The sequence below is a fragment of the Zootoca vivipara genome, chromosome 12 (genome assembly GCF_963506605.1).
Source record: "Zootoca vivipara chromosome 12, rZooViv1.1, whole genome shotgun sequence".
NCBI classification, from domain to species: domain Eukaryota; kingdom Metazoa; phylum Chordata; class Lepidosauria; order Squamata; family Lacertidae; genus Zootoca; species Zootoca vivipara.
Window position 1 is genome coordinate 33728595 of NC_083287.1, and position 288358 is coordinate 34016952.

Sequence of the window (288358 nt, forward strand, 5' to 3'; positions counted from 1 at the left end):
TTTGATTTTATTGAATCAGGTCCGTGAAAAGCAACTTCAGTTATAAAAGGAGCAAAGGCATGTGTGAGGGGATGTGGGTCAAAGTGGGTCTGAAAGAGTATGCCCATGGCAACTTCCTAGGAAGAAGAGCACAGAAAGCCATCCAAAACAGAAGGTGGCATCACCTCCACTTTTGTGGGAGCCAGTGACATAGGTTTAACTATGTGCTGTGTGAAGGACTTTCCTTTGTCCTGAATTTTCCAATATTCAGCTTCATTGGATGGTCCAGAGTTATATAATTATGAGAAGGGAAAAAAAAACATTTGTTTCTCCACTTTATCCACACCATGCAAACATCTGTTAGGAGAAGGCATCCCCCCAAAGGAGTTACTTTACAATCGAGTCAGGCTGGTCTAGCCAAAGTTGGTCTATCCAAAGTAATGCGTAGAGCATATTCACTCATTGCAGATTGTTTTTAACAGTTCTTCTTGTATGATGCTTCCTTATGAGCCAAGACCAGAAGCTCTCAGACACATGTAATGTGAGAGAATGGAAGAGTCTTGGTCTTGGAACAGAAGCCTAAGTGAATGGTTGGGCTTCTGTTATCTCCTTAGGGGTATGAACCGTTCAGATCTAGAGGAAGCGGCTCCTGAAGAAACTCCTACATAAGTTGTTCTTGTTATGTCACGAGTTCAAGTTTTGTTCCTTGGACTTTTCCAGTGAATTGTAAAAAATAAACAATCAAGGTGCTAGAAGTCTGTAGTGTGTGTTGCTGCTCTCATTATGTAACAGCTTCATCTCCCTAGGGAATTCTGGGGAAAGCTCTGTTGGTAATCAGGTGCTGTAACAGAGTTCTTTGCCAAACTACAATCTTCAGGATTCTTTGGGAGTAGCGTCTTGGATTGCTGAAGTCATATAAACCTCAAACTGGCTCATAGCTTTGTTTTGCTAGCATCACAGCACGTTATTCCCAGTGTTGTATGGATTCAGATGCAGAATTAGCTAGATGGAAGGAACAACAGTCACCTTGGACCAATACAATTGTATTATTGATAGAACTTATTCGGCACAATGCTGTGTCATCACATATACTAATAGCAAACTGAGGTGCAGAGTTATGATGGACAAAACAGGACTGTTGATAAATAAGAGGAAGGTGTTTTCGCATGCTTGCAGGAACCCCAAAGTTTGCAAAACCAGAAAATAGTAAGGAAAAAACAAAGGAAGTCAAGGTAAAGGGACCCCTGACCATTAGGTCCAGTCATGGACAACTCTGGGGTTGCGGTGCTCATCTTGTTTTACTGGCTGAGGGAGCTGGTGTTTGTCTGCAGACAGCTTCCAGTTCATGTGGCCAGCATGCCTAAGCTGCTTCTGGCGGACCAGAGCAGCGCACGGAAACGCCGTTTACCTTCCCGCTGGAGCGGTACCTATTTATCTACTTACACTTTGACGTGTTTTCGAACTGCTAAGTTGGCAGGAGCTGGGACCGAGCAATGGGAGCTCATTCCGTCATGGGGATTCAAACCACCAGCCTTCTGATTGGCAAGCCCTAGGCTCTGTGGTTTAACTCACAGTGCCACCCGTGTCCCTTGCCCAAAGAAAAACAGAAGAAGAATCGAACATTCTCAGTTGCCACTGAATGCCAAGTGTCTGTTTATAGGGGAAAGGAAACCAGAGGAAGAATGCAGTGGACTGTTGTGAAAGAAGGCATAGCTAGCTGGCTGGTTGGCTGGATGGAACTCTGAACTGAAATACTCCACCTGTCAACATTTTGTTGTAGGACTCATTTGTTACAAATCTTACACTAGGCTGTCACCTCCTGATGACATCATCCAGCTCTACACCTAGTTTCTTTATCTGTTGCATTAATAAGCACCACAGTTCATTCCAGCTGAGGTTTTAGTATAGTAAACCTTCACCATGGATAAGGGCCATTACTGCTGCTTAGCAACAGAAACAATAATACAGGTGTGGATAATCTTTGGCCCTCTACATGATGTTGAACTACACCTCTCATCACCTCTGCCCGTTGCCATGCTTTCTAGGACTGAGGGGAGTTGTAGTGTGGTAGCATCAGAGTTCAAAGGTCTCTCTCACCTGTAATAATATTATTATTATTATTAAACATTCTCCTTTCCCTTCCTCCCCCACAACAAACACTCTGTGAGGTGAGTGGGGCTGAGAGACTTCAAAGAAGTGTGACTAGCCCAGCAGCTGCATGTGGAGGAGCGGAGACACGAACCCAGTTCACCAGATTACAAGTCTACCGCTCTTAACCACTACACACTGGAACATAACACATGCCACAATACTCCAGTGTGCAGTAAGCAAACTCTTGTCATATGTACAAGTTGGACATATCAGTTGTAAGCTAGAAATAGAGCAAGATGTTATGCCATATATATACAGTGAGCAAAATATTGACTTTTGATGATAGTGACTCCAGATTTTGTTTTCCTGGAAATGTGATTACATACTCCAAACAGAAATTATATTATGTCATAAATCATGAAAACATGCACAGATAAATTATTATTTACAGCTTAAATATGCCCAAGGCTGTAATCGTATACCTATTTAGCTGGCAGTAAGCCCAACTGAGCTCAATGGGAGGGACAGGGCTTTGTGTACCCCAATGGCCTGTCCCAAGCTAGCCAGGTGTAATAGGTGATCCTGACATTCATAGGAGCCATTAAAATATGTGAGCCCCCCTCCAAGTTGATGGGCATTGCCATTCAAATGGTGTGTGTGTGTTGCACCATGTGATCATCCCTGCTGCCATTGTTGTAGTGCTGTGCCTGGAATGGTGGGTCACCATCTTGTCCTTTGCTTCCAGCAGCAAAATGTCTGCGGTCTGCCCTGCTGTGATATTGAATGTGGGACTCAGTCCAGATCAAATTTAAGTCCATTTGAAATCAATGGGGGTTAGGTTAGTCATGATACAGTAACATTCCATTAATTTAAATGGGATTTAATCATGGCTAAGGTCATTTGAGCCCCATACATTTAAAGCACTCTTAAGCCACTTTAATACTCATAGCATCCTCCTATGAATGGTAGTTTCTTAAATGGGCTGAGAGTTGTTAGGACATGCATGTTTCCTACATAGAGCTATGATTCTCAGAGTTTTCTGGGAAGAGGGATTGGTTATTAAGCCACTCCGGCAATTGTAGCTCTATGAGGGGAATAGGGGGGAGGTCTAACAATTCAGCGCCCTAAATGATCCCAGGATCCTTAAATGTATGGAGTGTATTTGGCCTAAATTTCTCTGGAGTGGGCCAGAGGGTTACATTTGAAGCTGTTTGATGTAGGCTGATGCAATGCTGTTGTGCAGATATGAAAATTACAGAGTCCTATTTAAATACATACTCTGAAATGGCCCTGTGCATAAAACTTGCCAATTTTCATACAATTAGAACTATTAAAATGAGTATAATCCACAGGTTCATTTTAATACTGCAAAAGTTCCCTCTTAAGAAACACTTGACTAATTTGGTACTTGAAATGACACGAGCAATTGAGCAACTCCACAGTGAAAACCTCGGAAGTTTACTCCCTTGTTAGCATTAATGCCAGAATAAAATATTAGTTGTAACTTTCAATCCAGTGGCAGAAACTTCCTGAGACTGATTCATGTCCTGCTTTCACTTACCTCTTGGATTTATGGCACCTACCATAGCAGACCCTGTCTAGTGGACTTATTCTTTACAATACCCTGATGCATTTGAATGACAGATTCTTGGAGAGAAAATAAATTCTACTGTGAACAATTACTGTCGATGCTGTTGGAAAACCCACTGATTCTTGAGGAAGAGAGATATTCTTGGGCCTTTCAAAGCTGTCAGCAGCAATCAGAAACATCGTTTTTGCAAATTAGGGACAAAATATGAAGATATTTACAAAGACTAGTAACTTATAATTGTTTCATTGATTAAATAATATCACACAAGGATACTTTTAGAGGAGACAATCCAGTTTCTTTGTTTTGCTCTTCCTTTGAGGTCGACGATCAGGTTCTGTCATTCAACAGTGGCATTTTGAAAGAGAGATACTGTACTGTATTTGCATCTTTCCGTGCTTTTGAACACCACCTGTCTATGCAAGAGCATCATTCTGAAAATTATTAGTATTCTGCAGTGTGTCCCCTGTGTGTGTGTGTGTGTGTGTGTGTGTGTAAAAAGTAAGTTGAAAGGTTTAATTGACAAGTTTTTTGATCATTACATATTCAGAGACTTCACAGCTGTCACATGTGAATAATGGTAATTCAGTCTGCAAAAGGAATTTGTTCTAAATTCACAGTGTTCTTCAGGTTTATTTTCTGTCTCTTTGTGATGTGCTTAATGATCTCCCATATGAAGTCCTCAGAACAAATGTCCCAAAGGTTGCTTGTTGTGAGTGGCAGATCATGCATAGCATGTTTCAGATGCTGCTTTTCTACTGGGCAGACTGCGGCTGCATTCAGACAGCACTCAGCAGGTACCCAGAGAGTTCTTAACTTCGATGAAATTTTCCATGTTATATGTTCAGCAATACACACACATTTCAACTCATAGTTATTTTCCATTTCAGTATTAAACAAACAATTATACTTAACACGTAAGATACCTGGTATCTTACCAGTATGAGATTGGAGCCTGGGCTTTTCTAAAAGGAATCCTTTGCATGTTTATTGTAAAGTAAATCCCACTGTGTTCTGAAGGTCAGAGGATGGCAACTTAGTGAGCTTATGCTCAATGTAAAACCCAGAGATTTCCAGCTGAACTGTGAAGCTACAACACCTCTATATTTCCTTCCACTTCCAGCCTGCTTCCTCAACTAGAGAAACCACGGTGTCTTAAATCCAGGTTGTTATTCTTTCCTTACGAGAGATAAAAGGGAAGGAAAAAAATAGTGCTTCTCATATTAAACATTCCTTTGGTAGCCTTGGAGGCCAGTTTAATCCAGCCCCTGTTGTTTAGCTGGAACTATTGAATGCTGCCCAAAAAAGCTTTCTTAGTGTGACTTATGTGCTCTGATACCTTGGGTGGCTTCATCTGATACCATGACTAGAGACAGCTGCTATCCCTGAAGACATCCGTGCACCTGACGTGCATTCTAGGCTCAGGAAATGGATTAGCTGCTGGGATTTCAACCTGAGATGCAATCACTTATTTGCAGATATCCAGCTAAATCTCAACAAATGGGCTGTCTTTTGTGTTTATTGCAATTCAATTTGCAAGCATTGTTTGGGGAACACAGTTGCCTGTTAATTGAGCAGTAGGGTTGGTGGCACGGGCAAGCTCATTTTTATTCAGATGTTTGTATTTCATACAATTCGTCTAACGTAATCTCTTATTCCGTCGTCATTGTATACACTTCTCCTGGCATGCACAGGAAATGTCCTGGCATGCAAGTGAATTAATCTTTTTTGTATGTACTTTCCTGTTGGACATTTGCATTGGTGCAGAGAATATCATCTCAACAGTGGTGGACTTTGGGCTTTCAAATTTCAGCAGCACCCTGTGTGATGCTAATATTCGGCGCGCCCACCTCTCATGTTCTGCTCTGCAGCATTGTTGTGCCACCCCCTGCAGTGCAGCTCCCAATGCGGCTGCACTGGTCATGCTACCCTAAAATTGCCTCTGGTCCCAATTGCACAAGAAGCTGGTCTGGACAACTTATAATGCAAATTTCATTTTTACTTTAAATTTGTAGATCCCTTTTGCTACAGTAAGGGTCACGGGTGGCGCTGTGGTTTAAACCGCTGAGCCTAGGGCTTGCTGATCGGAAGGTTGGCAGTTCGAATCCCTGTGACGGGGTGAGCTCCCGTTGCTCGGTCCCAGCTCCTGCCCCCCTAGCAGTTCGAAAGCACGTCAAGTGCAAGTAGATAAATAGGTACCGCTCTGGTGGGAAGGTAAACTGTGTTTCCGTGCGCTGCTCTGGTTTGCCAGAAGCAGCTTAGTCATGCTGGCCTCATGACCCGGAAGCTGTCTGTGGACAAACCCTGGCTCCCTTGGCCTATAGAGCGAGATGAGCGCAGCAACCCCAGAGTCGTCCGCGACTGGACCTAATGGTCAGAGGTACCTTTACCTTTACCTTTGCTACAGTATTGTACTCAAGGCAGTTTACAGCACATAGAAATGACAAAGGTGATCACAAACATCACATTGTCCAACATCCAAGATCAAGAACCAAACTTGGCCCTGTGCACCTCCATCTTAGATACAGGTGGGACTTCTTAACTATCAGACATGTATTTCCCATAAGAAACGTAGTTTTCTTATTTTCCATACTAAAGGTTTCAGTGTGATTGCTTCCAAGGGTAAGCATGTTCCTCCAAGGCATTTCAATGCACAGTTCAGATTTCTGCTGATCCATATCAATCACCATATGCTATCATTTCAAACCTTGCAAAATCTGGGGTTCTTAATCAGACGAGTAAGATATGGCTCCCTTCTTCAAATTTGCCCTTCTTCTCAGGTAGGATGGTGGGCATAGGAACCCAGGGTCCGTGGGGGGGGGGGACGGGGACGACAGATCTTAGTGTATTGATCCTCATTCAAATGTAGCTTTTACCAACAGCTGAAAAGTTGGCTCGGAAGTCCCACTGCGTTTCACCTTTCACCTAGAAGTGTGAGTCAGTGGGGCTCACTCCCAGGTATGTGGGCACAGGATTGCTGCCTGACCATAATAGCCACAACGTGAAGCTATTCAAACCATGTGGTGACCAAAATGAGTAGATCATCTTCCAGCTCCTCACCAATTTGGATTTAGAATGCTTGATCATTTGGACATCCTTTAATAAAAACACTTCTCTTGAACACTGATAATTTTCTGCTGTTCTAAGACTAAAGAACGAAGCCTTCAAAGGAGCCTGGATGAGGCTGGTATTTCTGAATGCATAATTCCAGATACCCTGTTGTTTTGACTGCAAAGTAGGGGAGCTTTTAAAGGGAAGCTGCTTTTATCTCATGTAGCCCAAAATGACATTGGTTTTGAAAACAGCCAACACTTACCTTATTGTTCTTTGCTGCATTGCATAATGAAAGATATCATTAATGAGACTTCTTGTTTATGCTGTAGCCCCCCCCCCCCCCCCGCCATGTCTCTTGGAGAATTAACTGGAATAAATATACTTTCCCAAGAATGATTGGGCATGTTAGCAACCAGAAATACTCTTCATGCCTTGCTATATTGCAGGGGTGCTGAGCCCTTTTTCAGCCTGAGGGCTGCATTCTCTTCTGGGCAGCCTTACATGCCAGGGGTGCATGAAGTTAGAGGCAAAAGTGGGCAGAGGAACAAATGCGAATTCTACCCTTGTGCTGTAGGCTACTTTCCATCAGGAATGAACACATCTATCAATCTCCATTCTCTCAGCTTCCCGTTTTTCCAATCTTAAATTCACTTCTCCACATTTGCACAGCCATTTGCAATTGGGGAAAAATCCTCCTGAAAACCTTTCAATGTTTTAGTGAAAATTTCTCCTAATAGTAAATTTTTGCAAAGAGTTTCTCCTTATATAATGCATTTTTGTATGCTATTTTCACAAATATTATTTTAATGCTCACTTTCACCTAATACAGGCATTTTTTTTAAAAAAAGTTTGGTTGTAGAACTGCATTGCAAATTTTGGAGAATTTCAAAGAATGGCTGTTAATTCAGTTCTTACATGCAAATTTGGTAGATTCAGCTTTAAATTGAATTTCTTCCGTGTTTCTAGGTTCTACACACCTTTGCACACACCTGTCCTGTATCCAAGCAAGTTATCACAGTTTAAGGCCACATTCCAACCAAGTAAAACACTTAAGGTGGGTGCAAATCAGGGTCAGTCGGGTGTGTCCTGGAGAGAAGAGGCATGTCTGCAGAATCCCAAAGGTCAGACAGAGAGGCCTGGGAGTAGCATTTGGCCCCTGGGCTGAGGTTCTCCATCCCTGCTTTAATGCTGTGGACAAGATTTAGTTCTCTGGGTATGTTGACAGCTTTGTTAGAAGGTCATTGGCACAGTGACTTCACCATGCAGCAAGGACTGGGGTGCAGAATTCCTAGGGCTGAGCTGAATGCTACATAAACATGGAGGAGATGGTAATGGCTACAATGCTCGTGATAAAGATGACAAATAGTAGCCAACACGTGTGAAAGATTTGTTTGGCTTTGAAAAATAACAATTCATTACGTGCCAACTCACCTGAAAGATATTAAATCAGTGGTGCTTTTTTCCGGGGCTGCTCAATGCAAATCTGATTGAGCTGGTCCGATTCCAGTTCATTGTTTTGTTGCCAGTCCCCCTTGACAGCACCTTGATTTGCAATTTAGTATGTGCAAAAATAAAGTTCCAGGTCTGCATGTCCTGTCAGTTTATCTCAATAAAACAATGAAGAATGCTGATCTCAGGAGGGAGAAGAAGGCTCTCTGCTGACAGAGAGCCATTTTTCATACTGAACAGCCATTTGGCAGAACAAGAAAAAGCAGTTTGCAGCGTCACAGTGGAATTCACTGTTCCTACAGTTTGTAAGCAATTTTCATCTTATCATATACAGGGGTACCTCGGTTGAAGTACACAATTGGTTCCAGAAGTCTGTATTTAACCTGAAGCATGCTTAACCTGAAGCGAACTTTCCCATTGAAAGTAATGGAAAGTGGATGAATCCGTTCCAGACGGGTCTGTGGAGTACTTAAACTGAAAGTACTCAAACCGAAGCGTACTTAAACCGAGGTATGACTGTATACCAGGGGCAGACTGTTTCGTTCCTGATAGGGACACTCCAGATTGGTGTTGTATTTGTCGGATAACCAGACTCACTTAGATTTCCTTAAGTCTAATTAATGCATGAAAGGGTTAATACTATAGAGTAAGATGTCCTGCCAGACATATCTATGTCACTTCCCTTATCTTGGGAGGAAGTAGGTAATGAAGCCTATTGTCTCCTTCTCCCCTGTGTACATGAGAAGCTCAGCATGTAAAGAGGTTTGAGCCGGTTGTTCCAGGTCATTTGCATGGCTGTCACCAGCCACTCTTAGTTTCCTGTATCAACAATCTAGGAACGTTTACCGTTTTGTAACTAAGCTTTTTGACTGATGTATGGAAAAGCACATGGAGAAACTTTTGAAGAGATTGTAAGTAAGCCAATTTTTAACTTAACAAACATGAGGTCTTTTCCTATGCTGGGGGAACAGAGAAACTTTGGAAAGGAACTTTTTAAGGAGACATTTTGAAACTGACTTGGAAGGGGATATTTTAAAGGCCTAACAGCCTATATTTTGCTGCATGTTTTGTGCTTTGAAATCTGCTGGAGTTCTCTCACCAAAGAGTACTTGCACCAAACTTGGAGCTTGGCATCCAAATCTCGTGTGTGTGTGCGCGCACACATTAACAGTATTGTGGGTGTATATTCTGCAACATGTTCTTGATAAACAATAGTGTACTCATATTGTTGTTTTTTCATAGTTCTGCAATGATTTCCGAATGCTACCACATTATTGCTATCTAGAGGGGCTTTTAGCACAAGAAAAGCAGAGCAAAAAACAAAAAACAAATCCTCAGAAAATTTGGGGCATTAAAAGTTATAGGATTTTAGCAGGAAGCTACAGGATCACTGATTGAAACAGTATGACTGTCCCCAAACTTTTGCAGGTGCAAATGGTATTGAAAGTGCATTGCAGGGGGTTGGACTAGATGGCCCTTGGGATCCCTTCCAACTCTTATTCTATTATTCTAAGATAGCCCTAACAGCATCGTGAATAAAAAGAATGTCTGGAGGGTCCCATGGCCACATTCATTGATAGGCAATTGGTTGTGAGGGAACAGAAGATAACATTCTGGAAATCTTCATGCTTGGGCAGAGATGTATTCAAACTGCTTTCACCACAATTAGAAACCTGAAGAAGCCATGATGGTCTCCCATCCAAGAACTGACCAGATCCAAAGCTGCTTAGTGTTAGTGCTCCCCAAGGCCCATGTACCTCAGAGCTGTAGATAGGCTCTTCGTCAGAGACCACCAGGTGGGACCTTCACTTGTTGGACTTAGGTACCCTTCTCATCATAGAATCTGCAAGCTAGCCTATTTCCCATTGTGTAGATTGGCCTATCTAGAGCCACAGACGGTTTCTGTTGTAGTGGTTTCCTTCCTTCCTCCTCTCTCTCCCCCCCCCTCCTCCCTATTGTATTTGGGTAATGATATACAGCTGCTGCCATCCCATCCCATCCCATCCCCTCTGCCTCACCTGTGTCTTCATCTGAGCTAGCAGGGAGAGGAATGGCATGGGAGGCAGCAGCAACAACTCCTGTGTCCTGACAAAAATATATCCCACCAGTCTATTTAGGAATTCAGGGTGGTGCACTGTCAATTGTATCACAAGACAAGTATAGTCAAACAATAGCCAGCATCCTTAAAACAATTTAAAAATTACAAGAAGTTAAAGCACCTGGGTGAATTGTCTGGTGCCAGAAAGACTGCAGCGCAGGAGGTTGGTGAGTCTGTTTGATGAGTCTAATCCATAGACTGCTAAGAAATTCTTTTCCTTCTTCGTGGGCTACTGTATCTCTGTTAAAGAATGCACCTGGTGACAGGCCTCTGCAGAATATCTTTAAACATGGGCAGAGGGATATGGGAAGAAGTGCACCTTTATAGATATTTGGGTTCCAAGCCAACTCAGTTATTTGGGTTTCCAATCTTGTGCCTTCTGAGCCTGTCTTGGGACCCTTAGAATATATGTTTGTCTTCACCCTAAGTTAAATATCACCAGCACCAATAAATATATTTGTGGGATGCCACTACTTGCACTTTCCCTTAGTATATACAAAAGTCTGTAGGAAAATAAAGGAACTCCCTGTGGACTGGATATTGTAGTAGGCATGGCTATGCAGTCCAGCTTTACGTTATCATGGCAAATATGGTTGAAATGCTTAGCTATTTTTGTCCCCATTTGAAGTTGTAAAGGCCGGTGAGGAAGAGCAATCCTTTCTTAGTGTTTAGACCTTGTCCTTCATAACCTTAGAGAGAGCTTCGGAAGAAGCAAACATTATTTCTCCAAAATGGATTTTTCTAAACTGCCTGATTTCCTGTTACAACATCTCTATATATCTTTCAACCTGAGGGAATTTGATTGCCTCAACTCCCAGCAGAGTTCTGCTGGTTAATTCCTTTTTCTGTCGTCTGTCAGGCGATACATTCCTGTCACAATCAAGATACTTTGGATATTTGTTGCTTTCCAGGGTATCTCTCCACGTTGGCACACACATGTTCATTGCCACATAGCCAGGGATGAAAGAGAAATTCAGTTTGGTTCATGTTTGGTTCAGAAGAATCCCTGCTGGTTCAGACCAGAGGCCCACCTAGGGCCTTTCTCACAGTGGCCAACACAATGCTTATGGGAAGCCTACCTGTTCTGCGCTTCCTGGAACAATATGCAAACCAAAATGTAGCTTTCCTTCAAAATATGCAGGATTTTTCTTTTCTTTTTTTTTAATGTCAATGCAGTTCTCTGACCAAAAAAGTGTGAATTATGGAAAAGTGTGCATAAAAATGAATATACAGTATTAGTAAAAACAACATACAAAAATGTAAAAAAATTCCTTCAGTAGCACCTTAAAGACCAACTAAGTTTTTATTTTGGTATGAGCTTTCGTGTGCATGCACACTTCTTCAGATACAGTACACTGAAACAGAAGAGCCAGACCCTTATGTATATTCAGAGGGTGGTGGGGGTGGGTGGGAATGGATGATGGGCTGATAGGAGTAGTAAACCCACCCCCACCACCATAAGGGTCTGGCTCTTCTGTTTCAGTGTACTGTATCTGAAGAAGTGTGCATGCACACGAAAGCTCATACCAAAATAAAAACTTAGTTGGTCTTTAAGGTGCTACTGAAGGAATTTTTTTATTTTGCTCCGACTCAGACCAACACGGCTACCTACCTGTATACAAAAATGTATTATATATCAGGTAAATTTGTTGACAAAATGTGCATATTAGGGGAGATTGTTGGCAAAATGGGTATATTAGGAGAAACTGCCCTGAAATGATGATGGATTTTCTTGAGGATGTTTTAACAGAAATTTGCCAACTTATAGGGAAATGTGGTAACTTGAATTTAAGATTGGGGAAAATGGGAAACTGAAATTAACAGATTTATACATCCCTACACAATCTCATTAATTTTATTTAGCCATTGTTTCTTGTGAGCACCCAGAATCCACTCCTAAATCCATTGTATATTGATGCCCTTTATCGAATGACAGAACCCAAGCAAAATATTTTCAATACCATAGTTCTGTCAGGAGTTGCATTTCAAATGATTAAGAAGTTTTGTATGTCACTCTGGTGATTTTGTACCTGCTTTGTTGTTTGTGCTTTTTGTGGAAAAAGTTTAATTTTTTTTTTCAATGGCTGCTTTAAGAATATTTCTGAATATTGCCCTTTCTGATACCTGGTTTGTGTCTATTTACCCTTATGTTTAGAGAATGGCGCGTCGGTCCTATACAGAATGCAGAGAGGCACTCTTGATAATGTCTTTTTAAAAAACAAAAAAACCTGATTTTTAATGATTCTAGATTCAGGTACATAGCCATATTGGTCTAACACAGTCATAATAAATAAATAATGTCCAGTAGCACCTTAGAGACCAACTAAGTTTGTTCTGGATATAAGCTTTCGTGTGCATGCTTATACCCAGAACAAACTTCGTTGGTCTCTAAGGTGCTACTGGACAATTTTTTATTTTATTTTTAATGATGTGTGTTATATATTGCTGTAACCCATTCTGGGACCTTCTGATGAAAGGCGGGTAAAAATGAAAATGAAAATAAGATGAGCAGTTGCACACACCCCTTTGATGCTTGGCTTACATTACTTTACAGATCCTGTAATAGCATTTCCCAAGCAAGATAAAGAAATAGAGTTGGAATCCGGATTTGTTGCAGATTTCCTGTGTGATTGTTGTGTGGTCTGTTGACACTGGTGAGTAGCTCTTTAGAGAGGGGTGTGTGTGTGTGTGTGTGTGTGTGTGTGTGTGTGTGTGTGCTGTCTGTAAACAATGACAAGCCTTCCATCCAAGGTAGACTAAGGACACAATCTAAACTGTTCACATACACACAAAACTAATTATCCTATCTAGTGATTCCCCTATGGGAATCATCTGAGTTCCTAAAATTGCCAGCTTTTAAAGCTGCTTTGCCTGGAACGACCTGGAAGCAATTCCTAGATGCCACAGCCAGCTATGCTAGTGGCTATTTACAATGGATTCCATAAATATATTAACTTTATATGACAGAGCAATCTCCAGAGCACAATATTAATTATTGATCTCCTCTACACCTTGCACTGAAGAAGGACTTGTATAATTCATTTGTGGAATTCACAGCCCCAGGATGCGATGGCCGCCATGAGCACTGATGGCTTTAAAATGAGATTGGACAAAGGCACTGAGTAGAGGTTGCTCCATAGCTATTAGCCATGATAGAGGACTGGAGCCCCTTGTCACCCCACCCCTCTTCTTCTCTCCCACTGCCCAAGAGAGGCTCATCTTGTGGGACAGCAATAGCCTCCTGGCAGTAGAGTCCCTTCCACATACCAAGCAGAAGGACTGTGTGGCAATGAGGCTGGGGCTGTGTGGCTGCACTTGTGGATAGGAGAATTCCAATGGGTGCAGAAATCACTGATGTTTGCTTATTCATTCTGTGCCAAGAGTGGAAATCAATCCAGTGAATGTGACGGGTATTCACTGTTGTTTTAGCTTTCAGTCTGCAAGCTATATTTAACTGATTTATGTTCGGTCCCGTCTTTTGCATTGCATTTCTTTTGCATTGAAATGGGTGGGCTGGAATAGCATAATGACAGCAGAACTAATGTATGTTATGCAATTAGTTATGTAGTTTGCATAATTTTGCCAACCCAAAAAGTGAAAGATGGTAGAAGATGAACTGCAATGAAAAGGAAACAGTGCTGCCTGTGATAAACACAGCATACACCTGCTAGTAGTTGTGCTGGATTGGCTCTGCCGGGTGCTTATGTAGGCTGAGCTCACTGCTTTCTCCCTCCTGGTAAATTGCAGTGACTCCACTGATGGGAGTGTATTGCTGCTGCTGCTGCTAGGCTGAGAGTCAGTGTAACACTGAATATCAGGTGCTGGAGGGCAACAGTATGGGAGGGCTATTGCATTCACATTCCTCCTGGTGGACTTCCTAGAAGCATCTGATTGGTCTGTTTTAGCCTGTTGTTCTTAATGACTTTTATTCGAATCCATAATCAACAGCCCATTTGCCCCTATTATAATTTGAGACAATGATGAGGACTCCTCAGGTTCACTTGGTGGTGGAGGCGACACAGCACTTCAAGGGGTGGGTGGGTAAGCTGCCATTTTAATTGGCCATAATGGCCAACAATGTAGCATCACTCGGGGCATTGTGGGAAATTATAAAGTTGCTTCGTCAACCCAGCTGCTCAAACTGGTGAGCCTAGTGCAGGTGTCAAGTGTTGGTGGGCTCTGGCAGGGACAAGGAGTACCTTCGAATGCCAGCCTGGCAAATGGATCTGTTCACTTGTTCAGGACAATTAATTTAATGGTACTGGAAATCCAAGTTACCATGAAGATAAACTGCTATCAAACATGTCTTTGAACTGTTTTCTTCATTTGTGTGCTTCAGTGGTCATCGTGCCATTTCAAACGGACTGTGTTTTTTTGTTTCAGTTTATCCCACTGTGAAAATCAAGGTGACATACCTGGGAGTCCCAGATAGTTTTTCATAAGGATGCTGATGAGAATCAGACCTGCATTGTTTCAACATCACTTCAGATCAGGGCTTGGCATAGAAGCTGCCTTACATAAAATCAGACTTTTGGCCCTTTAAACTCAGTATTGTATATGCCAGTGTTACCCAAACTTGGGTCTCCAGCTGCTTTTGGGCTACAATTCCTATCATCCCTGACCGCTAGCCTTTCTAGCTAGGGATGATGGGAGTTGTAGTCCAAAAACAGCTGGAAATCCAAGTTTGGGAAACACTGATCTATGCTACGGACAGGGAACCTGTGGCTCTCCAGATGTTGTCAAACTCCAACTCCCATCAGTGCCAGCCACCATAGCCAATGGTCAGAGATGATGGGTGTTGTAGCCCAAAAGCATCTGAAGACGATAGGGTCCTTATACCTGCTGTACTCGAACAGGCACTGATTTTGCAGGGTTTCATTCAGGACTCTTTCCCAACCTTGTTTAAGATATTGGAGTCTGTATTTCTCCTTTCTCACAAGACTAAGTTTCCTATCAATGCAACCGACTTCTCTGGTACTGGGACTAAGCCTGTTCAGCATATCTTTGTAAACACTGCCAGGTGTCAGCCAATCACATCAATCCTGGCGACATAACATAATGCCATGAGGTGGCCCGGCAAAAATTAGCTTACAAAAATTGAGAATCGTGCATGTGGGAGTCATTGAAAAATTGATGCCTGATTTGGTAAAGGGCAAAACCTAACTGAGTTACTGTGAGTGGTTTTGACAGTCTTGATTTCTTTTAATCCCAATCCATACAATCTACATATTCCCTATGGAATTGTCACACAGCAGAAGTAAGGGAAATGTTGCTATAATTGGGATTAGCTGCAGAGAGCTGTCACAAGCCTTTAGTGAGTCTTGCCTTTATTTAAAAGTATGATTGCTGCAACATATCTGCCCGCTATGGCATTAGTCTAAATGAATTTAAACATAGCTTTATCGCTCTGTAGAGAAAAGTGACATAAGCCTATTTAGCTGTGTATACAATAGATAAAACAAACCATCTCTAGAGGTTTCTGTTCTGGGAGAAGCAATTATATACGGTGGGAAAACCCTAGAGAGGAGCTGCTGTTTGTTTGGAGGACGGGCTTGGGGGATTGTTGCTGCCACTGAAGTTAGCTTGTCACACGGTATTGATTAAGGGAAGATTATTTTTGCCCTTGATGCCATGCCAGCTTTTGATTTCAGGAAATGCTTTCTGGATGGCAAGCAATATCTACAAAAGCCAACAATTGTTTGCTGCTGCTTTTGCAAGGTTTGCAGGAGAAAATGAAATATGCCCTCTCTGCGCTCACGTCATTATTAATACCTGTGCTTCGGTAAGGCCATTCGTAATCGGAATGAAGGTTAAGATTTAAAAATTAATTTCAGAGCCCTGAGGAGGACTGTGAGTAGAGGAAGAAGACAGGCAAACAGGGGAGAGAAGGAATGAGCATTACTGATGTCCGTGGGGCCAGTTGAACATTGCACAGCTGCACTAGGGATGCTTAAATCTGTCGATTCCAGTTTCTATTGGTTTTTGATTTTTCCAATCTTAACACTTCTCTACATTTCCACATTAGTTTGCAGATTATTATTATTATTATTTTTAATCATGGGAATTAACCAGTATTTTAATGGTAACATTTCCCCCTTAATATACACATTTTTGCAAAACAATCTTCCCTAGTGTAATGCAGGTTCACTAACTTAGGCATTTATATGCACACTTTATTCCAGTATATGCATTTTTGTACACATTGCTTGGCTGGAGAACTGCACTTCAAAATTCGGAGATGTGGCAATTTTCAAAAGATGGCTGTGTGTTGGTTGGTTCATACATTGTTTCTGAAATTGTGAACAATTTCAGGAGCTGTAACTAACCCCGATTCTCTAGGGGCCGCCCATTTCTCTCCAGGTCTGATCAGAAGCAATTCCCACTGAGTTCAGTGAAGTCTATGTCCCGATAAGGATAGGACAGGATTGTGCCTGACTTGTTTCTGCATGATGCTTTGTCTCCCTCCTACCCCAAACTTTGTTACATTTCTGCTTTACATTTTTGGGTGTGCATGTCAAAGACCATGGGTTGTGTCCAGACAATGTAGTCTCTGGCTGCTTAATTTTTAAGCAGCTGAGGAGGAGGGAAAGCAACAACATGTCTACCAGTTGTGGGTTTTAGGGGTGGATCAAGTCTACCCACTTCAACTATCAAGGCCCATTGATGTGTCCCAAATGATGTGTCCTAAATCAACCCAAGAACCACATTATTAAGTTGCATTTGTAGATTTTGTATTTTGTTACCAATCCTGGAACCATTTGGGGAAGGGTGGTCTGTGGTCCCATAGCACAAAGCAGCCAGATTCACATTATATGCTTCTGCGGGTACGGTTTTTTTTTAAAAAAAATGCAGTTAATTTTTGCTCAGGCAGTGTGCTCACATCCTGAAATGAGACCTGTCTCTAACTGTACCTGAGCATTGCATAAAGGCACAAACAGTCCTTGTTTTCCTTTTGGCTTCCTCTCTTGTGTATTGACTAATTTAGAGACACACCACTTTGATGGCATTCGGAGGAAAGGAAATGTAGTCAGCAGCTCGGCTCAGAACTTTGGAGATCCCCAACGTAGCCTAGCCCAGAATGTCCTCATTAACTTTTCAAAGACTCCAGATTTGGTGGAATCCATGCAGCCAGCTGTAAATTATGCATAGGGAGTCGGTGGCTCCTGCCCACATAGCACAGAGATGCTGCAATGCTTTGCATTAACTTTCTGTGCTAACCTGTTGCTGACCAGTCACTTATGGTAGATGCTGCTATGGGAGCACACCCACAAACATCAGAGGTTTTTCAAACACAACAATTATTTCGTATTCTGTTTCTTGACTTAGAAAAACAACAACACACTAGCTTTCTTTTTAATAGGGTTGCTGGATGAGCATTAATGGTTTCGCTTATTATGCTGCATTAGGACTTCATAACCTATGATGCAGTGAGAAGAAAATGCAGTCATGTCTTCATAGTTAATCCACCCTTAAGGCCAATACCATGCCACATTATGCCCACAAATAAAACCGCATGCATGGAGACACCTGAAGCCTTTAACTGAAGCGAGAAAGAAGTAATATTGAAGGCGTAACAGTGTAAAGAGGAGCTACCTGAAATTCTAATAGGTGGATAATTTTTCCATTGCTTGGGGAACAGAACTGGGACTAAATTCCATTGACACTTGGTGGGCTGGAGAGGAATATGGAATAATCGGCTGTCTTTAGCATCCTAAGGACTATCTCAGCAATCCTTCCTGCTCCAGCAGTGATGGAATGTTGCACCTTAAAAAGAGAGAAATAAAAGGATTTTTCTGGCTTTTAAAAAGCTAAGTAGGGCAGAGTTGGACGGTCTACTTGTCTAATATAGGAGATCAATTCTGCAGGAACTACTGCTAATGCATGATCATAGGCCTGGGCTGCCCAAGGCAAAACTCCCCTGCCTCTTTATTACTCTTCCCCTAGCTGGGGACTATAAAACTAAGTATTCTCCAGTCTGCACTAGATTCTTGAGTGCATCTCTGTCTCCCACCCCACCTCCAAATTCTCCCCTGGGAAATTATTCCACAGTCCATTATGCCTCACTGCTGGGACATAGTTTTTAATATATATTCAACCCATTCTCTTCCCTTCCTTTTAAATCTAGTACATTTAGTTATATGTTTCGGAGCTAGAGATTTCATTTAAAGGAAACTGGTGGGTTTATTTTATTTTATTAGCAGAAGGGAGAATTTATATTATGAAGTGCACACTCAGACACCTCTATTTCACCACCCAACTACTCCGATGCACAGTACTATGGACTTCTTAAAAAAAAACAAAAAAAACCTATCATGTATAGATGACAGGGTATACAGCATTTTATTTCTTTATTTAATGTGTATTTATTTAATGCGTCTGTAGATCTCAGGGCAGTTCACAAGATAAAAATACAATATACAAGCACAAAATACATAATAAAAACAAAAACAAGAATAAACCAAACCAATAGCACCCCCTCCCCACCACCACCTCCCACAGACTCATTTATAAGGATACAGGGCATTACTCAACCGAAGGCCTGGTTGAAGAGGAATGTTTTTACTTGGTGCCTAAAGGCCTATAATGAAAGTGTCAGATGAAGCTCCCTGGGGAGAGCATTCCTCAAACAGGGGGCCACTGCAGAAAAGGCCTATTCTCATGTTGCCACCCTCCGGACCTCTCGTGGAGGAGGTACATGAAGAAGGGCCTCAGAAGATGATCTCAAAGCCTGGGTCAATTCTTATGGAGAGAGGTGAAGGAGACATATGTAAAAATAATCATGTGGTGTTTGATTTCCAATGCTGTGGTTTTAAGATGGTGTGACCTGAATGGTGTTTATCTTAGATAGCCTTTAGCTATCTAGGTGTCACTTACCTTACTGAAGCTGTCTTTGAAATGTACTAGACAATTTTTTTAAAATGAATATCAAGGGGATAATATGTTCTCCTGGAGAACTTTGAGAGTAAGATCATGGCAATAATTTTAGTCCTGCTTGAAACCTGGCTAATGGTAAGCAAACTGCAATAACAGCAACAACAACACTGTAGTAATAAGCATGTAACAAGTACAGAAAGTCTGATTAATGACCACACTTCTCTTCTTGAGATGTAGATTTATTCCCAAGCAAAGCAGAGAGGGGCCTCCTGATGTTGTGGGACCCCCAGCCCCAGGCAGCATAGCCAGTGACAAGGGCTGATGGGAGTTGTAGTCCAGGAATATCTGGAATGTCACAGGTTTAAGTCATCTCTGCATTAAAGGATAAATGGATTATAATGCTGCAGACATATCTCATTTGCATTGCATCTCCTTTCCTAGCAATGTTTATATGCAGTTCGCTTACTCATCAGTATCAGGTTTCATGCATTACATTTTCAAATATCAAGTACTGTATGTTTCTAAGCCTTAGTCGACAAATTTATTACTGAGAGACAGCAGGTTTGCAACTGATTTCTTACGCTTATTCTTCACACGAGAACCCAGATGGCACAACAATGTCACAATAAGAGGGTGCAGCAGAATTTCCTACCCAGCTGTGTCTTTTTACACATAGGGGAGAGGCTGTAGTTTAGTTAGCGTTCAGCTCGCATGCAATGCATGCCAAAGGTCCTAGGGACAAAGCAGCAGCAGGAGGAGAGAAGGAATGGTGAGTGGAGGGGCAGAGGAGCTAATTTGCAGGGGCTTGACCTGGGCTGGAGCTGCAAGCGATCTCAGCAATGGAGAGGGGAGCTGCCACCGCCTCTCTGGTGCTTCCAACCCCAAGTCAGGCCTGACCTGGGAGTGGAGCCCTCTCCCTCCCTCTCAGCTGGCCCAGGGCTGGCCGTAAGGAGAAAGAGCCGCTGCCACCACCGCCCCACCCTCGAAAGCTGCCCCGGACATGGCTTTCCTCGATGAGGGAACTGTAGTAGGGGCACCTGGTTGTACCCGCTTAAAAGATGTGCCAGGGCAACAGCCCCCCCAGCAGTTGCATAGCAAGGTCAGGTGGTACCCGGTGTGGAAAATTTCTTGTCACTCCCACATTGAATTATTATTATTATTTTGTTTGAAAAAATGGTTTGATTTTATTTTATATTCTCTTACAAAGGAATGTGGATTCTGGGCCTCTGATAACAAGTAGGTGACTCTGGACAGATACTTAAATCTACAGGGTGGATTTTGTTTTGGCTTGTGTTATTTTATTTATATTTATTGTCTGTTTATTTAATAAAATTTATTTTAAAGAACAACCTGCAAAGTGGTTTGCCAAAACGAAAAAAAACACCACAGCAGTAAAATCAAGAAAAATAAACAACCCTAATTTAAAACATACAAAATATTAAAACAGATTAAAATTACTTCAATTTCCTAAGCATCTGGGTATGCTAACCTAAATAAACAGGAATGCTTTTAGCAGGTGCCTGAAAAGAGTATAGCAAAGGCAAGTCCTTTGTTGTAAGAGGCTGGGAGTTCCAAAGTGCAGGTGCTGCCACACTAAACAATACAGTACAGATATTATGTGGAACCTGTAGTAGTGCTTGAAAATACTGAAAGGGAGGTTTTATTAATTGTGATTTCACCATGCTTTGTATTATCTGAGAAGGAAAACGTTTATTTAAAAAGCAGGACTGCATAGCAGCAATCTACTTGCCTGCGAGTCTCATCATGACCAGTGGGACTTATTCCCGAGCCGACAGTGCATAAGATTGACTGCAATCCTATGCACCCCTTGCATCCAACTTTTACCTAAAAAGCTGCACAAACCTGCACCAGAGAATTGTAGAGTTGGAAGGGACCCCTGAGGGTCACCTAGCCAATCCCCTGGGGGCAATGCAGGAATCTCAACTAGACCATCCCTGACTGATGGCCATCCAGCCTCTGTTTAAGACCTCCAAGGAAGGAGAGGTCACCTCCTCCCGAGGGAGTTCTTTCCACTGTCGAACAGCTCTGCCTGCCAGAAAGCTCTTCCTGATGTTTTGACAGCTTGGGGGAGGCTTGGGAGACACGGGCGGGCAGCTTGCCATTGCCCTGTGCTCCTGGGCTGCTTCTTGGAGGGGGGGGAACCTCCCAAGCCTCCCCTGAACTGTCCAAACGAAGGGGGAAGGGAGGAAGGCTGGTGGCAAGTGGCGCGGCTCCCACACACCCCAGAGTCCGGGAGTGCGGGGCAATGGCACACAGCCCGGCTGCAACTCCCGAGCCTTCCCGGAGCCGTTAGTGGAAAGGGGAGGCCGCTGGCAAAGCTCCCTGCCCCCCACCGGGAAGCAGCCCAGGAGCTGCCATTTTGTCACCCCCCCTCAGTAATGACACCCAGAGTAGCCTGCACCCCCACACCCCTCTTCCTATGCTACTGCCCCCAGTCCACCCCCCCACTATGCCACTGACCACACGGCTTTGCAACTATGACATAGCGCACATGCAGAATGGAAGGCAAGGGATGTGTGCTGCATTTGGGCCTTGCACAAGGCACCTATGAAATGTGGGTAGCCTCAGGGTATCTTAAACGTGGGTAACTCCATCTGCTTTGGTGCCTGCTCATCAAAAGCAAGTTGAGAGTTAAGAGACCAAGGCAATGCCAGCATCCAGCATCCTTCTTGGTTATGAGATTTGTGAGTTTGTGAGATGATTTGGGCCCTGGGTGAGTGAGAGGCAGCATGGCTGCACAAAGTCCCAGGTGAGAGCCAAGAGACCAAGAGGGGAGATGTATCGGAAGGAGAAGGCAGTGATATTGTTCTACGTGTGTTAGCAATTTCTCTTAAAGTAACACTTGTATATTTGTGCATTTTGTAACGTTTGTTATTCTTTAAGTTGTCCGTTGTTGGTTTAGTTTTTTGTGCACCATTTAGAGGAGATATATATAGTCTAAAAATAAACAAATCTCCAGGTTAGGGCTGGGAAAGAGTCATGACTCTTGCACTGCAGGGGGTTGGACTAGATGGCCCTTGGGATCCCTTCCAACTCCACAATTCTTTGAGGCTGTCGGTGAAGGCAATACTGATCTAGCTCATTGAACAGTTTGAATCTGTCTGTATAACCCCAAGAAGAAGTGGTATATTTCTCAAATTGCACCGAAGCACATTTCCACCCAATATAAACAAACACATCCCTATTGTTGTGATAGCTCCAGGCTTTAGCTTCATTTTTTTTCTTCCATAAATATATAGCCAAAAGGGTGCTGTGGTTTTTTTATATCTTGGGGTAAGGAGGTGTGGATATGGAGCTACTTAGGGGAAGGGGCATAACTCCTTGGTTCAGCACATGCATGATATGCAAATCCAGGTACTGCTATACAGAACCCAGAAAACTGATTGCCAGACATTGTAAACCAGACTTCCCCAGCCTGATGACCTCCAGATATTTTGGACTGCCATAATCCCTGACCACTGACCTTGCTGGCTGGGGAACTGATAGGAGCTGTAGTCCAAACAAGACAGGAGAAGGCAGGTGTAGACAATGCTGACCTGGATGGACCATGGCATAAAGTAGCTTCTGATATTTCTATATAGCTCCAATGACATTTTCCTAGGAATCATCTGGCAAAGCCCGAATGAGTTATAGGGATGCTGAAAGGCTAGATAATTTAAGACAAAGGAGCATCTGGTTTTATTTGGGGGGACACAATCTGTTTACCAACGGACTTTCGAGAACACTAGAACAGATGTGTGATAACATTCAGGAGGGTAGATGCGAAAGAAAGTACAGGTAAGTAAAAAAGAAAAAGAAAAAGGGATGAGGTTAAGAAACAGAAAGAGGATGTGGCATAAGAGAGTGACAAGGCAGTACAGTTAGGCAGAAATAGGAACTACAGATAGAGTTCTATTCAATATTTAAGGAAAACAGCATGAGATGAGTCAGCCTGAACTGCTAAGGGCTAAGGGCTTCCAGCATTAGTCCACCTGAACCTTTTTTCTTTGCTTCAGTAAGTTCCCTGTTCCACCAATCTGTATTTCAAAGAGTCATTGTTCAGAGATTCAAATCCTCAAGTGTCCAGCCATTCCATCTGCCTTTTTTTTCAAGTGGAAGAATCAATGAGGGGGCCGGTCTCTTCTCCGCTGAAGCAAATACAAGGGAGAGCCCATCAAGGCAAGACCTCTCTGGTGCGTGCAAGCTCAGAATGAAAACCTTTAAAGGAGACTTGTCTCTAAGACGGCAAATATATGTCATTCCTCTCCTGAGACACCCATCCATTAAACCTGACAGTATTTGTAATGGTTGGCGATTTAGAAACAGTTGAGAAGTGCTATGGGCACTATTTGTATGATTTCTGAGCTTTTGCAGGAACAAACCATAATAATATTCCAGTAGCACCCTCAAGTAGCATTTCGATGACCTCTTGGCACGAGAGGATTTGTATATCTATTAAAGTACAGCATGGTTTAGCTGCCAGAAATACTGAGAAACCTTGACAATGAAGCTGTCTCTCAAACTGCTAATTTAGAAGGATTCTTGGCGCAGAAATGTCTTTCAACTGTTTTGCAGAGAAGGCTTCATTCATAGGCTAGAGTTAAAAATGGATTTTTCAGTTAACCCCTTAGACTTTATCACAATCCAGAACGAAGCATCCAGCCATGGTTTTTCTTCCTTTCATCAGTTTTGTCCTCTTCCTTTGATGTCTTCTCTCACTGTCAATACTTAGGACCATTTCAGCCATCACAGTAAACCATGGTTCATCATGACAGGTTCATCATGAGCCACAGGAAACCTTGGACATGCACACTCCCTCTTCCTCTGTCATTTCACAGGGAAGGGCTGTAGTTCAGGGGTAGAGCATTTGTCTTGCACACGGGAAGTCCCAGGTTCAATCCCCAGCAGGCTCAGATAGGACTGAGAAAGGACTTCCTTTTCTGAAACTGCAGAGCTGCTGCCAATGACTTGGGCAGTCCATTGGTCTGAATTGATACAAAGCAGCTTCCTATGTTCCTTCTGTCTAGCAAGACTTCAAGGAAAAGATTAGAAGCTTATGCTTTCATTGTAAATTAACTGTAGTTAAGCAACCCTAAAATGATGACCATCAGCCTGAATTGCCAGGAGGAGCACCAGTGAAGTCGTACTCCCTGGTTCAGATTTCAGTACAGTTCCCTGTAAATAGATGGAAACATGAAAGTGGAGGCCATATTCATTCTGCTCTACATAGTGCAAACATAGAATGTTTAACTTGTAAAGGGCCTTCCTGTTATGTATATCACAATCACTTTGTAGTTTGTGGGTCATGATTATTTCTATTGTATTGATTAAAAAGTGAGGCTGGTTGAGAACAACTTGTTGAAATCTACCCATTGATTTTATGGGAGATGCGGGAATTTGAGCCCTCATCTCCCATGTTCACATCTAGAATTTTCTCAACTAGGCTACTCTCTCTCTTGGTACCACAACAATTTATGGCAAGGATGCTAGATTTAAAACCTCCTGGACTATGTGCAAAGACTTGTGCATTGTGTCTTTAAAACTATTATCTTTGGGAAATGACCCCCCTGCAAGTACCAAATGAGTATATTTATCCTCCTTTTAAATCCAAATGAGCAACATGGAAAGGAAAGAGCAGAATGCTTGATGACCCAACTTGTTAGTGACTGAACAGGTGGGGAAAATACTTTGATATGTCTGGTTCTGTTTTATAGTCATTATCTTCTCTCACCTAGTATGGGTGTTGAAAGAAAAGGAAATAGGCTAAAAGGACATTTAAAACAGGACAAGGTGTGTTGTTTTTTTAAAAGAGTTCTGAAATAATAGTTTGCATTAGAGTACATTAGAGTGTATTAAGAATTATATCACGGCCATTTCCCCTACTGAGGATAGTGGAAAGGGCTAATTGATAAGACAAAAAGCAACCTTAAACAACAAAATTATAGACAAAATAGAAAGAAAACCAAGTTGCTTATATTTCCAGTTACAAGCTGGATTTTATGTTGTTAGAAATGGAATGAAGTTGCCATGAAAATAAAATGACCCCCTATCCTATACACCTCTGTGCAGAAGTCAATCCTAATGAGTTATCCTGGAATACTGACTTGCAATCATTTTTCTGGTGGTGGTTTTGAGATTTTCTTCTCTTGCAATATGGGGATTCTCTCACTAAGCTGAGGCATCTGGCACTAGGCTGAGGCATTTCCTCTGCAGCTACCTTAAACTGTGTGCTCTATTGTGGTTTCACATCATGGACCGGGTATGTGGAAGGATACAGGGAAAGATGAATGGCTTGTCTTGCAGATGAAGGCAATGGTGATCTTGATGGCCAAGGCCCTTAAAAAAAAACCCTGATAAGCTTCTTTAGCTCCATACTAAATCCTGTCGTGTTCAGTAGCAGCACAGAACTGCCCTTGTGAAGGTAGCATCAATGTGGCTTACCTAGGTGGAGATGGGGCAGGTTGGGGCACCAGGTCAGGACCAGACATTTGCACCTTCTCCTCTAAGCTGGAACTCCCACCAGTGCGGGTACCATAGCCAATCACTGCCACCGAGGGACTGGCAAATCTGCTAATTTCAGTTTCTCTCTTTTCAAATATTTAATTCATTTATCCACACTCCCATATCAGTTTGCATTTTTAAAAGTCCTAATGACAATCCATCAGCTCTCTATTGGCAAATGTTTCTTAATGTACACCTTTGCAATCTTGCCTAGTATACCCAGTTTTGCAAAACAATTTCCCCTGAAGCAATGCATTATTGTATGTTATTTTCACATTTTTTTCCTGCATTTTAATGGATAGCTTACCCCAGTATATGTGAAAAGGACAGTAGAGTTTTGGTTCTCATACTTTTTCAGAAAGTACAAAATAGGATTGCCTTTAAATGTGAATTGAAGTGAACTTCTCCCCTTCAGTTAATGCCTCCCCCCCCCAAAAGCAGGTTCAGGGCAGTTCTGCATTGCCACATATGCTGCTACTGATTTGTGTTGTGTGGTGACTTACAAAATGGACAGACTTTCATGAATAATATAGCCTGGCTTTAAGCTCAGACTCCTCAAGTACCATCTCACTTGCATAACCTCTTCTCTTGGATGTGAAAATGCAGCCTGAGCTGATTCCCTGACATGTGTTCCTGTGCAGCGTATTCCTTAGTTAATATAGCAATACACCAGTAACTCCTGTGCCTTTAGAGCTGCTGGAGAGGAGTATGATTCAAAGCAATGAGACAAGCAGCCAGATGTGACAGTTACATTTGGCAATTCTGCCCTGCTTACTCATAGATCAAGAAGGAAAGTGAAGGGAGAGTTAGAGAAATTTGGTTTTCCCCATGAATAATTTCTATCTAGGTAGTCATTGTTTATATAAGCTAGACATTCTTCCATGACAAATCTCAGAGCAGTGCAAGTTATACAAACCAAATCTGCCGCAGCGTTCAGAAGAATGCTGTGTTCTCCCTTCCTGACACCATCAAGCATGTATTTCTAGAATTGTCATGAGGTCAGATCCATATTCTCCACATAGATCCAGCATATGGCTCTTTACATTTTAGAAAATATGTGCCATTGGAGGCCATCACTGGATGCATCTTTCAGGAGATCCAGTTGTGTTTCGCTCTGGGACCTCTCTGTATAGTGATGGTGAAAGTCACACGAGGAAGGAATACAACATTGTGTTGTCACAAATGTTCTGATAGAAATGTGTGCGCTATCTCCCATTCACTCCACACTGCATGCTGTTCTAATAGGACTCCTGATCCCCCTCCAGCCATTGGAGGGGGGGCTAGAAGAAGAAAGGAGGGAAGCCTCATACAGGCATGGCCAAACTTTGCCCTCCAACTGTTTTGGGACTACAGCTTCCATCACCCTTACCTAACAGGTCCAATGTTATAGTCCCAAAACAGCTGGAGGGCCAAGTTTGGCCATGCCTGCCTAGTAGCAGTCATTGTGTGGGCTTCTGCTAGCAGGACAAGTTAGTTTTTATTTTTATTATTTATTTATTTATTTGATTTGATGAAAAGCAAAGCTGCTATAAGCCTGGTCTTTATTACAAAATAAAGTCTGTTGGCAACAGATTCCCACTCACATAACAAACAGGCGACGGAGGAGAATCCATGACAAAAGAAGATTCTTACATTTATACCTTTTAATTTCCATACAGAACAATGAAAACAAGAGACGTCAGACGAGGCGTGGCATGAGGGATTAAACAGGTAAGTGGTAAATCCCTGTTAATCGTTGTTTGTCGACACTTGGTTCATGTTATTGTTTGGCAGGCAGTGTACACAAAGGTGGAGTAAGCAGGGGCAGAGCAAGGTGGGTGCGGTGGGCGTGGGCCGCCCTGCGTGCCATCACAGAGGGGGAGTGACAAAGCACCTGTTGGGAAGCACAGTCTGTCCCTGGAGGTCCCGGGATCACAGCTGCCAGAGCTGGGAGAGACCCTGGGATGCCTGCAGGCGGTTGCCGGAGCCGGAGGAGCTGCCCGCCACCCTCTCCAAAACAACACCCCCGGTGCAGACCGGTGCTGCGGGACCCCCTCCCCCCTGAGCAGCCCACCCTCTCACCCTCCCCACTGCTGCCCCAAATCACAGCTGACTTCATGTCAGCATCCCCAAGCCCTCACTCCCAGTAGCGTAATAAGGTCAGGTGGTACGATCCAAAGCAACAGCAAGGATTGCAAGAGAATGGGCTGCTGGGGGGGGGAGGGAAGCCCCGCGGCGCCAACCCACACCAAAGGTGCCACCCCGGGGAGGGGAGTGTGTGGCCCCCCTGGCTCCAGCCCCCGCCTGCTTCGCCTTGCCCAGTCCATGGAGAGGCGGCCAACTGCGAGTGCCCCTGGATCGTCCCCAGCCCTGGCGGCCCCGATCCTGGATGTGATGGCACCCGGGGCAGCCCGCACCCACCTGGGGGCATCCAGAGGGCTAGTGGCAGAGGAAGTAGTGGCGTTTCCTCCACCTCAAAGTGCCTCTGGGTGCATGCAGCCGCTGTGTTGGCGAATCCACTGCCTCAGCCGCATGCTGAGCAGCCTCCTCTCTGCTTGCACCCCGCTGGTGCTGGGTTCCAGTGGTGGTGCAGGTGGCAGCGTTTATTTTGAAAACCTTCCAGACCAGGAGATGAGGGAACAGAGGCCAAGGCACGAGGGGGGTCTTCTGAATATTCTTTTTCACTCTGGGCTCCAGGTGTTCTTCTTTGTTGTCACCAGACAGGGGCCACAGCCCCTTCGCAGCATCCGCAGGTGAATTATTGTGGAGCGGCCCTTGGCTGCTATTATCTTCCGGGATGATGGCAGGCTGCTCTTGTAGAGACCCCTCTTCCTCTTCCTTTTCCTGCAGCTCATTTGCTCTGGGCTTCAGGTGTTCTTTGTTGTCGCCAGTTAGTTGACTCTGGCCCTGAATTATCCAGTCATCTGAACAAAGGTTTATTAAGAATGGTGTCTTTTTTTTAAAAAAGGAAATGCTCAAACCATTTATATGCTTAAATTAAAAGAATATAATAACTAATACAACTCATTAAAAACCATAAAAGCTGGTGCTAAAAAGTATCAGAGCTGGGGAGGAATACTTAGTGGGACAAAGTAGTGCCCTCTAAATTTATTTGTTATAACAGTGTATATAATACTTTTCATTTATAGGAAAATACCAGCGTTCTTCCCAACGTATTGAATAATACAAAATCCAATGAAATTAGTATCTTAAACAAAACAAAACACATGTTGGACTGGAACTCTTATCAGCTCCAGCCAGAATGGCCAATGGTAGGGATGGTGGGAGTTGTATAATTCAACATCTGGAGGGTACCAGGCTGGCTTCCCCTCCAACAGAAGTTAAAAATTGAGGGTGTTTGTGTGCACACCCCAGGAGAGTTCCACCTAAAATGTCCCTTCCCCCCTAGCCCACCCACTTCACTTCAGATGCATGTGTAGAAATATGCCTCCCCCAAATAATTATGCTATAACTGCAAGTGCTGCTGTTTCCCCTAACTGCTGTTTTGGTGCCCTCCCCCCTTGGTTATTACTTCTTTGTCATTTGCGGCTTATTCTTTATTGATTATCCCAACCAATTATTTTTGGATTCATGGATAATTTCAGTAGGCGAGCCCCATTGTCAAAAGCCAGGGACTAAGAATGGAAACTTTCCCTAGCCAGGCAAGATGTTGCTCAGGCTCTCTCTGCCCAAACAGGAAGTGTTTCATAGTCCCCAGGGCCGGACTTAGGTTTGATGAGGCCCTAAGCTACTGAAGGTAATGGGGCCCTTTATATGTCCAGCTGTCCTTTGTCAACAACAAATTGTTGGTTTTTTGCTGTTGAATATATGCTATATGGCAATTTATGGACCTAATAGGTATCTAAAACCATTTGCACATAACAAAATATGTATTTTATCAAAGTAATTGTTGAACTAAAATACAATTAAGAAGTATATTAATAGTGAAATTAATTAAGCTCTGACTGTATGTAGGCTTTATTTGGTTTTTTTATCTTAGATTTTAGAAATGTACATCCGGGTTTTTTTTCTTTAATTTTTTTTGGGCCCCCCAAGAGAATGGGGCCCTAAGCTATAGCTTGTTTAGCTTAAACGTAAATTCAGCACTGATAGTCCTTCTTATGCAGGAGTGCCCCATGGCAGAGTCAGTCCAGAGCTTTAGAATACTTCAGGTCCAGGGAAGATATTCCAAACAGTTGTTCTGACAGTTCATCTTATATAGTATCAGCACACAGATCACGAGTTAAATGGCTTATGACAGTAGCCACTTGGTTTATTCAGAAATGCAAGAACAAATTGAGATGGGAGATGTCAATTTTTCCAGTACTGTATTTCCAAGGTGTTGTTGTCATATGAGTTCTGCACAAGGAGTGCCATCAAATAGAGCCTTTAAAAAAAAGCCCAGCTGTTTTTCAAAATTACAGAAGTCAGATCCAGTAGGGTGATTCCAGCTCGATAGAAAAAGTAAGTCTTTAGGAGGGGTGTACTTTTCAACTATTGTACATTCCTCCCCTAACCCCCCCCCCCATTTTTAGCTCTCAAAAGGCTTTTCAGAATAACACCAAATGCAGCATGGTGCAGCAACTTTACATAGGTGAAGTTAGGCATTCATAATACCCTTAATTTCAGTGGACTTCAACATGTCTTTCTTAGCACAGGATGAGTCTGGAAACCACAATATTCCAGTGAATGGTTTGACAACTTTAGGACATAGTTGATTTTATTTGAGGTAAATAGACTCAGTTGGTATTCAGTGAACTGGTTTGCCCATAGTTATTACTTTATGGGCATAACTGATTTACATATATTGCTTACTATGTATGGAAGTGTTTTCATTAATAAAAAATTAATAAGCAAATCTAATTTATTATAGGTAGGTAGCCGTGTTGGTCTGAGTCAAAGCAAAATTTAAAAAAATTCCTTCAGTAGCACCTTAAAGACCAACTAAGTTTATATTTTGGTATGAGCTTTCGTGTGCTCATATTTGTGGTGTGTATCTGAAGAAGTGTGCATGCACACGAAAGCTCATACCAAAATATAAACTTAGTTGGTCTTTAAGGTGCTACTGAACTAATTTATTATATTGCACATGGCAAATGCATTTGCTCTGAAAGGTTTAGAGGCTTTGGGGGATGAAATATTGATTTAACATGTCATCTACGTAGTTTTAGGTGTGCACACAGACACGGAGGCACAGCTAAACTCAAGGACTGCCAGGCAAGGGTGGAGCAAGCAGGGGGGGGCGGTATGCCCTGGGCACCGCCCTGGATGGGGTGCCAGTCGGGGCCGCGACCCCACCCCGCAATTGGCACCTCCAAAGCCGCGCGCCTCACTCCAGCTAGAAACTCCAGGTAAAAAGCCCACTCAGCGTGGCGGGTGCGCCACGCTGAGTGGGCTTTTTACCTGGAGTTTCTAGCTGGAGCGAGGCACGCGGCTTTGGAGGCACGGGGTGTGTGGCGGTGATACCCCACCACGTAACGACGCATGCATCATTACGTAGTGACGCCGCACCTACCCGGATGCATGGCAATTTGCCGCCCCGGGTGTCGCGGTGCCTCGCTACGCCCCTGCTGCCAGGCACTGCATCTTGATCTCTGATCTGAGGGGTTTACATCTTAGTCGTAGTATCATTATGGTGTGATTTGTCAGGTGGTAGGGTGTGCAAGACAGACGCAACCCCAGTGTTTAATCATAAGCAGCTAAAAGTATTTTTAAGTCCCAGAGGTGTAAATTACAGTGGTACCTCGGGTTACAAACACTTTGGGTTACAGACTCTGCTAACCCGGAAGTAGAACTTTGGGTTAAAAACTTTACCTCAGGATGAGAACAGAAATTGTGCTCCGGTGGCACGGAGGCAGCAGGAGGCCCCATTAGCTAAAGTGGTACCTCAGGTTAAGAACAGTTTCAGGTTAAGAACGGACCTCCGGAACGAATTAAGTTCGTAACCAGAGGTACCAGTGTACTATTACTCCATCCCCACCCACCCCTGCACTAAGCAACCTTATCCTCAGCCACTACTGGATTGCTTAGGACCTAAAGAAACTAGAAGTGGCTGAGGATAAAGTGATGATGGAAGACACAGCCTCTGATCTGGAAAGGTTTTGCAAAAGCACTCAAGGTGGATGTGTAGCAAGGCCAGTGAAGGCTGTGGCTGCAGAAGGAATGTGGCCTATGGAGAGTTCCAAGGCTCAGATAGAAAGGCCTGGAAGGCCACATCCTGCTACCAGGCCTGAGGTTTCCCACTCGTGCTTTAAAATTAACTTACTGGGTGCAATCAGGTGCCAAAGAGAGCAAGCAAAAAAGTCTTTGCAGGATTGGGTCTCCTTAACTTTCAAGCATACCTTCCAAGTGTCCCAGTTTTCCAGGGACAGTCCCAGAATTACGAAAGCCACCCCAGCTTCTGATTTGATCTCTCTTTCCCCTGCCGGTGCTGTTGGCTCTGAGCTCAAAGAGGAGGATGAGCCAGCGCTTGTTCTGAGCAGCGATGGCGGCGAAGGAACATCCCATTGCCCCTCCATGGCCACTGCTGCCGTCCTCCTCCCTCGGGCAGCTCATAGTGGAAAGGAGGAGGAACGGCTGCTCCCACCAAGATTTGCCCCACGTGATGTGCTGGCTCTGAGGGGCAGGCCCAAAGGGGAGAGGGGAGCAAAGCAGAGGGCAAGGAGTCTTTCGGTTTTTTTTAAAACTGCTTTGTGTGTCCGTGTCTAATCTTGCCCCTTTCTATAATTTGTTTATTGGTGTGTGCTTTCTTTTTGTAAATCCACCAAAGAAGGAAATGAAATTAAAACAGGATTAAGGGGTTTTCTGAAGATGGTAGAGGGTGTGTGTGCCTTGTTGGTGTAGTGGGGGTGACACTTGTCTTTCTTCTCAAAGGAAATGCTCTGCTTTGGGGGGAAGCAAAATGGGGCGTCGAGGAGGGTGACTTTGGGGTGGGAGTGAGTGAATGTCATTTGTGGAATGTTGGAGGACATGCATTCAAGCAGCTGGTACTCCTATCTGAAGCTTTTCTGATAATTAATATGGAAGAGAGTTTTTCACGAGAATTTGTGGTAGGATAATGTAGTATCTTTGTGGGATGTTAGTGAAATTCTTTCATGCAAGGAGGATATAATACAGGTGAAACTCGGAAAATTAGAATATCGTCGAAAAGTGCATTTATTTCAGTAATGCAACTTAAAAGGTGAAACCAATATATGAGATAGATGCATGACATGCAAAGCAAGATATGTCAAGCCTTTATTTGTTGTAATTATAATTATTTGTCGTTAGGCAGGTCAATTATAAATGGAATGTAATTAATGAAATGTAATAACGATGTTTATTTTTGTATTATTGTAACTATTTGTTTTATTACCGTACTGTGGAATTTCCAAAAGAAAACATTTGTAAAAATAAAAAATAATAAGTTGCATTACTGAAATAAATGCACTTTTCGACGATATTCTAATTTTCCGAGTTTCACCTGTATATGAATGCACATAAGAAGCATTGTTGGTAAAACTGGCTTGTGACGTATAATGATTACATCTGCTTTAGTTCAAATGTTGAAGGAAAAACAACCTGTGTGTTATCAATTAAATTTAATATAAAATGAGAACATAAACTATTTAATAAATCCATTAAAATGGTTGTAAATAACACATCAGTGGTGATTTTTTTAAATAAAAAATATTTATTTATAGAGCCATTGAATCAACTCTAGTAACACATGCTTAAAAAAAATTCTTAAAGAAATAGCCTAAAATAATTCAGCATTACAGCTTCTTGTCTATCCATTTCAGTTCTGTGGATTGAAATACAGAGTATGTTTGTCTCATCTGCATCTTACTTTGCTGCTGTTTTTTCGTATGATATTTTAAAATGCATGACTGACGCTCTTTATGCCATTAAGCATTTTTATTGAAAAAAATTATTGCATGAAACTACATTCCCAGGAACAACTTGAATAATGAAAGGAAGAAAAAAAAGCTGCATTGCATGTTCAATAGTGCAATTCACTTATCTACTGTATAATATAAAACACTTTTTTTTACAGAGAATACAAAACAAAATAACTAGTTTACAGGTTATACTAGCCAGAGTATTATTTAGTTTGAATATAAACTAAACACTTTGAAAAACGAATCAAGTGGCATATTTATTTGTTTGCTTTTTTGCAAAACTGCATAACAGACAGACATATTCAGTGTTTTACAGAGAGGCTTTCATAACAGGGAAACAGTTACATCTGATTGGTTGGTCTCGCCTGATCACTTTTCTCTCTCTCCTGTACAAAGTGAACTTTTAAAACTAACCCTAGGTGAGATTGAATTGGAATTCCATCTTGTAATTGGTGGAAGATACAGCTGGGGAAACCAGTTTTTTTTTTTTACTTTTCTAGACGCAAGTTGATCTGGAAGCTGAATGCATGTTGAATCCTTCTAAGGGATAAGCTTGGGGCAATGTAGGAAATCCATGATCAGAATATCTCACTTTTACTTAAAGGCCAGTGGAGTGGGCAGTTGGATCAGGGTTTAGACATTAGGGGGAGAAAGAGGAAAAAACCTTCCTTCCAACATTTTCCTGATTTAAATTTCCCACCTTTAAACCTTTAAGCTGGAAAATAGCAACTTCGGAAGACAACTTCAGTAGGGAAAATGGTGCAGGTAAAAGGCTAACCCAACCCTCATTTGGTGCTGATTCTGTCTTAGGGTGCCTCCACATCTGTTTTTAATGTCTTCTTTCTGAACTGTCTTGCTGCAGGCTCAGACACAGTTCTGTGTGGATCACACCAGCGGGTGTTAATGAAAGATACTTTCTGGCTTGATGAAAGTGCATAAATAAATTCCTTCCTCCTATTTTACTTACTGGGGTAAGTACCTTACTGTCTGATTAACACATATCTTAAAATTAGCATCCTGAAATGAATTGTTTTACTTAGGAAACATCTCAACATTTGAATGGAATTGAGTTTCAAGGAAATAAGATACGGGTCAGAACTTACTATTTGCTGTACTTTAGTGACTATTTGGAATGGCTGCATCTTCCAGTGTTTGGGGGCGGGGGGAGGGAGTTTTTACAAACTGAGATCATGACAATCCTTTCCACTTGTCGTTTGAGTGCTTCTGAAACTGACAATGCAATGAAAAACCCCCACACCAGACCTGTTCATTCTGGTACTGACAAAACAGGTGTCATATTATGTTAGAAAGCCGTTTCACAATATTTCAGATAGGTACAAAAAATGGTCAGCTCACCACAGAAAAAGGTTTCCCCTATCTGTGAATGCCTATGTACCATGTGAGGGTTTGACAGATGTGTTTGCCTGGAGGAAAAGGGCTTCTCAACCTGGGGGGAAGTACCTGTGAACCTTTCCAGAAAAGCAAAGAAAAGTGGGCTTTGCTCTTAACACAAAATACACACTAGCCTGGATCTAGTGATGTCCTGTCTGTACGCAATGGATTTGGAGAAATCTGTGCTGCAGGAGTTGTATACAGTTGCCCCCCCCCCCTCTTATGCATGATTGACTCACATGTAACCATGTACCTGTATACACGTGACGCAGAGAAATAAATAATCATAGCTGTCAAGTTTTCCCTTTTCTCGTGAGGAAGCCTATTCAGCATAAGGGAATTTCCCTTTTAAAAAGGGAGAACTTGACAACTATGTAAATAATTTGAAACCTGAAATGGAGAGAGGAGAGAAAGAGAGTCCTCGTGGTTTGTGAGAAGGTGAGAAGACCCTCCCTAGAGCCCGAAGAGGATGTCAGTGAGGGCAGAGGAAGCCCCAAGGAGACCTGAGGTGCAGCGGGGCTTCGTTTTGGCTGTTCAGCCTCACCAGCTGATGTGCAAGGTAGCACAATAGCAGCAGCGGCTTTCCCGCACAACCTCCAGCTGGCCCCAGAGCTTCAACTCCAGATATTTTGGGGAAGAGAGAAATGGGACAGCAGGGAAAAAATGGGTGTTTTGAGGCTTTTTAGAAGGCGCTCCCCACTTTATGTGATTTCAGTTATGTGCATGGGGGCCTGGAATGTAACCTGCCTGTACTTCTAACTTACATTTCTTGTGAAAATGATTAAAATGTCCACAAGCCTATTACAGCATAAAAGGCTGTATGAAAGCTGTAGACAGCCTCTGCCAACTTGATTCCTTCCAGGTGTTTTGGACTACAATTCCCATCAGCCCCAGCCAGTGTGGCCAATGGTCAGGGATGATGGGAACAGTCGTCCAATAATAACTGGAGGGCAACAGGTTTGGGAAGGCTATTATTTGTAAGGAATGTGAAAATCAAATTAACAATCATGTGCTGTGTCAGCCAGACCTTGATTTCCGCAATGTGTCTCTCATAAGATATGCAATTAGGCTGCTGAATGGGAATTGTCATTGTAAATTGCTTTTGGAGCATAGGACAATGACTTTGCAATTCTAAAAGGGAAAATGATGCCTTCTTCATTTCTGTTCCAGATAACCAACACCTCCAACAAGGTCAGGAGCGATGCTGAAGTTCTTGAGTCTGGAATAATGGATGGATCAAAGGGTTGAGATGTACAGCAGAAGATGCAGCTGCGTTCAGCTGCGGCGTGAACAGGGTAGGAATAAAGGCTGCGTGGGGCAGCGGTGGGATTGCCAGATGGGATGGGTGGATGGGAGTCGCTGATATGAAATGGAACGGGTGTCCCGCCAGGAGCGCTGAGTGCGCGGGTACAAAGGCCGGAGTAAAGGGCGAGAGTGAGAATGGAGCAAAAGGCGATGGTGAGAATGGATGTATATGAGTCAGGGAAAGATGGCTGCTGTGAGGATGTACTCCGGTGGACAGAGCAAAGCTCTGCAGCAGCGTATGGCGGAGGGTGGCAACAGAAGAGTGTTGCTGAACAGGGACAGCTGGGGAGGCAGAGAAGGCAGCTGGTCCTGTGGCAGGCACAACCTTGAGATGCTTTGCCACAAGCTGTTTCTGCATATGCTGCTGGGCCTGCAGCTGAAGAAACCTATATTTGTCTATCTCATCCGGGGAAAAGGTTATAGGCTGCTGCGTTAAAGGAGAGGGGATGCACTTACTGTACGGCTCAGTCTTGTTTTCTGTTTCACCGGATTTATGCATAGCACTGTCAGAGTAACAGTTCAGATCCCCTTCCACTCCACTCAAGTCCACACCTGCATGGTGTTCTTCTTTGGTCTCTGTTAGGTTGGAAACAGCAGAATATCCATGAGAAGGAAAAGTACCAGGGAAACCATTTGGCACTGAGTTACAGCTTTGCAGTAGGGGCTGCATTTCACCAGCTAAGAGATCTGGTTGATGCTTTGTTGCGGTGTCCTGTGCCATATTCAGGGCCTGATAACCCAAGTCGTTAAGCAGGCTATTGCCATAGTTCGTGCTAGCTGTCAGAATAATATTATCTATCGTTGAAACTTCGGCTCTATCTTTGCCTGTGCTGCTTTCCATGGAGTCAGCTCCATTGTTCCACCTGCTGCTCGTATCAATGTGGAGGGCTTTCTCAAGCAAAGGTAACATTGCTTCACTATCCACTGATGATGCACCTTTAATACCTGGTTGACTATGGGGGAGATCTTTCTCACAGGTATTTGGAAAGCTTTCAGTGTTCTGAGTTTGCTCCTGGTTTCGCTTTGATTTCACCCTCTCTAAAAGGAGTTTGGCAGTTAATGACTTCTTCCCCACTGCTTTCCTTCCTAAGTGGTTGATAGAACAGCTTCCAACTTGTTTTGATGGACAACTTTCATTCTGGCAGTCTGAGTGTGCAGAGTCTGATTTTCCTGGTTCAGCTCTGTCAGTGCTTTTCATATCCTTTTTGTGTTTGTTCCAGTCATGCACTGATTCTTTTGCAAGGGATCCCGAACTGCTGGCTCTTGATCTGGTGCAGCTTGATGATCTTTCGCTGCTTCCTGAATCTTGGGTGGAAGAACCTTTGGAGCTGCTGTAGCTCCTGCTCCTGCTGTGTTTACAAAGAGGGTGTCTGTTCTTGCTTTGCTTTGATACATCTCTTTGTAGTAAATGTCTATATCTCGAATGTCTTTGATATTTTGCCATATGCTTGTGTGCACAGTTTCTAGATCTTTGACTTGTTTTGTTGAAAAGGCAGCCCTCACCTGCATCATCAGAAGATGAAATGCAATTGTGCTTTTTGTGTTTACATTTCTGCCTTTCAACCGGCTTTTGTTTCCTTTTGCAGCAAAAAGGCAAATGACTTCTGCTGTGATCACTTGATCTGTGACTAGAGTAGCAACTAGCGTAACTAGTTGCACTGCTAACAGAAGTGTCAGAATAATTAGACTGTCTGTCAGAAAAGGGCTTTTGCAAAGGAGTGAATTTCCAGCAACCAGCAAAATTCCCATTGCCTTCATTTCCCATGGACTCCCTGGGAGAATCTAACTTGTATCCAAGAATGGAATCTTTCCCGCTGTCACTTATGTCACTGCTGCAGGTGACCAAATCCAGGTCAGTTTGTCTTTGGGCATACATTAAATCACATTTTGCACATTTTTGCTTCTTTGTCGTAGACACCAAGGGATAAATGCAAAGGTTTTCAGTTACTTCCTCCTGTAGAGTTTTTTCACAGTTCTGCAACTGCTGTGCTAAAGATCTCGCATGCATTGTTGTGTGGGGACTTGTTGCTCTCGTGTAACGCCTTTTTGAGCAATCAAGGGGTGCAGGCACTTCAGGTAGGTTTTCATTCAAATCATCTGAGATGTACTTTGGAGCACTTTGACTCATTTCATTCTCTGTGTCTGAATCCAATTTTGGCCAGGACTTTTTGAGGCTTAGAGCTCTTTTCTTCTTCTTTGGCTTCAAAGACTGGTTATCTTTTTCATTGGACAGTTGCTTGTTCTCGGTTAGACCTAAGGCGTCATTTCCATCTATGTCCATAGTTCTTGTTGAGTGCTCATTAGGACTTTCTTCGTCGACTTCATGGTGCTCACTTTCTCTATGAGCTAAGGAGAGTCGAAAATCAAAATACAATGGATTACAACCATAGGAAATGGAGGGTTCTGTTTTTGTAAACAAAAGAAGTTCTGTGGGCCACCGTAAGGCTGTCCTGCCATCTTTGCTCAGTACATGAAGAAAAGGCAATGCTTTAGGCTTAATTTCATGAACCAGTTCATTTTCCCTAGGCATTTCAGCATCTGCATTGACAGCTTCTGTATAATCAGAAGATTGTTTGAATAGACAGGGACTGTAGTTTCCCTCACACTGATGTCCTTGCTCAGATGATCGTTGGGCTAAGGACTCAGAGACACATTCTGGTAACAGGCCATCACTGTGCTTGTAAGTGTCTTGTTGCATACAAATGTTACTTGTTTGGCATTGAGGTGTAACAACGTTTTCCAAGGATTTCTGGGTCTCGTTCAACTCTCCTCCTTGTTCTTTTGCACCAGGAGACCCAGAACAATCCAAATCTGGAAGATGTAGTTTGTCTTTACGAAATGAAATATGAGTTTCTGTTTGCTCTCTTTCCTTGTACTGATTGTTTTCTTTCTGCAGTTGATTTTTCCGAGCCAGATTACAGGAGGCGAAGCTATCTGGGTGACCTTGGAGGGTGCCTAACCGTTTATGCCCATTTGCTTTCCTCTCGTCCCTCATATGTATACACGCACGGCACTCTTCGGGAGTCTGCTTTGCTTTATGTCGAGGGGATCTGATGCAGTCATATGCTTCTTCCATGTTCTCACTGAAAACGGATGCTGATGACTCGAGCTTCAGGTGGACTTTTTTAGAGAATGAAAAAGACACCCCGGCCCGATTGCAGCCATTGGTGCCACAGGAGAACGCGGGAGAGATGTGGCTTCTAAGGAAACGGTGTGTCTCTATGCAAGACTGGTTCTTGCTTAGCAAAAGTTCCTGCTGTTTCTCTGAAGTGCTGCTGGTGATGCTTTTTCCTTCAGCTGTATTCTTGACTTTGCCTTCTTGAGCTATCAGAAGTTTATCTTGTGGCGTCGGCTCTTTTTCTACAACCACTTGGGGAGATTTAAATGCAGGTCTGCATTCAGCAACGCTGGAAATAAATGACATAATAAAATCACTTGATTTACAAATGAATGTTAGATTTCAGAGAGTAGTCATTTTCACTGAGAAGTATTGGGTTCCCTCCAAGGCACCTGCCTGCCTTTGCTCAAGCAGGTGGGCTGTGTCTTTCGTCTTGGAGCAACCCAATGCCCCAATGAGGAAAGACACAACTCACCTGTTCAGGGGAAGGTAATCTGAGCTGCCAATACATCATGGCAGCTGTGGACCCATGATATATTGGCAGCTCAAAAAGTCTGAAACCACTATTGCGATGTGAACGCCATTTCGGTTTCAGGGCGATAAATTGGAGTATTGCCCAGCTCTAGAATAGACATGACTAACCTAGATTCATTGATTTCCATGGCTCTACTCTGAATAGAACCTACTTAGACACAGCCCGAATACGGCACACTGTGGCAGGCTCACCACAGTCTGAAATGCTTTGATATGGTAGGTGAAGTGCCCGTAGTAATTTTGCACTGCTGTGTGTTCAAGAAGCCTTTGGACTACATATTGTACACTGTACTGTACAGTACCTGTACTTATTAGTTTAGCAGTCTGCAGAGCACATGCTTGGGATGAAAGAGTTATCAGCTTCAGTCATCTCCAGGTGAAAGATTTCATGCAGCAGGGAGAGAAAAGGTGATAGAGAGTCACTGCCAGAGCAGGCATGCAAGATAGACCGATAGACTGACTCGGTATAAGTAATTGAGTGATAGTATAAATTACCTAATGGAATCATCTCCATTTCTGTGTTTCTTTCACAGTAAGTATGCTATTCTAGTTCCCTGGAAGGAACTATTTGGAGTTTGTATATGTGCAGAGCAATGAAAATAAGGATTTCTAGACTAAGCAAATATACAATATATTTGAGGCTTATTTCCCCTCTTTTCCTAGCAATTTTTATTTTTACAAATTGCTAAGAGCATTAAACTCAGATCTGTTTTTAATAAGGTGAAATGCTCTGTTAGTGAAATATTAAATATCAGTTCTGAGAGAAACAGGAGGCCAGTTTCATGCACTTTTCTTCTCCTCCTCCAACACTAGCCGAACACTTTCAATCTTGAGAGGATGTGTAAGTGACCATGGAGGAGAAGGGGCAAGAGGGGATGTATCCTCCCATTCTAGAAGCATTCAGAATGCTTCCGGTCTTACTGAACTGTGCTGGTGGGCAGTGAACCTGCTATTATTGTGCGGTATGACAAGGAGACAATATAGTGGTCTGCCAGGTTCCTTCTCATTCCATTTACAGTGACGGCAATGCAAGAGTTTCTCTTGCTTTCTGTGATATCACCACATCACCAGTTCTTATGGGTTTTGTGATGCTGTGACATCATCACACCAGTGGGATGATCTCTGATTGGTTTGGCTCACACAGCAAAGAACCCCCCCCTTAAAAAAAACCTAAACAACAATGGTGCCAAAGCAGCTATTGGGAGGGGCTACAAGTCTGAAAAGCATGGGAAAAACAGGTTTGTTTGATTTTTTTGAGGAGGGGATAATTTTATCCAAAACTTATGGTTTTGGACTGAAAATGTTTGCTCTTGAAAACTCAGCACAGCACTATTTTTTCTATAAAAATGTCTGTTCTGATCAGATTAGAAAAGAGGATAAAAACCCCAACCATCAAATGCCAAGGAATTAATGCAGGGCTTCCAATTTTATGGCAAGGATGTTTTGGCATCACTGATAATTTAAAAAGGGCTTGCAGAGCATGTGATGATTATCTGTGCATTATATAAAGCAGGAGTAAATTTACCGAGATTTCTTCTGGGACTGCCAGGGGGGTGGATATGAGATTAAAATGTAATACAAGTTCCAGATGCTTACCATTCTGACTGCTTCCGCAGCTCAGCCAGCTGATGGAGTCGCTTGAGTGCTTTTTCCTGTTTCTTCTCATCTTTCCAGGATTTTGAAGCCACGTTCCGTGCAAATTCCCTTTGTTTTAGCTCTTTCAGCCTCTGTGCAAGAGAAGCACAAGAATAAAAGATGATGCATCTCTTCATAGCACGTTGATGCTTTTGTGTTTCTACACATAACCAGACAAGATACAGGAGGCAAAGCTGATAAAATGCAATTATAATGTAATAAGTAATCCCCAGTGAGCAGAGAGGTTGGGGGGTATAGTTATCCGTCAGCTTGACTCAAACTCACATCTCTGTCTAATGCATTTTATGGTAGAAGAGCTGCAGCTCCAAACATGACGGTTACAACCAGATGCAACAGGAAAAACAACAACACAGAAAGCACCAAGTAGCATTAGGCTGTGTACCAGAGGTGCTATGCACCCTGAACTGGTTTTGTGGGGTGGCATTTGAAATTTCCCTTGCAGTCTCTGGCATCAAGGGACCAGAACACTGCAGTTTTCAATTGCTCAAGGAACTTGGGAAGACATTGCTTAAGGCGTTACTTATTAGAAGATGCAAACTATTTTCCAGTGAGAATGTTACATGCCAGGTCATCACTGATGGCGTAGATACTAGCCAATAGGTATCAATTTTACTCACACAGGCATATGAAATAGCTCTTTTGTATTATCTTGGAGAAGTGAGGGGGGAGAGAACAAAGTCAATATTTGGTTTGAATTGTTCCCCCATAACCTAAACCATTACAGCATAAAGCTATGTGGCTCCAACAACAAACGTATGAATTGTTTCTGCTTCTCTCTCTAGCTCCTTGAAAGATTCCATCAACAGTGTCTCCGAAAATTTTTACACATCACTTGGGAAGACATGGGAACTAATTTCAGTGCACTGAAAGAAGCAAAGATCACCAGTGTCAAAGCAACGATTCTTCAACATCAACTTTGTTGGACTGGTCATGTTGTTCGGATGCCTGATTATCATCTCCCAAAGGAAGTACTCTATTCCCAACTCAAGAATGGGAAGCAAAAAACAAAAGAGGTTTAAAGACGCTCTCAAGGCAAATCTAAAAATGTGTAACATAAGCACTGATATCTGGGATACACTGGCCTGTGAGCTCTCCAACTGAAGAACAGCCTTTACCAAAGGTGTCATGGACTTTGAAGAAGCACTAACTCACGGTGAAAAGGAGAAACGAGGTAAGAGGAAGGCACATTTGGCAAACCCTCACTGTGATCAACTGCCACCTGGAAACCTATGTCTCCATTGTGGAAGCACGTATGGATCCAGAATTGGCCTCCACAGTCATTTATGGACTCACTGTTAAGGCCATGTTCATGGAAAACAATCTTATTCGGCTACGAGTCATTGCCAAAGAAGCAGCAGCAGCAATTAAATAATTTTCCCCCACTCCTACCCGGGTTCTAAATTATAAGAGTAGGATACTCTGCATATGGATTGTTTGGCAACAACCCATAAAGTCTTAAATAACAGATATGCACATATTAAAGGACAGACATGCCCCCCCCCCCTAATATTGTCCGTATGCATAGTTTTATTGCAATCAAGTATTTATGGATATCCCATGCTGTTTGTTTCAGGTATCTTATGGTTGATTCCATGCCTTGGCCAACCATATTTTACTATGCAGTTGTCTATGAGAATTAGTTGACCTCAGATGTGTTTGCTTGAATGCAATCCATGAAATAAATTGTATTGTTCAAAATGTACCCAAATGGAGCTAGCTGGATAAATCTTCAAATCTTTCTCAAAACAACATCCACAAACGGCCCAGCTGAATGGGCACAAATATATATATATATACAATAGTAGCATTCATATGGCTAACCAAGTACGCAAAAGATGCTAAGCTCACTAACAGGTGCTGTTGAACACTATCGAAATAATTGCGCTCATCCATAAGGGCGCTCAAGCAGGGTAGAGAGCTTGGGTATTAACATACATTTAAGTGTGCAATTACATTTTTTCATGCCATTAGGTACCTAACTGGCTGGCTAAACCTAGTCAAATGTGCCAAAGTATGATTTATTTTACAAAATTTGACTCCTTTGTTCTTTGGTTCCTATGAATAACAATTGCAAGACATTTGCAGCCTGATTATACCAGCTATTGCACTGGCAAATTGGTGCATAGGATTAGATGGAATACTTCTGCACCAGCACAACCTGCGGCATTACTTGGGTACCATAAGACATTAGCAAGCATAATGGCTGTCTCCAATTGAGATATTAACAGTGAAAAGATTAAATAATGAGGGAAATTGGGTAAAATATAAAGAGTTAATAGAGGAAGATAAAGGGGTATTTAAATTAAAAAAAGTATGAAGATATTAAGCAACATCTGACAGGATGGCTGCAGTATTACCAACTAAATAGCAGATTCCAAGAAGAAGAAAGGGTTTATGTCTGAACCATCACGATTAGAAAAGAATTTATTACAAAGTGAACAGAAGGTTATTTCAAAAATGTACAATGTCATTTTAGAATGGGAACTGAAGGATGAAAGTATCAAAGAAACAATGACGAAATGGGCGATGGAACTGGGAAAACCAATAGAAATGGATAAGTGGGAAAGACTATGGAGTGTAACTTGGAAATTTACGGCATCAGAGGCAATTAGAGAAAATTTAATCAAAATGTTTTATAGGTGGTATTTGACACCAGTTAAAATTTGTAAAATGTATAAAAATAAAAATAATCAGTGCTGGAGGTGCCAGGAAGAAATAGGCTCATTCACACATATATGGTGGCACTGTGCCAAGATTAAGCCTATTTGGAGTGGGGTATTAGAAGAGCTTAAGAAAATATTTAAATATAATATAAAAAAAACTCCTGAGTCTTTCCTACTAGGAATGGTTGATAAAGAAGTGGACAAAAAGGATGAAAAGATATTTCTATACTCAGTGGCGGCAGCAAGAATTCTACTTGCTAAATTATGGAGAAGCCAGGAAGTCCCAACTATAAGAGAGTGGCAAGAGAAAGTAATTAGTTACATCGATTTGGCCAAATTGACAAATTCGATAAGGGGTGGTTCGAATAAAAAAATTAAGGAAAATTAGGAAAAAATTGGAATATATATAAAGGAACTTGGGTTTAAGACAAATATCTTGTAAAGCTCCCAAAAGGAAAATAAATAGAAGCAGTGAGAACGGTAATAAATTTGAAGCCAGGGAGGAAGAGAAGGGGAAGTCGAAATGTACAAAAAGATATGAATGTAGGTGTACATGAAAAGGCATAAGTTAAGGTGAAACAACATTGTAGAATATAGGTTAAATTATGTTTGGATTTATATGATGGATTATTTGTGTATTTACTTCGTTCTATTTTAGTTGGATATTTTGTTTTATTTCTATTTTTAAATCAATAGATTATTTTTTTTAAAAAAGACACTGGCAAGCATAGGCACATACGACAATATCCCATTGCTTGAAATAACTGCTATTTGTATGCCAGAACACAAGACTTGGTAGGGAGGTTGAGTTGGCAGGCTGGGCAAGGGGAGGGGGTGGGCATCACTGGGTCCCTGTCAAAGCCCACACCCCTATAGACATGCACATTTGCACCCTGGAAGTACACAGAGCTGATGCACACCCCTGTCTCATACTTAAGTCCACATCCAATAAACCTGGATCATTCCCAAGTTTCATAACATGATGTACACTTTGTAGAGTTGAGCATTGGTTTTTTTTATAGGCTTAAGCATGCTTACATCTACATTGGATTGTGGCCTTAGCTTTAGCCCGAGATATTTTCTTAGCCATTTCAAGTGTCAGTGCAAGTGAGAAAGCATTGAAGTTCAGCAAAGTTTCCCCCTCTTCTGTGCAATGTCCCAGCTTTGAACAGGATAATAAGGAGCTCCTACATAGACTGGAGAGCCAACATTTGGTTGGCCAGGTGCCACAAGCCATACCTGCATCTGGTTGGTTGAAAACTAGCCAATTGGCAAGACTCATCTAACTCCCAAATGTACTCCTGGCTTCTGCATCATATTTTCAACTACTTTGCTAGTTTTGACTGTTCTCAAATGTTTTAAGAGAAGGCTGGAGTCCTATGCATTCTTACTTACTAGATAGGAAGCCTTACTAAATAAAGTTGCTTTACATCTGAGTAAAAATGCATCTGTTGTCCTTGTCCATGGAGCTGGTCATCACAAACACTCTTTTCCAACAACACAAGAAATGACTCTACACATGGACATCACCAGATGGGCAACATTGAATCAGATTGGTTATATTCTCTGCAGCCAAAGATGGAGAAGCTCTATACAGTCAGCAAAAACAAGACCTGGAGCAGATTGTGGCTCAGATCATCAGCTTCTTATAGCAAAATTCCAGCTTAAACTGAAGAAAGTAGGAAAAACCACTGGGCCAGTAAGACACAATCTAAATCAAATCCCTTATGAATACACAGTGGAAGTGAGGAACAGGTTTAAGGATTTAGATTTGGTGGACAGAGTGTCTGAAGAACTATGGATGGAGGCTTGTAACATTATACAGGAGGCAGCAACGAAAACCATCCCAATGAAAAGGAAATGCAAGAAAGCAAAGTGACTGTCCAATGAGGCCTTACAAATAGCGGGGGAGAGAAGGCAAGCAAAATGCGAGGGAGATAGTGAAAGATACAGGAAATTGAATGCAGACTTCCAAAAAATAGCAAGGAGAGACAAGAGGGCCTTCTTAAACGAGCAATGCAAAGAAATAGAGGAAAGCAACAGAATGGGAAAAACCAGGGATCTGTTCAAGAAAATTGGAGATATGAAAGGAACATTTCGTACAAAGATTACCATAATCAAGGACGAAAGTGGTAAGGACCTAACAGAAGCAGAAGACATCAAGACGAGGTGGCAAGAATACACAGAGGAATTATACCAGAAAGATATGGAGGTCTCGTACACCTCAGGTAGTGTGGTTGCTGACCTTGAGTCAGAAATCCTGGAGAGTGAAGTCAAATGGGCCTTAGAAAGCACTGCTAATAACAAGGCCAGTGGAAGTGATGATATTCCAGCTGAACTATTTAAAATTTTAAAAGATGATGCTGTTAAGGTACTACATTCAGTATGCCAGCAAGTTTGGAAAACTCAGCAGTGGCCGGAGAATTGGAGAAGATCAGTCTACATACCAATCCCAAAGGAGGGCAGTGCCAAAGAATGCTCCAACTACTGCACAATTGCGCTCATTTCACACGCTAGCAAGGTTATGCTTAAAATTCTACAAGGCAGGCTTAAGCAGTATGTGGACCCAGAAGTGCAAGCTGGATTTCGAAGGGGCAGAGGAACCAGAGACCAAATTGCAAACATGCGCTGGATTATGGAGAAAGCTAGAGAGTTCCAGAAAAACATCTATTTCTGCTTCATTGACTACGCAATAGCCTTTGACTGTGTCAACGACAGCAAACTATGGCAAGTTCTTAAAGAAATGGGAGTGCCTGATCACCTCATCTGTCTCCTGAGAAATCTCTATGTGGGACAAGAAGCTACAGTTAGAACTGGATATGGAACAACTGAGTGGTTCAAAATTGGGAAAGGAGTACGACAAGGCTGTAAATTGTCTCCCTGCTTATTTAACTTATATGCAGAATTCATCATGCGAAAGGCTGGACTAGATGAATCCCAAGCTGGAATTAAGATTGCTGGAAGAAATATCAACAACCTCAGATATGCAGATGACACAACCTTGATGGCAGAAAGTGAGGCGGAATTAAAGAACCTTTTAATGAGGGTGAAAGAGGAGAGCGCAAAATATGGCCTGAAGCTCAACATAAAAAAAAACCAAGATCATGGCCACTGGCCCCATCACCTCCTGGCAAATAGAAGGGGAAGAAATGGAGGCAGTGAGAGATTTCACCTTCTTGGGTTCCATGATCACTGCAGATAGTGACAGCAGTCACGAAATTAAAAGACGCCTGCTTCTTGGGAGAAAAGCAATGACAAACCTAGACAGCATCTTAAAAAGCAGAGACATCACCTTGCTGACAAAGGTCCGTATAGTTAAAGCTATGGTTTTCCCAGTAGTGATGTATGGAAGTGAGAGCTGGACCATAGAGAAGGCTGATCGCCGAAGAATTGATGTTTTTGAATTATGGTGCTGGAGGAGACTCTTGAGAGTCCCATGGACTCTCAAACCTATCCATTCTGAAGGATATCAGCCCCGAGTGCTCATTGGAAGGACAAATCGTGAAGCTGAGGCTCCAATACTTTGGCCACCTCATGAGAAGAGAAGACTCCCTGGAAAAGACCCTGATGTTGGGAAAGATGGAGGGCACAAGGAGAAGGGGACGACAGAGGACGAGGTGGTTGGACAGTGTTCTCGAAGCTACGAACTTGAGTCTGACCAAACTGTGGGAGGCAGTGCAAGACAGGAGTGCCTGGCGTGCTCTGGTCCATGGGGTCACGAAGAGTCGGGCATGACTAACGACTAAACAACAACAACAACAAATGCATCACATTGGGCTGGAAGGATTTGGGGAATTATTCAAATCTACAATTCCAGTTTTACATCTTATTTCAAAGGTGGATGTACATTTTCCTGAGAAAGACGATGTATATTACAGTAGACACAAAACACAATTTTAAAATAGTTTTAAGTTTTCCAAATTGACACAAACTATGCATTACTATAGTAGAGCCAACAGCGTGATTCGTAAAATGTCTTCTAAATCCCAACCATAAAATGAGTATTATAAAATTATTTAAAAGCATAATTGGAATGTATGTCTGAGGCATACAGCCATTTAAGCAACTAGCAGAAAGAGCAGTAAGAAAATCTGCTTTCACCATGGTAACTGGCATTCTAAAAATAACTTTGAGCGGCTATTAGTTTTCAGGATTAAACGTACGAGAAAGGCAACTTTAAAATTAACTGATGCATTTCAATTTGTTCTATGGAATCGCGATTTAATAATATTGCTATGAAATTTATTTGAAGTGAGTAGATGCAATGAGCTTTGTAGTAAATTTTGCACAGTAGCACCCACTCATCTCCCACTGCTATTCAGGCCCTATCTGGTCATTTTCTGTCCCAGGGCAAAGCTCTCTCTCTCTCCAACGGGACACTCTCCAGAGAAATCTAAGGGCTCATCACCTAATCAAAATAAATGGGACTCTGTCCAGTTCATGGGATGAGTGAACCATCCTCATGCATGCAAATAAGGGATATGGCAAAGAAAACTTAACGTAGGACTTGTGTCTCCTTTCTATATTCTTTTCAAGATGTCACAACAGTGGAGGCAGTGTGTTACTGTCAAGGATAAGGAAGAAGTGTAGGGTAAGGAACTATTCAAATCCAGGATTAGAAAGGATGAGGAAATAAAAGGAGTGACTGTAGGGAAGAAACAATATAAACTTAAAGCCTTTGCAGATGACCTTGTTTTGACACTACAAGATCCAGAGTCCAGTGTTCAAAGGGCTCTGGAAGTAATTCAAGAATTTGGAAAGGTAGCAGGTTTCAAATTGAATAAATTAAAAACCAAAGTATTAGATAATAATTTGGACAGTAAGGAAAGAGAAAAATTACAAGAAGCAACTGGTTTATCTTTTGTTAAGAAAGTAAAGTACCTTGGTGTAAATATGACGTCAAAGAATTTGAATCTATTTAAGAACAATTATGTGAAAATGTGGAATGAAGTTAAAAATGATTTAGAAACCTGGACTAATCTGAAACTTTCTCTGTTGGGCCGTATAGCTACTGTGAAAATGAATGTATTGCTAAAGATGTTGTTTTTGTTCCAATCGTTGCCAATAATTGATAAATTGGGTTGTTTTAAAGAATGGCAAAAGGTTTTATCGAAATTTATATGGCAAGGGAAAAAGCCTAGAATTAAATATAAGATACTTACTGATGATAAACAAAGAGGAGGCTTTTCCCTGCCGGACTTAAAGATTTATTATGAAGCAGCTACCTTTTGCTGGATGAAGGACTGGTTTTTGTTGGAAAATACAGACATTTTGGATTTAGAAGGTTACGATAATGTTTATGGTTGGCATGCATATTCATGGTATGATAAAGTAAAGGCCCACAGAGGCTTTAAAACGCATATAATCAGAAAATCACTGTATAGTGTTTGGTCCAGGTATAAAGATTTGTTAGAAAGAAAAACACCTAAATGGATATCACCATTGGAGGCCAAGGTCCGTAAAAGAGTAAACATGGAAACCAGTTGGCCGAAATATAGAGATTTGTTGATTCAAGAAGGAGACCAATTTAAGTTAAAGACATATGAGGATTTGAAATGTAAACTAGACGATTAGCTCCAATACCACCAGATTAATGAAGTTTTCAAAATGGATAGATTACTTGGTTTTCAATCAGAGAGGTCAAAGTTGGAAACAGAATTGTTAGAACCTAAGACGAAAATACTTTCCAGAATGTATAAATTGTTGCTTGAGTGGCATACGAAAGATGAACAAACAAAGAATGTTATGATTTTGTGGGCAAAGGATGTTGGTCATAATATCATGATTGAGGAATGGGAAAAATTATGGCATGAGAATATTAAGTTTACTGCGTGTAGTTTACTAAAGGAAAATTTAATGAAGATGATGTATAGATGGTATCTTACACCAGTAAAATTAGCAAAGATATACCATAACCATGATAACAAATGTTGGAGATGTAAGAAAGAAGTAGGCTCATTTTACCACATGTGGTAGACATGTCCACTAGTGAATGACTTCTGGAATAAGATTTATAATGAACTCAAGAAAGTGTTGAAAAACACATTTGTTAAGAAACCAGAAGCATTTCTAGTGGGCATTGTAGGGAAGGAAATTCCAAAGAAGAATGTATCGTTTTTTATGTATGCTACGACGGCAGCGAGACTTTTGATTGCTAAGAACTGGAAACTACAAACATTACCAACGATTGATGACTGGCAGATGAAGATGATGGAGTTTATGGAACTGGCTGAGATGACCGGAAGAATCCGCAACCAGGGAGAGGAAGCGATGGAAGAAGAATGAAAAGATTTTAAACTATATTTAAAAATATATGCTAAAGTAACATATTAGATCAGAAATTAAGATGTAAATAAACTGTGGAATTTAGGAATATGTGATATGAAAGTTAAAAAGTAAGATTAGGTAAGGTGATGAAAATGATTTAGAAGTTGCTAACTATAAATGTGTTAAAGAACCACAGGGAGGGAAGCCCGAGGAGGTCCCATAAATCATGTGAGATGATATGAGAATTGTTATTATATATGTTTTTGTTTTTGTTTTTTATTCTATGTGTTTATTTTTTATTTTTTATTATGTATTGTTGTTATTTTTTTGAAAACACTAATAAAAATATTATTAAAAAAAGGAACTATTCAAATCGACTTGGCTCCTAAGATAAGTTAACAGAAATAAGCTTACAGAGGGAGAGTTCCCCACTCACCCCTCATGTCTATAGACACTTGCGTCCCAAAGAGCTGCTCTGGAGGGTCACATTGATGCTTATTAGTTTGTTCTCATGGCTCCTGAACAATTGGGGGCTGGAGGCTGCCAGGTGAGAGCAAATTACCCCAAACAGGACTTGGATCCTAAAATGATGTAAGGAAATTCACAGAATGAAAGTTTACCATCCTCTCCTCTCCCTAGCAATCCCCTCCTCACGTTGCTCAGGGTAGGGGCTCATAGGAGAGGTAATAATAAAATAATAATAATAGTAATAATAATAATAATAATTTATTTATACCTCCCCATCTGGCTGGGTTTCCCCAGCCACTCTGGGAGGCTCCCAACAGAATTAATAATAATAGTAATAAAAAAGCGATAACACACCAGACATTAAAAACTTTCCTAAACAGGACTGCCTTCAGGTGTCTTCTAAAAGTCAGGTAGTTGTTTATTTCCTTGACATCTGATGGGAGGGCATTCCACAGGGCGGGCACCACTACCAAGAAGGCCCTCTGCCTGGTTCCCTGTAACCTCACTTCTCACAGTGAGGGAACTGCCAGAAGGCCCTCGGAGCTGGAGGTGTATGTATGGTGTCATACATAATTGTTGGGATGAAATCACAAAATTGCAGAGTCGGAAGCGACCACCAGGGCCATCTAGTCCAACCCCTACAATACAGGAACCTTTTACCCAAGGTAAGGCTCAAACCCACAACTCTCCATTATTAAGGGTGAGGGAACTCCAGGTTGGTCCACATCCACCTGCTGCAGAGCCACCCCCATTAGCATGGAGCTCCTTCATCTTCACCAAGCCTTGTCCCACTCCAGTGAAGCCAGGGCCACTGCTGCTGTCTTGACCCAGAAGGCTTTTGAGGGGGGGGGGGTCACAGGGAGCTGTGAAGTAGAAGCAGGGACAGGAAACATCCATTCTGTGAACTTTTAAAAGCCAACTTTTCTTAGGATGCAAGTCGTGGTGACCGGTGCTAGTGTTAACCTTCATATACCAACTCCTCGTTTTATTTTGCGCATTTTATTTCTAAAGAATTATATCACATCCTACTTTCTACTTAAGGAGTCCAAGAACTCAAAATACAGAAATAATATTTCAAAATTAAAAAAAAAACAATTTAAACCCATCATGTTTTTAAACAACAACAACAACAGCAGAGTAATAATTCTAGTGCAGGCTAACAGGAGACAAAAAAATAATCATCACCCAATGGCCTTTTCGAACAGCCATGTCTCTGCCATGTTTTATGGAATGTCTAACTGCTACCAAGGCGTGGCTGTGTCCATTTGGTGAATAATAATAAAATAATAATAATAATAATAATAATAATAATAATAATAATAATAATATGAATGATAAAAAGCTGCTCATTCATTGATCTCTGGTGATAGCAGAAATCTCCAGCAAGAAGCTGGAGCTGTACTGGGATAGGCTCCCGGGTCACCTTTCAACTGGCACACAACTGTGTCTTCAGGGAAAACTTTCAAGAAACCAGCTGATATGAAAAGTACATGCTACTATAGTTGTGTGCTTTTGGAAAATGCCTTTGTTTTAAATTTGCTGTCCAGGATCTAATTAGGTCTTCAAATGGGTTTCTAATCTTTTAATTGCTCCTTGGAAATTTGTGTGTAGGGTGCAGACTTTCCGCCCTTTCCTTTCCAAAACCTTATATTTTGTTTACACAGTATCTTATTTTCCTTTCTTCACGTGCGCAACCTCCCTGCTAACCTCCCTGAATCTGAATTATTTACTGTTAAAAGGGAAAATGGTTGAGTTTAAATACCAAAGCAGAACTACAATCCCCTTAAAATATGCACCCGCACAGATTCAACATGCTGATAGTGACTTTGTATCTTTTTGGCTTAGGGAAGCCACAGTGATATGGAAGATTATGTTGAAAGACAAGGAGAAATAGGGCAGCTGAATCCTCTTCAAGTTGCTCTTTCATTTCTGAAACAATATGTCATTGTTATCTTTCAGTATTACTAGGATAGCTAAGGAATAACTTTGTGCAGTGGGATGAACTATAGAAAACTGATACATTGAATGACAAACATTTCACAGCCTTTGATTAAACCACATCCTATTCGTTTCACTTGACTAGTAGATAAATACAGTTGCATATATATTGTTGCTCTGCATTCCTTTTCAGGCCGGTGCTGTGAATGCTTCATTTTAAGGGCCTAATTGGCTTCTAGCCCAAAGATAACATGCTGACTTCAATGACAAAGATCCCAATAAGAAAGGATTGTGTGTTATTACCACCTGTTTTGCTTCTGCTCATGGATTCAGCAGCTTATCTGCATGGAGCATTGGCTGATACAGGAAAGTGAATGCAAACAATGGGTCAGATTCAGACCTGGCCTTGCTTTGAGTAGACCCAGGGAAATGAATAGGAAAAGTGAGCCATGACCAACCTAAGTCCCATTGGTTTAAATGGGCCTACTCTAAGCGTGTTTAAGTTTGGATCCAACGCATTGTCAGAAAGTGAAGGCCAGACACTTCTGAGAAGTCTGCATTTTGATGAAGTGTATTCTGGGAAGTTATATGGAAGACAAAAAGCAGGCAAGAACAGTAGAATAGCACTGTTGGATCAGACCAAAGGTCCATCAAGCCTTCTTGGGTCCAGCAGTTGCCTTCAGGTACTGAAAGCAAGCCATGAAGGCAGAATTTGTTCATTGCTTCTCCCCAGCATCTAATGTACAGAGGCATACTGCTTTTGAACATGGGCGATGACCATGTTTAGCTACATTCCACCCTCAAAAGATATCCCAATGATTATATTAGCAACCTCTCCAGTCATCCAACAGGGTGGTGCTGTTCCTTGTCCTCAAGTGTTTGACTAAGGTTCTGCTATTGTATTTGTCTTGCCTTGTTGCAGTATCTTAGGGAACTTCCTAGAAAGAACAGATCTATGCTGGAATCCTGTGCTATTGGTTTTAACTCCTGCAGCACAACTTTTAATATGTGGAGCTAGCTTAGGAAAAACCTCTCAGTGGACTAGATACATAGGAAGTTATCTGTGCACGTGAAAATCACTGTATTCCAGCTGTATGATAAGAGGGCTCTAAGGGATGTTGCTATTGCAGAGAGCAGCGGTCCATTAAAAAACAGATTGAATCAAAGTTGCAAATGTTAATTGAAAATGGAATGGGAATAAATTGATTTTTGCACATGTAAATTCTCTCACTTCCTTTAACAAGTCATGCGCTGTCAACCCCATGCAAGTAACTGCCACTAGGGCACTCGCATTTCTCTTGCCCATTGGCCATGCTGCGTGAGACTGACAAGAGTTGGAATCTAACATCATCTTAATGGTCACAGGCTCCTCATTCCTCCAAGCAGTGGAGAGCACACTAGTCCCTTCCCAATTCCCAGTAGTAAAGCACACTTAATTGTGCATTATTATAGCTAATTATATTGTTTTCCTTGCAAGCTGGGCTTGCTCTTTAAGTTCTTCTGCTGAGGTTCTTTCTGAGTGCTCCTACTTTGGATGCTGGCTGGCCACCCAAGGCTGCTTTGTAGTATTGCTCCATCTCTGAAATTCTTCCTCCAAACACATTTGTCAAGTGTCAACTTTACTACCATTTAGACATCCAACTGATTTTTTTTTTGTTTTGGTACCTTTGATACCACGTCATTTAAATCAAGAATTTTAACTAATGAGCTGCTGTTTTAACCACTGTTTTGTGAGCTGTGATTTGGTCATTGTGGAGAAATTAGTTTTGATTAACATTATTACCCTGTTTTAAATATCACCAGCTGCCTTATAGTCATTGAATATTAGGATATTTTTAAAGACAAATATCTTTCTGTAATTGTATAGTGGTATGTTACTGTTCACACACACACAGCCTCCATGTTTGTCTCAACAGCCTTCCTGGCACGGGCATCAGGCCTATACACACCTCCCCTCACAAGCTGGTTTCAACACTGCAGTCCTGGTTAAATTAAACCATAGTTCCCAGTTGCATCTGAAACAGAATTGTATTCTACTGGCTTTGCCCCTTCAACTGTGGTCTTTCGAAACTACCGTTCTGCACAACCAAACCACAGACCTCTGTTTTAATGTCACTTTACTGACATTAAACCATGGAGAACTGTAGTTTAATGTCATTCTACTAACCAGCATTAAAACAGAGTTCTCCATTTTGGAACTGTAGTTTAAAGAGACCACATCCAAAGGCAGTGGGCAAGGAGCAGGGAAGTGGGTCTGGTCACATGCAGGCCCAACACTCAGACCCAGCTTACAACCCTTTATACAGCCAGGAACAATTACATCACAAGGATAAATATATTGCGAAATGCTCATACAAAGCTGTTCGGTGCTATTGTTCTTTGTCTAGGTCACTAGGGCCTTCCTGTGTCTAAGCAGTTGTGTGATTTGTTACCTGGTTCTCCTTTTCCCTGCTATGGCCCTGGAATTCATAGCCAACTGACCTCCGGGAAGCTGCCACACTGCAGTTCTTTAGAAGGGCTTTGGAGACCTATTTGTTTTTGGATGCCTATGCATGTGTAATATTTCCTTGTTATGGTTTTCCTTTCAGCTAATGGTTTTGTTGAAAATGTGTTTTATATTCTGAGCTGGATGTGTGCTTTTTAGCACCGCTGGGTTATTAATGTGGGTCTTTGTATAAATTGCATTAATTTTTCTTTTTAGAAATTATGGTGATTATTGAAGTTGTAATTTTAAATTGCTTTATGTCAGCCAGCTTGAGAGAGTTGAGCTTACTTAGGAAAACAGCTTATAAACATTTCAAAATAAATAAAAATGTTCTTTTGCATGTACTTCTGCACTGGCATCTAATGTGATTCAATGAGCCTTTCTTACAGATGTAAAATGAAATGGCTTTGTCTATCTGTTTCTTCTACTTTTTATTCTATTTTTTTGGTTGAATCTTGTTGCATTAACCTTTTTTTAAAAAAAATAGAAGTGTAATTGAATATGACCCACCACTTAGACCAAAGTACTTGGAATTAATTCAGTTTAATTTCACTGAAATCAGTCCACAGAACCAGTTACGCAAAAGTGTCTGGCAATTAGTACATGTTCTCGGCCTTAACAAGTTTGTAGATCAGTTTGCTAATAACTTTTAAAGAGGGAGATTGGCTTTGAGAATTTGCAAATTGAACTTGTCAGTGGCTTCATGTATCCTCATTAGGGTTCAGCTGAAGGATTCCTAATGTCTCATGGCTCAGGTGATGTCCAGGACACATGCTGGCACTGGAATTCACCCACCATCAGGCATTAATTTTGGGCAGTTTATCTAAAATTCATGTATCTTTTAAATAGCAGGAGCAAGAAGATCCTTCAGACAGTATCATTATTTGAAGGACTATTGAAGGACTGTGAGTGTCTACTCAGAAGTCATCCCCATTGACTTTGATGAAACTTACTCGCAGGAAAGTGTGTTTAGGGTTACAGGCTAAGTAACTACTGAATAGTCCAATAAATGCAGCCAGTTTCATGGTTTTGTTTTGTTTGGATATATTTGAGGTATGATGAAAAAAGATGATAATGTTTCTGACTAGTGTTGGGAATTAAGTAAAATAATCCTGTCATTCTACTATGACTCCCTTGATAGTACACAGATATGCACCATGCATTAAGTATTCCCACCCCCACTCCCAAAAAACAACATACAAACATATCTGTGTTAGGCTCGATTCGTTTTTTTGGGGGGGCTAGAAGCATACCTTGAAGATTTGTTGCTCATTTTTCTACAAGGAAAGATCAGCAAGATTCTTAAACTCCATTGGACTCAATTATGCTGCTAAATTGTGCATATTAATCAGATAGATGGTAGCAATCTACACTCAAAAGTAGAGGGGAAACACATAAGCTGCTGTTGTAGATACATTCAGTGGGGCACAGAGTGGTTGTAAAGAGGAGGAAATAAATTAGATGATAGAATCATTCACTAGAGGAAGGCAAGCAGCTGCTTCAGAAGCATCTAAAGTTACAGGGGGGAAATGAATGTACGTTAGGCTGGTGTTAATACAGTGGTACGCTTCAGGTTACAGACTCCACTAACCCACTAACTGGGTTTCTGGGGGTTTTCCTGTTGTTATTTTGTCTCTCACAGCTACAATAAGTCTACCATTAAAATTATGGACTGGTCATTTCTTCATCAGAGGGCAAATGGGCAAATTTAGCAGGGGATGAAATACTCCCCCCCCCCTCACTGTATGTAAAGTGATAAAAGTTTTCTGGGAAATGATATATAATGATGTTGAAAATAACCTTTTCCAAGAAATCAGAAGCTTTCATTTTAAGAATTTTGGGTGCGGAGATCCCAAAGGACAAAAAGAAATGGTTCATGCGACCACATCTGCCCGAATGTTGCTGGCCCAGAGATGGAAGAAAATACAGTTCCGACTAAGGAGGAGTGGCAGTTAAATCTAATGAACTATGCTGAATTGGCAAAATTTACAGGAAGAATCAGGAGCCAGGAAGAATCAAGCTTTAACAAAGAGTGGGGGAAGTATATAATGTATTTGAAAAAATATTGTAAACAACTACACTTATTAGCAGGATTGACAGAAGACTTGTAGCAAAATTTGAACCATGGACTGATTAAGGATTTATAATAATTGGAGTTAGTGATAAGATGCAGAATGCAAATGTATAACATAAGGATCCACAAAAGTGGTGGTGGGGAGGGAAGTCAAAGGGGATACGAGATATGTGTTTTGTTTCTTTTTTGATATGGTTTGTAGAATGGAAAATGCAAAATAATAACAATAATTTACTTTTTTATAAAAAGAAAGTGTTGATTGCTTGGCGCCAATAATCCAAGATCTAAACAACATTTGGAAGCTATTTTGAAAACCATGGTTTGTTCTAACTGCGGTTTGTTGTTATATGGGAATTCACAGTCCATTGACAACCAATGGCCCCCATCTCAAATCTGTGGATAGTTGTGAATGTATAGAACTGAATGGTAAGCGGATGGGGGTCGGTGGGTGGGAGAAATAAACAAGCAACTCAAAAATTGCTGGTTGTACACCTGCAAGTTCAACCTCGGTGTGAATTCTTAACTATAGTTACACATGGCTTTGCGTTATATTTGAACCCAGCCCACTGTGTATATATGAGTTCAAAAGCTGCTGGCTGCTAGTAGGCACATTTGTGGCATGCTGTGGTATATGCATGGTATATATCAATGCAAGTAAGAACGTTGCAAGACCTTTGTGAGTTGTTTGCCACAATCCATACGACATGGCTTGCCAGGTGGGGCAGAGCTACTGCACTATCTTCCCTAGTAAATGTGGTCACTTTTGCTTGCTGAGACAAGGAGGGGAATGGTGGTGAGGAGTTTGGCATGGCTTGGCAGGAGTGCCAGATTGGCTATACCAATGTATTTGCATCATGCCAACCTCCCCAGTGACTTGTCACCCCCATTCTCCCCAAGAAAGCAAGAGCAACCCACCTGCTGGGAAACTGGTGGAGTGGCAAGGATTTGCTTGCCACCTTAATGCATTTCACATCAAAATACTGTATGAGTTTCTAGTGGATCAGTCACAAGATTTTGGCCAGCACTTTAATTCCAAACATGAGCCTGCCATTGCCATGTTATGAATCTCTGAAAAGGAAACCGTATAATACCCTGCAATGAACTGTCCATGATGATCACATTCCCAAGTCAACAGAGGCATTCTCTTAAAAGTACCTGGTGCACTGATCCTGACTAGGCTAGACTAGTGGGCTTCAGCTGGCAGGAAGTGAGTGGCCAGCTTTTGGGTTGTGTTCTGTGAACCAGTACTGGGTTGTGGCCCAATATAAGGTGGGTCGCAACCACAGCACCACCACCATACAAATATATGGTAAAAAGAGAAATTAAATGGGTCCATAAGTGCATGTTTGTGTTGAAGGTGGGTCAAGAGTGCAGCAGAGCAGAAACATTGCTGCACATGATGAATATAGAGCAGAACAGAAAACAATCCCTAGTTCCATGGGATTCAATGGACCTTACTCCCATGGGAGTTACTTCTGAGTAGACACATATAGGCCTGCATTGTTAAGATGTTTCTTTTGTATCATTATCTACTTGCCTACAATGGATTTTTAAAAATCCTTCCATGATACATAAGAGATTTCATTATTCAAAACTGTGCACCCATAGAGAAAAAAAGAAGAAAAAGATAAAAGTACAATTATTAACAATGAACTCTTCCTCTGACACACAAGGCTAGCTTGAGATTGTAGAATTCAGTGATATAATTCTGTAGTTCCTCGTATAATGTAATACTTCAAATTGCTGTAAAGTCAGCGGACGACAATCAGCTATGAAATTAACTGTCCCCTGGGTTTTAAAGAGGGCTAAACTGCTAATTTACATGTTAATTAGCATTTGGTCTAAAAAAAGTAGTGAATGTAATTCTACAGCATCTAACATTTAACAATGGAACTTATCTAGACGTTGCATTTTACAGTAGCTTCCCATTTCTCGCTAGATATTTCTGAAGTTCCGATAATGAAAACAATCTCATTATTCTAAACAACATGCAGTTTTCGGGGATGACGCCTGCTAATTTATTTGCATAATGAGAAAAGTAACAAAGCAATCACATTGAATCAGGTGTGTTGGTTCTTAATAAGGCCCATCTAATGGCAAAGATTTGTGGGTTTAAAATAAAGACTTGTATAAACTGACATTTAAAATGGGAATGTGCTGCCTCAAGTCATAACAAGTCACTAGACTGTGTTCAGTGGCATTTGATAATTCTATTTCTGCTATCCAAGCACTGATTTCATAAATGTGATTGCAGTAATGTGCAAGTTAAGTATCTTGGAAGAACTCTGCCATAAATTAATACGCCAGAAATGAACATGTTGCATTGGAAAAGCATATATAACATTGATTTCCATTTCCAGATGAAATTGGAGTAAGGAGCATAATATATAGAATTCATTTCAGAGATGTCATAGGGCTATTAGACCTTCTCTTCACTGCACATTTTCAAAATGTAGAAAATGTTCACCATGGTCTGGGGTGGGACCTTTCCTGATGGCACCACGGCATACAGAAGTTTGGTTAGCTGGGGTCTAGGAAAGGGTATTTTCAGCAGTTGCACCCACCTTGCAGCAGGGTCAGACTTTGCGACACCTTGTGTAAGCCCAAATTTGGCATTCCCCGCTTTTCACTTTCTGTTCTGTGCATGCAGTATATCATAGTTGAGATGGCTTGCAGTGCCCCCCTCAGCTTGGCACCCAGTGTGAGGGAACTGTTCGTACTGCCCTAAATCTACCTCCGCCTACAGAATCCACTAATAATAGTAATCAGGGAGATGAAGAACTGCCTGCTTGCCCAGACATTTCCAGACCATTAACATGACCAATTTCTGTTGTTTTGGTTACTTCCAAACTGATTATTACAGTGCAGTCTATGTTGGGGTACCCTTGAAGGTGACCTCGAAACTTCAAGCCCAAAATGCAGCAGCCAGATGTTCACTTCAGAACTCATACAACCCCTGTTTTAAAACAGCTGCAGTGGTAGCTGGTTCATTTCCAGGACCTATTCAAGGTGCTCACATTAGTATTTAAACTCCTAAATGGGTTAGGCCTCAAACAGCAGAGAGGTCATCTCCTTGCCTTCAAACCCTCTCAGAAGTTTGGGGGTGGCCTGGGAGTCGGCATTCTCTGTGGCAGCTCCCCGGTTGTGGAATTTCCACCCCACAGAGGTGCACCTGGCAGTTTCATTGCATCATTTCCACCATATGGTAGAGATACACATCCTTAGTCTGGCCTTTGACCAAGGGTGTGTTTTCAGGGCTCATCCTATTTCTCTGACTGTAATTTGTTTTAACTGTTTTAACACCGAATTTTAAAATGAACTTGAAATTACATTGTTGTACCCTTCCTTGGGAGGGACGCGGGTGGCGCTGTGGGTTAAACCACAGAGCCTAGGGCTTGCCGATCAGAAGGCCGGCGGTTCGAATCCCCGCAATGGGGTGAGCTCCCGTTGCTTGGTCCCAGCTCCTGCCAACCTAGCAGTTCGAAAGGACGTCAAAGTGCAAGTAGATAAATAGGTACCACTCCAGTGGGAAGGTAAATGGTGTTTCCGTGTGCTGCTCTGGTTCGGCAGAAGCGGCTTTGTCATGCTGGCCACATGACCTGCAAGCTGTACGCCGGCTCCCTCGGCCAATAACGCGAGATGAGCGCCACAACTCAAGAGTTGGTCACGACTGGACCTAATGGTCAGGGGTCCCTTTACCTTTACCTTCCTTGGGACCTGGTGGAGAATAAACCGAAAGACTGAATGAATATGTGTTGTTCTTTCTTTTGCCTTATCTTTGTGTAGATTTAGATAACTTGTCCAAAAGCCATTCACGTAGAAAGATAAGGGCTGGGAAGGGTGCATAAATAAATTTGTTTGATGCAGATATGTAAGCGGAACATTAAAATCAGCCTCAGTCCATCAGAGACCGTTTACCTTCATCGTTTAAATCCCTGCATCCCTTTATAGAAAAGTATTAGCACAAGCTTTAAGGTAATTAGGATTCAGTATTGCCCTCATATGCAACTAGGCATGTTGTACAAACAGCTGCTCTGTTTGTATCAAACAGCGTTGATTTTAAGTTTCATTAAGTAGCCAGGCTCTATCTTTCCGGAGACTCGTTCAAGCTTTTCGACATGTCTTACATATTAATCCATTAACTGGAATTCATTTGGGTGTGTTGGTGACATATATCAAGGGTAGGCTGACATTTCATAGTTAAAACACATCAGCTAAATTGCAAGCTGTGCATCTGGGCCTGCAATTCCGGTGCATGCCCCAGGCAATGGAGTGCCTTTTGTGGGGAACCAGTTCACCTAACACACTTGTAAATAGCAAGCTCTCTTCATCTGCAATTTAAGAAAGGAATAGTATGCAAACATGCAATGCTGTGTGGCATTGCATTTAGCAATACAGCCGTACCTTGGAAGTTGAACGGAATCCGTTCTGGAAGTCCATTTGACTTCCAAAACGTTCAAGAAACCAAAGCACGGCTTCTGATTGGCTGCAGGAAGCTCCAGCAGTGAGCCAGAAGCCGCGGAAGCCCCGTTGGACTTTCAGCTTCCAAAAATAGTTTGCAAACCGAAGCAGACACTTCTGGGTTTGCGGCGTTCGGGTGCCAAAATGTTTAAGAAATAGGCTGTTTGAAAACCAAGGTGGAAATGTTCCTGAGATCCCTCTTAGGACTCTCAAATTCACCAGCTGTCCTCACCTCGAAAAGGGGAACCTAGTTTTGGTACAGCTGGGGAGGGAGCCTGCCCCATCCAAAACCCTCCATGCGCCCACAACAGTTCCTTCAATTTGCAAATGTGCTCACAGAGCCCCAAAAGGTTGCTGACCCCTGGCCCAGTAGGGTAGCCATTGTGGTGACTCTGCCAGATGTTACTGGAGCTGGAGTCCAATCAACCCTAGCCAGCAGGACCAAAGGGCCAGGATGATAGGAGCTGTAGTCCAGCAACACCTTGCTGCAGAATTTATAGTAGAAAATGTGTGAGCAGGGGAGTTGCTGCCGGCTTCTGGCCTTGAATCTGAGCCAACTACAGTATCATACAGAATGAAGTTCAGAGCAATGCCGTCATATGATTTCCTGTGTGGTGGTTGATGCAGTGGAACTTTGCATGGTAGGAAAGCTAGATCCATTTCTGTGGATGTGTGAAAGATGTTTATTTAAAAGGCAATGTTTTGTTGTTGTTTTAAAAAGAGAACAAAAACTACTACTGACCAGGGAAATATGAAAGCTTGGAAACAGAATCTGACTCATTCCTAGCGGATCATCATCAAATCATTAGCAATTTTAACAACTAGCCTGTCTACCTTGCAGTAAATTCTATTGAGTTCAGTGGCACTTACTTCCAGGTAAGTGTTTATAGAATCACAGTGCAAACCTGCCACTTTTTGACCCATCTTCTCACCCTTATGGGTGCACTAATCGGGGACATTAGCATACCTCGTAGGTCAGCGCTGAGAAGCATGTGCTGGCATTTCTCTATGAAGTTGAGCTTGTTTTTATAAAATATAGGCCATTTGTTCCTTCCATTGCCAATCTGTCTCCCCACCCCCCCAGAGCACTAAATCTAGTTTTAAAATTAAAAAGAGTTTTATTGCTTTTAACCATGATCTTTTATGATGGAGAGCAGCCAAGACAAACTGACTTGATGCGTCAACATTCCATTTTCTGTTTTGCATAAACCACCAAGGCTGAGAAACATGAGGGATATGTGTGAGGGGGGGGGAGGGGGAAGGAGGGCAAGAAAGAAAGAAAGAAAGGGATGATGACGCTTGGAATGGATCGATCTGAGCCCAGAAAATTCTGACAAGCAGAAAAAGCAACTGAAGCTGCAAATAAATCCTTTTGTATAGGGAAGAGGGATTATAGGATTAACTTCACGTGTTTTGGATCTGAAACCATTTTTGTTTTATATCATTACCAGCCTTTTATAGACTAATTGAGTGGTGTGGAGAACAGCACTAGCCGATTTTTTTTTAATATAAAAAAATAAAGAATTCATGATCAACCCAGTTTTGTCTGAGGAAACAATGGGCCAAAATTGTGGCTTTGATTACACTTGTGAAATTCACGACTTTCATCAACAACACTGTCCCTCATGAGCATTGGAACCTGTAATCAGAAGCTGATTTGCTGCTGAGTAAGGCGATGAGCAGGATATTAAGGAGGAAAGAGAAAACACTAGAATGCAAAAGAAGATTCCTTTGGAGTTCAACTACTCCCTGTTCGGAATTGAAATTAATAGCCTGATCCAAAGTTCTTTGAACTGCATCCATCATAGGCCAGTGACAAGTAAAGCAGATCTGTTCCCCTCAAAGGCAGGCACAAGAACATAAATGTTCGGCAAACTTTTCAGTAGTCTGCCATACATAGCTTATGGGTTGTGTTTGACTTTGTAGGGCAGAAATGGAGTCATCCCTTCCCCTCTATGATGTATGTGAGTGCCTCTTGAAGCAGTCGGCTCCCTGCCTCAATCTTACTGGGAAAACCAGATGTGATTCTAATTGTGTGATTGCAGTTAATATGTCCACTTTTTTGTTTTTAAAAAATAAATAGCAGGGAGCTACAGGATCAGGAGTGCAGCACATGAGGAGAGGGGATATAACCCATCCCTGCCTGCTGAGGTCTTGATGGAAAATCCCACAATGCCCAGCTGCTATTAGCCCTGGGAAAGAAACTTCCCTACTATCAAAATAAATCTACATCGGAAGCATAAAAATATGCCCCCCCCCCGATAAATGGATAGACAACACGGCAACTCTTGCAACCTATGAACAGATCACTTTCAGATGAAGGTGATATATGGACAAATTTAATGATATTTGGAACCTTAAGGGAAATAATAAGTTTATCTACTTACATATATACTACATAGTTCTGTAACCTTAATTACAATTTATTGTTATTTCGTTATTGTTTTTCTCTGTCCCCACCCATTTTCCTTCTTTCCTTTTTTCTAAAAAAGAAAAAAAAAACTTCCCTACTAGTGTGAATGACAGCATGGGATGGAGTTGCAGTGTGTCTGTGTGTGGTTAACTCTGTGTCACAGTCCTGATTCTGACAGTCCCTTCATGTGGCTATTCTAGTCATGCTCTTGTTGCAATAAAGGTCGTGCTTACCACCACCACCCCGACTATTCGGCCCAGGAATGAAGCATCCATTGGCACCAACAGAAACATCCATCCCAGGGTGCAGAGCAGAACAAGTGGGGATTTTCATTGGGACCATGGTATGCAATTAACACAACTGACCCTCGATCATCCATGTTTTCTTAAGGGTGACAGTGTCTTAAGACATTGGTGCATCTGCCTGATGACCTGAGTATATCACATTATGTAATAATTACATACACAGCTCAACAAGACAACAACTGGAACCCACCAACAACATATGAATCAATATGGCTAAGTGGACCTAACAACCCCCCTTCCCCTCATACACGCAAACAAAACTCACTGCAGTCAACTAAAGGCAACCAACCGTGCCCTGTGGCCCCCAATCTCTCTCACCGCCAAGCCAACAAAAACTAATCTATCTATCTATCTATATATAAATGTAGAAGGTGCGTGTTTGTTATTCCACACCTTTCTCCACAACCCTCAACTTTGCCCACACCAGAGTCACATGTGGGGGTGTAACCATCCACTTACATTGACCAGATGACACACCTAGCACAGGTAGAAACCTGGATTTCTGTACAAAAAAGTGCTCCCTCCAGTGGACATCCGGGGAAGCTGGGAAATAGAAGGCAGAAGAGGTTGCAACACAGCGCCCTCTAGCGGCGGCTACACTGGTACTGCAGCTACTAGGCCAAATGGAGGCTTGCCTTTACGGACTAGGCCGAATGGAGGTGGGGACTCGCCTGAGTGTGGGTTGGGGACAGGAGGGGAATGGATAGGTCATGGATCGGGACAGGGTGGGGGGAATCACAGGGATGAGCCACAGCAACGCGTGGCCTGGCCAGCTAGTAAAACAATAGAAATGGAACCTGCCCGCATGATGCTGACACAAAAACCTTACACATACACTATGTAAAGTGGCCCTCCAGACGTTTTGGAACTATCTGTCCCATCATCCCTAGGTAACAGGACCAGTGGTCAGGGATGATGGGAATTGTAATCTCAAAACATCTGGAGGGCCGGAGTTTGCCTATGCCTGATGTAAGAGAATTAAAGTTTACTACCCCCCTTCTCTCTTCTCCCCCAACTTTATACTGGCTATTACATTAATGTATCCAATCAAATATGACTGATCTGTAGATCAAACTCTATGAACTGAAAGCAGAGACACTGTATGTACTTTTGTAACCCAAGATATTTTTTTTAAATAAAAACAATTAAAAACACTCTGTGTAGCACCATTGACCACATCAGTCTTAAAGGAAAAACCTAACAAAATGCACACATGAAACATAGAAGCAATTTGACACTGAAACCAACCCCATGGCATAATACTTGCGAATATTGCATGGTACACTGGCTCACCCCCCAAAAATAATATTACTTGGTACCAAGTGGTTCAACTAGTCATGTAAATTGGTGCAACTTGTCATGTCATGTAAGAGAGTGTGTCACCACAGAAATATGACATAGTAAATTAAAAAGAAGCTACCAACTCTACAATTCTATGATTCTATATGTACACCCTACCTATTTTACATGGCTATATCTTGAATGACTTTTTAGGCTTACCTGCTTGTGAGCATGATCATAGGAATTGATGTGGTTGTCAAATTCGTGGTGTTTATGATACTGCTTGTCACATAATTCACAGTAGAAGTTAGCCTTCACATCCTCTAGAGCCCTTGCTGCTGCCTTCTCCTTTTCAGCAAAATCCTACAAGGGCAGAGGGAGAGGAAAAATATTTGGTTATTTCCAATATTGCCAGTTTTTCACCACAAAGTCCCATGTCCTTCCCAGCCCCACCATTACGCAGAGTGAGGCAGCTGTCTTGGGCAGCTGATTTTGAGTGACATATTTTTACTCCCAGGGAGAAGTGCTGGTGGGGTATTCTTTCAAAAAATGGAACCAAATCACAGGGTTTGGAAGCATGCCCGAGTCTTTTCTTTCTTTAAATTACAGACACCCCCCACCTGCCACAGTGCAAGCAGAGGCAAGATATCAAAACACCAATGCTAGCTTATTTTCCAACCCTACTTGTGGTATGGAGCACAATCTTGTGGTCAGGATCACAGCTGGAGAGGGAAGGATTAAACCAATGCTTCCCTGCACACTGCAGTCTCAATGCAAAATAGGAAGTAGTCCTGCACATAATTAAACAATAAAATACCCGCAAAGGTGTGCCTCGGAGTGAAACTGGCTAGTTTGACTGTAATTTGGCCAGTCCTGGGCAATCTGCATCTAAGAATGAGAGAGAAATGAGATTCTATTCACCTTTAAATGCAAACCTTCCAAAACTCAGCCATCTTCTGAAATGTGCGCGCCTCCAAATTTCACAATGCAAGAAAATGTGTGCAAAATGCATATATTGTTCATACAAATGAATATACTAGTGGAAATAACATGCAAAATGTCTTACTTTAGGGGAAATCGTGTTTCAAAAATGTGTAACTAGGCAAATTTGCATACACCTATCCCTATCTTCATTTCGACTTGGGAAGCAGTGATACCATTAGCTATTTTTCCTTAGGCAGCAAAATATCTTGGGTCATGGGGTTCTGGCAGTACCATGGAGGTCTGTAGTAAGAAGTTAGCATCCAAACTGCTAAGCCTGATGAATGGCTCAAAGGTAAGATGGGTGACTCACTCGCTGTTCTGGGGAAAAAAACCACTGCAGTGATATGAAAATGCTCTTCAGGTTGATCTAAAGGAACTCATGCGAGCCTTTTACCGGACGTCAGTCTTTGCGGGCAGATTAAAGCAGCATTTACCCTCTAGACTAATTACTCCTTCAGCTGTACTTTAAAACAGCACTCAACAATGTAAAAGAACAAGAGCACAGAAAGAGAAACATTATAATGACAGGATGTTACAGTACAATGATTATGGCCACTAATCCCCTTATCGGCACAGAGTGCAGCTAAGAGCAGCAGAAATGTACAAATGTGTACACGTGCTGGGGGAATAAGCTAAGCCTCTTGGGAATGCTAGTTTTGCCAATGAGTGTTTTACATGTCAAAGCTTTCAGCTACCATATTGTACTATAAAAGCTGAGAACCTATTTTAAAGCCAAGGTGAGGCCAGGTGCCTAGAGGAAACAAGAAAGTTAGGGACTTGTTGAGGCTTAAAATTAGGAGAACAGCTCCTTGTTGCAGTAATAGCAATTCTGCTACGAATTGATTAAATAAGATAAATAAGCCACTAAGAGACTGGGAAAACACAGGAAGTGCACATTCTTATTTAATCAATAACGTAATTTTAAAGTTAGTGGGGCATAATCTAGCAAGATGAAGTTCAATTGAAACAACAGGAGTAGCTTGAAAATTGTATTTGTTGTACCTTGATGGAGAAATGGCAGGTTATCAATTATTTTAAATCAACTGACCAATAATTGTCATGATCGAGCTTCTTATCTGTTGCTTTGAACTTCATTGAAAATTACCTTGTGCTGGTCTGTCACCCTGAATGTCAGGGTGAATGTATCTGTTCATTTAAAAAATCGTATCAGTCTAAAACTCTCAGAGAAAATTAATAATAATAATAATAATATATTTATATCCCGCCCATCTGGCTGGGTTTCCCCAGCCACTCTGGGCGGCTTCCAACAAAATATTAAAAATACAATAAAAAGACAGGCATGTTTATTTGAACACAAACAGTTAAAACAGAGCAGCAGCAGCAGAGACGATAGAAGTCTTATGTAGCACAGGACCCCATCACTTCAAGATTGCCTTTCCTGACATGAACTGATCTGGACTCTGTGATCATAATCTGAGGCCCTTCTCTGTGTGCCCCCTTCATGGGAGGTTGCAAGGGTTGCAACATGAGAATGGGTCTTTTCAATGGTGGCTTTCCCACTTGTGGTCTGTTCTTCCCACAAAGGCTCATCACTATCAATTTTTAGGCACCAGATTGTGGAGGCTGTTATGAGCCAAAGTGGGGCAGGTGTGAAACCCCCAACCCCACTCCTCTCCTAATCACTGACAGAAAGCAACCCGGTCAGCTTTCTGTTCCAAATGCGTTTCTCTAAAGAGAGAATGGGAGAAAAATGCCCTTTACAGAATGCCACCATTGCTGCTTCTTTCACATTCCTGCTTTTATATATGCTCCAACGAGGCACAGCTGCTATTTTTTTTAGTACCTGTCTCCGTCATGCTTATTCCCCCCCTCTTTTTACCATTGTTAGGGGGGTGTCTGCTTGAAATGATTTTAGTGTGAGTCAACGGTGCTGTCATTTTTCAGGGTTCAGCACCTTCCTCGGGGAAGTTAATTCCTGACTGTGTGGGTGGAGGCATCTTGTCTCAAACGAACACATAGATAAATGCACACGCACTGTGCCGCACACAGCCTGCCATTTCATACACGTTAGCTGCTGAGCTAAATTGGAGGACAATTATGTTTTTCTAATACATCTTGAACCAAAAAGAACAAACATGCTCTTGGCGTTTAAAACAGTGGGCCTTGGTGTGTGTGTGTGTGTGTGTGTGTGTGTGTGCCACAGAGCAAACAAATGCACTATAGATCAGGCTGCATTTAGGTAACCCTATTACATTACACGACGCACTGCAACAATTTGTACTTTTACAAGATGGAACCCTAAGGAGGTGGGGTTCACAACCCAATTCATTCCTTAGCCTTAGGAGTGTTACCAGGATAGTCCAAAAGAGAACACAGTTTTTGCAAGTACCAACTTCTATGCAAAGATGCAACTAAGAAATAACTATAATTTAGACAGAAATACAACCAGTGCTCCCCCCGGGGGTACTCAAGGGTACACAGTACCAGCACCTTTTTTTTCTAGAAGAAAAGCACTGAATACAATATATCTCATCATAGTGGGAGGTGAGCAGGTGACCTCCAGGTGTTAAATGTTGAAGGGAAATTTTATGGCTCCTCCTCTCCCTTTGTATTGTTTTCCCCATCCCATCTTTTATACTAGCTTTGGATAGGACAGCTCTTCAAATGCGGGGCTCCTGTCAAATAGAAGATTGTCCTCTGTCAAGTAGGATGCAGGTGAAGGTGATAGAGTTTGCTGGAGGAACAATCTTGAAACTTCCTAAGGAGTCTTCCTTTTTATTATCCTTACTTATCAGCATGTGAGTTCAAAAGCCAAGAACTATTAGATTGAAACGGGGACCTCTCAATGCTCTTTCATTCCAAACCATAGCTGTCACATCCACCCTCTTTGATGAAAGGTTAGCTAAAAAGAGTTCAAGTCATGTTGCCACCACCAAGTGGCTTCCTGCAATCTGGTCACAAATAGCACATCTCTACGAGGTTTCAGTGGATAATATTGATTATTGAGCATGGGGTACTGCTGAGCACAGGGCATGGTCTGAGGTCACATGATGTGTCAAATGTTGCTAAAATGAAAAAGATCTGGATTTGGTCAGTACCTGGATGAGAGATCATGGAGTAGACTCCATGGGAAAAAGAGTGGGGGGGGGGAGACTGCATCCATGTATATACCCTAAGCTTTGGAGTGTGCAGAGGGTTTGCCAGGTGTGCTCAGGCACAAATTAATGTATAAAATAAACCAGAGATTATGGCAGGGACAAAAAGAAAACCTTCCCAAAATGAATTGTGTGTGTGCATGCACTCAAGGATCTTAAGCCTTCACCACCTGAGTTAATAAAGCAAATGAAAAAGCCACACTATCTCAGAAGCATTTTTTTTTTTTGGCTATACCTTTTGCCAATCTGATGTTGCAAGTTAACCACTGTTACAATGCTGACCAAATACAGGCATGCCATAGCTGCAATGAAAATTCAGAGGACGTTTCCCAGCCATTTAAGATCACCATTCTGACTGGCAAAAGATGAACACTACTATTTTTTTTAATGCAAATCTTAAATCTGTCAAAAATAGACAAGTCTCAATAAATGAGATTTGGGGATTTTAAAAATCTTGAAGTAAACACCAAGTCCCAAGTGACAAACATTTAGGGGCAGTGCTCCCTCATATGAAATAGCATGTCTCTCTCCACAAAGCCCATCCACCATGCTTCCAAAGGAATTAAGAGGCTAAGTAGCAGGTAGGGGCTGCTAATCAAATGCCCTTGCTTAATTGTTCGTCAGCAAGTGTGCCCACCTCTATAAAAGCTGCACTTTTAGCAGTTTGCTGGTCTGGACCATTCAAGTGTGTTTTAACACAATGCCAAGGAAGAAAGATGACACAATGCTGTTAGAGAAGCAACTGCAGCTGACCATGAAACTGGGAAGGGTTCTAAGGTCATCTCCAACCAATTCTAAGCCCATCATTCTACACTGAGAAAGATTATTTAAAAAAATGGAAAACATTCAAGGTAGTTGCTAATCTTCTCAGGAGTGGATGTCCCAGCAAATTTACTCCAACACCAGACAGCGCAATGCTAAGAGAAATGGCAAAAAACCAAAAAGTTGGTATATCTCAGGCTCTACAGGTCTTAGTTAGCATATTAAATGTTAAAGTTTGTGACAGTACACAGACCAAACAAGTATGGTTTGTTTGGAAGGGTTTCCAGGAGAAAGCCTTGTCTCTCTAAAAAGAACATGGGAGCACGGCTTTGGTTTGCTATGTTGCCTCTGAACAAACCACAAGACTTCTGGAACAATGTCCTTTGGACAGATGAGACCAAAGTGGAAATGTTTGGCCATAATGCACAGCGCCACATTTAGCAAAAACCAAACACAGCAAATCAGCACAAGCAGCTCATGCCAACTGTCAAGCACAGTGGAGGAAGGGTGATGATTTGGGCTTGTTTTGCAGCCACAAGACCTGGGAACCTTGCATTCATTGAGTCGACCATGAACTCATCTGTATACCAAAGTATTCTACAGTCAAATGTGTAACCATCTGCCCAACAGCTGAAACTTGGCTGAAATTGGGACATGCAACAGGACAAGGATCCTAAGCACAGCAGCAAATCTACAACAGAATGACTGAAAAAGAACAGAATCAAGGTGTTGCAATGGCCCAGTTAAAATCCAGACCTCAACCCAATTGAAATGCTGTGTGGGACCTTAAGAGAGCTGTGCATAAATAAATGGCAGCAAACCTCAATGAACTGAAGCAACATTGTAAAAAAAAAAAAGGCCAAAATTCCTCCACAACGATTTGAAAGATGGGAAAAGTCCTACAGAAAACAATTACTTCATGTTATTGCTGCTAAAGGTGGTTCTACAAGCTATTGAATCATAAGGTGTACTTAGTTTTTCACACATGGCTTTTCCATTTTGGTTTTATTTCTGTTAAATAAACCATGACACTGTAATATGTTGTGTGTCGTTGTTCATCTGAGGTTGTATTTACCTAATTTTAAGACCTGCTAAGGAACAGATGGTTGTTATTATGTCTTCATATGTAAAACCACAGAATTCAAAGAGAGCGTGCATTCTTTTTCCCATGACTGTATTCCCACACTGCATTCCAAGACACAGCCTGTCTCCCAAGCCATTTTTGACCCTTTAGTTTATTCGCACTTGGCACGCAGCAATCGGTTATAAATAAGCAATGCTGTGCTATTTCTTCTGTCTGCTACAGATCTTCATTTGCAAACACTGTCAATGACCCATAAATTCCAGAACTCCATTCAGTTTTTTTGCACTTGGAGTTTATGCAGCCAAATGATACTGTAAGCCTGAAGCAGCACATCACATTTTTCTCTGCCAGTTGGTTTCTCATGCTCAAAAACATGTCTCATTTGACAGATTCTCAACTCTTAAAGTGTCTGGTCTAGCATGGATGGTCTAGAAAACTATAATATGGTGACAACCCAGGGACCAGCTGTTTCCTCCATGATCTCCACATCCAAAGATTTACATTTAGTTTAGCCTTCTCTTTGACATGGTAGCTTTCTGTTTTAGGAATCTCTCCCTCTTCCCCCCACCCACAAGTCAGGACTATTCCATCATCTATAATGTATTTCTCTTCCCTCTTGGATTTAATGTTCCTATGTGGGGTTGATTGTTTGCTTGTTTGGTTATAAGTCACTTTAGGTTGCCCTGTGCAAGTTAAAGAGACTGACAAAATTAATAAACAAAAAATAATAATGTAGACTGGAATGGCAGCTTAAACAAAAAGGTTGCAATCTCCTCTACTGTTTGTGAGAAGAACTTAGCTAATTTACTGGGGCTACCATATAACCATATAGGGACCCAGGTGGCGCTGTGGTTAAACCACTGAGCCTAGGGCTTGCTGATCAGAAGGTCGGCAGTTCGAATCCCTGTGACGGGGTGAGCTCCCGTTGCTTGGTCCCAGCTCCTGCCAACCTAGCAGTTCGAAAGCACGTCAAAATGCAAGTAGATAAATAGGAACCGCTACAGCGGGAAGGTAAACGGCGTTTCCTTGTGCTGCTCTGGTTTGCCAGAAGCGGCTTTGTCATGCTGGCCACATGACCTGGAAGCTATACGCCGGCTCCCTTGGCCAAAAGTGCGAGATGAGCGCGCAACCCCAGAGTCGGTCACGACTGGACCTAATGGTCAGGGGTCCCTTTACCTTTACCTTACCATATAACTAGGGACGCAGGTGGTGCTGTGGGTTAAACCACAGAGCCTAGAGCTTGCCGATCAGAAGGTCGGCGGTTCGAATCCCTGCGCCGGGGTGAGCTCCCGGTGCTCGGTCCCAGCTCTTGCCAACCTAGCAGTTCGAAAGCACCACAAAGTGCAAGTAGATAAATAGGTACCACTACAGCGGGAAGGTAAACGGCGTTTCCATGTGCTGCTCTGGTTCGCCAGAAGCGGCTTTGTCATGCATTTCCACTGAATGTGCCTGAGATCCTACCCCATCTTTGGATTTCTAGTACTATTCTATATCAGGAAGTAATCGACACTGAACAGAGGTTGACTTACTTCTGAGTAAACACATATATAATTGCCCTATGGATACATGGGTCCTCCTTTCCTACATTTTTTGTTTCTGCCTGTTTGCTCACATGATGCCTATAAGACCCTTGATGTAAACTTCTGTTACCCATCTGACTGGCCATGGGCTCTTCCTCAAGTGGCTTCAACTGAAGGTTGTTAATTCATTAGCCCCTTAAATAAAAGTATAATGTTCATTTAATGAAACAGTTAAACTATTTTTTAACGGAGCTATCCTGAGATTATGTTGGGGGAAAAGCCCTGTTAAACCTACTGATTGCTGTTTTTAAGCTTACTCTTATGACCTATTGTTTTAATAACATTAATTATTCACAAGCCTCTCTGTATAATTAAAATGCATAAATTAGAATGTGGATGCAATAGCATTAATTAAGTATAGACACATTTTGTAGAAGTCAAGGCTAGGGTGTGTGTGTGTCTACATTCCTAATAAGCAATGTTTGTGGAAAAGCCTGGGCGGGGCAGGGCCGGGGGGGGGGAGGTCATCATACTGGCAATCATCCCAAATCTAATTTGGCTCTTTCTCCTCTTTTACTGATGATAAACTGTCAATTAAATATTTACAGCTTATTCCACTCCACTGAAGACAAAATTCTAATTGTTTGGGAGTAAACAAGAATAAAATGTCCATTTGTGACAAAACAACTGGAACTTTCTGCTCACAAGTACTTGATCCTTCCAATTCTATCCTCTTCAGCTGAAACAAATACCCAGTTTGCCTTCTACTATACAGATGGTTTAAAATAGCAACCAATTAGCTCTCATGTGCATTTTAAGATAATCACATCTACCTCCATTGCCTGATTGCCTAATTATACTTGTCTGCCATAGTGGGGGGGGGGAGCCATAATTTCAAACTTGCTTATTGATCTGAGGCAAGTACAGTGATTATTACATCATGTACAGTTCTGAGAGGTCAGGAATGGTTCTCCCTACTAAGTTGTTAAACTTGAGAACAGTAAAAAACTGCACATTATTCCAGCAAGTCCAAATCATAAAACAATTCACTTCGACAAAAGGCACATTTGGCTCTAATATTTATGTATCGTACTTTAAGTTGTAGCGATGAGACGGAGAACCTGTGGCCCTTTAAGTGTTGTTGAGCTCCAACTCCCATCAAACTTGACCAGCATTGGCAGGGATGATATGAGTTGCTGGAGGACCACAGGTCCCCCACCCCTGTTGTAGAATACTTTGCACACACCATAGGGATGCTCATAGGATGCTATTTGGTCCTTCACTAACTCTGAGACCTCTTAGCCCAGAGAGCCATACTCCTAATCACTCGTCGTACATGCGGATTTCTGCAATAAAACCCCTAATTTTAAAACAGCTCCACTCTATAATAAATATTGCAAATCTCCAAGCATACCTTCCTCAGATGACAGGTGCACTGCAATATGCCAGCCACTGCTTACAATGGGAGCTCTGTCTGTGGATCCTACTGAGAGATTGGTACAAAGTTGACTGGTGGGGAGGAAATGATGTATTTTTATAGATAACTAAAGCCACACAACAGGCTCAATGCAATATTGGCAATAACTGTCCTCCTTTGTATTGTATCTCATTGACACCAAATATCTGACTATATGGTTCCTACAGCTTAGTTGAAGAAACCATGGGATTTCATGAGAAAGGGGCATTTTTCATGATATAAGGACTACAATAGTTATATTCTTATGAATTTAGTCCGGAATGCATGTCATTGCAATAAAAGGTTGATGTAGCATTTTCCTAAACATATCAGTTGCGCAGGTAGCAGAAGCACTTGTACTGAGCACTAGTTGTAGCTTTGGCTCCTTCTGGTGAAAATGCAATTAATGGCTTCTGACATTTCAATTTCTGATATAAGAAGAATCAATGGAATGTGCGGTGTAACTGAGTTTCCTAGAATGTTGCTGCAACACGTAGTCAATTAGAAATCATTTGTTAAATCCAAGGTTTGCAAGGGATGCTTAATAGACTGCACAGCCATTAAAGTATGCTGACCTAGAAAACAGCATGTGCAGTTTTGCTTTAGAAATTGATTGCCAGGATCTCTGCCCTGTTCAAGTTGGCCAAGGGGAAAAAAGCAGTCCACTTTGCCCAGCAAAACCTGGAGAGGAATAGGTAAGCATAAATCAAATGCTGCCAAATGCCGTAAGGGTGTTTTTTAAAGACCCACAGTTCTGAAAGGAGTACAGAATAAATTTCAAGTACTTTCCACTTTTCCTTAGTTATTTCCAGTTAATAGAAGTTATCATCAGGCGGCCTTTTCTCCCTTCTTGTGGCCTCCCCTCGGCTTAGCGCCCAGTATGTGTGCACCACTCACACAGCCCTAAATCTGCCCCAATCAAACTGTCACCACCTGGCTAAACCTGAAATTATATTATTGGCCCACATTAGCTCTGTACAGACAACTCCCAAACACTCATTCCATGAATGTGTGTGTGTGTGTGTGTGTGTGCAGTGGCGGAGAGCAGGTGCGCTGCCCCCAGGGACGTGGTGCGTGTTTTGGGTGGCAGGGCACGTTGCACGCAGGGGTGGGGCACGTGTTTTGGGGGTAGGTCAGGCCGCGCGCAGGGGCGGGGTGCATTTTGGGGGCGGGGCAGGCAGCCGCGATGGCGCTCCTGGGATTGCACCGCTCGGGGCGTCCCACCCCCACCACCCCTATCTTCCTACGCCCCTGTGTGTGTGTGAATTGCAGGCCTATTAGCCATGCTCCACATTGGCGGCAGTTTGGAATGAGTGTGTGGGGAAGGGTCAACGCAGGTGATCCCCTGTGGGCCTCCTTCACATGAGCAGGAACTCCTGCTGGTCTGAGCTGTTCAGATGTAGGAGCCCCACATCTGTAGGCACACTAATGCTGAATGGACGGTTCTGTGGGAATGGCTGGTGGGCATGTCAGTGTCCTGAGGGATCATAGTAGGTGCAAATCAAGTTGTCCCATCATGTGTTTGTTGAACACATGGGGGAGAGATTCATATATGCAGCCTTATTGTTAAGAAGACTTTTTCCTCATTCAGTTGGGTGAGAAGCCTCTCCCATGTCTTCAGATAGTGCCTGTTGTCCTCTTTCGACATTCAGAATATTCTGTCAGAATCCCCATAATTGCCTATCGCTATCCGTTGCTATTTACGTAAGTGTGATGCCAGATAAAAAGTGCCAAGCTTTTAGCAGATTTAGATATTCTGTTCTTCAGGGGAGGAGGAGAAGCCTAATGGAAATTTGGGGTCAGATTTCTTAAGAGCACTTTGAGAAGCTGCAGCCCTGCACTCTGTTCTGTGAGCTTAAGTCCTATTGATTTCATACCTATTGCAAGACAACAGAAATAAATCGAAAGTTCCGTTTCATTTAGTGGTTCTCAAACTCAAACAGATAAAATGCATTAATACTTCTTTTCCTAGAAATGTATAATCAAGCAGTGCAACACAGGATTCTTAGATCAATACTTTGATTGTGGAATTGCAAGGTACACAATTAAACCTGAGTGTAGCAGACCCTTTGCTTGGAAATTAAACAAAGGGTCTACTGGTTTCTCTTTAAGGTTTCCAGACTCAAAAGAGAGCAGGGCAATTAAAGGCACAGAAGTCCTGCCCTCTATTGAGTCTGGCAACCCTACTGTCCAGTCAAGGGGTGCAATTTCCACCTGGCTATTTATGGCATGCATATACAACCCCTTTACTGGCTGGACACAAATATTTGTGGCTTAGCTCAAAAGAGGGCCATCTTCAGGAATAAGGCAGGTAGGTACATCAAGGCTTTGGGAAGAAAACTAGACTCTATTACAAGCTGATCTACAACAGATGCATACCCTCCAACATCCCTCAGATGAAAACAAAAGGAACATTTCTCATGCCTCAACCACCATTTCTTTCTTCTCACCCCACAATCCCAGCAGAGCATTTCCTATGAGAAGAAAGGCAAGTGCCATCACCACCACATCACACAGCACACACACCCTCCAGCATCCTGAGAAAACCCCTTAACCCAGATTTTATTTTATTCTTTGGTAGATTTACAAAAAGAAAAACACACGCCAATAAATTAATTTTAGAAAGGGGGCACGATTAGACATGGATGCACAAAGAACCTAAAACAATAACCATCAAGATACCTTAGGCTCGGCTCCGCTCCCTCTTTCTTCCCTCCTGGGTGGCCCTGCGCTCTGCCTGCCCCTCAGACTATGGCGGCTGCAGCCTCTCCTCCTCTTCATCCGCTCTCCAGCAGCTGCGATGAGCTGCCCAAGGGAGGAGAGGTAACCGCTTGCTCCCCTGCAGCTGCCATCTCTGCTGCGGCTGCTCAGGACAAGCCCTGGCTCATCCTCCTCTCTGAGCTCAGCAGTGGCGGTGCTGGTGGGTGAAATGGGGACATTCCAGGATCAAATCAGAAGCTGGGGTGGCTATCATAATTCTGGGAATGTCCCTGGAAAATGGGGACACTCAGAAGGTATGCAGATGCTGTTGGACTCCAACTCCCATTGTCACCAGCTGATATATCTAAATGGATGGCAAAGCAAAGAAACATCTCCTCCTAACGATACCAACACATATATCAATCCATGAGGTCACAGTTCCCATCATCCTTGACTACTGGCATCCCTGACTACAGGCAAGCTGGCTGAGGGCCACAGGTTCATCATCTTTGATCTAGACCCCCTTTGGTGTCTTTTTCTTAAACAGGCCCTAACATACTTTTTATTCCACCAAGCCTTCTCTTAATTTGTGCTTTGGGTGTGGGAGTTTTAATCTGATTGTGTTTTGTTGATTTCTAATATTAATGATTACATTGTATTGTTTTAGTATGTAAGCTGCCTCACGAAGCCCTGGACCTGAAACCCAAGGTTAACATAACAAATGTGGCATGAAGAATACTGGCCAGAGGCCACCTGCTAGCAATCCCTGATTCCCCCCCCCAAAAAAGTATGAAGATACCTGACTTTCTGGAGGGAAAAAGCAAAGCTCTGCCTTACCTGGATGCAGTTAACTTTCCCTAGCAGGCCTTTTGATCATAAAATTAATAGCAGCTTTTCATTTATTGTCAGTTCCTTCAATTTGTTCACCATTTAATCCTGCATTCCCTCTTTTCCTCTTTCATGGATCATTCCTTTTTACTTCTTCTCTGATGAGCGCAGATATTATCACATAAAATCTGAAGTCTGCCCTCCTCCATTCATCTTCCCCACCGCTATCCTGTTGCAGTACTTCAGAATTACAGTGCAGGCCTCTCCTCAGCATCATTTAGGGACCTTTGCATATTTCACCCAACTCTGTGTCTAGCACGTAGGAGAGGCAGACGTAGGTGTAGTGTCATTCAGACTCGACACGGATACGACCATTTTCTAAGTAATGATGAAAATCATGGTTGAGCCATGAGTGGGCAGAAATCAAACATCTATTAAGCACTTTGCAGTACCATGTGGAACTTGTCACACTGCTGGACAATGAAACACAATTATCTTGATTACTTTTATCCAGATGAGTTTCTTATAAAATGTAGGTTAATAATATCAAATAGCTTTTTGAGAAGACTCAAAAACTGATGGTGTTAAACACCGCTATTCTCCATCTTCCTCTTCTTTTTTATTCATATATTATTCACAAGAACTCGTTTCTATCAAGTCTTATATTTCCATGCCTTGCACCCCAACTTCCAACGAAGCAATTCCTACCTTTCGACAAATTCAATGTTCCGCAAACCATTTCCAGCACTGTCTTTCTTACATTCATTTCATTCTGTAACAATACAGAAGCAAATCCAGGTGCTTGCCATATTACAGATTTGTTTTATTGGAAAGGACCTTGAAGGTCATCTCTCATCCTCTGCTCAAAGCAGGATCTACATTGCAGGAGGCAACTGCAGCATCCCTGACAGATGGCCAACCAGCCACTGCTCAAATTTCTCCAGTGAAAGAGAAGCCTACCACTTCACCTCCCTCAGGTGAGAAGTGAGTGTCATATTGCCATTTTTTAAAACACTCTGAAGCAAAGAAACACAAAAATTGATCAACTTCTGCACTTTGGAGCAAACAAGGTAATTCAGGTCAGTGCTATAACATGATGTATTAATTTTAGTATGTTCTGATTTCCCAGCAACTACCTATGCTGTGAAGAGACTTTTAAATGATATGCTATTCAGGCTTAATACTTCAGCTATAAATGTGCTCACAATTCCGTATCATCACCCGCACCCATTATCAATGAATCTTTAGTAAAGCATTCCTTGTCATTTCTTTAATTATTTGATGACAATTTTCCAATATCAATCCAATAACTCTGCCTTCTGATTAATTAACATAGTTGAAAAAGACTAAAATCTAGGTGGCATATGCCGAAAAAGACCGGTGTCATATAGATAGCCTACACTGAAATCCAAAGCAAAATAAATTAATAAAAATAAAACATTGACAATTAATCAGTCATCCCCAAGTTATTATTATGTGCCTCCAGTATGGATTACTCAGTAACTCATACATTATAAATAGTACTGTTTCTATTCATTAAGCCACAGATAAATCAATTAGTTCTTCAGAGTCACTGTCTTGTCAAAAAAAAATTCTTAGCTCGGATTCCTGCTGTAAAACCACTTCCTTTAACAATTTCTTCAGTTGATAACTCAAACATGCCCATCATCAATGTATAAATAAAGACAAATATTTTCCATTAGCAGGAATACTTAACACCTACTTATTTACCAGAGGCGCCATCTTCTCTAGTTGATTGAGTGGGCCTGATGCGATGTTCTGGTGTCGTGTATGTGACATTGCCCTCTGAACATTGAAGGGGCCTGGCCCTCTCCAAAAATACATTAGGGGGAACTGCCTCAGCCCTAGGATCCAGTGCCTATGCTATTTACTCAAATCTTTGCTGGCTACTAATGACTGGATTTCAGTAATATATAATGCTACCTATAGTGGGTGGACGATTATAGTACTGTAGTTTCTAATGTTTTCTTAGTGCCCTAGTGAAATGTGCAAATGGGACGGAGGAAGAGAGGGAGAATCCACAACCCATTCCCTCTCTCCCCTCAGAATAATCCCCATGGAGAAACTGTGTCTGAACAGGGCCACTATTCTTAATTCATAGTACTCACTTAGCAAGCAGTACTGAACAAACTTTAGATTATTATATAGATTAGGGGCAGCCAACATGTTATCTTCCAATTGATGTGGACTACAACAATTAGCTGAGCTAGCTGGAGTGAACAAGAGGGCACCAGATTGGCTACCCCTAACTTAGACGAAGATAAAATAAAGCTAGAAGCTGCTCTACATATATTTTGAGAAATTCCAATTTAAATATTAGCTCCCACCCCCAGTTTCTCTACCTCAGTTGTCTCAGCCTTGTAAAGGTAAAGGACCCCTGACAGTTAAGTCCAGTCGCAGACGACTCTGGGGTTGCGGTGCTAATCTCGCTTTACAGGCCAAGGGAGCTGGCATTTGTCCGCAGCCAGTTTTTTCGGGTCATGTGGCCAGCATGACTAAGCCGCTTCTGGTGCAACGGAACACCGAAACCAGAGCAGCGTTCAGAAACGCTGTTTACCTTCCCGCCTGAGCGGTACCTATTTATCTACTTGCACTTTTTGGTGTGCTTTCGAACTGCTAGGTTGGCAGGAGCTGGGACTGAGCAATGGGAGGTCTTGGCCTTAGAGGAGGGCAACTGCAGTGGCTGCCATTGTATTTGCCCACCCTACTCGGAAGCAGGGGTGGGGAACATTTTTCAGCCTGAAGAGCTGCATTCTCACCCAGGCAACCGTCCAGGGGCCACATTCTCACCCAGGCCACATGCCAATGGTGGGCGTGGCCAGAGACCAAAGCAGGCAGAGCAACATAGGTAGATTTTGCCGGTAGAATATATTTATGTGTTTGCATGTATGTATTGGAATGTCTTTGTTGTAGCCTGATCAGGTTGAGATATATAAGAATCCTAATCACTTGCTAAATAATTCATTTTATTTAGGTAGCAGCTATTAACCTGGACTAAAATCCGAAGCACAAGTACACCCATGCTTCAGTTCCATTGATTTCAATTGGGACTTAAGTTCGCATATCACTGTATGCTTGCTTGGGGGCTCAGGGATTTGCTGCAAAGCAATGATTTTATTAAAAGATGTAGCTAGCAGTATGCTGGTAGAAAAACGCAGCCCATGATTACGGAAGAATACAAAGCAAAGCTATTCCCTCCTGTCCTGTTTCCCAATTGCAGCAAAGTCCAGTTGAACATTATGCATTCCAAATCACGTGGTCTTCCGTACAAAAATAGTTGTGACAAGATTTGCCAGAATTATTGCACATACTTTATGATGAGAGTTAAAAAAGCAGCCAAAGGCATATTAGATTTATACCCCCATCTGTGAGTTCATTTTGGAACTCCTGCCATCTAAATGCATAAGCACACATTTCAGACTCCAAAAGCACCTTATGAAGCTTGGCTCATATGCTCTGCTATGTTCCTAGGAATATTAAACAATACCATAACCTTTTCAATGGCTATATAAACAAACCCAAATCTGGCACTCAAGTAAATCATGTTACACGGAGTGTAGGGATAAAGATTCCTTTTCTTCCTAGCAAGTGGCAGCTTTCAAAATCACCCTCGGTGAGAACCACGTGGAACTCGGTCTTATGGAAAGATCCAAAATAGATTTAGCTCTGGGGACACGATGGCCTGTCAAAGTGGATTATTTTATGTCTGCAAGTTCATGGTTGCAAACCAATAGCAGCGCATGCATCAGATTGTTTTTTCAAGTGAGTAACAGCTTGGAATGATTGCAAAATAAAATGAAAATCAGTTCGGGATGGAATAAATACAGCACATTGTTCAGTTCCATTTAAATGTCAGAGGAAAAATTGGTAAGTGGTGAATGAAACGGGGATGTAACGGACGATTCTGGACCAGGCTCTATTTTATTATTACCAGTATGTCAGAACAGTAACTGTAATCACAAAACGAAATGCTTTGGGATCATTTCCCCCACTGCTAAACTTTATTGGCATAATCCTCCTTGTTTTTACCAATGAGAGATGTCTGAAGGTGAGTTTAAATGGATCAAAGTTTAAAGAAGACTCACAAATTATTAACTATCAGAATGGAACAGCCAATAAGATATCAACAATATGGCTTATACTCAGTGCTATTTTTCTAGAAAAAGAGGTGCTGCAACTCACCATGAACACCTCCCTTGTTCTCCTATAAAGGTAAAGGACCCCTGAATGGACCCCATAGGTGACTATGGGGTGAGGCGCTCATCTCGCTTTCAGGCCGAGGGAGCTGGCATTTGTCCACAGACAGCTTTCTGGATCATGTGGCCAGCATGACTAAACTGCTTCTGGCGCAACGGAAGACCATGGCAGAAACCAGAGTGCACCGAAACTCTGCTTACCTTCCCACTGCAGTGGTACCTATTTATCTACTTGCACTGGTGTGCTTTCGAACTGTTAGGTTAGCAGAAGCTGGGATAGAGCAGCAGGAGCTCACACCATCACACGGATTCGAACTGCCGACCTTCTGATCATCAAGCCCAAGAGGCTCAGTGGTTTAGACCACAGCGCTACCTGCGTCCCTTATAATGGCAATGGCACCCACCTGAAAGGTGCCAGAACTGAGCTCTGGCAAGCTCCAGCTAAAAAAAAAAGCCGTGATAATAATCCATTTATTCTCAGCTTACTTAATTATATCTGGATTCAGCTATATGTCTCCAAAATATGAATCAAACACTTGGTTCATTAGCTGTCATAAAGTAGAAAGGAATCAAAGTCTCAGTCATGATTTTCAATATAGTTTGTCATCTTACAAACTAAGGAAAATTGGGGCGACACAATAAAAATGTTTTTAAAACTGTATTCATTAGGAGGAAAAATAGTATCAGTTTGCTAATTGGGGACATCCAAATTATTGCTAATGAAAATGATTTGCCTTTTCTTGAATCACTTCTATTAAACTGATACCTTTTTAGCTCAGGGTAATTAAAACCTTAGCATTTAGAACAAAGTGGAAATTTGTTAAGATGTGTTGCTATAGATCATTACAACTGTTCAGGGTTCTCCCTTTAGAAAACTGATCATACAGCTATTGCTGAAAAACATCTTACTGAACTTCTTAAAATAATTTTACCTAAGTTGTCATAAAAAAGGGACAATGTCTAATAATCTATTTATGACAACTTGTATAATTTAACTATTACCCCTCTTCCCTCAATATTCCTGTTTTAGATCCTGCCCCAGTTGATTAATGACTTCCATAATTTGTGTCCATACTTAAGGTAAAATGTGCTAAATTCAATTTGTATTTGAGCTGCAACAATTTGTATAACAAATTGTCTTTTATTCTCCTCATAAAACTGTTATTTTAATTCTGACCAACCTTATCATGAAGACACAAAATCTACAGCAGTCAAGTTACCCCGACAGCTAATATACTGATACTGACTATGCATAAATAATTAAAAAGTCTCCCTTATTGTATTAGTTGCTTTTCTCAACTTCTTCAATGCATTTGCATTGTGAATGCATTTGCATGAGGAATAGGAAATTAATTTTTTGCCTATATTCCCTTGGGGGTGGGGGTGGAGGAAATAAACTGCTCAGTGAGGGTGCGGGGAGAAAGATTTAAATGACAACGCAAACACAATGGGCAGAAAACAGAAGTAAAAGTGACAATTAATTGCATTTTTCCTTGGTTCTGATTTCTGTACATGGCTACAAATTTATCACCTACAAAATGCCAAGATCTTGTCCTCATTTAATTCCATAATAATAATAATAATAATAATAATAATAATAATAATAATAATAATAATAGCAGCCAGTTGGGATCCAAAGAATCTTTTCTGCAAATGCATTAGGGCAGCCTTCAACAACCTCCAGATGTTTTTGGACTACAACTCCCGGCAGCTCTAGCCACTATGGCTGTGCTAGTGGGAGTTACAGTCCACCAATATCTGGAGGGCACCCTGTCCTGTTCCTGTTTTCCCTTTTCTTGGCCGAGCCAGTCCCGTACTTGTTGGAGTAGTGACTGGTCTGGTGGAGCTGCCATTCTAACACTAGTGTTGCTGCAGCTCACCTGGGGTGTGGCAGGCTGCACAGATGCTCTGCTGGTACATCCAAACAGCCCAGCCTAGCTGTTTAAAAGCACACCACTGCAAGTAAATAAATAAGTACCATTGCGGCAGGAAGGTAAATGGCGTTTCCATGCGCTCTGGTTTCTGCCATGGTGTTCCGTTGTGCCAGAAGTGGTTTAGTCATGCTGGACACATGACCCAGAAAGCTGTCTGTGGACAAACGCCGGCTCCCTTGGTCTGAAAACGAGATGGGCGCCGCAACCTCATAGTTGCCTTTGACAACTCATAGGGGTCCTTTTACCCTGCCACACCACACCTCACTGCCTAAATGCTATCTACTAGTTCTGCACTGTAGCATGAAAATTCAGAAGAAATGCAGTATTATCTGCTACTTCCCTTACTGGTTGAAATTTCCCCACTGTCTGAAAACTCATGGGGGGATTGTTCTTGCAGCAGTGGGAGAAGTGGTGATTGGCATTTTGCAAGTTTAAAGCAGATAAAAGGTTAGTTTCAGGAATGGGATCAGTCGTTCTCTCGGCAAAGAACGAGTGTCATGTGTCAGCAGTACAGAAAGGCGACGAAAGTTCATGGATTGATTTTCTTCTCACAGTCAGTCGTCAAATGTGCTGTAGATGGCATATTTTGATGACACTGCATTTTGTTCCGTTCACTCAGTACAGGTAGAGAGACAACATAAACAAACACTGGCTCCATACGTCTGACATGTAAGCTTTCCATGCAGAAGGAGACTGTGGCTGCACATACATTAGAAGTCCCTGCATCTCCTCACCAGACTTGATGTATGGGTGCCATTGGCAAGTTCGGGAAAATGTTCCAAGTCTGCACTTACTAGGCACAGGGATGGGGCAATTATTTGAAGCAGGGGTGCTGAGAAATGTAAACACCCATGTTTGCATTATTGCATTATTGGTGCTGCAAAGTGGAGTCATCTAACTCCAGCTTTAGGATAATTTTCGAGGGAAATTCTGTGGTGCATGCATTGCAATTGTCTAAATGAGAGAGCACCAGTACATGTAGCTAGACTGCCCTGGTCCAAGAAGCACTGCAGCTAGCAAACCAGTCAGATCTGAGCACTCATTGCCACTGAGTGTTGATGGTTTTAACAGCACCCTGAAGCTACATATTGCAGAATGCACAAAGAAGTATACATTTCCTACAAAAGAGACACAAAACTTTTGATTCCCGAGTATGCTAAAACAATCCAGTATTAGAAGCACTGGGGAAGGCAGCAGAATCATCATTATTATTATTAATCACAGGTTTATATGGACATTTCCTTTCTGCACATTGTTTCAGAGGTAGTGCAACTCCCCCCAGAACAGACCATCTACCCAGTTCCTAGACCTACAAACAGCCTACCACAGGAAACAGTCTTCTTTTATTGGCTGTCACCCAGCCCATTATCGCCTTCAGACACTGGACCAGCACTGAATGCCCTCTCCTGATTCAGATAGCACAAAGAGTGCTATCCATTTACTGATGGCACCAAGAGTCCTCTCCAACTCACCATTCCTGGACAGGAGAAACAGCCTTTGGATGAGAACAGAAAACAGTCTTCCTCAATCTGATGCCTCCAGGTGCACAAATCCAATCACCCCTGGTCATTAGCCATACTAGCTGCTGCTGCTGCTGGGAGTTGTAATTCAAAACACCTGGAGGGCCTCAGGTTGGGTAAGTCTGACATTCACTGTGGTATATATGTGATTGCAAATGATCCACAACAAGTCTTGGGCTTGTGCACTTATCTTACTTACTTTCCTTTCTATCAGAGAAAGTTTAATTTAGCGCAAGATTAGTTCAGAAGTGATTTGCAATCTTTACAGTAGTTAAGGGGAGGAAAGAAAATTAGATTTGACCACCCTTGATTTTCTTCTAGGTAAAAAGAAAAAAAAATGAAATAAAATTAACAGTGACAGTAATATGTCTCTGTACTCTGAAGTATGTCCTATTGTGTTTGATAAAGCTTATTCTCAGGTGTCCAAAGGGACCCGGAGGCTGTGTGAAAACAATCAAGCCAACAAAAAACCGACAAGCGTTGATGGTCAAGGCTGAGTACACAGTCATAAATCTGTGGCCATTTCAACCTGTTTCCCATTCTGCAAAAAAATTAAAATAAGTAAGTTGCCCTTAGTTCCCCAATGAATTTAACAGGGGCTTAAGGCAAAAGTAACTTGTCTCGTTGATTAAAATGGGATCCAGTTCAGCTAACTTTGTTGGATCCAACCAAATACACCAGCACCCTGTTAAGAAAGTATTAGTAAAACCTGTCATAAATTTGTAGCCATACTGATAGCTTTTCCATTCCACAAACAACAACCAGAATAAATTAGTTCCCACAGAAATAAATGGGACAAGTGCTGTCATAAGTAACTCTTTTAGCCCATAAGAAGGGGCTGTAGCAAAACATCTGCTTTGAGTACAGAAGGTCCTCGGTTCAATCCCCAGCATCTTTGGGCAGGGGAAGACTCGCTGCCTGAAATTCTGGCAGTGATTGGACAATACTGAGCTAGATGAACCAATGAGTCTGACTCAGCATAAGGTCACTTCCTATGTTCCCTTCGACTTCCGTGGGGTCTAAGTTCAACTAACTTTGTCAGATGCAGTCCAATAAACAGCACTCTGGCTAAGAAAGCAGTACTGAAAACTTGCCTGCAACCCACTAGGACCAACTAGACAACAAAGTCCATTGTTATTCCATTTGGACTTGATCAGGGTGAATCACATATTAGTAGCATTCAAGGATTAATAATGTCATACAGTAATGAAAACAATGACCCGGCACAAACTTGGTAATTAGTATGCAGGAGCCTACCCATTTTCATGGCACGGGTTACTGAAAGCTCATCACCTCTGCATTTCCCCCTAACTTTACTCGTCTCCCTGATGAGTACTCAGACAAATTGATTTTTTTATCCTAATTTTCAAAGCTGTTCATGTTTTCAGTCTACCACAGAGACCATCTGTCTCTCCAAAACCATGACTTCCTTTGACAGCTCTGTTCCTCAGGAACAATGGAGCTGCCAACTGTGAGGGCTAAGTGAGCACACGGTGCACATCTTCTTGTACAGCTGACCGAGCGCTGGGGAATTTGCTTTTTGTGTGCGCGAAAGATTAGAATGGGCACAGCCCATTCTGACTCTCCAGCAAAATGAACAACGCAACCTCCTCTGCTTAGCCTTCCTGCTATACAACGAACACCAGATTACAATTGGAGCAGGGCCAGATTTTTAATTTTAGATTTAGGCTTATTCTATATATGAATTGCTTCCCACAACAAGAAGCCCTGAAGTGTTAACAAGAAGAATGAAATACAATAATGAAAGTACATCATCATATTAAGAAACAGAGTCAGAGTAAAAACATCCACTAATGCACATTACCTCCCTGTGCCCCTTTTCAATTTTGAGTTATTGTACCTTAATACGTAGTTCAGTTGTTGGGCAACATTAAATTCTTATATTCAAAGTAAGGGTTGGGTGGGAGGCAATATTTGATAGACTTATCACTTTTCATTTCGGCATCCGTTCTTGGAATCCCATCCAGGGATGATCTGGTTTGATTCTAGGGATCATTAGATAAGGGCAATGGTCTACGATAACACATAATTGAAAGCACACAAATGATTAAGGTTCATATAAAGAAGGCAGCTGTCTATTAACTAAGATTCTACTGAGATAATTAATAGTTTTACATCTCTGGTAATGTGAGATTTTAACATGGAGTGGTTAAGTCCAGAAATTTGTAAATCCCTGTAAAGGGATTGTTGCAAATTTGTTGGCTGATGAGCAAGCTAGAAAACTCAGTCCAAGTCACACTATTCAAACATGTATCTAAATCTAGACTCAGCAGTAACTAACAAATACCAAAGTCTGTTGTTTTGCCTCCAGGATTTGGCTCTGCTCACGATGGAGATAACTCCTAGCCTGGGAGTTTGGAGCCTGATCTGAAATTTCATAAACCTCAGTAAGTGCACATATCAGGAATATGGATTCAGATTCATACCACCCTTTAATACACCAAATGAAAATCCAACTTCCTTGAAAAATTCAAGGCAGAGAGCCAAGGAAAGGCTGGCCAGCTAGATTTCATCACAACTTCAAATGAACATGTGAAGGGATTTCCACAGAAGGAGGCACTGAGCTGCTTCCAGACTTCTCATTGCCCAGAGATTGCTCAAACAGGAGCAGCAGAACTAAGACACCCACTTCTGTATGGGGTGGGACACATACAATTTTGGGAATTATGGCTGTGTGGGTTAAACCAGAAGGTCGGAGGTTCGAATCCCCATGACAGGGTGAGCTCCTGTTCCTCGGTCCCAGCTCCTGCCAACCTAGCAGTTTGAAAGCACGTCAAAGTGCAAGTAGATAAATAGGCACTGCTACAGCGGGAAGGTAAACGGCGTTTCAGTGTGCTGCTCTGGCTCGCCAGAAGCGGCTTTGTCATGCTGGCCACATGACCCGGAACTGTATGCTGGCTCCCTCGGCCAATAACGTGAGATGAGCGCCACAACCCCAGAGTCGGGCATGACTGGACCTAATGGTCAGGGGTCCCTTTACCTTTACCTTACACACCATACATTTAAAGCACATTCTCTCCACCTCCCAAGAATCCTTGAAACTGTTGTTTGTTAAGGGTTCTGGGAATAGTAGTTCTGTGAGGGGGTAAAATACAGTTCCCAGGATTCCTTGGGAGGAGTGCTTTAAATGTATGGTGTATATGCAGCCCGAGTTGAGTATCACAGCATGGGTAAGGCTGATACCAATGCTTTCTCCCTGATAGTGGAGCCAATCAGAAGGTAAAGAACTATGCCCATGTGGTATGATATCAAACCATGGGGAACCATCTCCCTTGCTCTTGGGAAGCAGCATAGTAGATAACTGTGACTTTAATTAATCTGTTGAATGAATCTGCAATCTGTTTACATAGAGCTCACATTTTTTAAAGATACTGATTGACGTGTTGACATGAGAATGACTAGCACTGTGTGCCTCTTCCACTACTTTAGGCAAGCAGGAACAAAGCATGATAAACAAGTACACAACTTTCTGAAGACATCTGAAAGCAGCCCTGCATCAGGAAGTTTTTAAAGTGTGGTGCTTTGGTGTGTTTTTATATTATGTTGGAAGCCACCCAGAATGGTTGGGTTGGGGCAACCTAGTCAGATGGGCAGGTTATAAGCAATACATCATCATCATCATCACCACCACCACCACCATTGGAGCCCATGGACTGCAACTCCCATCATCCCTGGCCTTTGACCATGGCTGGCTGTGGCTGATGGGAGTTGGAGTGCTTCATCCGTGCGGCAATGAAAGCTTTTTACATTCAAAGGAGAATGAGAGAAACAGATACTACTCCAACTTTTCAGGTTGAGAAGGCTGTTTCTGTAATAGATTTTGACTGGTCAAATGTTAAAGTAAAAGAGCGCAAGACAACAGTAATTTATTAGACAAGCTACATCCAATCAAGAGCAGTGTCACTGAAGTTTTTTTTGTTTTTGTTTTAGCTGTAATGTAAGATCAAGCATTAGGCAGGATGAATTCTTGTGTTGCTTTAACTGATGCTAGCACTGGCAAGAAACAGATCACAGAAGATCCTGACATTTTTCTTTATTAATCAGGCAGAATTAATTAAACTGCATTTCATAATTCAACCAAAGTCTTTGGTCACGGTGCAGTGCAATCCTAACCTGGCCTTCTCAGAAGCAAGCCCTATTGAATTTAGTGGGGTTTACTCCCAGTTAAGTAGGGTTAAGATTGCAGCCTTGAAATGGTATTTTTTTATCAGTACAGAAGCTAAAACCTATGATTCTACCTGTTCCTTAAATCAATTTGTGTTAGTTTGTTTTAATTTCTTCTATTTTTATTCAAACGGCAAGATGAATAACCTATGAAAACATTCATACCCCACTTTCCTCCAGAGGGCTATATAGCTATAAGGGGAAAGGACCCATAAATGAAACAGAAATTACTTCCTTGTGTTGCTTAAAATTAGCACCTTTTAAAAAAACATTTGCTGTAATCCAGAGCAGTTATTCTGACTTAAGCCTAAGTGATTTCAATGCCGTGCCTGTGCACATGATCATGACCATTATCTTGTTTGAATATATCTGTATGCTGTCAACTGTATTTATTACCTTGCTCTATATTATTTTATCGTCCTTTACTTTTTGGAACGGTATCCATTGATGATATCAATAGTATGATATTGGTAGGCCATTTGGCCTTTGCTCACGACTATGTGATCTGCAAAACTGCCCTTTTTCATTGAAGTCTCACAGCAGATCCATGGGCCGGCCTCGGCACTTAAGCTCTGGGAAAGCCCAAGACCACTTGGCATTTCTTTACCACGTAGAATGCAGGCTGAACAGCAGCCCCTGACACTGTTGCAGGTACCGTAGAAGCAGGTGCCACAGCTTCTGGCCAGCAGATACCACCAGCCCTTGTGAGACCTGGCTGTGATCAGTTGTACACACATTAAACTCCCCCCCCACCCACGATGTTTTAATTTTTGCATTGCAACGAATAATATTTTAGGTACTGTACAGCCAATTGAGAAGATCTGGCCAAGTTAAATCACGCTGGCTGCCAAAACTGTAATAATATTCCCAGGAGGTAGTAATTTAATGTTTCTTCATCAGAAAAATAATTAGCTTTGAACATTTATTTGATAGCTCAATGATCTTGCCATTCAGAGATGGCACAGAGCATGCTGATGATTCCACTTTGTTCTAATTTATAGTTACTGGAACAGTTCTGGTGCTGGGCTGTGAAATAAGGATGGGGAATCCATCCTTGTCTTAATGGTTTTATATTTAAGGGTGGTGGATGTGCACTGCTGGATGTCTTCAGAGGTTGTTCCCATTCATTGCCTACCGTAGGCCGGAGCTGATCCAAAGTACTGTATGTTCATAGGACCTGCCTTGTATGTGCCGAAATTCAACCATCATCACCAGTCAGTGTTGTACTAAACATTGCACAAGGTTGAAGAATGTATATATTCCCCCCCCCCTACAACTTGGTATTCTTTCAATTAAATGAGTGGCATGCAGGGAATTGGTCATTACACTGAGTGACAGTGTGGTATAGTGGTCAGAGCAGTGACAGGAAACCTGTGGGCTTCCACTTCAGCCAGCATGCCCAGTGGTGAGGGACGATGGGGGGGGGATGTTAGGGGTGTCAGACTTCAGCAAGAGCGCTGGGTTCAAATCCAAGCTTACCCACATCAAAATGTTGCTAGACCAGTCATTGTTTCTCAGACTGACTGACTTCACAAGACCTGAGTTTGATATGTCAACTTTTGGCTTTTTGTTAACACAACCAGTCAACAAGCATTTGTCAGGTTGTTCATTCTGCTAAAAGGTATTGGTTATTAGAAGTCTTTACCAGTTAGCAGTCTAGCTGAGGAACAGGTTGCAATCCTATACACACTTACCCAGATTAAGTGCCATCGAACCCAGAAAACATGAATAAGATAGCACTTTTGTTGTCTTACCTGTTAGCCTGGACTTCTGAGGGGGTACTAGAATTACCATACTATGGGGAGCTTAGGTTTCATTTTAAGAATAGGCTATAACTTTTTTTAAAAAAAAGTTCTAGTTTGTGTTGATTGGCTTTTATTCTTTGTGTTTCATCATACTGTATTAATATCCTGGAACACAACCTGGGATCATATAAGAATGCCCTAGACAAACCCACTGATGCACTTTTACTTGAGAATAAGACCCGTTGACTTCAGATCCTAGCATCTCTCTGAAACACCAATTCTAGAATTTGCTGTCTCTCTCTAAATGCTGTCTTTTTTATCTGTAAATAAGCCCTACCAGTACTTTGAGAAATGAGGCCCTTAGCTGAAGATGAACAGAGGGATACGGAAAACAGCAGGAGAAATTTTCAGATAAATAACCTTCTGTTCAAGAAAACTGCTACAGGGCTCTGCTTGTCCGCTTTCCTCTTATCTAACGTGGGACCCACCAAGCTGATCAAAATGGCCAGTTAGCAACTCTGTTCAATGAAGTGAGAATAATGTATGGGTGTCCATGATTCTATTATGCTGGGAAAAAATACTGCAAGGGCAGCTAGTTTTAAGGCATTTATCTCATTGTTTAGAAATCCTGTTTGCGTGGGGAAACTGCTGATAGTCAATATTTATTTTGTTTCTGGACTGTGATCTTGTTTTTGTTGTACAGTTACATTGTCACCATTGTATTATTATTATTATTATTAGTTGATAATAATATTTTAGATTTAATAATATATTATTTTATCAATTTAATAATAGATTTGTTTTCTTCTTCACCCCATGCAGAACCTCTGCAGAGTTAGAGGTAGTTCAGCAGAATATCACTTTGGTACACTCAATAAATAAAAATTCAAAACAACAGTCGTCCAGATTTTTAACTCCCTTAACAGAGCTCAAGCACTGTGTGCAACTGTCAATTCAAATTAGCTACCAAATCCTGTTGTTTTTAAGTACCAAATGACACACCGGGGAGCATGTCAAGTCATAAATAAAAAGAGTACCCCCCCCATTTGCCACGGCAGCTTCTAAAGCATTACACTCCCTTTGCATGTAGTGCAGGAAGCTGTCATAAAACAAATTGCTAGTATCATAAAAATGGGCATTTTGAGGCCTGTCTCCAAATTGGAGCAAAGGTAATGAAAAGCCACAAGTTGTATTGCCAAGGCAATAGCATTGATCTTAGTTCTAGTCCACTCCGTTTCTAGCAGCTGGGTTTATTGGGATAGCAGTAATCTGGAAATCAATACCAGCGTGCTCCATACACTTCTTAATTATTACAAGAGGTGCCTGTTAAGTGCTAATGTTATGACAGCACTCCACTGTGCCAGTCAACCCCCAAGTCCCATTGTGCCATTCAGTGCATAAGCACATGACGAGCAAGTAACATGGGAAGTTTTGTTTATGGCTAAATTGCTCAACAGCACATCTGCTAATGATGTTCCTTGGCCTAATTTCAGCATTAATGAAACACATCTTTTATGGAAGTTCCCTTGAACAGAAGAAGTTTACTCACACTGAGTCAATCTTGCCCACAAATGCTTATTCTACACCAGAGGCTCTCCGACATCTCAGACTGTGATTTCCCCACCTCTGCTGTCTTGAACTGGCAGGTCAATGGAGAAGAGGAAAAGGATCCTTTTGCAAGGGTTGTAGCCAAAACTGGGACACACCAGGGTGAGCAGGGGATGAGGAAGGAAGTACTCACAGGGTGATGGAGGATAGCGAGGGGATGGGGGTCACTGCACAGGAACCAGAGCAGCAGGACCCATCACCAGAGCCAGAGGGACCCCTGTCTCCATGAACATGGCAGGCTCTGAGGCACAGGGAGCAGCTCTCTAGGAGGCGGAGGCAGAGGCAGGCAAGGGCCCACAGCCCAGCTCCCTAGCTAGCCAGGTGGGGCTCGCTAGCTCTGGGAGAAGGTGTGTGATTCCTCAGCTGGAGCCAGCTTGGAACAGGTGAGGGTCACATGCCTTGTCAAGCCCAGATGCTGCAATCATTATACAAAGAACAAAAGGGAAGCAGAGCTGAGGCACTGGTTGTGCTCAACTGCCCATGTGGATGGACCTTGACTTGGGTGCTCCTGGAACTCTATGGGACTGTGCTGCAGGTTTGACTCTGGGCTATATCTTGACTGCTAGACTTCAGACTTGGCTACCTGGATTGACCCTGGTCTGCAGTTCCTGGATTGCATTTCCTGACCTTGAGATTTTGCTTGTGTGGATTGACTCCTGGACTTTGAACTTGGCATACTGACCGGCTGCCATGTAGGCCAGAGGTTCAGGACATCTACTGTCTAAGATGAGGTGTGTGCATGGGGCCTGAGATTCATCTTGTATCTGTTTCTGCACATTAAAAAAGTGATATGTTTCTGAGTTGCTCCGTGCTCTCTCAGCTTTGATCTGTGTTTCAGATTTTGAGCCATTCTGTACAAAATCAAGCTATGTTTTCCCCACTCAATCTAGTAGAGGGATTAAAAGCTGTGTTTGTTTTTCACATGGATCTATGCCTTCCCATATGCAAGTCAAAGGAGAAATCTCCATTGTGGTCACTAGAATTCATGGGAGCAAGGAGAGAAACCTGCCTTTTATCAGTGGCCCTTGGGGTAACTGGGTCCTTTCTGGGAGTGATGTTTTCCCCATCTCAGTCTTTCATGGAAAGCTTTCACCATCAGTCTTATTGTTCCCACCCCAAAACAGTGAAGTATTATTCACTATTCTGTTTTGAGAAAACCACTCCAACTATCATTCTGAAATTTGGCAGGTTTTATTCCCTCAGAAGGGGTGACCACGCCTGCATTGCACCAAATTCTAGTGGAAAAGTTTTGCTTTCTTTGAAAAATTTGAAAGTGCCCTACACAAAATCTCCCTAAAATTTGGCATGTTTAATCCACTCTGGAGAGGCCCCTGCACCTGTAAATTTCATCCACTTTGGTCAAAAGGAGAAAACAAGTTTTAGTCATTTCTAAAATTTCCCATTATAGTGAGTGGGGAATATATAACTTTGTTTTATATTAAGTGGCTCAGGATTGATCTCAAATTACAGATCAAAGTTGAGAGAACAGAGTGCCTCAGAAATTTGGATTTTTTTTTTAATGCACAGAGATACAAATATTGGGGCTTGTGGTGCACCTCTAGTCTATACATGTCACTGTTATGATTTGTGCTCTAGAGCTGCAACAATCTCATCTAGATATGACATGGAGAGCCCAAATGCATATATCCTACTAGGTCAGTTTATGAAACTGATGCTCCTCTAGCCACTAGTGAGGAAACCACCAATTGCCTGGGCCAGCCCAATATTGTTCAGTAGCAGAAACGTTGCTACAAATATTGCTCATCACAGCTCAGAATCATGATAACATTTGGCTCTATTTGTGCAAACATATTACATGATTTGCTTTCTGCATGTCCACAAACAATTGATATTTCAATGCAGTTAATAGTCATGAATACTACATAGCAATGGAGAGCATTTGCTAACATGACACAATATAAAATGACAAGGTACATGAACGCACTTACCTGAAAGCATATTTTCACTTTCACATTCATTCTGTGCCTTTCTTCAATAAAACCATTCGCTCGTTCCTTCATTCATTCTCTTTGTAGAATAAATAACCCAATGTATGGTATATGACCCAATGTGAAAAGGACTAACTGGGCAAAATATGGACAAAATAAATGGCACTCGATCTAGCAAAGAGTTACTGAGTTCAAAGCCTTATGCTAGTTTGCAGCACTGCATTGCTACACAAGCTGCCTTCATCACTCATCCTCGTGTGATAAATTGCATAATGTTCTGTGGTTAAGTCAAGAAACTTTCTAGTAGGAGCTAAAAATAAAAGGTGCAGCCAGAATTACCTGCACAAAAAGTACAGTATAATAGGAGCTCTACGAACTCTTTGAATATTTAACTGTCTGAAGTAAAATAAGCAGGTATTTTGACGCTTCTGTTGTTTGTCTTTACAATGCTTTGGTACGAATCCCATATTACTGGTTGCTGGCAACTAAATATGGGGGGATAATTTAAATCAGTTTACATTTAAAGAAAAACCTGCATAATTCACTCTTTCCAAAGCAATACACAAACAGTCATATTTCAAATTTGTACTTCTCAGAATTTTGCAGTTGCAGTTTTCCAACCAGAAAATGCTCATATAAAAAAAGTGTTTACTGGAGTGAAGTGTGCATACAAATCCAGATATGACTGAAAATAACATATGAAAATTATATCAGGGAATATTGCTTTGCAAAACATGCATATTGGGCAAAATTGTGTGCAACAATGTGTTTTCTCCACCCACTTTTGCTTCTTGCCCCACCCACCACTAAAATGTGGCTCCAGGAGGTTGCCTAGACTGGAATATGGCCCTCAGGCTGCAAAGGTTTCTCCATCATTGTTGTACTACCAAACTTTGAAGGCAAAGGGTAAAGGGAGCCCTGACCATTAGGTCCAGTCGTGACCGACTCTGGGGTTGCACGCTCATCTCGCGTTATTGGCCAAGGGAGCCAGCGTACAGCTTGCAGGTCATGTGGCCAGCATGACAAAGCCGCTTCTGGCGAACCAGAGCAGCACATGGAAACGCCGTTTACCTTCCCGCTGTAGCGGTCCCTATTTATCTACTTGCATTTTGACGTGCTTTCGAACTGCTAGGTGGACAGGAGCTGGGACCGAGCAATGGGAGCTCACCCCGTCGCGGGGATTCGAACCGCCGACCTTCTGATCGGCAACCCCTAGGCTTTGTGGTTTAACCCACAGCGCCACCCGCGTCCAAACTTTAGTTTATCCTTAATTCTGAACTGGACCCAACGGTATCTTTTTAAGGGCAATAGTGAAGAATGTCTCAATTTTGAATTAAGTAGGGTGAGGGAAACCACCCCTTGTGCCCCATGAATTAACAGTTTAGGAAGGGCTGCTGACTTCATGGGAATAGTCCCGGGCATAATGGGTGTTGCAATGCGTAGCTATTCTGTAGCTGCTGAACTCTCTGAGCCGCAGCCCTCTTCTGCCTCTCTTTTAGGCAGCAACAAAAGGATTCAGAATGACAGATTTATTTTCCCAAAGATGGCATTTTGAAGAATTGTACAGTAAACCGTGAAAACAGAACATTGCAAAATTGTTGCTTTTAGAAGATGGCAATATCTTAGCAGTGAACTTGCATAGATTATCAGACAATGCAAGCTGCATAGTGAAATGCAATTCATTCAGCCTTCCAAGAAAGCAATGAAATGCCATCTCCTGAGGTGAAACATGCCCGAGTGACTCCACAACACCATGAGAAAGAAAATACACAGCAAACAAATGTATAATTCAAATTATCGAAGGAGACTTTGCTAGGATGTGCATTCATAACACCAGGGCTGGATCAAAAGAGATGAGGCTGTGATGTGAGAATTCACTTCCACTAACAACTTGAGCTTTCTTCCAAGGCTAACGTTTTGGTTGCCGTTTCTTAAAACATTTTAGCATGTTGTTTTTGTAGAAGGTACACTCATTTGAGGGCATTGTGTTTTCATTTTCTGGTCGAGCCTTTACTGTAGCAAAGCATTAGCGCATAGCAGCCCCCACCCAGAGGGTTTGCCAGGTGAAATCTCTGGTTAGAAGACAACAGTGACGGTTTGAGGCAGTGGTGGCTTGTGAAGAAGAAGGGAGCCAATGGTGTCCTTCCTAGCTGTGGCACTCATTAGGAGCAAGGTAGCAGTGAGGTCAGAAGAGCCTTGGGTTGGTGGGAGTGGCATCTCTGCAGGGATGCTGCCACCAATTCAGAGGTCCCCCAACTTACCTCTCTCACTACATCAGGAAGACAGCACTGCCTATCCCATACCCATACTGGCCTGGGGTTTTGCATGGTTGCTGAATGGATGGCCATCCAATTATGCCTATGCTGACATGAGTATGATTATTCACCAGACCAGCATGTAGTTGCAATGGGCTAGCTACAGAACCACACACCTGCATTGGGGTGGCACTGCCAGTTTGCTCTTCCTTTGTCTTATTCTTGCCTGTCAGGGGGACTCCCTACAGGGACCCTCCCCCAGTCATCCTGACCAGCACTTCGCCCAGTGACAGCATGAGCAGCAGGTCAGGAGGAGGGAATGAGGAATGGAGCGGCATGGAGAGGGGGCTCCAAGACGCATCAGAGCCCCTGCACCGACCCAGCTGGCCAGGGGAGGAAGGACAGTGCAGCAAGGTGTCAGAGCCCCTGCAACTCTCCAGCCAAAGGATGGGAGAAGGAACGCGGCCCAGCAACGCTCCAGCCAAAGGATGGGAGAAGGAACGCACCCAGACGTAGGGCAAGGGGGCGGTGTTTTGGCGTTCCCAGACTATTATGCTGGCACAAAAACAGACAAGCGCCATTGCTGGGTTCTGAATCAGACTAGGCAGTAATGTTTTCTGATGTCTCTGTGCTGTAAATAGTATGCACACTAAAGCTCTTAAAGAAGAGCAGACTGGAGTGTCTTTACTCGATAGTGGCAGCAACAATCCCCTGACATTGCCCTTGTCAAACTCAGCAGGGAGAAGGATTTGGACAGATCTAGAAGTAATTGGCTCTGGCTTTCATAGCCTCCAGCTCCACCTTCATTGCCTCCAGCTCCACCTTCTGTGTGCCTCCCTGCCTTCTGCCCTACCAGTCCCAGCAGGCACCAGCCAGCACTGGCTATACGGTCATGGGTGGAGAAATTAAAAATGTTGGCATCCTACACATTATAATGACCACACGTCTTTATATCAGGGGTGATGAGGAATCTGTGGCGCTCCAGATATTGTGGGGCTTTAGTTTCCATCAGCCCAGTCTGCAAGGCCAATGGCAGGGATGATGGGAGTTGTAGTCCAGTGTCAGGGACTGGTTGGATGCAGAGGAGTGGTGGGAGGCACCAGCTGGGGAACCCCCAAGTGAAGAAGGCTGAGAGCCAGGAGACTGGTGGTGGGACAACAATGAGTGGTCAGAGGGAGAAAAGGGAGCTGACTGGGAGGAGGAGGTATCAGCAACGGAAGAAGTAACAGTGTTTAGTGAGCAGGAAGAGGCTGTGGCAGAGAGCAGTCCAGAACCAGAGGCAGAAGCAGAGGTTGGAGAGGAGGGGGGCCAAGAGCCAGAGATGAGACAGGCTGCTGAAAAAGCCATGGGTCTCTCCCTTCCGCTGCAACCAGCTCCCCTCCCTGCTGGTCTCCCAGAAGCTGCAGAGGTATGAAGAGGGAAGAGCAGAAACAGACAAGGCAGTGGAGTCTCAGATTGCTTGGAAAGCACCCAGGGGAGGAGGAGATTTGGAGAGCAGTGGGAAGGTGGGGATCTTCAGTCCTCACAGTTGCTTCGTTGGGGCAAGTTCTACTGGAAAGAGTTGCTGTACTCACTAGGCATGAGCTGGTTTGTTTCTTTGAATAAAGAGTTAACTTCACGGACACCTTGTGAGTTATTGCCAACCTCCTCCCGACACCTGCCCTGACATCCAGCCACATCTGGAGGGACACGTTTCCCACCCCTGTTTTACACACCACAATATCAGGTTAGCTACAAGATAGGTGAGTTCACCTAGGGGAAGGTGTAGGGCACATAAATCAGAGATGTTTTGAGATCCAGGATGAATCAGTGATCAGAGCATTCCCTTATCCTTTAATCCAATTTGCTGCATGCAGCAGACTTTCTCGATCATTTACTATCTTCCCCTACCCCACCTGTACTTGTATCTCACATCTTTTCCCTGATCAGTATTCTGCTTGACTCTCTGATTTAGCATGGGTCCTGTGGATTGATTCTTTGTAGCCAGAATAATTATTTTATATTTGCCTCCATTTAACTTCATTTTCATTATGTTGCTCTTGTCACCCAAGTCCTCTGGAAAAAAAAGAAGTTTTAAACTGGTTGCATTGATCCTCATTATTTCCTCTGTCTCAGGTTTTAGCACCATCTGCAGATTTGCTTTCAGCGCCTTTAGCTAAAGCAGTCATATGAATAACGGAGGTCTCCAAACGAAGTAATCATTGCTGAACTGAAAAACAGGCAAGACTTATGGTGGGGTGGAGGCTGCAAAAAAAAAAAAAAAGGAGCCAAGTGAAATTGTTAGGAAGACTGGGGCAAACAAGGTCGTTTGTGCCTTGCAGGCATGCTGTAAGAGAAACAGTTGCGGCTGGAATGTCAAACTATCCTGTGAGGCTGCCAAAGACCTAACTTGTAAGGAATAGCTTGAAAAGTGATGCTTAGGAAAAAGCAAAGACAGGTGGCTAAAGGCTTTGGAAAAGTCACCAGGTCACCCAGCAGAAAAAGCACCTGGCTCAGATGGAGAAGCCAAGGCTCCATTTCAAAATCCCTTTCCAAAAAAGTTCAGGAAGCAAGTTTAATCTAGAATATCAACCAGACATTTTGATCACTATTGAGGTGGAAAGTTTCCCCACTGCATCAATGTCATTCATGGGCATCAATGCATTTTAGGTGTGCGGAACTGCGCCACAAATGTTCATCAGGAAACTCTGCAGTTAGCTTTGAATCTCCTTTCGGGAAACAGCTTTTGCTCCTGATACCACCCCCAAAACTCTTGTGTGAAGTTGTGCAGGGCATCTTGAAACAATGGTATCAGTACAGTAAGTATGATACCATGGATGTTCAGTCTTAAGTCTACATTGCCCCCCCCCCACAATCTTATATCTACGGCATTACTGTGGGTGTTGAGTGAAGGACACTGTGTCACCTCTTCATTTCAAGTTTGTCCTAAATTTCCAGTTCTCTGTAATGAAGACCTCTGAGCTCACTTGAGCCCTGCCATCACGCATAAGCCACTAATATGAAAATACCCTGAGTCTCTTTCCCAAAGCCTGAGAAATGCCCCCATCGTTTTCATCATAGGTTGCCCTTTTCCGGTGTTTGCCCAAACCTAGGCACAGCCTAACAATCCAATGCATATGCCTTCCTGTTAGCCAATTGTAAAAGTTGGAGAAGGAAATTGGCAGGTGAGAAAGTGGATACTGAGTTGAGGGGAAATTCAGAGCAGGTTGGGCTCAGCTCAGAGATGAGATTTCTGAATGCTCTGTGTGTTCATTTCTGAATACCCCCATTTCCAAAATCAGAATGCCTGACTGAGCATCATGTGCAGTTTTACCCTTCACTAGCATGTCTAGAGAAAGAACAACATTATTGTGGGGAATGGAGGCGCTGCCCTTTAGTTACACCTACAGGTGTGTGAATCTGTCAATTTCACTTTCCCTTAGTTTCTCATTCTTGCACAATTAGGTTCTATTTGCCACATCAGTTTGTGATTTAAAACCAACTCCTCAATAAGTTTTTAGTGCACATTTCTCTTACAAATTGTTGCCTAATACACACATTTTTGCAAGCCATTTCCCTCGAATTTGGCCCTCCCCCCAATATATGCATTTTTATGCCCGTTTCTTCCTGCCTTTTTTGGGGTGGGGGGTTTGCAGACAGACCTGCATCACAATATCTCAAGACATGTGATTTTTGAAGGTTAGGGGTTGTTGATGTTTTGGATATTGTTTTGGAAAGTGCAAACCAAAATTCTTCCCCATCCTCAGTTATTATACCAGGGACGGGGATCTTGTGGCCTTCCAAGTTGTTGCTAGAATACAAGGACCAATGGTCATGTTAGCTCGGGGCTGATGGGAGTTGGAGTCCAACAGCATCTGGAGAGCCTCAGGTTCATCATACCTGAGTTTCACAATCAGAGCTAAAATATGGGTTCTCCCTTCCTGCAAGAAAAGAGAGCTTGAATGTGCCTTTGTTGGCTTATACAAGTCATATGGGTGCACTCTCAGTGACAGCTGGCAAGGGAGCTACTGATGGTCTCTTGCCTGCCCCTCTGAATTCCTGCAGTGGTGGATGATTCTAGCTAGGCAGCAGCAGTATGGCTATAGGGTAGTAAACTACAGCTCTTTATTCCAAGTTTTCCAAATACTACTCTTTGACAGTCACCTATACTCAGAGAAGAAAAAGGTCCCTTTGCATATTATTTGAAATACAGGACTTCCGGTCTGTTGCGGCGGAGAGAAGGACGCAGGGACCTCGCGCGCCGATGTCCCTGGCTTCGTGGAGGGGGGGGAAGCCCGCAGAGCGAGCGGATTCCCCGTAAAAACACCGGGTAGAGAGTCCCGGTGACTCACATGCCCAGCGGTTGCTCCGTTTTTTGCGGATCCCCCGCTGCCCGAGAGCTCAATAGAGCGATCGAGAGCTGGCGGGGTGGAACCGCGGGAGCCATTTGGGGCTATATCTTACCTCCGAGAAGTGAAGCTCCGAGTCCTGACCCGGCAAGCGGCAGATTCTTCCGAACAAATTTAAGCTTCCAAAAAGTAAGTGGAATTTGCGATTATGGACTTTAAATTCGTTAATTGGAAAATAGGAGAGGCTTTAAAGAAACGGAAGTCGGTCTCTTCCTAATGGAAAACTGGGAGGCGCTTTAAATAATCTTAAGCTGAACGGCAAAAGGCATCTGGGACTGTGGACCCGAGAGAAAGAAAAGACTTTTTTGAACCCTCTCAACTCCCGAGTCCGGCACCCCTTGAGGTACAGCATTATCAAGGGGGAGAGTGCTTTGACAGCTGTCAAAAGCTGTCAAGCTGTTAAAAGACCGGGTGGATTTATCGTACTGTTGAAATCAGTAAAAATTGACTGAAAATGTGGTAGAACTATTCAATTTTGGAATTAAGAATGGAGTTGTGATTGACTTAAAAGACAAAGGAAAAGAACAGCCAAAATGGAGTCGACCGTCTGAGGAAGGAATTTTCCAGCACCTCTTTGTTCTCCACCTCCTGTTTGTCTGCGGTCAGGAGAAATATGAAAACAAAGTACTCTCGAGCCTTCCAGGAGGCTGTGCTAAACTATCTACAAATATGGGAGGATATCTACAAGGAACGGCAACACCCCAATTTTTCAGCAGTCGAGGATGAAGTCCAAGTCCAGGATTTAGAGGAAAATTTGACTTTGGAGATTGTGGAGACTGAATCTGGATGCCAGGAGAAACAACTAGATGAAAATTTTAAAGAGGACTTGGACTATAAAAAATATGTTTGGGATGAAGCAAAGCATGGACTTCAAAAGGAAGAAAATCAAGCAGAGCAAGAAAATGAGAAGCAAAGGAATTTGAGGATTAATGGACTTGAAGATCCTGGAGGGGTTGAAATGTGGGGTGATGTCAGGGAGGAATGGGAAAGACAGGGGCAAGGGAGGACAAGGGTCTGGAGACGGATATGGGAAAGAATGGGTGTGGGGTGAATATTTAGTTAAAAAAAATTTTGTTTTTGGTTTCTGAAAGACGGTTTTTGAAATTTTGGCCTGTTAACGGAAATGCTAATCCAATTGGGGGAAAAGACTTAGGGAGAAGAGATGGAGTGTAAAAATGAATGGAAAAAGCTGTGTTTTCTTGAGGGAGTTCTAAGAACGGCTTAGGAAAGAATTTAAGTTAATGTAAATTTTTGTAAGTTAAGTTAGGTTTAGGCAGAAAGCTGCCTACTCTCCTTTCCTTACTCTGAGATACTCAGTGGCAGGGAGTGCTCAGAGGGGTGAGGAGGGGATACAATGGAACCTTGGAAATGCTGTGCCCCACAGGTTCCTCTTGTGGCAGGAGGGGGCCTGTGGGAGGGCAGCATGGAAAAGGAGGAGGGTTGAGTTAATAATATAAGAAAAGGATTTTAAACTGAAATAGAAAACCCGCCATAAATTTTAGATTTGTTTAAGGAAAACCAGGAGGAAGACTATCGAGGAAGTCACAAGTATAAGGTTAAGGTAATAAGAATTGGGGAGTTAAAATTCTCCCCTATTATTGTTATGTTTGTGTTTGTTTAAGTAGCTTATGAATGAGCTGGGGGAAACCAATCCTCAGAGCTCCTCCATTCCTGTCCTTTCAGTGGCGGGGGGGGGGGATGAGGGGGGAGGAGGGAGGGGGGAGGCCAAACCCAACTTACAATGGACCCCTTTGATTCTCAACGCGCACGGGTTTCACTGGTGGCAGAGGTGAACCAGTGGGTGGAGGGAAAACGAAGGGACAGTGTTATATTGTATGTTTGTGTAGTTTGTTTAGTTTTGTTTGTAAAATTAATAAAAATTATTATTAAAAAAAAAATGAAATACAACCTAACGATGAGTGCGGCAAAAACTTCAAGATGCTTTTAAGTCATACTCAGAAGTGGAATTTGCATTATGATATTCTCAACCCAGCACTAAAACACAACACCTAATCCTTTCTGCATAGAAATATCTTTTCTAACAGCTGTTGATTTAAACCAAAAAGAAAAAAAGGAAAGAAAAAGGGATTTGCTGCTAAGTAATCTCAGAGAGGATTAAACTATATTAAAAAAAGGAAAAGAATGTTTGTAAATACAAGTCGGTAAACAATAAACACATCTGGGATGATGATCCACAGCACATTTTACTACACAATAAACCTCAGTGATCCCATCATAATTTACTTACAAGTAGGCACGTCAATGTTCTATGGCCAGCCAGGCAGCATACTCTGAAATCCTTCAAGAATAGCACCAGAAAAATCTGCCCCTTAAATTCTTGTTACTTTTATCCAAAACAGTCATGTCATCTAAGGATTAGTGTACATTAGGAGTAAAGGACTTCAGGCCCGGGGCCGTATGCAGCCCTCCAGGCCTTTTCATCTGGCCCTTAGGAATCTCTCTCGGCTGTGCTATTCCACAGGCCATCCACCTCCCCCATCCTTCTTCATACTCCACTTCGCTGCTTCGGCTTGGCTGGAATGAGCCCCGAAGCTACGATGATGCCTCTTGCTTTCCTGAAGCTATGCTGATTTATACTGTACAAAGGTAAGAGTCACATCCTTTGCATACCACACAACTGTCCCATTTTAAGCGGGTCATCCTGGATTTACAGAAACCGCCTCAGCTTCCAATCCCAATCCTGGATGTCCTGTTTTGGCTCCAATGCTCTGACTGCTCCAGAGTGTAGGACCAAAAGATGCATGCTTTATGGTCCCACATTGTGGTGCAAGGCAGTTGGCTCACACCAGAACGCAGAACCAAAAAACACACCAATTTACCTCCCCTCCCCCATGCATCGCCCACTCTTCTTCCTCTTTTCCAGCTGACGTGCTTCCGGAAGCCAGCACTGCATTTCCAGAAGTGGTGCTGGCTTCTGGAAGTACGGCAATGGTGGAGGCTGCAGCAGCAGTGGAGGTGGCGGGCAAATGTGCAAGGGAAGGATAGAGCAGGGGGCGGGGGCTGAGTGAGACAGGGCACAGCCTCCATCAAGGTCATGTCCCGATTTGCCTAACTCCAGTGTTGGAGAGTATGCCATTGCACCATCTTCTTTAGACTCTGGGACCACCCTCCATGGACATGGGATGTGCAGAAGAATCCTCAAAAGGTAATGTGGCTCTCAGCCTCATCACTGGTACATGTGGGTCATACTGAACCATGTCTCCCTACACTAACAGTCTACTGACTAAGTCACGATTGCTATAGGACCCAACTGGCATTCCTCTTACCACCAAGTGTGTGCCTCTGCAGCACCACCACTCAGTCTGCGTGGGGAGGAGTCCTTGTTGCCAACTCCTAAGAAGAACCCTAAGAAGGGAGAGCAGGAGAGCCTTTGAAGTTGCCCATTAAAAGTGAGCACCCGGTCAGCAAGACTGAGCAGCCCCACCGGCCCACCTGCGCACGGCCTGTCCCATTATGGTGAGATGTGTTGCATTTCTATTTAAACTAGAGAAAAAAATATTTCTAAAGCTGCATCTATACATACAAATCATGTGCAGATTTATGCAAACCTGCCTTTTCTCCCCCCCCCTTTTGGGTGACACTTCCATTTTTCTGGGCCATAGGCAAGTGGGCAGCTAAGCTTGTATGTAAAGTAGTCGTGGTGTAGCTTCTGCTCACATGATTTAAAACATCTGATGTTACTGAGAAGCATGGAAAGAAGTCTTGTCAAAAGTGACACATAGGCCAACATGGTGCCCTCCACACATTCTTAGACAATAGCTCCCATCATGCCTGATCACTGGCCATGTTGGTTAGGACTGATGGGTACGTCAGTCCAACAGCATCAAGGGTAATGGCAATGTTGGCTACCCAAGACAATGAGTTCTTCTTTTGCATGGCACAGTTGTGTGGTGCACTGTAATGACCATTTTACTATTCTCACCTTGCTACTCATCTTCCAGCAACCTTCTACAGCAGGCATCCCCAAACTGCGGCCCTCCAGATGTTTTGGCCTACAACTCCCATGATCCCTAGCTAAGAGGACCAGTGGTCAGGGATGACCATCTGGTCATCTGGAGGACCGAAGTTTGGGGATGCCTGTTCTACAGCATCTATGGACTTTTTTTTTTTTTTTGCCAGCAGAAACCATGAAGGCCAGTGCAAACAGGCACCAGTCCAAACTAAACGTAGATCAACAGCTTCAGCTGGCATGGCAAAAGCCACCATTTTAATCCTTTCACATTCAGCTGACCCATCCAATAGGGGCTTGGAATCAGCACTCCTCATCATTTCACTGCGAAGCCCCTAGGAAATAAAACTTATTATGATTACGATTCCCTTTTATCACTCATTATAATGCACAAAATGACAAAAAATGTCTGGACTGGAACCATTCGGTGCATAAGCACTCAATGTGATACATGATTACATTATAAACAATTATGTAAAATTACCGTAAACCTTTCACACTTTGCATTCTAGCAAATGCTTATTACCACTTGTCCTTTCATTCCTATGCACATTTGGGAATAAGCTCTGCTGAACTCAGCAAGGCTGACTTTTGGAAACATGCATTCAATAGGCCAGCATTTCTGTTTAAAGATTTTAAAAACCTTAAGAAATGAGAACTTTGAAGCTGCTGATGAACAGTTATCACTAGGATAGCAGACAGTTCAGGCACATATTGTGACTTGGTCACCATATTTCTGCTCAAGTGAGGAATATTATTTTCTATTGAAGTTCTTCAATGAGAGGGTCTTTCTCTCTCTCAATGTGCATAAATTATCATGTGCATATGTGAATTGGTGTCCCTTTTTCCCTTTTTGGAGACTGCTTCATTTCTTCCTTTTTCATCAATGCATAAATGACTATTCATAGTCTGGCTTTTCAGATGTCCTCAGTGGCTCAATTCACACATTAGAACCTAATCTATAGTTTCAGCTTCCAGACATACACCATGCAAACAATGGTTTGCAGCTGCTTGCCTAATTTATTACCACCCTCTTAGCTTCATCTAGTCATAGTTTCCCATCTCCATAGTCTTCTCTCTGCAGTGCAGCAGCTTTAGAGGACAGAGATATAACAATGAACAATGTCCGTTCAGACATTGTGGCAAATAACAGCAGAAACCATAATTTGAAAAACTACTTCAAATCATGGTTTCTGATTTTGATGTGCCAATGAATTGCAAACCCTCGTTTCTTGATTCAGATGTTGTAACAATTCAGTTAAGGCTGCAAATCGCAGCTGGGAATAGTTTCACTGAACTCAGTGAGTAGACATGCATAGTTCTATGCTACTCCCCCCTGATATGCATAGGATAATATCAGAATTATTGGTGAAATAAGAATTGTGCATCAGCGTAGTAAACATACTACTGTTTAGAAAATACTGAAAAGCAATCCTTTTATTTTGATGTCTACAATTTTAAATCCTGTAACCCTGATATATACATAGCTGGCCAGATATTGCAGCTGAATATACACCACAGAAACATGTTATGATCTACAATAGTTTAACCAGTTGCTTTAGTCAACCTGAAGAAATAACATTACGCACTATTCCTTTACTGAATGCACAACATTACTGCAGCTTGCTACTGAAACTACAACACATAAGCAACAGCCAATGTGTGCTACAATTCCTGAATAAAGACCTGGTATACTGTTTGCTGCTATCTTTAACGTAACCAACTGATCTACAAAATAAAGGCTCTTTACTATTGTAATTCCCCACCCAATCTCAGAAAACCCTTGACAAGAAAGCCTGAAAGCTCTCCTCGTGTCTGCTTTTTATATTTCTGCTGTGAATTCCTCATTCGAAATACATTGATAAATAGATTTTTAAAATAACTTGTATCATTTGTTAATAGAGCTGCAATTCAGAAATGTATATGTGAAGAAGAAAGCTCAAAATGCCACTGAATACCAGCACTGAAATGATCACAGACCCTTTGCCAGCTCCTTTGCTGACTGACTGTTGCATTTTTTAGGTAGATTAAAGTCATGGAATATTGAGGCAAGGTTTGCTCCAGGTACCTAGTTGACAAGAGGTGGCGCTGTGGTCTAAACCACTGAGCCTAGGGCTTGCCGATCAGAAGGTCGGCAGTTCGAATCCCCACGACGGGGTGAGCTCCCGTTGCTCAGTCCCAGCTCCTGCCCACCTAGCAGTTCGAAAGCACGTCAAGCGCAAGTAGAGAAATAGGTACCGCTCTGGCAGGAACGTAAACGGCGTTTCCATGCGCTGCTCTGGTTTGCCAGAAGCGGCTTAGTCATGCTGGCCACATGACCCGGAAGCTGCGGACAAAAACCGGTTCCCTCGGCCTATAGAGCAAGGTGAGTGCCACAACCCCAGAGTCATCCGCGACTGGACCTAATGGTCAGGGGTACCTTTAGCTTTAATCTTTACCTAGTTGACAAGAGAGTGCGAAACACACTACAGAGTTTACAGTAATGCACCATGTTAAAATACTGAAAAAAGCTGGTGGCTTTCACAAATCAGTGTCCTCCTCAAAGATTTTACACACCCACCTCTTTCCCTCCCTCCCTCCCTCCCTCCCTCCCTCCCTCCCTCCCTCCCCCCCCTCTCTCTCTCACACGTGATATTTTCTGCTAGAACTCTGTCATGTGTAGGCAACCCATTAACAGAATGAGAACAATGACAGAGGAGCCATCAGTATGATACCGCCAGCCTAATGAAATGAAATGCAGACAAAGATTAACCAGAATTTAATGTGACAAGGAAAATCCATTACAGGACAGCCTTTAGCTACTGTAATCAAAGATTACTACTCACTGTGCCAATTAACAGCTACATGCCTTAAGTCCACCTCCACCCACTTGTTGTACAAAGGGCAGTGCCAAATATCAGGGAGTCATCGATAACGTATATCCTTTTTACCTGCATTTGGCTTGTGTCAGCATCATGTTGATCTGCAGTTGCCCTGCTTGGGAACTAAAACCTACGTCAGTCCTTTCTGATTTTTTTTTTAAACAGAGCAGGATAGTTATTAAAAAAGGAATGATAGCAATTTTGTTCATCAAAGAAAGGTAGGCACATTGGCCAAGTACATCCCACTGGAATAATTGAATAGTTGTTGTGTCACTGCCTAGAGATATTTTAAATATATTAAACGGTATAGAAATTAAATAATCAAATCAAAAACTCTTTATGAAAGAATGCCAGCCTGTAGTAGAGACTGCTGCATTTGAGAGTATGTCCTACCAATCTCTATCTCACCAACCTCAACCATCCCTGCATTGGCTTGTCTTCTTACTTTTAACCACAACCCAGGAGGTAGCATTGCCTGCCAGCTTTTCCCTCTTTGGTCTCAGTGTTTCCCTGGTAGAACTCAGCAGAGAGGAGGATGGGGACAAAAAAAGAAAGAAAAAAAGAATGAGTTGGCTCTGTCTGTCTTCGGCTATGGTGCCACCTACTGTTGGGCTCCCTGCTTTCCACCCCGCTAATTCCAATGGGCACTAGCCTAAGGTTACCATATTTTTTTCAATGAATCCGGGAACCCTTTTCAACTTCAATGGATTTTGTATGGGGACTGATGTGTAAATTCGGGGACTGTCCCCGGGAAACGGGGACGTCTGGTAACCCTACACTAGCCACCACTGTGAATTAAACGGCTCCTTAAAATGAAATTTAGCTCATCGGCCAACAGAGAAGCTAGAGCCATAGCAATATATTGAACGAGAGAGAAATTTTAATAGTTCCATTTTCACGGCACACTTTCATGGCATTCACATACATCTTCCTGATCAGCAGCGACACCCTTAAAAACTAAAACATGAAAGCTCTCATATATCTATACGCGAAACACCACAGGATACATTTAGTTTATAGATGTTGAGATTGTTTTCCCCGTTAATGAACTTTTTTTGTTTGTTTTTGTTTTATAAAAGGAATTGGGTTTCCCTTTGGATATGTGGATTATTGCATTCATCTCAGGCTGCGTCACCCAAGGGCTGCATTTATAGCTTAACAAATTATTCCGGCAATAAACCTTCCACTTTCAGTGTATGGAAATGCTGACTGAAACAAATGAAAGGAACTCCAAAGCCAGGTCTACCAGTCATACAACAAAGATGACACTGGTGATTCGATGACAAAACACAAAAACACCCCCCCCCCTCGATAACAGCATCATGAATTTACAGCCATCGCGATAAGGGTTGGGCAGCTCCACTAAAACATGGCATACTTTCACAGCACAGTTTCAATAAATTGGCCTTAAAGTGGTTACATTGATTTTTTTTCCAAATCTCTGCTCCTTGTCATGCAAGATAAGGCATCAAGTGCTAGATTAAGTTTAGAGGAGGAAGGAGTCCAGGGAAGGGGTGGGAAGACGTATAACAAGCTCAAAGATACACATTGTTTACAGGAATAAGGATTCATGAAAGAAAATGGAGTTTTGGCATTGGAGACATGCTACCTGCCTAAAAGCTGAGGGGGTTTCTGTTATGAGTTCCGTCAGCACAATTATTTCCATTTGCGCTGCAGGACTGTGTCCCCTCTCCTCCTCACTGTGTGTGGACCCCTCCATCTGCTCAAGGGGGTTGGGAGAACCCCTAAAATGGATTCGGGGGCACGTGGAGAGGACTAGAGGGATAGGATGTTCCATTGTGTGAGGAAACAATTGCCTTAGCACTATGTTGGATTCCGCCCCAATGGGCTTAACAGTACAATCCTATACATGTCTACTCAAAAGTAAATCAAACAGAGCTCAATGAAACTTACCACCAGGAACTGGACACAGGATCATAGCCTTAGTTAATTGCAGCTGTGGTTTATTTTCAGAAGGGAGAGAATTTGGTCACACTGCTCCTGGGAAATGTGTTCTTTGCTTTAAATATTTCTTCTAAGTGAAATTTGGGGGAATTATAATATCATTTCTAGGCTACCAAAAGGTCAACCAAATCCCATACAAATGGCCAAAAGTGGAAGAGGCAGAAATGTGGTTCTAAAGATGGTTTGTACTGTAGTCCTAACATCCCTTTCCAGTTGGTCTTGCCATACCCTTATTTCCCTTAGCACTTGCTTCCACCTTCTCTGTCCATTGAGATTGTCACAGCTGTATGCTGCCTCCTCTACACATTTGCTGTTGAGAGCACAACAGCAAGGATCATCCAGTTTGCAATGTAAGGTTTAAATGTTGAACAGGAGGACAGGTGGAGGTGTTGCTTAACAGCCAGGCAGAGTGTTTTGTTAAATTTCCAAAGTAAAATGTTATCAGGATTTCTTTTGTCTTTCGACTCTGCCTACATCATATAAGTGATTTGGGTAACATTTACTTCAGCTGCCTCCTTCATCTCTTTCTTCCTTGACACTGGATTTTTTTAGGCATAGCAACCTTTGCCATTGTCTATAGCATGAGGTATGTTGGTTGCTAACCATGCAAACAGTTATGAGATGGTGGTAGGAATTTCATTAATGGCTGCTTACGTTATAAAGGGTAATGATCATGGAAAAGCAATGTTACCCACCACTAAAAATCCTAGAGGAGAGAGACATTAAGGTGTTCTCTTCCAGGGGAATAAGGTGTAACCAAAGCTGGAATTAAGGGGTTTCTTACACCTTTATTACATTAAAATATTTATAAAATATCCAAAGATCCAAATGATAAATCCTTAATAGGCCAGTTGTGATGCAGCATATTATGACATATTTAAAAGCTGAAATATTTTGATTGATGCATTGGAGAATATATCCTGCATTTTCCCACAAACAGCATCTGCTTTCCTGAGCTTCTTAAAACTTCCAGCCATATATAAGAGTAGTACAACATACAAATGTTCTCCATTCACATTTTCCTCCATTACAGCAGTGACCTTTCTGCAAAGGATTCCAGCTACTCATTTGTTTTGCTTTGCGCTGCAGGTCTAGCAATTTATGGCGCTAACTAATCTTCAGGAAAAGGTCTGAGGGCAATTTCCCCTTTATTCTCCCTTTTAATCACTTGGTTTTTCCATGTGTGCAAGTATTAGTAAATGTTGCATACAACGGTATTTCCCCTCCCCCCATTTTTTTTAACCCTCAATTCCTGACTTCCATTCAAAGCATGTTCATTTCCAGAGATTGGAGCTTCATTGTTTGTTTTCCTAAACCCCCTATTATAGTGTCATGGCATTGCAACATTGCTGTTTTCCCTTCACCTTCCTTCACCGAGGTGGAAGAATAATAAATTTATCTGGAGAATAGCACACTACATTTGTAGCTCTTGAGAATGCATGTATCTTGTCTAACTCTCTTGCATGTCCTCATGGGCAAATGCCATGACCACAGCAAACACCACAACTAGGCAGTCGTACAATCGATTAAAATGAGACATGATGCTAAAACAAATTTGTATTTGAAAATTGTATGCCATGCACACATTTGCTAAATGCATGGGCACTTTTTGTCCATTTGCCAACTCCTTTGTTCTTCTTGAAGCAGATCTTTCAGCGGAAGTAGCTACAAGTGCACACTTTGCAGAACATCAAGCCATTTTATCTTCATTCTGCTCCCCACTAAACAACTGAAGTGGGGGAAGAGGCACAGAAGGTCAGGTGATGAGCTGGCAGTACCTCATGCCTGGTTCAACCACTTCCTTCCTACTTTGGTGCCAACAAATTCCCCACCCAGTTGCTAGTTACAGGGAGAAATGTAAAGTACTACACTTGGGCAAAAAAAAATAAAAAATGAAAGGCACAAATACAGGATGGGTGGCACCTGGTTTGAGAGCAGTACATTTGAAAAGGATCTAGGAATCTTGGTAGACCACAAACTTGATATGAGTCAACAGTGTGATGCAGCAGCTTAAAAAGCCAATGCAATTCTGGGCTGCATCAATAGGAGTATAGCATCTAGATCAAGGGAAGTAATAGTACTACTGTATTCTGCTCTGGTCAGACCTCACCTGGAATACTGTGTCCAGTTCTGGGCACCACAGTTCAAGAAGGATACTGGCAAGCTGGAACGTGTCCAGAGGAGGGCAACCAAAATGGTCAAAGGCCTGGAAACAATGCCTTATGAGGAACGGCTTAGGGAGCTGGGCATGTTTAGCCTGGAGAAGAGAAGGTTAAGGGGTGATATGATAGCCATGTTCAAATATATAAAAGGATGTCATATGGAAGAGGGTGAAAGGTTGTTTTCTGCTGCTCCAGAGAAGCGGACACGGAGCAATGGATTCAAGCTACAAGAAAGAAGATTCCACCTAAACATTAGGAAGAACTTCCTGACAGTAAGAGCTGTTCGACAGTGGAACTTGCTGCCAAGGAGTGTGATGGAGTCTCCTTCTTTGGAGGTCTTTAAGCGGAGGCTTGACAGCCATCTGTCAGGAATGCTTTGATGGTGTTTCCTGCTTGGCAGGGGGTTGGACTAGATGGCCCTTGTGGTCTCTTCCAACTCTATGATTCTATACCCTGGGAAGGCAGCCTACGCTTGACCCCTCCAAGCACTAATCCCTTGCAACACAGGACGCTGCCATATACTGAGTCCATCTAGTTCAGCACTGCCTCCTCTGACCGGCAGAAGCTTTCTGGTGTTTTGGGCAGTGAATATTCCCAGTCCTACCTGGAGATGCCTGGGATTGAACCTGGGACCTTCTGTATTTGAAGCAGCTGGTTTACTGTGCAGCTACAGCCTTGCTTCAGCAGGCAAAGGTAATACACATGGAGGGAAAAGCTCACACTCTGCCTGTGATTCTGGAGATGTTTGAAAGCTGCTGAGTGTTAGAATCAACAATACTGGGCTAGATGGACAAAAAGTCAAAGTAAATACTTTGTCAGCCTTAGAAATAGCAGTAACATGCTGGGGGGTGGGGGAGAATGTTAGCCATTGTTAAAATCCCTCCAATAATTTTTGCATACTTGTGCACAGCTAATTTAGTTGAACACTGAGTTTAAGATCTTATGATCTAATTAAAGACTCTATATAAGGGAAACCTAAAGAAATAATGATCAAATATGTGGGGGAGAAATGGAAGTCATTAAAACTGATGGCTATGGTTTTTAAAAGGTTCTAGTGTTTGCTTTTTATATTGATTACACCAATAAAAAAATTGCATCATGGTGTAAAGGAGATTTGTTTTTTGGTTAATGCAAAACTGTTATTTTTATGATTTCCCTCTCAAAAAAACAATTAAAAAGCTATCAGAGAAGGAAATTGATGGGAGTGATTAGAATGTGTAATTTCTAAACTTCAACTGGGACTAAGTATTTTCTATTTTTAGCGTTTCTGCTATTCTGCAATTGTCAAGCAGCCTTGTGCTTCATATGCAGCATACACTTAAAGCATGTTTAAAGCACACCTTCCCTCCAAAGAATCATGGGAACGTTAGTTTGTTTAGGGCAGGCTTCCTCAACGTCCGCCCTCCAGATGTTTTTGGCCTAAAACTCTCATGATCCCTAGCTAGCCGGACCAGTGGTCAGGAATGATGTGAATTGTAGTCTCAAAACATCTGGAGAGCCAAGGTTGAGGAAGCCTGGTTCAGGGTGCTGGGAATTGTAGCTCCATAAGGCTAAACTACATTTCCAAGGATTCTTTGGGTGTGCTTTCAATGTGTAATGTCTATGCAGCCTTGGCCATACAACATACTTTCACAGCAATCTCCCTTGGGTTTAGGGGGTTGGACTAGATGACCCTCAGGGTACCTTCCAACTCTACAATTCTATGATCCTGAATCCACATATAAGGATAATATTAAAAGCACATCATTGAGATTGCACCCTACTGAGCACTGCCTGAGTACAAGTCCTATTGCTTCAATAAAAGATTTTGTGGAAATAGCTAGGGCACTAGTATCTCAGCTTGATTGGCTTACTTGCCCTTTCCCTGTGCTGTAGATGGCAGGCCTTCCAATCTTTGTATTCTAATTAGGAGAGAATGAGACTCTAGACTTGAATGTTAGTCCAGTTATGCACATCTACAAGCTGAAACCCGCCCTTAGCAAACACATGATATCTCTGCTGTTGGACTACGACACTTAAGGCTGCAGGTAGGGGCCCGAACATCCCTTTTTCAGACATTCAAGGTAGGTACAATTAGGGATGCTTGGGGAATTTGATTACTGTGAATTCCAAATAAAACTGATCCACAGTAATGTGCAGATTGGAATTTCACACTCCCGTGAATGGCAGAGAGGGATTTCACACTTCTCTGAATTTTGCAATATAGTCCTGAGCTGCAAAAAAAAAAAAGTACCAATATGTGTTGAAATGTGCATTTTAGGATAAAATATGTTTTGAAAATACATACGCTGAGATAGAACACTTCTTATAAATGTGCATATATGTACTTGACATAGCATAAAAGGTTATTTCTTGGAAATAAAAAACAAATCAAGAATTTAGATCATTCAAATGAAATCACTGCACATTTCTAGGAATCGACATTCAAATTAAAATGTTGGTTTCTCCATGTAAACCATTAACCAAGTTCACATGGTTAATAAAACAGACAACAATTCGGGACAATACCTCCCCCTCCCCCCATTCTTCTAACTAGTTGCAAAAGTGCTATAAGATGTCCATATACAGTGCAGACCAATGCAACTTTGCTCACAGCATCTTAGCAGCTTAGCAGGAGGAGGACCAAGGTATATCAATTGCAATTTTGTCTCTGGGAGCCTGAACGTTCATGCTAAGCCATGGTTTGGCTTAGCATTACATGCAAACCAGCTCTACTTTAGTTTTTCAGAAACAATCTTTAGCTTTTTTTAAAAAAGCGCACGGTTTTCTGTTTTTCAAAAAAAAACACCAAAGTACATGCATTCGAATTAATATATACCAAAATGTAAAGCACAGAATTCAAGGATTGACACTTCACATTCTGATCAAAAACAGTCAAGGCTCATCACACATCCTCCTAATCAACTGCTCAAGCAAAAAATGTTGACAACATGAAGGAGTCTCTCAAGCATCAGGATGTAAGATAAGATGAAACAGTTATTTCTATATATGGTGGGTAGTTAGCAATATCTGACTAGCACAATCTTTGAAAGATACCAAACATGGCATTTCCCCCTTTTGATAATAGAAGATGTCCATAATAATAGCAACGTATGCGGCAAATCAAAGCAAAAGCATGCTTCGGTAGCCAGCAGTTAAGGGCATGTCAGGTCCGATCGATGTGATTGATAGTATCACAAAGCTCAAAATCAGCCAGATAACAATGTGCACAAACTCAGCAAAAATCTCCCCTCTGCCTTTGACCAGGCCTAATATCGCAGCAATGCAAAAAGGGCAATTTAATACATGCCACATCTTACACAGTGCTGGGAGGACTCTGTGAAAATGCTATTTTTAAAAAACATTTTGAAAAATACATTGGATTTGGCATAGCTCACTGTCGCCGTCTAGTGTCACATTTGTACACTGCATTTTACAACACATTTAAAATGTTTTATTTGCAGCTGTATAGCTGAGTCCTACGGTAGGTCACAGTGCCAAGGGACCGCAGTGGATAAGGGCTAACAAAGACATGACACAGGAGAGTCCCATAGCTTTTGCTGTGCTTATTAGCAGCTCTCGTGAGCTCTTTTCAAGATCAGGAAAGTGTTCCTTTGGGAGGGAGCTTCTTAACACTTTCCGACCATTCCCTTTCTCTTGGGCAGTGGTGACAGTGATGAGAAAGAGGTGGACCCGCAAAAGTGAAGTGCCCATTGAGAGCATCTTGCTAAATGGCCTCCCAAACTGAGTGCTTGGGATGTTTGGGATTTACTTTACTCAACATATCTGAACTTCAGACTTCACTGTCCACCATCAGAACTCTATAAAGTCAAATCTCTGTATGGAGGTGGGTATATCCTGAATCTAATGCACACGCACGCACGCACGCACGCACGCACACACACATACACACACCAGTGCACTGCTGCTTCCCTTCTATGCTTTACTTGCATAATGGCCAGACCAGGCAGTAAATTTTGCTAAATGTGCTTTATTAACAGCTGTTCCACAACGTTAAACCTCATCCAGTCTATTCAACATGCTTATATTTTAAGCAAACTTTTATGGCCAGTGGACACAGCGGCATAGACTGGAAAGTTGCAAATGAATGCAAATGCACAGCAAGGTTATGGCTCTCTATACAGTGGTGGTCAGAACACTGGGCTAGGAGAGATCCAGGTTCAAATCCCACTCAGCAAGGACCTTGGGTGAGACACACACTCTCTCTCTCAGCCTCAACTTATTTGCGGGATTGTTGCGAGGGTAAAATAGAGGGGAATCCATGTGTGCCACTTCCCCAGGGGTAAAGGGGTGTCACGTGGAAGATGGAGGAAGCTTGTTTTATGCTGTTCCCAAGGGTAGGACCCAAACCAATGGATTCAAATTACAAGGAAGGAGGTACCGACTAAACATTAGGAAGGACTTTCTGATGGTAAGAGCTGTTCAGCAGGGGTACAGACTACCTCAGAAGGTGGTGTTCCCTCCTTCACTGGAGGTTTTTAAACAGAGATTGGGTGGCCATCTGCCAAGGATTCTTTAGTCATGATTCCTGCATTGCAGGGGGTTGGACTAGTTGACACTTGGGGTTTCTTCCATCTCTACAGTTCTATGATTTTAAGTGCCCAACAGGGTTCCTATTTTAATCTGTGGAATTCTGGGAGGATATTGAAGCACAAAGTCTTTAAAAAAACAATAATATTGGTGTTAGCAAACATTATCCTGTATGGATGGATTTCTTGTATTCACATCAATGTTTATTCAAGGAAATTTATGTTTGCTCTAAAGCAGAACGGTCCATTGCACGTTTTCCCCTGAGGAGATCAGGCTTGTGTCAGCAAGAGGTTGTTTGGAATTTATGTTGTCAGCTGTTCCTTGGCAATTTTGCTCCCAGTCTTTGTTTTACCTCAGAAGGATTGGAGGTTATGTTTATAATAGATTTTGTTTTTCTTGAGTTCAATTTAACACCCAAGAGGGCAGACATTTATCTGTGGCCCTTATCTGAACTGTGCCTGCAAGTAACCTTTATTTAACAAGTTGCTGCCACAATATTCCATCAGAAATTGGCTCAAATGTTACTCAGCTCATGCAAGTGGATCCTTCACATGGGCCCAGCTAGGTGGACTGCAATATGTGAATCACCCTCTGGAGCAGCTTTCCTCAACCCAGTGCCCTCCTATTGTTTTGGACTACAACTCCCATGAGCAGTGTCATATGATGCTGGGGCTGATGGGAGTTATTTATTCCTTTAATAATAATGCTTAATAATGTTATTATTTATACTCCCCCCCCCCATCTGGCTGGTTTTCCCCAGCCACTCTGGGGAATAATGAACACATATGTTTCTGAATCCTTCTGCAATGCTGTAACTAACACCCGCATCCTGGTAAGCTCTGAATTTATCTCCCCTACTCCAGAATCACAGCTTTAATAAACACTGAAACAAAGCTATGTTTTGAGTGCCAGAGTGCACCACCCTTTCTAGCAGTTTTCAGCATTCGCTGCAAACGTAATTTCAATGCTACTCTTTGTGGTTCCATTTCCCTATCTTCTTCCTCCTTCACTGTCTTTGGTCTCAAAAGCCCACAGTGCTCTTTAATTCTATTGGCTGTGGTGACCCACATGATTTTCCGGACAGCACAATGATGATTAAGAGACGATGTCACAAATATTTGTCAGATGGGCTGCCAGAGTCAACTGGCTCAAAAGGTTGAGGTTGGACAGGGAGGGAGGGAGAAGGAAAATAGTAAAAAGCAGCAGCAGGAACAAAAGGGCACCAATGAACATTGAAACATGAAATCTCCTCCCCCCCAATTGTTCATATGGTTTGGTGAAAACATCATGATTCAAAGGGTAGGCACCCAAATGCACAAACACCCCTCGAATTACAGAAGTCCCAATTCAAGGCAAGAACAGATTCCCTCTAATAAGCCGATGTCACATCGTGCCCTCCCTGCCAGTCTCTTCCCTTCACTGTGCTCATAGTGCACACCCTGGGGAAGGAGTGGGGCTATCAGGCCGTGGAGGACTCCAGCAAAGACAGGGACATTTCTTAGCATCGTTTACCAAAAAGGATCATAGGGCTTGACTGCAGCTCACATGATCACCAGCAAGAAATGACTGTGCCTATAAATACTTTGGCCACCTCATGAGAAGAGAAGATTCCCTGGAAAAGACCCTGATGTTGGGAAAGATGGAGGGCACTAGGAGAAGGGGACGGCAGAGGACGAGATGGTTGGACAGTGTTCTCGAAGCTATGAACATGAGTTTGACCAAACTGCGGGAGGCAGTGGAAGACAGGAGTGCCTGGCATGCTCTGGTCCATGGGGTCACGAAGAGTCACTCATGACTAAACAACAACATAACATTGCCAGGTCAGGAGCATCCTAGACACTGAGATTTCAGGGTCTCAACCTGAGACCTAAGGGCAGCACCTCGTGATGTCACAGGTTGGGCCCTAAGGATGGAGGTTAATTGGGAGAGGAGGGTAGACTCTCCCAAGTGACTATGCTATAATTTGCAGCCAGCTCCTGCAAGGCCGATGCTTGTAAACTGCATACATCATTTTCTTAATAATTCATTCTTTATATGTTAAAGGCATTCTCACTCATCTGGAGATTCAAGCCCCCCACCAGCCACCTGGAGGGAGCCAGACAAACCTCAAGACTTCAGGTCAGACCTGGAGGTCTGGTAACCCTATGTGGTTGTCATTTGCTGCCAAAGGTGTCTCAGAGTTTTGCTGTGAGGCCAGCAACTCACCACTGCTAGGATCCCTTCCTTTGGAAGTGGCGTTTCCAATCAGTTGGACCTCTCAAGCATTCCTGCCAGATGTTCAGTGACCAGGCGGGACTCCTTGTGGTTCCCATGTCCCATTATTCAACCAGAACGTTCAGTTTATTTGGGGGGCAAGCTCTATGGTGCACACCCAATCCTAGTTTGCCTGTGTTTCAGTGCTTCTTTCAGAAGGGACATCAGAAGAAGAGAACATTCAGCACACCCTCCGTTTTCAAGGCACTGCTGCTGAATTCATGCATTCCCACTTAATTCCCACAAGGTTTTGCTCAGAAGTGATTGTACAAAAAATAAAATAAAAACCTACTAGCTACCACTGTTCCGAATTGCACATCTCCAGATTTATTCTCTCTCTCCCCTCCCCCAGCAGCATTCAATGCTTGAATGTGCTTTACTGTGTTAGGCTGCAGGCAAAGGGAGCAGCTTGAGTGCAGTGAACAATTGCTGTGAGTTGGGGAAATATTGGTAACTTTAAAATGTAGTGGAAGGGAGGATGGACAGGTAATTTGACTTTGCCTAGACCTTATCTTACGGTACAACGCATATGCCTCCTGAATACTTATGCAGCGTTTTCTCTGATAGCTGTAGGATCAGATGTAGCAGCGAAGGCAGCAAGTTATGGACATTCTAACACTTTGATTTTATTTCCTCAAAAAATACTGTAAGAGATTGTACTACAAAGGAGATGGAGGTGTCAAAATGAATAGTGCTCCAGCTGTCCATCAGATCAGTAATTATGAATAATAGTTCCAGAGTGAATCAGAAGTTAAATGTAGCAAGGGCAAATTTTTGAATAAATCAGTGATCTTTGATTGACAGGGAAAGATTCCGACAGCTTGTTGCAAGAGAAAACACTAGCTCTGATGTCTTCCTGAATATATATATATATATGGACCCACCATTTCTTCAATAATGACAGCTTAGCAAGCTGACAGATTCATAACAAAGGTAGCTGTTGGTCCAAATATCTGTCATTGATATAAGCAGATGAAAGTAAATGGGATTCTGCAGTCTCCCTTGTAAACTGTTTTACATGCAGGTTTAGCAGAAAACATTGAGAATTGAAATGTGGGCATCAAAATGATATTATTAATTATTGAAATACAAACAATAGCTAGATTTGGGCTTGCGACATTAGGAGAACACTCTCCCACATACGAATGTTGCAAGTAGTTGAAAGTCTGAATCAGAGTACTGACTGATATATTGTTGGGTCTGTGACTGTATACTATCATTTGTATATTTTGTATTTTGATTAACAACCAACCACACATTCAGAAGGAGCAATCAGCATTCCAATCTGTCTAGATTTACTATCAGGACATCTGCTTTGCATGCAGAAGGCGCCAGGTTCAACCCCTGGCATCTCCAGGTAGGGCTGGGAAAGAGTCATTTTCTGAAACCCTTGAGATGTGCAACCAGCCACTGTAGATAGTACTCAGCTAGATAGATCAATGGTCTGACTCGGTCTAAGGCAGCTTCCTGTGAACCTATGCCCTTGAAACAGTGACAGCAGCTTCAAACCTCAGCAGGAAGTAGCAGTGGTAAACTACTCTAACAAGGTACTCCCTCCCTCAGTTGTGCTTCTTGTTTTCAGGCAAGGGTTGCTCATCAGACTGAAAATTCTCAAAAGAATAGGGAGAAAGAGGGAATTAGTTTGGTCCTCTTTTTGCAATAGGCCAACTCAATTTAATGGTCCCGAACATGTTTGCAAATCAGAACGCAACTCCCAATCAGACCAAAAGCTTCTCCATATTTTACAATGCACAGCATAAAAGCATGTACAATTTAAATGTGAACTTATCATGCATTTTTATTTTTAAAACATCCACACAAAACAGGATGAAACGGTCCTCTGATTGAATGCTGGCAAAAATTAAACAAGATGTCAATCAATTCAGGAGAAGGCACTCAAGTCCCACCTTCCAGGTCTCAGAGAGTCTAATAATTACAGGTATTAGATCAGCACAGCATGTGTCTCCAAATGGCCCAGACTACTTGAAAGTGAAAAAATGTAGCACAATATGAACATGCCTGCACAAATGTACATACAGATTGTGAATCTTCCCTAGTCTAGAGATTCAGGGACCATTCAGCTGTGAGTCCTCTAAGGCCAAGTTCCCTGCTTCTCTGCTAGGGATGGTTTGTGAATCCGATATCAACAGATTTGATCTGACACCTCCCAGACTAATGTGCAGAGCAGACCTTGGTTATCTGTCAGCTTTCACACTGTCTAAATGTTTCAATGAAATGATCTGCCTCTAAAAATAAAATAAAAAGTATCAAAATGTGTTTCAAGAAGTTGTATGCAAGGAGAGTCCTACTCAAAGCTGACCCACTGGTATTAATGGTTATGTCTAAAGTCCTTTGATTTCAACGAGTCTACTCAACGTAGTTGAATATATATACAGTATATAAAAATCCAATAAACTCTAAAACTAAGCATAATGAGCAACCAACCAAAACCTTTAAAAACTGGTCTGTTATTCATGCTCCAAAAAGAGACATAGTTCAAAACTGAGATGTGAGATGAGATGGCTTTTCAGGCCTGAGTACAAACTGCAGATATGTAAGCATGTAAACATTATAAAATGTCCATTTATCAAGTGGGATTTATGTACCACTCCTTTCTGAAAAAGAGGAAATGCTTACTGTCCTTGGAAGAACAGGCTGTCAAAGAATAATATAGAAAGGCAATAGGAATGGATGCCTTGGGGAATCTTAATAAAGAAGCTAATGGAGTGGGGGAAACCCAACATTCAGGGGCTAGCACACAGCTCAGTAGTTGAACAAAGACTCTGCATGCAGGAAGTCCCAGGTTCTTTCTAGAGTCTCAGAGCAGACCAAGGGGCAGCTTGTCTGATCTACTTTATGTTTTACTAGAACCTCAAGATCTACCATCAAGAGCTTGGTGCAAAAAAGGTGCTTGATTAGAGTGAAGGCACTCTGAGTCCAGGGATTTGTTCTGAGTACTGGAACTCAATGGAGATCACAGTCCTTCCACACAGAAATCCACGCCTGCTACTGTTTAATGGTTGGGAATCACAAACAATTCACTGAAACTGCAAATCACCCAGAGAATCATCCAGATCTACCTTCTGTGCATCCTGGCTATCCTTATGTCCTTACATTCTTATGAATGGTGTTAGTCTGTTATTCCTTTCCTAGCATCAGAGGAAGAGGCTAATAGGTCCGTTTGCAGTAGTGCAGTGTTTCTCAACCAGTGTGCCTCCAGATGTTTTGGGACTACAACTCCCATCATTCCTGACCACTGGTCTTGCTAGCTAGGGATGATGGGAGTTGTAGTCCCAAAACATCTGGAGGCACACTGGTTGAGAAACACTGCAGTAGTGCTCGGAACTCTGAACCTAATGTTGTACATTGCTGCTGCCACACTGCCATAAAAGAGAAGCCACGCCACACAAGTAGCTACCTGGTTTTATTGTGTGTAGCGGAATCAGTGAAAGGTACAGGTAACATCAGTTCAAATGCAAAGCATTCTTCAACTAGCAAGCAATTAAGCTTGCCACAAGTCCAAATCTAGCACAGTTTGGTTGAATTATGTGTATAGCTTAACCTCTTGCCACCTCTGGAAACAGGCCATTCTATAAATGAATTTTCCATGCCAGGCCTTCAGGGCCCTCATAGAATTATCTCTTTAATTTGCACAGACATTCGTCAGAATGCGGAGTGGGGGTGAGTGGAAGACAATCTTACATCATGGCAGCACTTGGCAAGAGACCAGGACCTGCATTGTTGCTTATGCTTCTCCAGATTTTCTTTGTGTTCCACTGAAAGGGGGTTCCATTCCTCTATCATCACAACTTCAAAAATGTCCGTGGCTATCTAAGGTTTGTCCACTCATTCACCTCCCAGATGGTAGTGATAAGAGTATGTCACTGTATTAATATTGCAGTAGATCCCAGAAGTTGCAAGTCAACCAGCAGAATAGTAATGCACATCAACCCTTTTCTCCAGCTGCATGTAGCTGGGGAGATCTAGATCAGTAGCATCACATAATGTGTTGCCTGAGCCTGAAGCCTGACAGCATCATTAGCTGCACATTTCACTATATAGTTGAGCCACATGCATATGTTCTGTGACCTTCAACATGTGCTCTGCTTATGGCTGTATGGTTGAGTCAAGTCCAAGTGGAACAGATACAACAAGGGAGTTATGATGTGTGATGGTCTCTTTACACAAGTCTCTTTGTGACTTCTTGCTAGACCAGCAGAAATGTGGGTCTTAGGAAACAGAGGATGGGGGCTGAAGGAGAGGGAGAGAAGGCTTCGATTGCAAACAGATTGGCAGAAAAAAGGAGTTAGCCTTATTAATCAAGGCCGAAACTTGAATGGTCAGAATTTTAAAATAGATTAACTGGATAGGTAAAGTGATTAATGTTGCAGCCCTAATACTTTCTATGAAGGGATCATGGGAAGCTTTAAGAAGCCTTAAAGTAAAAAAAAAAATATTCCAAGAAGAATTGTATTTGAGGAAAATTACTTGCAAAAAATGTGTCTTATTAGTCAAAATAGCTTATAAAAATAAAATGCTGATGAATTTTCTGGGGAGGGGGAACTGTTGCAGAATGTGGTAAACTGAATTTAAGACTGCAAAAATGAGAACTAGGCAAGCTAAAATTAACAGATTTGTCCAACTTGTTTGGCCAAGGGAGTAGTCAAAACGTTGCCTAAATCTGCCATTTTGTAGGTCAGTGAGGATAACGAACGTTCAAGTTGCATAAAACTCTTTTTTCGTGTGTGAATCAGGCGGGGATGTTCCTTGGCTGAAAACAATGTTCTGTGTAACTTGAATATTTATTATTCTGCCAATGCAGCTGGTCCACTAATAGGTGCCATACATAACAGTTTGGTTTTCTGCCTCCAGTACATTTACAGCTTAGTTCTCTGGTCTATACCCCAGCACTGTGCACTGTTTGCATTCTTTTACAAACCAATATAAAAGTGATAACAATTTTAACTAGGCAGAATCCTACATGCTACAGGAGGGTTATATTTACCCCCCCTTCCTTTCTTCTATCTCATTACTGCAAGGAGATATAAATAGGTAGCAATTGTTTGTTCCCTCCTTTTATAATGATTTGCTGGACCATTTGAGAACAGGATCAAGACAACATCATCCCAATGTCTATCAAGATAATTTTACTGCAGCAGGAATCAAACTATTGATTATACGTTGCCAGCATATTACTTTTATTACATGACAATCTCTTGCAAAGGCACATGGGACATCTTCTTGCAACAAGAAGACTCAAAGATTAGTTTTAGAGAAAGGGAAGGGGGGAAGAAGTAATGGTGGAAGAACAGCTAGGCAGTTAAAGGCCAAGCAAGAGTTCGTTCTCTCAGATTGGGAGGTGAAGCTGTTGGGAGTGGCGGGTGTCTTCCTGCGGCTTGGCAGGCCAGATGTGGCGCACGGGTCATGAGTTAGCCCACTTCTGTGTTAGAAGAAAAGCATTCAGTGCAAAAATAATTAGCCGAAGTCCACTCTCTATCTTTTCTGACACATGCAGATTCATAAAGTAGGTAAGGGGGAAAGTTACACTTCCTCATTACTTGAAATTGCTTTTTTTGCAGTCTTAAATTCAGTTTACCACATTCTGCAACAGTTCCCCCTCCCCAGAAAATTCATCAGCATTTTATTTTTATAAGCTATTTTGACTAATAAGACACATTTTTTGCAAGTAATTTTCCTCAAATACAATTCTTCTTGGAATTTTTTTTTACTAATATATGCATTTATAAGCACACTTAATGCCAGAGTATGCACTTTTGCCCCCACTACTTGGCTAGAGAACTTCATTGCAAAATTCAGAGAAGTTAGAAATTTTGAAAGATAGATGTTTCAGTTCATAAATTGTTTTGAAAAGTGTGAATTTGGTAAGTGTGCCTTTAATTTTGAAGTGAATCAAATTCTGCCCTCCCCTCCTTACACTCCAGTAAGAGTCCTAGGGGACATCTGGTGAGGACTGGGCTGTATTAATATAAAAACTTTACAGCGGTCTAGCTGAAGTACATTGTAGGCCACACGGAAAAACCAAACACTGTCTTTCCTTGAAATCTTGTTCTGATACTGGCTAAACAAGCATGAACTGTGAAGAAACAGGGCTGAGCAAAGGAAGTGGGGAAGGGCCATTAAGAAGAAAATTATATAAAAAACCCAGAAGCTGTACTGGCACATGATCGCTCAGTCAGAAAGCAATGCTGTCTCTGAAATGTCTGACTGGAGCGGAGAATTCAATTTGGAGCATTTCTGCTTCCTATCATTTCATCTACTCTGTCAGCAGCTAAAAACGCTGATAAAAGAGGAGGAGCGAATTACCATATTTAACATCTCCTTTTCGTATTTACCCTTACAGGGCAGATTTATGTCACTTGCTAAACATTTCTTTATTCACAGCTGCTGCCGCAAATACCTTCTCCCTTTTCTCCAGAAGTCTCCCCTTCTATGATTGCACTCGTGAGTCTTTAGGATTATTATCTTCATGGAGATCTCCAGGCTCCTCTTTGTAGCCAGAGTGCAGAAGCAAAATATACTAACGCAACATTTTCACCCTCGTGGAAATTCTTGTCAGAGGTTTTAATGGCTTTTTAAGTCCTTATCTGATTAGAAGCATTATTCATGATATCGCCCAATGATAGTAACTTACACTTACATAAGAAAAAGCATGCAAAGCCATATTAAAATTTGCTCGTGACTCTGGCTTAGAAGATGCGCCACAAGCCATTCAGCTATGGAAGCGCTCTGCAGGGTCAATGGCTACATGGTTTTTATTTTAGTTAAATGCTGACAAACGGCCCTTTCACGGAAAACATGACAAGGTGGTATACAGCATCAAATCACAAGACTGTAGTAACATCTGATTACCCAATGGATGCATTCCTAGATGGCACCAGGACCACTAAGTCTCCCCACAGCCTTCCATGTGCCCCCTAGTCTGAAAATGGGATACCTCTATGCTTGCTGGAAATGTGTGCTGCAAAAACAAAAAACAAAACAACCAGCTGCATAATAGCAGCCAGTACTCAGCAGATTGCAAGCTAAGTTGCTTCTCAGCGAGGCTTCTCCCTTCACACATTTCTGCAAGGGGGGTTGGGTGCCATAGTAAATGTGTATCTGTGACAAGAAGTTTGGGGATGGGGACACTATGGTCAGCACTTTTCTTTGCAAAAGCTACAGGTGCCACCAGTTTCCATCCTTTGCAATCTCAAGTTTTTTTCTGTTGGGTCAACAGGAAACTGAATATTCGGTTGTTGTTGTTGTTGTTAAAATTTGTATACAGCCCTTCATCCAAACTTTGTGATAAAATATATACTTTAGTTGGCAGGCATAAAGCTCACAATTTTGGTCTTATCCTTTAAACATAGGAGCACAGAATGCAATTTATGAGTGCAGAAAACAAAGCGCATCTCCCCTGCTATAATTTTCAGAACAGCTGAGCTGACGAAAAATGTAAATCTGCTACCAGGGGTACCAATTACACTTTAAGAACATTATCTTCTGAGCGGATTCCAAGTCACAGGAAGTAACAAACAACACACCAAAAAAGGCAGAAATGAAACATCTGGTTTTCAAACTACAAATTGGATGACACATACCACAAGAGGTTTCTTCGGTGGTAATAATTTATTATAACTAATAAATTTTTAAAGATGTCTAGGGTTGGGTTTTTGTTTGTTTGTTTATTTACATCAGGGTGGATTTTTTTAAAAAACAGTTCTACACAGTTTGGTGTTTTTTTTATTCAAACCCATGCACAGCAGCATCACATCAACTGAAAACACCAAAATAGTTCCCAGAATATTTTTGTCTACTATCTTTTGATTGGTAAATGTTGCTGCATTAAAAAGTGGATCAATAAACAAGGAAGAAATACTTAATTCAAAGCTGTCAAAATGAAATATAAATAAATAAAGCCACATTGCAAAACTGTCATATCTCAACATGATCATTATTGCATGCACAATTGGTGTTAGTCTAATAAATGACAAATGCTTCTGGAATTTGCTGAATGATTTGAAGCCTGAATTCCCACCCATGTTTGTTTGATATAATTAAATTTGTTCACAATGATTACGTATCTGGCCACACACATTTCTAGCTTGCACAGTAGCATTTATCCCCAAACCATCTGCTTGCTGATGGGAACTTACAGAACCAGGAAGAAGTAAAGCAAAACAGGTACGATAAGGAAATTGACAATTGCATGTGTTGATTGTACCTGAGAAGTACTTTGAAACTTTATGATCATTTATGGGATATATCTTAAGTAATTACACGGGCAGTGCAAATCTTGGGGTGGCAAGGGAGAAATTGTGTAGGGAAAACCACCAAGTCAAAAGATCTACCAGCTGGCAGGGGGCAAACGGAGGTAATATCTCTGTGTGTTCCAACTCCAGAGCTAGCATATTTTCCTTCATTTGCCGGGGTGCGTCAAGAAAATGGAAGGGCTTAGGACTCTGCAGATCCAAACTCAGATTCCAAAGTGGACTCACCTGTCAGGCAATCCCAATGTTGTTGACCAAGAGCTCCTGTCAGTTCTAGCCAGCTTGGCCAGTGCCCAGGGGTAAAAGGTACTCTAGTCCAACCGTGTCTGAAGGGCCACTGATTAGCCATTGCTGCTACGGAGGGAAAAAATGGCCCATTGCTCATTGGTAGAACACCTGCTTTGCATACAAAAAGTTCCCAGGTTCAATCCCAAGCACCTCCAGACAGGGCTGTGAAAGAGCCAGAGAAAGCAGGCTTAGTGCAGCAAGACTGGTTCCACCACACTGGGCTTTGAGCCTAGGGGGCGCTGCAGGGTGTTGCAACTATGACGTAGTGAACTAAGCAGAACGGAAGGCGAGAGGTGGGGTGTGTGCCAAATTTCAGCCTCACACAGGGCATTGCTGTAATTTGAAAGACCAAGTTCTGTCCCTGGAGCCAGGCAGTGTAAGCAACATTGAATAAGATAAATCAGTGGTCTTATTCAGTATAAAGCAGCTTCCTAAAGGGTCTTGGCAGTTCTACAGGTGGGGAAATCAGTTTCAGTTTGTATGCAATGTTGTCTACACATTTGTAAAAATATTTCCTAAAATAATGCATTTTTTGTGTTATTTTAACTGATGTATGCATTTAAATGCACACTTCATTCCAGTATGGCATTTTATACACATTAACTGGCTGAAGAACCACACTGTGAATTCCAAAGGATGGTTGTCTTCCAGTTCATGTATTGCCTTCAAAAGCTTGGATTGGGTAGGTTGCCTTTAAAGAAGAACTGAATGGAAATTCTTCCCTATCCCTCGATTGTACTTACAAGGACAGTGGTGGGGTAGACTCCCCACACCCCTGGCACTTCAAAACTGTGCATATGTACGTTTCTAGGACATATTCCGACATGGTAATCATCTCTTAGTAGTAAGGTATTCAACATGATACAAGTGCTTGTAGTAAATGGATGCCCCGTTCCGTTGGCATTTTGTGTGTAATTCCTGCCCAGTGACATAATGGACGATAGAAGTGCACTCTACAATTGTTTGCATGTATTTGCCCATGGGCAGGAAATGCCCATTCAGATTGTTAAACTGGGGAGACAATACATAATATCAGGTCTGCTAAAAGTAATTTCACGTTCAAATTGTGCAAATATCAAAAACCATTTTTAAGCACTACTGCATCGCCTGCTTACCATGTTGGAATAATGTATGATAATGCACCAATAATGTCAATGAATTCTTAACTGCGCAGTTGCATTCACTTCCTGGATTGATTGAACTACAATATGTACGTTATGGGTTGGATCCAGACTAAGCTAGTTCAACTTAGGTGCCACTGGATATCAATGGGGCAAGTTAGTTATGACTCATGTTCCATTGCGGCCAATGTGAACTAAAAGCTAACTTAGTCCGGATCCAAACATGCAATTGGATTTTCAGGCAAATAGTGATGAAATAATGCAAAAAGGGGCCAGATTTGCATAGACAGCCACAAAAAGCTGTCAGTGTTACTTTGATGGAATAATAGAAGACTGCAAAGCTAGAAAAATGTATTTTTATTTGTGTTATTTTTAAAGGTTTGCACTGCTATTTTCATTTTTTTAAATGTCTTTGCTCTTAAAGTGAGTGTTATTTTTTTATTGTCTTCTTATGGCTTAAGCCCGAGACAAGTAAAATGGAACAGAACAGATAAAATATTTTCCACAATTGAAAAGGAGAATTCAAGGGAGAGTTATTGACTGCTTAACCTGGTTAAGTGAAATAAGTTTTCTTCTTGCAACAAGATGCTATGAAAAAAGAGAGTTCTAGTGATTGTAAGCCTCTGTTGTCTAAATGAATGGCCATCACAGTAAATTATCTACTTAGATAGAATTGTTGATCTTCTGGAAAATTACCACCCTACCAAATATTAAATTCCAGTTAGGTTTCATTAAATACAGAAGTGCAACAGTATTAGAGCAGGGGCAGGGTAATTGGTGGTCCACCAGTAGGGCTACAACTCCCATAATCCCTTACCATTGCCAATGCTTGCTGGGGCTGGTGGGAGCTGGAGTCCAGCAACATCTGCAGGTCCATTGGTTCTCCATCCCTAGACTAGAGACATGAAACCTACTTCCTTTCACTAATTGGAAGTTTTTTGTTTGAGTGTTTGTTTCTACAAGTAGAGTTGGCTCTTATTTAACCATATTATTTATTTAAGTGTCTGATTCATTATCTCACCTTTCCTCCAGGTAACTCAAGGTGACAAACATGGTTTCCCAACATTAATTTCCCCTTTTCTCCAAATGTTGAGATAAAAACATGAGGAACATGGAAAGCTTCCCTATAGCAGTTGAGGTTATTGGACCATTTTGCCCAGTATAGATAATAACTATCTGGCAGTGGCTCCTCTGAGTCTCAGGAAGACCTGCTCTTCTTGTCTTGACTAGAGATGCTTGGAGGACCTTGGACCTTCTGCAAGCTGACTGTAACAATTCATGTTTGGAAAAATGGCCAGTTTTGGTAATGCAACATATGCTTAACATTAAGTCCAAGGGCCAACTGAATGTGTACTGTTGAGAGAGGAAATTTGTTAACTGTAGTTGAAGTAAACAAGCTTTGAAGGGATTGCTGATACTATCTTGCATCCCACTGTATCCTAAGACAAAAGGATAACTCACAAAAAATAACACCTACCTACAAGGAGGAAAATCTTTTTTACAGCAGAGTACAAAAAGGATAGAGGGATGCGGGTGGCGCTGTGGATTAAACCACAGAGCCTAGGGCTTGCCGATCAGAAGGTCGGTGGTTCGAATCCCCGCAATGGGGTGAGCTCCCGTTGCTCGGTCCCAGCTCCTGCCAACCTAGCAGTTCGAAAGTACGTCAAAGTGCAAGTAGATAAATAGGTACCGCTACAGCAGGAAGGTAAATGGCATTTCTGTGTGCTACTTCTGGTTCACCAGAAGTGGCTTTGTCATGCTGGCCACATGACCTGGGAGCTGTACGCCGGCTCCCTTGGCCAATAAAGCGAGATGAGCGCCGCAACCCCAGAGTCCATCACGACTGGACCTAATGGTCAGGGGTCCCTTTACCTTATAAAAAGGATAAAAAGTGAAGGTAAGAACAAACTCGAGCCAGTTCCAAAATTAGTTATAGGATGAATTATCTATGAATACCTGGAAGCTGGGTAGAATGGAATAATACCAGCCACAGTCAATCAACAGAAGTCTTATAAATCAGACTGGAGGGGGTCGGTTCATTCCATTGACAGAAAAGAATGGCAAAGAACTTCGATTTAGTTTGCATTTAAAGGCGAACCTACCAAATTCACACTTTCCAAAGCAACGTGCGACCCAAAACATTACTATGTTTCAAAATTTGCACTTCTCTGAATTTTGCAGTGCAGTTCTCCAGCCAAATGATGTGTACAATATTACTGAAAATAGCATGCAAAATGCATTATAGTAGGAACAATTGCTTTGAGAAAATGTATATGTTAGGAGAATGCTGATGAATTTCCATGAGGACTTAATTTTTTTTTAAAAAAAAAAGCTAATAAGGAACTGTGGCGAACTGAATTTAAGACTAGAAAAAACGAGAAACTGGGAGAAACTGAAAGGTTTGCCCTTGCAACTGATAGGTTGCAGTGGTGCAAGAACACTGCTGATATATCCCGTGAGCAGCCATAAGTCCCAAAACAGCAACTTAGCAGTTTTGGGCACTTTATAGAGTTATACTATGAAATAGCTACAATTGTGTGCATCCTAAAGCTTAAATCCTATACAAACTTATCTTGAAGAGTGAATGTGTACATGAGATAGTGCTGTTACTTGACAGTAAGCACCACACAACTGGAATTTACTTCTGAGTAAACATAAGATTCCACTCTACATATGTATGAGATCTATTTAAGTTTTCATGGGCTTTATATTACACAAGTTTGTGTTTAACCTGGTGGTTTTTTTTTAACAGTGACCCTGCCATACATGCTAAAAGATACCCATTAGCTCAGATTTGCACCATAGTTTGTATTTGCAAATCTACTACGAACTGTCATCACCAAAATTATTTCCAAAGACTACTCTAAACAGTTTTAATTTATTGACTCTGTTCTCTAACTTGCAGGTTGCTATAAAAATGCCCTCTTCATTTCGCTTTGCAAACTGCTTTCTCTCCGCCCGCTTTCCATCTATGGAAGAGTTTCAGCCCTAGAGAGGAAAGCACAATAAAACCTCTTTGATTACAGCCACTTACTATTTTATTTGATAGATTAAATGGGCCAAAGCATTCTACTTCGGAGATTAAGAAATAAAGCTCAAAGCAGTAGAAAGCACATCACATTTTATCTCTTGAATAAAGATCCTTTTGCACCAGTTTCTGGGTGTGATATACAATGTTTTCCATAGGCACCATGACAAAGAAAACCTAATAAAAAATGACAAATTAATGAAGCATGAGGCTCCTTTTTATGATTATAAGAAACACATTGTGTCCTTGGCTCCTGATAGGCAAATACAAGAGATGTATAGCTCCGACAGGTTACTTAAAACAAAAAAGTATCCATCATATTATTATATGAGCTTAATCCTTCTTCTGCATATTGCCTTTGTGTTCCATTTATTTCCATTATTTCCTAGCGTAGCTGAACAAAAATATTTTTGTCCTTTCAACAAGAATCTTATTTGAGATCCTGTCACTTTAAAATTATCTTTTAAACTGTTGTTTGATTCCAAATGGGTTCGTGTCATATAATTAGCTGCAAATAACAGTCCAGGGCACAAACCTGAATAAGTTAGGGCACAATTAAGTCCAATTAAAATCAACACACAATTACACTTACAGGCTGATCTTCTTTGCAGAGCCCTTCCAGGCACCCTTTTTATTGCTCATGCATGATGATTTGCGTGCTCTATGCTATGGGGGTGGTGACATGGGATCTTGCTTTCAATACTGTTTGCACCTGGAAAAGTGTTTGGGTAGTCAGACTGCTTCATCGGCAATCAGTGCTTATCGTGTAACTTCCTACTGAAATTCCATAACTTTTTAACACCACAAATGTTCTGGTTTATTTTTGTTCCAGTTTTCTGGTGCCACGCCCCCGCCCCCCGGACAGCAATAATGTGGTAGCATTGGGCAAGCCATAGCAGAACATAAAGCAGACTGCGTCCACCACTGATACACTAAAACTGTATCAAAAATATGTTTCCACCATAAAGCACCACCCTAGAGAGGCCCCCTGAGCAGCAACATCAGAGCATTAGATTGACTATCTCATCTCCCTGAACCAACGAAAGATGCCACTCCACCTTGTTGTCAGATCCATCGCTCACTGAATCATGGCAGCAACCCCCACCTATGATCCAACTGGCCCAGCACTAATGAAAGCCCTGCAAAGGAGTGCCAAGCTGGACTTAATGGAAAGAGATACACAGTCACATCACAAGAGCACTCCATCCTGGGGCTGTCAAAAGGCTGCATCCCTCTTGGCATCAGTTCCAGCTGGTGCCACAAATAGTCATGGCTCTGGACCAGAGTCCCGATACAGAGTCCTTGAGCAAGAGCAGCTCCAAGGAGGAAGTGGGGTGTGTGTGCACTATTTGGTTTTTACACAATAGGTCTACCAGCACCAGATTCTGTAGCCACTGTAGTCCAATTAATGGGACTTATTGGACAAAATATGTAGAAGAAACTACATAAAAAGGACCTGGACTTTCAACAGGGTGGATGCAACACACAGAGGACAAGGCTTTAGTCTGGGCTCCCTAGATAATGCTATCCGTCTCTGGGAGTTGCCACCGGCCAGTTCTGAGACAGCTTTTTCTTTCTGTCTCAGCTGCAGGGTGGCTGTCTATAGTTCTGAACTGTAGTCATTGTACTCTAAAGTAGCACTTCTGGTCCTGTCTAGGGTCCTGAACTTGCTGCGGCATCAAAGTTGTCTCGGGAACCCTGGGGCTGCCTTTCTCCCTCTCTCTTGGGCCATCACATCCTCACTGTGGCAGAGACTTTGATAGATAAGGAGACAAATCAATGTCACCAGAAGCATTTGTAGGCATTTCTAAAGGCACACCAGTCCAAGGGGAGCACCATATCCTCTTGTTTTCAATATTCGCTTGCTTATAGACAACCTCCCAGGGATTAACCCTCCCAAAGTGACTCACAGTATATTGAAAATATAAAATTCATTCTTGGTCTAATTACAAGACATAAAACTGCATTCTATATAATACTAAAACATATAAAATGTTATAATCATAAGCAGTGGGGGGAAAATCAGCAGGGGGAAATACCTAATATAAATATAAAAGCACAAATCATTAAGAATGTAAAAAAGATGCAGCTAACTACAAAAGAAATAGAATATCAAATGAAAGCAGTTTGGAATGAACGAAAAACTATTTAGGGCCCATTTAAAAATCATCAGTGTAGTGTGTTTATATAAAAGGCATTCCCTAAGCAAGGGCCATCACTGAAAAGGCCCTGTAGGCTCTATATCTAGCAGGTTCCCCTGACAATCCAACAATTGCATTCCATGCATGCAGCAGAAATGAATGCAGTCCCTGAAATGAATTGCATATCCTCAGATGCAAAGCTCTTTCCATTTGAGATCTGGGAAGCGTTTCATCCTGGAAGCAGAAGCTTAGCACAGAGGGAAAATGTGAGATCTAAATGCAACAAATGAGACACTTGTGCTACACAAACACATACAGATTTTTTTGTGCAAAGGCCCACAGAACACCCACATGTGCTGTATGATAGGAGCCAAAATTTTATGTACAAAGTACACTATGGCACCAGCCGCAACAATATGTGCCTGCTGAGCATTTTAATGTAAAGCATGCCCTTCTTCTTGTCCCTCTCACTACAGTATCTCATTTTCCCTTGATTTGTCTTTTAAAGGGTGATAAAAACAAGCTCTGCTTTAAAGCCAGTAATTGTTTCTTAATGGTGGGCACTCTGTCACATTAGCTCTAGCTGCTATCTTAGAGAAAACTTTGATGTGATTTGCCCAACTATTAAGGCTATTAGTTGAAACTTGAAATTGATTTATTTTGCCCATTGCATTAACCTTTCCTTGCAGAACCATCATTTCCTTATATAGGGCATGACAAGTGCACCTTGGAGTCTAAACATTTTTTTTTTTGCAAAATTTTATGTAAATGCTAGCTCACTAGAAGCTCCACATTGATGTGATGATAAAAGAGAGGTGAAAACTCCACCCGCGATCTTTATTACTATATGGTAAATGAAGGGGAACTCTGAAAGAAAGTTCCCCTTAGAAACAAATTTGGTGACACTTTGGTTAGAGTATTTTTGAAGTGGGGGTAGAGACCTATAAACAAGGGTGGCATAGGTCTGGCAAAACAAAGTTTACTTCATGTAAAGCCCTGCATACATTCAATTTTGTATACCAGCTGAACAAACTAAAAAAGGGTGGTGGGTTCTTCAGTTTGCATTGCAAAAAGTAATACAAAAAAACTAGACCATGTTTCTAGCATTAAACTCTAAAAGGTTTGCATAGAAATTAGAAGCAATATATATGAAACCATAGCACCAAATGGGTCTGTATAAAGGAACCTCAGCAACAAAGGAAGGGAGGAGATTTAAAATGAACATTATATCCCATCATCAGTTCCTTAAATCTAACCAGAAAGACATTTAAATGAAAATTTCTATTCCATTTTAATAGGGTGAAAATATACATATATTATGTTTCTCTGTGGTACAGATTATCATAAAACAGAAGTTCTTGTAATGTCATCTAATCTGCCAGGTGCATTTGGTAAGCGATGTCTTTCCCAAAGTACATGGCAGAAATGTTAATGAAATGTTAATAAACTGTCTCCAAGGTGGGCTCCAAATTAACCCTATGTTACATAGATAGAAGGAATAGCATGCCTTCTTCTGCCAGCTGCCAGTCAGATTTAAACAAAAACAGCTTGTCTCTTTGGTTCTCAGACCTCCTGTAGGAAAAACTAAGAAATCAATGTCTGCCCATGTGGTTTGGTATGGCTCTATATGCTCTGAAGGCTCTACATCAGGCATAGGCAACCCTGGCTCTCCAGATGTTTTGGAACTACAACTCCCATGATCCCTGACCACTGGCCCTGTTAGCTAGGGATCATGGGAGTTGTAGTTCCAAAACATCTGGAGAGCCAAGGTTGCCTATGCCTGCTCTACATGCTCGGAAAAGTTATCTATAGACAACTTTTTCAACTCCCTTTCAGCCAAGTTGAAGGTAAACTATAAATCTACTAGATTATTGAACATATGTTGGTTTTTGGAGTGCCTCTGGGAAGCATTGGCCTTGGTGAGCTCTTTCTGTTTCTGGGAAAGCCAGGGGAACTAGATTCCATCATAAGAGACAGGATGCCAGAAGCTTGCACATGGTTCCTCTATGTGTTTCTTCCCTGGAGTCTCAAGTTTCTGGTTGTTCTACCAAAATGCTCTTCACTCTGACTGTTCATAATAAGATCTCATGTATCCATGACTTGATCATGGATAAGGGACCATCACCAAGATTTGGATGGGTGAGCATCTTATCTCACTGTGCTTGGTGTATGACCAGCACAGGGTGAAGGGTCGAGTGTGTGTGTGTGTGTTGCCATGGTCCATAAATCTTATAAAGTATCTTACTCACTAAGAAACCTCTCCATCTGGAGTTTGTCTTTCAGGGTCTGCACCTGGTACCTGTGTCTTGTACCTAAGCAGCAGATTTGGTGGGGCTTCAATCCTTCTATCAGTGGTTTTGCTGTGGAAGAGTAGCTTGTTACAGGTGTAAAAGGTATACGGAGCAATTCAAAGCAACTTCCCATGACATAAGACTGGCTGGGCTCCATATAAGTCCAGGGGAAATTCTTAAGAGAGTGCATAGAAGGAAAACACACTGCTTCATTCTTTAAGCTCTTTCACAGGAGATATTTTCTGTTCACAGGAGAAAGATCTATGTGGCACAGTAACATCAAGGCCTGTGAACCATTAATTTGAGATAACTTTCCCCTATGTAAATTGCTGAGCAATCAGATTTTCTTTTTATTTTACCTTTTGCTCTGCATGATATAGCTCATGTCATGCTAGGATCACAGTTCCCTGCTATTAATTATACACAAGTAAAGCATACATTTTTTTTAAAAAAAATCTCATGCTCACCAGGGACGACTGGGAGAAGGAAAGGGCGAAAGATGCAAGATCCACTGCAGAGACCAGTGAATTCTAGTCTATGAAATTCATTTCAGCAGCTCTCTTTATAATCCTGCCTTGGAAACTCATTTCATTTTAAAGTCCTGTAAAGGAGTCATGGCTATATTCAGGGCTGCTTATTGAGCAGCAGGTTTTTAAAATAATCCTTCTGGGCTGCTTCCTTCCATGTTACCTCAGAAAGAAAGAAAAAACCCCACATGGCCAGGATAAAGATTTGACCTTATGTTAAGCTACCGAAATAATAAAATGCAATCTGCAGAGTGAAAGGTGGATAAGGCTAAGGTAACGCAGCCAGCAGCCTCCCAATGTGTTTTAGCCAAGGTATTTACAGAACTTAAAAGTACTTTTACGATTTATAGCCATAAAGGCACAACCAGCACTGGTATGAACAAAACAAAAGTGTTCTTGGGCAGAAGCTTTGATGACTTTCACCATAGCCTACCCTCCAATTATCACTATTTTGCCGGGACAATCACTATTAAACTTCAGTAATCATAGATTTCGTCTTTATCACAGAAAGTCCCGGATTAAGAGATCTGTATTCTTTTGTCCCCCACGGCACCATAGAGAATTAACTTCCAATTACGTCCTCTGTAACTGTTTCTAAAAGGGATGTGGGTGGCACTGTGGTCTAAACCACTGAGCCTAGGGCTTGCCAATCAGAAGGTCGGCAGTTCGAATCCCCGCAACGGGGTGAGCTCCCATTGTTCGGTCCCAGCTCCTGCCAACCTAGCAGTTCAAAAGCACGTCAAAGTGCAAGTAGGTAAATAGGTACCGCTCTGGTGGGAAGGTAAACAGCATTTCTGTGCGCTGCTCTGGTTCGCCACAAGTGGTTTAGTCATGCTGCCCATATGACCTGGAAGCTGTCTGCGGAAAAATGCCGGCTCCCTCTCACTATAGAGTGAGATGAGAGCCGCAACCCCCAAGTTGTCTGAGACTGGACCTAACGGTCAGGAGTACCTTTACCTTTACCTAACTATTTCTAGCTCTATGGTGGCCCCTGGCCCCTCCCACCCTGCTGCTCACCCAATCACCGCTCTTCCCTTCCCGCGCTGCTTTACTGGAAATAGGAAGTGGACACTGGGTAAGGCAAGGGCAGCAAGGGATGTTGCTGCTGATTTTTCGCCCTAGTAAATCCTATTATCACAGATTTGGAAGGGACCACAAGGACCATCTAGTTCAACCCCCTGAAATGCAGGAATCTTTCGCCCATTGTGGGACTTGAACCCACGACCCTGTGCCGCATGCTCTACCAACTGAGCTATTCCCTCTTTTGTCCCTCTTTGGCTTTTGAGGGCCCATTATGAGTGGGAGCTTTGTTGGTTTGCTTTATTTATAGGCTGCTATTCTGGACAAAATTCTCAAGGGGATGAACAGCAACAGAAACATAAAAGCAGTCTTGTGCAGTGGTTAGAGTGCTGGACTAGAACCTGGGAAACCAAGATTCAGATCTTCACTACGTTCTGAAGCTCACTGGGTGACCTTGGGCTCTCAACCTTGGGTTATTGTGAGGATAATATGAGCTCCTTGGAGAAAAGATGGGATAATAATAATAATTTTATTTATATCCTGCCCATCTTTCTGGGTTTCCCATTTCAAATCTCATTTTGTCGTGTATTAGGCATTTAGAAATGAAAATATCAATTGGGCCTCAGGCACTGGACTCGAGGAAAAGTATACAGCACATTTGTTAGTACCTACAATACAGTAACAGAAGAATGCAAATCTATGCAGGTGAGGTAGCATTTTTAAAATTGGAACTAGCAGAGCTTCTCATCACACTCTGAATCATGGTCTGAAAGGGAAAAAAGGCTCTCTTGTAAACAAGCTCTATTGTTGCAAATGTTAATCCACAGACTCCTAGAGTACAGAAATATGGGACGCAGTTATTAATGTATTATGCTGAAAGTATTTGCTTTGGTGTCAAGACATGGCACAGAGAACAGACTTCAAAAAGAGATGCATGGAAATTACACTCATTAGGGTTTTTAATCTCTTGCAAGCAACTTGTTGCGAAAGAGAGATCTCATGAATATATGAAGTGACAAGTGGCATGTCTGTTCTTTGTCTCCAGAAAAGATTGCTTGTTGGGAAAAGTTGAGAAAACAGAGGCATGACTGCTTCATTCTTTGTTGTTTTTTATGAAGCGGAACATTGTAGGGTTGCGAGTTCTTCCACTGGATTTTTAATAGGCGAGTTGCAAGTTCAATTGGGAGGGTGGGGGTAGGGGGTGTCAGATGATGTTAGAAATTGTCTAATTTATGAAGGATGGGTAACTTGTGCCCCCCCCTCGAGGTTCCTGGAATACAACAATCATCGCCCTTTGGGACATAGGTGTTTCCTACAACAGCTGACTAGGCACTTCGCTAAATATCACCCCGCTAAAAAATACATTACCTAAAAATGGGATTAAATAGGAAATCGATTTTCATAAAATCATCATATACTAATTTGTATGTATAAGTACATATTTAGAAATAATTCCCAAAATTGAATTATATATTGTGCATCTTTCCATCATGTGGATGGCTATGACCAGGTGACCTGTGTCTTACTGTGGGTGCTTACAGTTGATGGGCAAGTTCAAGGCTGTTGCTATTCCTTCTTATGGACCGAACAGCCCTTCAAGCAGAAGACTCCTTGGAACAGAGGTCTGGGCTCTGACAGCCTTTCAACCAAAACAAATAAAGACTGTTCTCTGGAGAACCTTGAGTTTAACCATTTTTACCCATCCTGGTCCTCTCTGCCATCCAAGATCCTCATCCATGCCACATCCAAGCCTTCCCACTATGAGTTCTAAATCACAACTGGTTCACTAGTTGACAGGTTGCCAATGACTTTCGGCTGCAGTACAACCACCCCCTCTACTTATTTTACGAGTTCCCTGGGCTGATTTACAAGATGACCATCTAAGCTTAAACTATGCCGTTTGTTCAGTATGCATGGGCAAGCTTAACTGGTGTTTTTCTTCTTACTGCACAGACACAACCCTTGCAAAGTGCAGGGGCCTGAACTAACTCAAACAGGTGAATGAGAGATTGTTGTTGTCCCAGCTCTGTTGTTTAATGTTTTGGTAAAGAACAGTGACTCCTCTAGTCTGGATGAAAAGCTGTGGAACTCCTACATCTTTTCTTCTCTGCCATGGAGGATCAAAGACGAATTTAACAGATTAAGAAATGATGATTCATTTGGGCAAAGCTTCCCCCCCCCCAGCCAGTGCCACTGAACAGAAATTGTAAAGACAAGCTTTTGGTAAGAAAAATGCACATGGCTTCTTTCTATACTCTATTAACCTCTGTTTTTGTTTCTGTAAAAGAAATGTGTCCTAGGCATCTGTTGTAAACAAGATAGACCTTAGAGAAGAATACATTTTGGACAATTTACTTTGTGCTTACCAGTGTCTGGATTGCTTATCCCTTGTGTGATGCCCTCCACGTTGCAATGCAGCTCTCATAATCCTTGACCATTAGCCATGCTGACTAGACCTGATGGGAGCTGTAGTACAAAACACCTGTGGTTCCAGATGGTCAGCTTATCATCTTCCTCAGGATGGGTAAAGAGTTGAGAGTGGTTTACCTTTTCCTAGTGCGTCTAAGGGGGCCTATTTACTGGCGTTAGTACACCGTACTAAGATGTGCTCTATTTAATGCATTGCAGGAAGCTAGTTAACAGAATTCCTGCTGGCTTAATAAACACTTGATTTGCAAAAGGCATGGGGAAATGGCAGACTGAAAGCAACTCACAGTCATTCTAAGTTGCCATGACTATTACTGAATGAGACAAATTGCCATGCTTTGGTTCCGCCAACCTTTGCTTCCTGGAATACTAACTCTTGTTAACTTTCAAAACGGAGCTAAAGGAACATTTTAAACTGTGCATTTTAAACTGAGCATAAACTGCTCGTTCTGATCTAGTCAGAACTTTGTACATTTTCCACTAGCAACTGTGATCTGCAATCACTATGGTGTGTTTAAAAAAATAAATAAATGTTGAAACTCTTTATACCACATCCCCCGCCCGCCCCCCCACATCCAAAGCAGCTTAAGAACATTAATTCTCCTCTTGCAGTGCAGACGGGGCAAATCATTACAATAAGGTCTTGACATTAATGCTGCTATATTGGTTTTTCCATAAAGCCTTTGGCTTAACCTCTGTACCTCTGAGTTCTCATTGCCAACTGAAATAAAGTCTAAGTATATATGGCTATATGTGTTTACATTTGTCCCTTGTGACCCTTGCATCTTCCACCTACATGCACACAACAGATTGCATTTGGACATAACGATAGCACTATATTTTTAAACGGACCATAAGGGCAGTGGCTACTAAAAACGACTTAAACTCCATGTACCTATCCACATGCGCCCCATTATATTTTAAACTTAGGCCCGTGAACATACGTTTTACTTCAATGAATTGACTTTTGTACAACTCTGGAAAGCTTTTACAGAGTTACGATTAAATACAATAAACTCTGCTTATAGAGATGGGAGACATAGAGGCATACCAGTAAATGAACATGTTTGTATTAGGGGATGCCCTGAATTAGGCATTGTATCTTACGCTGCCCCCTATATAATGAAGCAAGAAAACGGTTTTTGACACCTATAATGACAAGGTCCCCTGGCCAGAATCCTTCTGACATGATTCTTTATCTCCTCGCAGACATAGATAAGTATGTGACCTGGCGTGTAGCACTTTTTGCAACTGCCGCCAGGAAAATTAGAAAAAATTATATAGCCGATAGCTATCAACTGTAAATGAGATGAATTTATTTGACCCCATCTACACCAAGCTGTATCTTTCTCACTAAACTTTGTACATAATTATCTTTTGTATTATTTAATATTACTTTTAATACCTATTAGTGGCCCCGTGGTGATTTCAGCTTATAAATTTTTTTGTCTAATGTTTCAATTTGTATATTAAGCAGTTTCTATAGCTTTGTGCAGATTAGGTCATGTTTTGACAATGTAAATGTTTTAAGTTTTTGTATCAAACTAGTATATATTTTATTGAATGACATTGCAGCCTTTGGCTATAAGCAATAAACTTGACTGACTGACTGACACTAAACTATGGTTAGTTAAAAACTGAAGCAAAAGTTTATTTTGTCTTCCTTGCAGCTACATTGGAAGGGAAGATCAAGAATATAAAAAGGATTGGAAAATGTTTGTAGTATCTTTTAAAAATCAGTAGAAACGAGTGAACAGATTAGCAGGCCTTGAACAAATTCAACAATATAAGAGGAAGTAAGAGAAAATTAGCAAGAAGAGTGGAACTTGGTAACTTAGAATACATGGAAGAGAGGGAAAAGAAAGGACACCAGAGGAGGAGAGGAAGGGAAGTCCTTAGATGTCTTGTTTGTGTCCCTGTTTGGTTGTGGTTTTGTTTTCACCCCCCCCCCCCTAACTTTTATTTATTCTTTTGGAACTGTATGTAAAAATGCAAATAAAAATTATAATAAAAAAGGAAGATGAGGAATCACCAAGGTTTGCTCTGCTAACAATAAACCGTAGTTTATCATTACATCTGAATGTAGTCAATGTCTAAGTTTGTACTTCAGACTTGTGAGCTCCATGCCAATAAGAGGCTGCAAAGCCAATAGTATCACAGAAGCGGCACAGCAAGTTACCTTCTCTTTGCTGAAAACTAAGATCCAAGGCCAGAATTCCTGATGAGGCAGCCAGATGTTTAAGGTTATTTAAGAAAGGTCTATCAAGTTCATTCTTAAAGAGCTACTTCACACGTTATTCTGTTTCTTGTGGCAATACGTGGCATCCAAGGAAGGGCTTTCTTCACCTTGGAGCCCTGATTATGGAATTTCCTCCCCTCTCAGATGCAGACTTTGCTGGGTTTCTGGTGCTCATGCGCTCCCATAGACATTTGGAGGAGCCTGGTGAATTGCTGCTTCTTCTGTTTTTGTTCCCCCCCCCTTCTTCTTCTTGTTCAGCTATTGTATTTAAATGCATTTTGCTTGATCACAATGTAACCCACTCTGGGATTGCCTTGGCAATGACGAACTAGTAGGGAATGTTTTAAATAAATAATATTGCTCAAACAGGTATTGAAGTCTGAATTAATTGTCAACAGTTGCATTAATTGGTATTTATGCAAATCTTTGAAGTTAGTGCAGATGGAAAATCCCTGAAAGGGACAGGGGACCTTGTTTATTTCCATATACTACTGTAACATCACTTTGAATGCTATTCCCCCACCCACCCCACATACCCCAAACAAACAAAGCATAAGACATTGAAAAATGTTACTTAAATAGACTGAATTCCATCCAGTATGAATATTCTTGGATAGGATACCGTATGTATATATATATATGTGTGTGTGTGTGTGTGTGTGTGTGTGTGTGTGTGTGTGTGTGTATATATATATATATATATATATATATATATATATATATATATATATATATCAAAAACTAAAATCACAATCCTGATGTTCCTGTTCTATAAAAACCAGAAAAAACAGCAGCCACGGCAGTGTAGTAGACAGTGGGTTGGATCCAGACTTGCTGCCATCAATAAGCCTAAGTTAAGGCATGACTAACTTATCTTATTAATTTACTGGGGACCTAAATTCAATTAACTAAGGCTAAAATTGTAACCTCACATAACCTGGGAGTAAGCCCAATTGAACTCAACAGTAGTTACTTCTGGGAAGACATGGGCTGTGCTGTTAGTGCATTAGACCCGAACTGATAAGATCTGGATTCTGAGCCCTATTCAGCCATGTAGGTCATACTGACCTTGGGTTAGTTTTTCTCTAGCCAAGGACATAAGCGGAGCCTGCTGGATCAGGCCAATGACCCATCCAGTTCAGCATCTGGACTCTCCCTTCCTGCAAGTTCCAGGAACTGGTATTCAGAAGCAGGATTCAATCTGGCTGTGGAGATCAGAGCAGCAGCTTAACCAACTACACAGAATTGTTTGGGAGGTAAGGAGAAGTTAACGGCCAGGTGTGTGACCCAAGTGCTTTGGAGGGTAAAGGTAAAGGAACCCTAACAGTTAAGTCCAGTCGCGAACGACTCTGGGGTTGCGGCGCTCATCTCGCTTTACGGGCCGTGGGAGCCGGTGTTTGTCCGCTTCCACAGACAGTTTTTCTGGGTCTTGTGGCCACCATGACTAAGCAGCTTCCAGTGAAACCAGAGCAGCGCACAGAAACACTGTTTACCTTCCCGCTGGAGCAGTACCTATTTATCTACTTGCACTTTGATGTGCTTTCAAACTGCTAGGTTGGCAGGAGCTGGGGCCGAACAACGGGAGCTCACCCCATCGCGGGGATTCAAACTGCCGACTTTCTGATCGGCAAGCCCTAGGCTCTGTGATTTAGACCACAGCGCTACCCGCATCTGCAGGTAAGTGGAGGGTAACTGCGATGCAAATGAAATAAATGCAATAATACATAAGAAACAGAAAGAGGCAGGACTTTACCGGATAAAATATATGTGAACAGCTAGATAGATGTCCTTGTTACACATAACAGTAGCTGACACAAAATGAATTATCCTTTGTGCAGTAGAACGGCGTGGGCAATTAAGAGTGAAAGTGACAAAGCAGCACATTTGACACATGTCCACAAGAATATGTCTCGATGGCAGCATCAATCTAATATCCAGCTACTAAAATAATCTGCACATCTCTACCAGATGCCATGATCTATCTGTTAGGAAGGTGTGACTATCCCAGGGGATATCACCAGCGACATCCATGGAAGTGCTAGCAGTTTCATAATCTGTATCTTTGTCACTCAGAGGCATTTCTTTCCCCCTTTGTCGCCACATTCCGATCCAAGCCTAATCTCGCTTCTGATATTTGGATATTTACACATGAAAAAAGGGATGTGTGTAAATCAAGGATTTTTTTTAAAATGGAGCATCCCACTTTAAAACTCTAAACAACATAGGCCCCCAAAGATCTGCAATATTGCCTCCTTCCGTACAGACTCTCTCAGGTGCTAAAACAGCAGAGGGGAGCCTCTTGCTGCCCGGAGAAATTTGGAGTGACAGCAGCCTGGGAAAGGGCCTTCTGTGGGGCAGGCCCTAACTTGTGGAACTCCCTCCCCATAGAGATACATCTTCATTACGTAGTTTCCATCACATGCTGAAGGCACCTCTCTATCCAACCTTTGAGATTATATACTGTATATGTGTGCATGTGTTTAGGATCTGTATACCTGAAGGAGCGTCTCCACCCCCATCATTCAGCACGGACACTGAGATCCAGCACCGAGGGCCTTCTGGCGGTTCCCTCATTCCGAGAAGTGAGGTTACAGGGAACCAGACAGAGGGCTGAGAGTACCCCTAAACATTTTTTTAAAGGAAAAAAGCACTGTTTAAATATATAAGAACAAGGGTTAAGATTCTATTCTATTCTATTCAAGTCCTGACCCACCAAAAGATTTGATCTGGCTTAGAGTATCAAAATCATAATTTTTAAATATGCATACAAAACTAAAATGGATAAAAATAGTAACAAAAGCAGGAAATCAGCCGGAACCCAGGAGCAAAACATCACCTGAAAAGTACATCAAAAGTAACTCCCAAATGTCTGCCTAATCAGGTATTTCTGACATGGCTTTTAAAAAGGAAGTAGATTAAAAATGGCTGTCCTCTGGCAACTTCTTCCTGTACCTTCAAGGCCAGAGAAACATTTTGGAAAAGGAGCACATAAAACGATGGCCCCCTGGCTTAATGAGCATAAAATGCATAATCTCATACAGATTTATTTGGGCCATAAGTCATGACAAAACCCATTATTTCATACACAGGATGCAGATTGCAAAAATCTATATGGTCACTTGAAACAATGCCCCCAATGCACTGGAATGGAGGAGACTTTGGTGTACATGGTCTCACTGTGAAGCCAACATAACAAGTATATCTCAGTTGCTTTTGGCTAATAATCATGTGCTGCATGGATATGACACTGAAAAGCAATGCCAGTGTGAAACAGTTCCCATGTTTTGTCTTACCGGTACTGTAAATATGCATACCAAAAGGCTGGGTCTCCATGTTTATGAGAGCTACATCCCCCAACTCTTTACTTGCAGCTTTTCACATCTCTGGAGGTCTCAGAGGGATGTGCCATGAGGGGTATATCAGGTAAGTATATCCAGCAGATATGAGCACAGTGTCAGCATTGATCAAGCAGGCGGAGCAGCAAAAATCAATCCAAGTATGATTTGTATGGAGAGAAGGAGATTGCACTATCACCTGGAATGCTTCAGACCTCATGAGGAAAGCACAGAGGTCTGATAAGGTAAGATGGCGGGGGTGGGGGTGATGGGACACATTATTCTTTCTTCACGTTCTCTTTGAAAGTTCCTGGAAGATTTCCAGGTTCCCCAACTGGCCTCCATATCCCTTTGCTAACTTTACTGTTTGTGTGGAAGTAAATTGGGAAACATTGAAATGGAAAGAGGAAGACTGACTGCCCAGAAGCAGTTGAATATCAAGCCAACTAAGCTGACACCAGTTTTCAGAGGGCCATTGTAGACCTGAGAGTATCCTGAAATGTTTGTTTCCCTATCCCCAGATGATATCCGTGATCAGCTTGAGACATGCAGGGCAGTGTGGTCCTTAAGCTGTCATGGACCTAAGCCCTTTCAGGGCTTTATGCACTAGTACAAGGTAAAAAGGTCAATGTCAAGGACCTCTGGATGGTTAAGTCCAGTCATACTTGACTCTGGGATTGCAGCACTCATTTTGCTTTAGGCCGAGGGAGCCGGTGTTTGTCTACAGACAGCTTTCCGGGTCATGTGGCCAGCATGACTAAACTGCTTTATCATCATCACTAAATCATCACTTCTAAATCATCACTTCCAAACTCCCGTTCTCACAATGGCCGACCTGTTGGTACCTACTGGAAGGCCACAAGCAGGACTTGAGCACGACAGCACCCCCTTCTCACTTGCAGTTTCCAGAAGCTATACTCAGGGAGGTAAAGGGACCCCTGGACGGTTAAGTCCAGCCAAAGGCGACTATGTGGTTGCAGTGCTTATCTCGCTTTCAGGCCAACGGAGCCGGCGTTTGGCCACGGACAGCTTTCCGGGTCATGTGGCCAGCATGACTAAACTGCTTCTGGCGCAACGGGACACCGTGACGAGTGCCAGAGCGCACAGAAACGTTGGCCAGATTTTCAATCTGTTCCTTTGTTACGAGTGCATACCCTCCAACATTCTGCCAATTAAAATCAGGACCCTTGTCTTTTGGTGCCATGCTCCCATGTGAGCCAGCAGGGGCTTCCCTGCCCCAGTCCCATTTCCATTACTGGAAGCAGGTTTGCTGTGAGGCAGATTGCTTTCACAGCGATCTTTTGGTGTTGTTGTTGTTGTTTAGTCGTTTAGTCGTGTCCGACTCTTCGTGACCCCATGGACCATAGCACGCCAGGCACTCCTGTCTTGCACTGCCTCCCGTAGTTTGGTCAAACTCATGTTCGTAGCTTCGAGAACACTGTCCAACCATCTCGTCCTCTGTCGTCCCCTTCTCCTAGTGCCCTCAATCTTTCCCAACATCAGAGTCTTTTCCAAGGATTCTTCTCTTCTCATGAGGTGGCCAAAGTATTGGAGCCTCAGCTTCACGATCTGTCCTTCCAGGGAGCACTCAGGGCTGATTTCCTTAAGAATTGATAAAATCAGCCCTGAGTGCTCCCTGGAAGGGATCTTTTGGTGAGTGACTATTAAACCCCTTCCTCCTTAAATTTCCCCAGAACAACCCCCACACGGAACTAACTTTCCTCCCTGAACCCCAATAAAACAGGGCTTAAAATGGGGCACTCCCTCTCTCTAAAAAAGCTAAACAGCTTTGACCCAAAGCCCTAAAAAACGGGCTCTCTTCCCCCCCAAAAAACAGGGGTAGATCACTGCCAGATTTTAATTCTGAAAATAGATCGCAGTACTTATCTTGCATCTCTTTTTCCTCCCTGTGCAGTGCTGTATATTGGCGCAAAACAGGAGGAATATGGAGAGGGTGTGTGTGTGTTGGGGTGATTTGCACATCCACCCTTTTGTATGTGCCATCATGTCCTTAGGGTGTGTTATGTGTGGTTGCTTTTGCCTACTGTTTAGACAGCCACCCCTTTTAAGCCTCTGCATTGGCAAAATTCTGTTGCTGAATAATAGTAATAATAATTAAGCAGGCGTTTTAATTCTCTCAAAGTTGTATTGTATTTTTTTAAATCATGGGGGGTCCCTCAGTGAGTGCCACACCTCCAGGTCCTCCTCCTCTTCACCCTCGTCATCCTCCTCTTTGTCTTCTTTCCCTCTGGTGAGGACAACATCTGGAGGAGGAGGAATGGTGTCTCAGCCTGGCAGGAGTGGCCTGGCCTGCACCACCAGCAGCTCCAGCTCCTCCACTTTCATAGGCTCCAGCTCAGCCGCCTGACATGTGACTTTTGAAGCTGAGCTCTTTTGAGAGCCAGCTGACTTATGTGTGGCACCAAAAATGGGACATTCTGGGATCCAATCAGAAGTTGGTATGGCTTCTGTAATTCCGGGATGTCCTGGTCAAATCGGGACAGTTGACAGGCATGTCAGGGGCATGGGGCAGCAGCATTTAAAGACTGAGGAGGAAAAGCACTACTGGCTCCATGCCTAGAACTATATTTCTTCCACATGGCCTAGAGCCCTGTCAATGTTCCATCCTAGGCAATCATCTGCCTGACCTATTAAGTTGGTGCAATAGTGGAAACAAGGTTATGAAAGGGAGAGCCTGGCAAAATTAAAGCTGAACCCCAACAAGTCCCTCAGGTCTAAGGTCTGACTTTCATCTTAACTGAGTGTGAAAGGGGCTGAATAGACTTGGGCATTCTGAAAAGCAGGTTCACTAAAATCTAGAAACCCTTGTTCTACAACTCTTTTAAAGTAAGCCCGTGTCTCCAAAGTGCCTTTTTGTCGGACAGGATTTATATATCTTGCCTCCCTAGGGCTGGCACTTGTTTCACAAGATGTCTTCTATAACTCTTGATGTAGACAATATACTTTGGTTTTGTGTTTTCTTTGTTTGTTGCTTGCTTGCTATGTTTTAGCAGGCACAATGCACTTGCAGCCTATACATTCTTCTGAAGACAAAGGAAGGCTATCACCCTGCATCTGCCAAGTGCAAAATCAGGAAATACGGTGGTTAAAGGGCATGTGTACAGCCATTAAAATGCTTGAGAGTTGAACCGCTAGGTAGCCCATCATCATCCATCCTTCTCAAAGGGAAGTAATTAATTATTAGCATGACAAAAGGCTATTGAGTTATTATGCCTAAGGCTTTAATCAAATGCAATTTGCCAGTTGAGTTTTATTCAGCCCTTCTAATATGGCACATAGCTCAAAATTTCCCCATAATTTCCTTACTCTCTCTAATTATTAAATTTGATGTCAATGGAAGTAACTGACTTAATAGCACACACTTGAGGGGGGGAAAGGGAGGGAGACAGCGAGACAAAGAGAAGAGGGAGATCAGTAAGCATGACTTTCTCTAAATTTGTATCCTCTCACAATATTGATAAAAGTGTGTTTAATAAGAACTTAGTATTCAACAGTTGGGAAACTGTCAAACATGAAGAAGAATAAAGATGATTCTTCTCCTAAATCTACTGTTCCCCAACACCAAACTGGATTCTCCAAGGTTTTTGTTTCTATGTTTTGCTATAAGAATGACTGAAACTCTAAAATGCCTATTGAGGAGAACTATTGAACTAGCTACTGCATGGACCTGAAGGCCAAGCCTTAAGGATCATCAAAAAAAGAGAGGAACGCTTGCATGTGCTAAATTATTTGCATCTATGCAAAATTTGGAGGGAAACGGTAAAAATGATTGTGCTTAAAACAGAAATACAGTACAGTATTCCTTATGGTAGTGGGGAAGATTGTGACGAGGTAACCAGAACCTACCTATTGATTGGCTGCTTTCTAGGCTTTGCCTATTGGCTGCTTTCTAGGCCTAAGCCCTACCTGGTCTATATATGCAGCAGAATGAACTGGCAGAATCCTATGGGGAAGAGTGGTTTGTTCCAAATATGAATGAAAGCGAGAGATGTCATTGCTGAACTTTTCCCACATGTTAAAAAAAACAACAACCTTCCCTGCAGGTGAAAAAACCCTAATCCCTAGCATATCAAGGAGAACCGTTCCAGCTCATTCTGTTCCCTGTTGTTTGTTTACTGTTAGGTTGTTTAGATTTTAACAAAAGGGAGCATTTAAAAATATAGTTCACATATAGCTCAAACTGGTACGATTCATTCTATCTCATCTCAGGATACCATCACTTTATTATCACTTCATTCTGCTGCATATGAAGATGAGGTTGTTCATCTGAATACATGTGGAAACATGTTTAGCATTGGATACTATATGTGCCATACTGAATGGAATATGTAAAAACTCTGTTTAATTCAGGCCCTTGTATGAACACGCACTGTACAAGTCTGGGGTCTTTGAAAGCAATTTCTAGGCACTAATGATGTATAAATAATAAATGGCATACAAAAATCAGTTTGACCCTCATTCACAGCGCCTTTAGCAATAGAAAATTGGCCTAACTTCAAAGACACTATGTACAATATATAGAATGGGTGCATATAAATTCGAAAGGTTTTCAGTCCATTGAGCGCTTTTCTTTATGCTCATGCTTTGCAATGTTATTATACAGTATCTTATACAATTTATTTAATGCATGTATACAGTGGTACCTCAGTTTACAAACACAATTGGTTCTGGAAGTCTGTACTTAACCTGAAGTGTACTTAACCTGAAGCGAACTTTCCCATTGAAAGTAATGGAAAGTGGATGAATCCGTTCCAGACGCGTCCGCGGAGTACTTAAACTGAAAATACTCAAACCGAGGCGTACTTAAACCGAGGTATGACTGTATTCCACTTTCTTCCTTCATATATGCATAGGTTTCCTGCTAAGCAGCCTAACATCCAGGTACTGACCATGGTCTGATTAGCTTCAGCAAAGTAACATTGCATCCTTTCAAACTATGCCTTAGGACTGCATGCATAGTCTACATTGTGTGCTTACTAACGTAGGGATGCAGGTGGTGCTGTGGTCTAAACCACTGAGTCTCTTGGGCTTGCCCATCAGAAGGTAAGTGGTTCGAATCCTCGCGACGGGGTGAGCTCCCATTGCTCTTTCTCAGCTCTTGCCAACCCAGCAGTTCGAAAGCATGCCAGTGCAAGTAGATTACTAGGTACCACTGTGGCAGGAAGGTTATTGGCGTTTCAGTGCGCTCTGGTTTCCGTGTGTTCTGTTGTGCCAGAAGCAGTTTAGTCATGCTGGCCACATGACCTGGAAAGCTGTCTGTGGACAAGTTGGATCCTCCTAACAGAGGGTCCATGTTGTGCATGGCCCTGGAACTCTTACCCAACTGGCTTGGGATGGGGCTTTGCCCCGCTCCAGTGGGTGGTGCCACAATTATGCTGCTGGCCTTTAGCCAATTGGCAATGTGGCAAGGTTGGGGGTATTTATTTGGCGGTGCTTTCCACTGCCAAACTCCTGCCCACTCACCCATTAGTTAGGTTGTGTCTGGCCTTGCTTTGGACTTCAGTTGGTCACTTGTTTTGGAATGGGGGCCGGGTAGGAATTTTTCCAATGTGGCAGATTGACTGTGGCCACTTGGTTTTTGCCTACCTCTTAGCAATTGTCACAACTTTGTAAGGTTAGGCGGTTAGGCATTGGTTTAGGGGAATGTGGGGAGGGGCGGTGTGGCCATCACCTGCCCCGCCAATTAATAGGGTATTCCGTTAAAGGAATCCGGGGGTATGGCTCTCATCCGAAGCCCGGGGAGGGGCCATGCCAGGACCCCCGGGAACCCCAGGGGTGAGCACCAGTCAATATACATTGATGGCACTCCCCCCCCCCCCCGCTGCTGGTTGTTTACCCTTCCAGGCTTCCAGGCTTCCTGAAGGGTGGGCAGGAGCCAGTTATAGTTTGATACCAATGCATGTTCTCGAAGCTACAAACATGAGTTTGACCAAACTGCGGGAGGCAGTGCAAGACAGGAGTGCCTGGCGTGCTATGGTCCATGGGGTCATGAAGAGTCGGACACGTCTAAACGACTAAACAACAACAACAACCAATGCCTAAGCCAATACCAGTCACACTTGTGTATTCAATAAAGTTGTGGCCAAAATTTGTCCATTAACCTTTAAACTAAATTCTGTCTCCACTGTGTCTTTATTTCCATGGATCCTCCACCTGAAAGCGAGATGAGTACCGCAACCCCATAGTCGGCTTTGACTGGACTTAACCATCCAGGGGTCCTTTACCTTTACCTTTTACTAACATGTGATGATGTTTTCTAATAAATCTGAGAAATGAGAAGAAATTTCTAGTTAAGAGTCTTAGTTGGTGTTTAAGAAGACTACTGCATGGGGTGCTGTCATATGAAAGCAGGGACTTACTACAGCATTGGCATTTATTGATTTATTGATTCCAACAGTCTACCTGCTAGTCTCTTGTACTGATTTTCAGAAACATTAGGAAAGCCCATGGCTACTGCTGTGCATGACTGATGACAAGTGGCTGGCAAGGCTATAGTCTGTAAGAAAGTCTGCAGCTCAGTGGTGGAGCACCTGCTCTGCATGCAGAAGACCCCAGTTTCAATCCCTAGCATCTCCAGGCAGGAGATATTCATAAGAAATATGTCCCTGCTTCTGCACACATGACATGAAGACAGCAGCTAAGAAGCAGGCCAGATCTGAGCACCACATTCATCAGGGGGAAGACTCTTGTACGATGAAAGCAAATGATGGAAATCATAACATGCTGAGGTTAAATATACCACATGCCATCAGAAACACAAAAAAATCAATCAACAAAGCAATTAGGAACATCACAATAATCTGCACAGCAGTTCTGTGACTTCAGGTGAGGGATAAACAGTAGGTGCAGATAAACTCTTTGAAAAACAAATTGCCTATCTGTGACAATTCTATAGGCACTTTTGATGTGCACTGTATACGTATTCCAAAGGGATGTTGAAAAGCCAAATTGGAAAAAACATGTTATAAGAAATTACATAGCATCACAAAACAATTTGTGCTTGCAGGTTTATGTGTTCTGAGTTTCTCACTCATACAATTCATTTTTCATTCTTCAACATACTGACAAATGGCAAATGGTGCCTTGAGGCTAAGCGCTTACTGAGTTCTCTGCCTGGAAAAATATTCTATAGGTAATCTATACATGATCATGTTCATTCTCTTTTCCCACCCCATGTTTCTTATATTATGTAATGTTGGAAGCATAAAGCATTATCTGCCCGTACTGTACTGCTACAATTTCAAGCTTTATAATGTTTAATTGGTAATTATGTTCAAAGATATAAGCAATCAGTATCCTCCACTATTCATATTCAAAGTGGGGTGTATGTTAGGGACATGTCATATTCCTTATGGAGTAGTTTGTCCACCTTTGGTCAGCATCCTGCACTCAGCTTTCACCTATGGCTCTCAGAAGATGTCAGTACGCAACAGCGGCCACACCTCGGGAAATGGCTTTGACTAGCCGGCAAAACCAGGTACAGGTAGCTGACGGGTCCAGCAACTCCCGCAGACAAGCTGGTGCCAAACATATTACTCTGCTTTCCTTTGAACCACATCAATGAGGCTGAGGAGGGCTCCTGTCGGATGGGCAGCCCAAGACCTCCATACACACTGCCCAGGTTTGCACTCCGGGGAGGTCACTTTGGTGCTGATAATGTAGAGGTTTGACTTCACCCCCAGAGGTACACTCCACTGTTTCTTGTGACAAGATGCCAACAGCAACTTATTCAGCCTAGATCCACTGAAATTAATGGACCTGACTAACTTAGGTCCATTCATTTAAATGGGTCTACTCTTAGTAGAACTTAGATGGCTACAAGCCTATGAATGTCTTTGTTTTACTTTTAGGTGTTTCCACTTAACATAAACTCTAGATCTGGAACATGTAGGCCACCAGAATAAATACACCCTTTCCCTCCTTTTCTAGGCATAGTCATTTTGCATTTTTTAAATTAAAAAAATAGAATTTCAGAAGAAGCTGCTGGGTTGAGGCCAATAGCCCATCTAGTCCAGCACCCTGCTTTCACAGTGGCCAGCCAGATGCCTACACGAAACCCCCAAGCAGGACCTGAACACAAAAACATTCTTTGCTTCTGCAGTGTCCAGCAATTGGTATTCAGAAGTATACTTGTATAACCTCCAACCACAGAAACAGAGCATAGCCATCATGACTAGCAGCCACTGATGGCCTTATCCTCCATGCAACTTTTCAGGGCTCTTCTATTCATCCACACTAATCTTGCCACTAATGGGAGCCAGTGTGGTGTAAGGGGGAGGAGTGGTAGACTCGTAATCTGGGGAACCAGGTTCGCATCTCCGCTCCTCCACATGCAGCTGCTGGGTGACCTTGGGCTAGTCACACTTCTCTGAAGTCTCTCAGCCCCACTCACCTCACAAAGTGTTTGTTGTGAGGGAAGAAAGGAAAGGAGAATGTTAGCTGCTTTGAGACTCCTTCGGGTAGTGATAAAGCGGGATATCAAATCCAAACTCCTCCTCCTCCTCCTCCTCCTCCTCCTCCTCCTCCTCCTCCTCCTCCTCCTCCCCCCCCTTTAAGCAACTAAAGCATTCATTTTGCTCTGCCTAGCATCCTATTTTCAATGGCTATTACTTTGAGATAAAATTCTTTCCCTTTATTGAACACTCCCCCCCCCCCAACACTTTGCATTGTAGTCTGCCATTCTGGGTATGGGAACAACACTGCAATACACTTGACTACCATCTTTATGCGTTTGGATCTGGCAATATCTGCTGAGATGCTTAAGAATACAATGAGGCCAGAGAGCAGAAGTTAATTTGAAATGCACTTATTGGAGACAATCCCATCTTTGTTCTTTCAGACGGCTAGGAAGTATCATAGCTCCTGCATTTTATTTTAATTTTTGAGGTTTTAATCACGATCAGCTACATGATACACATAATCGTTTGAAAGAAGGCTGGCAACTTAGAATCTGTGCCCTTCAAATATTTTGTTCTTGATTACAACAGTTAGCATATCAAACGTCCCATGCTAAGGTCTGCATCAGCAAATTTGGCCTGCTAAAGCTCATCCAGGCATGGACAGTGAAGCTGAAAGCTTGGGAGACGGATGAGAGTGGTCTTCGGATCCCCAGTTAATGGTATAAAGTGCCACAACTTGACAGAAATCAATAAAGCTACGCTGATTTACACTAGCTGGGGAACCTGTACAAAAGGCCAATGCTTCAACATTTCTTGGTTTAAGAGGATCATCTTGTAACAAGAAATAAAGGCAAGGTAAACCATAAACGATTCCAGGGAGAAGCATGAGGAAACTTGAAGAAAGTTTTGACACGTGTCAATGCACATCTAAACATTTAAAGGTCCAATTCATAAATTGCTGAGGTCAGGGGTGAGCAACTTTAAGCCTGGGGGCCAAATACAGTCCTCCAGACCTCTCTATCAAGTCCTTGGGACTCTCTTGAGGACACACATACCCTCAGCAACCCTACTTCATGTTCTCCCGTAATGTTTTCACCTGGCTGGAAAATGTCCTTTGATAATACCTCTTGGTTGCCTGGAGGAGAACAGGGAAAGGTTTTTTGTGTAGAAAGTAGCCTACTGAAAAAGGTAGAACATTTTAAGTATAATTGTTTAATTGTACAATGAAATTCAAAATAACTTTGTGTATCTATATGTGTACTTCCATTGAAGCTAAACAAAAGAGCTGCAGAGTTAATGTATCTCTGCTACTTTGTTTTGAGGTGTTTAATTTAGACCACAGAGGGTATCCAACTGCAGGTCTCCATTTTGTGTGTGTTAGTAGCCTGTTCTGAAAGCAGTCCAAGAGAAAGGACTGCTAATGATACTCTCCAGGAGAAAACAGCCTCCAGACTAATGGAGCCTGTGTTGAAGAGACAACGCTTTTATTTCAGCTTTGGATAGAATAAATTCATATTTCAAATATGTTATACCTGTGATGCAACCAGCACATGATATTATACAACTATTTGGATGTAACATTATTTTGTTTTATGTCTGTTTTGGAACAATGTCTGATAGTAAAGCTTTTCAATCAAATTTTTGGACTGGGCAATTTTTATTTGAAGAATCAGTTTTTATTCACCCTATTCCTTCCAAATACTCAATATGAATAACCACAATTAAATTTACATTGGTTACTTTTGCCTCTAGCCCCACCGACTACTGCCATGTGGCCCTCCCACAGGACAATGCCCACAAGGGAATGAGACCCTCAGACTGAAAAAGGGTCCTTGTCCCTGACTTAGGTCTCACACAGGCAGGTCTCACAGTGTTGTAGGAGCTTCTCATGTAATCACTTTCTCTCGTGAGATTATATACAGTGGAACACAATTGGTTCCGGAAGTCTGTTCATAAACTGAAGCGTTCATAAACTGAAGCGAACTTTCCCATTAAAAGTAATGGAAAGTGAATTAATCCGTTCCAGACGGTCCGCGGAGTAAGCGTTCATAAACTGAAGCAAACTTTCCCATTGAAAGTAATGGAAAGTGGATTAATCCGTTCCAGACGGGTCCGCGGAGTACTTAAACTGAAGCGTTCATAAACTGAAGCATGGGTGTAATTGGTTCCGGAAGTCTGTTCATAAACTGAAGCGTTCATAAACTGAAGCAAACTTTCCCATTGAAAGTAATGGAAAATGAATTAATCCGTTCCAGATGGGTCCGCGGCGTTCATAAACCGAAAATTCATAAACCGAGGTGTTCATAAACCGAGGTTCCACTGTACATTATATACATCACACTAATATGGAACCAAATCCCATTTCTGGAAGATCTGAATGATTTTTCAGATGCTGCACCTGCTTGTGCCTTCTATATATACTTTGTACCTCACAATGTTTTGTACTGTTAACTCCACAAGAGCTCCACTGCCAATTCACTGTTTTGTCCTGCAATGTGCACCACAGAAACGTCTCAGTTTAGAGATCAGGAATCAGGACTTAAAAAGTTGCTGGACTACAGCTCGCATAGTTCTTGACCATTGTCCATGCTGACTGAGGTTGATGGGAGTTGGAGTCCAGCAACACTGGAGAGCCGCAGGCTCCCCACCTGTTTCCTGAAACAAAGGATTATAAACTTGAGCACACAAGTCCATCACAGTCTATGAAAATGTGATGGCATCACTATTCAGCATTAGTCTAGACCAGAAAGCACGATATCTCCCTTTTGCAAGTGGAAGGCAATCAACAGAACAGGTATTTGGTCAGACAGGTTTAGATCAAAGTTGAAGGTGAAACGTCTGCAGGTTCTGTGCACTTTGAATATAGAAACCTAATATAAAATATGCGGCACATAAGGACCTGGGTTCAGAGGATAAATCTTCAAAGTGTTATGTAAATGAGTAGCCTCTGCATTAGCCTCAGAAGATGAAATTCTTCAAGATATTTCCCCCCAAAAAATCGTCAGTTAATTCAACAGGAGGGGAGAAAATCTCTACCTTGCACCTTTAAAACTCACCGAAAAGTTGTTTCCTATATATCACATTCCATTTAGCACATAAAGTGTGTCTTACAGGCCACAGGCCTGTATGTTTTCGAGTATTAGAGCCTAGTTTAAATATAAACAACTTTATTTCATTTTAGTGACCAGCTATACCTAAGGCAGGAGCTTCAAACCAGCACACAGGTAGGTTGTTTAAAACCCCGTGGGGTATGTGATTGAGCAAAGGCATCTTCTAAACTAGTGGGACAAGCCTAAACCTTTAAAATCTACTGCAACATGAAAGAATGAGCACTGTGGGGTGGAGTGCTTTTGTTAAGGACCCCAAACAGTGAGCTCGTCCCGCTTCCAGGATGTTCCACTCCATCTCCCCTCCACCCCACTTTTTCTTCTCTAGGGGTCAGCCATTCTGTGCCCACAGAAGATGTTTGGTCATTGTTACCCCTCCTCAGGTTTCTTCCCCCTGCCCCAAAGACTGAAAACCTTAGGGTTTCCTTGAATCTATCAACACCTCCCTCTTGTGCATAGAAGCTGCCAGTTTGGCTGCATTAAGAATCCCCCTCCCACTGGACTTTGCTATCTGTATGTCAAGCTTTTTCAGATCTTGCCTGGTTTGGCAGCCTCAGGTGGATGAGGAGAAAGATGAAGCAAAGGCTGCTTGTGCTAGGGCTCCCAATGCACCAGCTGGTGTGGGGAGGGGATGGCAGGATCTGTCAGAGGAGGAAGACCCCAAGTGTGGATCAGATTCAGGTAGTGATGGAGAAGAGGGTTCCATGCCCCTGTGGCCAGATGCAAGGGAAGGGGTGTTAGCTGAACAGGTTTCTACTTTGCCTCCTGAGAACAATGTTACCAAAGTAGCCTAAGAGGCAGGCAGCTAATTGGTGGAGCCAGCTGAGTTGGAAGCAGGGGGGGGGGGGGCTGGACTGAGGCCACAAGCACAGTCTTCACATTTGGGATGAACACTGCATGATTGGCCTGCTCTTTAAAAGGGGAGCCGGAGGGACAGTGACTTTGCTTATGCCAGGCATCCCCAAACTTCGGCCCTCCAGATGTTTTGGACTACAATTCCCATCTTCCCCAACCACTGGTCCTGTTAGGTAGGGATCATGGGAGTTGTAGGCCAAAACATCTGGAGGGCCGTAGTTTGGGGATGCCTGGCTTATGCTAACCATCCATCCTGGAACTCTGCTTAAGAACTGTTTAACTGCACATCTGGAACTTAGAACTAATGCTGAGACCGCATGCTGATCTTCTCAATGAAGCTTGCAGGATTTCCCAAACTGAGGGTCCGAGTAATTCCTCCAAGAGTGGCACCCAGGATGGAAGGTGGTTGGGTAGGTGATGAAGGCTGGTCCCCAGTTATGGAGGATGGAGGTTCTCTCCTTGTGACTCCAAGTGTCAGAGAGGGGGGAACTGACTCCCTTCATTGCCTCTCCTGCAGAATGCAGAGCTTCACTGGGGAGGGGGGGAGAACCTCGACGAGTTGGGGTGACAAAACCAGAATAAGGAGGGAAGGACGTAGTTTTAGCACAACTTCCATAGATGGGATCAGTTGCATCCACCCAGATAAAGCAGAGAGTGGTAGGGGTACAACGGTGGTAAGGTTGGTGTGGTGCAAAATGTGCCATGGTTGCACCAGCATGTTTGCACTATGCTGACCTTGCTGGTGCATCACCTCAGCTCCCATCTTTGTCCTACTATGCTTCAACAACCCAGCCAGACACAGTTCAAATGAGCAGTGCAGTTTCACCATGTCATCTGTTGCTGGGTTTAGCCCCACACCAATGCCCCTGAACTGCATCTGTTCAGTTTCTCCCATATAAATGAATGTCGGTAAATCCTATTCAACAGAATGGCATCTAGTTAATATAAGCAATGCTATCTCTAAAAAAAAAAAGCCCGCACGCACACCACATTGCCTTGGAGGAAATAATTAGTCTCCCGTTACTTTATAGCTCTCTACTAGCATCCATACAAACTCCTTGACCAAAGAAAGTACTAACCTTTAGATTTCCATGACACTCAAAATTACAGTGTTTAAGTGCTTTGACATTTTTACAGCAAAACTGCAAATAGACTAAAAAGTCATCTGTTTATAAATGTGCCCATATAACTTAGCATTTGCCATCCAGGCACCTCTTGCTGTGAAGTACTAAGTATAAATTAGCCTGGATAAATGAGCCATAAACTGTTATAAATAATAATAATGTATGAGCAAGAAATCTAACATATGCATCGCATTAGCTTCTTTTTGCGATACTTAAGCTGGGCTTTGATGGCATGTAGGGGCTGGATCCCTGCGAACCTTGTTTTCTTCCTCCTCCAGATTTCATGCTAAATGTTTATTTATTTGGAATATTTATAAACCACTATGCAGTGCAAAATACCGTAGCAGTGTACAATAACAATAAAAAAACACAACAAATAAAAACAGATGAAACGGTTTTCTAAAGAGGAAATCAGCTACTTGATATTTAGGAAGCTGTTGAAGATGTTTTTGTTTTTGTTTAAGTAGGCTTTCCCTGAAGCATGACCCAGTCATTTTACAGAATATTAATTGTAGAAATGATTTTATTGTTTGTAAAGTTTTCTTGTTGTGCACCACTTCAGTGGCCTCAGGCTTTGAAGCAGTTTAAAATAAATAACTAAATACAATTGAAAACTTCCTGTGAATTACCCTCAACCCTTCTGCGAAACCCTGTAGAAACAAAAAAATTGCTTTTATTATCCAAGAAAATGTGTGCAATGCAGTTAGAGCCTGCCTAATGTCAATGGGTGGCGTGTTCCACAAAGCAGGTGCCATTGTACTGAAAGCTCTAATCAAAGCTGCCAGAATCTTTATTTCAGCCCTCAGCCACACATAGGGTTGCCAGACTCAATAGTGGACAGGACTTCTGTGCCTTTAATTGCCCTGCTCTCTTTTGAGTCTAGAAACCTTAAAGAGAAACCAGCAGGCCCTTTGTTTAATTTCCAAGCAAAGGGTCTGCTGCTTTCTCTTTAAGGTTTCCAGACCCAAAAGAGAGCAGGGCAATTAAAGGCACAGAAGTCCTGTCCTTTATTGAGTCTGGCCACATATACAGGTTTCCTTTTCCATTTTTTATTACAAAAACCTATTGCAGGTGAACAGAATTAGCAATCTAATTTATCCAGTGTGTCTTGAGTATCCCTAATCATTATACAAAGACTAACTTTGCATTAACTTTCTCAATTAATGCAAATCCCCCCTTGGCACAGATCCAGATATGGCCTTAAGTGACATAAGTCCACTTCCTTGTTGAAGCTAGGGAGGTCTAGAGCTGGTCAGTATCTAGATTGGTAATCTCCAGCAAATTAGATGATGGAAGGAAAGGAGCGGCATGTAAGAAAATGGCATATCTAATCTTACTTTTATCTTGGCAGCATGGCTGGTAATACAGATGGCAGTGGGAATTAGTTAGCCAACTAGCGGTTGTAAATACACCTTGAAAAACACAGAAACAACACTTTACTACTGTCAGGAGTATGGGCAGGAGTCAGGCTCTGGGGCCTGTAGTGCTTTGCAGGACTGGGGCATGCCTCAGCTTGTGCTGGAGAAGCAAGGCGTGGCCACACAGGTGAAGTCCTCAGCTTGTGCTGGAGAGGCAAGGAGTAGTCACCCAGGTGAGGCCACTTGAGATCTCACTGCACCTGGTGGCAGGAGCTGGGAGGGATAAAAGCTCAGCATTTCCCTTCAGCTCTTTGCCACAACAACGCTATCCCTGCCTGGTTGCATCTGGCCTCCTGCTCCTTGGACTCTTGCCTTGTTGCTGCCGTGCTTCTTGGACCCCTGCCTCGCCTTCGCCTTGCTCCTGCCCCGTGGACCTTCGCCTTGCTTCTTGTTCCTGGATCCTTCGCCCTGCTCCTTGCTCCTTGGACCCTTGCTTTGCCTTCGCCTTGCTCTTGCCCCGTGGACCTTCGCCTTGCTTCTTGTTCCTGGATCCTTCGCCTTGCTCCTTGCTCCTCGGACCCTTGCCTTGTCGACGCCTTGCTCCTCGACCCTTGGACCTTCGCCTTGCTTCCTGTTCCCTGGACCTTCGCCTTGCTTCCTGTTCCCTGGACCTTCGCTTTGCTTCTTGTTCCTTGATCCTTCGCCTTGCTCCTTGCTCCTGGGACCCTTGCTTTGCCTTCACCTTGCTCCTCGACCCTTGGACCTTCGCCTTGCTTCTTGTTCCTTGGACCTTCGCCTTGCTTCTTGCCCCGTGGACCTTCGTCTCTGCCTTGCTCCTTGACCCTGCAACTGCCTGCTGCTGGACCCTCAGCCCTGCACCTGTTCCTGCTTCTTCATCACCATCTTGCCTCTGTTCCTGACGCCCGCCGACCGGACCGTGACAACTACTCAGATAGGCAAAGGCAACTCATTAAAATATGAGTAATTATGGGAATTGTTCAGCACCTAGGCACTTCATTTATAGTGGAACTAGTTGTTCCTTTTGGCTTCCACCCTAGGTTACATCCACACCATACATTTAAACCTGACCCATAGAGCTACAGAACCCTTAAAAATATAGTCCCTACAATTCTCCATGACTGTTGAAGTGGTATAATAGTGCTTTAAATGCATGCTATGGATGTGACCTTAGACCAGTGTTTCTCACACTGGGTTCCCAAGCTGTTGGACTACTACTCCTATCATCTCTGACCACTGGTCTTGCTAGCTAGGGATGATGGGAATTGTAGTCCACAACAGCTGGAGACCCGCGTTTGAGAAACACTGACCTAGAGTGAATCAAGTCTTTTCTGGTAACCAGTTGGAGCAGGAACCATACATTAATTACTGTCTAAAAGCATGCCCTAGTTCTTAAAACAAAACAGGCTGCACATATTTACTTGCATACAGATGCTTCTGTATCACTTTCAGACGTCAGTTGCCTCTACTCCAGCTACTGACAGTTTCATGACAGTATCAGCACCCTGGACAGCTCAGGCTATCTAGCATAGCAATGGTGTAAAAGTACTGGGTAAAAGTACTGTACTAAAGACATTTTAATGATAATAATAAATAAGTAATAATAATAAAATAATAATAATAATTTATTTATACCCCGCCCATCTGGCTGGGTTCCCCCAGCCACTCTGGGCGGCTTCCAACAAAACATTAAAATACAGAAATCCACCAGACATTAAAAGCTTCCCTAAACAGGAAGTTACATACAAATACTGTTGTTACACATTTAGAGGCACTGAGGGTACTGGAGAGCAGGATAGGGGAATAAAGCTGAACAGTCCATGTAATTTTCTCAGGAAAAAAGGTGGAACCCCATTAAATGCAAAAAAGAAAAGCTGTTCCTAAGAAGGCAGAATGGTTTCCCCCCCTTTCTAATCCCAAGAGCAAGGAGATGTACTGAACCTGGATGTCTGAGGGATGCCACCTCTGAAGCTTCCAGCTGTGTTTCATCAAAGAATGTTTGCCAAAAATATACATAGGCACACAGTTTAGCCATAACAGTGTCAAGACCTTTTAACATCCCCACTGTAAATTCTCCTTGTCCGCTTACCAGGTTTTGCTGAACGCTATGATTTTGAATGCAGTTTTAGGTGCCATTTGCCACAATCTGCCTATTCTCTTTTATTCACAGATTAGTTCAGCATTCCCCTTTATCAGTTTAAAATTCGGTACCCTTCAGTTTTTTACACCATCTTTCTCATTTTAATAGGATAGGGTAGTTTTTTATTAGGATGGGCAGGAAATCGGAGCAACCAATTTAGCATTTCCTTGCTCATTATCGGATTTTAATTGTCTTGAGCAATAGGGGGCCTGTGTTGCAACATATACTGTACCCTGTAGGAAAGTAAGTAAAACCACGTTTTGATCTCTGAAACATGAGAGACAATGTGAGCGGAATTAAGGAATTTGTGGGGGCTTTTTAAAACATTCTACAAAACTGGAGAAAGACCAGCAGGCACTAAAAAGCAATCAAATCTCACAGCTTGTAGGTGACTGATCGTAGACAGTAGGATGACTATTGTTTATTGACTGGCTAAATAAAACAGGACATAACTTATTTATCTTCTCCCCGCCCCCCTGCTGCTTTTATGAAATGCAATGCTAATTATGGCAAGTAGGGTTTCATGACCAAGTTTATCTTTGGTCTCTTGTATTATATTCAGAAAAAACCTCTCGGCCAACATACACACATAAAATACTTACATCTAATAACACCATTTAAAGAAGCAGTGCCCTTTCTATATTATATTCTATCTATGGAACTTCTGCCCAGTACAAATCTGATTATCCCTCACATTATATTCATTCTGGCATAGCATAAGGCTATGTTTTTGTGGGCCTTCTGTGGGCAGGAGTGGCCCTATTGCTCTGACTGTCTAATAAGTCTAGCTTTCTGTCCAGTTTCTTGAATACCACTGATTGTCATATGCTATCATTACTATATTTTATTGCAAACTGTGGTTTCAATTTTGGTTTTGTGCTGTCAATTCAATTAATGCTGTTATTCACCAAGCTTCTGAACAAGGAATGGTGGGATTCAACAAGAGCAGCAGCAACAACAACAGAGTTATTCATACCAGACTTTGGATGAGAAGGTCATCTCTCATCAACTAGGATTTCAAATTAGGTAACGGTCATCTTCTTTCTTATGGACCAACCTGAGATCAGTTTCCAAACCACCTACCTTGAAGTACAGCAAGGAATTATTAAACAAGGCAGGGGGTTTTCTAATGCAGCCTTGGAACTTCCTCCCAATGGAGTATATTCTCCCTGTTGCTATGATTATCCTTCCATCAGCAGGCAAAGCCTATGCTGTTCCAGAGTGATTTTGGTGTCCCACTGATTGTGTGAGGGATGTATTCTGTGGCTGTGGTACTGAGTTTTCTTTTGGTGGCTTTATTGCAGTTCTTGTGCTTATCTGATTAAAATAACTTCTTTTTTTAGACAGAGAGATAGATGATAGATAGACAGACAGATAGACAGATGATAGATAGATAGGTAGATAATAGATTCTTTACAGTAAAATGTTTTTGCTTCCACCTTTTTCAGCTGCTGTGACATGAAAGTGGAAGCGTATGTATGTATGTATGTATGTATGTATGTATGTATGTATGTATGTATGTATGTATTATCAAAACTGATACCCAATGACCTCTTGCAATTTCACCCAGGCAACTTAAACTTCCTACTTTGTTTCCCACCCACCCCCCATCTATGATATATATCCTAGTATCTTGATTTATCTTTTGCTGCACTTAAAAAGTTTCCTTTGTATAACATCCAGAGTTCATTGTTGTACTTAATGTTGAATTTAGAAAATGAGAACTTATTCTTGTCACCCCATAATCTCTTTTGTGCTTGTACAGGTGTCAAGCCACTTATGTATGGCTTGTTAATGTGGTGTTCAGCTTGTCTCCAGTGGAGATGGTTCTTTAGATTCCAGTTGCTAGGAACACAATGCATCAATCATAGTCAACCGCTCATGGACATTAGCACTGGCATTGTATGAGCAAATTCAAAGAGTGGTCTAATTAGAAGCTGAAGCTTAGGCCACTGTTTTAATTTTTTCACACAATGCCAGGCCAATTTTGTTCAGTCTGCATTTATAAGTGGCCTGACCTGATTTGCACTTCACAGACTAACACACAGAACAGGACACAATTTTTGTTTGTTTGTTGTGAGCTTCTTTTCTCAAGAAATGTACCTAAGTTCATGTTTTAGGATAAAGTGCCTATGAAAAAACACGTGCATAAAAATGTGTGTTTTGTTTAAAACATTCAAAAAGAATGCACACTTTCATGCTTTTTATGTAAAAACAAACAAACCCATTTGTGCAGAAATGGGACAAATCAGAGTTATGAAAACGTGCAAACTGACATGAACTGAAAATAGACTGATCTCACACCCCCAATCCCTAGATTACAATATATTGAAACTCCTTTGCCAATTAATATTGGCGAAGGATAAAACGATGTTTTCGTTTCCTTTAATATTCCAGAAATGGAACAAAATTAAGGCTGGAATTTTATGCACACTAATTTTGGAGGAAGCCTGACTGAGCTTGATGCTGTTCACTTTGGAGTAAACACGTATAATACTATAGCTTGGAAACAAACCCTATGCCCAAATGGAAGCAAATGCGCCCATACAAAACATGGAATTCAGCTGGCTTCAATGTAAGGAGGTTGACTTCCAGGGCCAAGCATCTAGAGGCCTATGCTAAACTAATCTCTAGAAAATATTTAGGCTGCAATCCTGTGCATGCTTTCATCTGGAAGCAAGCCCCACTGAATTTAAGTGGGTGTCCTTCTCAGTAGGCATGCAGGGGTATGTGCTATTAACATCAAGTGGGGGGGGGGCTGGTCCAGGGTCATCCTGCACCCCAAGGCAGCTCGCCTCATGCTCTCATGGCTGCATCCTTGACTGAGGGCCTGTGAGGGGTGGCTGGCAGTGGTGATGGGTTTGCATTGGGGTGGAGCATCTCTGACCTGAGCTGTGAAGTCCAGCCACTTAACTGTCCCCTTTCTTCATTATTATCAGGGTGGTGGGACAATGCTATTCCCCTTGTTCAGGCACCATGGGGAGTTGGAGGGGAACCTTGAAGGAGCCATGTTTGTGGATGGCGTTCAGCATATCCATCTGCTGAAATCTCCCAGACTGCTGCAAAGAGCTCTGAAAGGGCCTCTCCAGCTTAAAGCTAGGCAAATGTTTGTTTTCTTGTAGGAGTGAGCATGGTAGGGTGGGGCAGCACCATTTTCTGGTTCGCTTCAGGCAGTGAAGTGTCTTGGGCTGGCCCTGCTTAGATTGCACCCTTGGTGTCATTTCTCCTTTTTCACTCCCCACATTTATCAAACTAAATAATTATATTCTGCACATTCCAGGAATACCATGCTAGCACATATATATATATTACAAAATTATTTGACTTTGCCAAGATGAGGTCCCTGTATGCTGTCAGCCCCTGAATTATGTGATTTTCTATCTCAGAGCTAGGGTGTTCTGTTCATAGACTTGCCAGTGTTTTTTTTGTTGTTTTCCCCTGAGACAAAGGCATAGCTTTTCATACAGCTAAATACGAGCTAAAATAACTTTTGCTTTTAATTTTTCACTGCATGTTCAGTTTTCACAAAGGATGCATAATGGTAAATTACGTACTGAAAATCCCACCCAGAGAATTAGCTAAATATTTAATTCATATGGAATCCTGTTAACATTCATTTGCAAAGGCACCCAACATTGCATCCATTATGTTTGGACAAGCAAATTGTTCTTAATGTATGCCCAGATTTTTCTATGAAAACGTGAAGGCAGGCTTCTATATAAAGATTTCATTCATTGTGATTCCCTCCATGGCCAAATAGATTTTTATAAATAACTCTTGCAGCTTCTATATTTGAAAATGTTGCATTATGTGGACCCAGGCTCTAGGTACCTATAGTGTTATTGTGAAAGTTTGAAATCTCTGCCATTACAATCCAACTCAGAGGCACACAACCAGATGGTAAATTGTCAAATCTGAGTAACGCCATGCTTTTATTTCCTCAGTTGCCATCCAGAGGTATTTCAAACCTGAATTTATTTCTTATTTTATCCCATGCTTTACAGTTACCCAATATTAACTCTTACAATATGATGAGTAGATACAGCATATCTTATTGAACCAAATAAGTTTCTTATACAAGGCATGCACCCCACGCAGCATTCTCAAACCCAGTGAGTTCATTTGAAACTATCGGTGTGTAAGAGTCAAATCCCCTTTTGACCAGTTAGCTTCAACTTGTATGAGAAGGGATTTCTAAGGTTGGAGGAAAGACTGGAAGGGAATGTCAATCAGGCCAGGATTATGGATCAGGCATTGGAGAAGTACTACTGGATCTACTCTGTATCTCCTGCAAATAAAGCTTTGTGTGATTTTTGAGCCTATGTGGTGTAGTAGTGAGTGTAAGACCAGGACCTGGGAAACCAGGGTTCAAATCTGCACTTAACCATGACTCTCACTGGGTGACCTTGGGCCGCCTTTCAGCCTAACCGACGGTACTTCACAGGATCATTACGTGGATTAAATGAGAAGAGAGAGAGCCATGAGCTCTTGGAGACAAAAAGGATATAAATGCAACAAATACAATAAATATAATTGATAAACTGCATAGGGTGTGGGTGTTCAGTTTATAGCCTACAGAGAAGAGACTAGAAATGTCCTGCCATTGGAGCCAAGAGGTGGTATTAAAAGCAATGCATTCAAACCTTCTACACTGCCTTAAGAAGGATGTGTTTTTTGCTCCATGTCTCCTTCTCAGTGCTTCCAAAATTCCCTTGGTCAGGAACGGTGTGCCGTGTCATAAGCAGGAACCTCTTAATGGATGACAGAACTGATTTGGTGGATCTGGCCTTGAGCATTCTCACTTGGAAATTACTGTAAGTGCAATTGAAATCAATCCATTTTAAAAGTTCTTAATCAGTTCTTAAGTACACATACTTTGACATAGTGTGAAGAGCCTGTCAAGTAAATGAGAACATTTTGCAAGCAGTCATTCTAAACTATGCCTGCCTTAGAAAGACAGAATTCTGATGTCAAAACAACCCATCACAACTGATTCCTATTTCCTCATGGTCTCATATTTTCTTCTAATCAGCACTCTTACGATAGGACACTAAATGTGGGAGACATAACTATGCATGACTACTGGTTGGTGCATGAAGGAAAAGTGAAGCCTTTTTTCTCCCCAACATCTCTCTCTGCCTCATGTAACCAACAAAGGAGGATGTGTGTAAGCTTGCTCACAAGCTTATAGCACATGTTTGGAACTATAGTCTGTATTTTCTACCCAAGAATATTTTGCCTGTATTATCCTTGCTACTGTATGAAACACTGCATGGCTGAGACCTTGAATTTGTAAGTAAAGCATTTTAAACTTACTTAACAGTGTTTAGTCCACTCACTGCAAGTGGGGTAGTAAAACGTCAGCTGGTGTGTGCAGCTGAGTGAGATAAAAAGGTTGAACAACCTATATTCCTAACACTATGCTGCTGTTCAACTTTTGTGAGTTTAATAATCTGCCTCTGGGGCTGTCTTTGTGCAAGCCCCACATTTTGAATCCAGGCACTCAGCCATTTCTTTTGTTGTTCACCCAACAAAAGGGTTTGCAGGGATTCATATACAGTATTTCACACACACCCAGTCAGTATTTTAAATAAGTAATTTCTGAATACTGGAAATTAGCTACCATGTTCTATGAGCAAATCGGGGGGGGAAACACTTTAAATAGAAAAATCCAGCAGATTATTATCATTTACTCAGAGCAAATGCAGAAAAATCATGGGACAAATCCCTCTGAGATTATGCCACTCCAAATTGTAGATGAAGGGCCAGCTTTATATTATTTTCTACATTTAAGAAAGACTAGTGCATTGAGGAACAAAGAATTTAATACAATCTTCTCCCTGATACACAAATTTTCTGCATGCCAAACCACTATAATGTAATGCAGGCTATTTTCTCAAGAAAAGAAAGTATTTCCACGCTAAAAGATGCTCATGGTATTATATATTTCATTAGCTGCATGTTAAACATTGCTATTAGCAACTAAGTAAGGGAGAGTTTCTTCCATCTTCTTAAATTGTGCCTTGAGTGACATGTGTAAGCTCTCAAAATTTATCAGCTCATTCAGGTCAATGAAAAGGCTAAATACTGCCGTATCACAAATATGACAGCAGGTGGGGCAGAGAGGTGGGGAAGTCAAGTGAAAGGTCACAAGTCAAATGCTGCAAGAGGCTAAGCACAGAAAAGCATTCACAGACTTTGGTTTTATTTGCTGCTTCGATTCACATTAATATGCCCCCAGACTAAATATTCTGGACCCATTAACACAATTCTTCTTATACTGTAAACACACAATTTATGCAGCCATGCCTCCAGAGAAATTACAGCTGGAGGACTATTCTTTCCCCTGAATAGAACTGTCAGAGGAGATTATTCTTACCTATCTGAGGAGTGCTCTTCTGGAAGTGGGGAGTGTTCCTTTTAATAGGAGACAAATGAGAACTCAAGGATTTCTTGGGCTCTTATTATTTGCTTTTGTTTCTTGCTTGAAGCACTCTCCAGATTCTGTTAGAAGAATTTAAACACTACAGTTGAATGACATTTCCCATTTACCTTTCTGGTAATTTAATGTTTGGGAAACTGGAAAATATCCAGATTAATAGATGTTCCAAAGTGAAAAAGCATCAGCCTTAGGATTTAATGACAGTGGATGGAAGAGGGAAGGCCACCATGTCCCTAAAATAAGTTTATCTGCCCACATCAGCTACAGGTATCAGATTATCTGGTGAGCAGGTGAGTTTAGGGGATTGATTCACAGGCTTTGAAAAGCAGCAACAAACTTCTTAAAAGAGCTCAAGTGAGGAAGCTTTCAGGGGAGAGTGGGAAGTGTTTGTCCAGTTAAAGATGAAAAAGATTTGTGAGTGTTGACTAGATTGCCTGTTCCACAGTTATCTTCTGGAGGAAGGGCCATAGCTCAGTGGCACAGCATCAGCTTTGCATGCAGAAAGTCTTAAATTCAATCTGGGGCATCTACAGGTAGGGTTGAGAATATCCACTGTCTGAAACCGAGGAGAGCTACTCCCAGTCAGCCAATACTGAGATTGGTGGACAGTTAGACTGACTCACTATAAGGCAGCTTCATGTTTCTGCTGGATTTTATGTTTATGATTGAAAAGGCAACATTCAATGAGGAACGGCTTGGGGAGCTGGGTATGTTTAGCCTGGAAAAAAGAAGGTTAAGGGGTGATATGATAGCCATGTTCAAATATATAAAAGGGTGTCATATAGAGGGGGGAGAAAGGTTGTTTTCTGCTGCTCCAGAGAAGCGGACACGGAGCAATGGATTCAAACTACAAGAAAGAAGATTCCACCTAAACATTAGGAAGAACTTCCTGACAGTAAGAGCTGTTCGGCAGTGGAATTTGCTACCAAGGAGTGTGGTGGAGTCTCCTTATTTGGAGGTCTTTAAGCAGAGGCTTGACAGGCATATGTCAAGAATGCTTTGATGGTGTTTCCTGCTCGGCAGGGGGTTGGACTGGATGGCCCTTGTGGTCTCTTCCAACTCCACGATTCTATGATTCTAATAGAGAACCTAATCTGCATTATGTTCTTTGCCGAAACAAATGGAGACTGGGATCGTTAGCTGTCTCTTATCTGATCCTGAACATTTATTTCAGTTCCCTAGGGCAGCACTTTAATACATGATCCCTATCTGAGCCACCATATTTCAGCTGTTGCCATTTTTTGGGACAACAACTCTCACCAGCCCCACAAAGCTGCTGGGAGTTGTAGTTCATTTGGAGGGCACTGGCTGCCAGTTTAAGTACTGTCAATATCTTGGAAATTCTGATCTGCCATTGTTTTTAAAGCACGCAAACAAAATTGTGTTCTGATCTGCTTGCCAGAAAAGCCTTCCTGGAGGCCATGATACTTGCCAGAAAATATGTGAGGTTGACTCAGTGTTGAATGAACCAGTCCCTAAATACAGCCAGAATTGTGATGATGCGTTTCTGCTCTATTTATTTTCTATTTCTTCCCAAGAGTTGTACGTGTATGAAAAAGAGCTTCAACACCTAATATTCTTGGGACCGACAGAAAATGCTAATATAATCAAATGATCAAATATACCCGATGAAGAGCTTCACTTTTAATAATGCTTAGAAGCATGCAATATGTAATGTCAGATGAGTGGAGAGACCTCACTGTATCAACTTTGTTATTGAAGATGGAATGAAGTCTGGGCTCCCTTCATTGAAGTTACTGGATTTGCAATTGCTTCATATCTTGAGAATGCGGAATTGAAAAAGAAATATCTACGTGAGCTAGACGCTTTTATGAAGCAGCTGGAAAAATATTGTTCAGTCCGTTTTTTCATCTGCATGCCATGCAAATACTTTTGCAAACTTGCAGTCACAACGTTTCAAGCTTCTCTCTCTCTCTCTCTCTCTCTCTCTCTCTCTCTCTCTCTCTCTCTCTCTCTTTTATTATCCAATGTGACATTTTTAGTGGGCTAAAACAAACATTTCAAATTCCTACGAGACAGAAGACATGCACTCCAGCACCTCTTGGAACTGTAAATACAAGGGTTAGGAAGGAAGCCTCTTAGTGGAGCAGACTTTGTTTTCTTATCTTGAACTTGATGCAATGACTGCAGCTTTGTCACCAGTGCGAGAGCAGCACATCCTTTGCGCTCCATAGCTCATTACAAACGAAAGAGGAGAGGCTGAGCTGCAGACTATCACAAATACTGGGAAAGATTTCTCTGCTTATCACCGGTGACCAAAAATTGCTTTTAGAAACAGAATATCTTTTAGAAACCCAGTTTAAAAGCAAGCAGGGAAAAATACCCAGGAAGAGATAAAATTGATGTACAGGTTAAGTCTGCTGTGTGCTGTGATAGCCGCAGGCAACGTCTGCACTTTATCAGTTTCCACTGAGTCAGTATGTTCTTTTTTATTTGTTTCTTTAGACTAGCTGTGGTATTTGTATGAAACAGTAGTGTACACACACACACACACACACACAGAGAGAGAGAGAGAGAGGGAGAATGGTTTGTTTCTTTTTTGTTTTATTTTGTAATGAGTGAGAAAAAAAACCATTCATTCCAAAAACAGAAAGGGGGTGGAATATCAACCCAAGAGCTGAGAGAATCCCAGGAACACGTTTTTTGCATGAGAATCACCTGCGTAATTGTATGGAAGGACTGCCCAGGTAAATAAAGAGCAGTAAATAACTTTAATAGGAGAAAGGCTGTATTTTGAATAACAAGTGTGATTCAGCAGCACCACAACTATCAACATGTTTTAAAATCAATTAAGCAGGATTATTTTGGTTGTTCAAGCAACAACTTTTTTGTTGCAGAAATTCTACCCAGGCATGTGATTTTTAGTAGGTGTTTTTTAAATTACTGGTTTTATATTATATTTTTATTAATAATGTATCTTGCTTTAAATGCTTGTTTTTTATTGGCATTTTGAGCGAATATTTTAGGCTGCCTTGTAATCTGTTTACAGGTATTTTGTTCTATTAACTGGTATATGCATCTTGTTAAATAACAAATTAAAGAAGATATAAATTCAGTGTGGGAGCAAACACTACAACAAACCACTTATCTCTTTCACTCTCAAGCACCTGCATCATGCCATATTTTCCTAACTATATCGATGCGGGGGAATTAACAAGGCAGTCAAGCATAATGTTATGAGTTTGTGGGTGCCGAATCCTTTTAATCCCTGGATTCAGAAAGTGTTAAAGTCTAATCAAACCAAACTAGCTTCCCATGAGGCAATAGCCTGGGTGATGAGCCATTAAGGGGGTTAAGAGGCTCTGAGGAAGATGGCAAATGGGGAAAGCAGCAAGCAGAGAGAGCGAGAGAGCGTCATGCTTGGATCCAAGGCTGCAGCTATGGGAGAAAGAAGACCCTTTTTTGAGGTGTTAAGGTTGTGAATCCCATCCACCATAGACTCAGGGTGTATATATGTGTAAATAAACCATATGTCATAAAGACACCACAGTTTCCATTGTGCCTCATTTCCAAAAGGAAACATGAACCCTGGATATGGAACCCCTGGAATCTCAAACTGCTCTGAGATTAGGGTTGTGCGCAACAATATCCTATGTTTGTGATGCAGTAATATCTGATCAGATATTAGTTTGCTTCACCTGTCATTTGCTTTGACCCCATTTGTTATTGACCACACAGCCTTTTGCCCTGCCAGCCCCAGTGGACACCAGTCCTCACTGCTTATTCTATTTGCCTATTTCTTGAGCGCCGCAACCCCAGAGTCGGTCACGACTGGACCTAATGGTCAGGAGTGTCCCTCTTTACCTTTACCGCTTAGGCCAACATTATGTACTGCTGAAGCCGCTCTACTTCTATACTGGCACAAATTTACTCTACTGGGAGAATATTCCCCCTCGCCCCACAACCAGTGCAGCAGAATTGAATAGCAATAATCAAGGATAGGATTGCACAATAAATTTCCAGGATCCCAGCCCCTATTTGATCCAGAAAATTATAGGTCCATGAGAAATTATCCATGAGAAACAGACTTTCATGCATGCAAAGTGGTCCAGAGGAAAAAGGATAATCCTCTACATATAAGGATGGTTTACTCTAAATTAAGCATTTTTTATCATTCCTGCTAATGACACTATCATTTCTTCATGCCCCCCCCCAAGCAGCAAAAATTACAGCTTTACAAAACACATTTTCCCAAAGCAGAATTTTAATTGTGAGGGGTTTATTAAAGTACAGTATTTATTTATTTACTTGTTTGTTTGTGAGGATTTATATACTACCTTTTAGCCCAAAGACTGGGCAGTTTAAATACCAAGTGTAAATAAAAACACAAATATAATCATAAAAGCAGTATTATTAGAAGCTAAAAGACCTTAAAAATGGTGTGTGTGCATGTGTGTGTTTTAAAACCATTTTGCCTCGTGTCAAAATAGGTTTGCATGGAAATACAGAAGCCAAGACTTCAATGCAGAAAATTCTTGACTTCAAGACCTTTTACTTAACTGTGTTATGGACTGGTCATTTAAATCTGACACCAATGCATTTCAGGCTTTCAAAGTATAACCAGGTCCTGAATCAAATCACAAGTTCTGAAATTACATTTTGTAATCATTTTGAAGGGCAAAAAAGGAGTCCTATGATTAAAATGAAGTACAAGTCTTCAAGACATCTTGGAAATTTGTAGCTAAGCCTTACTAAAGTCAGATGGTAAAGTGCAAACCACAATATAAACCATTATCACTTTGCATATCAAACAACACCTATAGCTTTAGTAGCAGGTCCTGAGTCAATTGCTTTCTGTTCTAAAAGGCTGAATGAGGTTTGCGGGTGATCAGAAAAGAGCTACAGGATCCACCAAATGCCAGATTTACACATGCGCTGAGTGGGGTGCAGACCAGGACCTCATAATCCAGTGAGGCCTCGGCCTCTGGCCATTTTTTTTTAAAAAAAACACAGGCATAATTTTCTATCCATTAAACACATGACATACTGTACAAGCCTATGACTGTATACCACTTACACAAGTGCATACTTACTGTTTGGTAAAGTTTGTGGAGGCTTTAAAGCTCCTCAGAATCATTCTGCCCAGACACTGAGGTCCAGTGCTGAGGGCCTTCTGGTGGTTCCCTCACTATGAGAAGCCAAGTTACAGGGAACCAGGCAGAGGGCCTTCTCGGTAGTGGCACCTGCCCTGTGGAACGCACTCCCACCAGATGTCAAAGAGAAAAACAACTACCAGACTTTTAGAAGACATCTGAAGGCAGCCCTGTTTAGGGAAGCTTTTAATGTTTAATAGATTACAGTGGTACCTCGGTTTACAAACACAATTGGTTCCGGAAACTTTCCCATTGAAAGTAATGGAAAGTGGATTAATCCGTTCCAGACAGGTCCGCAGAGTACTTAAACAGAAAATACTCAAACCGAAGCATACTTAAACCGAGGTATGAGTGTATTGCATTTTAATGTTCTGTTCTGTTGGAAGCCGCCCAGAGTGGCTGGGGAAACTCAGCCAGATGGGCGGGGTATAAAATTATTATTATTATTATTATTATTATTATTATTATTATTATTATTATTATTATTATACTGTGCATTTTGAGAACAAGTGAAGATTCTTTCATATCAGTGTGGAATCACAATACAGGCAACTCCCCATTTGTGTGGGGGTTATGTTCCGAGGCACCATGGACGTTGGTGGGACATGAGTAAGCCTGCCCTGCCTTGTTCTGCCCCCTTCTGGAGCCAAAAATGGCATGCCCATCAGCAGTTATGTGTGCCTTGAATGTGCGCAAATAGGAGGTTGCCTGTAATATATATTTTTTACTTTCTGTGAAAATCACAACTACGGTAAGCAACATGAAAGTGGTGCTAGTGAATTCAAGCAACAAAAAGAACAGAGGGAAATACTCAAACGTTTAAAGCCAGTCACATCATATGGCTTTGTGCAGCGGGCAAAAAGAAGCCCTACATTATCCAGATACAGAACATTTGTGATTACAAACAGAATAAAATCAAGTAGACTACACTGAGCAGTCTGAGCAGACTGAAGAGCAACTAGTTTATATGCAGACTGCAGCCACCCAAGAACTTCAAAAGTAAATATAGTCAGTAACTACCCCTTATAAGTATGGAAACCTCTGAAGAAAAATGACAATGAAGTGTCAGGACCTGCAGCCAAAGAATTAACACAACGTGTTGAAGGAACATGCAATGAGATAGTTACACCCAGGGCTTTTTGCGCCCTAGGGTTTTTTGCGCCCTAGGCGAGATCACCTTCTGCCCCCCCATTAATTAAAAAATAATAAATAAATAAATAAATAAATAAAAATAGAAAATAGAAAAAATAGAAATTGAAAATGGAAAAAATAAAAATAAAAAATAGAAATAAAAAAAAAACAGCTGAGAGGCATGGTGAGGTGGCCCCAGGCTCGCGCTCCCCGCCACGCCTCTAGAGCTTCGCGCGGGGAGCGCGAGCCTGGGGCCGCCTCCACTGTGACTGTCAGTTGTTGAGCGGCTTCATGCTGCTCTCCAGTGGCACGTGTGCGCCTCAGGATAGCGGCCTGAAGCCGCTCAACAGTGACAGGCGCGGAGGAGGCAGCCCCAGGCTCGCGCTCCCCACCGCGCCTCTGGAGCTTCACGCGGGGAGCGCGGGCCTGGGGCCACCTCCACTGCGGTTGTCAGCTGTTGAGCGGCTTCAGGCCGCTCTCCGGAGGCACGCGTGCACCTCAGGATAGTGGCCTGAAGCCGCTCAATAGCTGACAACCGCAGTGGAGGCGGCCCCAGGCAGCACCGGGGTGGGGGTGGGGGCAGGCTGGCCAGCGCCCCCTCCATTTTGGCGCCCTAGGCAGCTGCCGTTTGCCTAAATGGACGCACCGGCCCTGGTTACACTGAAAGAAGCAGTTCAAACTCATTGCCATATTAAAAAACTGGAAAACAAAACAAATGATCTCAGTGGAAACCCCAGCATTGCAGACACAAAAATACCAATGGTTCATGCTACTAGTGATTTCAGAGACAGTAATGACATTGGTTTGTGGACCACCTGGTTTAGCCAGCCAGTTGAAGCCATTTCCCAGGGTGCGGCTGCTGTCACATGCTTATAGGAGCCACAGGTGAGAGCTGAGTGCAGGGTGAGGACCAAAGGTGGACCAACTACCGCAAAAGAAGCACAACATGTCCCCCATCAGAGGTACTCCTCCTCCCCTAACACCCCATACACCTCATGAACTTTATGCTAGCATATGTAACATACCTAGCAAGAAAGCATGGTCAAACGCTCACATCAAAATTCAAAGAGCAAATCAAAGCAGAGGAATAGTTAACAACTTCCCAGGAGTTCTGTAGTTCTCTGTGTTACTGTTCTTCAAAGGAATTAGAATTTACAGCAAGTTTGATTCTTTTGTTTTTCACCTCAGCTGAGACAATGGTCTCCTCTCTTGCTAAAGTTATGTTTCCACAGCAAAGTTGGGGAGAAACCTATTTTCAGTGGAAATTTTTGTGAATGGTCACTTGTATTTATCTTGCATACTTTTAAGCGCTACATAAAATTTTCTGCAGCCTATAACTCTAGCATATATGGCTTTGGTCTCACTATTTAACCTCCTGCCTTTATAGCCATATCTGTGAGACATGGTTCACATGTTGGGCTTCCACAACAAATCTCTTAGTTGTTAAGGTGCCATGAAATTCTGCTGGCTTTGTTTTTGGTGTTTTTTTGCTTTGTTTTTGCTGCAGTTAGGGTGGCCATTTTTATACCTTGCCCCCAAAGAGAAAATGCATCACCACAAACGATGACACAGATGGACATAGAATCATAGAACAGTTGGAAGGGACCACCGAGGGTCATCTTATCCAATCCCCTGCAATGCAGGAATCTCAGCTAAAGATGGCTGAATATGTATAGGTGCAAATTTTTGTTTTGTTTTTTAAATCACTATAATTTGAATAGGAATATAATACATCTCACCATAGTGGAGAAAGCTGTGAATAGGTGACCAATGTGTTTGGTCAGTGTGCTGACCAGGTGCTAACTGTTGATGGGCAATGCAAAGGGTGCTGTGCTCCCTTCCCATGGCCTGGACTGGATAGCCCTTCAAATAGAGGATTGCCCTCTTAAAAGCAGGGCACAGGGCTACCACAACTGCAGCAATGCAAAATAGTTACCCCCTTGGAGGATAGTATTTCATTTCCCATTTGATGGCTCCATCATCCTACCTAGTATCCTTCCATACTGCATGCTGAGTTTTCAGTTCAACAGATTATTTTGAATTTTGAGCATGCCGTGAAGGTGATCTATTTGTGTCCGTGCTTACAAAAAAACAGATGAAATGAAAATGAATCCTGTTTTCTCACTACGATCATATTACATGCACATATTAAAGAAGTATTACTGCGCCACAATATATATATAAAAACAGGTAGCTATCGCAAAAGCCACATATCTTTTTAATGGAATGTGGTGACAGGAAATCTGTTATTAAAGCAAATGTACCTGCCTCCAGCAACTTCTAATTGCTGCCCTCCTCTCCCCTCCAAAACAACAACAACTGAGCAAGCTACTTGTAGGTAAATAAACAAACAAACTCTGCAGATTCTGATTTTATATCAAAACATGTTCACTTACATCATTCTGAATGAAAATAAACAGGGGGGAGGAGGACAGTACAGAGACCATGTCTAAGATGAAAAGGTACAAACCTCCAATCAGAAACGTGCACAGCCGAAGCACAAACATCAAGGTAAATATTCACTAAAATAGGCCATTTTATCTTCGAACCCCTTTGAAATTACTGTAGCCAATCTGAAAATTGATCCACAGCAAGTAAGGGATCAATAATTTCAAACTGCACAACTCTATTCACTTAGAATATAAATCCCTATCCAGACACAAACTAGGAGCATATTATAAAACTTTACTCCTACAATCTAAGTCTGGTGCTTCCAGACTGTTGCTCTTTGGGAATGGGATTCAATCACATGCAAACAAATTCAGGTTGCCCAATTACAGTTGATTGGGAGGTATGCTGCAATAAATGATCCAACTTTTTGTGTTATGCAAAGTGATGGGAAGATGCACTGGAAAGTGTGGGATAGCACTTGCTTTGATACATTTTCTAACCTCCCTGCAAACAAATCAGAATGAATGCTCAACAAACAGGCTACCTGGAAGAACCCTAAAACATAAGTAGCTTACTCCATCAGTAATTTTCAGCTAGCTTCTTCTGTGGCACAAGCATATCATGTCCAAATGAAGAACTTACGTTACATGTTGTTGACCATCACTGCCTCCTGTGGGAATGAGTTTCATACGTCAGCTATGCACTGTGTGAATAAGTACAGTACTGTACTTTCTTTTATCTGCTCAGAATCTGCCAATATTCAGCTTCAATTGATGTCCATGAGCTTTGAAAAATACCCAGCTTTGAAAGTATTTTTTTTATCTATCCCTGTATCTCTGAAATAGGAAAGGTTCTAATTAAATGTAATGCAAATAAATATATAGTTCAAAATAAGCAACTTGCTTAGAGATCCTCAGGGGGGGAAAACAGCTGGTTTCCCTTTTCTACTTCATTCCACCCTGGTGCATTTGGATAGAAAGGAATAATTGACTATGCATAAACAGAACTATATTTCACACCTATCCCTTGGAATGGTTGAGCATCGATCCATTGCAGACAACTTATTAATTCTTGCTGAGCTGCTTTGGAGTTTGTTTTACAGTTTCATCCAGCAGTGTCAGAAACTAATGTGTTGTATCCGGTTACTTGAAGCTTTGTCTTTCAGTTTGCAACTATTTTCTGAATGGCTTAAAAAAATCTTTCCAGAGTTTGATGTGGAGTTATGTCAAATGTTGAAGTCAAAGTATATGTCCATTTTGTTCGCCCCTTCTGCCAAGCTTATTATCCTGTCAAAACAAGAAACCAAGTAAGCTTGACATGCTTTATTTTTATGAATCCTTGCTGTCTCCTTCATATTACTGTCCACAAAGGGCATGGAGATGGTTTGCCTTATTGCTCACTCTTGTATCATGACGAGTTTTGAAAGCAAACAGAGCTTCTAGCCTTTCTCTTGTCTCCTCTTTATGTATGAAGAAAAAGAAAGAAAGAACACTGCTTGATCTTCTGTCTAGGCAAGTAGTTCAGCAATGTTTGTGGAGATTTGAAAGTGATCTTTACCCTGAATAGCTCTGTTATTATTTAAGATTTTTTAAAATTGTTTATCACTTGGGAGGAAGGGCAGGATATAAATCAGGTTAATCAATTAATTAAAAGATAAAAGAGAAAGGCACATGACTGAACAGATTTGAATGTCAATTTCATTGCTCGAAATGAATGTATAACCCCCTAGCTTGCCGTCGCTTTGACAAACCATCAAAAATCTCAAAAGTGCAATGTTGCAGAAAAATTTAGGGAGTAACTTTAGATGAGCAACTTCTTTCAGTAGTCAGCTTTACGTGCCAGAATGTTAAATGTTCCTTTGACTTGTTTGTTTTCAAGGCACACCCCCAGCTTAGGCTTTCCTTCCTCACAACCAAGTAGAACATGAGCCAGCTGCATTTTATACTTTCCGGGATGCTCCTGCACATCCCTGAAGCACATATTTTACCCACCCAGAACTTCCACAAATTGGGTGTAGCTGCAGAAAGCAAGTAATGGATTTCATTCAGGTACATTTTGACATAAACAGAAGGCAGCTTGTGGGTCTTTTGAAATACTGCATCAGCTAGATGTCCCCAGGTTCCTTCGCACAACTCTCATTTCTTCAAAAACCCACATATTGTTGTAGCTGGAGTTTATGTATCATATGATACAGCCAAAATCTCTAGGACGCACCTGTGACAGATCCTTTCCCCTACCCTCTTATTTGCTCCCTTTTCTTCTCAGGTTCTCAGGTATTGATTCATCTAATAGCAATTTACATTTCAGGAAGAAAACCAAACTAAGTAGGCTCTGAACAATTCAGTTTGCTTCGCATTTTTCTATTCAGACTCAGCTTTCCCATTAATCAGGAATCCAACTGTTTCTTTTGACTTTTCTATGCACTTGTAAAGAACTCCACTTATTTCTAACCCTGCTGCTAGTTTAGATCATTTTGTGCCTCCACGTTTCTGATTTTAATCATGCATGCTGTAATAGCCCTTTATTCACACTTGTAGTGACAAGCCATTCCTTCCACTTCTGTCTATGTGCCTACTGGTTTTCAGGATAACCAATATATCCTTACTCATCTATTGCCTTTCTTGTGAATCTTCTTATATTTTCATTGTATCAGAACAGCTTGCAAAATGTCTTTGATAATATTTCCTGAAGAAACCACAAGTTTCTTCAAATTATATTGCATTGTCCCCCCCCCTCTCTATATATACACCCACTGGAGATTTCCTTCCTTCCTTCCTTCCTTCCTTCCTTCCTTCCTTCCTTCCTTCCTTCCTTCCTTCCTTCCCTCCCTCCCTCCCTCCCTCCCTCCCTCCTTTCCCAACATCTCTATTTCTAAAGTTTGCTTTTTCTCAGTGTTGGTGATTTAGAATTAAGTTCTTCATGAACATTATAAGCAAGAGTGCAATGCTTAATTTGCAGTGTTTTTATTATGTGGCCACAAAAACCTTCATATGAGGGGGAAACACTTCTAGTTATACAAGCTCCACCAAATTCTGCATGTTTCCAGACACACACATTCTGTTTCCAATGTCAAAACAACTTTGGCTGGCCTTGGCTGCTATGAACCTTGAGGTGAGGTGAGGTGGCAAGACCTTTTGCTGCTCTTCCTCTGGCAGCAAGGTATCTTGGGCAAGCCCTGGGGAAGAGCTGCAGCTCGGCGGCAGAGCATCTGTTTTGCATGCAAGAAGGTCAACCGCCCAGAACTCTAGGTAGGGCTGGGTGAAACTCCTACTTGAAACCCTGGGGAGCTCTTGTCAGTCAGTATAGACCAAATGCTGAGAAAATGAGGCAACACGTCGACCAGTTCTTGGGCAAAAAGTAACTGTTTTAATCTGTAGTTAGTATAGACAGAGTCAGTATAGACCAGGCATCCCCAAACCTCGGCCCGCCAGATGTTTTGGACTACAATTCCCATCATCCCTGACCACTGGTCCTGTTAGCTAGGGATCATGGGAGTTGTAGGCCAAAACATCTGGAGGGCCGCAGTTTGGGGATGCCTGGTATAGACAGTCTTGAACTACATGGAACAATGGTCTGACTCAGTATGACTCAGTATGAGGCAGCTTCCCTACTACACACACAGATACACAGCTCTCTGTGCTGAAGGGTCCCCAAACCTTAAAAGAGACTTTTCAGAGCATGGAAGACTGCAATAGGAACAGTTAGCAAAAAAATGCTCCACTTTGTGAGCAAGACCTCACTCACAGTAAGCTTTCATATTGCTACTGTTTAGGGAAGTTTTTAATGAATGATGTTTTAATGTATTTTTAATCTTTTGTGGAAGCCACCCAGAGTGCCTGGGGAAACCCAGCCAGATAGGCAGGGTATAAATAATAAATTATTATTATTACTACTCAACCTGAGCCTTTGGGTTGGGCCTGGGTGAACTGTTAAGTCTAATCAACAGATTAAATGGATATAGCATGTAATATATCAATTCTGCAAAGTTTTACAAGTTCTGTTTTCCTTATGGGCTCTCTGAAATAGAGGATAAGTTTGTCAGTCATCAATCTTCAAAGCGTCCTGTGATCTCAATTCCATTCATTTCAACTCTGAATTCTGAGGGTAGTCTTCAGAGATACCTGTATAATATCTGCAACCATACTGAAAATCAATATCAAAAGAATTTGCGGTTCAGCTGGCGAACGCATCCTGGCAGGCTTACTTATGGTAGATCCTGGGAAAAGCTACATTGGCAGCTAAGTGTTTAAAATGAAACCACAGCCTCATTTTGCCAGTCTAGTACAGAACTGAAAGTCAAGGAAACATGTCAGAGGCATGACTGAGGACCACTTGCCCACCAGGCACCCTGAGGTAAGTGGGACCCAGAAATCCAGTTCTATCAACACTACCTTATGCACAGTGGTAAATAGCTACTGTGAGCAGAAGTAAGTATTGCTGCATTCATCGTGGAATTACTGGTGTGTGTTTTCTCTCTTTGAACAGCTGACACACACACCTTTAATGCCACATTGCAGGCAAGGTGTTGGAGTTGGTGATGGTGGTGTGTCAACTCAAGGTGGTCTTGGATGGTGCCAATTATGTGTGAGTGCCTGGAGGCAGTTGGAGGATGGATGGCGGCTAATGGATTGAAGTTGAATCCTGACAAGACAGTACTGTTTTTGGGGGACAGGAGGTGGGCAGGTGTGGAGGACTCCCTCTCTTGAATGGGGTAACTGTGCCCCTGAAGGACCACAGTTTTGGACTCACAGCTGTCCATGGAGGCACAGGTTAATTCTGTGTCCAGGGCGGCTGTCTACCAGCTCCATCTGGTACGCAGGCTGAGACCCTACCTGCCCGCAGACTGTCTCGCCAGAGTGGTGCATGCTCTGGTTATCTCCCGCTTGGACTACTGCAATGTGCTCTATGTGGGGCTACCTTTGAAAGTGACCCAGAAAGTGCAATTAATCCAGAATGCGGCAGCTAGACTAGTGACTGGGAGTGGCCGCCGGGACCACATAACACTGGTCCTGAGAGATCTATATTGGCTCCCAGTACGTTTCTGAGCACAATTCAAAGTGTTGGTACTGACCTTTAAAGCCCTAAACGGCCTTGGTCCAGTATACCTGAAGGACCATCTCCACCCCCACCATTCAGCCCGGACACTGAGATCCAGCACCGAGGGCCTACTGGAGGTTCCCTCATTGCGAGAAGTGAGGTTACAGGGAACCAGACAGAGGGCCTTCTCGGTAGTGGCCCCCGCCCTGTGGAACACCCTCCCAGCAGATGTCAAGGCAATAAGTAACTATTCTACTTTCAGAAGACAATTGAAGGTGGCCCTGTTTAGGGAAGTTTTTAATGTTTGATGCTGTACTGTTTTTAATATTCGGTTGGAAGCTGCCCAGAGTGTCTGGGGAAACCCAGCCAGATGGGCGAGGCATAAATAATAAATTATTATTATTATTATTATTATTATTATTATTATTATTATTACCATTCCAATATGGGTTCGGGCTTGGTTTTGAGACAGCAACACCCTTGGTCACCCTGTTGGGTGATTTACACTGAAGGATGGATGTGGGACTGCTATCCTACTGGTGCTCCCGGATTTCTTAGTAGTATTTGCTACCACCAACAATGGTATCCTTCTGGATCATCTGTCTTGGTTGGGCTTAGAAGGTACCATTTCCATTCTTCTGTGAAAGCATGTAATTCTCAGAATATGGTTCTGGGAGATATTGGCTTACTGAGTTTCACAAGGAGTTTATACTGCCGTCCATGATTTTTAATATTTGCATCTGCTCACACACTATGAAATACAATGGAGACTTTCCACCTAGAGCAGTGAGATTAGCAGGTATGAGAGAGAAGGCCTTTCCATGGTGGCCCCACAGTTCCTGAAATCTCTGCCACTAATACACTACAATACAGAAACACATTTTTAGCTGTATTGTATTTAAATAATAAGCAAAGCTAGATATTGGGTTCCTGGCTGTAACACTTAGTAGTAACATGGTTACAGGTAGGTAGCCGTGTTGGTCTGGATCGAAGTAAAATAAAAAAATTCCTTCAGTAGCACCTTAAAGACCAACTAAGTTTTTATTTTGGTATGAGCTTTCGTGTGCATGCACACTTCTTCAGATACCTGAAGAAGTGTGCATGCACACGAAAGCTCATACCAAAATAAAAACTTAGTTGGTCTTTAAGGTGCTACTGAAGGAATTTTTTTATTTTAGTAGTAACATTTTAGAATTAGCATAGAATTGCAAATAGCAGGAAGCATTAGACAGGCTTGCCACACCCCTCCAATAGTCAAGGGGAAGGTGCTGTTATAAGCCAATTGGCACCAGGGCTGACCTAAGGTATTTTGCTGCTAGAGGTTAAGGACAACCCTCCACAGACACACACATTCCACATTTGAAGACTGCCTGGAATGGCAATTGAATCTTATTTAAACTCTGGGGATGGGATATTATCTTCAATACAATTTCCTAAATATAATTTAGGAAGTATAGAGAAGACAGTACAGCATAAATAGCTCTGTCTTCCAACACCTCACCATAGCCTCCCAGAATCTTCTTGAGCCACCTGCCTCACTCTGCCTAGGCAGAACTGATCCTAATTGGTACAAACCATTGTTTGCTATCTGAGCTACAAATATCTATAGGACTGGGATTGATCACTCTCACAGCAAGTGAAGAATTGATTTAACTATGTATGTAGGTAGGTATGTATGTATGACATGCCTGCTGGGAGCCAGGAAACCCCCCCCCCACACACACAACCGGATTATCTCCTGACATGAAAATGCTGTGAGGCAATATATAAGGAATGAATAGTAAGAGTTCTGTGTAGCCTGACATCTTTTGGTAAGATAGACAGACAAATCACTCTATGTCAGTTCAAGACACACAATTTTGCTCTCTCTCTTTTTTTTAAAAAAAGAGAAAAACACACAAGTCAAAGTTTGCTGCAAAGTCTAATAGATTGGAACGACTATATAATATGCCATTTTCAACTGCAATTATTGTTCACAACTAGGGTCTAAACATTCAGCCTTTCCGCTCACCTGAGTGCCCTGAATTTTTGGGTTAATGCTAATGCAAAGGAACGTCTCTGTGGAAATGTTCGGAAGGCTTCAGTTCCCATTCATGCAATGCATTAGAGATAAACTCATTCCTGTGGCCATTTCACTGTTAAGTGGCACGCTGAATGCAACTGGGGACTGTAGAAATTGGGACATTTATTTTAGTATCCGATGGAATAATCCTCACAATCATTTTTGAGATAGAAGCGTCAGCACTAGGTGATTCTTACTGCATAATGAACAACAGTTACATAGGCAACCTAAAGGCTCACAACATCCTTCTTTTCCAAAGAGGTGCCATATCTCCCTCCCTCCATATGCCCCCCAAATCTGCTTCAGCGGGTTGGTGGACCCTTTGTAGTGTGTCGGGGTGTGTGTTGCATGGGATAATGCAATGGGAGTGGAATCAGCAAAAATCGCTCCGCTCCTTGTTCCATTGATAGAAGCCTCTGCTGGATTAAAGAGTCTTCTGCCATCATAAGAATGACCACTGGATATAACCCAAATATTTTGGAGTACCCCTCCCTTACCCATGGATCTCAAAGATACACAGGAAGCTGCCTTATATTGAATCAAATCATTGGTTCATCTAGATCCTTTTTGTCCATACTGGCCAGCAATGGCTCTCCAGGGTTTCAAGCAGAGAGTTTGCCCCAGTTCTACCCAGAGATGCCAGGGATTGAACCAATGACCTTCTGCACGCAAAGCAGATGCTATACCACTGAAATACATCCCTTTCCCTAAATGGCTGGAACAGCATTGCATTCGTGCACATACTTATAAAAGCTAGCCGGGAAGGGCTGGTTTTGCAGGGTGGTGAATGCTTCTCTCTGTGAGGTAGCCTTCCTAGACCCGCTGAAAAAAAATCTTTAGATGCGGCCAATATGGCCCAGTCTCAAATCTTCCATTCTTGGGCAAGGTGATTGAGCGAGTGGTTGCTGAACAACTCCAGGCACGCCTGGAAGAAGCAGACCATTTGGATCCCTTCTAGTCAGGATTCAGGCCTCATCATGGGACTGAAACTGCCTTGGTCGCACTGGTCATTGATCTCTGGCGGGCTAGGGACAAAGATGAGAGCTGTTTCCTAGTTCTGCTGGATCTCTCAGTGGCTTTTGACACCATCGACCATAACATCCTTCTGGACCGTCTAGAGGGGCTGGGAGCTGGGGGCACTGTTATACAGTGGTTCCGCTCCATCCTCCTGGGCCGTGTTCAGAAAGTGGTGGTAGGGAATGAGTGTTCAGACCCCTGGGCTCTCACTTGTGGGGTGCCTCAGGGTTCTGTCCTCTCCCCCATGCTTTTCAACATCTACATGCAGCCACTGGGAGAGATCCTCAGGGGGTTTGGGCTGGGTGTTCATCAGTATGCGGATGATACCCAGCTCTACCTCTCTTTCAAATCAGAACCAGTGAAGGTGGTGAAAGTCCTGTGTGTCTGGAGGTGGTTGGAGGATGGATGGCGGCTAACAGATTGAGGTTGAATCCTGACAAGGCAGAAGTATTGTTTTAGGGGGACAGGAGTTGGGCAGGTGTGGAGGACTCCCTGGTCCTGAATGGGGTAACTGTGCCCCTGAAGGACCAGGTGTGCAGCCTGGGAGTCATTTTGGACTCACAGCTGTCCATGGAAGCACAGGTCAATTCTGTGTCCAGGGCAGCTGTTTACAAGCTCCATCTGGTACGCAGGCTGAGACCCTACCTGCCCGCAGACTGTCTCGCCAGAGTGGTGCATGCTCTAGTTATGTTTTGCTTGGACTACTGCAATGCGCTCTATGTGGGGCTACCTTTGAAGGTGACCCAGAAACTACAACTAATCCAGAATGCGGCAGCTAAACTGGTGACTGGGAGCGGCCACCGAGACCACGTAACACTGGTCTTGAAAGACCTATATTGGCTCCCAGTACGTTTCCGGGCACAATTCAAAGTGTTGGTACTGACCTTTAAAGCCCTAAAGGGCCTCAGTCCAGTATACCTGAAGGAGCGCCTCCACCTCCATCGTCCACCAGATGTCAAAGAGAAAAACTACCAGACTTTTAGAGGACATCTGAAGGCAGCCCTGTTTAGGGAAGCTTTTAATGTTTAATAAATTATTGTATTTTAATATTTCTGTTGGAAGCCGCCCAGAGTGGCTGGGGAAACCCAGCCAGATGGGTGGGGTATAAATAATAAATTCTTCTTCTTCTTCTTCTTCTTCTTCTTCTTCTTCTTCTTCTTCTTCTTCTTCCTCCTCCTCCTCCTCCTCCTCCTCCTCCTCCTCCTCCTCCTCCTCCTCCTCTTCCCGAAGGAGTGTCTCCACCCCCACCGTTCCGCCCGGACACTGAGGTCCAGCGCCGAGGGCCTTCTGGCAGTTCCCTTGCTGCAAGAAGCCAAGTTACAGGGAACCAGGCAGAGGGCCTTCTGGGTAGTGGCACCCGCCCTCCCACCAGATGTCAAAGAGAAAAACAACTACCAGACTTTTAGAAGACATCTGAAGGGAGCCCTGTTTAGGGAAGCTTTTAATGTTTGACAGACTATTGTATTTTAATATTTCTGTTGGAAGCCGCCCAGAGTGGCTGGGGAAACCCAGCCAGATGGGGCGAGGTATAAATAATAAATATTATTATTATTATTATTATTATTATTATTATTATTATTATTATTATTATTCCCTTGTTTTGCTAGCTATCGTACTGGCTCACTGCACATTTGCCTAATAAAAGATGTGGCAAGCAACGTTTCGTAGCATAGGTTGTCAGGAGAGTCCCGAGCAGTCAGTCATTTGCTGTCAAGGCAACAGTCTGCCAGCAGCAGTTTCAGAATAAGTGTGTGTGCATCCAGAATATGACTTCTTCTTCTTTTTAAAGGAGATATGAAAATGATGTGGATGAGAAAAGCCCTGTGCAAGTGAAAGACACTATGTAGTAATTGGGGCTGAGAATTACTGTGCTGAAAGTACATATCAGAAGGCTTTAAAGAATTGATTTACTTTGACTGACATCCCCCAAATATTACATTCTTTCTCCTCTAAATATGCCCTGGAGAACATAGGCAGTAAAGTAACACTAAAGAAGAGCATTGGGGTGCAGAAACTTTAATATTAACACTAGCTCTTCCACAGAGTTAAGGGAAAAAGTAATATCTCAGGATTTTTTTTAATATAAAAAAGTAACACCCCTTCACTTCAAAGAGTCTAGTCTGGCATCAGTAACACAGGCTGCCTTTGATACCAGGTTTTGCTTCAGCTCTGGAACAAGATACACATTACTGATACTCAAATTTAGAGATTTCAGAAAAATAGTTCCTTTTCCAATGGATTTCAAAGAATTGCCATCTGCCTGTGACACGATGGAATGGTCAAGTGACACTTGCAAGCAAACGTTATTTTGTTTAGCTTATTCTGTGTTTATAGCTGCAGTTATGGTCACTGCTGGAAAGCAGGTACCGTACCTTGTGGCTATCATCCATTCTTGTGACTTCTGGGATTATTGTACTGCACTTGACATGAGACTCTCCTTTAAGATTATTCAGACATTTTAAATGGTATGGCATGCTGTGGCCTCATCTTTGATGGATATTTTGCACAGGCATCATATGACACCAGTTATGAAACAGATGCACTCAATAAGCACAAATCAAAATGCAAGCTTCAACTATACCCCTCCCCCCCAAAAAAGAATGAGCTCATTGAGATTTGTATCTGCTGCATCAAATTCAGTATGTGAGAAAAGTAGAATGTTCACTTACGTGGCCTCTGTTTAATTGCAGCACCATGGGTCAGAATTCCCTGTCCAGTGAAGCCTGCTAATACCCTACACTGCCAATCTTCAGATGATGACTGGAAACATTATTTTATTTTTTATTAAAGGTACTTCAATTCCTATACAAACTATCCCACTCTGCAACTTCTTTGCTTGTGTGTGGATTTGGCACTTCTCTGAATTTTGCAGGAGTCCTCAGATCAAAAGAACATACCAAAATGCATTTTAAAATGCAGTGTTTGAGTTAAAACGCTTTTTGTAATACAAACAAAATTAAAAAATTCCTTCCAGCAGCACCTTAGAGACCAACTAAGTTTGTCATTGGTATGAGCTTTTGTGTGCATGCACACTTCTTCAGATACACTGAAACAGAAGTCACCAGAAGCTTATATATAGTGAGAGGGTGGGGAGGGGTATTACGCCCTCCTTGTGGTAGGAGTGGCTGATTGATTGACTGATAGCTGTTGGCGACTGTTAACGACTGCAATTGGTCTTACAGGAAAAAGCAAGGGGTGAGGATGGCCCTTTATCATGTACAATGAGATAAGAATCCAACGTCTTTATTCAGACCTGGTCTCTCCATGGTATAAGTTGCAGTTCAACAACTTCTCTTTCCAGTCTATTTCTGAAATTCTTTTGTAATAAGACAGCTACTTTGAGATCTTGTATAGAATATACATTTTTCTAATATGTACTTTGAGAGAAAATTCATTCAGAAATACATATTTAAACACAGACTTTCATGTACCGGTAGTTTGTCTTCTTCTATATTCACAGATTAATGCAGAAACAAAATAGAACAGACCTGTGAGTAAACAGAGGAAGAAGTAGTAACATAGCCTCGAAATAGTCTGATCCACTCATTCCTGTTTGTGGAGCTGTGGTGTTTTTAACCTTAATATTGAATTTCAGGTTTAATTTTGTTTGGAAATCTTTAAAGTTTTGCCACCTGTCTCAATGTTCTTGGGAGGCAGGGAAGAAGAAAGGAAGAAAATGAAATCTAAAATAAATGAAATGCTCCTTTCACGCGTATAACTCCCTGACATGACATGAAGCTGGTTCTTCACATTTTCTTTCCTTTTTGGCCTGTCACAGCAGGCAGCTGATTCCCCCAGGAATTATAAAGTCGCTGCAGAACTGCAACCCATTTATATGGCTTTTCTGGTACCCGAGGGCCATAAACACCTATATTTCTACAGGTGTACTTAGTCTAATGGTCCTTTGACTTCCCATCTGTCTTGCTTAAACTCTTCAATTCATAAACAGTGTCTGATATCACAACCTCCCAGCCAAGATTTCAGATCTGTTTCCTGCTTTTATGATATTAGCTTGGTTTGTCATAGCTATAAGGTCACCTGAGGCTGAGTTTTATGTATCTGACAAGGTGGGCTCTAGTTCATGGAAGCTTATGCCACAATAAATCTCTTGCTCTTAAAGTGCCACGGCACTTTGTTTAGGGCCATAAGGACATAGGAAATTGCCACGTACTCAGTTAGACCAGTGGTTCCCTCAAGCTCAGCACTGTGTACACACCAAATGGAAGTTGCTCTCTGGAGAATCAGAATCAGTCCTACCTGGAGATGCTGCGGATTGAACATAGGACTTTCTACATTCAAAGCAGATGCTATACCACCAGGGGGAGGACCTTCCTAATATGCTGCCCTGTGCAAGGCCAACATTTGATGGGTTACCCCCAGCCCTTGTGATGCCAGCTTAAGCTGGGTAAACATGGTGCTGGGCTTGGGGAAGGAGGCACAAGGCTCTGGCAGGTTTTTAGAGCCTTCTTAGGACCCTGTCAGAGCCTTCATACCTCCTTCCCGAAGTTGGGAAAGCACTTACCAGGGTTTGAGATGGCATTCTCCTCAGCTGCTCACCTGAGTATGGCTTGCACTTCCCTAAATCTGCCTCTGCTACCACTGAGCTATGGCCCTTTCCCATCAGCTTTTTAAAAAACTAAACCAGCTATAAAAATTGTCCCCCACCAGCAGAATCTGAGGGTGACAGTCTATCTACCACCCACCCTAACACACACACACACACACACACACACACACACACACATCGAATCCTGGGCACCCTTATTAAAAATGATTATTTTGTTTTCTGTATTAGATGTTCAGCATAGTTCACATTTATTTTATTGCAATTATTTCTGTTTATACGCTACATACCAAAACAATGCCAGTGCCTTCACCCATGGCTTTTCAATGTACACACACATATATAAGTAGTACAATTTGTGAAGTTGTTGTTACACTGTCATCTGTGGACCACCTGATGTTCACAAGAGTGCTTCAGATTCATGGGGCTTCACAGAAATCAACACATGAAGTATTTGTGACACAGACAGAAGTGTGTGTAAACAGATATCTGAAGATCATTTATGTGGACTAGAGATGCCGAAATGATTTCCTGGAGAGTGTTTTTTATTTACACTTCTGTTTCTGTCAAATGAGAGTGGCCTAGGCTGCATGGTATCCTAGAGAAACCACTGCAAACCTCCTTCTGATACGTAAGAATGTAAGAACATAAGAGGAGCCTGCTGGATCAGGCCAATGGCCCAACTCGTCTAGCAGTGGGAGAGCTCAGAACCCCTGCATCCTCTTTGCAAAAGAGCTAGCAAAGCCAACAGAATGATCCATCGAAGAAAAGATAGCACCAGGGATAAGTGGTCATAGATAATGAGAACTTCTAGTAGAAGTCAGAGTTCAGTGGTAAATCCCCACTTACAGATTCTGACAATTTAAATGCCAAAAGCAAAGAAAACCACTCTCTGCTTAGTGAGTCTCTTGATGCAGCTGACAACAGTTGTCACCAAGGAAACTAATGCCTTGTGCAATGTAGGTAAGTATTTGATCATTCATTGCCAGTGAAAGAGCTGCAGAAATAAATACGATTCCACCTACAGGACCAAACTGAATGGGGAGCTCTGCCATTCAGGTTTGCCAATAGAAGCTAGAAGGTTGACCCAAAAAATATCACATAATCATCATGTCAGACTGGAAGATTACTGCAAACATAAACCTGCTACTTTAAGACATTGCCTTCAAAAATCCACATATAAACCCAGAAAATGTTCTTCCAAGAAATATCCATGCATCCATATTGATATTCACCTATTAATAAGCTTCATGCTTACTTATATGTTATATTGTTGGCTATTATTTTCTAATGTTATGTTAAAGGCAGAGGGCCTTCTCGGTAGTGCTGTCCACCCTGTGGAGCGCCCTCCCATCAGATGTCAAGAAAATAAACAACCATCTGTCTTTTAGAAGACATCTGAAGGCAGCCCAGTTTAGGGAAGTTTTTAATGTTTGATGTTTTAACGTGTTTTTAATATTCTGTTGGGAGCCGCCCAGAGTGGGCGGGGAAACCCAGCCAGATGATATGTCTTATCATGTGTTGTTTCTGTATTTAGACTTTTATTTTTCTGTGAGCTGCTCTGAGCACATATTTACTTATGGAAAATCTGGTTTGTAAATATATTAACAATGACAATTATATCTGAAGATAAGTTGAAATCCCCAGACAGAAGAATCGCCATGGTGTGAATGGAATGATCTGAATGGAATGTACCCTTCCTATGCATGCAAAGAAGGAATTCTACAGTGCAAACATGGCAGAAGAGCATCTGCATCATATTGTGTTCACCACAAGTTCCCAGCGCAATCGCCTCTTCCACTTCTACAGCACCATGGACAGTGCAAGTTGGATTCTAGCTTGTCATGTTGTATCAATCTAGGCTTGTGGTTTGTTTCCTTCAAAATAGACCATGAGCAATAAGCAAAGAACAAACCTTGGTTACTGCTCTTACTTTGTTTGGAAGAAGCAAACCATGATCCTGGTCTCTATACACTCAGTGTATGGGCAGAATATGAAATAAGGGCTAGTGGGTGCCAGTAACAGAAACTGACTCCAACCCTTTCACTCCGCTAAGACGCAGAAGTCAAGCACACATTCCTATGGACAGCTACCTGTAGCCCAAGTCCTTTGAGAACTCCCCTTGGAAGAAATCAAAGAGTGTCACCGTTTGCCTCCCAATCAGTATATGAACTTTGGGGTTAGTGAAATCCAAAAGCCCCTCAAATTCTATCTAAACCCTGCCCCCCCCTTCAAGCCACCTAAAACATTACATAACCATAACAAAAGAAAGGATAAGGGAGCCAGGACACCTCTGATTGCCTGTAATTTAAGCATTGCTGCCAATATGGCTTTAATATTGGCCATCACAAAAAGCTCTAAATCATCTGGTACCAATTATCCAGGGAGGACATTTAGTAATATACAATGGGGAAAATCCTATTACCAAGCTGTTGCACAGAATACACCACATCAGCCAGCAGGCAGCAATCCAGTAGTATATTTTGGATTCTGCATTTCACAGTCTCAGAAAAAACCAATTTGGTCGTGGCCCATTTTTGTCAAAGTACAACAGGGTAAGAAAAATATCACTGAGTTACATTTAAATGCTATTTTGAAACACACACACACACACACACACACACGAGACAGTTGAGTTGGTTCATATGGGTTCAAACATTAAAGAGCCATAATTTATTATCTCTTAGCCATAGCTGCCAAGTTATCCCTTTTTTAAAGGGATTTCCCCTTATGCTGAATAGGCTTCCTCGCGAGAAAAGGGAAAACTTGGCAGCTATGCTCTTAGCCGAGGGCCAGTTATTAAAGTCCCTTGGCACTGTTATCATTCTATACACTGGTACCCCGGGTTACAAACGCTTCAGGTTACAGACTCCGCTAACTCAGAAATAGTACCTCGGGTTAAGAACTTTGCTTCAGGATGAGAACAGAAATCGTGCTCCGGTGGAGCGGTGGCAGCAGAAGGCCCCATTAGCTAAAGTGGTACCTCAGGTTAAGAACAGTTTCAGGTTAAGAACAGACCTCCGGAACGAATTAAGTTCTTAACCAGAGGTACCACTGTACTTGTTTCCCCCAATAGGGGAGAGAGAGAGAGGACAGCTTTAATCTGGCAAGATATTATGCAGGTAAAGCAAGGAATGGCTGTTTCTCTGGAATATGAACATGTTCATATTCTCCACTGTTAGTTTATGTAGGAAGCTGCCTTGCTCCAAGTCAGACCATTGGTTCATCTAGCTCAGTATCCTTCACAATGACCACCAACATGCTACAGATGCAGGAGTGTTAAATATTTCATTACCATGTGACATTTCTGTAGCTAAAAGTAGAGCTGTACGCAAAGGAGCCTCTCAAAATTCTCTACCATATTTGTGGGCAGATTTTTTAAAAAATCTGATTTCCACCCCCCAGGAATGAGAAATTCATTAAAAACAATTTAGGCCACCATTCAGGGTGAAGCCCATACAAGGCAGCTTATAATACATAAAGGGAAAAACCAAATACACATAAATGGAAGAAAATCCATTAAAAAATTCCATGCAAATAAATGGAATAAAATAAAGTAAGCTATTAAAAACACTGCAAATTGACAGCAGGTAAAAGTATGAAAGGCTACTTTTAGAACTTAACAGCTCACCATGCAACAGAATCTAGAGGGCACCAAATAGGCTACCTCTGGATTATGTCAGGATACATTTGTTACTCTTTAAGATGCTAGCTTTTTTTTTTTACTGTTTTTGCTGTAACAGACAAACACTGCTGCCCCACTTTACACACACACACACGCTTTTGAGCACTAGCTCAAAAAAGTTAGCTTCTGAGCACCAGCAGAAAACTTCCTTCTGAAGTGGCAGTCTTGGTTTTTTTTTGGGAGGGGGGGTTAGTCCACTAAACTGCCTGGGAAGTTATATTCCAAAAGAACATGCTAAACTAATTCAAATGTTATGCACTCTCTTCTGCAGCTACTACCTATCTCTAATGTCAGCATATTATTGATGACTCAGTAGAAACCACTTTGCTAAGGAAGGTCATCATTCATATGTAATTTCAATAAGGTCGACCAAAGTACATTGAAATTGCTTTTCTTTCCTCATGGATCTGGTCCTTATAAGGGTGAATAGCATGCAGGTTGCTACAAGGCACACTTTATCCTATTTGTGCTGAAAATAGTTCCACAGGAACTAAAACTCATTGCTCTCTTCTTAATTTTTTTCCCTTGCTCCTAATATAAGGGGAGGTCACAGCTTCCCTGGGGAACCTTGGCCTCATGGCTTGAGAACCTGTTTATTGGCCTCTCTGCACTTTAAAAAGATGCAGCAGATACTGTATTTATAACTACATTAGAAAAGAAACCTTTTAACCTCTGTATTACTATTTTCACTGAAATATGATAACCAAGGGGGAGACAGAATTCTACGCTTAAAACAAGCCAACAAACCAGAAAGGACAAAACTGTGGCAACATAAATTTCTAGGTAAGAGCTTCTGCTCTCTGCACCATCTTTTTAGTGTGTTCAGTAAATGTGCAGTTGCTACTCATTTGTTGCATGGAATCTGTGCTCCTTCCTCATATATGTCTGCTCCCCAGCCCAAAACAAATGTGTTCAAACTGCAGCATTTTATTACTAGGAAAAGGCAAGTCAAATAGCACATCCACAGTCATTTAGAATCTTCAGCATTGCTTAAAGATCCCCTTTGTATATACCCAACAAGTAATATTGAATCTGGGTTGATTCCAATCCATTCAATGCAAGAGCAAAACAACTTCCACTCACACAATGGAACCTCTTCTCTCTCTCCTCCCAACCTTGTCTCCTGCCCCCCTCCAAAAATCTGCTCCAGAGGGTTGGGGTACACCCCCCCAAGTTGATTGGGAGGTGAAGGTGGCAAGGAGGCAGGTTTGTTGCATGACAGGAAGCCATTCCACTCACAGTGACTTAGTTGCTCCAACATAAAACATTGTGACTAAATTGTTATTGGGTTGTTGTTGCTTTTTGCAGGTGCGTTTTTTTGGGTGTGTGTGTGGTGAATTGATTGAACAATAAAAGGGAAATTCCCTGGGTGCCTAGATCTAGGTTTAGGGCAGAGATTTAAAATCACAAAACCAGTTTCCACCACACAAAAGAAGTTCCAATGCAACGGTAAGCATAATAGATAATACTCAGCCATTCTGAACTTTATTGTGCAAGTATGGCAAAAGATGTGAGTTATAGAAACTAAGCTGGGATGGCCCTAAATAAATCACATTAGGCTTTTTTGTGAAAATGTAAGAAAAGAGAAAAGTCACAGTATTGGTTCTGGATGTGCTTGTAAAATTCAGCTCAGGGCTTCGAGTTAATTGTCCTTACTACATTTCCTTTCCACCTCTTCAGATTAATTGATAGTTTTCAAAATCAGCTCATAGTTTCACATAAATCAAATCCAATTTAAATTTTCCATTTGATTGCACTCCATTATATTACCTTTTGTGGATAGACAAGCAAAACAAGAATATGATCTGCATGAAATTTCTGTAATAAATTATCCAAACCTTTGTGCTCTGGATCATTGCCTTTTTCATACTTTTCACTCTTCTGTGTTTATTGACTTAAATTAGATCTGATTACTTTTTACTATGTAAAAAGTAATAAAGCCAGCAAGAAAGCACTCAAGTATATAATAACTTGTCTTCATAATGCAACCAAAGCTAGAATTGGATTTCCAATTTATAAGAGCTGCTTAGGCTGTTGCCAGAAGCCTTTGCCCAAGTCACCTGCGAAGGAGAAAATGATATAATGCTGAGCAACAATCTCAGGCAGTCAATAACAAAAAAAGTAGGCTAAAATCCATTTCCTACAGTTTCCCCCTTTAAACTGAATGGCATGACTTCAGAGCAAGAGGATGCCATCCACATGAAGGAAGGAAGCTGCCTAGCCAACTCATGGCCCATCTAAGTATTGCAGAAACTCACTTGCAGTGGCTTACCAGAATTGCAGACAGCAGTCTCTCCAATAACCTGCTTGAAGATACCAGAGACTGAACCGGAGTTGGGGTGGGGTGGGGAATGCAAAGCATGCACTCTTTCATTGAGCTATGCCCTTTCTCCAAGAGCACTGTCCATGAGAAGTCCACTGCACATTGTTGAATGAGTGTGTAAAAGTGTCATTATTGTTTCACTGTACCTTTAAGAGTCAGGAAAGATTTAGTGACTGGGGCTCTGCAGCTGTGGAGCAGCTCGACAGGTGTTGCTGTGAAGCTGATGATGCAGGGTATATCAGGGGTGTTGTGTGTTGCCTCTGTGCTGGGCGATTTCCCAGTGTGCTCTTGGTGGGTGGTTTGGTTGTGTGGGTGTTTTGTGTAAGACTAGTTTAATTGTTGTCATTTTTACTTTCTCCATTAAACCAAGAATTTGTTTAAGCCTTGGTATGACTCTATGTATAAGTTCCTCAGCCAGCTCCTGCTGATGCAACTCACTTGCTTATAACGTTAACACACATACCATGTTATATTAAGTGCCTGTGACAAAGCTTCCCTTACTGAGAGCTAGCTTCAATAACAGAGCCTTTATTCTGGAAAAGGATGGGCAAAGCTTGAAAAATGTTTTGTTTTCCTTTTGGAAGGGTTCAGCTTTGCTCTGGACTCAGCAGCAGAGAATGTAAACAAAACCAATAGTGACAGGTAGGTAGCCGTGTTGGTCTGACGCAGTCAAAACAAAATAAAAAAATCCTTCCAGTAGCACCTTAGAGACCAACTAAGTTTGTCATAGGTATGAGCTTTCGTGTGCATGCACACTTCTTCAGATACACTGGAACAGAAGTCACCAGACCCTTATGTATAGTCAGAGGGTGGGGAGGGGTATTACTCAGAAGGGTGGTGGGAATGGGTGATTGGCTGATAGGAGTGGTAAGCCTGTTGATGACTGTTAACGACTGCAATTGGTCTTGCAGGTAAAAGCAAGGGCTGAGGTGCCAAAGAAAGCTTTATCATGTATAATGAGATAAGAATCCAGTGTCCTTATTCAGACCAGGTCTCTCCATGGTTTTAAGCTTGGTAATGAGTTGCAATTCAGCAACCAGTAGTGTTTAGTCAACTGTTAGGTAATAATAAACTGTTGAACTTGGGTGTAGGATTGCACAGCAGGGATATATCCAGAAGTAATTAATTTATAAGAAGAGAAATCCTAACTGTTTTTGGTAGAAGAGAAAGAGTAAAACAATGGATTTATACTCATGCCATTGGAGCATCGAGTTAAGGGCACTGATAAACAAATGATAGGGCACTGATAACAATAAATAGTCCTACATTTTAAGCATTTGTTAATAAGTACAAATTATTCACCGGGGGGGGGGGGACTAGCCAGAAGATTTTGTTGCCACCATCACCAATTGACAGAGACTGATACAAAAAATTCTGAAACTTTATTCTCTGCTGTCAGATTATATAAGGATTGTCAGATTATAATCGGATGCTAAAATGCAACTCTCTGATGAGCCACACTGAGAAACACAAAAAATGAACTACATGAGTTGCTGTGGAAACTTTTTAGAGATGTACAGGAGCAAATCTACACAAACATATATAGGAGCTGCATCCCCAATCCTCAACACCCCATTGTCTCAGGGTGCCTGGTTTTACTTCCATACTTCTAGCTGTCATCAACATGATCCTCCAAAACTGCATTTATTTCAGCCCTTCAGATAGAGATTAACACCTGCAAACCATGGTTTATCAGTCTAGAAACAAGCCGTTCACCCTCTCACTCTCTCCATACTTTTCGACTCACTTCTTCTTTCTTGCACCCAACTTCAACAACTTTCTTGCACCCAGTGCCTCATGATGTCTAAACCTAGAAACTGTGGTTTAAGGGTTCCCTACAAATGAGGACCCAGGTGGCGCTGTGGGATAAACCACAGAGTCTAGGGCTTGCTGATCAGAAGGTCGGCGGTTCGAATCCCTGCAAGGGGGTGAGCTCCCGTTGCTCGGTCCCAGCTCCTGCCCACCTAGCAGTTCGAAAGCACATCAAAGTGCAAGTAGATAAATAGGGACCGCTCCGGCGGGAAGGTAAACGGCGTTTCCGTGCGCTGCTCTGGTTCGCCAGAAGCAGCTTTGTCATGCTGGCCACATGACCCAGAAGCTGTCTGCGGACAAACGCTGGCTCCCTCGGCCTATAGAGCGAGATGAGCGCTGCAACCCCAGAGTCGGACACGACTGGACCTGATGGTCAGGGGCCCCTTTCCTTTTTTACAAATGAGGATATGAAACAGAGACTCAAAACAGCACAATCCATCTAAAAGACAGAGGTATCAGTAGACTTGGAGTGTCCCCTTCACATACCTTTAACCCTTCCCCTCCAATTGAATCAGCTCAATGAGGATTAAATGTGCTCAGTGGAACAGAGATTACCAACTAACGGGGAGTGGGGAGGAAAATCATGAAGAGATCCTGAAATTTGTAGGGGGCTATCAGTGGTGGACTTTGGGGGGGGGGCTGAAGCTTGAACTATCATGGGGGCTCCTGCACAACCAGCAATGACGTCTGAGTAACCACTGTTGTCTTTGTTAATGGGGTTGTTCCATGACAGATCACCACACTTTTACAACATCTGTACTACTTACTGACTCAAATTTTGGGATTGTTGAAATACATACACACAAAAATAATCAATTTGAGTTGTGCAACTTAAATTGGGTCTACTAGACCCTTTAAAAAAAGCAATGTGAACTGAAGTCACTTTTGGGGGTCCTTTGAGATCAAGGGCCCTAAAGCTTAAGATCCAATAGTTTCATAGTAGGTCTGGGAGTTATCATTCCAGCAGCAATTGAGATTCTGCATTTCCACATATTATGCATAAATTATTTCAAGATTTTTAACAGAATGGTGTGATTCACCCAAACTACTTTTGGGGCTCAAACTTTAAAGCCAGTGAACATTAAAAAACAAAACAAAACTATTTTGCCCTTGCCATTCTTTTCTGACTAAGTGACTGAACTGCCATTCAGAAAGCACTTCAGTTAGGCAGTTCAATAAAAAATTCAAATCAGATAAATCTGGTAGATTGGGGGTTCTCTTGCTGGACAAAAAGGAAGTTATCTACAGTCATGCTAGTTCTTTACTTTTCAAAGAAGCCTTCTGCCTTTGAAGCAGAAGGTGCTGCCTGTGAATTCTCTATCAAGTGGAATGATGTGGTATTGATTATCTAAATTCTTCACATAAAATTTTTCAAAAGCTTACCTATTATGTCATCTCTCCAGTGTTGCGAGAAAGGTTGCTTTGATCTCCATCACTGGGGAAGTTCCTTTCTGAGTTCAATGAAAGCCTCAGTAGATAAAGCAATTTCTCAGTTTTTAACACTATACATATCTGGCCGTAATGCAATGTTCTGATTGCAATAACTTTCAGGAAATGAGGTACAATCCAACTACTGTTGCACTGCATGTGTTGGATGTACACACTGGTTTGGACGATACTACTAACAGCATCTATTGCTCAAAATGAAAAAGACATATTTACAGTATCGTTCTTGACACCCCAATAGCCATCCACACTATAACTAAGGAAGCACACAGTATGGCATCCAATTGTGCCAAGAACTGTTGACCACTGCCCCGTCTGGTGAGTTGCATCATCACAGTTCTCAGTGAACAACCTTCCAGACTGACTCCGCTCAGGCTGGCCATTGATTCCTCCTGGGTAGGATGGAGCACAAAGGAGCTTCCTGTTTCAGTGGAACTTGAGACAAAAAATCCTACCTGAGCTCCAGTGTCTCTTGATCCTAATTACTCTTTGTCCCCCACCTCCAGGTTCCTGGCTGACTCCAAACCGCTGCACACAACTCAAATCTAATGAATTGTTCAACAGTGACTTGTTTTTAAGCAAGAGTGAAAAGCATGGAGAAGAAGGGAAGTCCAGAATGGCAATAATAGATTACAAGGAAATGGGCAGCAAAACATCCATTTGCTACATTAGGGAAAGCTGATGAGTCACTTGCACTCATGGAGGTTCTTCAAAGCAACTGCAGTCCTGTGCAATTGAGGTTCCAGCTCATGAGGAAGAATCTCCATGAGCACAGCCAGTTATTCTTTCAGAACTTTGCCGAAGATACAAAGATTGGAGACGGAGCACAGCTTCCATTTAGTCAAATGGATGGACACCCTTTCATATGATGAATGTGTGAAGTGGTCTATAGCCTCTCTTCATTTAAATAAATGCAGGCAGGTTGGCAGAGAGTCTCCTAATATGACACTCTTCTCCCACCCAAACAGAATGTTTTTAAGGGAGTTTGGTCTCTCCTTCCTGTTTCATTTCCTAATCTTGCCACAAATTGCTGATCTGGTCATATAGCTAGCCAACTGCAAAGTGTTTCATAGCTGATGAAGGGAGTTGCAGCCTGGTAATAGTGAAATACAGTCAAGTTAATCAGTAGATAGACGAGGTGATATGCAACACGGAAACAAAAGAAAACATCACATTATAGGGCTGCACACCCAGATTATTACAAACACAAGATGGAATAAGAATGTATAATGGGAAGTGTTGGAGTGATCAAGCAGCAAAGGAGGAGGATGGGGAGAAATTAGTGTCTGTTTGCACTTCATTGCAAAATTTATATGCTCTGCAACAAAATGAAACAATAATGCAGCTATTCTACAAAATTTGCATTTCTCCAAATTTTACTAAGCAGTTCTCCAAACAAAGTGGGCACAGGCATGCATATATTTACAGAAAATGTATGCAAAAATGTGTATATTAGAAGAAAATGTGCACTGAAATGATGACAAATTCTTGTGATGGCATTAAAAAATAAAGCAAACTGGTGCAGAAATGTGGTGAACAGAACTTAAGATTTGAAAAATGAGAAACTGAGAAAAATCCAAGAACAGACAGATTCATCCAACCTTTGTTACTCCACATATTTATGAGAGAGAATGGGGCAGTGGATGACTGTGCAGAAAAAATTATGCTTTCCTTGCTGAATCTCACATCTGTTCCTCAACTAATGGAAAACAACTAGTGGATATGCAATACCTTGGAGTATCACAAGCAACACACCAAACATAATGTAGAGTATGCTGAATGATTCATAGTTTGTACATTTAGTATTTGATATTGTTTGCTGTTGTTTCTATGAATTGTAGATTATGATATATTGTTGTTGTTTAGTCATTTAGTCGTGTCCGACTCTTCGTGACCCCATGGACCATAGCACGCCAGGCACTCCTGTCCTCCACCGCCTCCCGCAGTTTGGTCAAACTCATGCTCGTAGCTTCGAGAACACTGTCCAACCATCTCGTCCTCTGTCGTCCCCTTCTCCTAGTGCCCTCCATCTTTCCCAACATCAAGGTCTTTTCCAAGGATCCTTCTCTTCTCATGAGGTGGCCAAAGTATTGGAGCCTCAGCTTCACGATCTGTCCTTCCAGTGAGCACTCAGGGCTGATTTCCTTAAGAATGGATAGGTTTTATCTTCTTGCAGTCCATGGGACTCTCAAGAGTCTCCTCCAGCACCATAATTCAAAAGCATCAATTCTTCGGCGATCAGCCTTCTTTATGGTCCAGCTCTCACTTCCATACATCACTACTGGGAAAACCATAGCTTTAACTATACGGACCTTTGTAGGCAAGGTGATGTCTCTGCTTTTTAAGATATATTACTTGAAGATAATTAGATAAAGGGGGAAGATATAATGATATTATGCAGAACAGAACATTGGCAAACTGCAACAGACTGTTTATGACATATTATCTGGAACTCTGATAGTTCTATTATGATTAATAAACTGTTGAAATCACAACATACTGTTAAAACAACCACAAAGTGATCTTCCACAACACATCACAAATCTTTACCACATTTATATATGAAGCAGCCATTTTTATGTTTCACAGACTTACCCCCACAAATTTCCCTTACCTCTTCAGACTCGGGTTGTTACATAGCAAAGTAAATTGGTAGTGCTCAAATCAATCCAAACCAGTAAGATATTAAAATGGAGGCCTGCTTATCTTGAAGCGAGCTCTCTGTGTTTAGTCTAGCAGATATTTTACATTAAAATATTTAGTCCCTACCATCTCTAAAGGAGAGTTTTGCCAATTTAATTAAGCTGATTTTTGTCTGAAACATCAGTGGGGGAGCCCTGCTGAGTAAGAAATGAAAGTGTATTGGCAATTTGGTACAATTTTACACCTTACTCTCCATAGAGAGCAAGCAGAAACCAAACACACTCTTTCAATTATTTGGAAAGTATCCAAACTTACAAAAACATAAATTCACTTTTTTCTTTTTTAAAAACACGTTTTATCCCTTTACAGACCACTCCTATTTAGAAGCACGCAGAACCTGAGAATGGCAACATGAATGAACTTAAAACTTGCAGATGATGAACTTAAAGCTCAACTCCTCAGCCTTCTTGTACTCCTTGGAGCAATCTGTGCTGTCATGTTGCGATAATACTATCACTAAAAATCATTTTTAAAAGAAGGAGCTTTTGACAGGAACAAATTTATGTGCCTTTCCTGTTATTTCTTTCATTGAATTTAATATTTCCAAATGTTCCTGGATAACTAGTCTTTGAGCAATTATACATTTGGACATTTAAGTGGACCAGCTGTGGTATGTTCCTATATTTTCATTTTTTTGCAAAACGTTGTCCTGTTTACAGAACTCTGGAAGACTGCTAAGTAGGATCATATACAGGCATTGCCTGTTAAGATGAGAGATCTCTCTTCCTATTGCATGCAGGGGGTTCAGAAGTTTCAGATCAAACCTTCCAGTTCCTTACTCAAGGAGAATGACCCAAAATGACTGACTAATTCTCTAATATTCCTCCCCAGGGTTTATACAAGCAGTTATACCATGAGATGAAGTCCGTGTCTTGCCCTATTTCCATTTAATGCCTATTATCAACTTATGAATTAATATCATTTTATTCAGCATTTTCATAAACGACAAGGATAAAGAGAAGTTGATAAGAACCTGCTGTGTACTATTATTACGGTATTATTATTATTATTATTATTATTATTATTATTATTTCTATACCACTTTGTGCAGATCTTCATATTATCGTGTAATGGTCTCAGATACAGTGGTACCTCGGGTTACAGACGCTTCAGGTTACAGACTCCGCTAACCCAGAAATAGTGCATCAGGTTAAGAACTTTGCTTCAGGATGAGAACAGAAATGACGTGGCAGTGGGAGGCCCCGTTCGCTAAAGTGGTACCTCAGGTTAAGAACAGTTTCAGGTTAAGAACGGACCTCCAGAACAAATTAAGTTCTTAACCTGAGGTACCACTGTATTCTGTATGGTCAACTTGGATGAATGGGCTAAAGACAGAAATGAGTGCAGGACAGAGGCAAAGACAAAGGAAAGCAAACGCAGGGTAAACATATTTCAGAGTGACTCCGAAGCATCAAGTCTGTAGCAAAAAGAGGAAAGTATAAGAAGGAAAGTATAATAAGCAAAGGTTGCGTTTTCTGAATTCTTAGGGGAAAGATAACTGAAGACAAGAAAGATAACTGAAGACTCTACTGGTTTAAATCATAAGAGGAGAAGAATTCAAGAGAAAGCCTTTATTTTTTGATGGCTACTCCCAGGATCTGCAAGAAAGGAAAGCAGAACAGAACAGAGTGTTGAACAGTTAGACTTTGTTCAGAGATTTGCCACATTAAAAATAGTTTTCATACCCCTCTATCCTAATATGCAAATTTACAACCTGATATGAAAAGGCATTTATTTCTAATAGCTGGAATAACAGTTATTCCCTGCTAATTTTGGTGGAACATATTCCTCAAGTAACTGCATGTGAGATTGAGGTGTTTGACTAGTTTCATTAAACTGAATTTAAACAATCAAAGGATTGTGTACAGTATATGACGCACCTTGTAGACCAGGCATCCCCAAACTGCGGCCCTCCAGATGTTTTGGCCTACAACTCCCATGATCCCTAGCCTAGCTAACAGGACCAGTGGTCGGGGAAGATGGGAATTGTAGTCCAAAACATCTGGAGGGCCGAAGTTTGGGGATGCCTGTTGTAGACCATATCTAACAGGTACCCAGGATTCTCACAAAACTGCACTTTCACACAGCACCTATCACAGTGTATGTGTGCGCAGCGAAATTAGAAGTTTAGTTTTCCCAGCAAAGCCACACAGAGAAGTTTGAGCTCTTGGGACATGCAATATCCTGACAGCAGAAGTGCTTCCTTGACCAAACATATCCAGATCTCCTGCAATAATAAATGAGTAACAACTTGTCAAAAACCAAAGCCCAAGGGCAGACTAGTGCCTTATGACAGATCAGCAAGCCAGCACCAGCGAGACAGTAATTGGTCAGGCAGGCAGAAAATCAGTACCTTGGCAGAATTACCTGGCAGCCTCTCTTGGCAATATCTAGTGTCCAGACTGAAGCAGAGAGTTTTATATTAGACAACTGACACAGGATTGGCTCTGTTTTCACCTGATTCCCTCAGCAAGAAAAATATCCCAGCTTGTGTGATTTGTTAATTTGCATTAGTTTTTTTATAATTTATATATTGCTTCCCACTAAAAGTCCGGAGCCGATTTACAACCAACTAAAACACACACACACATACAATAGTACAATTACAAAAGCACATTAAAACAGATTGGGCAATATCATCTCGTATCGTTGGTGTGGTCCATATGCTCAGAAAAACAAAAACATCTCAGAGGTGGATTGAGGGCACTGCAACTGTTTCTGTCACTCTGAGTGCAGATCCTAGGGGGCACAGTAGGGCGCAAGAACGACGTTGTGAATTGAGCAAAACGGAAGTCGAGAGGTTGGGGGAGGGGGGGCGCTAATTCTAGCCTCGCACAGGGTGCTGCTGAAATTGGAAAGACCAAATTCTGTCCCTGAACATCTCTGGGTTTAAAGTCGTGTGAGCAGCTGACTGTACAAAAGAAAGCATTCCATCTGTTGCACCACCCACTTTTTGCTTCTGGCCTCACCTACCACTGGCTTGGCACCCTCAGAAAGTTCCCTGCAAGGTTCAGCTCTGGTGCTGAAAAAGAGTTTCTCCTCTGCTGCTGTAACCCAGACATTATTCAGCCAGTTATAAAATTTATCAAGAACTGGAAGTGTGTGTGTGTGGAGTGGGTTAAGATGTTTATCTTGTAGTACTTGACAAGGAAGACTGCATACATTTTTATTACATTAAGCATACAAGCAATTCTTAATGCAGTATTTAAGAGCAAGGGAAGAAAACAGCCCATATCTCAATTGCTTTGCCAGGTGAAATATCTAAAAATATAAGCTTAAAGTTTAGACTTCTACATTCATCATCATCCTTATTATGATTATTATTTTGGTTAGTCATAGAGAATAGGAAGCTAAGTGATATATTTCTTAGACTGGCTTCTAGTTTCTTCTAATCAACCATATTAATATAATTCTTTTATGATGAATTGAATAAAATGAAACCTTTTAAAGAAGCACCCAGCTGCTGTGGGAAGAAGATAAAGGAATGTTCCTTTAAAGGAATTAAAAAGCACCAGGTGAAACCCTTTCTTTTCTTCTAGGTCTTTTGACAGCTGTTTTTTTAAAAACTCTGCTTTTATCTGGCTCCACTGCTGCTCTTTTCTGCACTAATTTGTTTATTGGTTTTGTTTTAATTCCGTTGTTTTTGATTTTTTTATATTGGAAGCTTTGAAAATATGTATTGCACAGCAAAGATAGCAAACATTCAAATAAGCAAACTAAATAAATCAGGACAACATTTCTATGTTTTAGGTCAGTCACACCATGATGAATCAAAAACCTGAGCAAGTGGCGAAATTCAACACATTCAAATCTAACTACTATGAATATGATAGACAGGCAGGGCCTGCTGTGCCCAATTGTTCACAATAGAGTGGGAAAAAAGACCTAATAGCACCTGCAATATGCACAAAACATATTTCCTAGTAATAATGATCAGCAGGTAATATTGCTAATAAAGCTACAATATTGGAAAAAGCAGCCACTTTAAAAAGTTCCAGAGAAAGCATTTAACAATGACAAATCGTCCTGGCATACCCATTTATTCAGAATGTACTTTGCCAACTTGAGTTGTCTAACGGGGGGAAAACTAGGCTTTTTTTAAATACTTGGAGCTTTCAGGTTCTTTGTTCTGCTTCACAGATTTTTGACTGTTAGAATGATTCTGGCTGTCTAGAAGAAAGCGGTTTATAATAAATACTGTAAGGTTTTACATATTTTGTCAGCCATAAAAATTACAGTCTTCGGATTCTTTGTTGTGTTGCAGAGGGAACTGAGTAGGTTGCCTGAAGCTTATGCTTTTAGAATCAGCCACTTGACTCTGTAACGTTTCCCTTATACAGTTTTCCCCCCTAAGTGATATGGTAAAGAGATACCATAATCTCATGTCTTTAATCCAAAAAGAAGTCACTTAATGATGCTGAATTTACATAAAATACACTGCTGCTGAAACAGCCGAAGTAAAGAATGGGTGACCCCACAGCTGTAAATTTGTATTTCTCCACACCACTAAAAAAAAAGTGTGGGCTCTGTAAAAAAAAAGAGCTTAATTTATACTCTTCACCATTTCAAGCCATCTCAGAAAAGCTTATTGCATTTTAGGAAGAGCTTTTCTTCCCCCTTTTTTGCAGCCGACTGAAAAAAAATTTAAAACTCCTTCCCTTATTTTATTACAGAATATTTCCTTACGCTCGTAGAATGAGGAATAGTCTACTTCATAAGTTCTATAAGGTCTAGTAACTTTCAGCATCGCATGCATTTTCAGTTATAATTAAACAGGCCCAGACCATTCCTTTCTACAGAACATGGCCAATTCACAGAAATTTAAGATCCATAATTGCCTATACCATTCCATTAGCTCTATCAACTATCCTACAGATTATCGCTCTTCGCAGAAGTACGCACCCTCTCCTTGCAGGAATATGCCATGTGCATGTGTAGCAATGAAATGCTAAACATGTCTGCTCCATGGGACTTACTCCTGGATAAGTGAGCATAGGACTGCAGCCTTTAATATCCTATCATTTTCCACATGACCTATGGGCAAGATGAGTTCTATTACTGTCACTGCCTCATGCTAGAACATCCGCTCACCTGGGGGGTATTTGCTGTCTAGTCTCAGGTGGGCACCATCTTCCGATGTGGTCAGGGGAGGAGAAAGTTCTTTGGCACCTCCCCTGACTACCAACTGGGCAGGCCTGTGTTGCTGGAGTGTCAGGCTGGACCAAACCTGCTCCCACAGTATTTAGGAGGATGAGCTTCCCTCTTTGCTGCTCATTGCGGGATTTACCACCTACGCTGATTATTAAGGGCCTACTCAAAGACAACCGGGGAGGTCAGTGTGAGGACCTTGCTATCGTTTATTTGGTCGTTGTATTCGGGACCAGGGAAGATTTTTTTTCCTGCAGGTAGACTGACCAGCTTGAAGGTTTTTGCCTACCACATAGCAACTTTGGCAGATAAGGCAGTGGGCTGACTCTTTAGTCGAGCATGTACCACATTAAAGGGGTCCAGGAGGGGTGAATCTATCCGCGAGTCCACATGGGGACCGATGGGCCAAAACACCTGTCCTAATGGCAGCCTGTGTGGGGTCATGGCATCTGGTCCATGTCAGGGCTGAGTCCGCAGCACAAGGCCAACCCTGCTGAGTTCCTATCGGCCAGAATGCAGGCTGCCCCATGCCAGATACATGACCGATGCCTTGACCAAATCTACTCACATCTGTAATCCATAAAGTTGTGACCCAATTCAACCCAATACCAACCTCCTGTTTTCATTTCCTTGGTCCTCCCCACACCAGGCTGCAGACATCATGTGCCTGTGGTGGCAATAATACTGCTTCAACTAAACTTACATTTACACTGAATAGATCTCACTTTTCAGGATACATATGGAAAAGAAGGGAAAAGGCACACTCTGCAAAAGCTTTCAGGTTTACTAAAAGCCAGTCATGTCACAATTTAGTGCTGGGCTGCATTACTTTTGGTGCAGGAAACAAACTGTATCCTGGCACTGCCCTTTCATATGCTTGGCACATACACCTCAATATCTGGGCCTCATTAAGCTGTTATGAGATGCCATATGAAGCTGGTGGGCTGTATTCAGTCTTTGACATGTCACACATTGTATGGGCCTGATATAGTGTATAGCAGCTGGATAAATGGATATATGAAGATGCAGACTGACTCTCTTGGCAACACAGCCATGTTATTCTATTTCCAAGTTGCAAGTTGATCTACATTTATTGAAATATCACTAAGATGCAGAAAATGGCTGGTGGTTTCACAGTAGATGCACACGGAGCTGAGTTAGCACTGGACTTGCACTGAAGCAACTACCCAAGTGTTCTACCATGAGCTCAAGCACTGCAGAAATCCATATCCCAACTATGATAAAAGGTCCCATTAATTGGCCTTTGGTATGCAGCCAAAGAGCAGCATTCCCATGAGAACCACACCTACATTGCTCCAATGTACTGATCTGTAACAGCCTAACCCAGATAGCATACTCTTGCCCCCGGCTTGTTCTGTCACGAATTAGGAAGCCATTGGGTGGAATCTGAAGTAGTGCTAATTCTGGTTCCTTCAAGCACAAGGATTTCCACTTACACAATGGAGTGTTCTCTACATCTTCTCCCCCTCTGCCCCCTAAATGTCTTCTAGGGTTTGTTTCACCCCTCTCCAGCAGATCTGAGGAGGGCATAGGATGCATGGGGTGCAGGGGTGCCAGCTTGCAAGGGAGATTAGGGGGCTGAACTTGCACGGGTGGCGTCACGCACAACATCAGGATGTCGGGAGGAGCTGGGGGTGAAACGGAATGCACCAACAGCACGGCTTCAATGGCCAGTGGCTCCTCCTGTTGCTGCTGCTGCTGCTGCCTCCAACAAGGGGCTGCTTCAACCCTCCTTCCCCTCTATGGCAGGAGGAGGCAGAGAAGGAGCCAGTCATGGCGTGCTTGGCTCCATGCTCAGCCTCCCCTGCATCCTGATATTTTTGGACATTAGAGGGCCTGTCCACTGGCGGATGAAGGGGGTGCGGTGGGTGCGGTCCGCCCTCGATGTCATCCCTGAGGGGGGGTGACATCGCCGCACCACCCCCTGGGACGCTCGTTGTAGGCTAGCACCACCCCGGGTGCACAGCTAGCTCTGCCTCTGAGCCTGCCCCCAAAAGTATTGGGGGGAGGTTCAAAAGAGCTCAGCCCCCATGAGTTGGCACCCTTGATATAGTGGCAAGCAAGGGGGAAGTCCTGTTGAACAAGTGCAGATCCTTGACCTAACAGGATGCAATAACTGAATACCTCCCATTATATTCTCTCTCTCTTTTTGGATTAACAACAACAATCTCAGTTATCTGTTTTGAGCATGAATTTTGAATTCTTCTGAAATATTTAACACCACAAAGTGAGATCTGTCATGGCAGCTATCCAAAGTCTCCTGATGCATTAAGAACCAAAGTTCAGTTGAAAGCCAAAGGGAATTTAGTGTTTGAATGCTGTTGTTAGGCTTTGAAATATTTTTCTTTTCAACCAATGCTTTATTTCTGCCCCTTAAATCTTCATGTAATAAGATCTGAGCTTCATATCCCAAGAGAAGCACCGTTAACTTGGTGACTCTGTGGGCATTCCTAGATCCAAATCCACTGAGGACTCTGACATCCAAGGTCAGAGCACTGCTGTGGCAGCAGAAAAGGGGTAGAAGAGTGATATGCAAAAATGTTCACATCTTGAATTCAGCTAGGAATCCGGCACACACATTGCCCTAAGCCGTGTCATTCAGAGCGTCTCAGCCTGCCTGAAGGGAAAAGGAACAGTTCTGGCCCCCAGTGTTTACCCTGTGGGTTCCAGGAGTCTGGGAAAGAAAAGTCAGGAGGTCAGTTTCATAGACAGAGACTATTATGCTGCATGAGTAGCAGGAACAATCTGAAGTACTTCTTTGCTTAACTATGCCCTACAACTACATGGAAGACCCAGGTAACAGTTAAGATTGGAGCAATCAAATGACTAAACAACACTTGTCATCCAGTCTAACATACGCCAGTATCCTGGAGATGATCAATGCAACAACCCCTGCCTGAAGGAGTGAATATAATATTAACTGAAGCCTAGTGCTGCAAACATGCAATAAGTGTGTTTGCATTTGGTAGTGCTTGCCCAAAGCACTCTGTAGTAAAGGAACGCTGCTGAAAAATGCAGCAAGGCATAACGGAAACAATTCATTGTACATTTTCACTTTCTTGCTAGATGCTGAGCATTCACGAATTTCACTGGCAGCATGGGGTAAGTAGGGACACAGATGGAATGGTGAACAAGGGGGAAGGGCTCTGATGTTCACCAAAAATTGGCACATTTTCTACCCAATGGAAATATCGGCAGACTAGAATGGTGGAATAACTGGACCTTGTCAGCAAGGATTTTATGTTCCAGAGGTTGTAATCCTGTGTACACTTACTTGGAAGTAAGACCAAATTAATTAAACGTGACACACTTCGGAATCATAGCTGCCAAGTTCTCCCCTTTTTTAAGGGAAATTCCCTTATGCTGAATAGGCTTCCTCGCGAGAAAAGGGAAAACTTGGCAGCTATGTTCAGAATACACATGCATAGGACTTGGCTGAAAATTGCATTGTTCGTTCAGCAATAAACATATCTACTGTTTATACACTGCTTGATTAAAAAACTAAGAGGTTTACAGGAAATTGTATAAAATCAATCAAAAACAGCAATTAAAAACAGTAGACATGATAAAACTATTAAAATATGGTGTTTTGTTTTTTGAAGAAAAAAACACACCCCAAATATACAGTAATAAAATTGCATGTCTGGGTAGGCTTGCTTAAAGAAAAAGGTTTTTAAACAGGAATCAAAAACTGCATGGTGGAGGTGCCTGGCTAATATTAGTAGGCTTACACCAATGTGCAAAGTGTACTATGCCAAGACTGAAAAGTTCCATATTCTGTTTGCTTCAGTGAAGTGGTTTTTTTTTCCTTTCCAAGATTTCAAGTGCATCTCCTATGTTAAATTCAGACTTTGGATGGTCAAAAAACATTAAAGTAAATTCTCTGCTTAGAGATAAGGAGCATCTCAAGGAAAACTTATTTAGAGGGTCTTCAAAGGCACTTGAAGAAGGCATGCAATCACTGTTATACATGCAGCCCATATTGGCTGATACTGTTCCACTCATGGGGCGGGGGCAGCATGGTATGTATAATCTCTAGATTATACATCTAGAGCACCAAATTAGATGCTGGCACAGCTTTATTAAGTATCATTAAAGCCACCTTAACATCTCGTTTTGCTTTATCTTGCAATAAATGAAACGAAGCATAGACCTTTACGCAAATAGACAGTTGCAGCTATGTTCATGAAATCACTCCACTCCACCTGGTTATCTTGTTGTACGTAGCTGTCTGGGTAAAGTTAGAACCACAAATTTGAAGCCACTTAAAGTACTTCTAGATTACAGCTTTAGCATTTACAGCTACAGTTTAAAAGTTTTGGGAATAAAGCTTCGTGCCACATCTATGTTTTAAAGCAATGAACTTTCCTTTTTAAATGTCGCACTTTAGAATAACCTTTAAAGACTATGTCACTGGAATTCTAATATAAACATATTTGAACCAAAATCTATACATTTCTAGAAAGCAGTAACTTCCTGTCATTGCTTTCCTTATAATTTGTTTGAAATCAAATGTCTCATTTACTCTTAAAACTGAGTCTTATATTAAGACTCAATATAATAGTGAAATTTTCTAAAATGGAGAAAAAAACCAAGACAGTGGAATTTTATTTTTAAGTTTCCAGTTTGGCAGTTTTGAATAAGGTTACCTGTATTTTTCTTTCCCACTTGATAAATTACACCAACCTGTAACATTCTGCTTTCCCTACAACAGCACAACACCATTTAACACTTGGCTTTATCTTTTTCCAAATATATTTACAAACTAATAGATTATAAGAAAACATGGCGAGTTATTAGGGGTTCATTTTTAATATTTTGTTGGAAGCCACCCAGAGTGGCTGGGGAAACACAGCCAGATGGGCAGGGTATAAATATATAATCATCATCATCATCATCATCATCATCATCATACTAGACTGGATCCTGACAAAGTTAGTTGAATTTTGGGCCCATTGAAAGCCATGGGAGAAGTAAGTGGTGGCTTAAACTGAGTGTAACTAACTCATTGTGGATCCAAACCACAATTTATAAAATTCAGTAGTTCCTCAATTATTTTGTTCTCCTAATAATTGGGCTTACTACCAAATTTGTGGTTTTGGGATTGCAGCCTAAATTACCATTTTGGATGGAAGGAAAACCACTTCCAGAACTGTAACATAATATAATGGAACGATTGGGGAATATAATCCAAGTTTGCTGATTTCTGTGTTATTTGCTTCCAGGGGGGGAAATATTTGAAAATAATATGAAAGTGGGTGCTAAGCTTGTGCTATATTTCACTATAGTTCCACTATATTCCACTATAGTTCTGGAAGTGGCTTTCGCATCATGCGATAGCTCAAATACAGTATAAGGTGGAAATCAACAGTTAGGGAAATGTTGTGAAAATGGAATAAGCTACCAAGGTTTCACATAGCAGTCCATGAAATTGAGCACCAGGTCCAAGCAGCTTCCACAGAAGTGGCACAGGGCTGAACTTTCTATCCATTTTGGCTGCTCTACTGTGTGCTTGGAGTTTACTGGTTCGGTGGGCCTAGCAAGGTCCACATTAACCAATCTGGATTTATGTATTTATTTCAATAAACTGCAAAGGGCAGTAGGGCTTCCCCTTGAGTAATGAATTCTATTCTGTCTTTATTAAGAAGCTTTAAGTAAATTAATTGCTAACCTAGAAGCTGCGATAACATAGTGGATTTTTTTTTTAAAAAAAACCCAACAACAGTACGTTACTTCTCTCTTCAGTATAATTATGTCATTTGCCCAAAACAGAGTTGAAGCCGCAGATCCTCCTCAAGCCACATGACACCTGAAGTTGACTCATGTAGCAAAAGCTGGGGTAGAAAGATGGGATATGAATCACCTGCTTTAAAATAAGTGGGGAGTGTGTTTACATGAATAGGTACATTTGCTTTTTATAATCAACACATTAGAACAAAAATCAACATACTGTGCTAATCACAAAGCCCTATTGGTTGTTAATCTGATAAATCATTAAAGCACAGCTTGGGAAACATTAACTGGCATACACAAACCCAGAACCATCCTTCTTTATAAAACAGCTGAGGGTTTTCTTCCCTCCCTTTGGATAATCTGTTATTCATATCCCAGGACTTACGGTAAATGCCTTAAGGTATTGAATTAAAACCCAGAACACACACATTTGCAGAAAAGCCAATTTCCCCCTGCCAAACCTGGCGAATAGAAATCCCCAAGTTAAAAATGGATTGTGATATGGAATGTGAATGAATATTCCAAGTGTTCAGATGCTTTCCCCCCCCCTTTAAGTGGTCAGTACCCTGGACCTAGGAAGAGGTTGGGGGCTTAGCTGGTGGAAAGGGAAGGGAGGACATAGCACCATCTCAACAGTAGACAACTGTCAGATTGAGCACTCAACTCGCCATAACCCAGGGGACCTGTTATCGGGCTTTGCCAAGGGATGCTTTTTTGTGTTTTGTGCATGAGAGGATGATATATTAATTTGGGCAGGTGCATTGTGTATAAGGTATGCATACAGAGTACGTGCACGCAACAGAGGCAGCAGAGAGTTCTGTGGATTTTTATGGATCGTTCCCATTTGTTTCCTTTACTGCATAATGCACACCTCTTATTTCAGCTAGTTCGGTTCAAAACTGTGCCTTACTTCTGACATTCTAAATGTGAAAACCCACTTTCTGAAAGGTACTTTAATTCTGCAGTTCTGTTTATTGAATATATAGCCCTGTTATAGGAATCAATTATTAGGATTCTCATTGGTGATCTTTGGGAGTGCCTGTTATATAAAATGCAGATGGAAATTGTATTCTTTTCTCTCCACTAGCCCTTTGGCAGACAAAACAAGCCTAAGTGCACCACAAAGCAACAGCTCCTTAAATTTTGCACAGACATTTGCCATATTTTATTTTCCCTTTCTAGTCACTTTTCAACAAACCATTAAAACAAATCATGCTAGCACAGTACTAGAAATGTCAACGAACACAATGAAGGTTATATAACCATAAATCTGTGGGCAGAACACAAGGTGGTTTGTGTATAGCAGAGGCACTCTGATTTACAAATGCAGTGAACTTTTGAAATCTTCAAAAGCTAGGAACGAATTAGGAAAATGACAGCCATGTACCATGCATATCTAATTAATACACAACCATCATAATGTGCCCTCTGTTCCACTTGCATATATCAAACCATCCTTTTTCAGAGCAGCCTAGCAGAATTCATTTTAGCTTGTTTCGTGGTAGGCTGATGTGTCCTGAAGGTCTGGCACTCTAAGCCTCTGTACCAAACAAAGCAGCAGTGAGGACCAGGCACAAGAACTGCTGCAGCTGAACCATCTTAAAATGCCAGTTGTTGTGCCAGTATCCTAGACTTTGCTAGGTAACTGTGATGATGCAACAGTGTGGACCAGCTCTAGCTAAAACGGAAGAAGCCGGATAAGATGACTACATATCTATCACCTCCAAAGGGGGAAATGCATCACCCAAAGAAAGGACAAAAGCAAGCACAGATTTGAATGAAATCTACATGTCCTAATTCATACAAATAGATACACTTTTAGAAATAATGACTATAGTGTAAATAGAAATATAATATGCTTTACCATAGCGGGGAAAACCACGTGACAGGAAGGGGTGTGGCTCAGTGGCAGAACATCTACTTCGCATGTAGGTTCCAGGTTGAATCCCTAACATCGCTAGGTATGGCCTAGGTGGTCCCCTGCCTGAAACCCTGGAGAACCACTGCCTGTGTAGGCAATACTAGGCTAGATGGACTGATTGGTCTGGCTCAGTATAAGGTAGCTTTCCTGTGTTGTTCCTGTGACCTGTGCGTCTGGCTGCTCAGTCTATGCTCCAGCTGCTAACTGCCAATGGGCAATTTCAAGGTTTCTGACTCCCTTCTCATGGTTCTTCTTTAAACTGAATGGGCTGGGCAACCTTTCAAATAAAAGTTACCTCCGACAGAAAACTGCTCTCTGAAAGCCCTTCAGAACACCGTCCTTGGTTATGACATATGGTCACCCTAAGCCAGATGATGGCTTTGTTGAAGAGTCATTCCCTGTGTCTGCAGTCATGGGATTGTTATCTATCACATGACGGTATATGTTTTCATTCCACAGAGTGGGAAGTAACGGAGACAGGATGCTTGTGTTACTGTGTTCCGCGAAGTGGGACTATTGTCCTTTGTTCTTTCTCTTTGCTGCCTGATGCTAGAGAGAAAGGGAGCCATGTTGCAGTGCTCTGTGTGTATTTATATGTAAATAAAATAGATTAGCCAAATGCTGAGTTGCTGAGGTCTGTTACGCAAACTGCAAAGACTCTGCGGATCCCTAAGCATGCTAATGCTTTTTGGCATCAGTCGCTGTGATGTTCGGGCTGGAGAAAGCTTTTGAAGCTCCCGAACGATCGACCAGGAGGGAGAGAACATGCCAGTCAGGCATGTGTCTTTATCAAGGTCCTACTCGTGTGTAGGACGACTCCTAAAAGGCTTTATAGTGGAACCTCGACTTACGTACGGCTCTACTTATGTACGATTCCAGTTACAACCTTCAGTAGGGCTTCAACTTATGAACTTTCCTCTAGATATGAACAGAGGCCTTGCCAACAGCCCGGAGTTGCCCAGCCCACTGCAGGGCAGCGCTGGGGCCTCTGCTGCCAGGGAGAGGGGGGCCCCCCAAAGCTGTGGAAGAGGTGCCGCCTGCAAGAGGCAAAGCAGGGCACACTGCAGCCCCAAACCGAGGAACTAACCTGAGGAAGTCCAGAGAAGAACCTGGCCAGGCAAGAAAAAAAAGTGACTCTGGCCGAAGTGAATCAGCTCTTTACTGACCCTTGCCCTACCCCCAGCTTGTAGCCAGGTAAGCCCACCCACCCTCAATGCAGGTAAGAAAAAAAATAAATGTTTTTTTTTCAACTACAATACTGTCTTATTTATTTTATAGTCCAGTACATTGATTATTTCCTTCATTTTATGGATCTATGGTCTCGTTAGACAGTAAAATCTGTGTTAAATTTCTGTTTTAGGGGGGTGTTTTTCATCATCTAGAATGGATCACTTCACATTTCCATTACAGTGGTACCTCTACTTACAAATAACTCTACTTACGAATTTTTCTACTTACAAATGGAGCTCCGTCCGCCATCTTGGATGCGGTTTAGATAGGATTTTTTCTACTTACAAATTTTTAGATAGGGTTGCTTCGACTTACGAATTTTTTCTCCCAATGCATTCCTATGGGATTCGACTTACAAATGTGTGTTCGGAACACATTAAATTCGTAAGTAGAGGTACCACTGTACTTTCTATGGAAAAGTGCGCCTCTACTTACCCTGTTTCTCCGAAAATAAGACATACCCATAAAATAAGCCGTAGCAGGATTTCTAAGCATTTGCGCAATATAAGCCATAACCAGAAAATAAGACATAGTGATAGGCGCAGTTCTGGAGGGCACCAAGGAAGAGGCTAGGCTGGACACATAATAAAAAAATAAGACATCCCCTGAAAATAAGCCACTGTGTGTGTTTTTTGAGGAAAAATAAATATAAGACGGTGTCTTATTTTCGGAGAAACACGGGTATGTACGTTTCTAGTTATGACCGGACCTCTGGAACAGATTATGGTTGTAAGTAGAGGTTCCACTGTATTTAAAGTTCTTACTTGGCAAAGAAAGTGGGTGCAGAGCAAAGCAGGACTGAATTCTGCTTACATCACCTAACCAACAACAAACAAACAAACAAATGGGAAGGCACCAGATATAGAAGGCAGAGGAATCTTTCACGATTCTTTTGCAGCAGAGTCAGAGGCCAAAGACACAAGTTGGTTGGAGCCTAAGAGTCCTTCTGATAAAGATTTCTGAAACACGTTAAGACACAATAAATGTATTTCTGTGTACCTGGAGGCTTTGTACTTTGGCCTGCATGTCATCTCCAAGCCATTCCACTTCAACTGCCACACACCTGACTGTGTCACTTAAGATAGTGATATTGCTTTTTGAACCCCAATGGCTACGAATGCCTTTCTAAAATCTTGGGCTGCTATCCAAAACACATTGCAACAAAGTAGTGCACTTACTCTAAAAAGCATTTTGTGGGTTCATTACACACAGATTTCTACTTAATCTGTCTAATGCCGAAAGACTAGTTTTCCCTATTAGCAATTCACCACCTGGTCACTGATAATGAAATCTGCCCTTGTAATGCTCCTTATTGTAAAGCTGCTTAACAGTAATCACCATGCACAAACATTATAACAATAACACTATAAGGGAAACAGAAAAACAAAATGATGACAAGCTATTATTAAAGGATCTCTCTCTCTCTCTCTTTTTAGTGTAAAAGTATGCATACCCTGGGACACAGGTGGCGCTGTGGGTTAAACCACTGAGCCTAGGGCTTGCCGATCAGAAGGTCGGCGGTTCGAATCCCTGCGATGGGGTGAGCTCCCGTTGCTCGGTCCCTGCTCCTGCCAACCTAGCACTTCGAAAGCACGTCAAAGTGCAAGTAGATAAATAGGTACCGCTACAGCGGGAAGGTAAACGGCATTTCCGTGTGCTGCTCTGGTTTGCCAGAAGCGGCTTAGTCATGCTTGCCACATGACCCGGAAGCTGTACGCTGGCTCCCTTGGCCAATAACGCGAGATGAGCACCGCAACCCCAGAGTCAGTCACGACTGGACCTAATGGTCAGGGGTCCCTTTACCTTTACCTTTATGCATACCCTTGAATTACTACCAGAATTCAATTATCTTTTAACCTGGAAAGTCAACTGTTTGATAATACAATCCTAAAGTACCACCTTCACAATCTTCAGTCCTATACAATGAGCTTATGGGAATGACACCATGTCATGATGTAGCCAATGAGGACAACCATCTTCACCATACACACAAGAATAAGATGTGAACTGGCCTCTCCCCCACAGGGTTAACTGCAGTGGCTGTCATCTACTATTGAGCCAGGTTCAAAGTCCTTGTATTAATTTACAAAGCCCTGAGCAACTTAGCTCCACGGTACATTAGGGACCACCTAAACGCAGGTGGCGCTGTGGTCTAAATCACTGAGCCTAGGGCTTGCCGATCAGAAGGTCGGTGGTTCGAATCCCCGCAACGGGGTGAGCTCCCGTTGCTTGGTCCCTGCTCCTGCCAACCTAGCAGTTTGAAAGCACAGCAAAGCGCAAGTAGATAAATAGGTACCGCTCCGGCGGGAAGGTAAACAGCGTTTCTGTGCGCTGCTCTGGTTCGCCAGAAGCGGCTTAGTCATGCTGGCCACATGACCCGGAAGCTGAACGCGTATGCCGTCTCCCTCGGCCAATAAAGCGAGATGAGCACCACAAGCCCAGAGTCGTCCACGACTGGACCTAATGGTCAGGGGTCCCTTTACCTTTAAACCCTTATTATCCTGGCTTGATCACTGACATCATCTGCATCCTGGCTTGATCACTGACATTAATCGCTAGGTTCACGAAGGATCAAAAAACATCTGTAAGAAGCCATTACAAAAAGAAAACAGCTGCATGGGATGGTCTTTATTCCCATTGCATTTTTATATAGTTTTTTTTCAAAGGCGAACAATGTATTTAGCTGGGAAACAGTAAGAACTGCTTGAAAATCCTTCCTCGCTATTGCTCATAGGCTCAAAGACGGTGCAGCCATTTTCTTTTTGTGGTAATCAGATAATGGATCCATCATTAACATCACAGGTATCTTCTCAGGCATACACAAAAGTGTATCCTTTTTGCTATGGATTAATTAATCAATCTACAATGGCCACACCACTCCCTGGTTCCATAGGGAGTTGCAACCGAACTTTGCCTAAAGTGGAATTTATGTGACAGATTTCACTGGACAGAGTATGTGGGGGAGGGGGAATTGTCATCATAATCATTAATTCATGAGATGTTGAAGATAGAAAACTGACAGGCAGCTTTGCTTTGCTGTTTTCTGTAGGTGTGTATACATGACAAAGGAAGGGTGTAGTAAAAATCCTTTCCCGCTTAACCCAAATGAATCCACAAAAATTGAAACGCAGTTATCACCCCTACTCCTTGGCTCCTACTCCCGCCTTTTTTTGCTTAGGGTACAGTTAAGTCATAATATAAATTACAACTTATGTTATCAAACTTTTTCATTAGGTCTTGTGTCCTTCACCCTACTCAGAAAGTAAACGAAGACCCAGCAATTATCTCACTATACAGAGAGCACACTGTTTGTTTGTTTGATCCATAGTCTGAGTCCTTTGCAAAGCATTTAAGGATTCCTAGAATGATAAGTTTTCCAATCGCAAAGCAAGAGATAAATCTCTTGATAGCCCACCTTTAAGGCAGACCTGGGGAATGTGCCTGTTCAGAACTGCAGGTTCAGGCTGTGTTTCCTCATTAATATCTCCATAGCAAATGCTCCAGCTGATTTCAGCATTACCATTATTAATAAGTATAATAAAACCACCAGTGGGCAAAATAATCAAGGAAGGTATGACTAAACTAAATGACATGAAAACCTATTGAAATTTTCTTCTTCTTTTTTTGTATGTTCTGCAAGTATCCTAATTATTCATTTAAAAAGATACTGCAGTGTTTCACATACTAAGTGCACCTTACGGTATATGTACTCTCAAAAAATGTTGATTTGATTAATTACACATGTGGATTGGCCACAGCTCTGTTGTCAGTGTATGCTCAGTAGCAAAATGAGGCTACATGTTGGATCTGAAAACTGCAAATCTATCCGTCGTACATAGCTGCGAGTATGTTTGTAGAATAAAATGAATCTTACTTCTGAATAAATGTGCATAGAATTACAGTACATTGCAGCTTGGTTGCATTTGGACCCCATTGATTTAAATAAGAGCCTAAGGGCAAGTAACTCTTCTGGATTCACCCATTACGCTTACTGAGAGTAAGTCCCATTGAACTCAATGGAGCTTATTTCTGGGGAGGCATATAAGGGATTGCACTGTTACTGACACAGTCCTTGGTCCCAGAGGTTCTTTTGCATCCCAGAGGGCATCTGATGATAATTGGCTCTTAATGATGGTGCTCTATCTTTGGCAAACCTATTTTTGAAAGCCACAAATGCTTACCTTACATACCATTGCTAATCATCTCCAGGCTTACTTATAATATATTTTAAGTAAATACGTAGTGAATAGTAATCAGTTATTTCACGCATGCTAAATGAGGTGGTCTGAAAATAACTTGTGTCTCTGGCTATTTCTTCCCTGGAAGCAATCTGAAAAGGTTGGTGTGCATCTGCTATAAAATAACTTAAATCAATAAACAAACCATTAAACTATGGACTAGGTTCTGTCCTTAGTATTAGAATAACACAATAATACTGTTTTATTACCAATTGCAAGCAACTTGCAGTTGGGTTTGGAGCTTAGACGCCAAGTATCCCGCTTTTCGCAGGAAACCCCCAGATTTTAATCCGTTTCCCGCTGTTCTCCCGAATGGAGAAAAAACCCGGAAATCCCCCGCCCCGGATTTCCTACCTGCCAGGGAGCCTCCATTTTGGGTGCCACTCTTCCCATGTGTGGGCACCGGAAATCGGGCAGAGCGGCACCGGAAGTCGCTTCTACACAGGCCCGGTGACCATCTTGGTGGTGGCCGCATGGCGGCGGCCGTCACCAAGATGGCCGTCGCCGTGCAGCCACCACCAAGATGGCCGCGGCCATGCGGCCACCACCAAGATGGCTGCCAGGCATGCATAGAAGCGACTTCCGGTGCCGCTCTGCCCGATTTCCGGTGCCCACACATGGGAAGAGTGGCCCCGGAAGTTGCTTCTACGCAACTTCCGGTGCCACGCCACTGCTGATCCCGCATTTTTCAGTGGGAGACTTGGCAGGTATGGTTTGGAGTAGACGTTGGGGGTGGTTATTTTTCAAAAATATTTCCGTATTGACTCTGCTTTATTAAAATGATATACTCATATTCTTCCTGTCACAAAGCATCAGCTAATTAATTAGCATGTGAGAAGAAACTGGCCCAATTTCTGACTAATTTCTAGAGCTGACAGGTACAGGCTGCAGTTCTCAAGTTCCTTTCTCTGTGTAAGTACCCCTACTGGCTTTAGTGAAACAGTTTCAGACTAAAGGTTTGGGGACTGGGGCCAAAAAGGAGTAGATAAATTCTGAATGCTATTGACTTTGTTTTTAATTCATTTACGCACCCAGAATTACTGAATAAATGTCTAGGGCTCCTGACTCGAGTCTGAGCAGAAACCGACCTCTATGTAGGAGGCCTTAATTATGTGTTCCAAAATATACTTTTTTCTTATGAGCGTCATGAGAAATTGCCCTCAGGTGCTTGCATATGTTAATGTGTTGAATATTAGCATTTTATGCAAACAGTCAGAGCAAGTGGAGCTGTTGTTGATAGTAAACTAGGAGTGCCATATAACTTATGCAACAGTATGTTTAGACGTTGGTCACATGACAGGTCCATTTTTGGAATAATTTTCATGTCCGGCTCATTTAATGATTTATTTCTTTTCTGTGCCATTGTTTTTCAGAATGAAAGCTATTCCATCTGAACATACATACATAGTTTTACAATTCACAGTCCCATTTACTATTAACATATTCATATTTTTACATGCCAACTCTCCCCTTATTTTCTTTTCCAGACTTTCAGCTCTTTTCTTAGTTGTTCCTCTGCAAATATCTTTGCCGTCTAGTAAAATCCAGCCGTCCACATCCAGGGTGGGAATAACGCCCACTCTAATAACCTACTCCAGACTAGCAGCTGCTTGAGTGACTCTTCAAAATCTTGGGGTCACCATCAAGCACAATTAATGGATTCAGTTCAGGGATCTGCTTTTCAGCTATGTCATATCTAAGATCTGTCTAGCTAGCCAAGATACTTTGCATTTTATGCAAATCAGCCCCGCTATATTTGCATACTTAATGTGTATAATTGCCAGCAGGAGTGTGACTTGCACTTCTACCATGTACAAGAGTCAGCAAGAGAAAGGACAACTGAAGGGCCTCTTAACTAGCCTGCTTTTTCATTGTCAGGAGAGAGAAGTATGTCTCATCAACCTGGTTTTACTCCCCCCAAATTACAGAAATCCCAATTCTCTATCTGCTGCAACAATGCAGAGCCTCCAAAACATTTTCCCACTACAAAAAGATGCTAGCTCTAGGCCAAGAGATAAGCACTTGCACATTTTTCTCAAAGATCCTAGCCATAAGGAAAAGCAGTTTATCTTCTGCTAGTTGCTGTAGTGTTCTACTTTCACACCAACCCATTTTATTTTACCAGCCCCTCTTTTCCTAAAATATATGGAATGGACGCTGGAAATTTGTTTGCTATAGGTGTGTTATGTGGGAATGGAACACCAAAGTACTCAGCAATTGTTTGTTCAGAAAAGGATGTCAAGTGAGTTAACTGATACCCCCCCATCCTACACCAATTAAAAGTAACTCCCACTGACTTTAATGAAATGTTCTAGATAAAACTCTAAGAGGATCGTTCATTTGTGCCAAGACTAAGTCCTGTTCCTACCTCTTCTGTTGTAAGATAGATGCAAAGTATACATACGTTCTGACATGCATGATCTCTCTTAGTGATTTAAGAAAATACACATGTGAATTACAATGAAGCCAATGGGATTTACCTCTAAACCGGATTATGCTGAGGATAATCAGGTCAGGAAAGCATCTTGACCCAAAGCCTAAATCACCATTACGTTTTTCCTGCGCAGATAGAATGCAATGTACTGTTTCATGGATACCCTTTACAGATTCCCCTTTATTTTCTCCACAGTGCTCTTCTTCATAATCTATTTATTACTATACAGGTTGATAAGGCATTGAGGGGAAACAGAAACAAACACACAGGTAGTACCTAATTCATGGTAGCAGCAGTCCCAAACCATCACCAATACTTCCAGAGCTACATTTGCTCCAAAAACCTCTTAGCAACTTTCCCAGAAATCTCCCAATTTTAATTGGTCGTTTCTATTTGCCTTCTTACCAAATTGGACCGCATCCTTCACGTGGCCAGAATACCATGGTTCACATACTAAGCTTTCTTTCTTTCTTTTTTAAGGCAAAGGGAACCCTAATGGGTCATCCATGACCAGGCCACAGAAATATTTGCACAAAGGAACAACAGTTTATTATACAGGCTTTGATTTTCAGAGCACTCTAAAAATGTTGTTACATGTGTATAAAGAGCAGAAGCCAAGTGAATTTCCTAAGAAGACATTTTTACAGATTCCTGACCTATTTCTTAAATCTGTTGCAATGAAAAGAAACAAGCAGGGTGGTGAAAAAGTACACTATAATTTAAACATGTTCCTATACTTGAAAGTTAACAGTTATATTCTTCTTGGCTATAAAGTTTGCTGTACCAATATCTTTCAATGCTCAGATATAAAATTTGATGTCATACAGTTTATCCCTTTTTTCTTAAAAGGAAAAAAAAGGACATTCTGTGCAGCTCTATTTATTACACACTCAATTTACAAAAGGCAGAGATAAGGAACGGGAGCTAGATAACTCTACTCCAGATAGTTTGGTTTCTCTTTAACAGGGAAAAGGCACTTGTTTTTTGGCAGCAATGTCAAAGATTCTTTTGTTGCTGTTTGAATCCCATTTAAACAACAGGATCTCAGTTCAGCAACCCCACAAATGTCATTTTCTCTGGAGATGCTTTCAATATTATGCAGCCACAAGAGTCTTTGTATATGTAAGCCAGCTTCCTTTTTTCAACACACTCTTCTTATGTCTGAAAATACTAGTTGGCACTGGAAATCCTCTTGTTGAGGGGTACCATCTTGCAAAATTACAGAAAAGTCATATGAAAGAATTTTGAGCTTTAGTATTTCCCCCAACCTACAGAAGAAGAGGATTTGGGGCTAAAATACCAAGATACAGTGTGGGTGCATTGAGTTGTAAGTGAGCATAATATGGTCACCTCCACACTGTCTGTATTTGTGGGAGGGGTTCAACTCCATACTAGAGCTTTAAAAGTGCACTTAAAACAGAATTACTATGCTCTGTCATCCTAGAGCAATAACTCCACTTTTTTAAAAATGAACTTTTGCAGTTAGGGAAGTAATGGGGAAATGCATGGAAAATGTGGGATCAACAAATGATTAATGGAAAGATGTATAAACACCATGCAAACAAATCAGAATGAATGCTGATGGTCAAACAACTTCCCAACTAACATATCAGAGCAAGCACTCAGTTAAGGACAGATATAGATATTGGTATAAAACACTTGCAATTTTTGACCAGATTGCCTATAGATGTAGACTTTGTTTGGAAAAATATATTGACACCTGGAACGACTTTATACAGAATGTAGTAGGTTATTAGCAACCATATATGCATATTAGGATAATAATATCACTTACACCTATACAATAAGTGAAAACCTTTCAATAGAAAATCAGTATTAAAAAGACCCGATATAGTCCAACCTCCACATACAAAAATACATGAACAAATCAGGATGAATGCTCAATAAGCAGGTTGCCTAGAGTAAGATTGTGAGATCTGATTGCTGTATATTTGGCTCTGAAGGTGGCCACCTAAACTTAGAATGTATATGCATTTGGGGGTATGGATGAATTCATAAATGCCTTATGTCTTTTTTTTTCCTTTTAAAAAACACCCAAACAAAGCTTTTGATGCTAGGATTTACTACCTGTGGAATGTAATGACATTACATTGACTTGTATTATATCTACTCAATGATTATATGGGCATAACTCAATGTTTGAACATATGTATTGCATGCAGAAGGTCTCATGTTCAATTACTGGCACCTCCAGGTATGGCTGGGACAAACTCCTGTCTGAAACCCACGAGAGCTGCTGCCATTCAGTAGACAATACAGAGCTAAAGGGACCAATGGTCAGCTTCCTATGTTCCTAGAAATATGCACCTTCTTGGATGTTAGTTCTCCATGGGCATGATGAGTTGATACCCAAGAGGGAGATCTAAGGTACTATCCTATTGTGTTTCACGTGCTGAATCTTCTCACTACAATGCAGGATATCAGTTTCAACTGCATTTTATCCTCCAGGGCAATAGCTACCTATCCAAGGACCACATGTTGCATGAGCACCATGGTCAAAATGTCACACTGAGCACGTATTTCACAGGAAGAGGCAAAATGCACCACCAATTTTAATCATCAAAGTGGCAGGGGAAAGGTGCACCAGAGTCAGACTCAGTCCAATAACCCCCTCTAGTTGTTAACAGGTGATCAGCATTGCCAGATGTACTTTGTAAAGTAGTCTGCCAAGCTGATATAATCTAAAACAAGGAAACGAAACCATAAATAGCAGCGTTTGCACTCTGAGCAAATACAAACTGTATTATCAAAAACACACCCACAAACACACACAGAGAGAGCAAAAAGGAACAATAAAAAACAACAACACACCTATGCACTAAAGACAGATTCCGGAGCACGTGTTCCTCAAATGCTCTTCACCATTTTAAAATTGTGTATTTTGTAGCCGGCAGCATGTCACTTCAGTTTTAACTCTGCTTTCTATGCAGGGACACCCTGGGGTGAAAGCTCATAATGTCTAGGTCTCATTAGGCTATTTCTTGAAGCATCTGCCTTAGTGCACTTCTGATTTACAACTAACACTTTCCCCCATCAACACTGAAATCATCTCTCAGATTCAGTTGGAAAAGAATGTAGGCAAAGCATTCCTGTGGATACTGGTGAGTTCTGTGTGTTTTAAACTGTACTGCCACCCCCACTGCCCATTATTAGCAAGAGCTGATTAGAGTATGCAGCCTTTCATTCAATTTCCCTGCAAATTTCTAGGAGGTGGGTATGGGTGGGAAGGCTTCTTAAGGAAGCTTGCCTATTATGACTGTATCTAAGCTTGAAACTGGGGCAGAAGTCTGAAGAAAATGTTTACATCTTATCCATTAGGCCAGGGGGTCAGCAAACTTTTTCAGCAGGGGGCCGGTCCACTGTCCCTCAGACCTTGTGGGGGGGCGGACTATATTGGGGGGGGATGAACGAATTCCTATGCCCCACAAATAACCCAGAGATGCGTTTTAAATAAAAGGACACATTCTACTCATGTAAAAACATGCTGATTCCCGGACCGTCCGCGGGCCAGATTTGGAAGGTGATTGGGCCGCATCCAGTCCCCGGGCCTTAGTTTGGGAATCCCTGCATTAGGCATATGGCAGAAATAACCCACAATTAACATGCCAACAGTTTATCACTATAAAATAGTAACCAGTTACCTTGATGATAGATTCACTAGAGTAAATATTTAACAATAAAGGTCTCTCCTGAGATAAGTAGGCATGCATATCTTGCTAATTTTTCTTCAGCAACCCAGTGGTTCTTAAACTGCAGTTTGTGGTGCTTACCCAGCTGGCCCATGACAGCATGACAAAAACAACTTAAGACAAGCAAAGACTTTTACAACAAACAACAAAGGCTTAAAACTCAGTTCCTTCTGAACTTCAATGCAGCTACACTGAGCACAAGAGAAGCACATAAGGCTGCAAGTTCTTTAGTGATGTTGTTGTTTTAAAGTCATGCCAGGTAGAACCTGTGGTCCAGAGTGCAATATTTCTGAATGCTTTTAATGCAATATAGAAAGCAGAAATTAGCCAGTTTTAAACCTGAGGGTATGATCTGAGACTCAGCTACATTTGTAAAGATAAAGCGCTTTATATACATTATAACATTATGACACTATACGGTGCTGTGGAGTCCTGTTTTTCGCCAACAGAACTTCCCTCTATGAAGTTTACAAAGCATTTAACTGAATCACTTCTTTGATGTGCCTAGATCCAGCCCTGGTCAGTGTGGCTTTTTTATACATACATTTTACAGGTGAGAGAGAATTCAAATGCTGGCTTTAAAGTGAGTCTCACTGAACACAGTTTCACTTATTTCTGAGCAGAATTGCATTGGATTGTCCTACATAAAACCTACAGCTGAGGTCTTTTTAGATTCTTCATTGAAAGAGAATTTAACCGGAAGATAACAACTGCAGGCATAATGGATAGACTACTCCAGCTATGCACAGAACCTTTGTGTCCCCCCATCCATAGAACCTTTATATAATTGAAATCTCAGTGAAAGTCCAGACTTAACATTTGCACATATTACAGTAACAGGACTGAGGTTTTTCCACAGCGCATGAGAAACTACTCACACAAAAATATTGCTGTCTTGAGCCCAAGGATCAGACACAGTTTGGATAATTCTTTCTGAAAAACTAAATGAATGCAAAAAATCCACCTTAGAAGGCTTTCACATTTTCATTTTTACTTCTTCTTTTTTTGCAGGTCCTTTATTTCAAATATAAAGCAGTCTGACTGAAGAGTTCTCAGTTCCTGGAAGCAACCTTATTCCGAAATGGAATTGCTCATTTTAACAATGCTACATATTGCCTTGATGTCCTTAGGATTCGAAAATAAGAGCTTATTTATTTACTCACTTAATTTTTCAAGTCACTGTTCCTTCCAACTCTACAATTCTATGATTCTTTTCACTGCTTGGTAATGCCACAAAACAACTTTACTCATTACGTAAATGGAAACTGAGTTTCAGTGGGAGTCACCAGCTAACATCTAACAAACGCCTAAAGCACTTACTGCCCCTGGCCAGGAAACCTTTCCAGCCAATAGATCCCGCATTCCTACCAAGTTTGATCAGGCATTGCATTACATATCCTGAAAGAAGCAAGCCTCTTCTCATAAAGGAAATTATTTTTGAATAGAGGTGGAGCTCTGACCTCTGGTGTCTTCACATAGAATGTGCTGTGAACTCACTGGTTGTACTTGACATACAAGCAGAACAACAGATGGCACAAACATGCCCTTAGTATCTGTGATTTCTTTCCCCTTGAGTTGTTGGCACACCTCACTGCCATTCCTGTTCACCATCGTATTTTAAATATTTCGAAAAAATGATGCAATTCCTTGAGGTGTGTACTGCAGACCCTTTGACAGCTGAAGAGGCAAGCTGTTTCCATTTTAAGGCTGCACTCTTATTATGTAAACATACTTGGGAGAAAGCCCCATTGAACACCATGGTCCCTAATTCCAGTGGGCTGGAAGATTTAGAATTTATCTTGAAAAAACGGTTCACTTCTTCAGCATGTAGTAGAAACTTCTAAGAAGCTTCAGTTTTCAGTATTTGGTTTTGAACATTATCTCTGAACTGCTTGATCCGCCTTGTTAAATTCATGCATTCTTGGACCCATGATCCAATGAAGGTAAGGGTAAAGGTAAACGACCCCTGGATGGTTAAGTCCAGTCGAATCTGACTATGGTGTGTGGCGCTCATCTCTACTTTCAGGCCGAGGGAGCCGGCATTTGTCCGCAGACAGCTGGGTCATCTAGCCAGCATGACTAAAGCGGTTTCTGGTACAATGGGACACTGTGACGGAAGCCAGAGCACACAGAAACACAGTTTACCTTATCATTGCAGTACAGGGGTACCTTGGTTCCTAAACTTAATCCATTCCGGAAGTCTGTTTCAAAACCAAAGCATTCTAAAACCAAGGTGTGCTTTCCCATGGAAAGTAATGCAAAATGGAATAATCCGTTCCAGACTTTTAAAAACAACCCCTAAAACAGCAATTTAACATGAATTTTACCATCTAATGAGACCATTGGAGCCATAAAATGAAAGCAATAATCAATGTACTGTACTATAAAATAAATAAGACAGTATTAAAGGATTAAAAAAAATTTTTTTCTTACATGCACTGATGATAGTCATTGTTTGGATGGAGGAGGGGGCTTTTAACAATTTCTGCAGTCACACAATCAATCAGTAGCTGAACTGGGTTCCACACAGCCACAAAAACAAGTCACAAAAACAAAGTCACAAGCCACAGTCACAAGTCAGTCCCATAAAACGAAGAACAAGTCACAGTCAAAAAAAATGAAAAAGCCACACAAACATGCAAAAAAAAAAGCAAAAAAAAGAGCTCCAAATATCACCTCTGTGTTGTGTGGGTGCTCGGTCCTAAACAGCTGACAGCCTCAATAGGAGGCCTCAGGTTAGCAGCGGGGAACTCAATTTACAAATGGAACACACTCAACAGGAAGCGGAACATGTTCAGCTTCCAAGGCAAAGTTCACAAACCAGAACACCTACTTCTGGGTTTGCAGTGTTCTATTTCCAAGTTGTTCATAAACTAAGCTGTTCTAAAACCAAGGTACCACTGTACAGTACCTATTTATCTACTCACACTGGTATGCTTTTGATATTAAACACTCCCTTTGGAGAAACATGTTTCACTGTGGTAGAAAGCATTGTTAAAGCCATTCTAGCACATGAACATTTTCTGCACCTAGTTAGAACTGTTAAATCCAGTTAAATCCTATGGGTCCTTTCTTAGGCATTTCAATAAGGAAATCACCATGGCCCTAAGTGAAGCAAAGACAATTTTTTAAAAAAATGGAATACAACCAACTACTTAACACAATCACTAAATAACCATCTGAGGAGCGAATAAACTGGCAAGTACTAATATATCCTTTTGTGATTTTGGAGGGAGGGGGGGACCTTATGAAAGAACATGCATTCCATCCTAGGTCTCAATTACCACTTTAACTTTTCATTACCCGCAGAAACATGAAGTAATTTTAATAACTGTAACTAAAACTGACTTCGTTTTATGTCTTAGCTGAAAAGCCTCAAGCAGCCCGGCAGCACTAGATGAAAACAGTGGAGGAAAAGAAAGGAAGACATCTGCTGAGTCATTGGCACTACTGCAGGACTCTGCGAAGATCCTGGCAAAGTCTGGGTCCTGCCTTGTGAGTTTGTTTTCGCAAAGGTTGTGGCATGTCTGGTAAGATACTGACTGAAGCAGTTTTGAGGCAGGCCAGTATTATATGTATCCATCACAGATAAAAGAAAAAAACCAATGGCAGCTCCAAGGAGCCCTGTGATCAGTATGATATATTCATGGCCATAAGTATTCTGCACAGAGCTTTACAAATCTTAGTAAATGCTAGATTTTTGCATATGGGTCATATTTCATTTTGCAGGGGACATATATCGGATCCTCAAAGAGCATTTGTTATTCCATGAAAAATGGGAAGGAGAAAATGACACTTCTGAAATGCACCTCTAGAAGGAAATATAACCCTCTCAGGAGTCTACCGCTTTTGACTCCGTTCTTAAAGCTCAGCATTTCTCGTCCCCACTCTTCAGTCAATCATCAGTTCAAGAGCTTTCCCATTTGTATCAGTCTTGAAGTTACATTACTCAGTCCTCACAGTAAGTAATAATTTTGTTCCAGCAAGCAACACACCAGACCCCTGGTCTGAGCCAGCAATTCCCAAATTGCGTCCCAGGAAAGGTCATAGTACAGCCCTTGCAAAACAAGCTTCATTTGAAACACCCATGGCTTTTGTCAATGAGTTTTTGAAAGGAGCCATCGCCACGCATTCAGAGACAGAAGGGACATTGTTCAGAGCACGCTTTCCATGCAGTATGTTCCAAGTTAAATCCCTGGCATCTACTTAAAAAGGAATGGGTAGCAGATAATGGGAAATACATCTTGAGACTTGGGACAGCCACTACCATTAGTCAGAGCAGACAGTACTCGCCTAGATGGACCAATAGTTTAACTCAGTGTTAAGCCAGCTTCATACATAGTTGAGTGTCCAGATCACAAGAAGAAATTGTGCCACGCTATTCTGTTTTGGTCAGACCTTACCTGGAGTGCTGTGTCCAGTTCTAGGCACTGTAGTTTTAGAAAGTTATGTGACAATCTGGAACTCGTCCAGATGAAAGGCCTGGAGACAAAGTCCTATGAGTAAAGATTGAAGGAATTGATTATGTTTAGCCTGAAGGAAGAGACCATTAAGAGGCAATAGGACAGCCTTGAAGGCGATGGGAAAAAATTGTTTTCTGTTGTTGCAGAGCTTAAGACCTGAACCAAAGGGTTCAAATTACAGGAAAGTGGGTTTCTAGTAAACATTAGGAATAAACTATTAATGATAACAAGCTGTTCAATGGTGGAAGAGACTCCCTGCCACGGAAGAGGGTGACCTCTCCATTGTTAGAGGCTTTTAAGCAGAAGCTAGCTAGCCACTTGTTGGGGATGCTGTAACAGCAGATTTCCTGTATCAGCCAGAGGCACCTTCCAGCTCTGTGATTCTAAGCGAGACAAACATAAGTCTCAAAGCATCCAGCCACTCAGTGGCTGCCTTTGGGCTCTAAAATTTCAGTAGCACCCTGTGTGTTGCTAAAATTTTGCGCCTCCCGCCTTGCGTGCTTCGTTCTAAAGCATTGTTTTGGTGTCTTCTGCAGTGTTGCACCCAGTGCAACCACACTGATCATACCACCCCAAAATTGCATCTGAGCCAGTGAGGGGCATGTTTGTTGCAACTCTGCATGACTTGCCTTCTTCCAATCAGCTTTTGCTGGAGAGACATGTACTACAGCCATGACACTGCATGATGTGTGATTGGATTAACAAACATTCCTGGTGGTGAGAATTAACAAAGTGCTGTGTCCTCAGAGGAAGTTGCCTGTTGGGTGTCTGCTCTGGGCTTGCCTTTTCATTCAGGCTTAGAAAGGGGACTAGCATCCAAACCACAGGAATTGGACTCCAAAAAGGGTAGAATAATTCTTATTCCATCCTACCCTAGAAATAAATCTTTTCAAGTGGAAAAGCATGACGCATGTCTCAAATTTTTAATTCGGGATATGTGTGTATGTGTCTCTTCAGATTGCAAACCTGCAGTGTTGTATTTGAATCTGTTATGATGGTATCCTTTCAGGAGACAGATTTTCATTGACGGAAAATAATTTGACATTTCAAAAGAAGCCTCTTCCACTAGCTTTCAAAAATGTTTGTTATGCCTATAATAAACACTTTTGGGCTGTATTCAAATAACTTTTGTTCAGAGTGGAACCATTAAAATTAATGACCATGATGAACTTAAGCCCATTAATTTCAATGGGTCTCCTCTGAGTAAATGTTAGTTGTGGACAACTCTTTGTTAAATAAATAAATAAAAACAAAATTTACACACCGCTCGATTGTGATAAAGCCTCTTAAGTGGTGTGCAAGAAACCTGCCCTTGAAAATGCTTTGCAGAAACTTCTTGCCAGACCTTGCTTATGGGACAAGGTGGAGGTTTTCATAGCAATAGAATCTGTTAGCTGATCATCTGCATCTGGGCCCCCTTTTGTGTGGAATAAACACCACAGGTGAGTGGTGGCATCGTGGTAATAGGCTCCATACCATGCGCACTGCGCAGGTCACTCTACATTATAATGAACATGCAACTTGGGCTTACCGCTGCCTTGCATGCAACTTTTTCCTGCTCACCTGAGAAATCAAACTGTGCTAGGAGTCATCAGTAAAGAGCAGGATTCTCTCCTCTACGACAATAAGCAAAAATGAAGAGTATGCTTATGTAAATCCTGGCCACTGTCCCAAAGGCTATGATCATTCAGCGTATGCACACCTGGCTCTTTCCATAAGCCGCCTATGGGAGCCCCATACCCCAGAATTGTGTGTCCACTGTAAGAACAGTATGCACAATCGCTGACATTGATACAAAGTGACACATACAAATATCCAGATGGGTAAACTGTTGCTCACGCAGCCATGAAATTTCATAAAGGTGTTTAAAATATTTAAATATTCACTACTGTTCTCATATCCAAAAGCACAGCCATAAGCCTGCTGACATTTCATGGTTTGTTAATAGAGGACACTTTTAAATATAGAAAGGTACACATTACACATTAAAGGCTACACAGAGTCATGCATGAAGTAGATGGCACTCCATAAATGTAAGGAGCTTTTAATGGCTCATATACTAAAACTAAATATTTAAGATTATATGAAAGTTCAAAATGTTGCTCGAGAAACAAAAGATAAAGCACTGAACTCACAAATAGATGTCTCAATCAAGCCCCCCCCCTCAAAAAAAACCCCTACAAAACCTAGGGGAAACCAAGAATTTCCAAATTAAGCTGACATGGCAATTTCAGAATAAAGCAAATGAGAAAATAATTCAGAAGGATAGGTAATACGTGAATTTAAAAGTACTGTACATCTTACATCCTGTTCATGGTGCACCGCTGCCACATAAACAACAGTGTGTCCATTCATATTTTTCTGTGGGAAACAAGAATCGAGAATATACAGATGTACAATGTGGTTGGAGGCACATTTACATCTGACATTTTAAATTTCTTGACTTTTGCATGCAAGCCATCACCACGGGGGTCCGTCCCCCCCGCCCTATCATCCCCCAAACCATGAACAGCTTTCAAACATATTTAGAATCAGCTTTCACTTTTTAAAAAAAAATGAGAGGGAAAGACATTTTCTCAAAAGTTATTCTGGATGAAAATCTCAAGAAGGGTAAGGAGAGACTAAAACACATTTCCTAGACATCACAAACATATTGGTTGGGTACCAGGTAGCCTTCACAGTTAAGAAGCAGGAGTCCTTGTGTCAATTACGACTGCAAAGTGAAAACCAATACTGGCAGTGTGATCCTCTGCATATCCAGACTTCTGCATCTACCCAGAAGTCCTGTGTGTGGATAGGAGTGCAGTCTCACAGCTTACAGCCTTTGCTCTTTGAATGGTCATTACAGGAACTGAGGACTAAACTACAATTGAGGATAAATGTCTATAAGCATGTACCATGAATTTAATACGAACTGAAGAGCAGCCATGAGGTAGGGGAGCTGCATCAGGACCAGTCTATGAGGAGGTTTAATTTTTTAAAAAAACAAAAAAACCCTCTTTAACCCATACACCAGATCCATACACTCCTAGCAAGCCCTGGGAGTGAAACATCCCCTGGCACCCAATGCCTAGAGCAAGGATAGTCAACATGGAGCCCTCCAGATGTTGCTGGACTCCAACTCTCATCAGCCTCAGTCAGCATAACCAATGGTTGGGATTTATAGGAACTTAGTCCCAAACAGGATGTAAGCACAACATATGGTCTGAAGCTCAACATAAAAAAAAAACCCCAAGATCATGGCCACTGGTCCCATCACCTCCTGGCAAATAGAAGGGGAAGAAATGGAGGCAGTGAGAGATTTTACTTTCTTGGGTTCCATGATCACTGCAGATGGCGACAGCAGCCACGAAATTAAAAGACGCCTGCTTCTTGGGACAGCATCTTAAAAAGCAGAGACATCACTTTGCCGACAAAAGTCTGTATAGTTAAAGCTATGGTTTTCCCAGTAGTGATGTATGGAAGTGAGAGCTGGACTATGAAGAAGGCTGATCGCCGAAGAATTGATGCTTTTGAATTACGGTGCTGGAGGAGACTCTTGAGAGTCCCATGGACTGCAAGAAGATCAAACCTATCCATTCTGAAGGAAATCAGCCCTGAGTGCTCACTGGAAGGACAGGTCGTGAAGCTGAGGCTCCAATACTTTGGCCACCTCATGAGAAGAGAAGACTCCCTGGAAAAGACCCTGATGTTGGGAAAGATGGAGGGCACAAGGAGAAGGGGACGACAGAGGACGAGATGGTTGGACAATGTTCTCGAAACCACCAACATGAGTGCCTGGCATGCTCTGGTCCATGGGGTCACGAAGAGTCGGACAAAATTAAATGACTAAACAACAACAACAAGTCCCAAACAATATTTAGAAGGCATCTCATGGGCCACTACTGACTTTGAGCATTCTAAAAACAGAAACTGAGAAAGCCTTTTCTCAGGGTAAGTTCCCCAAGTTCAATCGGTCAATTTTGAGGATTACAGAAGGACAACTCAACTAAGCCAAAGTAAGCACAACAGAAATAATAGCATATTGTTTGTGTGTTTTCCCTTGCTTCCATTCCTCCCCCCTTCATTTGTTTTCTCCCTTTTGTCTATTTATAGATCATAAGCCCTTGGAGAAGAGACCTGTCAAAGCTGCTCATTGTAAAGCACTCTGTACATAGATGGTGCTACGGTTTTATGGTATTTGGTTTAAGTGTGGTTATTTGTTCTACATTGTCAGTGGAAGTGGTCTACAAACACAAACAAATAAACGAATGCAGTGTACCTTACTAATCTGGCTGCACTACAGGTTACACACTGTGTGTACATATTTCAGCTGCTATATTGGAGTAAAGAACAAACTAGAATCTTCTCACGAAAAACAGGTGTGCAACTGTGTGCTTATGAATATTTTTTCTCTAATGCTCAAGAAGAAACATGTGAAGGTAAAAAAAAAATCCATATTAGGGAAGTGCCTTTGATTAGGCTACGCCAACTGTCCTAATTTTTGATTTTTAAAAAAATTATGGGACACCACAACTACCTTTACTTGTTCATGTGAAGTTACAGTGCCCAGAGTCCTACAAGAAGAATAACAGTTTTCAGAGGAGAAGAGATAGCAAAACGAACTTCTAAAGTTCAAATACTTCTTAGAAGAGAATGCTGTGGAGCTCAGAACTAGATATATGGTAAAAGGTCACTGACTCCTTGTGTTCATTTTCACCAGTTATTGGCACTAAAAGGAGAGCTCACTGGTGCTTAACACCACAGTGGTCATTTGTCTGTGTAGCTGCCATAGTTGGCAATTAGTTAATTTTAAAAAACTCTTTGCATCATGCTCCTTGCTCAAAATTTACCACTGGACTCCCACATCTTACACTATTCATTCCTTGGAGCATATTATTTTACATTCCATCAGTTCCAACAACACATATTCCAATAACATTCCCCTTATAATTCCAACTGTTTCCCATCAAATCTCCTCTGCAGTTTACAAAGCTGTCTTTACAGTTGTTTCATTAACTCAGCATAGCTTTTGCTCCGTTTTTTCACAATCTCCCCATTCTTTTAAGTACAATTAAGAACAGCCCTGCTGGATCAAGACATTGACCCATCTAGTCCACTATCCGGTTTTCACAGTGGCCAACCAGTTGCCTGTGGGAAGCCAGCAACTAGGAAGTGAGTGCAACAATCCTCTCCACTCCTGTAGTTTCCAGCAAGTGGCGTTTGGAAGCATCCTGCTTCCAACCAGAGCACTGTACCTTCCTTACACTTTAGCACTTTCTTTTCTTTACAGTCTCTCATTTATAGCTGCACCCACTTAAGCTTTGCCACCTGTTCAATTATATCCAACCCATGGGACTTTCTTCTCAGCATCATATGCACTCCCTATTGGAGAACACTTCTCCAATAGCTTCGCAATGGTGGGTTGCATCTCAGAGATGGGCATTTGCAACCCTAGACAGCTCCCACCTATCTACTATGATAGTGCAAGGATTGTACTTGTGAAATGTCATCTAATTACCATGTCACTGTTGAAAACTTTAAAGATATGTTGTCCTTCTGTCATCCTGCAATGAGCACTATTATTCAACCTCTGGATTTTATTATTCTGTAGTAAAACCCCAATCATTAAGAGGGGGTCCTTTCAGAGATTCCATTTATTGGCATTCTAATTCTGCTTTCTTGACTGTCATTCTGCAACAGAATATTTCCCTGATCTTTTTTATACCAGAGTTTATATCCTATTCTGGGCATTAAGACAGAAGCTTATACACATTCACTGGGGACTAAATCCCAGTGAACCTAAGAGGACTTTGGAGTAAAGCTGCATAGGATTGTACCGTAAATCACCTCACCACAACTGGCATCTTACTCATGCTCTAAGGCACTTCTCTGCAACCTACCCCTTCGGCATCATGCCACCAATCTAAGGTGCAACGTCACCATATTCATATTGCGTATTTGAACTTCCTTTTTTAAAGTAGATGAACTCTCTTATTGTTAAGAAAAGTAGACCTTGCTTAGACTGTCAAGGAGGCAGACACAAGAGAAAGGAGGAGGAAAAAGTTAGGAAAGCAGAACAGAGACGTGAAACACATTTCAAAGTATTCCTGTAATGCATGCTGGGATTAAAGTCAAGCCCTGGTTGTGAAAAAGGTCAATGTGATGCTACCCTGAGGTTTCCTCCTCTTGCTTTTTTCTGCTTGTGTCAATTTTCTTTTGTACATTATTTTGTGAGCCTTAAAAAGCAGCTGAAAATACTTTAAAATAAATAAGGAGACTTAAAAACAACAACTCCTCTTCCTTTAAGCATTCTATTAATTCCACTAAGCATCACTATCATTCTCTCTAGCCCACATACTGCATGTTTCCTTTCCTTTGCCTCTCTTACATAGCCTTAAGGACAACTCTTGTCATTTTCAGTGGTCACTTCCAGACGCTCCCATTGCTTTCTTCTGGCGTCTAACTTTCCGTTACTCCTGTTACCCCCACCCACAAGGCTTTGAGTTCTTCTCCACTAACTTTCCGCGGCCACGTATCAAAGTCGCTCTAACTTTTTTTTTCTGCCAGCACTGTGTCCGTGTGTGGCTCACCGAAGCCACAGCGCCAAATACCCTTTTTTTCTAAGTAATCCGATCTATATTCCTGGCCAAGACAACCGATCCGTTCCTAAACCCCTGAGTCTTAAGCCTGTTCCGCCGGTGGATTCGGAAGGATAAAACTTTGCAGAAACATTCAAGAAGCAATTTTTTTTTAAAGTTAGCTTAAGCAACAAGATGTAACCAAATGGACCCAAAGCAGTGAAAGTGCCCGCGTCTCCTCCCCCCCCCCACCACGTAGATGACCCCAGACGCTCCTACGAGAAACGTGCGCCTCTATCTAGAACTATGCCGCCTGCTCTAGGTAGACCGAAGATGGAGTAAGGTGCCAGTTACCGGAGAGGCCGAGCCGTTTTTGCAGAGCGGTCCCCTGAAGATCCCTTTAATGCCACGGTAGTGCCCGTTGCTGAGATGCCTGGAGCTGATGACCAGGTAGCACGCCATGCGGGTCCGGGCGGGGTTGAGAAAGGGGCAGTGGGTCAGCCCGCCAGCAGACGCCAGATCTGGAGGGGAGCGCGTGGCGGAAGCGGACGGGATCCTCTCCAGCAGCAGCAGCAGCAGCAGCAAGAGCCGCCCAGCGCCGCCGCTCCTCCTGCCCTCGGCGGGAGCAGAAACCCTCAAGGCGCAGCAGCCGCTACCCGCCCGCCCCCGGTCTCTCGCTCATCCAGCGCCCGGGTTCTCGCTGCCAGCAGCAGACTGTGTCGAAGGAAGCGGCGGCAACAGCAGCAGCCCGAGCGCACTGTAGGGAGCCGGGGAGCCAGTCCACATGCTGCTCCTCTGGGTAGCTCCAGCAAAGAAGAGACGGGGGAAAGATGGAAAGAGCGAGCGCGCAACTTGGCGGGAGGATGGGAGGTGCCGCCGCCGCCGCGCTTCCTCCCCACCCACCACCCCCTTTCTGGACTCGCTCTTCCGCGCTCGCTCTCTTCAAGGCAGGTCCTATGGAGGCAGGAACAGCCAGAGGGGAGGCTCTCGGAAGCAGCAGCGGCGGCTCCCCATCGCTTTTCCTGGCGCCGCGGCTAGGGCTGGAGAGATGAGTCCACGCCGGCACCAGAAAGTCCCTCGCACGCTGCTCGCTGCAGGCTTTGCCAAAGCCAGCTAGCGACTCCCGCCGCCTCACCTTTTAGCGCGCGCGAGCTGACGTGAGAGAGAGCCGCGGGGGGGAGGAAGGGGGGAGGGCGCGCGCCAAGCAGCGGTTGATCCCCCTCTGCCCCAATAATGGCCGCCCAGTGGGAATTTGGAAAGGGGCAGCAGGTGGAGGTCGACGGTCCCGCGTTTCTCCTCCTCCTCCCTCCCTCCCTCTGGAGAGAGCGGAGGGGAAAGCAGTCAGGCATTCGCCTCAGCGGAGGAGGTGGGAATCACTCAGTCGTGAAGGGAACCCCTGGCAGCCTCCCCCCCCCCGAAAAAAAACACGCCTTGGGCAGCTCAGGGTCTAGGAAGGAGAGTCACATCCTGCGCCGCTCCACTTCCTCAAGCCTCTTCTTGCCGTCCCTAAATTCATTGAGGCGGTGCGGTGTTGTTTTTGTTGTAGGCTGCGGGGCTTTAAAACGCTCCATATCCACGTCAAAAAGACGGAGCAGCTGTCCTAAGCGGAACGAGATGGAGTCCCGTATCTCCCCCAAGACACGCGCGCCACCCCGCCGGCGCCGGAGCCTGACAATCGCTCCGCTTCTCGTTCCTCTCGCTCCGTTTTCCTCTCACGGGGCCGCCCTCATCATCCCGCGAAAGGCGCCGCCAAGAACATCCCTTGAATTAGCTTCCCTGCCTCGTCAAGGAGCTCTGCCTCCCGCGTTTCCCTTCAGCTCCGGGCTGAAGGCGGGAAATGCCGGCGCCAGAATAAGGCCCGAGATCATAAAGGATTAGTGGCAGAGAAAGGCGGGAACTGAAGGGATGGCAAATGCTGGCTGGAACTTCCAACTCTTGCTTCGCGCTATAAAACCTCGCTTCGCATCGTTTAAAAATAAGTTAACAAGCGCATCACAGGGTGTTTGGCGGGTAGCGGGCGAGCAGAGAGGGAACTCAACTCTTATGGCAGCCCTTTTCGTCCAGCCTGGTACAGGGATAGTTTGTGCCAAAAGCTAAAACCGGTGGGGCACTTTTATTATCACATGCCCATTGCCCTCTCCACATTCTACATTTTTCCTCACAACAACCCTGTGAGGAAGGTTAGGCTGAGTGGTAGGGACTGACTCCAGGTTAGCCAGGGAGCATTATGGCTGAATTCAGAAGGGCCAATGTGGTCCTGTCCTGTGACCGTGGGTGCCTGGGGCTGCGGGTGTCATGCAGTGTGCATGGCCCTGGCACTGAAATTTGTGGGTGCCCGGCCCTTTCGTGGGGAATTTTTTGGGTGCTCAGGCACCAAGGGCCCCAGAGAGTTGGCAGCTATGGGTGATTTGAACCTGAAGCTTCCCAGTCCTAGTCTGACTCATTATTACACGCCTGGCTGGTTTTCAAATGCAGGTTGTAACCTATAAACAGCATAAAGAGCTGCCTATCTGATCCAACATCCTGTTCACCTCCTCAGAGGCCATCCAGATGCTGAGTGGCCCACAACAAGAACTTGAGCCCCTCTCTGTCATTCCCTGGCAATGGGTATTCATAAGCATCCTTGGGACCTGGCTTTTTGAGGGAGCACTTCCTACCACATGGGCCTGCCCAAACACTTCCTTCATCAGTGATGACTGCCATCTGAAGTTAGGCAGGTGGAAACAGGCAGAACATTTCTTGAGCATGGTGTCCCACATATGGAATGCCCTCCCCGAGCATGCGCAGAAGCAATTTCTGGTGCCCAGACATGCGGATACTGGCAGCCCGGCACCGGAAGTTGCTTCTGCGCATGTCTGGACATGTGCAGAGGCGATTTCCGGTGCCGCTCTGCCCATGTCTGGGCACCGGAAATCGGGCAGAGCTGGCACCGGAAGTCGCTTCTACGCATGTCTGGACATGCGCAGAAGCGACTTCCGGTGCCGTGCCACCGCTGATCCCTTATTTTCCCTTATTTTCCTATCCGGAAGTTGACGCCTATGATTCCAGTACATTTTATAGTTTGGTTGTTGCGGTTTTGAATTTTTATTTTATGGCTTCTGGATTTTACTGTTTTTAATGAAATCAGCATCTGCAATGTTGCATTATTCTTCTATTCTTTTGTTTTCATGACTCAAAATTGTACACCAATGCAGGACTTTTATACTAGGGGATGATTTATAAATTCACCAACTGTTGCTGAAGTTAAACAGGCCCTGACATTGTACACATTCTATCATATGATAAAACTTTTTTTTTTTTACAGAGTTTCTCAGAAGGGTAAGTTGACTCAGACTACAGGCAGTACCTCATTTCTCTTTTGAGAACTGCTTTATCGCTTTTTAACCTGTGGTTATTTTTACTGTTGTATACACTGCTATGAAAGTTTGTAATGTTTAATGGCCCATAAACATTCAAAATAAACAAATAACCATGCAATCCTGCACATGTCTATTCTGAAGCAAGTTCCATTTAATTCAATGGGACTTATTCCCAGGTAAGTAGGAATAGGATTGCAGCCTAAATAAACTGAATGCATTTCCCTCATCCCTGAGTAGGTCAGATGCTGGGGGGAAAATCTCTGGAGAGCTGCTTCTACTCAGAATACAGTTAAATGGAGTAATAGTCTAGCTGCAAATGTTCATAAGGAAAACCTTCCAGATTACATACTGACATTTCTAGACAGTCCTGAGCCCAATTTTTATTTCTGTTCCGCAATCTTTACTAACCACAAGCCCAAGACCACCCAAATAGAAAGAGCGGAGGAATAATTCACCTCCCAACACCGTGCAAAACATTTCCCACCAATATTTTATTCCACATGAGCATTGAACCCACAGTAGAAATAAAGCAGAATCTCTAATAATGAAAGGGAAACTAAAAAATTAGAGGATTTCAGGGATAATCAAGTTCTCAAATAAAATAAAATATCAATTTTTTACTTGTAATGATCATCACATCCACTACCGTCCCACACCCCTAATTTCTGGAAGGTAGGTAGGTGCCTGCATATAAGGAGCAATTTACAAGCTAAATAACTGACACAGTTTTGCAAGCATGAAATGCTTCCAACATTAAAGCAGTTGAAAACAGGTTGCTATTTTTCCTCCTCTGCAGGGTATACACACCATCAATCTCATTTAGCTTGATATGCAAACTCAGCTTCCTTTCTTCAATACACAAGCAATGTCTCTGCAGCCCTAGTGTAAATACTGCATATATTCAGCTAATTTGGTTAAAGCCCCCACACAGTCTCAGCAATTAACTGGAGGCAACCCATTCTCCCAGATGTGTCTATATAATTATGAAACTACCACCATAAACAAAAAATGCACAGGAACATATCCTTTAACAATCAGAATTAAGCTAAAGTATGGCTGTATTGTTAGCCCCACTCCCCAATAACTCCAAACTCCAAACAATTCAAAGTGTTGGGGCTGAGTTTTAAAGGCCTAAATGGCCTCAGCCCAGTATACCTGAAGGAGTGTCTCCACCCCCATCGTTCTGCCCAGACACTGAGGTCCAGCTTCAAGGGCCTTCTGGCAGTTCCCTCACTGCGAGATGTGAGGTTACAGGGAACCAGGCAGAGGGCCTTCTTAGTGGTGGTCCCCGTCCTGTGGAACACCCTCCCATCAGATGTCAAGGAAATAAACAACTATCTGACTTTTAGAAGACATCTGAAGGCAGCCCTGTTTAGGGAAGTTTTTAATGTTTGATGTTTTAATCTGTTGGGAGCCACCCAGAGTGGCTGGGGAAACGTGGCTGGATGGGTGGGTTATAAATAAATAAATATATTATTATTATTATTATTATTATTATTATAACTCCAAATTATTTAAAAAGAAAGATCATGCTATTTATGCACTTTGGCTTTAATTTGAGACACACATTTCATTCCAGTCATAATCTGTGCCAAAAGTAGCTTGCTTACCTCCTGCCTAGAAATACAATTATGGGGAAACTTTTAAGTTCAAAGAAGATGAAATGCTTTGTGGAATTATACATGTTACTAGTACCATACATGTAACCTACCTACTTTTTCCACTGGCCTGAATGCTTGAGATGCAAAACTTAAAAGCTCATCCACACCTGCGTACTTGCCATTCATGGGTACTCATTCTATAAGAATTAAGGTAGTAGGGTTTAAAACAATTTGGAAAATATACACATACACCCACCAAGAACTTCGATGCTGTATGTCCTAAGGTATCCATGGGGAACCTTGATGTAGGATTGATATGTAGCTGAGAGAATGCAAGATCAGAAGCAAACTTCTCTGTTTACTTAAAGATAGCAATCTTTAAAGATATCAAAAGTGCTACGATTGAATTGGTGTATTGGTTGAAAACCAGATTGCAATTTATTTTTAAAAGCAAAAGGTTCTGACTATTAAGACCCTTAATTATTACCTTTTCATTTTCCTCTTAATGTAAAGGAGGCATGGTTGATTACCTTTTCAGACTAATGGTGGAACAATACTAATAATTCATGCTAAGCATGCCTTGTTCAGTTTTCAGTTTGGGCTCATGTGCAAAAGAGAGAGAGAGAGAGAGAGAAAATACTGGACACTGAAAGCTATTTTAGCAAGGAGCAGAGTTGATTAAGGCAAGAATGGAGGATACAGATGGGAAGCCAATTCTGCATAGGAAACTCTGCTCCTGACCTCAGAAAAGCCTCCTCTGGCAATCACCTCATGAGTTTTTTATACAGGGGTGATGTGCATTGATACAAATTGAACCTGTGTGATATGCACTGCACATACATGCCCCTTATCAGTAGACATTGAAAGTTCAGGTGGAGTATATTAGAACTGTTTTGACTAATCAGGAATAGTGTTAGTATGAGGTTGCCTATCTTGTTTTGAAGGAACTGTCTTTTAAACTCTTGTTTTCCCTCTTCATCTTGTGAAGAACTGCAGCAACTATGCAATGTTGATATAACTTGATTTATTAAACCTTTAACTGGCAATAGGCCCAACCCATCAAAAACTTCTTTACAAGGACCACTAACCTGATTAGAGCTGCACAAGGACTTTTTGTTGTGGGAAGTGATCCATACATTTTTTTAAAAAAATCTAAACTTAAATCTATGGATAATGGATAACGCTTTTGTTGAGCAAAGTCTCTATATACAACATATTTTACTTCACAGTAGCCTAATGGTTTCACAGAATGGCAGTATGGAGAGAGGGAGAAAGAAAGAAAGAAAGAAAGAAAGAAAGAAAGAAAGAAAGAAAGAAAGAAAGAAAGAAAATATACTGCCACTACTTGGTCTTATTTTTTATCTCTGTAGGGATCAACTGAAATTTGAAAACTAAGTTAAGTTAGGCCATTTTATAACCCAGTAATCTCCAGGGAGCAAGATATTATTGCAAGCAGCTTGATCATATACAGATGCTGGGGCACAAGCAGAATTACTTTTGTGTTGCAGTGGCTACAGTGGTGTTTGCATGCAAAGCAGCTGGGGCAAAGCCAGTTTACTAGGCTGATGTTAGTGCTCCAGAGTAAGTGTTATACTCATTAAGACAGTAAGGACCATGGATAGCTCTTTCTCCCTTTTCTACCCTCCCTTTCTTCCAGGCTTCTTGTAGCTCTCTAAAACAGGCATCCCCAAACTGCGGCCCTCCAGATGTTTTGGCCTACAACTCCCATGATCCATAGCTAACAGGACCAGTGGTCGGGGAAGATGGGAATTGTAATCCAAAACATCTGGAGGGCCGAAGTTTGGGGATGCCTGCTCTAAAACCTTTAAGCATCTTCCCCAAAGCTTTGATGCTACCTTTCTTGCCACAATAAATGGCGTAGGGGGCCAAACCATAATATTAGATGTTAACTACTATTTAGAATGTATTTGGGAGATGCTGTAATCAAAAAGAAGGTTCTAGATGAACAAGCACAGAATAATTGTGACAGCATATTAAGACAGTATGTTAATATTGTGGTCCTCGTGTATTATCAAAGGCAACCTGTGATTTTAATACCTGCAAAGCTCTCTAGCTATCAGTATCATGTAGGGAGCATTTCTTACACTGCCACACATTCTTATCTAGTACATTTACTTTGAACCGAAACAGTGAAAGGTTAGGCATTAGAACAAGGACTGGAGCAGAATAATCACTGCAAAAGACTCAGTTGCTCAACTGTCCATTCAGTTTTAAAAAGGTTTTTATTACTGTTATGAACAGTACTTAGCATTTGTTATCATGAATTTACTCCATAAGCTAATTAATCCTCACAGTCTCTTGACGTGAATGTTATTATCTCCATTTTACAAACCAAATGCTAAATCCTTATTCAGCTAAAATGTGTGCTGTAATATTAATGTCTGACTCTGTAACAAAAGATGGGGAAGCAGCAGAAGAGATGCTGAAAAGTGACCTAATTTTTTAAGGGAAAAATCATCTTCTCATTTCCACTTAAGCTCATGGTATCCAACAGAGAAACCACGTGGTCACATGGCAGACTTTCCCCCAGCAACCCAGCCATCTTCACTGCTTTTATATAGATGGTCACGAGACTTTGAGTACCTTTTATTTTCATTTCTTTTTAATTATTATTTAGAAAATGCATGAGCCATTGTTCAGCGTAAGGTCCCAGTTAAAAAAAGGAGGGGCACAATAAAGGTTTATATTGTCCTTTCACCTTTCCAACAGTTATAGACAGTTTTTGCACATTTTTGTCACGGGGATATGTTCTCCTGGCATTTCAATAGCATCCAAGGGTACTGAAAATGTCAGAGAAAGATGTGCTACACCCCTGGCAATTCCCAACATGTTTTTATTTACTCTACAGTTTCCATGCCCAATTAACATTTATTAACTTAACATAATTCATTACTACAGATTACCACAGATGGTGATGGCTACTAGCTTAGACAGCTTTTAAAGAATGGGTGGAGGAAATGGGAAAGAACAGGTCTATCAATGTCCTTTTGGCACTTATGCAGTGCTTCCCCCCCCCAGGGGGTACTGAAGGGTACGCAGTACTGGGACCTCTTTTTTGTTGTTAAAAAGTGTGGCACTTACTGTAACAACTTCAAGGTGAATACCAACACACACACAAACACACACACACAAACACACACACGGACCGCTCATACCTAACTGAAAGTCTGAGGAGAAACCAGGGGCACTCTGGGAATGTAACTGAAGGGCATTATGGAAATAAATTAACTGGGCATTAAAAAAGAGGACCACAGTACTGCTTACACTTCTTTGTGGTTAAGGTTATTCCAGACTCTCAACTGTCTTTCAGGAGGAAAGTTCTCTTTAGAAGGTCATGTTTAATGGGGGAAGCTGCCCCTTCTGTGTTTTGGGAACCTCCTGCTCACTTCAGCCTTGCAAAGTAACTCTGGAAGCTAAACTCCCAGCATAGCAGACAGGGTTGAACCTGTTGACCCTGAGGAAGTTGCAGATGTGCGCTTGTGGGCCAACATCTGCCGTGTCATCATGAGAGGCCATTGATGTCTGTCTGAATGTCCTTCCCCGATGGCACCACTGGCTTTGATCTCTCTTTTTAATGAAAGTGTTATATGTAGTAAAGCAGCACATCAAGTGCTGGGAAACATTGTTAGCCGCCTTGCCCATGCTAGCTGATAGCTGATCTGCTGCTGCCAACTCCTCCCACTACTTCAGTTTCAGAATGATGTGTCCTTCGGCTGGTTTCCTGAGACGGACACTTCCATTTCTGGGACAGTGACTGTGCAGGGTGGGAGCACATGAATAAGTTTCTACATTGTTTGGTCCAGTATACCTGAAGGAGCGTCTCCTCCCCCATTGTTCTGCCCAGACACTGAGGTCCAGTGCCAAGGGCCTTCTGGTGGTTCCCTCACTGCGAGAAGCTAAGTTACAGGGAACCAGGCAGAGGGCCTTCTCGGTAGTGGCACCCACCCTGTGGAATGCCCTCCCACCAGAGGTCAAAGAGAACAACAATTACCAGACCTTTAGAAGGCATCTCAAGGCAGCCCTGTTTAGGGAAGCTTTTAATGTTTGATGGATTTCTGTATTTTAATGTTTTGTTGGAAGCCGCCCAGAGTGGCTGGGGGAACCCGGCCAGATGGGCGGGGTATAAATAATAATATATTACTATTATTATTATTATTATTATTATTATTATTATTATTATTATTATTATTTAAGAACAGGAGGGAGAGAGTGCAAGAACTTCCTTCCTCCATAGCTCTCATGTTTCCATGATAAAGGACTTGCAAGCCAATAGGTTTCATAGACAAAATGATACATTTCTATTTAGTTTCACTTTTCTCAACCTTTCCATTCAGCTTCACCTTTCTTGAGCAACCCATGAGCACAGCATTAGGGAAACTTTTTTGGCCCAAGGAACACATTCCCTTCCAAGACATGAAACACTATAGGCTATGGCCAAGTAGGGGAACCTCTGGCCCTAAAAGTGTTTCTTGAATTACAACTCCAATCATCCATGACCATTGTGGCCATGCTGGTTGAGGGTGTTGGAGCCCTCCAACAACATCTGGAAGACCACAGGTTCCCTAGATCTGGGCAGGTACCTTTCTCTCACTCTCTCGCTCTCCCTAATCTATCTCACATAGTTGTTGTGAAGAGGGAAACCATGTACACTGCCCCAATCCATGGAATATAGAATAAATGGCCCAACGGCACCTGACTGTAATAATAGATTAAAAATACATTAAAACATCAGTCATTAAAACTTCCCCAAACATGTATCTGATATCTTGGACCAGCAGCCATTAGGGAGGATGGACCCAATGTCTGATCCACAGAGCTCCTTGGATGAGCCCATCAATAGCCAACAAGCTCTAGTGCATTTCCATTTTTTGCTGGTGATTCATTTGGACCACTTCCATTTTCAATACAGTGGTACCTCGGTTTATAAACTGAAGTGAAGCGTTCATAAACTGAAGTGAACTTTCCCATTGAAAGTAATGGAAAGTGGATTAATCTGTTCCAGACGGTCCACGGAGTACTTAAACTGAAGCGTTCATAAACTGAAGCGAACTTTCCCATTGAAAGTAATGGAAAGTGGATTAATCTGTTCCAGACAGGTCCACGGAGTACTCAACCTGAAGCGTACTTAACCCGAAGCATGGGTGTAATTGGTTCCGGAAGTCTGTTCATAAACTGAAGCATTCATAAACTGAAGCAAACTTTCCCATTGAAAGTAATGGAAAGTGAATCAATCCGTTCCTGATGGGTCTGCGGCATTCGTAAACCGAAAATTCATAAACCGAGGTTCCACTGTATACCGGTAGCATACTGAAATAATTCCAAATAACCTCAAGTTAAAACTGCTTCCAGTCAGGGTTTCAGTTAAAATTCCTAGATATCTAGGCTCTTATCTATCTGATCCCACAATCACCCAGTTGCCTATGTATATATTTTTATATATCTGGGACATTGTGGGTATAATCGGGTTGTGCTATTTTGCCTTGTTACTGTGTAACTACAGTGATTGTGAAAATGATAATATACCCCCTGAATAGGAGTACCTTGGAGTGGCACAGCATGGTATTTAATGACATTTACAATACCAGCTTTCTGGGTCAGCTGCATTTGTTCAACTTACTGATGAAATTGTTATGCACCACCTTCCTATTTTTTCCTCTGTACTCTACAAATTTATGTAATGCCTCCCTAAATATGTGGATTATGTGTTCCTAGCCTGCCTGTCTTTATAGTACAATCTGGAGATAGAGTCCACATTAAACCAAATAGTTTAAAAGAATAATACAGTTCAGACTGGAAAGGCATTATTTTGAAGAATACTAGTTAGTCTCATTTTACTAGCTAAAACAGAATCTAGCTGATACTTCTTTTTAAAATCTCTATTCTCCCTCCCTCTTTCTTGCTACCACTTTTCTTTGGGACTGCCTTCTGGCGGCCACGCTTCTCCCTGTTTATAATTGGCCTCTTCTATAAACCTGTTGATCTCTACTCTACTCCTTTCCTTTTCCACTTTTGGGTCTCTTTCCCTGTTTATATGGCACAGAAGGGGAACCTGGGTCCATCCACGTGCTGTTGGCCTGTTGGCTCTAACCAGCATGGCCAATTGTCACAACAACTCTGTGAGGTAGTTTAGGCTCAGAGACAGTGACTGCTGCAAGGTCTCCACACTTACAACTACCCCACTAGTGTATCTGAAGAAGTGTGCATGCACACGAAAGCTCATACCAAAATATAAACTTAGTTGGTCTTTAAGGTTCTACTGAAGGAATTTTTTTATTTAACTACCCCACTGTTACATTTCGATTGATAGGTATAACAAGTGTTTACGGAGATGGTCTGAGATAAAAAAAGGTAAAGGGACCCCTGACCATTAGGTCCAGTCGCGGACGACTCTGGGGTTGCGCTGCTCGTCTCGCTTCTGGGTCATGTGGCCAGCATGACAAAGCCGCTTCTGGCGAACCGTCAGAGTGGTACCTATTTATCTACTTGCACTTTGACGTGCTTTCGAACTGCTAGGTGGGCAGGAGCAGGGACCAAGCCATGGAAGCTCACCCTGTCAAAGGGATTCGAACTGCCGACCTTCTGATTGGCAAGCTCTAGGCTCTGTGGTTTAACCCACAGCGCCACACGCGTCCCCACTATAATAAGGCAGATGTGGATAGTGATAACTTTCTCATTGTGACTAAAATAATAAAATCACACACACACACACAGCCTGAAATACCTAAATGTCACAGCAGATACACCAAATGCTATAAATTGGGATTAAAAAGCAAGCAATATTACACCTTCCCAGAAAAAAAGCAATGAGTGAGCCCAAAATCATATAAGGTGAATGAGGGAAATTCAAGCAGACAACAAATTTGTAAGGAGAGTGAAATAGGTGGAATATGGTCTTGTTCTGGGACTGCAAGAAGCAATATATTGTCTTAGAAAAAAGCTTGGATGGATTTAAGATAATTAAAGTTCTTTTGCAAAAGAAAGTATCTTACACAGGAGAGGTTTTAGCTTGACAGCAATATTTCACTTGGTGTATTTCAGAACCCTGGAGCAAAGAAATGGGGGGAGGGAGTGTTCTGTTTGTTTTTTTAAAGGATCCTTGCATGAGAAGTTGTCCTACAATCAAAATCAGCATGATAAAGTTTTGTTTTCAGTGTGTCAGAATTTTTCTGTCCGTGACAAAAAAATAAGCAAATAGTTGTTTTGGCCTTTAACATTTCAAGCAATGCATGTGGACACATGTGGACACACTTCTACTTGCCTCCAACTGGAGCAGGCATAGGCAAACTCAGCCCTCCAGATGTTTTGGAACTACAATTCCCATCATCCCTGACCACTGGTCCTATTAGCTAGGGATCATAGGAGTTGTAGTTCCAAAATATCTGGAGGGCCGAGTTTGCCTATGCCTGAACTAGAGCATACCAACAAATTGTCAGGTTGCTGAGCTGGTGTGGCAGAGGCAAGGAAACGAAGCAAGGGTACTATCTGCTCTGTTGCGAAGCCAGATCCCTCAGGCTCCTTCCTCCATGAACTGTGATCTGGCAGCAGGCTATAGCAGAGGGGGAGAAGGAAAGGAGGGCCACTCTTTCAGCTGGCTCCTCTTCTTCTTGAAGTGCTTCTGTTCCAGCTGGCCATTATAATAACCTTGTCAGCTAAGAACTAGTGCCACATTTGCTTTTTTCCTCCTCCCTCCCAACCCCTTTTCCTTTTGTGCCATGTATTCTATATTGCAGAGCTTTCCAAACTGTGTGTCATGACATGTTAGTGTGTTGGCTGCAGTGTGTAGCGCAAATGCTCCCCATTCTCCTCCTGGGGGTGGAAAGGGGTTAGTTTAACCTCCAGCTTGCTAGTAAAGCTGAATTACTGTGTCATGAAATGACGCATGTCTAAAAAGTGTGTCACCGACATGAAAACCTTGGAAAGCTCTGCTATATTGTAAGGCCCACTGCAGGTATTGGCTTAATGTTGTTCTTTCTAAGTTGTGCCAGGAACGTTTTTTTGACAGGAAAGGTGGATTTAAAAAAATGCTTCTAATAAACAAACAGCTCCATTTATTTTCTGGTAAAATATTCATTTTTGCCTATTATGAAATATCTTTTTATAGTGTATTTATTTCTTTTAAAAATGTATTTTTATTCACTTATCATGTACTAAAATGCATCCCATTGTAATGATCTGATAGGATCATGAGGCTTGGATTGAAACCTTAGGTCAGCCTCCCTCAACCTGGTGCCTTCAGATGTTGTGGGTTGCAACTCTCATTAGCCCAGCTGTGCTGATTGAGGAATGGTGGGAATTGTAGTCTAAAGCATCTGCGGGGATGCCGGGTTGGAGAAGGCTACCTTGGACCCTCACAAAAAGAGAGAGTATTGCTACGGTACTTCTAAGTGCCCAGCTCCTCACGTTCTCCAGAGACTCGTCAGAGTTGCCTAAATTCTTTGCAGGATCAAGATCTATGATAGCAGTTTGCCATATGACGAAGATGCCACACTACTGAGCAGCCTAAATAAAATAGATGTTTATTGTTGAATGTAAATTCCCCCTTGCTTTTACCAATCATTTTGTGTTCTAATTATAACAATCTAAGTTGTAAACAACACATGCTGAGGTTTTGACAGTGAACTTCTGATGAAGCGCAGAGTACAAATTTTAATTACACACAGTTCTAATACACTGCACATTGCAGCGGCTCTGTCATCTTTGAAATGGTAACAGAATAAAAAAGTTTTTTGAAATATGAGCAGGAAGGTAATGAGATCAATAAATGTCATCTAGAAAAAGTAATCACAACTCAGGAGTCCCACTAACCTTTCTACAAATTCCAGAAATAACAGAGTAGCTTGGAATGAAGAATGGTATAGCAATGAGGAACAGATACAATTATAAGAGAAGAGAAAGCGAAAGAATATCAAAAACTATTCTGTGGATTTTTGCTTTTTAATGTGTGCTTGTTAAAATAACTGATTTCTTTTCCTTTCTCTTTTGTAGCTCTTGCCTCTCCAGATTTATCTGTGCATTCAGATTGAGAACAAAATAAAATCTATTCACATTTTTCCATTTGAGTAATCTGACTGTCAGGAAAAAAAACCTTTTTTTCCCATTCTGTGAAGAGAGGCAAAGAGAAATTGTTTTACTGCTGTTCTTCTGTCAGAAAGGGGGGGGGGCTTTTTTAAAAAAAAAAATCTTGCCATATCATGGAAGCCAAGAATGGCCATATCCTATAGATCATTTCTGCCTTCCATCATGAAAGCAGGATTCTCGCATGATAGTAGACTGCATAGCTAAGATCTCTCTCTTCCTCTTATTAACAGAGACCACTCTGTAGGTTTCTGACATCACAGTTTGTGGAGAAACGGAAAGGAGTCATCACCACCAGGAAGGAAGATAATTGTATGCTTCAGAATTGTTGCCACAGTAATGAAGGCCACAAAACAAGTAATTCCAGAACAACACCTAGACTTCCTGCAGAAACATTTGGAGAGCCAGTGCCAAAAAAACCAACAACCCCAAAATCAAACAAGCCACGTGTTGTCCCTAAAGACAATCTAATGGTCAGAAACAAGTGTTCTCAGAAAAAGAACAAGACACAGGTTCCATGCTCTATGATATTAAGCCCTGGTTTTCTGATATACAACCATAAGATTGTCTTCAGGGACACCACCCAGTTTGCCCTTATTGTACTAATTCAAATCCTATGTAAGACATTGTTTATTGTATGATCACTCTGGGCACCAAGGTGCTGACCAGTACCTCCTATGGCACCTGCAAAAAAATCTCACACTGCATGAGAAGCTGTTTGCTATTCCTGCTTGGAGTGGCTCTGTCTCTGCTACATTGAACACTTTTCCTCTTCAACACGACCACATTTCATGGGATCCCAGGATTGAACATACACCGTCACGTGTGTCCTCAACAGAGGAGAAGGAGTGCAAAGAGTTTCTCTCTGTGAAAGAACTCGGTGGTTGCTGAGGTAGGTGCCTTTTACTTCACTGATGCGGCAGCTCATGGAGGTGCATGTCCACATCACTTCGCAACTCCTTCTCTCTGCTCCTTCAGATTTGGCAGCCATTTTGGGTTATGCCACGCCCAACACAGGATCCATTTTGTGACTAGTCCTCACAGCACATTCTCAGAATTCCAGAGGTGCCCATTGGCTTAAGAAGGATGGCGATCCTGCATTCTGAATATGTCAACACCCCCACTCTCCTGGGGGCTTCCATCTCACAAGGATCATTAATGACCAGTAGGATGGCCACTTATGCATTGTCAAAAGGAGAACAAAGATTTGCACAAATCTGGCACACGTATAGACTCCGTCTAATGTTCAGGTGTGTGCTAATTGTTATAGGCAGCTTCAAGGCTCTTGTTCTTGGTATTTTTGAATTTATAACCTGGCCTTCCTCCCCAAAGGGAACCCAGGGCAGCTATCAATAATAAAATTACCTAAAAACAGTAATAAAAGATCACAGTAATAAAATCACATCGAAGCAATTTAAAGCAGCAGTTCACAAAACAGTGGCACAAAAACTCCATAAAACCATTGGATAAAAAAACCCTACATAAATTTTAAAGAAGTCTATACACATTTCCTGAATGCAGGTAAAGAGTTGGATTGCCTGGTTTCCTTCGGAAGGGAGTCCCATAGCTAGGTTGCCACCGCTGATAATGCCCTGAGATAACATAAACCCTGTGAGAAAAATATCTAGGTTCAAGTTTCTTAAGCCGAAATCTGGAGTTCATTGCAGTCAGTATCAAAACCACCAATGGCACTGTCAGAAGCTGCATCAAAATTCACTGTGCAGAAATGCGTTTTTACAAAGTTGATGTTTAACACCAGGGTTTCTCAACATGCAGATTAGTCACAGCAGTTAAATAATTTGAGGGGGCCAGGGAAGCAGACAACTGAGTATAATTATGCCAGTTGAGCTAAATAAAATGTTTTGTTTACAACTTCCCAAAGTCTCCATATTTGCAATTTTTTCATGTGTTTCAAATTGATCGCAGCAAAGACTTTACAGGCTTTGTGGGTTCAAGGAATGAAATAAATACATTTCAATAAGTTTTTCAAACCAAAACCATCATTGTCTGCCTCCTGTTCAGCTGAAGCAATGCACTTCCTACACCTCTTCAAAAGACCATGCAGATGCCTTGCCCCAGTTTCCCTCACTTCCTTCCCCATTTCCATAGCAGCCCCCGTTTCACATCATTTCTACTCAAAAGTTAAACTCTGTATCAAAAGTTAAACCTTGTAATTAAAGATTAGGTAGAAATCCAATTCACTTCACATTGTAATACAAAACTTTAAAAATTCACATTTTCCAAAACCGTATGCAAACTGGAACACAGCCACCCCAAAATTTTCAATTTTCTGAATTTTGCAATGCAATTCTCCAGTTAAGACTTTTAAGTAATATGTACCAAAAATGCATTTTTTAGGATAAAGTGTGCATAAAAATGCATATATTCATGAAAATAACTTACAAAAATCCATTTGATTAGGGAAACTGCTGGCAAAAAATATCCACATTAAAATGTTGACAGACTTTCGGGAGGAATTTCCTTTCTTTAAAGTGCAATTGCTACAGAACTGTGGAGAACTCAATTTAAGATTGGAAAAATAAGAAACAGAAAAGACCAAAACTGACAAATTCACCCATCCCTACTTTTATTTTCCTTATGGTTCTTTGTCTTTAAATTGAAACCCTTGAAAGAAAGGTAAAGGTAAAGGGACCCCTGACCATTAGGTCCAGTCGTGACCGACTTTGGGGTTGCGGTGCCCACCTCGCGTTATTGGCCAAGGGAGCCAGCGTACAGCTTCCAGGTCATGTGGCCAGCATGACAAAGCCGCCTTTGGCGAACCAGAGCCGTTTACCTTCCCGCTGCAGCGGTACCTATTTATCTACTTGCACTTTGACGTGCTTTCAAACTGCTAGGTTGGCAGGAGCTGTGACCGAGCAACGGGAGCTCACCCCGTCGCGGGGATTCAAACTGCCAACCTTCTAATCGGCAAGCCCTAGGCTCTGTGGTTTAACCCACAGCGCCACCTGCATCCCCTTGAAAGAAAGGACTCCTTTAAATACAAGATTGTCATAGTCTTGAATAGAAAGAGGACTGTATCAGAGAAGGACACAAGGACACCACACTGAGTAGGCTATTCTAAACTGGGGGCAGGGTATTTTCATGTCACAAATGAGGACAGGATGGTGCATAACAAATATGTTAATTGGATCTCCTGAAATACCCAGAGAATTGCTCTTGTTTGCTTCCTTATTTGTGGACCCATCTACAGATGGTCTTTACATCTGCCAGGCAAAATCTGTTCTGTAGGGCATATGGTACTATTTAGTGTCCGCTAGCAAGTCCATTTTCTTTGGAAACAGAGAATTACAGTTTATTACACTTAAACTTGCTTAACTGGGATATCTGCTTACCCTATCAAAAAGCTTCAAACAATTTCCTCTCTCATTAGCACCCATTTGATAGATCCTAGCTAAATGATACTAGTTCTGTGCAGCAGTAGTTCTGCTAAATAATTATCTCCTTCCCTGCTCTCTTATGACTTCAACACTGAAAACCAATTCAATCTTGGATGGCTACAAAGCTATTTGGTTACACTATTAGCAGCAACCAGCACCCACTGAAGCACTCATTACATTGTAAACAAGCAATGAACACCCTATGTGGGAAATTGTACAAGTTGGTGGAGTCTTAACCCTGAAAAGTTAGGCTGAAACGGATGGTATAATTTACAGGATAGAATCCAGTAGAAGTGCCAGTCCATTTTGTTCACCGAAAACAACTTGTACTGCAGGTGGTGTTTTGAACATTTACCCTGAAATCATGTTAGAGCATCTCAGAGCCCATGAGATACATCAGATAACTCACTCAGACAGCACTCTGGCCTCAGAAAATGGAGTTCACCTTACCAACATCAAAGCTTAGACATCAAGAGAACCCAAAATGGGGTGTGCTGCAGAAGGTTGGGTTGAATTCTGGGGGTGTTCCAAGGAAAGCCCCCTGGTCTCCCCTGATAATCCCAGTCCTTTGACATTCCCCAATACTATGGAATAAACTATGCCAGCCCTGGATGAGTGGGGGAGGTGCTTTCCCTGTTTTAGGACTTCATCACTTGATGGACATAAAAAAAATTCACGGGACTGCTCCATTAATTAGGCAAAAGGAATAACTTGAGCCATACACAGGACTGATGAAAAGGTGAGGAAAGCATTCTGTTATGCGCTCTGGGCACTGCACAGACATGCACAAAGAAAGATAACACTGTATGTTTAATAATACTTTGAAAACAGGATATAGTTAACTTTTTAATGTAATATGCAAAATTCAGGAAAACTGTGAAAACAGAATATTGTTAACTTTATATCTAATATTCACCTTTCAGAGAAGCTGTGAAAACAGAATGCTGTTAACTTTTTAATTTAATATCCAACTTTCAGAGAAAGTGCTGGAAAAAAAGATTAAAAGTATTTTTAATAGTTTCCTTAGATGAGAAGTACATTCTTTTGCAAACTGAGGCATTTAAAAATATATTAAAGTGTGTGTGTGTGTGTGTGTGTGTGTGTGTGTGTGTGTGTGTGCTATATTTTTAAATTTCAAATAAACTGCTTCTGAGAATGTATTTTTTAAAACATGTTCAGATTTTCACAAATTAATCAGTATTGAAACTACAATATGAAGCTTCCTTCCTTTTGTTTTGTACCATAAATGCCACAGGCTGATGGAACATGCTAGAATATGAACGTTCTTCCATTTATTCAGGCTAGAAATAAATGTAAATTCACTCTTTCATTATTTGTTTTATCAGTTTATATATCACCCTTTAACCAAAGATCCCAGGCACAAAGATCCCAGTACAACATTAAGAACATAATTTATATAACACAAAAACAATAAAAATAATCACTGGATAAAATCATAATAACTGTCCCCCTACTTTTTAAAGGCCATAAATTGTTTAATTGCCTAAGGCCTGGGTAAAGAAGAATGTTTTCTCCAGACATCTAAAGACATGTAGTGATGGCACCAGGCAAGCTTTTCTGGGGAGAACATCCCACAAATGAGGACCCTCCACAGAAAAGGCCTCTTCTCATGTTGTCACCTTCCAAACTTCTTAGGAAAGGGGGATACAGAAAATGGCCTCGGATGACAAGCACAGAGCCCAGACTCTCCAAGTGTCCCTATATTTACAGGGTGTCCCTGATTTACAGTAGCTGACCCGGTTTCTGATTTGATCCCGGAATGTCCTGCTTTTCCTTGTTGTTGTTGTTGTTGTTTAGTTGTTTAGTCATGTCCGACTCTTTGTGACCCCATGGACCAGAGCACGCCAGGCACTCCTGTCTTGCTCTGCCTCCCACAGTTTGGTCAAACTCATGTTCGTAGCTTCGAGAACACTGTCCACTGCTTTTCCTTAGAATGTCCCTATTTTCATTGGAGAAATGTTGCAGAGTATGAGAGTCTGGGTCAGTTTGAATGGGAAGAAACAGTCCTTAAGGTACTGAGATCCTGAGTCGTGTAAGGTTTTGTAGGCTAACAACAAATGTGGGTTTTACCTTTGTACAGTAGGCTAGTTTCTACACACCCCTCTATATCTTACATCCAGGCAAGCAGGAAGTATTATCAGAGTTCAAAGACACATTTCAGCCAGAGGCGTAGGAAGTGGGGTGGGGTGGGTGTGGTCCGCCCCGGGTGTCATGACTGAGGGGGGTGACAAAATGGCAGGCAAGTGGGCAGCACACCTCGCACCTGGCAGCAGCAGCTCTTCTGACCCAGTGGCAGAGAGCAGCCTTCCTCAGCCTTGGCGAGGCGCACCCGGCCGCAGCAGCTCCGTTGCCAGACCAGGCTGCAGCAGCTTCCCTCTCCTACCCTGAACCTTGGTGTGTGGGAAGGCACCCTCTGGGCCCCGCCCCCCTTGGGAGCGCGCCCACCCTGGGCACAGTGGGCATATGCTCTGCCACTAATTTCACCCAGGCAAAAACACCCTAGGAGGGCACACTGCAGGCGTGGTGAGGGGTGTGGCTTCAGGAGCATCTCGGGGGCCAGATAGAGAGGCTGGGGTGGGCTGCATTTTGTCCCTACCCTTGAGATTTCTCTTATCTGATGTAGGGTCCCTAGGAAGGTATGATTTCACTTCTCTATTCTGTATGGTTCCTAGTTCATTTGTGTTGTGAAAAAATTAGAAGTATGGGGAGAAAGCAGATGTATCAACAACGTTTTAAAGAAGAGAGCCTGTTGCCTTTCCTGCCTATATTCCCTTATGGAATACGTTATCTGGAGGAATACTATACATCCCCACATAGGAGTAAAGCCCTGTTGGCTTCAGTAGGACTTACAACCAGTAAACACGCGTGGAATTGAGTTGCTAGGCAAGTCAGCAGCTTGATGTCTGTTGACTGATGATGCGATGTCTGCTTATAGATCAAAACCTTTTAAATTATGCTTGTTTTCCTTTAAGCCACAGTAAGTTCATCCATCAGAGAAATCAGTGCTATGTTGTGTCTTTCTTTGAGTTATGCTTCATACTCTGCGCCACAATCACATAGTTGCAGAGGAATAGCAAGATAAAAAGCATGCATATACAACTGAGCAATGACATTGATTGCCACGGCCATTAAAAGACACAGTGACTTTTAATTTAAAGGCATTCCAGTCCATATGGAGCTATGTCTGTCTTTAGGGAAGAGGTGGGATACCTTTTCCAACCAGAGGGCTGCATTCCCTTCTGGATAACCATTTTGGGGAGGCCACGTGCCAAATGAGCAAGCTTCTATACACATTCCTCACTGCCTTCCATCTATAAAAGCAAGAAGCATTATAAGAGTTCAAGGACACATTACAGCCAAGCAAAAACACTTGAGGTGGGTGTGAAACAGGGCAAGTAGGACACAGTGGCTGGGGAGTTGAGGGAGTGACCTGCAAAGAGTTGCAAGGGCCAGGAAGAAAGGCTTAGAGGACCATACTTAGCTCCTGGGCCTGAGGCTCCCCAACCCGACTTAACTGAGTGGAGGCGACAGGAATGAGCCATCAGTAAATAACACCATTCAAGCTGGAGTTAATTATTCATTAGCAAGAACACAATCTGCAAAGACTTGGCCTAAGGAGCACAACATCTCATCTCCAGTAGGTCTTGCTCCATGGGACAGTTGCCAGGACTGAAAGTTCTCACCTCCCCACAGCCTACTAAGTTCCCTCCTTTGTGGGGCTTTTCCCAAGCAATCTTTTTTTCCCATTTAATATAATACATGGAATTAAATGTTATGTGTCCTCATTGCCAGAATTGGTACGGTCCATTTCTGCCACAACACACACACACACATATTTCTCTGCCTGTGAAAACCAAGCCTAACTCATAGGAAATGGGAGACCCTACTGCACTTTGAGAATATTTCTTTCCAGTACCCAACACTTGCAGGCTCTGCTGAAGGGCTCTTGGGAGGTATTCCTTGATTTTGTTGAATTCCTCCCACTCCCACCCCCATAATAAAGTGCTCTGACTGATCTTTGATTAGAAAAATAGGTGCTTGTGCAATAAAAATGGAGCTAGTGGTGTTTGGTTTGTGCAGGTTCTAAAGTGATTGCATAAGCAACTGTTTAACTACCAGGAGGACCTTTTTTGTTTTCCCGAAAATTCAGGAAATGCAATGTTCTCCTGCAGGTAAAGATTTGTTTACAGTTTAAAATGAGCTTTTTAAATTAAGTGGTTTCCCACTATACACTGGGGTACTTTTAAACAGAATATGAAGATGAGAATGTTATTGGGGCTGAAATGCAGGTGATTCTAATTTAACAAAGCCTCTGCCTCATTCAATTATGGCATACAATTCCAATTATAAGTACAAGGCCGCCTTGCACCACCTTCTGCATAGAAGAAATTGGCACATCATCTGAACATCAAAAATCTTAACCAATAATTGCATTAGTGTAATAGATAGTTATTAAAAATGTGATCTTTCTGCACGTAAACTAAGCACATCCCTAGATTTTTCGCTTTTATTACTCGAAAAGGGCAGTTGCAGAGACCCTCAAAGGGTATGACTTGAAAACTGAAAAGAAATGTAAAGAATAATTGCTACATCGAAAACAAACAAGAAGCTCAAGTATTAACTGCACTGCAAATTGAAATAGAAATTGATGCAATTTCTCAGGCCCAGTGAATAGAAACCTTAATGAAATTTCTCTTCGAACATGCACTTTAGCACCAAAAATGGCTTAAGATAAAAAGTTAAAAATGTACTTTCCTAACAGACTGATAGATTGGGTGGGTGGGTGTTGCTGGAAGTTTTGAGGGGGATTTGTTTTAATGTGAAGTGGCTTGGATGTGACCTTTGCAACTTGTTCTATATGCGCCAGAGATGCTTCAGTTTCTACGGCATTTGTTAGCAAGATGCAGAATCAATTATTTAGATTACTGAGGTCCTGAGCACCTGAACACGATGAGGATTTGATTGTGCTAAGGCATGTTATTATTCCATAAGGTGCCTCCATGTATTACTTGGTCCAAACTGTAAATGCCTTTGATTGCCAAGAGGAATTTGTGCAAAAAAAGGGAAAAGCTTCTCTTAGAAGAGCTACCATAGAGAAGGAAGATAATGGACTTTGAAGTTTCCCACTGACAGTGCCTGGATAGTAGATTGAGCAGGTCCACAGACCAACAATACCCATATTGATGGTTTCAAATTATTGGCTACCTCGCTTCATTCCCATTAAACAGGATCAGCATGAGGATAATTCTTCATGTAACCCCAAGCACATTTGAAACAGACAGGGGTCAGCAAACTTTTTCAGCAGGGGGGCCAGTCCACTGTCCCTCAGACCTTGTGGGGGGCCGGAGTATATTTTGAAAAAAATATGAAAAAATTCCTATGCCCCACAAATAACCCAGAGATGCATTTTAAATAAAAGGACACATTCTACTCATGTAAAAACATGCTGATTCCCGGACTGTCCGCGGGCCAGATTTAGAAGGTGATTGGGCCGCATCCAGCCCCCGGGCCTTAGTTTGGGGACCCCTGGCTATGCCATCTGCCTCTGGTAATTAGCTGCAATCAGACACTCCCACCACATATGTAATAAATGTGTCTTCCCTGAGGTACACTTCCAACCTTTGAAGTGGGTCACTGAGTGAAATCCGTTGTGTCTTGCAGGTCTCAAGTACAGTACCACTGCGATAATAATTTATATTGTGCCTCATGACGTAACAACCATCTTTCAACTTGACTCCAGATCCTGTTCCACTGCTGTTCTGAGATTGACCAACAGTTTCCTTTCCCATTATATACTGTCAACAGCATTTCCCTCCCTCAAATCCCTTAGCATCTTACAATATTTGAAAATATCACAATAATTATATATATATGCACAGTATTAATTACAAGTGTGTATGCATACACACACACACACACACACACATTAGGAAATGTTGAAGTTAAGAAAATTATGTTAGTTCTTTCAGTTTTTCACACATTAGGAAACAACATTGGCTATATATATATATATATATATATATATATATATATATATATATATATATATATATATATATATATGTTTCAGGCAATGATGGTATTCAAAGGGGTGCTAAGGAGACTATTCTATAATGCAAGTATGTCTGCTTGCCCTGTAGAATAGTCCCCCCTCTCTTCCCACATTGCCATGTGCTGTTCTGAGGATTCTCCCAACCCTCTGGAGCAGATCTGGGGTGCACGCAGTGGAGGACATGGGGTAAGTCCCATTGTGCAAGCAGAACTTCTTGCGCTTGCAGAGCTATTTAATTGAATACAGCTCCACACTACAACTGGCAAGCACCTTTTGCAGCCAGGCCAGATGAAGGAAAGCCAGTCCACCAGGAGTCAGAAGCAAGGGTGTGTGCACCAATGCTAGTAGAGCAGAATACAAGCCCTCTTTGGATTCACATCATGGGATCCTGGGGTCAAGTGAGGTCAGGAATCAGCCCCTACTCACCTTGATGGTGTGGTCTAGGTCAGGGGTCAGCAAACCTTTTCAGCAGGGGGCCGGTCCACTGTCCCTCAGAACTTGTGGGGGGGGGGGGCAGACTATATTTTGAAAAAAAAAATGAACCAATTCCAATGCCCCACAAATAACCCAGAGATGCATTTTAAAGAAAAGGACACATCCTACTCATGTAAAAACACCAGGCAGGCCCCACAAATAACCCAGAGATGCATTTTAAAGAAAAGGACACATTCTACTCATGTAAAAACATGCTGATTCCCGGACCGTCCGTGGGCCGGATTTAGAGGGCGATTGGGCCGCATCTTGCCCCCGGGCCTTAGTTTGGGGACTCCTGGTCCAGGTAAAGTGCTCATAACCCAGTTTTGCTCTAGGCAGGGTGTGGCTCACCCAAACCACTGATTTAGGCCAGCTGCTAGCACTGTTCATCCCCCCTGCAGATGTTTGTTTAAATAAAATGTGGCCCTAATTCAACCAATTTTATGTGTCTTGCCTTTTATTTCCTGCTTCCAGTTGCACAGGTTTTTAAAACGATTTTGCTGTTCAGAAAAATTAGAAAGCACTATATTTCAAGGGCCTTTGAGGCGTTTAGATCAGCATCTTTCAAAATGTCTTACAACAATGGTATCCTTGTCTTATCACTAAATAAAACCATCCAATATTGTTTCCTACAACTTTTCACTATATTGCCATCAGATTATCGCACAATAAAATGCATAAGAAGAAAAGAGTAAATTTCATCCTTTACTAACATGGTTTCTGTCAGCAGAAATATTACAATTTCTCTTAATGATTCATCCCATGTACCAACGCTGAGTCTAGAAATAAAAAGGAAGGGATCATTTGGCTGTAAATGTCAAAAACATGCTTTATCTAAAGACCTGGACATGCTTTATTTATAAAAGTTGAGTAGAGATAATTTATATGGCTAAAGGAGTCATTTATTTCTTAAATTGGTTTTGTCTATAAAATAAAATCAGTTTGTTCTACATCAGGTAACAGAACCTAGGGCAGTATATGCCATAAATCTCTGTCACTGAGGATTAACGTAATCCTCTATTTGCAAATACTACATGCCCTTAATATTTACACTGGCTTGAAAACTCGTGATACGACTCCAGCCATGAAAATTCACAAAAGGCTTTGTCGTGGGGTCAAGAAACAGACATCTATGTTGATTATGAAGACCGGGGAGGCCATCCAAGCTGTTTACAGAGAAACGTGTTCAGAGTGAGATTGGGCTCTTTTAAAAAATCCCAGACTTTTTATTTACAGATTTTTGGACCCAGCATCTATTCCCAACTTAGCCATAACAACTGACTGGCTGTAGGCTAGTTGCTTTCCCTTAGCTCAACCTACCTCACAGGGTTGTTGTGAAGATTAAAAATGAACCACATCTGCCATTTTGAGCTCCGGGGGAAAGGGCAACATTGAGAATGTAGTAAATACATGCAAATGTATCATTTGTTTATTAAAGAGGATTCTAAGCTGCCAAACTGGGGGCAATGCCCCACAAGGCAACTTCTAACATATAATACACAATACTTTGTTAATCGTGATGCCCAAGCATTAGTCATCCTCAGAGCAGATCTGTTGAGATCAATGTATCTAAGTAACTTAAACCTATTGTTTTTTGTTTTTTTTATAAATACTTTTTATTGATTTTCCTGTACAAACATAGTCAAAAAAGGAAAAGGAAAAAGAAAATGGAAAAATATATGTACAACAAAGAGACAATATATGTAACTCATATAACATCATACCATTATCAAATAGATTTAATATACTCTTTTAACATTTTGTCAATCTAATTTCATCTCTTATTTGCTTCTATTCCCTTCCTTTTTAGAGTTCTACTCTTATTCTATTCAATTTGAGTCGACCTCCTCCTCTCTCTCTCTCTTGGTTTTATTCTTTCCATTATTCAAGTTTGGCGCTTTGTACGGTTTTTCCTGTCACCAGTTGACTTTCATCTCAAACATAAGTTTATGACCAGGATTAAATTGGTTCCAATTACATTTTGTGATGCTAACCTACAGGCGTATCATATCTTACAGTACTCCTTCAGGTAATCTGCAAATTTTTCCCACTCTTTTTGGAACTTATGTTCCTTCTGATCCCTTATTCTTCCCGTTAGTCTCGCCAGCTCCAGATACTCTAGCATTTTCTCTCTCCAATCTTCTATGGTCGGTATCTCACTCGTTTTCCACCTTTGTGCCAAGGCAACCCTCGCCGCCGTGGTGGCATACTTGAAAAGTCTTTGATCTTCTTTTTTAATGTTCCTACTCAAAATTCCTAATAATATTTCCTCAGGTTTTTTTGGGAATGTATATTTTAATAACCTTTTCAATTCATTATATATTTGCTCCCAATAGATCTTGATCTTTTCACATAGCCACCACATGTGGTAATAGTTTCCTTCTTTGCTATTACACTTCCAGCATTTTTTGTTACTTGTTTTGTTAATTTTGGCTAATTTAACAGGCGTTAAATGCCATCTAAACATCATTTTCATGATGTTCTCCTTTAGAAGAGTGCAGGCCGTAAATTTAATCTGATGTTTCCATAGATTTTGCCATTGATCGATGTTGATATTGTGGCCAAAATCTATTGCCCATTTAATCATGCACTCTTTGGTGGCTTCGTCCTTTGTATGCCAGTCTAAAAGAAGATCGTACATTTTTGTTAACGATTTGTTTTTACCTTCCACTATTTCCTGAAATTTGGATTTACTGGTCTCAAATCCGTAGGTTTTGTTGTCTTTTTTGAACAAGTCTTGGATCTGGTAGTATTGCAACCACCCAATACCCCTTTCTTTCAATTGCTCATATGATTTTATTTTCCACCCTTCTTCCGATTCAACAAGTATATCCTCATAACATAGCCAATTCGGTTCCATGTTCGTTTTTTTTATAGTCAAGATTTCTGTTGGGGACAGCCACCTTGGAGTTTTTCTTTCCAATAAGTTCTTATTTCTTGCCCATACTTCATACAGTGGCTTCCTAAACACATGAGATAGGAAGCCTCTGTGTGATTTGACTTTGTCCTGCCACAGGTAGCTGTGCCAAGTAAATCTATTGTTGAACCCTTCGAGGTCTAAAAGATCGGGGTCTTTTAAGGTTACCCATTCTTTCAACCAGACCATGCAGGAGGCCTCATAATATAGTTTGAGGTCTGGCAGCGCGAAGCCACCTCTCTCCTTTTTGTCAATTAATATCTTATGTCTAATTCGTGGTGGCTTCCCCTGCCATATATATCTGGAGATCTCCTTCCTCCACTGCTCAAATGTGCCGACGCCCTTTATTACTGGTACCGTTTGGAACAGGAATAAGAGTCTTGGTAGTATGTTCATTTTCACTGTGGCTATCCTACCCCACAGTGAAAGATGCAAGTTTTTCCATGTTTCTAGATCTTTTTTAATGTCACTCCAGGTTTTAATATAGTTGTCATTATATAAGTTTATATTTTTCTCTGACAACCAGATTCCTAGGTACTTTACTCTTTTTGCCATTTCAATCCCATATTTCCCCTGAAGCTCTTCCCTTTCTTTTTTTGTCATGTTTTTAACAATCATTTTAGTCTTTTTTTTGTTCATTCTGAACCCTGCCAGATTTCCAAATTTATTCATTTCCTTCATTAATTCCTCTATGCTGGTTTCAGGATCCTCCAGTGTTAATACCAGGTCGTCGGCGAAGGCCTTCTGTTTGTATTCTCTGCGGCCAACCCTTATTCCCCTTATCCCCTTGTTATTTCTTATTTTATCCATAAGGACTTCCAACACCAAAATAAATAACAAGGGTGATAGGGGGCACCCTTGCCTCGTTCCTTTAGAGATATTCAACTCTTCTGTTAAGGTGTTATTTACTATTAGTTTGGCCTTCTGTCTGGTATATATCGCCTCGATACATTTTTTAAACCTATCACCCATACCTCTTTTTTCTATTAACCTTTTCATAAATTCCCATGATATATTGTCGAATGCCTTTTCAGCATCGACAAATATCAATGCTGCCTTTTTGTCAATTTTTAAGTCCAACAGTTCGATAATATCGACCACATTTCTGACATTGTTCTTTATTTGGCGCCCTGGTAGGAATCCTGCCTGGTCATTATGTATTATTTCAGATAGAACTTTTTTAAGTCTGGTTCCAATGATGTCCGCGAATAATTTATAGTCCAAATTCAAAAGCGATATAGGTCTATAGTTTTTAACATCTAGCAAATCCGAATTTCCCTTTGGGATTAGAGTAATATAGGCTTCCTCCCAGGAGATTGGGATCTTTCCTCCTTCCAAGATCTGGTTCATTAATTTCACTAATAAAGGTGTAATTTGTTCCTGCAACTCCTTGTAATATTTGGCTGTCAGCCCATCCGGGCCTGGTGCCTTTCCTAATTTCATCTTTCTAATTCCCTCCTGCACCTCCTCTGTTGTTATTTGAGCATTAAGTAAATTGACCTGATCTGCCGTTAGTTTTCCCACTCCACAGTTTGCTAGAAATTTTTCTATTTCCTCTCCTTCTTCCTTCCCTTTCTGGTAAAGCTCTTTGTAGAAGGTCCGGAATGCAGTTCTTATGTCTTTGGGGTTTCTTATTACTTTTTTGTCTTTTTGAATTTGATTTATATGGTTTTGTCTCTGCCTTTTTTTGATCTGCCAGGCTAGAAGCTTTCCGCATTTATTTGCATGTTCGAAATTTTTTTGCTTGATCCATCTCAATTTCCACTCTACTTCTGAACTTATCAAAGTTGAATATTCAGCCTTCAATATGATTATTTTTTGTTTTAATACTTTGTCTGTCGGGTTCCTGATCAGCTGTTTTTCGGTTTCCACCAACTCTTTCGTTATCTGTCCTATCTTTCTTTCCTTTTCCTTTTTTTTATTGCTATTTTGTTTTATTAGGAAACCCCTCATAAATGCTTTTCCTGCATCCCAGACCCAGTTGGGTTCTGAGCCTTCTAATAAGTTAAATTTTAAATATTCCTTAAATGCTTCTCTGGCTTTATCTACAATTTTTTGATCGTAAAATAACCCTTCGTTCATTCTCCAGCGGAAGGGAGAAGGTTGCTCGCCCAGCAGTTCTAGATACATCGGGTTATGATCCGAGAGGGTTCTTGGTGGAATATCAATTTTTAAGTAACTTAAACCTATTGAGTTAAGTGTTTCTACCCTGAGTGTTACTTAGCTGGATATCAACCAAAGCATATCAAAATATCATAAAAACCTTATAAACCACCTTAACAGCAGAGTCTGAGAGCAGTAAAATTATTAACAACTCAAAATGTTGACTGCTAAAAATAGCTAGAGTTGTTCCCAGCCTATGTGAATGCTGACTGTGCTGCACATTGAGGATGAAAGGGAGCAGGGCAGGAAGAATTTATCATCCTCTGTCTGCTCTGTGTGGCTCCCATTGTCATAAGAAGAGCCTGCTAGATCAGACCGAAGGCCCATCTTAGTCCAGCATCCTGTACTCACAGTGGCCAGCCAGAGGGCTATAGAAAGCCCACAATCAGGACCTTACTACAACTGCACTTCTGTGATTCTCAGCAACTGGCATTCTGAGGCATTCTGATCCGACAGCAGAACTTAGTCACCATGGCTAGTCATAGTCCTCATCTGTCTTTGAAACTCTACAGCTGTCGGGATCACGAAGAGTCGGACACAACTAAACGACTAAACAACAACAACAGCTGTCGGGAAACAGGCTGGAGGTGTGATGAGAGGACTCTAGGATGCTGAGCACCTCCTTCTGCCCATAGAGATCAAAAAACAAGGTGCCACAATGTGGTGGGCATCTGCTGGCAAGCAGAGTCCAGGGCATTGGCCCCCAAAGGTCACCCTTTGGAGGTTACTGCTCGTACGTCAATGCGACGGCACACCCCCCTTTTGATTTGTTCTTCTTAGAGCATTATCGTTCTCTAAGGGATATTGTTTTTATTTTTTTATTTAATCAGATTGACTGGGGTGATTCCTGGGAAGAAGTGTCAGGTGTGCCGGTGTCAGGGTGTGAGTCTTTTGGTGGGGAAGGACTTCACCAGCTTCTAGCCATGCTTCCTTCCCTTTATATGCTTGGAGATGCTTCCTCCATTGAAATGAACAGGGAAAGTCAGAACATAAGGAGTGTCGCTGGATCATACCAGAGGCCCATCTAGTCCAGCATTCTGCTCTCACCTCACAGTAATTAACCCATGGGAAGCCCACAAACAAGAAATGAGTGCAAGGGCCGTCTTAAGCATATCCGGCGCTGTGGTGCAAAGATCCCTTCGGTGCCCCGCTCCCTGTTTCCCAGAATTGTCAACCTTTTTAAGGGGGGGGAACCCCGAAGTTGTTTACCTTTTTAAAGTAAGGTCTCCCAGAGTTGTTGACCTTTTTTTTTAGGGAGCTGACACCACCCTTACACATTATCTCTAACAAGCCCTTAGAACAAATGAAAATAAAATGAAAAGGCAGAAGAAAATCTAATTACGTCCTCAATTCTAAAGCAAGACTCATTCAAGACTTAGCAGTTCTTCTAATTCACCCTCATGATTCAAATCACCAAATATCAAAAAGTTAAAGCAATCACCAGTTTGTTGTTCTTTAAATAAAGACACAGAGAATGAGGTTCCCGGCCAATTTGTGTTTAAATACAAAGCTGACATTTTCAAATATTGCTGGGGTGCCCCTGAGAGGGTGGCGCCCTGGTACAACGAACCACTAAGCCCTATGGGAAAGACACCTCTGATGAGTGCAATCCCACATTGGAAAGCCATTGTGGGCCTGTGTGAACTCTGCAAGGAACAGCTGAGCTGAGCTGACTATGCCTCAGTCTGACTAGGCTCTCCTGGCTTTCTCTATAGATGGAACAAGAGCATACAAACTCACGCACTGTTAATGCAACTTCCATAAAAATATTCATTACTACCTTGAGATTTTATATGTTTTGTCATTGTAACGCCCACTTAAATAGATAATAATCTCCCGTCATCACAACACAGTGAACAGTCACCATAAAGTATCCATTATCTGATGATAATGGTATTAAGTCATTAGGTTCTGATCCTATATGTGCAGAATCGCCAGGCAGTTATTCTGTGGAACATGTTACAGCTTATTAAGCATAGTAATAAAAACAACAACATTAGAAACACAGACAGTTGTAAAAACAATTTAAACCTAACGCAGGCTTCATAAAAATATTTAAGGTTGTCAATTTCTGTGCTCCGAAATTAGCACGCAGAGGTGCCCATCCAGCGTGACTTAATGGAGTGCATTTCCGCCCCCCCCCAGCCCTTTGCTCAAATCCAGTGCAGCTATTTCAGATAGGCGTAGATACAGATAATGGTTCTGTAGATGAATAAATCCTTGTACAACAGGATTCTCCACCCACAGGCAATGCCCAAGAAACTGGAATGGGATAAGGAAGCTCACAACTTGGTGATGTTAAGTCACATATTCTGCATCCTTAGATCAGGGACAGAGGATATTTCTCTGCTCAAGGCCTGCATTTCTTAACAAAGAACTTTCCAGGAGCCACATAACTTTTGCCAGTGGCAGAAGTGGTCAAAACAATGGATGAAATGCTCACCTTTGTGCATCGTCATCATCATCTTATTTGTATGCTGCCTTTCCATAGTTAAAACAATGCTCAAGGTGGCTTACAGCATGACAAGATTTACATAATTACCAACATGACAAAAGTCATAAGCAATAAATAAAATACATCAAAAAGTTCACAACCAACTGGAAAACAATTTCCACACAAATCATAAAATCTAAAACTAAGAATACAGCATTAATATCAATCACAATTTAAAAGGATATAGATAAAAAATAAAAGCAATTTAAAAAACAAAAACGGAGCCCTCTCTGCCCAGCAGCAGCAGCAGCAGCAGCAGCAGTCCTTTATGGAGCCTATTGTTCAGTAGGCTACATCCCAGCCATAAAACCCAGGCCTTTCAGCATGCAGAAACAGGATCTCCCCATCTTCCCCATCAAACGCAAAGAAAGAGGCCTTCTCACAGCTTGTCACATGTGTCTTCATGGAATAGACCCTTCCCTCAACCTTCCCCTGGATTATTTGCTCAACACTGTTTCTGGATCATGGCTAGCAAGGTATTTTAACTCCCATTTCTACTCTTAAAAAGCAACACTTACTTTGAACTCCCAGGTTATCTTGTTATCTTGTACACCAGGCATGGGGGACCAATGGCTCTCCAGATGTTGCTGGACTCTCATCATCTCTGACCAACAGCCATGCTGGCTGGGGCTGATGTGAGTTGGACTCCAGAAATAGCAGGAGGGCATAGGTTTCCCTCCCCTGTCTTATACTGCGGTTAGCATAAAACAGTGGCTAATAGACTGAGGTATGAACTGGGAAGTTCCCAGTCTCACTTCTCCCATGAATTGACCATGCAATTTTGAACAAGCCACTCTTCAGTTCCAACTTCTGGGGTGATATTACTGACATAAACACAGTTGTTGTAAGGATTTCAGCAAGAGAATGTATTTATTGGTCAGCTTTAAGGTGTCTGCTTCCCTTTTCTTCATAAAACAAACTCAAAGCAGCTTCCCAAAAAATAAATAAATTCAAAATCCAAACAAAGCACCGTTCAGATGATAGCAAACACGGGTCAAAGCGTTGTAGAACAATAAAGTCAACAATGGGATAAAATCACTGGGCTTAGAAACAAGGAGGCAGAATTTTTACGCACTCTAGAAGGCTGGCAAAATGTTAAATCTTAGCAGCTAAAGAGGGAAGAAGCCAACTTAACTTCTGTAGGGAAGGAGCTTCACAACTTGGGTGCTGAAACAGAAATGGTGCTTAAAAATGCTAAGTACTTTGAATTAAAATCACTATGTAAATGCAAAGCATCAGAGAGAGAGAGAGTCTTCTAGAGGCAGGGTGTTTCCAAAGCCTATCATGGAAGCTTATGCTAATAAGAGGTTTCCATTGCCATTGGTAACAAACTCATACCTCCATATGTCTGGGTCCATGGAATAAGTGGCATCGTGCATAAGAGCTGTTCAAACCCACTGCTACCCGGGCCAAAGATATTTCATCTTCGAATATGAGATAAGAGGTTTTGAGGAACCTAGGCGACAGAAGGAAAACACAAGATTCTTAGACTAATTATGATGCTATCTACCAAAATGATTATGAATATTCATGCATGCATACATACATACACACACATACATGTATTCACACACACACACACACACACACACACACACACACACACACACACACATATATATATAGGAATAGCACTACCAGCATAAAGAGAAATCATCTACTTTTTATATTTCACCTGGATTTCTGGTGGATGAAATGAAACCAAAAGTGACTTTTCTATTCAAGGAAGCCTACATGCGCTGTCGCTTTTAAGGGATGGGGACTTACTGGGTGAGGTAGCAGAAAACAGCTCCTTGTTTTCTTTTTCAAAAGCTTTTGAAGGACTCAGGAGGATCCCTGCCGGTTCAAGGTAAATACCCATCTAATTCATCATCCTGTTCTCACGGTGGCTGGTCAGATGCCCGAGTGGGAAGTCCGCAAGCAGGGACCTGGTTGCAACAGCACTTTCCCAAATTACAATTTACAGCAACTGGAGTTTAGAGGCAAAGGGCCCTTCCAGACACCCGTTTTATTGTGCATTTGCGATGATTTCTGCTCATGTTGGGTGCAAGGTGGTTATATACGATCCTGAACTATAGTGCAAGAGCACATTATTGTGATAGCATTGGGGAAGAATCACAGAATAAAGTGGAATAATGAGTGGGTGGTCCAAAATAAACCAGAATGCACCCATAAAAAAACAAGAGCTATACCTAGCCTAGAGGAGCTCATACTGCCTCTAATTGGGGAGCCAGATGATAGCCTTATCGTCCACATCGTCTAACCCTCATTTTAAGCCAGGGGTCAGCAAACATTTTCAGCACGGGGCCGGTCCACTGTCCCTCAAACCTTGTGGGGGGCCGGACTATATTTTGAAAAAATAATAATGAATGAATTCCTATGCCGCACAAATAACCCAGAGATACATTTTAAATAAAAGGACACATTATACTCATGTAAAAACACACTGATTCCTGGACCATCTGTGGGCCTGATTTAGAAGGTGATTGGGCCAGATCCAGCCCCTGGGCCTTAGTTTGCCTACCCATGTTCCAAGCCATCCAGGTTCTCCTCTTTCTGTTGCAGATGGCAGCAGAAACTATGCTCCTGTGTACCATCTCCTCTCCCTCTGCCCAGGTGGATGGGTGGATGTTGGATGGATATCATCTCATGACAAAACGTTTCTGCAAGAGCATCATTGTGGAGAATTGATGGTGGCTTCCCCTGCCCTCCCAAAAGTGACTGAGAGAATTTGCATCTGCCTGCTAGAGAAAATCACCCAAAATGTCACTTTCTTATGGGGCTGGAAAAGTATAATGCACTTTTTCTTTCTTTCTTTCTTTCTATTACACAGCCCTAAATACAAGCCAAGTTCAACAAAGGGACAAATGTGACCAAGCATTTATATGGCACGAGGTCTTTCAGAACAGTTCTTATTCTCAAGGAGAAAGGTTGAAGACAAAGAAATGGTCTCAGAGGAGAATCAGCAAGTTGGTAAAGGCTTTAACTGTGAAATCCTATGAAGACAGGCTGAAAGAAATGAAAATTCTTAGCCTAGGGGGCAGTTGGAAAATTTGAAGATGGGATATGGTGACATTTTCCAAATATTTGAAAGGATCTCAAAACAGATGGGGTTGCTCACCTCAAAACCCAGAAAGGACCCAGATAGATTTCTTGCATTGCATGTAATTATACAATGTCTGTAAGATATGTTTGCTCACATATAAAAATGCAATAGACCTGTCATTTGGCTTACACAAAGAGCCAGAAATGAGTGTGTGTGTGTGTGTGTGTGTGTGTGTGTACACATACAATGGAATCTTTTTTATTGAATTTATAAATATAACTTTAACAATGTGTATTACACAGTTGTTGTTTTATGAAGCAGCTTACCAAAATAATTAAACTGAAGGGTATTTGCATGCCACAGCTCTAACAGCATCCAGCTATAAACATGAGAGTGATCACTTCTGCACCTGAAAGTTGTAAAAATATATTTATCGCAGAATACCAGAATTATTGATGATATTTCATCTCTTTTTAATTCCAGAGCAATGAAAAATCAATGTTTCCTGAGATGTTTACATTTGGGTATCAAAACTTTATATAAATGTGAGTTGCTACTAGAGAGCAAATAAATTACATAGTAGGATTTTGTTTTTTTGGCCATAGTATCTAGATTATGGGATGAAGGTTTACCCCAGCACTATTAAATGAATCATACAAGCAGATCCATGTACACAATGCAGTAAAAAAAATGTTTCTGCCACTTTTAAGGGAATATGCTTTTTCTTACAGGAAAATTACCTTATTCCTGGAAAAGCATAAAAAGGTGAAGGAACCATAAAGCTGCATGTGGTGCTATTCTAGATAGGGAAAACGAGCCACTGAGCTCCAAGGGTCTTATTTCCAAATAAAGATGAACAGGATTGGGCTGCACAACTGGGCTGTTTGAACTATCAGTGTTTTAGGAGTAGTGAATGCAAGATTCAAGCTCTCTCTCAAGTGATTTTCTAATATCGAGATACTGTTCTAATTTTTTTTTGCACCATGTCAGTTACATGGTGCAATTATAACATGGCATGATTGACAGGTGGCTTCCCAAGAATCTGACAATCAGCTGACTGTTGGGTACTTGGGAAGCACAGCATAAGGGGTGTTGCCAGCCCAATGCTCAGTGCTTATCCAAGTGCTAAGCATAGGACTAAGAAAGCCTTCTTTCTCCCCTCCACATCAAGTGATTTGGGGGGGGGGAGTGGAGAAAGAAGTCTGCATTCTGCAAGCATGGGATGCAAGCAGGAGAAGTTCCTCTTGCGGCGATTGCCTGGGAAAAAACAAGGCTCCTTGCTTTGGCTGCGTTCACCTGTTCCCAGCAGGGACCAGATATGCATAGCCAAACTGAGCAGGATATAACCTCTCCATCAATTAAATCCTGCTGCTTTGGTAGCAACTGCTGGTTCCCTACTACAACAAACAGGCACATACAGCCAAGGCAAAATTGTGCGGCTTGGGAGGAATGACCTTTAGGGTCAAATTATACCCTATGGTGGGCCAAGACTGGCCCAGTGTCAAGGAGTTTCACACCCCTGTTCTAATGGGTGTACTAGATTATTATTATTTTTTGAATGGGTGTACTAGATTAGACAAGCCTTCCCAGTCTGATGCCCTACAAATGCTATTAACTGCATTTTGCTTGCACTGTATTTCTAATGTTTTAAGATTAGATCGTAGATGTTCTTGTACACTGCCTTGAGATCCAGTGCTAAAGGTGGTGTAAAAATGTTTTAATGAAATAAATGAATGAATGCATACACACAGAGAAAACGGTCAATAATGTGTTGGTTCCCCTTCTGTTTCTAGCAGATATCAGTTACAGGTAGGTAGCCGTGTTGGTCTGATGTAGTCGGGGGGGGGGATTCCTTCCAGTAGCACCTTAGAGACCAAGTTTCTCATAGGTATGAGCTTTCGTGTGCGTGCACACTTATTCAGATAAGAAGCAAATATCAGTCAGTAATGAACCACACGAAAAAAGGATTCTGGAAAAAGGGTTCCTCCTCAGGATATGCTCTGTACCTGCTACCACCATAGGAATGGTAGGGATGGACAAATATTCCCATTTCAGTTTCTCTCATTTTCCATTTTTTCAATCTGAAGTTCAGTTCTCCACAATGCCTGCCATACTGGTTTGCAGATTTTTTAAAAAGTCCTCATGAAAATCCACCAGCATTTTAGCGTGAATTTCTCCTAGTATATGCATTTTTCATATGACATTTGGCCAAATATGCCTATTTTTGCAAAGCAAGTTTTCTTAATGCAGCACTAATATATACATTACTTAGCTGGAGAGCTGCATTGCAAAATTCAGAGATATCCAAATTTTGAAGGACGGCTGTGTTTTGGTTTGCATCTTGTTTTGAAAAGTGCAGATTAGGTAGATTTCCCTTTAAATGTGAACTGACTCAAAATTCTCCTCTAAACCTACAAATGAAGTATTCAATTCACATGGCCTTTATAGGATGCTGCACAGGGTCTGGTCATCCTACCCAAATCTGGTGTTGAAGATTTCCTAAATTACAGCCAGCTGAATATGCCCTAATCTAAGTGCTGGGGACACACAGGCACAAGCAGAAAAAATTACTAAATGGGACAGGCTAATATACAGAATGCCAATGCCTGTGCAATGTCAAAACAAAATAATTTTTTTCTTCTTCCAGTAGCACCTTAGAGACCAACTAAGTTTGTAACTGGTATGAGCTTTCGTGTGCATGCACACTTCTTCAGATACACTGAAACAGAAGTCTCCAGACCCTTATATATAGTGTGAGGGTGGGGAGGGGTATTCTCAGGAAGGTGGTGGGAATGGGTGTTTGACTGTGCAATGTCAATAAATTTTCACCGAGTCCTTTTCACATGTTATCTTTGGATTTTTCTTGCCCAGTCCCATGGCCTTCTTTAAGCTTTGATAGGATTAATGTAGATTCATTTAACAATGAATATTCAGAGAAATGCTGGGCACACATGCTAATGCTGACCAGCCTAAAGCATTTGCTTGCTTGCAGTCATTCTCAAAATCAATGTGCCTGGCTATTGCGAATTAACCCAGGGCACTATCCTACTTCTGTACTGCCACGATAAACAATGCAAGTGATCTGATCAGCCATTTATCAAATTCAGCCGAATAAATTATTCGGCAAGCCGAACGTGCATGTGCTAGGCAAACACTTCCTAATTGCTAATGCAATGGAAAGAAAACATATTGAAATATGTTTAGCGGTGTCAGAAAACAGTACTGGCTATTCATAGCATGTTGGTATTCAATTAATTCATTCCACTACATCGTGTTGGGAGTTTGCAGGGGTGTGTTGTTGTTTGTTTTAGTGCAGATCTGTCATTTTTCTTCGAAACGGATTACAAGAGTAGACTCAAACCATTTGATAGTGGCAATTCATTTTGTGAGAACTACAGAAATAAGACAATATATCAACATTTTCTCATTTCAAAGTCTCGTTTGGTGGGGCGGTGGATGAAAATAATCATGAATCTAGATTCTGATTTGTATTTCCTTCTGATTTGTATTTTCAGGAATGTTTCGGCTCACAACTCATCCTCAGCACCTACTTCCTTCTTTCTAAATCCACTCATAATATGGCTTGTTTCTATTCACAAGGGTAACATCCATAGGTGCCGGCAAATGGGTAGCTTTTCTTGAGGCAGGTTGCCTCAAGGTTGCATAGAAATCATATTGCAAATTATGGACTCAAACACACGTAACCTTATTGGAATTGAACTTCTAAGTCTGAAGACCTCTTCAGGCATCCTTGACGCCATTGACAGCAATCACACAATGAAGGGATGCAGCACTGAGCTACCGGTACCCACCACAGTCATCATTCTCACCATTCTCCACAAGATGAAGGAACACAGGAAGTTGCCTTAAACTAGGTCAGACCATTTGTCAGTCCAGCTTAGTGTTGTCTGCACTGCCTGGAAGTGGCTCTCTAGGGCAGGCATCCCCAAACTTCGGTCCTCCAGATGTTTTGGACTATAGTTCCCATCTTCCCCGACCACTGGTCCTGTTAGCTAGGGATCATGGGAGTTGTAGGCCAAAATATCTGGAGGGCCGCAGTTTGGGGATGCCTGCTCTAGGGTCTCTGATCTATCCCAGCTTACCAAGAGATGCCAGGGATTGAACCTGGGGGCCTTTTGTATGCAACACAGATACTCTTCCACTGAGCTACAGTGTCCCCCCTTCCTTGCAGGACAACTGCAAGAACTATGGAAACAAGATACGGGACAACTTTTTAAAGTGGGCAGCCTCCCGCATGCTTTAGGATCTTGACTTTCCAGGATTCTAAAATGCACAGGCTGCCTCCACAAGCACAGGAAGGCTCCCTGCTTCAGAAGACTACTCTCTAATTTGTGCCGAGAATGACAGCGAGAGGGATGGGAGCCAGTGAACTCATCCTTGTAGCCCGCCCACCACACGATCACAGCATGCATCCTCAACATACCAAAAGAGGGCTTGAGCATTCCAAAGATCTCTCCAACAGTTCAAATCTTCAACGACTGACCTTGCCTGCTGGAAGCATTGATACATGAGGCTTAGGAATGGCAGCTAGCAGTATTAGGGGGCAGGGGAATGTTTTGCATCTTGAATGCCTGATCCTTTCCCATTTCTTTTGGATCTTTTAAATTAATCAGGTAGTGAAGAATGCATGCATGAACCTTTCACAACTGACATGGCATTTTTTTAAAAAATAAAATATTTGCGCTTCTGTACGAAAACACAAAATCTGTGTGAGAAGCGACGTATACTCCAGTCAGTTAAAATGGAAATGAATCCCACCTCTATAAAGGCAACTGGCAAGAATGGATTTGCTTCTTTATCACAGAAGATACCTAATTATTTGTGAATGACGACATCACAATCACATTGATTCTTATTCATGCCCATGTCTCATCCCACAATATCGAAGGTCCAATTAAAGCCCATAGATTTGGGCTGAGTCAATTATGGCATACTTTGTCTCTAGGGACCACGTGGGCAGAAGTTAATTAGTTGGAGAAATTAAAGCCTCTAAGTTCAAAGAGTTAATTTCAACAGCAGCGAGGTGGATAGTGAATGCAGCACAACAATACATTTGCACAGTGGGAAGACCTAGCTGGAAAGAGCCAGTTCACATTTGGTATACAGATTTTACAAAACGGAAGGAACCTCACAATATGGGAGACATCAAAGGCCTTCTAGAAGAATGGTGATTGATTCCAAAGCCATATTCCTTGGCGCAAATGGTATTTTCATACACAATATATTATTTTTAAAAATTGCTGCTCTCTCACACCTACCATCTTGTTTCATATGCTGGCTGATGGTCTATGACTGGAGTCGCCAACCTGGGGTGCAGCTGTGTCCTTGAGGATGTCCAACTGCTCCCTCCCTGCTGCTCCCTTCATAATGGTCCATAACGGTGAGGGTGGTTGCCTCTTCATCCCTTGAGAAAGGCATGGAGCTGAAGGAGGAAATAATAAAGTGCAGGAGATGACAGGAGTTGTTGTTTAGCATAAAGGTTCCCCACAGGTTCCCTGACCTAAAGGAACCTTAGCTGCTTGCCATTCCCATAATCCATTGCTCTTCAAGGTTGGTTCTCTGTATTTCTCAGTCATGCTACAGCAGACCCATTTCCAACCTGGTGCCCTCTGGATGCTATGGACTAAAGTTCCCATACTGGCTGAGGCTGATGGGATATAAGTAAAAAAAAACATCCAGAGAGCATCAGGTTGGCAAAGGTTTCTATAGTGGGAAAAAGCCAAAGTTAAAACATGAAAAATAAGAATTCAGAGTAGTAGACTTCCTAAACAACATAATAAGGGCCCAGCTGGATCAGGTCAAATGCTCATCAAACCCAGCATCCTGTTCTCATAGTTCTCTCAAGCCAGTTGCCTTTGGGAAACCTAAGACGGGCAGAGCTATTTTTAGGGGATGTGTTAACGCAGCAGCAGAAACCTCCCTCTGAACTGCTGCAGCTGAAGTTGAACCGTACTACCAGGCTGCAAAGTGTCATTTGTAAATGTAAAGCAGCTCTAAATGGTGAATAAATGATTAGTAAATGTTTCCTGTAAATTACTAATCAATAGTTATAGATCCAAAGAACAATTTAGGAAGCTTAGAAGTTGCACCATCAAGCTGAGTTTCCCTGCGAGGATCGATCCATGATTCTGAAACAGCTTTCTCCAATCTGGTATCAGACAGAAGTTTGGGACTTTGTACTGCCTGGAGTTGATGAGAGTAACTTATAATAAAAATAAATAAACAGCTGGAGGGAGCCTGGCTGAGGACAGCTGATGCAATGCACATTCATACAAGCGTTGAGCTAAAGGTAGTCAGCCCAGCAATGCACAGCACTTTCAGAGGGGGATCAAAAACCTCAAGATTTTGTGATCTTCATGGGTTCGTAAAAATTTAGTGGTGGCGGCTGCCCTTTGGCTACCTGCCTTCCACCTACCAGTCCCAAAGAGTAAGTGGAGAAAGAGCCAATGACAGGCAGAGCCATCTACTTCCAGTTTTGTCCTCATCCTCCTCCCTGCTGGCTTCTACAGGGGCAACAGGCTGTGCCCTCCCATGGACTGTTTGTAAGTAGGCAGGCAGGTTGGGGCTAGCTGAGAGCAGACTGAGGTAGGTGGGGCACCTGCCCAAATGGGCCAGCCTCAAATGCCAGAATTGCAGTGTTTTGGAGGGCAAAGTGGGCTGATGATGAAATAGATGTGTTAGGTGTTTCCTTTAAAACCGATGTGGTCAATGGTGCTACACAGAGATGTGTGTTTGTAACCTTGATCTGAATATTAACACACCTGTGAGCTTTTGCTAATTTGAATAATTGAAGGTAGAGTTTGCTTACTGTCATGTGATTAGGTAATTGACTATTTTGAATTCTGTATTTAAGCTACCCAAATGGTTCATGGGTGTGGTGGTGATGGATTGTGAAATGAGAGGAATGGAGTAGAGGAGTGTGGTGTATATAATTGTAAATAAAAGCAAGCAAAGATACTGAAGACAATTTTGCTATTTCGTTGACCCTGCCGCTGTTGCCACTCGGTTGGTGCGTATTGCCCAACAAGATGATGTACTCAAAGGTTGCAATCTTTCTTTTGCAGAAAAAGAAAGAAAGAAACTTTGCCACCAATCCAGGCAGCAAGAAAGAGCAGCCCACTGACACATCTCTCCATGGGGCAGCCGTTTTATGTTTACCGAGAATGCCGCTTGGAATGAAGCCGTAATAATGGCATTTCACAATATTTGATATCTCATCCAGTTCTCCTTAACATCAACAACACAAACACTCCACAAGTCTTAAAAAGATAGTGTTTGACATTTCCGAAATGGTCAACATAGCGTTTTATCCCTGTTTCCCAATTACAATGTAGATGTTGACAGTATATAAATTACAGGCTTCCAATTTTCCTGGCAGAGTTCTATGTTGTATTTATTTAACAGCAGCATCACAACTCTCTCCTGAAGCCTTGTAATGTGAAAAGCAAAGCTATACTGAATGGATTTCTCCTTAGATGGGCTATTTTGATTTTTTGCTTCTGATGGGGGAAGGGTGACAACCCTTTCCTAACACTGAAGCCCTCTGCATGTTGTCTACTCAAAATCAAGTCCCACAGAGTTCAATGGACCTTACTCCCAAGTGAGTGGATACAGGTTTGCAGCCTAAACCTGGTTTGTGTCAATGGACAATGGTTTGGATCCAGCCTTAGGGAGCAATCAAGGAGTGTCTCATTAAACTCAGTGGAACTCACGTACAGGCATAGGCATGTCCACTTAGACACAAGTGTGACAATGATTATTTAAGCCAGCTTGTCCAACCTGGCACCCTCAATATGTTGTGAACTACTGTCACCCATAACCACTGTCCATGCAGATGAAAACTGGAGTTGAGAACATCTGGGTGGTTCCAGGTTGGAGATAGCTGGTTTGAACTTCCAACAAAGAAGGAAATAAAAGGCAATCTGTTCTTCATAAATCCAATCTAAGCTGCCAGACTGTTATCTATTCAGTTGAATATAATGGTATAAATGTGTCAATCTCCCCCTGCCCCTTAAATAAATTGTTGCTGATGATTGAGAAAACCTGGTGGTTTGAAAAATCAAGAGACTGAGATCCAGCCTACACATTATGACCTTCCTGCAAAGGTTACTGTAAACAGCAGATTCATATAGCACCATTCTCGCCTGGAGAGAGTTTCTACTCCAGCTCTGCATGTTCCTAGTGACACTAGTGCGGGTGTGGAGACAACATTTGTTTTTCATTAATGGACTTTCTAATGGCAAAGTAATTTTAATAAGCACAGCATCCATTACTATGGTTCTTGTCCATTTCTCAGAGAAACGAAGATTCATAGTCCCCATTTCATTCATCCCCACAACATCCAAGCAAAAAAGGCCTCCATTCCTCACATTTCACAGGCAAAGAAGTGGGTGTCATTTAGCTTCCTAATTGCCACTGTCAATGCAAGCCCATGCATGTCTCACTCATAAGTAAGTCTCATTCAGTTAAGCGGGGCTAATTTCCAGGTAAATGAGCATGGCTTTGTTGCCTTGCAGTTTATCAATATTGTATCTCTTAATAATAGCCAAGATGGGTTCTAAGCAACTTACAAGTATGATTAATTAAAATGCACAAGACCATTTCATGAGAACATTAAAATAAACATGCACCATTGAAATGTACAATAAAGCAAGTCCATTGAAACAGCACAACACCAGCACCGTCACTGAAGACCCAGGTGCCCTCAGTAGCTAGAAGTGCATTTAACCAGCTTTGGTGCAAAAGCTGTGGCCATTCCTTGACTGTTTTGATCTGCAGGACTGGCACCCATTACAAGGGCCACATAATACACTTTCCAGTCCTGTAAGAAATTGAGTGTGGCAATACCTACACTTTGGACTTCCCAGTCTGTTGACATCAGACAGGAACCTTTGCTATACCTTTTTCGGCAACTGCTTAAAACATTTTAGTTGAGGCAGGCCTTTCAGGACATATACAGTACATGTTGACATGTTTTCATCTTGCTGTTGGTTTTAATAATCTTTTGAATACTTTTAATTCCCATTTTTAATCAACTAGTTTTGATGTTTTATTTTATATTGTTGTGAACTGCTAGGAGGTTTGTTTGGCTTTTTTTTAACAATCAAGCAGTATATAAATTATGTTTTAAAATAAATAAACAAAATAAATATATAGATATAGATAGCTACAACTATTATTATGTTTTCTTTCAAAAACTGAGCACATTTCAAATTCTCAAAATGCGAGGATCCCAAGCACTTGGCAAGTATTAACTTTATCTTCTGAAGGGCTCCCTTTACAAAATAAAAAGTGGTTGGAAATGAAACCTAAGATCCTTTGATGATGGACTCTGCTAATTTGAAAAGATCCATAATATTTTGTGGCTTCCTTATTGGTTAGTCTTTGAATATTGTAAGAAGATCCAGGGAACAGACACAACTAATGCATTTATTTTATTTTTTTAAATCACTCCTAAATTGTATTTGGCATGCCATTTAAACATAAACATGAAAGGATAAAATATGGGCATCTTAGAATTATTTTTTGGATGTCATAGAAGTGTTTCTACTCATAGAATTTTGTTTTGAAAATATGCTCATCAAATGACGCACAAGGTTTACAGTAAACTAGTTTAGCTTTCGAAAGTTTGCCTTATTTTATTGCCTATCCATAGAAGTGTGGGATTTATGAACATGAAGAAAGAGTACATTTTATAAACTCCTGAATAAATAGCAAGAGTCATTTAATTGCATTGAGATTTGCCACAATCAAAGCAAACCTTTTAAGCTGTGCCATCAAATCCTGCATCGGATGGGACAAAACTCTATGCTATTTCCCAGTTGACTGAAAAAAATGTACAATATTTGACCTATATTTTCCATAGATTGTTTTCCCTCTATGCTGCTTTGGTTTCCACGCGTCCCTTTTCCATGAGCTTAAAGCCCCCAAGGCATCACTGTTCCCTTAAAAATGTCTTGCAGTACACAGATTTATTAATGATCCAAAAACAAGTTTCCTTCGAAATCAAACTGTAGTTCTTCGTGAACTTTCAAAAGTTTTCCTAGATCACTGCAACCTGATGGGTAGATAAGATGTGCATTCTGGAACAAGATAAGTGACCTACCAATGGTAAGGAAACTATTTGAGAGGTTACCTTCTTTTTCAATCCTAGGTGTTAGAAGTTAACGTGGGGTTTGTGTTCAAGAAAAGGTGTTTAGGATTACAACCATAGTACATCTGAAAGGATGCAGAATTAAAATCATGTTGCTCTTCTGGTGTCAGTTAGGAGAAATGTGTTGGGAGTAGTATAAAAAACTACAGAGTGTGCTTTGCCCATTCTTATCACTTTCTTTTATGACCATCTTGAGAAGGCATGGGTGGGGAACACAGGAGCAAAGATCTTATGCAGAGACAGACCACTGGTCCATTAGGTTCAGTATTGTCTATTCCAGCCTTCTCCCTGCTGTGTATGCCAGATGTTGAGCTATAACTCCCATAATCCCACTGACCATGCTGCCTGGGGCTGATGGGAGTTGTAGTCCATAACATTTAGAGGGCACTAGGTTGGGGGAGGTTGATCACACCTATTGACTTGCAGTAGCTCTCCAAGGTTTCCCCAGACTTATCTAAAGGTAAGTTTTGCAAAACACATGCTCTACCACTGACCTTAAAGCCCTTCCTTAATAGGCTCTGAACATGCTATCTTAAACATAATGCATAAATGCAGTTTGGGGAGTAAAGCAGCAACACTTGCAATAAGTTACCTGAACCAGTGGGAGGGAGGGGGGTAGACAAAAAGGTAACCTATTCTTTTCTTTCTCGAGTAGCTGCAGATTGTTCCTCAGGTTTTCCTTCCTTCCTCCTTTAGAGGAGGATAAGTTAGTGTTAGACCTTCCATTTGTTAACTTCTTGACTTAATGATGGCTACATATAAGCTTCTGTTCGGAATGGCTTTGTTTGCCTTAATTTTCTTTATTCTTTTGACCAGTAGTATTACCAGACTATCTGTTTCTCCACTCCACTGCTATATATATGCCATATATATGGCTTCTCGTAATGAGGGAACCGCCAGAAGGCGTCCGGGCAGAACGATGGGGGTGGAGACGCTCCTTCAAGTATACTGGACTGAGGCTGTTTAGGGCTTTAAAGGTCAGTACCAACACTTTGATTAACAGAGTGATTAACAGAGCAGGACAAATGTAAAAAAGCATAGTGAATTCCAATAATCTCCCACCCAGATCACACTGCAAAAAAAAATCTGTCACCACCTGCCCATGGACAGGATAACTGATCTTTGAACTCAAGGACCCTGTTGAAGACCAGCTAGATGAAGATGATGAAGACAGAACATTAAATCTTGATACTGTTGTGGGGGGGGGGCAGTTCTTCTTCACCACCCTGCACACATATGTATATGCTTGCAGCTGGCTTAAATATTAAGTCTTTACTCAGGGGTTAAACAATAGTAAATAGCCCATTTTTATTATTTGTATCATTATCAACTGGGTCCCAGGATATTTAAGGATTTTGTTCTCTTTCAATTATTTCCTTAGAGTTGAGGCATATGGTTCCGTTACACACACACACACACACACACACACACACACACACACACACCCAGTCACCCATTGCTTTGTTTTAATACCACTAGATGGCATAGTTATATTATAAGTTCTGTTGTCTTTCCCTCTTTTCGGTGCTTAGATTAGAGATCTTGTAACTGTTGATGACTTCATTGTTTTACCATACAAGTTTGCTGATATGCCAAGCAAACCAACTGATTGAGACATATACTTTTTAAAAATAGGCAGAATAAGAGGACACTGTTATCAATATAGAGTAAAAATATTCGTGAAGATCCCTGTTAAGATTTTTAAAAGGCATTCCACAGCTATCATGCGTCCAAAATACACTTCTCAAACAGAGAACAAAGCCAGACTGTTTTGTTGCAGTTTACAGGCTGCTTTGTGGCACCAGGTTCCTCCTCTTCTAGGTCTTGTCCTTGAACTCTGATCATGCCTCTTGCTTGTCTGGATGTGTGAATGTGTGCAAATTAATTACCCTGCTGCATAAATGTAAAATTCACATACTTCAGTTCACTGCTTTGCATACTTTGCTTCCATGTTAAAGGCTGAAGTGGCTTTATGCACCTCTAAAATGTCTCTTCTAACATGCCTTTTCTCAAAATTAAACATTAAATGTTCAAACTTTTCCTCATATAGGAGACTTGCTCCATCCACTTGATCATTTTGCTTCCCCTTTTCTTAATCTTTTCCGACTACTTTACCATATCCTTTTTTGAAGCAAGAGAGCCAGAGCCGTATACAGTTTCCCAAGTGTGGTTGGACTATGGATTTCTATAACAGCATTATGTGATTTGTAGGGCCTGCTCCATTCAGACTGTGCCCTCCACATCACAGGGCCAAGAGACACCATCTGCTTTGTGAGGGAAAGTGTGAGAGAGGCAGGCACAGACGACACCAGGGCCTGCTCCAGTCAGACTGGCCTGCCCTCCATTTTACATGTTATAGCATTTGTCTAAGTACTTCAAAATTGGAAACTGTATTGGGTCCCTTGGCAGAAAGGCAGTATATAAATGCAACCTGGAAATAAATTTTCATTTCCTCCACCACCTCCCCCCCCTGTCTTCTTCTTGTTCTTCATCTCATTTATTACATTTTTGTTCCACCCTCCATCTGAAGAACACAGCACAGTCTACAATATAAAGACCACAATAATAGATACAATAATAACAAACAATCAGGGGTGTCGCAATGGGGGTGATGGGGGCGGTCCGCCCCCGGTCCCCCTCTGGGGGGGGTTCCACTTGGCACCCCCGCGACTCCCAAGCCGAGCCTCCAAGCCGAGCGGACTTTTTACCGGGAGGCTGGAGGCTCGGCTTGGGAGTTGCGGGGGTGGGGGTACCAAGTGGCGCACACACACCCCTGCCACACAGAGCGGGCTTTCTACCTGGAGTTTGTAGCTGGAGGTGCGTGGTTTGGAGTCGCTGGGGGGGGGGCGATGATACCCCGCTACATAACATGCATGCGCAGCGGGATGCTGCCCCCTGGGTGCATGGCAATTTGTTGCCCGGGGTGTCGCGGCACCTTGCTACACCCCTGCAAACAATAAATCTTCCTAGCATTGATTTCCTCATTTTTTCACAGCTGCCACATACGTGGTCAACATCGTCACTGAACTATGGTTCCAAGGTCTCGTTCTATTTTGAATGAATCAAAGAAGTATATATAGTAGAACAAAATATGCATCAGTCATACTACATATATTCCAAAAATGTCAATCAAACCCCATAGCATAAAAAAATAAAAATAAAAATCACTAAACAAGCCACCTCCTTCTGTCCCCCAAGGTGTACTCTCTCCTGCCTCTCATCTGTGGAGACAGGTTTCACCAACAGGTCTCACCTTGGGACATAAAATTAATATATAAATTATGACAGACATGGCCAACATGGTGCCTTGCAGATGTTGCTGGACTCCAACTCCCATCAGCCCCAGAGACCATGGCCAGTGGTCAGGGATGATGGGAACTGTAGTTCAGCGACATTTGCAAGGCACCATGTCGGCCATCCCTAAATTATGGTAGCAATTCATTGATTTACTCTTCCATGGAAGTCAGCTAAGCTCATGTGGCAAGCCCCACTTATGGCTGAGTCGTGACCTATCAATGTTCATGAATGTAGCATTCATTAATGCAGTATTATAAACTAAAGCTTGCATTTCTGTACCACCTCATGCAGTCTTTTCAAATGTCAGTAGTAAACTGAGATTCAAGTATGTAGTGCAGCACTCAGGTGACCCCCTTCATTTTGACATCAATCCAAGCTGGCAAGAGCAGCACAGACTAATAATAATAATAATACCGTAATATCTGTTTGCTATCAACCAACCAATCCTGTTTCAACGAAATGAACTTCCTTCCACACATTGATTCTTATTCTTTATCGCAAGCCTGATTTTATTAAGACAAAATGATTTCAGGTACACATTTCTCCTTGCCAACAGCATTTAACAGCCATCATAAATGTAGTTGATTTAATTTTAATAGGCTTTATTTCTAAGGTGCAAGGAAACAAAAATCAATATGGTTCATAATTCTTTAATCGCTCCTTAGGCTCTTGTGTACACGGTGCTCCCATGATAAATTATTAGTGCTGACACCCCACCATGGCAGAATATCTTTTTAACTGGCAAGAAAAAGGGACAGGGTCCAAAGTTTGTGTGCATGTATAATAATGTCACATTCCCAGTCCAATGAATACTGGTTTGTTTGATCAGCATTGCACCTATGCACCCCGCCCTTGTCCCCTTCCCTTCTCCCTTTGCACACTTGGGTCAGTACAGTATTTCCTGGTCTGCTAAATCACCTGTTGTCACGATGTCCAAACTGGGAAATCATTCTTCAAGTGCTTCCTACAAAGCAGGAGTGCAAATCACAATTGTATCCTGGGTTGTAATCCTGGCTTAGATGCCAACTCTATGGGGCATCTCTTCAGGACCCCCATAAAATATTTAGTGGGGCTGCCCCCATTTTTTTTAACAGGTTGGTGCCTTCCTTCCTTCCTTCCTTCCTTCCTTCCTCCTTCCTTCGGCAGCCACCTTGCCCCCAGCCAAGCACCGCCCTCTTTTCCTGGCTTGCTTTCTTGGCTTTCAGAGCCATTTCCAAGCACGTCTGAGCCAGGAGAGGTAGCTGGGGAGAGGCAGATGGGTAGGTCGGTTGGTCAGTAGAAGAGGCAGGTGGGCAAGCAGACAGAAAATTCTTGTTCGTGAGTGGGTGTTGTAAGGTCAGGAATGATGGGTGTTGCAGCTCAGGAACATCTGGGATGCCAAAGGTTCCCCACACTTGTTCCATCAAATTAGGTTCAGTGACTTGTTAGAAATTATGAAAGGGATTTAAAAGTGCTTAATTGTGGCTGTTAATTGAAGCTCACGGTTCTTTCTTTTGGTTGTTGTTGTTGTTGTTGGACGAAAGTTAA

At 42.0% G+C, this 288358-nt stretch overlaps 1 protein-coding gene across 1 annotated transcript; it reads right to left on the bottom strand.

Moving 5' to 3' along the window:
* Nucleotides 1-36028: 36028 nt before the first annotated feature.
* ZNF804B (zinc finger protein 804B) lies at nt 36029-239494 on the bottom strand. The gene is made up of 4 exons (XM_035129662.2): nt 239094-239494; nt 66073-66216; nt 41439-41569; nt 36029-39597 (listed from the first exon to the last, which is right to left on the bottom strand). The coding sequence occupies exons 1-4, from the start codon at nt 239199-239201 to the stop codon at nt 36078-36080; spliced, it is 3903 nt and encodes a 1300-aa protein (XP_034985553.1). The 5' UTR covers nt 239202-239494; the 3' UTR covers nt 36029-36077.
* Nucleotides 239495-288358: the final 48864 nt, after the last annotated feature.

Bases quoted from the DNA above. Each gene is read 5' to 3' on its own strand.
- ZNF804B (XM_035129662.2), bottom strand. From the start codon at position 239,201: ATGGCGTGCTACCTGGTCATCAGCTCCAGGCATCTCAGCAACGGGCAC. The intron at 66,217-239,093 runs GTAACTGGCACC...CTGCCCTTGTAG, and splicing joins AAAACGGCTCGGCCTCTCCG to GATTTTGCTGAAAAGGAGAA. The intron at 41,570-66,072 runs GTAAGCCTAAAA...TCTCTTGCACAG, and splicing joins ATGATCATGCTCACAAGCAG to AGGCTGAAAGAGCTAAAACA.